This window comes from Haemaphysalis longicornis, unplaced genomic scaffold, assembly GCF_048455015.1.
Source record: "Haemaphysalis longicornis isolate Haplotype H1 unplaced genomic scaffold, Haemaphysalis longicornis Haplotype H1 scaffold_14, whole genome shotgun sequence".
Classification (NCBI taxonomy): Eukaryota; Metazoa; Arthropoda; class Arachnida; order Ixodida; family Ixodidae; genus Haemaphysalis; species Haemaphysalis longicornis.
The window spans coordinates 14,193,474-14,405,031 of record NW_027526245.1 but is presented as its reverse complement, the minus strand read 5'-3'; the positions used below and the strand labels follow the sequence as shown (position 1 = coordinate 14,405,031).

The following is a 211,558-nucleotide window of genomic DNA, read 5'->3' as shown; positions in this document are numbered from 1 at the left end:
GGGGCTTTAGATCGGGCGAGGCTGGAGCACCCCGGGGGAAAGGATCCCCGGGGTGCAGCAGCCTTTGCCTTTAACAAATGTTGTCGTTGTGCTTGCTTTTCAAAGCTTAATAGTTATCGTTTTATATATTATAGCACCACAATAAGGATTTATTGGCTTGTAAGCAAAATGTTTAACCGGAAATGACGCATGGGTGGATATAACGCTTTTGGCCGAAAAGCGTTATTTTCACCCGGTGGGAATAATGGCGGCCCTATCAGTGCTTGCGGGTTCAACCTCGGCAGCGTCTTCGTTTGTCCGCTCAGTGATGACCTCCGCTACGATCTCCACGTCCGTCAACTCCGCCGTTGTTCCGGTGCTGTCATGAACGCCAACAAAGTCATCAATGCACATGATTCGTTGCTCAGCACCGTGTCCTTGCTTCTATGACTCATTTGTGCAGCGACTTCTCAACATCTTTAAAGACAGCTTTGCGCAAACGCCGCGCGCCTGAGTGCTGGTTTTGCTTTGGCTACTGCCTTGGCTTGGCTTTTATGTCACCCTTATTCGGTGCGGCAACTGGCCAGGCAGTGGCCTGCGTTCGCCGCTATGTTGAAGTAGCGCCATCGGCGCAACCAATGCGCAGCAGTAGGAAACGCCCATCGCACCACCGCTAACCTCGAGGGTACTGCGGGAAAGCTCGCTGCCTGTCAACAGAGTGTGAGCGGTCTGGGGTGGCGGAGTTCGATATACCCATTTCATGTCTGTCCCAGTTCGAAATGAAAAATTAAAAATGCATGTAATTTTCCGCGTGATATACAAAATGTTCGATATAAGCAATAATTCGATATACCCGTGTTCGATATATCGAGGTTTGACTGTAAACGTTTAGAGGTTTTCATGAAAGCTTACTCACGCGCATCTTCGTCCGAAAATATTCGCATATTAAGTACGCGTTTATAAACCTACGAAAGCACCTAAAAAGCAAAAGCATCGCGATATTTAAAAGCATCGCGAAACTCATCGTAGTTTCAGCAGTTTGAGGTAGAGTTTAGTCGAGCAGCTGCATTTTCAAATACCTGTCTTACAAACCTCAATCTTCGGGCTCTTGAAGCCGCATATCCTTGGTGTCGCAATATACACATGAACCTTTCGCCGCCATTTCACGCACACAACGGACATCAACTCACTTCCTGACACGTACAAGGCACAGTGGAGTTTACACGGGATAAATTCGCTTCTGCAAGCCCCGTGAAAGTCGCATCACCGGTCTTCTCTTCACTAACCTGTCCGCCAAATGATGCCAGTTATGCCATTTATGCCCTGACAAGAACCGAAAGGCTAAAGCCGAACGAACCTAATCGTTGCCGGTGCCGCTGGAACATTGCCCTGTAATTTAATATGCTCTTGCGGGGACGAGGGGCCCCACAGAACAGGAGCGCAGGAGCGTCGCCATTGGTGGAGCGATGTCGGCTTCTCTCTCCAGGAGGTCGGCCTTATCGCTTCCAGGAGGCAATGCACGCACACACACACACACACACACACACACACACACACACACACACACACACACACACACACACACACACACACACACACACACACACACACACACACACACACACACACACACACACACACACACACTCACACACACACACACACACACACACACTCACGCACGCACGCACGCACATTCCGGCACTGCTCTTTTTTTTCGTAAGTGGGCTCGCGGGATTTCGCCTATTTATTTTTATCTTTCATTTGGGCGACGCCAGCGGCGCCGCTGGTGTTTAGAACTTGAAGCCGTTGCGAAATGGCAGCGTGTTCATACGGCGCAAAATAAGACCCGCGCTTGCATATCCGATTTTGTTTTGATGAATCGCTTTCCTGTCGCACTCGCGAAACCTTTCCCCTTTATTAAAGTCCCGTTTGGGTATTTGCATCACATTGCAGAAGAATAGCGGCCGTTCTTTTTTTCTTGTGCTGATATTCGTGCACTGCCAAACGAGACGCTACGGGACGTCGCCAGCTCGCGTAATTCAGAAGTTATGTCTTCGTCGTCCGCAAGATGGCGCTGAACACAGCAAATCAGTGGCGCCACCATACCAGCGCACGAGGCCCATAGGCCCGAGCACACTTGCGACGAAGCAACGCGATTTCTTTCGCGGCGACGAATTAGCCGAGGCCAAACGACGAAACTGTCGCCGGGCGGCAAAAGCTTCCGAAATCGCGTCGCTTCGTCGCAAGTGTGAACGGGCATGATATGTTTGGTGAAATGTACTAGGCAGTATTGATGGAAGAATCGATGTTACGGGTTTGCTGCATGGAAACGATTTTTACGCGCCTTGTGCAAAGTGAATTCGGAAAACATCTGCGTTTAGCGCTCGCTAGCGCTCGCTCCCGTCGCCGTGCCAGCTGTGTGCCAGCGCGCGTTAGCGCTCGATTAAACACATGCGCATGCGCTGCTCTCTCTCATTCCGCTACATATAAACGCGGTAACCGCGCCGCTCCATTCAGTCGTTCCGCCGCCGTTCCACCAGGCCTCTCAAGCTTGGACTTTCCCTGGTTTCCCTATAGGCGGCGTAAAAATCGACACCAACCTACAGCGGCAGTTTTCGAAATCAAGTCCACCAGACGGCGCAACCGAGAGGTTACTTTTGGTAGAGAATACAAAACATTCATTCCGTGACTCAGAGAGCCAACAAAGTTCGCTTACAATGTGTTGTTTAAAAAGATTATTAACAAGTTCCGCATCAAACATCTGTTGAGCAAAATGTACGCAACTTTTTACGAACAGCCGACTGGTGCACCACCTCGCTTGTGAATTCGCAACCACAAAGCCGCCAATTCGGAACCACAAAGCCAAGCTAAGCCAAGCTGGATTGCGGTTAACTTATTCTCTGTGGTCTTGTCAAATCTAGTTTTCTTGAGTATTTCTGCACTGTGAACATGCAGTAAGTGTGATACGTGCCACCGGGAAGGCTCAGCGACCCGCGTGAGCCTGTTGGAGCCCGTGTTAGCGGGGCCGCTGTACCGCCGCATCGACTGGTTGTGATGGCGCATCTAGGCCTATAGCCAGGCTGCATCACTCTTCGTTTTACGGATTCGCCTCGGTCCAGACCTCGCCAAACGTACGTGTTGCTCCTCGCGACGGATGCGCCCGTCTGAGCGTGCTCGCCACTACAAGTCTGTCTCGCGCGCTGTGCACGGAGTTGGTTCCCACCACCTCGCTGAAGCATCGCCCCAAGGTATGCCGCCACATGTGCGCACCCCTTCCTGGCCGCCCGACAGTCACGTTGTGCCTCTTGCTCGCTGGAGACATTGCGATCAATCCCGGCCCCAAGCGCACGTCGTCACGTCCTACTTGCAGCCGCTGCGAAAAGGTTGTGTATGACAACGTCGCCGCTCTCCAATGTGATGGATGCGGAAGGTGGGCACATCGCACGTGCGAACTGATGACGCTCGCTGTATACCGCCGTCTTTCATCGTCGACTGAGTGCTGGTTGCGTGCCCTTCGTTCGAAATCTTAGCGCAAGTGAACGAGTTGTTATGGCAAAAAAAAAAGTCACGAGAGCGATGTACAATTCATCATCATCACCAGCCTATCTACGCCCACTGCAGGGCAAAGGCCTCTCCCATTATTCTCCAATTATCTTGGTCCTGTGCCAACTGTGACCAATTTATCCCCGCAAACTTCTTGATCTCATCTGCCCATCTAACTTTCGGCCGCCCCCTACAACGCTTGCCTTCTCTAGGGATCCACTCTTTTACCCTTAATGACCAGCGGTTATCTTGCCTTCGCATTACATGCCCTGCCCACGTCCATTTCTTCTTCTTAATTTCTACTAATATGTCCTTAACACGTGTTTGTTCCCTGATCCACTCCGCTCTCTTCTTGTCCCTTAATGTTACTCCTATCATTTTACGGTCCTTTGCCCGCTGAGTCGTTCTCAATTTAAGTTGAACCCTCTTAGTGAGCCTCCAAGTTTCTGCCCCGTAGGTGAGTACCGGTAAGATGCAGCTGTCATACACTTTCTTCTTCAGCGACAATGGTAGGCTGCTATTCATTATCTGAGAATGTCTGCCATATGCACCCCACCCCATTCTGATCCTTCTAATTATCTCTGCATCATGGTTGGGATCTGGGGTCACAACTTGGCCTAAGTAGATATATTCGCTTCGAAATGATCGAAATGAAATGATGTCCTGGCCCCTCTAAACTTGCGGATCTGAATAAACGGTTTGTTCTCACTTGCTGCTCACTGTGGTCTGTGCCAGTCGAGGCCATCTGGTCACCTGGCGTAACATCACTTCACTAGCGCGGCGCAAGTAAACACGCGGCCAGCGTGCCAGCCAGCAACCAGCAGGAGCAGCGAGCCGGCGGCTGCCGTGCGAGAGCAGCCATGTTATTAAGGAGTTCAAGCGGCCTGTGCAAAAAGCATCCGCCATGTTTACAAAGCCTTGTTTCAGCGGCACCAAGCGGGCTCCCTCGGTAGTTCACGACGCCGCCGCTACGATTTTTCTGTCACTACAGGCAAAGCTAGACCTTTGCTTCTAATCCTCCCTGTTCTGTGGTTCCACCGCGCCGCTCCGCCGATTACATCCGATGACCACCGATGATTTGAGTGGAGACTATGTGGGTTTCCGTTGCGTTTCCGTTATGTTAGCATGTCCATTGTTGTTATGTTTCCATTTTACGCAGCGTGTTTCACCCCCCCCCCCCCCCACGATGCGTCGCATCTACCCATGGTTCCCCTCGCGGGAAGATGGTGTAAATTTTTCACTCTTGTTTCTGGCGTTATTTTCTGGTAATTGCTGGGGTCATTGCTGGAGGTTAATTTTTACCCATTGCTTTAAAAGTTTTTCGGACGTGTCGATTTCGAATAGTGCACAATTGATTATTCATTGTTTTTTACGTTGTCTGTACATATTAACATTGAAGCTTCTCTTTCACAGCACAAAAAGTGCCCAAAACTATAAATAAATGATCACACATACGTGCGAAATCTTCTTTGTTAGCTGAATTTTTCCGTTGAATGTTTGGTTTATTTAGGAAGGCGGCTACGTTAACGGCCGCCAAGGCGTGCAACCGCGAACTATTTTATTTATTTATTTATTTGAAGCGCTCACCAACAGTGGTGTGCCTTCTCGGGTGAGGCACTGGGTAAATGAGGAATGTAAGGCATACAGAGACAACACATAAGCAAGGGTAGTAAATCAAAAATGGGTAAAAGAAATGTGTGAGTATACGGGGTGTTTCATCGAGACTAATTAATATAAAAAAAACGGGATTTTGGAAGTAAAACTGTTTTTCTTCCGCTAAGTGATCAGGGGTCGTGGCAGGCGCCAAGTGCTATTTGTGGAAATAAGTAACTTGACTTGGTTAATCACCGTTTCAATTATCTTAAGTTAGGTGCTTGACTGTAATGCTTAACTTGTAGAGGATCATGAGTCCATCTCGTATCGATTATTACATTTCCGAAATTGTAACTGCGTGCAGAGGTACAGCGCTCAGAACCTAAGCTCACCAGGTGTGCGGGCGGAAGCTGAGCGCCGCGAAGCTGCGCCCTCAGGCTCATGTCACTCGGAGCTGTACATGCCACACGCACGCCGGGCTTTATCCTCGGCCCGAACAGAGGCATGGGGCACCTGAACAGCCGAAAAGCATCTGATAGCCGGATTTCTAGGTTACAAAGTTCCCAGTCAGGGAGTTATTACGTCAAAACAATCTTCGGTCGGCCCATGTGGCCACCGAAACAATAATGATAAAAAAACCGCTCCGACATTGGGAATGAGCGTCTTGGGTTACTGTGTTACTGGGGGGGGAGGAGGGAATATACCACTGAGAGTGAACTGAGGGAGGCCATGTTTTGGCCCCAACGGATAACCGTTGGACCACCGCGGTAACGGAATGACTACCCTGAAATGAGAATGGAAAGAGCAGAAAACCGCTAGCGCTATGAAAGAACGAAATAAAGAAATTAAGCGTAAATGAGTTATTCGGACAGAGCAACATAAAAGCAGTTGGACTTCCACGGGCAACGCCCTCGAGAGGCTGATCATTCATTCATACATACATACATACATACATATACAGTGCACATACGTACGTACGTACACTACTCAATTTACGCAGTATGGACGTATTATGAAAAATTGAGAAAAATGTGCGATAATTTAAGTAAACCGGCATCACATTTCGTTAGTCACATTTAGCTCAATGTATAACATATGACTTTAGCGTTACGGTAACGTTTACCTAAGCTGTGACCTACGCATTGCACTTGTTACATGCGCTTTCGTCGTTCCGTAATATTTATGGTCACAATAATTTGTTATATTTATTTACAAAAATAAACAATACAATAAAACGCCTCAAATAATTGCGCTGCGTAGGATTTAAAGCCGTCTAAATAGAACATCTTGGTTCTCCAAACACATTTCGCGGAAAAGAACAAAAAGAACGAGCTAAGAGAGAAATCACCATTGTTACAGGTCATAAAATAGCGTTCTAAGCAGAGTCTGGATCCCATCCGCCACACCCCGTTTCCCGTTTCGCTTCTCATGCTAAAAACAACGGGGAGCTAGCCAAATTGAATTGTCCAAGAACTCACAAGTCGTTGCAGCAATGGCCACAATTACTACCGTTCGAACAACCATTTGCGTAGCTTAGATTAGGCTTAACCGCTTGCATAATAGTGTGATCGGGAAAGTGATAGTTCTTGTTTGGTGATTTTTTATGACGAAATGTTATCCCGTCGATACTACGTACAATCGTGCACTCTTACTACAAATCCCATGTCGCATTGTACGAAACTCTTCAAAAGCAATACAGCGGTAATAAATTCCAACTAAGCTGTCTCACTATTCGAGAAATGTTATGAATAATGTTATCTCGATTGCGGAAAATATTAAGGAAGAAATTTGCTCAGAGTACAAATATATTTGCATGTTAAAACCGAAGCGGGTGACAACTTTAGGCACCCTTCTTCACCTAGAAGGGCTGATAAAGCTGTAGTTATTTCCGGCACAACGCCGCACAGCGTGATTTGCTCGCCCGCAAGAGGTGTGTTGTCAGTTTCTGCTCTGACATTGGTGCGATTTTCTTCATGCGTAACACTCGCAGTCGTCGCTGCAGTAATTTAACACGCATAAGCGGGATAGAATTCTCCTTGAAGAAGTCGTGGCTTCCACAGAAGCGCAGCGAACCAAGCTTCTATCCCGCAAACGGCAGGATTCACAACGAATGCTGAGGGAAGCCTGCAGCCCAGTAGGTCCACACGCACCCCTTGCCGCTTCCGTAGCTCGCTGCAATGCTCTTCTGTCGGTCGGAGCCATGTAACCGCCGCCGTTTATGCTGGCGCGAAAGTGAATTGTGTATACGCGCTGTCGTATTTCTGTGTTCTTACCTGTTCTTACCTTTTCTAAACCAAAGGTTTAGAAAACCTGTAAATACATTTTCTGTCGCCTTCTTAGACGCAGTGGCCTTATCTGGGGGTCGGAGGAAATGAATGTATCTTTTCATTCGCACCACGAGAAGCACCCTCCTCGCCCTCTTTGCAAGTCGCCGACTTCGTGTTCTCCAGAAAAAACAACGGCATGCAAAAACGCAAAAAGAAACATCTTGGCCAAGTCATGCCGGTATTCATTCCGTACTGATATCTGACATTCTTGGCCATGATTTTCGGTCGTATCAGGGAACGCTCGTGTCATCGCACGACCGATGCATGCCGTCATCGGAGCTATTTCCTTTCGTGCGGCGGAATAAAGCGTGCTTCGGTGTCCTGGTTGTTTTTACACTGCTAGATTGCAACTACCTGACGCAGCTTTTTGGTGGCGGTACGTGATGCCATCTATGAAGCGAAAAAATGCGAATCTGAGTTGGCGCCGAACTGCTGAACCCTCTTAAGAACGGCACCGGAAGTTTCCGCTGTGCCTTATCACCTTAGCCGGATGTTTCTCCGCGCGGCGCAAGTAGGGCGTTACTGGGAATATTTTGAACATGGCGTGAGCCGTTCCCGTGATTTTTTGGACTTAATATGCTTATAAACGACTCCAGTGACGACAAACAAACTGCGTGAGACAAGGCAGACGATATGACGCATTCATAGCAAACCCCTTTCAAAACGCGCGCGCACTGACGTCACGGGTCCGGCGCTTTGGCGGAGTGATACCCCACATGAGGTGGTGCCGTTCTTGCGTTGTAACCGAGTATAGTAATTACTACGATTCCAAGCCATCCTGAGAGGCTTATCTTGGGCATTTCACAGCCGACAACATGGCAGAAGCGCGGTATACGATTACTAAGATATCGAGAATGCCCATCAGATAACGTCGGATGTCAAGCATGTTGTTTTACAGAACCGAAACCGAAAGTTGTTTGAATGCTAACCTTGGACATCGTCCAATCACGCTGCGTCTCCTCCCGTCGTCACAACCTTTAGTTGGCGCGGCCGCCGCAGGCCGCGCATGGTAGTTTTTCTTCTTTCGCGACTTATCAACCGGATAAACGATGAAAAGTGTGTAATTTGGCGTGTTAATGCGGCAGGCGTTGTCACTCACTGCCCAGGCTCGGAAAGTTTGGAGGAGAACGCATCCACTTGTGTCAACTCCTGACTTCTTTCCGACTGATGCGCAGACCGTCGTGCGTGGGTTCGGACTTCCTTCAGAACGAGAATTCCGTGCGTTGTTCTTTCTCGGGCTACACACGCTTGATACATGTCTACCGGCGCACGCAGTGCAGGTAATCTTCCGGCGACAGTCACGTGCTCGGTGTCCTTTCAGCGTGCAGCGAAAGCATCGCATCTCCTTCGACAAAATTTGCTTCTTCTTTTCCGAAGGTATGTCCGCAGGACAAGACTCCGTAATGTGTCCTTCTGACTTGCAGAATGCGCACCCCTCACCGGACGTCACCGAAGTGCTGGAGAGAACACACGACGCGGGCTTAGTCTCTAGTGCGGATGCTTTTCTCTGCTTCATATTCAAAGTGTGTGTCTCGTCCTCTCTGACCCCTGAAATCACTCTTTTCAAGGTTCTCCAGCTCGGTGCTGAGGAACTTCAGAAGACGGTCTAGGTCTGTCGGCGAATCCTCAGGTGCATCCGCTTGCGGTGTAGGTGTTTCAGCAGTGCGCGTGCGGTGGTACTGGAGCACGATGTCGTGCGGAAGGGCTCGCAACAGGATGTCTGAGAGCATCGACGAAAAGGAGGACCGTTTCACGCCGAGGGTTTCCATGCCACGGATGTTGACCAAAACCTGGTCGTTGAGCTTGCGAAGGCCACTTGTGTCACTTGCGGGCCTGATCGGGTTGATCATTCGGAGCCTGGCGAAATACTCTTGCTCGAGTCGCGTGCGATCACCGAAACGCTTCTTCAGCATTGCAAGAGCATCCTGGTAGCAAGCCTCCGTCGTAGGTAGCCCTCCGATTGCCGAAGCAGCATCTCCTTTCAGTAAGAGTCGTAGGTAGTGGAATTTCTCGCAAACTGAAATGCCGCTATTCTTGTTTATCATTTGGTCGAACTGCGCCCAAAATTCATTCCATCGCCACAGGTCCCCATAAAAAGGAGTGATGGTGAGTTTCGGTAAGCTTGGCCCGGTTCTCTCTGAAGTCGTAGCAGCGACTGGGGGCGTGACGTTCGCTACGGGTCCTGTCATAGGTGCAGCTGCATGGGAAAGGCTGTTGCTCTTGCTAATTTTTAGCTCAGCGAGGACGCGTGTCGCGTTATCTTGATACTCGATCACGCTCGCATATTCGGCCTCAAATGCCCCCTGATCCTGAATATGAGCTTCGAGCTCTTCGTTGATCTCATTTAGCTCGTCGTTATTAGCCTTGAGCCTCTCGTAAAGCGGGGCTAGCTGGTCGGCCGTAGCGCAAGGATCGGACATGGCGGCACTTGCCTCGTTGATGATCCTGTGTTCTGCGCCCGCCTCGATCTCCTCTTGAATTTGAGCTTCTCCATGGTGGCTCCGCTGCCTCGATGCTCTCGGCAGGTCCCGCTGTGGGTCCCGGGTCGTCGGCACCAAAAAATGTTGAGCCAAGGCGTGGCGGGAGTCGAAAAATGAAGCTCTCTAAACAGAAGCAGAGGGTTTATTTTCGTGGCACCCAGTGGTGTCTTCGTCGTTCGATTCCGCGAGGAGCGAGCCTTATGCCGCGAGAGCGAGCTCTGAGCGCGAGCTATCCCTCAGCATCTCCGTCGCATCTAGGTTTATTCTTCGTCCTCTAGAAGCATGGCGATGATAATTTTCCACAGCCCTATAGCGTTTTCTTTTATGCTTCGTTTAATCTTACGCATATTATGTACATCAGATTATTCTTCTTCTGTCATCGTGATATTGTTTAACTCTGTTATTTATATCGCAATCTTTGTGTGTACATTTGTGTCCACAAGCAGCTGCGTCTACAAATTCAAATCCACTTAGTGGTTTTTTTGTGTTCCGCTTTTTACTGTATATATGTCTTGTAGGGGGCACGGACCCCTGTCAAGCCTTTTTTGGGCTTTTTGTCCGTGCCCCTAAGCATCCTAGGATGTTTGAATAAAGTGATTTTGATTTGATTTGAGCGCGAGTGATTGTGAGTAGTAAGGGCGGAGTGGCGAGCGTGAGTGCGAGTGAGTGCGCGTGGTGAGGGCGGAGTGGCGAGTGCGAGTGAGCGCGTTAGCATAAATATCTTTTTTTGAGTGAGTGGCATCCAGTTTTGCCGAGCTATGAGTATAACACATTTTAAATCAACTTTAATCTTTGCAGGCCGCAGAAAGCTCAGAGCAGATACTCTTTCGACGTTGGCACCAGCACAGCGCCATCTGCTTCGCGCCTGCCGACGTCCATGACGCCGCAGTTTTAGGACGCATGCAACCACAGCCGCCTGGAAGTGCCCGCGCGCGCATCCCGAAACAATACAGCCTCGTAGTTCAACGGGAACAGTGACACCAAGAATGCCTTCCCGTCATAGTGGCCGCCTCGGTGTTCATTTCATAGAAACCCCCCGTGAAAATGGAAAGAGCATTTCTAGCAAGAAATCATAATTTCCGGCTTCATTTCTGACTAGATTATTAGATTCTAGCTGGAATCGACAGCTTCTAACTAGATAAATCTTAGTCCAGCTGGAGACGATTATTTCCAGCTTGCGTTTTAAGTGCGAATGCACTTTATAAGCGACCCCAAACCATCCACCGCCGGCGGCGGCGGCGGCGTCGGCGTCTGCAGTGCTCCTCTATATTTAAAAAAGAAACAGCATCCGGCGCCAGGTTTCGATCCGAGGACTTTGCGGCCGCAGCGCGACGCTCTACCGACCAAGCCACGGACGCGACGCTGATATCAGTGTTAGTGACGCGCCTTATATCTTTAACGCATTCAAACTACGTCGTCAGCGGCGTGCGTTGGCGACTCAGCGGCGTTATAGCGGCTTGATAACTGCGTGGTGTACACGTGATACTACAAACCCGATGGAAGAGATGGAAGAGAAGGCGGCGAGGCGGTGGGCTGCGGGGGCCGAGCGCAAGCGCCGCAAGCGGGCCGACAACCGTGCATTCGCACTTTCACATTCTCCCCCTCGGGGAAATGCGGGGGAATTTTTTTTTCCTTCGAGCTGGACTGACAAATGCTAGCTGGAAGTAAATCTCAATCCAGCTAGAAATAAACTAGAAATTGAATTTCTAGCTAGAAATTCTGCCTATTTCTAGCTAGAATATTTGTAGCCGGAAGAAATTTCTGGTTCAATAATCCGGCTAGAAAAAAACATGCATTTTCACCTTGGACCGAAACTGGCTTGAATAAACGAGGCTCTAAACAATAACTTACGTCGTGATCGACCATCTATGATTACTGGGCTCGTAGGCACCCATAGCAGCAAAAAAAAAAAAAAAACACGAAAACTTCCGTGTCAGTGAGCATGCTCCGCAGCAGCTCGGCGCTTTTGTATACACTTGGAACAAGGCAGCGCCATTCCGACGAAAGAAGCTTTCTGGTAAGCATGCTAAGGAATGAACATACAGACAGGAAGAGCCAAGCTTAGTCAGTGAAAATCAGTGCCAGTCTGCAACTGTCCGCGGCCATGTTACAGGCACGGGGCAGTGCAAATGTTAGCGGCAGTCCGTAAGTTAGTAGGACTTTCTATTTTGACTTTTGTGTGCCACAGTTATTTTCATAAATAAGATCGCATTTGAAAGGGTGCTTGCCAGGGTACAAAGCAACGGTGTTTTCGGCGTGCTGCGGTGTCAGCAACCCTGAAGCGCAACTCAAGAGGAAATGCAAATAAATGCAATGAAACCTTACTTCATTGCATCGTTCCCACGTTAGTCAGCATCAGCGGCCAGCTATGCACATGGCGCCACTAAATCAGCCACATACCCCTGCTAGCTCTCCGACAGACGGTCGATGTCCTCCACAGCTTTCCCCAATGCTCCCAGCAGCCCCCGTTCGAGGCTGCAGTGGAAGCGCCCTCAAAGTGACACCCTCCAAAGCCACAACTGTGCATTTGGAGCGCTGTGGTGCATTTTTGTCGACTTTCATCAGAATGGCCCTTGCAGCGGGCGCACGAGTCATCAGGTGTGCTGCCGCAGCCAACATTAGCCAACACAGAGAGCGGACGATGCACTTGTGCGCAAAGAAGGCTGGCTGCCCGCTGGTATCTCCGCGTCGTGATACAGCAGTGCGACAAGAGCTGGCAGGGATTTGAAGGGGCAACAGAAGAGCTTTGCAGCGCAGCTGTGGGCACACTGCAGTTCGCTGAACTCGGGCCTTCCTGAGCGTACCAGCGTGCGAGTGGCTTGTGGATCAACACGTTCACACCGCGTGCACAGCAAACCAATCATGCGGGGTGGGAAAAGAAAGATGAGCGCAAGCACAACTGCGATGTGGGCATCGTTCCTCTGTCTTCTTTATTGGCCTGAACGGCCGAGGCCAGCCAGAGGAGGCTGCTGGAGAAGCTCAGGAGAGCTCGAAGCCCGTGTTGCTGGTGATGGCGTAGCGGAGCTTGTCGCGCAGTGTGCTCTTGCGCTGGTAGTTCGGCAGCTTGAGCAGGTTGAAGCAGGTGGAGGAGGTTGGCAGCCGGTTGACCGGGTCCCGCTTGCGGATCGTGAAGAAGCCCCGGATCACGCTCCCAATCGTGTCGCCCGTGTCCTGCAAGCGCACCAAAGGAGGGCAGGTGAGCACGGCACCGGTGCTGCACTGGAAAGCAGAATCAACAGCCTCCCTCTACTGCTCTTCTCGTGTGAGGGTGCTCATCCCCTCATCCCCTCCTGACGTCACACGAAAACGCCGCATAAAATGGGTGAGCGTAAAGAGAGGAGGACAGCATTTTTGAATTAGTTTTTCTACTAAATAAAATCGCGTAAACGCGCCTAGAGTGGTCGAAACATGGCCTGGGGACTCCGGACTACAATTTGCGCTAGTAATCCCGCAATGTTTACATATCACTTCAGTGTCCCTTTAAGCAGTTATATACAAGTGTTATATAAATGTGTCCACGGGTGCGAACCCAATACACATAGTGGAATCTCGATGATACGATTCTGCGTGATACGAATTTCGGGATGATAAGAATTTCTGATAAGTCCCGGCGAAATTGCATTGTTTGCAAAGAGAAAAATTTCGGCTCTCACGAACGGGCCTGTGTGGCCCGGCAGATGATACGAACGAGCCGGCGAGGCGCCCGACTGCCGAACGAGCAAGCGACAGCGACGTGCGGGCTCTTTCTCTCACCTTTGTCGTGGAGAAAGACTCCACGAACGGCTGGGCTGTTGTTTTTTGATCGCGAAAGTGCGCCGCGCACTCCACAGGTGCGCTGACGCCGCCGCGAAACCACCCGCACGCTGCGCGGGGCGCGGCCGGCCGCGGCAACAGGCGGCAGCTTCGGTCGCGAAGTGGTGCGGGGCGCTCGAGCCACCGCTTCTAACCACTATTTAAAATGCCGCTCAAAGCACGCATGAAATTTCTTGTGCGGTAAATGAGCTAATAATGTGGGCGAAAACAGTGTTATAAAACCACATGCGCGCCGCTAGTGAAAGTGCCCATGAAATATCTGCCGGGGTGCTAAGCCCAAACATCCCCGGCAGAGCCAGCCAGCTGTCCCAAGCGCTTCGAAACTGCTGCCCTGAGGCGCACACCTTCCCATTGGCGCAAATTGTCAGGCTCTTCCCACTGCCACGCGCGTCGCGCATCATTTCCTGACCAAGGCACAGGCGACCGCAGGCGCGGATTCGTCGACGCGGGTCTGATATCGCGCGCGCAACGCTGACATGCACGAATCGCATGCAAAAACGCTCCTGTAGTGAGCTCACCAGAAATTACCGCTCGGCGACATGGAGGTTAAAAAAAACTAGAAAAACGTCACGGATTTCTCCATGCGAAAGTAATTAAAGAAGTAAATGAAAACTTTTTTTAGTGCTCAATTTTTTGGTCTGTGTTGGTTCATACGAATTTCGGATGATACGAATATTTTTCGCGGCCTCGCGAACTTCGTATCATCGAGATTTTTGTCCCCAGGTGCTCAGTGTCTCAGTAACATGAAGCTCAGTGACACCTGACAGCTATTCGAATTCGCTTCGAAAGTATTCAACGCCTAGGACTATTCGCTTCGAACTAAAATATCACTATTCGCACAAGCCTATAAATGGGATGCGTTAACGATAGCGGCAAAAAATGATTTCTCTCGGTGATTCTTTTTGGTTCTGAAGACCCCACATTGTTTGCATTTGTGCCTTTGGAAATATCTTTGATAGAAAAATTGTACACTTCAACATGTGATTCAACGTCCCGGTTTGTTGCTACAGTAAAACCTTGTTCCAAGAGACACTCAAGGGAACCAAAAAAATGCAGGGGTGAGACAGCTGCGCATATTGCACAGTTTTGATACAAATTTGTTTTCCTGCGCCAGGTTGCTCCAAAAGCTTGAAAATTGCAACAGTTGCGCCAAACTGCTCCAAAACAGTCCGAGAGCCAAGGATTTTAATGCACCCGTCAGTTTCACTGGGGAAAAATGTTTACTGATGGCATAATTTTCCAGCACCCCCAAGCTGATGCTGTAGGTAAAGGTTTAATGGATTGATCATTCAATAAAAAAACCGCATAACATTGTCCCCGAGATAGTTTTTTCGAAAGTCACAATGTCGGGTTGCGCACGATATATATATCTTTTTTATTTTTTAAAGATTTCCCAACCATTGCAAAGTCTTCTAGAAAAAATACTTATTTGTACTGAGGTGGCAAACTACTTGTGTAAGTTGATAAAAAAATGGCAATTTTCGGAGCGCCGTACCTCCGGTGATGGGGGTGGCTGGGATTACATTTAGTCATTCGATCTGTAGCGGGAAGTTGCACGACTCAAAAAACGGGAGTTCATCAAAAACAATTAAAGGGACACTGAAGTGAATTTGTCAAGCTCCCGTTTTTGCTTGCACTGCGTAGACTGGCTCGGATTAGCACACTTTTCATCGTTTATCCGGTTGACAAATCGGTAATTATTTTACAAAGCGCGAAAGAAGAAAAACTGCCATGCGCGGTTTGCGGCGGCCGCACCAACTAAGCTGTGACGTTGGGAGGAGGGGGCACCGTGATTGGACAATGCCCAAGGTTAGCAATCAAACAAGTTTCGGTTTCGGTTCTGTAAAACAACATGTTTGGCATCCGATGGCGTCGTTGGATGGGCATTCTCAATATCCCAGTAATCGTAGTACCGCGCTTCTGCCATGTTGTCGGCTGTGAAATGCATAAGATAAGCCTCCCAGGATGGCTTGGAATCATAGCATTCACTAGCTGAGGCCTACGCAGTGCATGAACGCCCTCCGCGTCCCCGCAGACGCTCAAATACACGCGCTTTTTCCCCATATTTGGAGCTTTCATCACTCATGCCTGTATCGTAAAAAGCGAGTTCGCACCAGGCCAAGGGTCTGTTGATTCTGGCCTGTGCCCGCTGCCCGCAAGCAGTCGGTGCTTATGGCAACAGCACGCCAACGAGAACTTGCTAGCACGCCAGTGCCACCCTCCGCGAGTTCTGCGGACTATTTCATGGAGCAATGAACGTTGCGGCCCCAAAAAAGATGAACTCAGTATAGAAAACATCGGAGAAAAACGAAAAAGTGAACTTATAAAAAAAAAAGCATGTACCCGCGAGGATTCGAACTTGCGACTGGCAAAACACTTCTGCTGACATACCTAGCCCCCTAGACCACTAGGCCACGCGCGGGGGCTACCCGACGATCCAAATATAAGGTATATACTGTACAACCAGTTTACACTTTTATTTAGTTTTAGTATTTCAAGCAGCTTAGGTGACTATTTGTTGTATTGCGCTCGTACAGTAAGCGTCCCCCGAGTTTCCACAATAGCTCACGTCTAGCAATTGCATTTCGTAGACGGAAAAGCGTTCGCAGATGCGTAGTCGTGCTGCTGACCGCTGTGCTTGTTTGCCCACCACAAAAACGTGCTTCCCGCACCCTAGGTTTACGCTGTATGGTAAAAATATTTATTTCCTTAGTACCTATATTGACTTCGCTGACTCTTCTCCCCCTTCAAGAGGCCTTATATTTTCCTACTGGCGTGCCAGTCAGCGAAGCGTCGCATGTGCGCTTGTGCAGCGCTTGTGTGAAGCGACCTTGACTTGGCGCTAGATACAGTGTACGAACTAACGAAGTAAAGAAAGGCACATTCTTCCATTCCCAAACGTGTTGTGGCTTAGTTTCAACTTATCGAGCGAATTGCGACGACCCGTCGGCGGCCGGTGGACTAAACGTTGGGCCGACTGACTCGGTCGCGGAAGGTCGGCGAGCCGTGCAGTAGCGCAGCCAATTGCCAGCTCCTCTCCTGCTGACGTCACACGAAAACGCCACAGAAAATGGGCGAGAGTGCAGAGAGGAGGACAGCATTTTCGAATTGATTTTTCTACTAAATAAATTTGCGTAAACGTGCTCAGAGTGGTCGAAACAGGGCCTAGGGACTCCGGACTACAATTTGCGCTCGTAATCCCGCATTGTTTACAAATCACTTCAGTGTCCCTTTAAGTGGTGCCCGCGAATTCGCCGTGTTTCGGCAGTGAGTGCGAGGTGCGGTGCGAGCGTGAAGGGAAATTTCGGACTCGTTGCGGGGTTATAAAACGCTGAGTTATTGCTGCCTTTGACAGCGAGCTTGCGAGTGCCGGGAATGGGACGATTGACAATGCAGAAGTGGTGGCGCAGGCGACATCGCCGCAATATGTTCAAAGGCACGGTCACACTAGCCCCACCATGGGCCGATTTGGTCGGCCAACACCGTGTCAGCGAGCTGCCGGCGGCAATGTCACACCGCGCCGACGCCGACCGCTGGCCAACCGTCTGCGTCGGCGAGAAATTGGCGGGGCATCGGTGTCTGCGCGATGTCGGCCGACGCGCTTGTCACACAACACTGACGGCCGTGCGACGGCCCACTCTGCCGCCTCGTCTCTCCGCCGGGGATCTTTCTTTCTCTAGTCAAACTTGGAGTATCGTGTCGTCGCTGCGCGACTGAAGCCGTTCGTGCGTACTGGCGTGTGCGCTGCTTGTACCTCAACTGTGTTCGCTGCTGCCGCAGCAGTAATAATACGGATGTTATGGATGAACCCTAGGCAAAAATAGCACGTAAAATATGCATATAAATTAGTGCATACGTCAGCGGAAATTTACCTCCTCTAATAGAGAAGACCTTCCATTGCACCATGGTACCGCATTTTCGAGAAACACTGTGCAAGGGGAATTAATTGTGGCTCAAGACGCCTCTCGCTGTTTCGAAAGAAATTTTCCGTTATAAAGGTAGTTGCTTCTCAAAATCACGCAGAAAATGATTCACAAATTGGATACGCAAACTATGCCCCTTAAAAAACCCTTAAAAAAAAGAAAAAGCTGACCCCGCCGGGAATTGAACCCGCAAGGTTGAGCGCACAGGCGCGACGCGCGAGACCACTGCACCACCGCACAAATGCGAAATAGCCTGGGTGCTAGATGGAGGCCCATCCTTCCGTGTCATACGCTGGTGTTTACTAGCTGGTTTACAAAATTCCTGGCTGGTAAACTGAAATTTCTTAAATAGCGCTTGCACACCAAGGTTCCCCGAAGCCCTCACAATAGCTTACCGCCATCAACTCCGCTGCTTCGCGAAAGCGCTCGCAAAAATGTGTGCCCGGCTGCGACTGCGACTGCGATTTCCCACTGCGGGGATAGTGCTTGCCATACTTTGCGTTTTTACGTTTCACGTTAAAAACCTTGGCCAATATTGATCCCTTATTACCCAAATTACCCTGCGTAACTCTTCCTCTGCGTGGATCGGACCTTACATTTTCTACAGGCGAGCTGATCGCACACGCATGTGCAGTTTGCAGCTCCGGGGTAGCGGCGCCGCCGGAGAGCATGGCCGAAGCGTCGAAAGCCAAAATACGGATTGCATTAGCGCTAGTGTTGAGTTGTATGGGCTTCATGGACCTTACTGAGTTTATTACACTACAGAAACTATCAAAATCGAGCCGCATTCATTGCGGCACGAATGTTGTCGGGGAGCAGTTTTCGCTTCTTGATCGATTTCTGACGATGTGTCGGGCGACTGATTTTGTTGGCATCGTTGGTCGGCGAGCCAGTCACACTACGCGGACTTTCCATCGGCCGACCTGTTTGTGTCGCCGTCGGCGTAGTATGACAGCGCAGTCGAGCAACTTGGCAGTTGGCCGATGGTTTGGCGACTCGGCGTCGCCGTCGAGTCGGCCTAGTGTGACCGCGCCTCAAGCAGTGTCCAATAGCGGGATGGGCTATTATTGCACGCTATTAATAATGATTCATCTATCTGAAGTAAAATTTAATGCCAAGAGGGAGGTGGCTAAACATACCACATTACTCAGATTACGATCGCAGTGATGGAACGTGTACCTTGGGGATTGAAATGGGAGGGCTGGTGGGGTGCGACGACTGTCACCTCGCTTAGCGCTACTTTTGCCGTGGCTCCACACTTGTGCGTAGAGCCCAGTCTAAGATTACAAAAAAATAATTTCGGCATTCACATGATAATAAAAATGCCTTACGATTTCTTAGTTTTTTAATTCGATATTTTCAACGGCGCTCCATGCTATCTATGCATACAGCCTAAGAATTTAAAAATGATTTGTAAAAAGGTAGTGCAGTTCGTACCTTGTGATACTCCGGTAGAAACAACTGTATTGAAAGGCTGTTTCAGTGTTATGTACGTTCAAAACCGATTAAAATATGCATTCCACCCCCCCCCCCCCCACGAGTTGCCAAAAGTTTGATTTTTTGGGCTCCTAAGGTGACATAATAAATGTCGTTCTTCTGCTCCAAATCAAGGTTCTTCTGCTCCAAAATAAGATTTCGTTGCTCCACAAACTGCTCCCAAATCTGATTCAGCTGTCTCACCCCTGAAAATGTCTCTTGTAACCAAGGTCTCTTGTATGCAATGTTGCTAACATGGCGAACAAAGGAAAACCAACCAAACCGCTTTCATTCAAATGTCTCTTATAACCAAGTGTCTCTTGTAATGATGAGGTTTGAATTGCACGTTGGCTGAAATTTCCCCGTTGGCACACCTGCAGTGGAAATTTTGCCATTGGATATTTGGTTCATGTTCTGGCCCTGCTGCGAGCACGGCACCAGAGAGTCGCCCCAGGGAGCGAGGGGAAAGAGAGCAAGTGCCTGGTTACCTGGTCGTCGCTGACTTCGACGCAGCGGATGGAGAAGGGTGGCTCCAGGTGTGCAAAGCCCAGCAGCGGAGGCTTGGAGCAGCTGGTCACAAACTGGGGAAGAATGTCAAGTTAGTCACAGCTACAGACAAGAAGGGATAAGAAGGGGAGAAAAACTGCGGGGGCTGCATGCGCAGCAGCTACGCCTGGGCTGTGCAGCAGTGGGCCTCCATCGGGCCCCGCAAGGGAAACGCTCGCAGTGCCACGGCTGCCACGTTGGGGGGACACTGGCGCAGCGCTATCCAAAAACCAAGACAAAGCGCCTGTGTCTCCGTTTTTGAACAGCGCTGCTCCAACCAGCCCAACTTCCAAGGGGTGCTCTCTTCACTCGGTTGGTACACCCGCTTGGGCCATTCGACAACGGCACCTCTGCTTTCAAGGACAGCTTTACTACTATCGCTTTCAGCACCAACAAGCTTCCCGAAAAAAAAACATTACTGTATACTTTTCCACTTGTTTTTTTTTCCTTTGAAAAAAAAAACAAGTGGAAACAAGCCTTCCAACATACTCAAGAACAAGAACAAGCCTTCCAACATACTCAAATTTTACACTCTTTGCGCGCATCTTGACACCAGGTCTCTGAATGGCAAGAGAAAACAGGATACACCTTGCGAAGGCAACAAGGGGCGAGTTTATGCCATTCCCCAGCTGTTCAAGTTTCTTATCTCTGATTCACTCACTCTCTACTTATGAATTCCTCCCCTGCAAATACAGTCGAGCGTGGATGTAAGAACTCCTGGATTTAACAAAGTTTTTCAATTCCCCATGTGTTTGAGACCTCTATGTAACGAAGGCATTGCAGCTTGACATAACGAACTTGTTACACTGATGAGTGATTGTTGTTGGCACCTTTTCTGAAAAAAAAATCAGCCGGCTAAATGCACTAATTTAACAAATCTCGCCCACACCGCAAACTACCGTGTGTTTACACGTGAGTGCGGTGTCGGTTAGCTTCTAGGCCTGCTTGTCGGTGCGTAGTCGCGCGTCTCCATGGTATCTGTGGTGTCAGTTCGTCGGCGGCGAGTTCTGCTGCCAGACAATTACCAGTTTTGTCTTTTCAAGACAAGCTCACTATTTTAAACGCCATCCCTGCTGGTGAGAAAGAAGAACATTGCTGCCACCTGGTACAGTATCCAAGCTAGCAGCCTCTCAAAATTTTGAGTGCGCCAATGAGCATCAATATCGCAAACAAGTCGATGAGAGCCACACTTGTTTCAGCATAAGTGTGGTCCTTGAAATGCGTTAAGGCACCGACCAGTGTCACACGGCAAAACTGATGCATTTGTGAGTATGGGGGGTAAGTGACCTTGCTTTTTCAGAATGCCGTGTAGTGACAAGGCTTGTGCAGAGGCAGCAGTCGCAGATCACGCAGTTTTTCACTGTGAAATAAGTTGTCGAAGGGTGAGACCACTTTCATCTCTGCTTCATGCACGCGAGCCTATTCTCAAACCCTGCATGCAACCAAAACCTGCATGTAACGAAAAATCGCAAACTTTTTTCCAACTTCTTTGTACCTTGCGATAACGAGATTCCACGAGTGTGGTGTAGATGGCGCCACTAACCCTACTAACTCGCTAACCTATTAACATAGGCACCTGTGTCTGTTATCTATGACTGCTGTAGTTCTGTCGAAGTGACAATAAAAGCAGTGGGCATTGGCCCACGGTGGTTATTGTGCGGTGATCATTGTGGCGCGACTCCCTACATGGTGTCAGAAGTGGGGAGCGGTATCAGTTTTCATCTGTTGTGCATGGCTTGAGTGAGGCCGGCGCATGCCGCGCTCGCGGCTGCGGGCTGGGCTAGCTTTTCGCGGCAATGGCGTAAAGTGATCTAAGCTGCCTGCTTCAACGAGCACGCTCCTCGGCTAGCAAGATGGTCAAAGACAGCAAGTCAGTGCCGGCTGCGGCTATGGTGAACCTCCGGGCCCCACCTCCCTTCGACTTCGGCAACCCTGGAGAGTGGCGACATTGGCTGCTTCAGTTCGAAGACTACAGCTTCGCGTCAGGACTGCACGTCGCCGCCGCGGAGGTACGCGTGAGGACCCTGCTGTCTGCATGGGCCCAAGAGCTTGGGAAATCCTTTCCGCGCTTCGTGTTGCGAAAGACCAGTTGAAAGATTTTCAGGCGGTCACCAGCAAGTTCGACACTTATTTCGTCCACCCGACGAACGAGCTGTATGAGAGCGCGAGATTTCGCCGGCAAACACAGCCGCCTGGCGAGTCCGCCGAAGCGTTTTACACTGCTCTCTGGGGAATGGTTCGGTGATGCAACTATACATCACGGGAGATAGAAGAGCGGCTCGTTGTCGGCCTTTCGGATAGGAAGCTGTGGGATAAGCTTTGCAGAAACTCGAAGCTATCGCTAGAGGAAGCACTCTTCGGTTGAGCTGTATGAAGGCCGAAGGCGAGGTCAACGGGACACCCGTCAGGTTCAAGCTGGACAGTGGTGCGGAAGTGTCCGTGATACCAAGCACGTTCTCCGGTCACGTCTCGACCCACCTGAAGGTGAGCTGATGGGCCCAGGGGGCCACTCGTTGTTTTGGGGATCTTCCGGGCAACATTAAAGTGGAAGGACCGCTATACCGTAGAGAAGCTCTACGTGGTATGCTCACAGCACTTCTTGGGTTTCCAGCCATTCAATTTGCGGACGGTGTCGTCAAATCAGCTGACGAAAAGCAAGGGACGCAGTTAATCGTCAACACCTTTGCGGCACAAGTATTTAAGGGTCTAGGTGAGCTTAGAGAGGAGTACGAGATCCGCTTGAAGCCGGGAGCCATTCCATATTCCGTGAACGTTGCTAGGCGCATTGCAATCCCTCTTCTCGACGTCGTGAAGGCCGAGCTGGATAAATTGACTGCAAGGCAAGTTATATGGAAGGTTACTAAGCCCACACCGTGGTGTGCAGGCCTGGTGGTTGTGGGAAAGGCTTCGGGAGACTACCATTGATCTGACAAGACTGAACAAAGTGGTTCTTAGAGAACAGCATGTGCTCCCTACGGTCGAGCAAGTACTAGGTCTTCTCGGTGACGCCAAGGTATTTTTAAAGCTTGACGCGACATCCAGTTTTCACCAAGTGCGGCTGGCTGAAAGTAGCCAGGAGTTGACAACATTTATCACGCCGTTTGGGCGGTACTGTTTTTGCCGACTCCCATTTGGTATAACCTCGGCGCCAGAGTACTTCCAACGCCAGATGTCTTACATCCTCGAAGGGCAGAAAGGTGTGGTCAACATGATTGACGATGTGCTGGTGTTCGGCCGAAACCGGGAAGAACACGACACAAGGTTGGCGGAGGTACTTGGTCCCATGAAGGCAGCGGGTCTGACCTTGAACAAGGCAAAGTGCCAGTTTGGGGTGGCCAGCGTACTCTTTCTCGGAGTTGTAGTTTCAGCGGAAGGCATCTCACCAGATCTGGCCAAGGTAGAGGCCGTGCTGAAAATGGTGCCGTCGGTGGATGTTGAAGCTGTTCGCAAGTTCCTTGGTATGGTGAATCATGTCGCAAGGTTCTTGCCGCATTTGTCCAATGTCGTGGCTCCAATCAGGGAGCTTTTTTGCAAGAACGCTGCTTGGATCTGGGGCCACCTCAGGAAGCTGCTTTCCAAAAAGTCAAAGAGATGCTCGCATCCGACGTCTGCATGGCTTGCTATCACCCGGCGCGGATTCCAGCTCCTTTGGGCTCGGGGCTCCAGGATCAACCCAACGGAGAACGACGAGTGGTAGCTTTTGTGTCCCGTTCGCTTACTGCGACCGACCGAGTTTGTCAGGGGTCTTCAGTTTCTTGTGGAAACAGATCATCAACCACTTACGGCTTCTCTAGGGGAAATGGAGGTCGACTTGTTGCTGCCAAGGATACAGCGTCTACGACTTAAGTGGATGTGGTATCAGTTCAAGATCTTCTATGTACCCAGCAAGTTGTTGGCGACTGCTGACACGTTGTCCAGAGACTAGGGGTGTGCGAATATTCGAAAAATTCGAATATTACTCGAATATTAAATATGTTATATTCGTATTCGCTTCGAAAAACATGTATTCGAAACATTTCGAATATTCGAAAGGGTTCGAATAATGGGTATTATGGAATATTTGGATTAGTTTCAACGGGGGACGTACACGGCTTTTAACTTCGAAAAAAAAAAATGAACGGAACATCATTTTTTTGAAGGCTACATATTCAGCTTGTATGTTTTTGTATCCTATGCGTTTGCAAAGTTTTTCCGCTGAAAACCGGCAATGGCAGAGCACAAGAGCGAAAAAATTGCAGTTTTCGAAGCGCTGTACCTCCGCAACGGTGAGACCGGGCGCGGCCATTTTGGTACATTATATGGACTGAGCGATCGTCTTTCCGGTACAGGCCGTCTCTTACATCTTCCTTCATTTATAAACGCACGAACGGCAGAAAACAAAGATGCACAGACGAAGCCAGAAATAGATTCTGAATTGTGAATGGCTTTCCGGTCGGCGCACGCTGAAACAGCCCTCCTGATCGGGCATCGCCATGACAATGCAAGATGGCGACCGCCTGAACTTCGTATTGCGCGTTTCTGAGTTCATTTTTTGCTTCTTTGCTCGGCAAGTTTCTGTTCAGTCATTTTATCTGCTGTGGTATTTAACATGGAAATTATCGCGATAGCAATGCCTGAGATCTCAAGCCAGATTACGGGAGGTTGCGTGGCTCGAAAGGCGGAGAAAATCGAACGCTTCGTGGTGCGCGTCATTTCATACCGGAGGGTTAAACGCGATGTGCGCACTTGTGGTAGCTGTTCGCAGATGCCTGAACTTCGTATTGCGCGTTTCTGAGTTCATTTTTTGCTTCTTTGCTCGGCAAGTTTCTGTTCAGTCATTTTATCTGCTGTGGTATTTAACATGGAAATTATCGCGATAGCAACACGATCAACTATACATCGGACCTGCCCAGCGAGCGCGGCCCCAGCACCGCCGTCGCGGGGATAATTTTCGCCGCTGCTAGTGGAGTGGCGCTACTTACGCCCTGTCGTTCCCCGCCGCCGGGGCCGCCGCACGCGTGGGCGCAGCATTGCAGAACGCGCTATTGCAGACGCGTGGAGCGTAAGTTGCGTCTGCTGTATGTAAAGCACGAAGTTTCAGACATGAAAAATACAGCTTATTCAGTCCTCTGAAGCGCGTTTTTTCTTTTGAAGGAGCACGATGGTATACTGTTTCGTACCTTATTTTAGATCTGAAGGAGGTAAGGTGAGAAATGTTTCCTTTCACGATTTCCCCATCACTGAAGTTTGAGACAAATGGATAAAGACAATCTCAAGAAAAGATGAGAACACCCTTGGTTTTATTTTTATTTTTTTCCCTCCACAATTGTATTTGATTTTTGTAATTAAACGTTTTATCGCTCAACCGATCACGACAAATTGAAGCTAGCATGCTTCGCTGTGCATAGTTATCGTATTTTAATATGGTTGATTGGTGTTAAAAAGCAACGAGCAGCGGTGCGCTGTCTTTACATCTGAGCGTACCTCTCATGTTCCCACCGAATTTATTGGTGTGTTTTTTAGGTTATTCAGTGCCAAGCATCAAGGCCAGCACACTGGGCCTCATTGCGGGCTTTCGTAAGAGAACCGTCGAGGAACACATTAAGTGCTCACTCTGCGTGGAGCGGCTTAAGGCGCCTTGCTCATCTGCACCTGCCACTGCGGTGATCTTCAATTTGGACGGGGTGGGCTATCGTGTCCGCTATCGTATCCGAGGCTTCAGTTCCTGGAATTCGTCTGTGCACTAGAAAGAGCGGCCCAAGCATTCGCAAAACTTGCAATATCGTAAGAAACACCGTTTGTGAGGATGATGCTACCAGCTGCACTGGAAAACAAGCTTTTCAGCCATGACGGCTCAACGAATAGCCATACGAGGGCAGTGGTTGAGCTCGGGATGGAGAAGTTCAGCCGGTTTTTTTTCACAAATTTTGTTGCGGAGAAAACGGCCAAGAGTGGCAAAGGGAAAAGGATTGCGGAAAAACCAGACTCCAGAATAGTGCTGAAAGTGTGACTACTGTGCTCCATTGTTCAAGTGAAATATATGGTTGTGAATGAAAATGAACTTTTGAAAAAAAAACGCCAAAATTTATTTATTTATTTATTTATTCAGGTACCCCTAAAGGCCCTCCGTAGGAGGGTATTACATAGGGGGGAGCATGCGCATACATCGAACATAACATGAATGGGTGCTAACAGAATGATAAATTACAAACGTAGCAAAAAAAATACAAGCAATAAGAATTTTTAAAACACATAACTACAAAAACAGATAACTACAAGGCAAGCACAGCAAAAAATAAAAAAGGTCAATATATGCAAGCAAGAACAGAATTAGGTTACTTCATTTTTTAAAAAGTCTTGAAATTTTGTTAGGTTAGCTTCTGTGGCAATGTGCTGTGGTAGGTTATTCCAGTCTATTATTGTGCGCGGAATGAATGAGTTTGCGAACGTAAATGAATGGCAAGTGATGCGCTTAACTTTACAAGAATGATCGCGCCGTGGAAATGTAACAGTGGGTGAGTGAAAAAAATCGTCACGAAGGCGCTCATGATGATACAGTTTATGAAAAAGTGTTAGGCGAGCATGCCGGCGGCGAAGTGATAATGAAGCCAACTCGGCGCGATTTTTCAGCGCTGTGACGCTTGCGTATGGGGAATAATCGGAAAAAATAAAACGAACAGCACGGTTTTGCAGGGATTCAATATCACGCATAATGTATTCTTGACTTGGATCCCAGATGGCAGATGCGTATTCAATTTTAGGGCGAATGAGAGTGAGGTATGCAAGTTTTCTAATGTGTGGTGGTGCCTGCTTTAGGTTATGTTTTATTACGCCTAGTGTACGATTGGCAGATGCGAGCGTTTGATTTATATGGTTATGCCATTTTAAATTTGATTGAAAATGCACTCCAAGGTATTTGTAAGTAGAAACCAGTTCAAGTGTATTGTTATTCAGGAAATAGGTAGTTGGAATTCTAGTTGAGGAACGGGTGAATGACATGCACTTTGTTTTAGAAAGGTTAAGAGTCATTAGCCAATCAGAACACCATCCGTTTAATGTGTCAAGATCAGCCTGAAGAGCCTGGCGGTCAGTGTCACTTGAAATGTTACGATATATTACGCATTCATCGGCAAAGAGCCTTACTCTGGATGTTAGGCCGTTAGGTAAGTCATTATTATAAACTAGAAAGAGCAAAGGGCCAAGAACACTGCCCTGGGGCACCCCAGACGTTACCTGTACGAAGGACGAATTTGAGCTGTTAACGGATGTAAACTGAGATCTCAGGGGGATTGTGCAATGAAAAGGATTGTGCAATACTAGCGTTCATTAATGTTCTAAAAACCTGACTACAGTGTGGCATTGTGTGCCTAAACCGTGGCATTTTGTATGTAAATAAAATTAGCCTGTAAATAGGCTTAAATGACATCGTTGTTGAGTTAGTAGTGTAGCAGGTCATTGTTGCACTTCAAACGCACTCGCAATAAAGAATTCCCAATTTATTCGCAAAGAATGGGCCAAATCATCGTTGTTAATTAGTGCGTGTAAGACCGTGATGAGCATCTTCAGTGCTTGAATTTTTGCATTTGGTTTTCCGGGCACAGAAAATTCCTCCGCATCCTTATAGCAAGAAAAAACCGCTACGCTTCATGAGGAATTTCAACAGAAAGCTTCAATTTTGTTGTATTTACTATAACAAAAAGAGTTCCTGGGAAGCTTTTATGACATAAGTTTGGTTTATGCCATGAACTTCCCAATGTACATCAAATTCGGGAATAACCTCCCCCTACGAGTATGAACCTGTACACTTTGGTTAGCTAGCCAGTTCCGTTGTCAGTACGTGAGATAATGTTATTTCTTTTCGGCATCACTTCATATCCGACCACGAAACCAAATGCGTCACGTGCACCGTAACGCATCTCAAAACGGAAAAGCCAGTCAAGAGGCCCCGGCCCGCTTAACACGCTCAATCAGAAAAAACATTCATTCAGGGATGGTCACTGTAAAACTGATACTTATTCATTCGGAATTACCGAAATCAATTAACTGAAGTGTGATTAAACACGAATTCCCGCGCCAGACGGCTGCTAGTAGCGCTCGAGGACGCACTGCCAGCGTAGCCGCCGCTCGCCGCAACAGTGCGTAAAAGCGCCCCTAGCGGCCTGGCGCGAAACGAGACTCGGCGCAAGCGCTCCCATAGAGCGCCGCTGGCTGGGCAGGTCCGAAATAAAGTTGGTCGTGGATAGCAATGCCTGAGATCTCAAGCCAGATTACGGGAGGGTGCGTGGCTCGAAAGGCGGAGAAAATCGAACGCTTCGTGGTGCGCGTCATTTCATACCGGAGGGTTAAACGCGGTGTGCGCGCTTCTGATAGCTGTTCGCGGATGCTTACACGCTAGAGTTATTGCGTTGCTTTGCAGTAGGCTTGCTGGCCTTGGGAAAGAAACGGCCGACGTGTCAAAAGCTGCGGCGCGCACGGTGTAGCCCGCTGCGCGTTGGAGCATCACCTGACTGCGCAACCGGGTACGAGTGAACCCTGTACAGTCTACGCCCGTTACAACGGACCCTCTGAATCTGGAAAAAAACGTCCGCTGTAGCCGAAGTATGCAGTATCCGACGGGGGGGGGGGGGGGTGAGCCTTACAGTGGGTACTTTGACCGATATTGCATGCATAGTACATACACTTTGTTCTTTCTACACGCCTGCAGCACCTCTGCACAGTGATTGCGCGAGGGCAAAGAATCGCGTAAACACCGTTTCCAAAACTTAGCACCGGCACTTCGAAAAGGCCTAGCGCATGTGGTCAAGCGTGTAAAGACGCAAGATGAGCTGACCAAATAACGTAAGAATATAACTAGGCGCAATTATAAACCAGCTATAAAACATCAGTCGTGCCCATCAGCATTAGCTAGGCTCTTTTAAATCCCCTCACGACGAGGCAGGTTTTCCCGAAATCGTTCGTCAAACAAATCGGATCGCTGCCTGACGTTCCCTCAAGGCAGATTCCACATTTTTAGCGATTTTATTCTGGTCATTGAAACAGATGTAATGAAATAATCTGATGACGGTCAGGTGTAAAATCGAAAGTTAGACTAGTTGGACTGCGCACGGTTACAGGCAGATTGCACACAATGGATGGGGAACAACCCCTACTTGAGGCATTTTTTACCATTTTCACCGAACGGAACGGGAACAATGCATGCGTGGGAATAATAAAAGCTGAACTTCACTGAACCCGAGTTTTTCATTACATAAAAAAACTGACGAGGGCAGACTCGCCTCCAAGTGCACCACTTCGAGTATTCGATTGCCCTGTTTTCAATATCACCGGAGTCGCGTTTATCGGCAGCGGCCTTGTTCTTGACGGTACAGCGGACACTGTGCTTAGACAGGCCTGTACTTCTGGCGATGTCAGCCTGTTTTTCCTCGTGTTCAACAGCGTTAATTACGCTTAATTTATCCGACAGTGAAATCAGCTACCCTGCCGCTCATGCCGCTGGTCGCACAAAAAAAAAAGCCACTGGCTTGGCTTGGCTGCGCCAACGACCCGGCTGCCAGCATGTTGCCAGACATAATAGTTTTCTTGCCAAAATAAACGAAAAAGCACACCGGGCGCCGGCCCCGCGGAAGTCCGCTATAAACGTTCAGTCGAAACAATTTTCGCCTAAAATTTAGTCTGTTGTAGCCGATAGTCTGCTCTAGCCGGGTCTGTTGTGAGTGGAGTGGACTCCATTTAAAATGCATGGGTACCAGACAAACCAACAGAAATGGTCTGTTGTAACCGAAAGTCCGTTGTTGCCGGATCCGCTGTAACGAGCGTAGACTGTAGTTGTAATTAATGCCAGTGACGTTAGATATAATCGTAAGAGTGACCAGACGGGCCACGTCAGGGTTAACCAAAGTGTGACATGTTGCGGAATATGAACGCCGCAATGCGGACGAGCCATATTGCTTTCTTTCACAACGTTTCTCGAGCACTTTGAGTAATCATGCAGAAAGGTCTGAGTTAGGAATAACAACGCGTTGATGGTGTTGAAAATGTGCCTTACTATCGTAAAACTTAACAAATTGAATTTTTAGGGTCATTATTAAAGGAGCCATGAAGAGAAAACACAAGTTTGGTTCATTCAAAAGATTGCCTCGTTAGAATCATACTGACACCACTTTTAACGTAAACTTCGCTCAATTAGAAAAAAAGGGAATGGCCATGCGACCCACCAGCTCATTTCCCGCAACAGAACCTATGATGTCATTCGAGCCAGCTCTGCGATTGGCGGAGGCCGGCAGAAGCAGACGCAAATTAGGTAGAGCTTACAAACTAGCCGAACGAGCGATTTGCGCTTAAATTTAGGGTACATTCTTTACAAAGCAATAACAATGATGGGACAAACAGTGGAAGTTACGAAAGCACATGTAAACATAGAAGTACTGATGCGTACTGCTGTTCGTACTGCGCACAGCATGCTTGGTTTAGCTGCACAGCCCTACGGGGCTTGGGGTTGTCTCAGACGACACTGGCCGATTGATGCAAGCAACGGTGTCTTACGTGACCACATTTGTCGAGTGAGCACTGTTTCAGGGAACGAATATTTTCTCCCAGAACAAAAACAAGCCAGCTTTAAATACGGGCAAAAACAAGCCAAATGCTTGCCACGGTATGGTGGCGCCATCTAGGTTCGGGTAACGTAAAGAAACGGGAACAAACAACACCGCTGTACAGGGTGGAGACAACCTATCAACTTCCCGTGCCGCCGCAATTGGGCCAACGTGCTCAACGCGTTGTTCTTTTCGTTTCCCACGAGACCTAGCAACGCGAAACAGCCAATATGATTCAAACTTCTTCAGTAAACCGCGTTGCAGCAATAATTTTATCCAGAATGGCGGCGCCAGCGTATACGTGTGTCTCTACCCTGTACGGCGGATGCGTGAATGAAGGTACTCTAGGCTGCAGAGGCAGAGCGGTCGGTTCCTGTGATGTCATTGCAGACCCCGAAAACAAACGATTTAGCGGGAAAATCAAAATTTTAACTTAAATTGTTTAATTTCTCAGTGAATAAAACATCGTTTGTATCCGGACAAGCGCTGGGGGCACTATAAAACACGAAATCTTTCGAATAAAACCAACTTTCATTTTCTCTTCATGGCTCCTTTAATACCAATATATACATCTATAGTTTATTGCATATTGGCTTTGCTGCGAGGAATATTAGATGCCCTGACTGTCAAACGTATTAAAAAATGTACATGCATTGAAGTTGGGGTTACGCAGAACGTTATACCAAGCTTTAAAGTAGCTCATTTATATCATTGTGGTACGTACACTTTTGGCAATGTACACCTGCACGTATGAGTACGAAGTTGCTGCTACAGGCTAGGTTATAAAATAAGTCAAAAGTTAGTTTTCAAATTTAAGTAAAATAAAAGTGTGTGTCACTTGTTCTATGGTCACAACGCTGCAGAGGGAAGTTGTTCAGTGCAATACAGGCAACCAGCTGACCTACTTTGCATTGAACGCCAACTCCCTCCGTTTGCTCTGCAAATTGGGCCATGCATGTGCTCTTCACAGAGGAGCTAAAAATGATGTTTTATGGAAAGAAAAACGCTGCAAAAGGCACTACAATTTCAAGGAAAGGCATTGCAGAAGCCCTGTGTTCGAAAGGACATGAAAGGCTGCGACCCTAGCGACTTTTGATGAATGAAATCAATGTTACAACTTCGAAAGCCGTTTTCTAAAAACTCTTTTTTTTTTTTTTTTTGCCACGCACGTAGCTTGTTCAAGTGATTTCTTCGTGACCGCTAGGTGTATTTTGACTTCGTTCTTTGCGTTACATTCCTTGACAAACAGCTCCGGGCATGACACTCTTGGTTTTTCATGTTTAGGTTTTGTGAATTTTTTATTCAAATAGTCGTTCATGCATGGTCTATGTGCCTTTTGTACATTCACCTATAAAAAAAGTAAAACTAAAAACGTGTTGTAATAAAAAATAATGAGGTCGTAACAGAGACCCATTACGCGGTCCCGCGAGAGTGGGGGTCGACTCCGTGGAATGCTACGCCCGAGGTGTTGTAAGCACAGCCAGCACTAGCTTGCCTATTAGCTTGGAAGTGATGAAGCACCACATAGCGTCGGTGTTCCACTCTAGTCACGTTCTGCGAGTACGGCTGGCCTGCTAAAGACTTTCGCACTGGAAATTTCGTAGAGAGCTTTCAGTCTTAAGAGGTAGCCAGGTGGTGGTCCCAGCTGCGCTTCAGGTCCGGCAGCTCACACACGAGGGGCACCTCGGTGTTGCTCGTTCCAAGGCAGGGGCTAAGGTGTGGTGGCCAGGAATCAGCCGCAGGATCAAAGACCACGTGGAAAACTGTCAACAGTGCGCGATGGTGAGGCAGCAGAGCCTATGATTCAATCCCCTACCCCACAGCTTCCTTGGCAGCAAGTGGGCGCCGACTTATTTCATTTCGAAGGCCAGGATTTCCTCTGCGTGGCTGACTATTATTCCCGCTACCTTGAAGTATTGTCCTTGCGGGGAACTTCAAGTAGCGCAGTTATCTCCGCCATGAAGAGCGTCATGGGTGTTTCGGGGTTCCCGAGGTGGTTCAAAGTGATAATGGGCCACAATTTTTATCCCGTGAATTTGCGCAGTTTGCTGAAAGCTACGGCTTTACCCATCGCACAAGCAGCCCGGGTCTCCCGCAGTCGAATAATGAGGTGGAACGTGCGGTGCGTACAGCGAAGGAGCTGTGGCGAAAGAACGCAGATCGTCACGTGGCCCTGCCGGTGTGTCGGGACACTGCTGTATCGGCTGTATGGGCGCAGCTGTATCGGGGTTGTATCGGCGCAGCTGCTGATGGGCCGGCGGCTGCGGACCCGTTTGCCGAAATCAGGGGACTTGGTGCAACCTGCCTGGCCGAGCGGGATTCTGCTGCACGGCGGAGACAGACGAAAGACTACAACCGCTGCGCCATGGTGTTCGGCAGTTGTGCCCTGGTGAGGACGTCTGGGTCACCGACACCGAACAGGGTGGTGCAGCACAACCGCCGCCATCTCGTTCCCTTCGGGGGCCACTGGGGCTCCCTGGGGAGCAAACCAGCCACCCCATCGGCTCCAGTGGTTCTCAGGGGACTGCTGTTCGAGACGAGCCTGGCGTGGACCGTTCACCGAGTGCGGAAACTGCGAGTGCAGGGACTCCACGTGTTCCGAGTCTCAGGCCGACGCGTGGTCACGCCGAAGAGACTGCACCTGTAAAAGGTGTTTGTTTTTCCCAGAAGGGGAGGTGGCGCCACTAACTCCACTAACTCGCTAACCTATTAACCTAGGCGCCCGTGTCTGTTATCTGTATATGACTTGTAGTTCTGTCGAAGCGACAATAAAAGCAGTGGGCATTGGCCCACGATGGTTATTGTGCCGTGATCCCCATGGCGTGACTCACTACAACGAGTACGAAATTCCCGTGGCAACGAAACACTTTCGGATCCCAACCCGCCGCGGTGGCTCAGTGGCTAAGGCGTTGTGCTGCTGAGCACAAGGTCGCGGGTTCGATTCCCGGCGGCGGCGGCCGCTTTTCTGATGGAGGTGAAAAGCAAAAACGCCCGTGTGTACGAGATTTCGGCGCACGATAAAGATCCCCAGGTGGTCAAAATTAATCCGAAGGCCTCCACTACGGCGCACCTCATCGCCTGCGTTGCGTCGGCGCGTTATACCCCACAATCAATCAAATCAACTTTCGGATCCCCAGTGAATGTCCACAGAAACCCATGTATTTCATATCTCGCAGCAACAAATGGTTTTTGTAACGCAGTAACAAAATTTATCATTTATTATCAAATTATCATATTATCAAAATTTATATTTGTTTTGCTCACGCAGTAAGAAAATTTATCACAAGCCCTGCCAGCATTTTATCTACCCATTTGAGGATAAAGTGCTCAAAAGCATTTTTTTTCGGACTCAAGTTGTGTAAATTTCTGCCACAGCACACTTGCATGACCACCGCCATATTTGTTAACAAAAACGCCGCCAGGGAGTGACTCACGGCATGGCTTTGGCTTGGGCTACACTAGCCGGCTACCGCTGAGCAGTGCATGTGCATTCGTTGCCTGTGCCAGGTCAGTGGCCCCAGTGGGGGAAGGGAGGATAGCGTCTGCAGCTCCTCACTCTACCGTTTTCAAAAGCCCCTCTTTTATGACGCACGAGTGCAAAACAAAACAGTGACGGCCACGGCCGCTGTGGACTTCAGTTTTAGTGCCTACTCACCGCTTTAGTGCCTAAAGCGGTGCCTACTCAGTTTTGCGAACAGCACTGGAACAAGGGGGCTCCACTGGTTGGCAGAGTTCAACAACAGAAGACTCGGCTTGCATGCGCACGCATGCTCTGTGCCGAGTGCCAAGGAGAAGAACTGGCAGAGAAGGCAAACCCGCGGGTGGTTTTGGATGCGTTTGACAGGACGACTAGCAACGAATCCCTTCTTGTAGCGGGAGAGCTGAGCTGTGTGCAAGGTAAGGCTTGTAAAGTATTACAGTTAAACTTCGATGTAACAAAACCCGGAAGTAACGAACCACGAAACTTCGAAGTAACGAACCACGGAATTTTCCCTAACTTCAAGTGTATGCACACCATGTATGCACACCCTCTGTGTAACGAAGTCCCGTTTGCCGGACTTTCAATATAACGAAGTTTCACGAAGAACTAGGCACGAAATTTAAGTTGTAGAGGTAGATTTTGGGAGACGCAAGCGCCGAAATGGGGTCTCAATAAGACGCGAACGGCGACATGGGAAGCCCAATGCCGCGGATGTGGCGAGCCACGGAGTCGGCAGTGAGCGAGCCCCCTTGCCTACAAACTGCGCGGCGTGCTTACATGGCTGGCGCACTGTTTCTGTTTCTGTTGGAGCTTCTATGCGGGCATCAGCGTAAACTGCATGGAGCGTTTTGTCTCCGCAAACCCCCCCACTTCCCTCGCAAGCCACAGGTGCACTGATGCAGCCACACAGACCACCCATGCGATGTGGGTAGCTCCAGCAACCGCTTCTAACCGCTCGCTGAAACGCAACTTGAGGGGCAAACGAGAGGGGCCTGCGAGGGAAAAAAGGCGGATAAAGTGGGCGAAATTTTGACTGTAAAATGCAACTCGAGGGGCAAACGAGAGGGGCACGCGAGGAAAAAAAGGCGGATAAAGTGGGCAAAACTTTCACTGTAAAATGTCATATGCGCTGCTTTCGAAAGCGCCCATGAAATATCCTCCGCGGCGGTAAGCCTAATCGCCTCTGTCGGGGCCGCTGCCGCCGCCGCATGCCGCTGCTTTGCCATTCCTTGGAGTTCGCTCATGCTTGTTGGGTTTCATCGTTCCAGCATGCATTTGTGAATCTTTATGAACATTGCGCGCGCGTTTTTTTCACGCCGCATCCGCGATTGTGCGCCTGACCAGTTTCACCAATGGGGAGGCGCGCACCCTATGGCGGGGGCTTCAAAGTGCTCGGGGACGCCTGCTGGCCCCGCCAGAGACGATTAGGCTTACCGCTGCGGAGGATATTTGATGGGCGCTTTCGTAAGCGGCGCGTATGACGTTTTACTGTGAACATTTCGCCCACGTTATCCGCTTTTTTTCCCCTCGCGTGCCCCTCTCGTTTGCCCCTCGAGTTGCGTTTCAGCGAGCGGCTAGAAGCGGCCACTGGAGCTACCCACATCGTGCGGGTGGTCAGGGTGCCTCTGGCTTGTGGGGCGCGTTTTTGAGGGGACAAAACGCTCCTTGCAGTTCACGCTGATGCCCGCGTAGACGATTAAGCTCCGATAGAAACAAACAGTGTGCCAGCCGTGTATGCACGCCACGTTTTCTTTTGCAGGAAACGCTTCACAGGATGAAAACTTCATTATAACCACGAACTTCAATGTAGCGAAATTTCAATGTAACGAAGTAAATTACAAATTTTACCGACTTCGTTACATCGAGGTAACTGACTTTTGGCAATAAATTTTCAGTTTGTGGGCATTTTTTCTGTCGTTCATGCTTCATTTTCTCGGCAATAAAATTCCCACAAAAGTGAATTTTTCGGCTATCTCTGGCGGTTTTGGTTGCGGGGTTCGACTGTGGTACGAATAGTACCTCCATGAATAATTCAATTTGCGAATCAAATATCCACTATTCAATTTTCAGGGTGTCTAGCAAATCGCCTAATTCAATTTCCCTGACTTTTCCCTGTTTTGCATGACCATTTTAAATGAAATTCCCTGACCTATACAACAGGCGCCATTCTGTGGAAATGGTCCGTGAAGCATACAAAAAGTGTAGAGAAAACACATTCTATCATAGGGAATCCTATCATAAGGAGACACATTTGTTGCAAGTGCCCTATATAACACTCAAAATGCATTTTGATTAACTTCAGTTTGAGGTTCGCTTGCCTCCAGTTACGGCTTCAGAGAGTTTATTTCATCTTGCGGAATAGAAGCTTCAAGTTGCGCTTCAGCGAGCACCTGTTGCTTTTTGTCTCGTTTGTCCTGGCTTGACATGCAACGTGAACTGCAAGGTGCGTTTTTGCACGCGATTCGGGCGCGTCGGCATTGCGCGTGCGATTTTTTTCGCGCCCGCGTGCCCGCGTCGACAATTCGCGCGCGCGGCAGCTTCTGCTTCGCTCGGAAACGACGCGCGATGTGCACGGCAGTGGGAGGAGTCGGACAGCCGCGCGCCTCATGGCGGCAGTTTCGAAGCTCTTGAGACAGCCGGCTGGCTCCGTCAGAGATGTTTAGGCTTACCACCCCGGCAGGTGCTGCATGGCGCTTTCACAAGCGGCGCAGATGATGTTTTATAGTACCGTTTTCGCTCACATTATAAGCTCCTTTGCTCACAAGCAACTTCGTGCGTGCCTTTTAGAGAGTGCTTAGAAGCGGTCGTTCGAGCTACCGTCACCACTTCGCGGTCGAAGCCTCCGCCGGCAGCACCGCGCGCAGCGTGCGGGTGGTTCCGCGGCAGCGTCAGCGCACCTGTGACGTGCGCAGCGCGTTTTCGAGAGCAGAAAACGCCTCATGCGGTTCACGCTAAACCATAACATGTTCCTTTTTGATTATGTGATTCTGGCTCCTGATGTCATAAGAAAGAAGTTCTTTCAAAATTAGCTCCCAAAAAGCGATTCCTTCTAAAATTCGCCGAAAAAAAAAGCGCATTGTGCGTGCGATTTGGGCACCACCTACATTTTCCCTCTGCGCAAGTGCACCCAGCATGGCACCCAGCGAACTAAGCCAGCTGCGAGCTGCGTGAACCGCACGGCGAGTTTCTGCATGCGATTCGTGCGCGGTATTTTCATGGCCGCGTCGACGATTTCATGCCTGCGGTGGCTCCTTTCCTGCACAAGCAAGTGCGTTTCTGCCTTATTAAATGCCTTGTTATTAAAGTATGACTTTTCTTCGTGCGGTTAGAAGCGGTCGTTGGAGCTACCCATGGAGGAAGATGGAGCTACCGCACCACTATATACACCATAGCACTACTCCGCGGCCGGTGCTGCCGCCATGTTGCCAGCGCCTGCCGCTCGTTCCCGCGGCGGCGTCAGCGCTCAGGCGTGCGCGGCGCGTTTGCGCTGGCAGAAAAACCAGAAAACGTTTCATGCGGTTCACGCTTTCGTCGCGCGCGAACGTGTTGCGTTTGGGAACTTCTTGGGGGCCTCCAACACTGATTTCCCCTATTTTAAAACTGTGTGGGCAGGCCCCGAAGTAATTTTCCCTGACTGGTACTACTTGATTGAAAAATTCCCTGACAATTTCCTGACTTTTCCCGGTTTTCCCGGTCGCTAGACACCCTGATTTCGTGAATAGTCCAGTGGAATTGGCCCGGCTCTGCGAAGGTGAGAGATGCCAGTGCACTCTGGCGGTAAGTGGCCGTGTTGCTGCACTGCCGGCGAAGGCCCCACCCACTCGCTGTGGCGGTGGCTCGCCCTTCCTGCCCGTGCGCGCTCTTGCAGAAGCGGCGGTGGGGGAGTGCAGGCCACCTCTCCGCCGCACATCCTTGACGTTTGCCCCGAGCTTCCCAAGGAGTGCCTCATTTGGTTCCCTGATAGCAAGCCGTGCTAACACCAAGCAACACTGGCTCGTGCACGGCAACTCTATCGTTCTTCCGAAGGGCCTTGTCGTGGTCCGTGCTTTTGTGTCACATTTGCCCACCTTGAGGAAGAGCCGGTGCTCCTCGGCGCTGAAGTCGCGCTCGAGGACGTCCCAGAGCCAGCCGACGAGCCGGTGGCCGCTGTGGAAGCCGCCGAAGTACTTGGTGTGGCGGCGCAGGTCATGCAGGTCGACGGGGGCGTTGTCGCCCGCGATGAGGCGCTGCAGCTCGGGCGTCGAGAAGAGGGTGAGCCAGTCGGGGCTGACGAGGGCGCGGAAGCCCCGGCGGAAGGCCGCCGCCTGCTCCTGGATCTGGCTGTGCATGCGGAAGTGGGCCACCAGGTGCAGGTAGCTGATGCGGTTGGCGCTGGTGACGGCCAGGGCGCGGCCGCCGGGCACCAGCTCGTGGCTCACCAGCTGGCCCATGCAGTCCTCGTCCAGCGAGAAGGTCAGCGCCAGCTCGGCCACGTCCCCCGGGTAGTGCTTGAGGCAGGTCAGGCTGCGGTACAGCTCGGCGTCCAGCGAGGGCAGCTCGTCGATGCAGCTGTACAGCGCGCTGTGCTGGTGGCCCAGCAGCTGGCTCAGGAAGAACGAGGCAAAGGGCACGTCCACCACGATGCCCTGCGCAGGGAGAAACGTTCCTGAACCAGCTGTGCTGGCAGCCCACCAGGCACCATCCCTCGCTTACGCCAGTTTCGACGATTGTAGGGTTTAACGCAGGTGCCGTAGTGGAGGGCTCCGTCCTGATTAATTTTGACGCACGGGCGTTTCTGCTTTTCGCCTCCATCGGAAAAGCAGCCACCACCGCCGGGAATCAAATCCGCGACCTCAGTTTTATTTGCAACCTCTTTTCAGCACTTACACCGGGCTCCCTTTGCAAGACCCACATTTAGGATCTCAGTGCAAGCACGGGGACATTAGTGGTTAGGTGTGTTTTCAAACCATGAGCACAAGGCTGCACAAAGGGGATGATGCCACACTGCCAAGAGACTATGTCGGCAAAGGTTTAAACACCCGGCTAATTTTCCATGCCTTGCGGCACTGCCCTGTATGCCAAGCTTTCTTGCTAGAAATGACGTGAAGGATTGCATAACAGCCGTTTATGTTTTTAAAATAGAAAAGAAGAGCCAGCTCAACTTGCCGGAATACATTAGATACGCACCCGTGCCAACCTCACCCACTTTCAGCTGTCTTTAAACTGATTTAGGCAATCTTTTTTCCAAGAGTTGTTGCTTTTCGGAACAGCCTAGATGGTTCACCACGAGAAAAACCTGATCAGCACAGTTTGCTGAATTGACTAGCCACATTTTGTAATCCGTTTCAAGTGCATTGTATGTGTGATCTACTGCTTGATGCACCCACTCCTACTATGCCTCGTGCATCGAGACAGCAGTGCCTGCAGGTGAACAAACACTACCGAGACATCTCTACACGAGATGGAAGTTCAGCTCACCAGTACTGTAAACTCGAGCCTTGTCATTGGAACTGCCCTTAGGTTTGCAACCACTTGAAGGAAAGCAAGCTCCAGCCCTGCCCATCCCCGTGCAGGCACACCTGTTGCCACAGGCGAGCCCTGTACTTCAGGGCGTGGCACCAGCAGAGACGTGCCCCACTCTGGTGCAGTCTTGGGTGGTAACTAGTTACCGTACTTTTAAGTTAGAGGAACTTGTAACTGTAACACTGTTACTTCTTTACGGAGTAAGAGGTAACAAGAAATATCGTTACAGTTACTTCATTTCTATAAAAAAAATATCCAACAGCAACACTCGTTAATGGCTTTCCACTTTTTCAGACTTTCTTCTGCAGAGCCTTCGCCTACTTCATGCATGCCAGCTCACTCCCTTTGCATGGGTGAAAAACAGCTGTAGAAATGTTTAGGCGTACACGTGCGCGTGGTGTCCCATGCGGTCAGCTAAGGGCTCGAAATTTTTAAGTATGAGCTGCAGTATTTCCCTCGGCCGCACGATGTCGCTCTCACACAGGCCATAAGTAACGCTGCGACACGCGCTTAATTTAAGCGCACGTGGATGCATGTTGACACCGGAATTCAGAGTACGATGCGCAGCTGCACCATTTTCGCCACATCTGGAGCGCAGTAAAAGTGTTTTGACACAAAGGCGAACAGGAAAAAAAAAACATCCACAAACACCGCACAACGTACTGAATCTTTGCACTTTCGCGGAAGCCCAGAAAACTCCAGTCAATGCGTTGCCTTCTCATTAGCGACGTGCAGCCCCATTTCTGGGGTCGTAAAACGATGCGGGGAGTCTCTAGGCGTCCCCATGCGCGTCCAGCCCTGTGCACTGTAGAGTGTTCGATTGACAAGTCGCAGTTCCTTGCGACCATTGTGCGCTTTTGAGACCCCTGGCGTGTTTGGATGGCGTGTTTGGAGCCCCTGGTCTAGAGGCTTCGTCGAGCTGTCAACAGTGCCCGAACGAGGTCGAGGAAGTAATTAATTCCACGCCCCTTCACACATACGACAACCCTAACACACCACCCAGCATCTTGGCCAGCAGACGCCTGACAACACTGCCGCTGCACAAGGAACATTCTTGGAAAGCCTCGCGACTTCGTTTCCAGAGCTGGGGCAGAAACGAATACTGTAGCTACATCTGTTTCAGAATACCTGGGCGAGCTTCATTCGGTCTACGCCTCAAAGCAAATGAAGGGAGCGGCCTCTGGGTTCGGGAACATGGTTGCTGTGAAAGGCTGGGATTAGGAGAACAGTGTTTCCCGGTCGAGGCGAAAAAAAATCGCCTTTGTGAGGACAGGGGGCGCAGGAAAAAAACAGTTTCTATTCCCTTTGGAATAGAAACCTTGGCTCATTCCTCCAGGGGTGGGGGCGGGAGAACGACTCCGAGGGCCTACGGACAAACGTCGCTTCGGCAATAGCTCAAATTGGTCTCCGCTCCGTGTCCGACGACAAGTACGAAATAAAGTGTTAACGCAGCGCTCTTTTTCAGTATCTTTCAAAAACACCTCGACAACCGAAGTACTCCCACATCCGTTTCCCTTTTCCTCCAAAGGGCCTTCTGGCGATCCACCACCCCCATCCCCTTTTCCCCCTTCTCCCTCAATATGCAAGGCGGTCAAGCGACAACACTGTAGGCGAAAATAAATTTACTTGACACTGATTGTTTCGTACTTTTTCTGAACGTTTGGCAGCCATTTCTGTCGACACAGAGCAAGTGCAACCGCTGCCTGGGTCCCCATGCCTTCGTACGTTTCTATTTAATAAGCTAAATCTTGTTATCTAAGGATTAGTTTCATACAGTAACGGAAAAGTAACGACGTCACTTTTTTACAGTAACTGTAGCTGTAACTATAGTTACTTTTGGAAACTTGGTAACTGTAACAGAGTTACTTTTTTGGGTTAGGTAACTATAACTGTAACACTTACTTTTTTTCGGTAACGTGCCCATGACTGCTCTGGTGCACACCTTCGTCCCCGGAGAGTACGCCCCTCAGTGCCAAGCGCATTAGCCTCACCACTCCACATTGCGGCAGGGACAAGGCCCAGTGGGTGCAAGGTGCAAAAGCGCTCTCCCATGCTGAGAAGCGGGGAAAAGCAGCACCAGCCGGAGGCGCCAGGGGCGGGAGCCACCACGAGCAGCGTGTCCCGCACCAGACGCAGGACTCACCTCGTAGACAGCCTTGCCCAGCATCTTGCCGACAAACTCGAAGAGCGACAGGTGGTTCTCCTGGATGTACGACGTGGGGGACGGGTACAGCCGCTGCTCCGAGGTGGCCTGCACACACCCGTCCAAAAGGCTCACTTCTGCAGGCAGCAAGGAGACTGTGCCCTTTGGGCCCCTGCCTGTGAACTTGCACCGCAAAACCCACTCCCGCCCACACGGAGCCCAGTTCGCTTTTGAGCTTGGGCCCAGGAGGCTTTTGTGGGCAGCTAACTCTCGGAGAAGGCAGCAGTAACGCTGTACGAGCACATTTCTAGGGTAATACTACCTACTTTTTTTACTTTACTCAACTTCTGCTAAACACACAAAAAGCAAATTCAAACGGCTTTTACTCAACACTTCTCACTAAACCGATGTACCACATTATTGAAAGCCCCCCTAATTAAAACATCACAACCAATGCGAGCATCAACCAAAAAAAATCCACTACTCTTCTGGCGAAAGGACAACAATAGGGAATTGCGAAGCTTTAGAAAATCAAGCGCCAAACCGCAACCAGCTTTACAGATAGCGACTTTCCCATAGCAGTCGGCGACAATAGGAGTGAGCGCGCCGGCGTCAGCTGGGACTAAACTTGATCCCCAACCTCGAAAGCTTCACTCTGCTGCGACTGCTCGCAAAAACGTAGCAATCGTACCACGCAGCATTGAATGTACAAAGCAGCTCATATAATACCAGCCAGCACTGACAATTCGTGGTTGTCTAGACCCACTTCAACGTACAAAGTACACTGCTACAATACCTGCCTGCTCGACTACGGCATTCTTTATTGTCGAGCACTTGGCATTGAAACAGGAAAACTTTACCAACTTTGGCTTTACATCGAAAAGCTTTCTTTCTACGTGATGCTCATCTATGCGCGTGCACAGGGAAGGCTTGAATTTGTAAAAAGCAGCTCCCACAGCACCTTCTGTGCACGGAAGCGCCGCCATTGCTCCACTACAACTGGACCCACGCCTGCAGGAGCTCTGTCGGGGTGGCTTGTTACAAGCCCAACAGGTGGCAAAGTTGGGTATGGCACATCTTTTTCAGCCGACACCGGAACACCTTTACCGTGTGGCTGCCAGCCTTGCTTAGCTCTATGCATCAGATACCATCGCGTGCTGCGATGTGTCCACTGAAAGTACAAGTTGCACAGGATCTTTCAACACATTCTTCCAGGGAAGTTTGTCGCTCAGCCTTCTGTTGACGTCGATGATGCCCTCGGCATCAGACTTTCAGAAGCTATTTCCAGAATCCATGATGCTCAGATACTGCCTCCGCAGAAGCTGAAGGCCAACCAGGACTGCCGGCGAAATTTCTGATGCATTCTTGCTTTTTTCCCATTTTTTTTTGTATTAACCATGCTAACAAACGTGTCATAAGCCAATGGGAATCAACCACGCTCCCAGTGTTTTTTTTCTGATGCACTAAACGAAGCTGCGCATGCCAGGTGTATTTATTTTCTCTAATGCATATATGGAACAAAACGCTCTGCATAATCGCTAAATATGCCCGCTGTGGACGCTTTCTGCGGACGATACCCAGGCATGCATTCGAAGGACGCCATCCAGTAGCATGCTTTCGCAAGCCTAGCCAAGCAAGGATTTAGTGTTGAAAAAATTCCCATTTATGCGCACTACAGTGCAGTCCACTGTATGCAAGTGCCAAGATGATGATGATGATTTCAGGTTTAATGGCACAGGGCCGACAAAGGCAAAGAGCGCCATGACGATCGTGAATGAGATGAGAAAGATTTGTAATAAAAGCACTAGATTAAAAATTTTCTAAGAGAAACGCTGTATAGAGCCATGTTAAAACATAATGAGTATACTAAGAAAGGGTGCCTATATAGGGTCACATTAAAACACACTGAGTGCAGGCACCTAAGGTGTAAAGCCTCAGGTCCCGCCATTGTTTTGCAACACGTCATGAGCACAGGTGAGGTTATGGGCAATAAGATATGTGTTTTAAAAAACCTACGTCTGCAAGGTAGCTAAAAACTTTTTGGTAAGAGAACATGGGATGGTCTGCAAGAAATTATGAAGGGTGCAAGGGAATATTATAGGTGTACACTTCATTAAAGTGACGTTTTCTTTCAATGTTGCACATCTTGCATTCACTAAGCACATGAAGGACAGATAGCTGCCCTCCACATCGATGACACCGTGGCTTGTTTGTGTCAGTCAACAGGTATAAACGTGTGATGTGTGTGTGGCCGATTCTAAGTCTGCATAAGGCCACTTCTATTGATCTAGCATGTTTCTCAGAAGGAGGTTTTTCAATTTTCGGTTTAATGTCATGTAATTTGTTGCTTATTTCTTTATCCCACTGTTGTTGCCAGTGCTCTCGCAGCTTCCTCCTCACATAAGGTTTGAGGTCTTGATATGGAACCAGCATAATATGTATGCTTTCACGAAGGGCAGCAGCTGCAGCACTTTGGTCAGCGGCTTCATTTCCAGCAATGCCACAGTGGCCCGGAACCCAGCACACTGTGACACCAAGCTTGAGACTATAAGCCGAGTACAGAGCTCTTAGAACAGCATTAAAAGTTGGGTTTCTACTAGCCTTCAGAGATGAAAGCTTTGTAACAACACTCAGCGAGTCTGTGTATATAACTGAGCTCTTAATTTTGTTTTGGAGAATGTGGTTCAAAGCTAGCAGGATACCATATGCCTCTGCAGTAAATATACTAGTGTTCCTGTTCATTGTTTTGGACAAAGTGAATATGGGGCCAATTGCAGCACAAGACACCGCTGCAGAAGTCTTCGAGGCATCTGTGTAGAATTCAGCTGCCTTGTATTTGTCCCTGAGTGACAGAAAGTGCTGAGTAATAACAAAGTTTGGCACATTTTTCTTTTGCAGTTCTCTGAAAGACATGTCACACTGAATTGGGCAAATGTTCCACGGAGCAACCAACTCATGAATGGAGGTGCAGTAAACTTCAGCAAGAGGAACTTGTAGGTCCTTTGAGAGGCGTGACACTGCCAAAGGGAAGGGTGGTGCTATGGATGGTCGATTTTCAAAAAGTTTATTATTAGTGTTACTTTTCATAATTGCGTTCAAAGGGTGTTCCTTCATAGAAGTAATCTTTGCAGCATACATCAGAGCTGGTACTCCAAGCACCACTGATTAGATTCAACGTGAAGGGATGGAGTGGGGCTTGTTTGATATGCACCGGTGGCCAAGCGAAGCCCCAAGTTGTATACTGGGTCCAACATTTTGAGTGCTGTTGTGGTTGCAGACTGGTATACAATACATCCATATTCAATCCTTGACCTTACTAGGCTATTTAGAAGTGAAAGCAGACACTTTGTGTCCGTTCCCCATGACTGATGCAATAGTACCTTTAAATCGTTTTCAGGCATTTCGTTTTTAGTAATTTAATATGCGGTATAAATGTGAGTTTGTGGTCAAGTAAAATACCCAGAAACTTGTGTTCATTTTTTACTGGTATGGGCTGACCTTGTAATGTAATACAAGGAGGGGGATGGACACCACGCCGCCTGGAAAATACCACAACAGCACTTTTATCAGCATTCTTTATCAGCAACCCGTTCTTGTCAGCCCATGTAACCAGTCTGTTGACACTTAATTGGATTTGGCGTTCACATATCGATAAATTACAGGACTTAAAACTAACTTGAATGTCATCAACATAAGTGGAGTATGAGACAGTTCGTGGGAGAACATTTTTTAGTGAACTCATTTTAACAAGAAAAAGTGCGCAGCTCAGCACTCCCCCCTGGGTACACCATTTTCTTGAACAAAGGTTCTAGACAGCACATTACCCACACGAACCCGAAATGTGCGATCAGAGAGATAGTCCTTAATAACGTTGAGCATATTACCAGTAAGGCCAAATGACTGCAAATCTAGCAATATACCGTAGCAATATACCGTACCGTATACGCCTTCTCCATGTCAAAGAACACAGAGAAGCAGTGTTGCTTATGGATGAAGGCGTCTTTCACATATGATTCAAATGCAAACAGGCTATCTGTAGTTGACCTTCCAGACCTGAAGCCTGTCTGATTTTTGTCTAACAGACCATTAAACTCGAGAAAGTACAATAGTCGCCGATTTATCATTTTTTCGAGCAGCTTACATAAACAACTCGTAAAGGCGATGGGTCTGTAACTCGCAGCAAGACAGGATTCTTTTCCTTCTTTTAGAAGCGGTACAACGATAACCTCTTTCCATGTCCTTGGAAAACGACCCGTTTGCCATATTTTGTTAAAGAGAGAGAGTATTGCATGCAGGGTTTCACTGTGTAGGTGTCTGATCATGTCATAGCTGATTCAGTCAGCTCCAGGGGCTGACTTACCACATGTCGAGAGTGCACTCATCAATTCAAGCATGGTAAATGGAGCATTATATCCCTCATTCGAGCGTTGGTTCACACGAAGGGGCTGACGCTCTGCTGCCTTCTTATGCTGTAAAAATGTTTGTGAAGAACTGAATACATGTTCAAAGTGTTTCCCAAGAGCATCTGCTTGACCTTGTACAGTGTTACCAACACTACTTACAAGGGGAATAGGATGACTCTTGTATCCTTTTAGCTTCTTTATTCTAGTCCAGACTTTCCTAGAATCTGTATAAGAATTTATAGATGATATAAACCTGGTCCAACTTTCGTTTTTTTGCCATAGGTCGTGTACGCTTCCCTTTAGCTTTTGCCTGTTCAAACTTGAGAAGGTTGTCGGCCGTGGGATAGCGGCGTAAAAGTGCCCACGCCTTGTTCTGTTCAGACCGTGCACACGCGCAGTCCTCATTCCACCATGGTCTGGGTTTTGGGAGAGTTTTAAAAGTAGTCTCTGGAATGCTTTTCTGAGCAGAGTCAAGAATGTGGGCTGTAATCAGTGAACTTGCTGCTTCAACATCTAAATGGCATATTGTTGTAGGGGGTAGCCTGGAAAGTTCTTTGTATGTTTTCCAGTCAGCTGCTTGTAATTTAAATGTTCGAAGTGGTTCTGTGCCTTGAGAGTCATTGTTTACAGCAGTTAGTTTTGCAGAAAAATGATCACTGCCATACGGGTTGTTAAATACACTCCATTCAAGCATAGGCAGTAAGATTGCAGAGCCAATTGCAAGGTCTTTTGCTGAGTATGTGTGGTGTGTGGAGTTGTAATATGTGGGGCGTTTCTTATTAAGGATGCAACATCCGGATGTCGTGGCAAACCTTTCAATGAGTCGCCCTCGAGCATCGGCTCGCACAGATCCCCAGATGGGGTTGTGAGCATTAAAATCACCGGCTATGATGTAAGGTTCAGGTAGTTCATTGATTAGGTTTTCAAATTCGACATTGGAAAGGCGATAGTCAGGTGAAATGTAGAGAGAGCAAACTGTCACTAGTTTGCCAAAAACTATGGCTCTGACAGCTACAGCTTCGAGTGACGTCTGTAGCTGGAGGTACTGACAAGCCACAGATTTTTGGACTACTACTGCCACACCACCAGACGGCTGGATGCAATTTTGTCTGTCCTTACGGTAAACAATGTACTGTGTTAGGAAGTTTGTTTGTGATGGGCGCAGGTGTGTTTCTTGGAGACACAGTATTTGTGGTTTATGATTGGTGAAGATGTCATAAATATCGTCTAGATTTCTAAACAACCCCCTACAATTCCAGTACATAACACTTTCAGCAACCATGAAAATCCGCAAAAGAGAAAAAAGGATCATGTTCTGGATCATGTTTCTTCCCCTTTTTAGCAGGCCGGGTTTCGGGGCCCTTCTGAGCAGGTTCACTTAGGTTGTGGGTCATTTCCAGGGGCAACGACTTTACTGGCCTTTGGTTTGGTTGGTTTGCCACGACCTGTGGCACCGCGGCGCTCCTGTGAGGCCTCAGGAGCAGACGTACTTGGAGAGACATCCATGGCCTCAACCGCGGTTTCTGAAGTTGAAAGATTGTCAGAACCAGACTTTGTGCTAGAGGCCGTCGCCGCAGCACTGGGCACAGCTGGAACAGCAGTAGCCACAGGAGCAGTCTTCTGCTGTTGCACAGGTGCCGGAGACGAGGCCAGGTCCACATCGCTGACCTGGACAGGAATCGTGCTGGCGGCCTTTCGCCCAGCACTAGGTCGGAGTGCAGCAGCAGAAGCCACGGTAGCGACTTTCTGCTGCTGAGTGGGGGGCTGCGACGGGACCAGGTCAGCCTCGCTGTACTGGGTGCCCGCATCTACCAGACGACGCCCCACCCCCCGGCGAGCTGCGTCTGCGTAGTTTTTGCCCGATAGCAAGGCATGCTTCAGGCGTGCTTGTGGGAACGTTAGGTTCTCAGTGACTTTCATTTGGATTATTTCTTTTTCTTTTTTGAATGATGGACATGCACGTGAGAAGGCAGAGTGTGGTCCACTGCAGTTTGGGCATTTCACCTGTTGCTTGTTACAATCGTCACTGATGTGGTCAGTGCTTGCGCAGTGAGCACAGATGGATCGGCCACGGCACGACAGAGTTCCATGGCCATACTTCTGGCACTTGAAACACCTTCGCGGATTAGGTATGTATGGACGCACTGGACAAGAAATAAATGCAGCATGAACTTATTCGGGAAGTGTTGGACGGTTGAAAGTCAAAACAATGTGCTTAGTTCGGATTTCCTCACCTGCGCGACGTATAGTTATCCTCCGCACAGCTGTTACGCCTTGGTCTTTGAGCCCTTCGAGGAGATCGTCTTCATTCTCATGAAGTAGTTCTCGTTCAGAGATGACGCCTTGGGTTGTGTTTAGGCTACGATGTGGCGTGACCGTCACTTTTAGTTGAGCCAGGGTGTCGTGTTTCAGGAGGTTTTCACTTTGGTTTTTTCTTTGTACTTCTACCAGCAGGTCACCTGAGGCAAGTTTTTTTGCATGGTAGTCTTTCCCAGCAATGTTCTCGCGGCATTTTGCAATGAGGAACACCGATTTTTTTGCTAGGGGTGCATTTTCTTCTTCGGAGTGTACCACAAGGTATTTGTTAAAGGTTTCGACAGGTGGAGCTGCTCTGATGCTAAGTACTTCGGTGCGGCCCCTTTTCAGGGACCGATCAGGTTTTCTTGGGATGGAAAAAGAAGCCATAAATACATGGTGTACATTCGGTAGCAAGGCCGGCCGCCCACCACCGAGCCCAACAAGGGAACGTGACTTAACACGCTAGCCGTACCTTGCCACTATAACCCTATACTTGGTACCAAGGTTGATATCCTTGCACAGTTTAACCCTTGCCGCCAGGAAGAATGTAGAGATCAGGAAGGAAGGAGATGACAAGACAGGGGTAGGAGAGGAGATAGGAAAATGAAAGAGCTGAGAGGAGGACAGGAAAAGGCGACTGGCTGGTTCCCCCCGGGCGGGTCAGACCGGGGGCACAGTCTGCGAGAAGCGGGGGCCGAAGTGGCGTGTTGCCGCTGCTGGGGGGCCGTAAAGGTCCAAAACAACCCTGGCTTTGGCTCAGCCACCAGGATTCCCTTTTCCCCAGACACGGCAAAGCCACGCACAGCCGGGACGTGGGTGGGTCCAACCCACATGTGCTCGGGTCCGTGGTGTTGCAAGACACCAAGTGCCTACGGCAGTAAGCACCCCTGCGGAGCTCGGGACCGTGGTGGCGCTACTCACCAAAACACCTTGAGTACACAAGGTGCCCCCTGCGGGGCCAAGTGCCAAGAAAAACCCGTCGTTACAACCGATAATTGCCACAAGTGCAAAGGAAAACAGACAAAACAGAGGTTAGACCATTTCATTTGCATGCAAGCAAGGTCGTACTACTACTTGTCTGCAGAAAAGATACCACAGCCAGTGGGCTTCACACGAAGCTGGCGCACATCTTTCTCAAGGGCATCAACATGTGCTCTACCTAGCTGAGTGAAAGGTCCTGGGCAAAAACAAAGTCCCTGGGGGGCTGTATGATGCCTCCTGCAAAGGCGCTTCCAAGTGGGCTACTCAACCACTGTCTGGAACTTGTATCCGCGCAATGATGGCCTCTTATGATGGCCTGCCACTCAGACATCGGTCTTAACCTCCCTTTCGCAGAAAAACTGAGCCAGTTGAACAGGCACACAGTCACGTTCAAAGCAGTGCGCACTTGACACAACAGGTGAATGTAATAAGCGAACGGGCGAGTGAGTTCGTGAGCGGGGTTCGGAGAGAAAACAGCTCTCCTCCTCTCCCTTCCTCATAAGTGGCCCAGTCAACTCGTTCTCTGAGGGGTGGACAGAAGGCGGCGGCAGCTCTGATTGTCGATGCGCGCTGTCACCAGATCCACTCGTTATATCCGATATCATGGCCCCGGAGCATTATTATAAGGGTTGTATTTTACCTTATTAAAACAGATACGAAAACGGACGGTGCCACAGTCATTCATCCTTGTCCGATATATTGTTTCACCCGGTATTGGTATAAGTGGACTCCACAGCTTAAAGGAGGCATGAAGACAAAACACAAGCTTGGTTCATTCAAAAGATTGCCTCGTTAGAATCATACTGACACCACTTTTAACATGAACTTCGCTCAAATAAGCTTTATAATTAGGAAAAAAAGGTAAAGGCCATGCCACCCACTCGCTCATTTCCCGCAACAGAACCTATGATGTTGTACCAGCCAGCTCTGTGACTGGCAGAGGCCAGCAAAAGAAACGCAAATTAGGCAGAGCTTGCTGAACGGGCTATTTGCGCCTAAATGTAGTGCATATCCATTTTACAGCAGTAGGAATGGTGCGGTAAACAGCAAAAGTTACGAAAATACACGTAAACATAGAAGTACCAATGCGCGCTGCTGTTGGTACTGGGCGCACTATGCTTGTTTTAGCTGCACAGCAGCCCAACGCTTTGGCGTTGTCTTATACGACGATTGCCGAATGACGTAATCAACTTTTCCCTACGTGGCCCTGTTTGTCACGCATACTCCATTTTTCACTAAGCAATTACTTTCTACCATAACAAAAACAAGCCAGGCGTAAATACGATCAAAAAGAAAGCAACGGCGGAGTGCTAAGTAGCTAGCGCCATCTGGTAGGTTTGACGGCAAGCAAGGCTGCAGAGCTGAATGGTGCAGTGGAAGTTCGTTTGTATATGAACCGCTATGACTTTATTGTAGACTTCACCAAAAGACATGATTTGACAGGAGAACCAAAAATTTAACCTAAATTGATTAATTTCTCAGTGAATACGGCATCATTTGCTCCCACGCAAGCGCTGGGGACACTATACAACACAAAACCTTTCGAATAAAACTTGTATTTTGTCTTCATGGCGCCTTTAGGGCGTGCACTTCCCCCATATCGCCAAGGGCTGAGTACACCTGACCAAGAAAAAGACGAAATGATGACAGGTGAGCAAACGCGCATACAGCGGAGAAATGGGGATCAAATTCAGAACACGGTGGCTACGGCAAGAACTAAAAAAAGTCAATAACCAGTTCGGCATGCAGCATCGCCAAGCGTGGGCAGGTCGCTGCTACGTATAAAGCCAGTTGGGCACCAAACAAATCACCCCATAAGCAAGCAGACGATTATCGGGACAGTTTACTGCACTGCAACTGTGCTCTCTAGTACTTTGCTCATATGGGCTGTAAGGGTCAGAGGTCCAACCAGCACCTCACACCAGATCTAACGACTCGTTCCGATACATTTCCGATTACGCAAAAACACACCGAAACAGCATACTTGCGACTACCTCACAGGACACGCGGACAGTTGCAGACACAAAAAGTTTACGTCCCGCCGGCATCCTACGCCACCTCGGTCTAGGTGACCGGGCGAGACTGTTGATGCCGAGCCTTGAGCGCACACACTATCAGGCTCCCAGGCATGCGGGCACCGGGGCTGTCAGCATGCTCCTCGGGCACGCCAGGCCCGCTTGCCGGCCCGGAGGTCCGAAAACCAGGGAACGAGCAGCTTCGTCTTTTCCGTTCCTCCTTCGCGCACCTCCGTCTTCTTCCTTCTCGTCGTCGGTCCCGCCCGCACTTCCTCAGATGAGGCATTGGCCATTGGGTCATTCCGACACTCCACGCAGCACACCAACCCTCAAATCCCACACTTTACCACACGGGCATCCCATGACCTCCCGTAGCATTTACCCACCGTCGTCAGAAGGCATTTTCTGTCTACTTTTGCCCATCCATGCACCCCTCTCCAAATCCAATGGAAGTGACACCAGTACAACGAAGCAAGCGGCCTGTAAAGGGCGCACCCCTGCACACAGGGTCTTCTTGCGGGGAAGCAACCTTTAGTACTAAAGAGTACGTCATACTTACGGTTGTTCATTTTCGGGTTTTATATTTTAACACGAAAGTGTTTTATGCCAGGATACCCCAAGATTTCCCTGACGTCATATCGATCACGGAAATGACGCCAGTACACCTTTGCCGAAGCGACCCGCCAGCAGGACGTCACTCGCCAAGCACACCCACAAGACAGCAGCCGACTTGCAAGTCGTGCTCAGCTGCAGATTTCGCTGCACAGTTCACTTTTGTGTTTTACCGATTCCTATGAAAGGGGAAGTTTTTCTTCACCTCACCCATGATCAGAGTGCAGTGCATTTTGGATGGACTACAGACGGCATCAGTGAGGTTTGTTTTAAAGCTAGAGATAACCAATGCTTTGAATAGTTACACCTGGCTGAACTTGAGACGAATGAAAAATGTTTGTGTTATGACAGCACCACTGCTGACATGAGAAACAATTCAGAGAAGACTAGAGATGTTCCCTTTTTCGCCTAATAGTAATAAAAAGTTTGCCTTCATTTTATATCTAACAAGACTTCAGACAAATGAAAAAGAAATAGAACATCACCGGCATGGGAAACTAAGAGGAGCTAAACGCTGCTTTGCCCACTAATGCAACTACACTTCAGAGAAGTTAAAAATGTTTCTGTTTACACACACAGAAAGAGAAAAAAATTATTATACCCTAGTTGCGAGTTAGCGCCGTCGTGTGTGCCTTCTCTGCTTTCGTCCTGTTTCAAGCACTACTTTACCATGTGCCCACACTCTTGACTGCATACTTGACACGGGGAAACACGGAAAAAGAAAAAAAGAAAAACACAACTACAGTGGAACCCCGATAGTACGTCCCCCGGTCTTATGACGACCCGCTCCTTACGATGGACCACTGTGGTCCCGGCAAACTTCTTACAGAAACAATGCGGTCTGCTTCACATGATGGACCCTGGTGGGGATAAACCGGCTTTTTTCCAAAGTGGTGTAAAACACCGCTTCGCCGCCTTGTCCCAGCCTTTCTTTATTCTCAACCCCCGTTTGCCGCTGCCAAGACCACCTGCCGAATAGATGCACGCCCAGAGGAACGTGGCAGTTCACCTTCAACGGTCCCATGCGGCAGCAGAATGCCAACTGTGAGAAGCCAAAGTCCAGGTGGCCGGCGGACCGTGAATTTGAAGCTCCCATCCAGCCGACACGCTGCAACCCCACGGGGACCGCCCGCTTTCCTTGCCAGCTCGAACCCAGTGTGTGCCGTTCAAGGCGCTCGCTCCCCCTCTTGCCGCATGCAATCGTGGCCTTGGCAGCAGTTCCCCACGCTCACCTCTGCCCCTCCCAATTTGCTCGGCCGCGTCAGCCTGGCCAGCACATCTCGCGTGTGCGAGGCGCAGTGCTGGCGGGCTAGGGCAGACGCCCTGGGGTGCAAGATGGACGTTTCTTTTTCCTTTGAAACTTCGCATTTTAGCTGAGGGTATAGCAGTTAAATAAGTTCTTGGCCCACCTGTCGCGTGAGACCATCCACTAGGCCGACATTTACCCGTACCCTGATGCCTAGACACTTTCGCGCAGTCTTTTGGCAGCAGCCGTATACCGGGGTTCCACTGTATACGCTGTGTTCCCCCGCTTGCCACACTTACCCGGAAGAGGTTGAGGGAGGGGTCAAACACGCGCTTGATGGTCTCCTCGAGGAACTCCTTGAACACGCCGTCCTGGTCAATGCCCGCCTCGTCCAGGCCCTGCGCCGGGGATGCCGCAGAGCTCTAGCCAGCACCGCTCTGGGCCCTCTGCATGCTCAAGTACACAGGCCCGATCTACAGGCCCGATGCTGAAAGCACTTGCGTGCAAGCAAGGTGGCCGGACCTCCAGGACACACACACAAATTCTGCACACTCAATTGTACGTCTCTGAAAAAGAACATTAGCACAAAGAGGCACTTGGTGCATGGCTTAGTGCATGCCTAAGCCTATCGCGCTTGTTCTCCGCAGGTGAAGTACAATGCAGGCACGGTTATTTTGGTTTCAACTTCCACCCGCTGCTTTCAGGAAATAAAAGAAGCAGGCAATAGTGCGCTGCTATTGCCGTGCCAAGACATGGTCAAAATGGCGATGGTTCAAGAAGACCATGATGGCAGTGGTGGGTCCCAGCCGACTCTCAACTGGTCAACACAGGGGGGCCGTCCTGGTGCACCAACAAGGGCCGTGCAGGTGTGAACAGCTTTTTCGACTGCAGCTATGCAGTGGGGGGCTTCCTGCAGGACTACACAATCAGCCACATGTTTATGCCCACCGGGCGACAAAACTGCTTCGTTTGAACTTGCCCACGGCAACAAAGGAACTGTTGGGCTAATGCGCTAATATTAGACCAATGGCCATTGCACACAATGGGCCTTGTACATGCGAACAGACCCATTATTTCTTGCCTATATCCGTGGCAATCAACAAGCTCCCACGATTAAGGCATAAAGTTGGGCTAGTTGGTTATCTGACTGCATTTTACTAGCGAAAAATAGACGTGGACGAAGAAGAAGTACACAGGACACTAAGCAGTGGCTTCCCCCAGGTGCGCATTTGGACAGCAATGCTGCCTTGACCCACTGACCTGTTCGTTGATGAAGCGCACCCGGATGACGCCCTTGAGGGCCTGCGGGGGCAGCATGGCCAGCTGCTGGTAGCCGTCCTGCACAACAGGGGGGAAGCGAGAAACGTGCCTCCTCGCGTGCTACGTCTGCGGACACACCTGCGACAGCTGGGTGCGAGCAACACACCCAGCCAGCGGGCAAACACTGCGCGCATCCCTTCCTCTGGGTGTCCCTCTCAGCCCTGCCCTTTCGGGGAAATGCACCAGCGGCTTCCTTCCCTCCTGGCCCGGGGCCACAGAGCAAGAACGGCAGGCGCCCGTTGCGGGGGAGAGGCCAGACAGTGTCCCAGTGGAAACCCACCCACACAGACTCTGCAGGCTGCAGGGCTGCGCAGTGACATGCCGATCATGCCCAGTGGCTTCTTTGGCAGCAGACACCACCTGGCCACCCGAGACCAGCGTGGTCTTCCTCTGCCAGCGCACCCCCTGCTACGCACGCACCAAGGGCGAACCAAAGTTTAACCTCCATAGGTCGCCAGGACCGTTAAGAAAGCCGCAGAGATACACTAAAGGTGGACCAGGACAACTTTTCCTCTCAACTGGAACATCCCACGTTTCTACTCCTCCCACGATGCCTCGTCTGCTGCTGAAAGGTGCACCATTTCCCTCTGCATCACGAGGTGCCCCAAGCAGGCCAGGCCTTTGTTCGCACAGATGTCACCTCTTTCACCCCGGCTGTCAGTGACCGAGCCCAGCCCTCGAGAAGCTTTCACGGGGGTGCTGCTGCCCAATCACAGCAACTGACTGGAATGCTTTGCCATTTAGTGTGCTTGACTGCAACTCTGCACTTGCATTCCAAAAAGAACTCCCATAATTGTTTCCTTACTGCTTGCATTGCAGTAAAAATGTTTCCCACTGTCCTACATGTTTCTCTGCTGTCCTACACTGCAACAAGTGCACTGCTGCCCTTAAGTTTGTCATGGCCAAGTTTTGCATACTCAGCTCTTACGTTTATAGAAGCCTGTGTCTAGATGTGCAAATACCGCATTACTGCACTGTCCATTCAATAGTCCATTGAACTGTCCTTCCACGCTCGCCCACTCCTGCTTCAGGCTCCGCATAGGGGTGCAACCCGGTGGTCTGGGAGCAGTGCTGGGACCGGGCCCTCTTGTAGAAGGCGTGGAGCAGCCTGAATGGCCTTGTGGAGCACCGGGAAAGAGCGAGTGCGCCCCGTCATCGCCGCCGAGCAAAGGGCACATACCTCCCGCGCAGAGTCCAAGAAGACCGGCGCACAGGCCTCGCTTCATGTCTGCTAGGCGGCAGTGTTGAGGGGGCACGCGGCAAGAAAAACTATTCTTGCTATTTATGGACCCAATTCATGCAAATTAGGAGATTTTATGCAGTTAATTAAGGGGGGACACTGGTCTTGAGGACATTTTTGTTATTTTTTAGCCTATGTGCTTGAGATTTACACATTGAGTGTATTTCAACATCCTGAGCACAAAAATGCAGTCAGTTTTCGTCTATGGGGTGTAAGTTTAGAGTTGTGCAACATGTTATGCCGCTCCGTTTCGGGCAATTTTTTCATTATAATGCCATAATCCGATAGCTTCCTTGCACAGAATAGACACTTCCGATCACACTGATGTAAAAATCTTGTTGACTTCTTACATAATTAGTTAATTATGCCGATTTCAAGTTTCAGGTGATTAGTTTTTTAACTCAGATGGTATCTTTAAACTGATTCCAGTTTTGTTGTTGGAATGGTTAGCTACACAAATGCTTCTAACTTGATTCAATTTGGTCCATAAACAAAAAAGTCATTTTACTTGCCACGTCCCCCCTTAATTAGGCGAACTCGCGACCGCACTGCATAAAGCAAGGTGGCTGCCTGCATTTTTTTCTATCGAACAGCGGTTTCAGTGCGCACACAGCAGAACATGGCGTTGTCTTCACCCATCACGGAGTTGCGAGAGTTGACTACATAATGAGAGAAGGCATAATTTATGCTGGACCATCCTGAACATAAGCAGAGCTAACTCCAAAGTTCCCAGGCGAAAATGAGAAATTACCTCACAACAAAGGTGAACTGAATTAGGAAGTGAGACCCTGTTTGTCCTGCAGCTACACTCGTCAAAAATGGTCGACTAAATTGAAGTTCACCTCCAATAACCTCCAACCTTTCATGTGAATATTAGTCTGTCTCCTATCTGTTTGACAAAAGCATTTCAACCACTTTGGGTCATTTTCAATGTATTGTGGCACAGCAGCCAGCATGAGCAAAAAAACAAAACGGTGCAAATGCGACACAAAGGCGGAGGAGGCGTGCAGTGTCTGCGGCCTTACAGCTAAGCAAAGGACAACTTCCATAGGTGCAGTGAAACCAAAAAACAACAATGTTTCAGCCAAGTCCTGAGGCACGGCGGCCGTCGCATCTCGTGGCTGAGTTCAGGCTGTGGGGCGCAGGACGGTGCTGAGTTGGCGCAACAGACGCGGTTCTGCGCATGATGGCGCAGGAAGACAAGTTTGGCGCCCAACGTTCCACCCCTGCAGTGTGTCAATAAAACAAGACGTGCACACAATTTCCCCGCATTCCCGTTTGCAGCCGTGCGTCCTGGCAGCCACTGCGCCAACAGGCTCCTGCTGCACATAGTACAGTGGAGACGGCTAGTAACCTGCATCACGGGAGCCGCGAAAATGCGCATCTTAAGTGGTGCCGCACTATACACAAAACATGCACAAATCCAACCGCATCGCAACGTACTTTTCAGTCATTCTTTTTTTAGCCACTCAAATGAACGCCACTTAAAGGAGCCATGAAGACAAATTACAAGTTGGGTTTATTAGAAAGACTGCTTAACAATGATACCAATATCATCGCAATCTTCGAACAAATAACGGAGATATTTTAAAGAAAACGTGTGAAGCCGTGGCGACCCCCTAGCCAATTTTCCGCAACTTTTCTACGACGTCACGGAACCTTGTTTGTGCAATTGGCAGCCGCCTAACTGACCTGTCGCGACAACACATGACTGGACGTCTGTAATGCGGCCTCTAGTAGTTCCATTTGACCGCATCACTTGAATGCTAACATGCAGTTAACGCACTGAAAATTATGTTTTATTGTCGGCCCGTATGACGTCATTCTTGCTCATAACATGTCACTGTGGCACAAAATTTTAAAGTTTTTAAACTCTTCTTGCTTATTTTCATTAAAAAAACATCTTTCGTGGCTGTAGTGAGATACTGAATTCTAGTTCTTTCAAATTAAACCCAGTACTATTTTCTCTTCATGGCTCCTTTAACAACTTCTTTTAATTTTCAAGCAAATTCTGCAAAACTTGCCAGCATAGGCTCCGTGCAGTCAATTTTGCCGAGCGAGCGCAGCGCCATCTACCACGCCTCCGCGCAACACTGGGTAGGCCGAGCCGCACCGTCATGGCCTGCCGCCTGCTTTTGGCACTGTGCCCACGCCCTTGCAAAGGCGTCTATCAAGTGGCTTAAGTTTGCGGAATGCGCTGCAACGGCGACAGGACGGAGTGTTATCGACCGAGAGAGAGAGAAAAGAAGCAACGCGCAGAAGGAAAGCTGTGCCTTCTCACGGCCGGACTGGAGGAGCGGCGAGCGCGCACTTTCATATGGCCTGCGCACCCAACAAGGAAACGATACAGCAGATTCTTGACAGAGTGAGGGCGCTTCGTACCAACCCTCTACTCTCCCAACCCTCTCTTTTCTTAGTCGACGCATCGCCTCTGGCCGAGCAAGCCGACAACGCTTGCCGCACGTGTTTTGGATCGACCGCGGAATACCATCGCTGCTATATCTCACCAAAAAGAAGACTGGCTGTGTGCTTCAGTTGCATGATTAAGAGTTTTAGCTGTATGTTTTTGACAGTGCGCTCCGCTACCTGCGGTCCGCTCAGACCGACCGGAGCGTGAACAGCAGAAACACTTTCAGCTAACCGATACCCGTCTCTCCCTCGACGGGAAATCATTCGCGTCACTGGTCGTGCCCTTTCCATGTGCAAACCAAGGCATCATCCGAAAGGAAAAATAAGAACTGATATTTCAGTCACGGAAAATGCCGCGTTTATTGCCTGCCTCACCATTTTCATATAATACAGTCGCTGATAAGATATGAAGGCCTCGCATATTTTTCTTCATGTGCCCCGAGTTAAAATGTGTCTTTCAATTTTTTGATTAGGCGCTTCCGAGTGATAATGTCAGGCTGTTTGACCCTATTACACCAAAAATGCAGAAGGGGGGAAGGAGTCACCTATTTTAATGACGCACATGTAAATTTACACGGACAGGTATCACCTGTAGCCACGGCAGGGCTAGGGCAGTGGCAAATGTGCGAGCGCCGCCGCTGCTCTACCCCGCCCTTGTTGTAGGTCAACCGGCGAGGGTTGGTCCGCAGCGCCACAAACTAGCGGTGGTGAAAGGTGGGAACTATACCCGAAGCGCAGGCCATATGAAAGTGCGCGTTCGCCGCTCCTCCAGCCCGGCCGTGGCCTTCTGTGACAAGTGTGTGGCGCCGCCCAACCCTGATATTTGTTGGCCGCTAAGTTCAGTGGCCCACCAGGCTCGGTGGGCAACATTGTGGGCGGCTGAGCAATAAACACCGACGAGCACAGCAGCTCGCGGTCAGTCACCGTCACCACCAGCACGCTGCATGTCGTCTCTCGGCTGGAGGGTACCCCTACCCTCCCAGGTTCACGAACGTGGGGCTAAATCGTGACACTGGCGATGAGGGCCGGAGCCACCAAGAGCGCCGCAACCGAGAACGCCGAGACACCACCCTCTCAAGCCAGCCGCCATTACGCCATGCCGCTGTACGGGAGGCTCGAGCCGTTCGACGGTGAAGGGTGCGCCTGGCCGGTCCACGAGGAACAAGTCGGCGTGTTTTTTCGAGCGAACGACACACCCGAGGCAAAACAGCGCGACATCTTCCTGGCCAGCTGCGGGACCCGCGTCTTCGCTCTCCTGCTCTCCTCCCTGTACCTGACCAAGGGGCCGTCACTGACGCTGCTGGGCCGGAACTGGATCCAGGCTTTGGGCGTGCGGCTGCCGGAGTACCAGGAAGCAGTGCATGCGGTGGAAGACGTCCCGAGCCTCCTGATCAAGTTCGAGGCCCTGTTCCAGCCCGGGGTGGGGACACACTGCACGGCGGCAAGTATTCATGTGCCAGAGGGAGCACTGCCCCGCCCAGCCCGACTGCATGGACGGCGTCATCGAGCAGCTGCTGCACCGGCGGGGGGCCGGCACCAACGGCGGCGGGGTGCTGGGCGCCAGCGGCCGCCTGCTGCACCTGGTGGTGCTGGGCGCCGGGGGAAGCGCCCAGCAGGTGGCGCAAGCCATGCGGCAGGCGCACCCGCAGGGCTTCCGGCTCGACGACAAGGCCCAGTACGCGCTGGACTTCAGGATCATCGACGGCGACGTGGGCCTGCCGCACAACTCGTTCCGCACGGAGCCCCTGCCCCACGGCTGCCTGTGCGTGTACGCCAGCCAGCCGGGCCTGGAGTACATCCGCGAGAGCCTCGAGAAGACCCCGCTGGTCAACCTGGAGCAGGAGAACCGGCTGCCCTTCCACGGCCTGCCCCTGGTCATGGTGTTTGCGGGCCAGGAGGACTTCCTGCGCGAGGAGGGCATCAACCGGGCCAAGAGCCTGCAGTGCCCCTTCGTGGACGTGGGCGGCGGCCTGGACCCCGTGCGGCTGGAGCAGGAGCTGTGCGCGCTGGTGGAGAGCATCGAGCGGCGGGCGGGCCGGCTGCACATCTACCAGGCGCTGCCCGTGGCCGTGGGGCCCCGGCCGGACCTGCGGCTGATGCTGTGCATGCTGTGCGGGGACCTGTACGCGCCCGAGCAGGTGCTGGCGCCCCTGCTGGCGCAGCCGGGCTGCCTGGCCACGGGCCCGCCGCACTACCTCAGCCTGGACTCCTTCCTGGGTCCTTGCCGGAGTCTGGGGCTCCGGTCTTCGCCAGGAACTTCCGGCCTGGTCCACCCTGGTCTGCCGGGCACGTGGTCTCTCCTGCCAGTGTGTCATCACTGCTTGTTGGCATGTCGGACGGGACCACGTGGCACCGGCACGCGGACCATGTGAGGCCTCGCCTGGCAACCTCAGCCGCCCCTTCAGGAAGCCAGCAGGCAGGGGATCCAACCACACCGACCGCTGCCAGCACAGCACCAGGGGCTGGTGCTACTCGCGCCACTGTGGCGCCACGTGCAAGTCCTGCGACACCTGCCAGGCTGGCGGACGGTGCGAGAATGACACAGGCGGCACCCAATGCTGCCACAACTGCTTCGACACCTGTGCTCAGGCGGAGTGCGAGACAGCGGAGACCGCCGAACCGTTACTCGCCAGGGTGACAGGTGTTGTTTGGTGTTTGTGTAGGACAAACAAACTTGGGGGTGAGGGGTGTGACAAGTGTGTGGTGCCCCCCAACCCTGATATTCATTGGCCGCTAAGTTCAGTGGCCCCACCAGGTTCGGTGGGCAACATTGTGGGCGGCTGACCAATAAACACCGACGAGCTGGGCTGCTCGCAGTCAGTCACCGTCACCACCAGCACGCTACATGTCGTCTCTCAGCTGGAGGGTACCCCTACCCTCCCAGGTTCACGAACGCGGGGCTAAATCACGACACAAGGATGTGCGCAAAACAAAACAGTGACGGCTGTGGCCTTTCTGGACGTCAACAAAGCGGTGCTCACTTAGCGGTGCCCTCTGTCTAGCAAAGTTCGTAAACAGAAGAAGCTGGGCTTCGCTTGCATGATCGGACATACTCGGTACCGAGGGCCAGCCACTATTTTTGAGTTGGTCAAGTAGTTCCCAAGATAATTGGAGATAGCCACGTTTAGTATGAGAAAATATAAAGACCACAGTTTTATGACTAACACTGCTTTGTCTATTGTCAACAATAGACAAAGCAGTGTTAGTCATAAAACTGTAGTCTTTATATTTTCTCATACTACGAGCCCTGGTGGATGCCATAAATGGAGCGGTTTTTTGATGCATCAGCTAGAATTAATTTTACAGCCCAATAACCCCTGGTGGCACCAGTGGCAAGGAAGTCAAAGCAGTGTTAGACAAAGCAGTGTTACCGTATTTATTCGAATATAGGTCGACCTTTTTTTTCCGAAAATGTGCTTAAAAATTGAGGGTCGACCTATAATCGTGACCGAAGAACCTCGACCTATAGTCGTGATCAAATATGGCGAGCGCACCGAGCGATCCGTTTCTCCGTCGCGCCCGGCGCTCCTCAATTTGAGGCGGCAGCGCGGAGCATCTAGAACAAAGACAGGCAAGAAAATAAAGGAAAAAATAACAAAACAATCAGCGTAAGAAAACCACCCACAGTCACTGCCGGCTATCGCGCATTACCTGCGGCCGAACCGCACGAGCGAGCTTACGTACTTGGCTAGAGAGCCAGATTGGCTTGGCTTGGTGACTTCGGAGCGGCGGTAACGGCTAGCGCGAGGTGGGGGTAAACTGGGGGTAAAGGTGACTTTCGCCACCTAGCGTAGCCACCTCGTGAACGGAACAGCGTTGCCTGCTTCGCTCGCTGTCTCTACTATCTCCCGTTCTCCGTTTCATGCACTTTCTTTGTGTTTGCTTCGTTGTGATTTCCGCACACAACGTTTTTCTCGTGCGCATTTTGCGATGTCACGTCGGACTTTAAGCGCCGGGTGATCCTGTTTGCTGAGAACTTGAACAACTGTGCCGCTCAGCGAGAGTTAGTCGTTAATGAAAAGCTGATCAGGGGATGGCGGAAACAGCGGGACGAACTTTTTGCTTGTAGGGGACTGCGTCGTGCGTTTCGTGGTGGGAGGCACGATGCTCTCGAGAAAAAACTCCGGCTGCACGTGGAAGAGGAGCGTGCGAAAGGACACCGAGTGTCCTGCGAAGATATTCAGACCAAAGCTCAACAGTTAGCGCTGCGAGGCGGGATTGGCCGTTCAGCCTTCAAAGCCAGTCGGGGGCGGGGGTGGGTAATGAACTGCGGCGCATGCGGCGCAAGTTCCGACGACGACGCAGTGTGTGGCTCCGACCAGTGAGGTGACCGCGTTGTAAATAAAGGGGAGTTTTAAAAAGTTTCCTCAAGTTTTTTTCTTAAAAGTATGGGTCGACCTATAATCGAATACATATATTATTTTTTTTTTCGGCGACTTCAATTTTTAGGGGGTCGACCTATATTCGTGCTCGACCTATTTTCGAATAAATACGGTAGTCATAAAACTGTAGTCTTTATATTTTCTCATACTACGAGCCCTGGTGAATGCCATAAATGGAGCGGTTTTTTGATGCATCAGCTGGAACTAATTTTACAGCCCAATAACCCCTGGTGGCACCAGTGGCAAGGAAGTATTTCGAATACCCATTTTATTGAGTGAGCTGCAAAATTCGGAGCATCACAGAACTGCTTCTCTGGACGAGAAGCAACCTGAGGTGCTGAGGCACCTTGAGGACGTATACAGTGCTGGAAACTGCGCTCTTCCAACAGCTCCTGCCCAAGAAGACACTCAAAGGAAACGCGTGTGACGGCACTCGAAGGTCCCAGTGGCCGTGCTTTTGTGCGCGAACATGGACGACGGGAGCGAGAGCCCTTTGTGACTGGCAAGCCACGCTGCTTCACAGCGCCCCAGCACCAACGAAGGCCAGAAAGCTCTTCCAAGAGTGGCTCGCAGAATTCGACGGAGAGCAGGGAAAAAAAGCCACCCTTCACGCAGCGTCAGCCCCACATTCTCGCCCAGCACCAATGGACGCGGCTGGGGCGGGCGGCAATCTTAGGAACAGCTCCCGGGGAGCCTCAAGTCTTGTGCCCCGCACGAAGTCAAACAGGTCCCGGAGGACAGCCAAGCGAACCCGTTTCCACAACAGACACGTCCCAGCTGCGGGATCACATTGCATGGGAAGCAGTGACTATTTGGCCGTGGACAATTCTGCGAAGAAGCAGCGGCTGAGGTTGTCGAGGAGAAGGACGGTTGTACCACCCAGAGCCGTCCATTGAGTCGCTTATCAGTTACACCTACTGAACAGGACTGCCGCCAGTACCACGATCGTCAAAGTGTCACAACTTTTGAGTTCTTGTGTGCTCTTCTGTTGTGGTTATGCCCACTCAGTGCTCGTGAGCTCTGCCTAAGAGCATTTTTTAAAGCCGGTTATAACAATGGAATGAACGATAACCGGTCACAACAATGGAATTTCCCGGTGTATTGAGTATCATTATAAATGGACTGTGCTGTGTAGGACAGACATCCCTGAAAGAAAGAGTTGCGTTGTTGTCTGGGCTACGATGAGCGGTGTTGTGTGTCCGCTCAACCGCGCTGTCCAGCTGCATAGCAAAGAGACTCGTGCTGATAAGAGACATTTGCATCCTGTTTGCCAAGTGAACAACATTGCATACAAGTGACACTCTAGGGACAACTTTTTTGGCTTCCCTATTGAGAAAAGACATGATGGAAGAGGGGCCTTAAGGATGAAGCTTGGGCCCTCGAACAAGAGACCGCAGAAGTTCCAGGAGGAGGAGCTTGCGTGTGCAGACGGGGTCTGAGGAGTTCACAGATCATGCGATGAACCGGAGGAGGCCGGGCCGACGGCATCAGCAGTGGAGGCTGACAGGTGCCCATTAATGGCACTGTGACAACGGGGGGCGCTTGCAGAGGGCGTTACCAACACACGTTAAGAAGGAAGGAGTTTCTTAGGCCATACTTTTGTCAACCTGTGTTTCTACAATATCCCGGGTCCCTTGAGTGTCTCCTGTCAGCAGGCTTTGCTGTAATGTATTTCATACGGGGTCAACTTTCATCTATTCTCATGTCATTTCTAGCACGGAAGCTCGGTGCATAGCACAGCGCCACCCTTCTTCGCAGGACTCGCTCCCTGCGCCGCATCTCAAGTGTGGCTTCCGCCTTGAGCGAAGGGTGTGCCAGCATGAACGTTCCCTTCTGTTTCCTCGGGCCAAGGTGAGCAAGCTACGCCAGCACACGGCTGCGCCTTCTCACCCACAGGGTGCCGAAAGAGATGCACACTTGCTTCGGCACCCTGCCCTGGTCAACAACATGAGAAAGTTGACTATGGAATAGAGGGAAAACAGTTCCCTGTATGGGAGAAGCACAAGGGCGGAGTTGGCCCGACGCCATTGCCATCCAGGCGCTGTCCAGCAGCACCCCCGTCACTAGAGTAGTGCGGGAAAGCCTGTGTGAAGGCCTGTGTGCGGGAAAGCGCAGAATGGCGCTGCATGTTGATGCACTTTCAAATAGCACTCTTCCAAAACTTATCCCACATTTCTAAATACTGCAATTCGATTCCAAGCCAAATCCAATTTTGTGTTATTCGCTTCGATACTGGAAAGTCTTGAGCACCGAAGCTTTCGAAGATGGACAGGTGTCGGTACTCTGCTGGGACATACGGCCGCCATGCGTGGCCATCCTCCCGGAGGCCCCCTCTGCGCTGAGGGGTGACACAGTAGAGCACTGCACGGGCCGGAATTTCTAGGCCCGGGCCGACCCGGCCCGGTAGAGACACGGCCCGGGCCCTGCCCGGGCCCGACAAGTTTTTAAAACGGGAGCCCGAGCCCGGCCCGAGCCCAACAAATTTTTAAAATGTGAGCCCGAGCCCGGCCCGAGTCCGGTAGAATTTAAATGAAATAAGTCCGTGCCCGCCAGACTTTATAAGTATCAGCCCGAGTCCAAAAGGCTATAAACATGAGCCCGAAAACGTTTGCTGTTTTTAACCTAAAAGCGTATCATAAAGCGACTACATAAAGCAATGAATGGGAAATACTGTGATCACAATAACATAATTAGGATTTTGTTAGTGTTGACTCAACAGACTAAGTTTACGTACATTTACTGCTGGAATATTTGACAGCATTTTGCTTTTACTATCTGTTGCTAAAGGAACTTGGAGATTGCGCCATGGGTTCAATTCGGGTTCATACACGAACACGCCTGAAATTTGAGCAGATGACGTGTTCGCTTTCATGACTTCATTTCTGTTTTTCCCTTCAGTGATGAAGGCAGCATTATTTTGTCTGCGTTTGTTTTCTTTTCTGCCTTGAATCATGCTTTTAAAACTTTTTATCCGAAACATTGGCTCTGCTTTGAAAATTGGTCCCCGAAACTATGCACACTTGTGACTATACCGCCCATACGAAAACATGTGGGCGTCCGGCGTTCCTACTTTCGGCAAAAGAATGGGGATGTGCGGACCTTGAAGGCAGCAGCTGATCTTGTCTGGCTTGCCTCGGCATTTTTGGGTGACAGCTTGCTTTCTGAAGTCGAGGAACCGCTTCAGTAGGGTTTGGTTTCGCCCTCCACGGACCCGTAGCATCCCGACGACGCTGCGGCCGCGCATATGCGCCAAGGGGGGGGGGTTCCGGCAACCGTTCTAGACAAAGCGACGACGCGGGCCGCACGACCCTTCGTGGAACTTCTGTGAGGCGGACCCCGGCGACGGAATCTTTACGGCTCCCAGCCTCAGGGGATGTGTTTGTGTTGTTTTGTGAATGACTGCTTCTCCCCGCGTCTCCTCTCTCGTGCCTATTCCATTAACCCCCATCCTGTACACAGCAGTGTATTCGACGTGTGCACTCAAAATAAAGAGCTGTACTCCCATTCTTCAGTCTCCCGCTTCTTGTGGAGGCCCAGGCGCTTGGAATGCAGGGCCACGCGTCGTGATCGAGGAGCCGCTTGCTACCACGGAGGTGGCAACAGTAGACAGTGCGAAGTCTATGTCGCCTTTGTTCTGTTTGTTTTATTTTTTAAAATAAAACAAACAGAACAAAGGCGACAAAAGCATGTTGTATTGTGTGTCTGGAGTGCCCTCGTCTGGCCTGCTCTCTCCCACTATGCTGCCCAGACTGTCTGTTTTATAATTGATGTGAAGGCTTTCTGAGCGGAATCGTCTATTTATCATGTTTTTAACAGCGCCATAGTGACATTGCACTTCGCTTTTTTTTTCTTTGCACTTAACCTCAACTATCAATGGGAAAACTTCTTGCTATCAACAATTTAGAATTAGCGTCACACCACTGCCGTGCCTCAGGCACTGCTCGGGCCGGCTCGGGCCGGCAAGGCCCGAAACATTTTTTGTTCAAGCCCGAGCCCGGCCCGGGCCCGAGAAAATGTGTGCTACCCGGCCCGAGCCCGGCCCGCGGGCCGGGCCGGGCTCGGGCTTTCGGGCCGGCCCGGGCCCGTGCAGTGCACTATGACACAGTGTCCTGCTGTGCGTCTGCACTGTTGTTTTGCCTGAACGATCTGATGGCTGCAGTGGGGGCCCTCCCAGCACAGTGCAACCCCCGTACCCACCTCGACAATGCGCGTGCGGTGCACAGTGATCAGGGTCGACTGGGACAGGGCGCAGGCAGACTCCGTCAGGCCCAACACCGCCTTCTCGTTGGCCACGTACTTGCGGAACAGCACCACCCGCTGCACCACCAGCACCAGCGCGTCACGCAGGCGGGAAACAAGCGCCACAAAGGCACACCAGTGCAGCAGAACTTCCGCACCAAAAAAATCAAGTTTTTCCTTTTGATTTCTAATGTCACATAATTTCGTAAGAAGCACTACAGTTAATTATTTTTTGGAATTCTCCAATTTTACCTACACAAATGACCAGTGTTTAGAGAAGTACCTGGCTGACATTACCTATCACTGACAAGTTGCCCACCACTGTGGCCAATACAGGAAAAGTAGGCATCTCTTCTGGTCAGATTTCACAATTGGTTTTTCTATATCTTTTGTTCACTGCAGAATGCTCTGTCATTCGTATGCAGTTTTTGGTTTGAAGCAAAGCTTAGACAGAACTTGCCACGCCAAAGCCCTAAAGTGCAGCACTAGAACATCGGCGACACATTTGCCATTTTTTTCTTCCAGAGTATGCCCATTAGTAGAGGAAAACAAACATGTCGGTGGAATTTCCTGTCTCCCTCTGGGCCACATCACACACTGGCAGCACTCGCACAAGCGCTCCTTTGAGCCCAAAACAAAATCTGTGGCGGCACGCACAAGGTTGGTAATCACCGAGACTTGTCACCCGTGAACACAAGGCTCCGGGAACGCAGCAACACACGCAGCAGCGTCAGAGGGCGAGTTTCCAGTGCACTCTGAACTGTGGCAACGGCCAAGCTAGGGGAAGCATGCGTCAGCGTGCCTCGCATCGCCTCGTCCACTGGGGCGCTCGACTGTTCAAACAGCCGAGTTTCGACGCTCTTAAAAACTTGGACACTGTCATAAGCGGACCAGACACATGTGTGCAAGCGGTACGTGTCTAGTCTGCCCATAACCATATCCAAGTGCCAAGAAAACCCATCACTATAACCGATAATTGCTATAAACGGGTTGCACAAAAAACAGAGAGAGAGAAACCTCTATTGAACTGAGCTTGTCTTTAGCGTGAGAACTTGTTGGTGGTCGTTGCTACCAGCCCAACAAGGACCCGTGCGATCAGGGAGGTCCCTGTCGTGGGATGCCAGTGGTGGCTGCTGCCACTGCTCAGCTGTGGTGGCTGGGGTTTGTGCACAAGGTGTACAAGTGTGCAGTCTTGCTCTTGGGCTGTTGCGAGTCCCGGGTGCGGGGGTGCTAGCCTTCGGCGGCAGAGGCGGCAATGTTAAGGAGACTGTCGCTGGATGGCCTTGACCCGGGAGATGGGTCGGAGGGTAAGACCTCGAGCTTGAGAGTGTGCGGTTTCGTTCCTTTCCTGTCCCGTGTGGGCCGGTGTCCAGAGTATGTCTACTGGGGTGAGGGGGGGATTGTTCTCAAGAATTTTGAGTGCCAGGGATGAAATGTTGCCCTGGGCAAAATTTTGGATAGCAGCTTTGGAATCTGAGATAATTGTGGGGGGCGTGGGGCGCTGCGCCACTGCTACCACTACCGCTGCCTCTTCCGCCTCTGCTAGGTTTTTCGTGCGGATGGTTATTGCATGCACTGGTGCCTTTCGTTACAACAATGGCGAATGCTGTTTTATGTCGGTATTCGGCGGCGTCTACGAAGAGGGCGTTTTGACCTGGGGGGTATCTTTTTTGTAGATATTGTGCCCTAAGTTCTCTTCTGTACTGGTGATGTGTTGGGTGCATATGCTTTGGCAGTGGTTTTATGACTATACTGTCTCTTATTTCTAAAGAAATGGACTCTCTCTCAGCTATTATAGCTGGGGGGTTGATTCTGAGCTGTTTTAGTTTATGTCGACCTGTGGGAGTTTTGGTGAGACGGACTGATTGATTAGTTAAATGTGCTTCTATTAGTTCCTCGCAATTGTTGTGTATGCCTAGCTCATCGAGTCTAGTGTTAGATGTACCGTATTTATTCAAATCTAGGCCGGCACCGATTCTAAGCCGACCCCCGAAAGTCCGAAGCCACGAAAAAAAAAAAAAACTTGCCTCGAATGTAGGCCGAACAAAAAGGCGAGGTCAGCGTTCACAAAAAGAAAACACGTTTATTGAAGATGAAGATGCGGTGCTCATTCTGAGTCATCATCGCTGCTAGCCTCGTCGCTTTCTTTATCACTGTCATCTTCAAACAGTGCACTGTCCTCAGTACCATCAAGCGCATTTGATTTAAAGCCAGCCCCGATTAGCTTTGAAGTGTGCCCGCGATAAGCCTCGTTCCCTTGAAAGCTCCCTTGCTTTTGCCTGGAGCACTTCCGTCGTTACTGGAACGGCAGCTGCTCGCTGCGTCCGAACGAAGTCAGCCAATGCCATCTCCATTTCGTGGTGACGGCCTTCTCCTGGTCCGGTGAATGCTATCCTCGTTGCGGTGCACGCAAGTATCCTCTCCCATTGCGTCCTCCAACGACGGACATTTTTTTCATCCACGCCGAAGTCCCGCCAGGCTTGAACGTTCGACGACAACTCCGCGGCTAAAACAACTTTTCTTTTAAAAGCGGCTATAATGGCCCCGCTTGTTTGGTGCCATTGTGCTGTAAAAACCAAACCCCACACCGCACGCAGGCCACTATCCACACAGTTCAAAATGGCAGCATCGCCCCCAGTCCTTTCTTTTATGGGTGGCGCTAGCTGTGCGCCACTTCCCTCAATTTCACTTGGAAATTGTTGAGTGTTTCAAAATCCTCGAATCCAAGCCGACCCTGGAGTTTGATATATCAGTATTTCAAAAAAAACCACCGGCTTAGATTCGAATAAATACGGTACTTAATGGTACTCGTAATGCTGCTTTGTATGCTTTTCTAATTAGTGTATTTATTGTTTTCATTTCTTGGGTGCTTAGATGGAGGTAGTGGATGAAGTAAGTAATTCGGCTGATTACGAATGCTTGAATCAGGCAATCAGTGTCACTCCTTAATTAAGTCCTGCTCTTGGATTGGCGATTCCTTTCATGAGGCATATTGTTCGGTTTACATGTGTTGAGAGATTCTTAATGCATATTGTGTTTGAACGACTCGCTTGTATGTGCAGTCCTAGTATTCTGATTGTTTTAACTATGGGTATGTGATGTTGTTGAATGTGGAGTGAAATCTGTGGAGGTGTTTTCTCTTTCTTTCTTTCGGCGGGAGCAGGAGTAATTCTGACTTGCAAGGTTAATCCTGCTTCGTCCGCAGCTTTTGAGAGTGCCTCTACTTCTTTTTGAAGGGTGTTCTATGTGAGCGTCGCTGCCTCCATGTATCCCCAATGTGATATCCGCGTACAAAGTGTATTTGAATGTGGGTATTTCGTTCGTTCTAATCAGGAAACGGCAAACCATGAGAATCTCTACCGCAGCTGACAGAATAGAACTAGCCGAGCTCTCGAAGTTAATCAATAAGCGTAAGACAGCTGACATACGGAAGTATAATATGGAGAGGATCGAATACGCTGTAAAGAACCGAGGCAGCCTGAAAGCAGTGAAGAGACGTCTTGGCGTGGGGAAAAATCAGATCCAGCTGGGGAAAAATCAGAATCCAGCTGTGAGCGGCTGGATAAGCAAGGCAATGTCATCACAAATAGGGATAAAATAGTCACAGTGGCCGAGGAATTCTATAGGGATCTGTACAGTAGCCGGGACATACAGGATAATGCCGAACGAGACAGTAGTTCAGAGGAGACAGACATCCCACCAGTAACGACCGAAGAAGTAAGGAAGGCTTTGAAAGAAATGAAAGGGGGCAAAGCACCTGGTGAGGATCAGATAACAGCAGACCTCTTGAAGGATGGCGGAGAAATTGTACTTGAAAAACTGGCACACCTGTATACGCAATGCCTAATGACCGCAATGGTACCGGAATCTTGGAAGAATGCGAACATCATACTAATCCATAAGAAAGGCGACATGAAGGACTTGAAAAACTACAGGCCGATCAGCTTACTGTCAGTCGTCTACAAGGTATTTACCAAGGTAATCGCCAACCGAATCTCTGCAACCTTAGATTTCAGTCAACCTAAAGAACAAGCAGGGTTCCGTAAAGGTTATTCAGCAATGGACCATATTCACACGATCAATCAGGTGATAGAGAAGTGCGCTGAGTATACTGAACCTGATCATAGATTATGAGAAAGCATTTGACTCGGTCGAAACCCTAGCAGTCATTCAGGCATTACGGAACTAGGGGGTTGATGAGCATTATGTAAGAATACTAGAGGATATCTACAATGGGTCTACAGCTACCATCATCCTCCATAGGGAGAGCAGTAAAATACCTATAAGGAAGGGTGTCAGACAAGGAGACACAATCTCTCCAATGTTATTCACAGCATGCTTACAAGAAGTATTCAGAACGTTGGATGGCGAACAGGTGGGAGTAAGGGTTAATGGAGAATACCTCAGTAACCTCAGATTTGCTGATGACGTTGCCTAGCTAAGTAACTCGGGGGACGAATTGCAAAGCATGCTTTCCGCACTGGGCGAACAGAGTAGAACCGTGGGCCTGAAAATAATTATGCAGAAAACTAAAGTAATGATCAATAACCTCGGTACAGCACAGCAGTTTAAGATAGGTGGCGAAGCAGTGAAAGTGGTAAGCGAATATATCTACTTAGGCCAAGTTGTGACCCCAGATCCCAACCATGAGGCAGAGATAATTAGAAGGATCAGAATGGGTTGGGGTGCATATGGCAGACATTCTCAGATAATGAATAGCAGCCTACAGCCTACCATTGTCGCTGAAGAAGAAAGTGTATGACAGCTGCATCTTACCGGTACTCACCTACGGGGCAGAAACTTGGAGGCTCACTAAGAGGGTTCAACTTAAATTGAGAACGACTCAGCGGGCAATGGAGCGGAAAATGATAGGTGTAACATTAAGGGACAAGAAGAGAGCGGAGTGGGTCAGGGAGCAAACTGGTGTTAAAGACATATTAGTAGAAATTAAGAAGAAGAAATGGACGTGGGCAGGGCATGTAATGCGAAGGCAAGATAACCACTGGTCATTAAGGGTAACAGAGTGGATCCCTAGAGAAGGCAAGCGCTGCAGGGGGCGGCAGAAAGTTAGATGGGCAGATGAGATCAAGAAGTTTGCGGGGATAAATTGGTCACAGTTGGCACAGGACCGAGGCAATTGGAGAATAATGGGAGAGGCCTTTGCCCTGCAGTGGGCGTAGATAGGCTGGTGATGATGATGATGATAATGATTTCGTTTAATTCTTTTGGGATGTTTAGTACAACCCCGGGATATTTACCTAGTCGAACCCCGCTACATCGAACGCCGCTTCAACGAAATATTTCCAATTCCCCGTCAGCTAGCCACAGAAGTCAATACAACAAAGTCCTCCATACAACGAACCATTTGTCAGGCTTGCTTTCGCTTCAACGAAATTTTCGATGATTTGGGCTGGGTTTGAGCAATTATTTTACAATAAAATAAGCACAGCGCCAGCTATCTGTAACTTTTTATACATTCAGGATGCTTAGTTTCATTGAAAACATGCACAGTGTGCCCACACCGCCACCCAAAACAAAACAAAACAAAAAAACTCATAGGCGGACACCATTGTGACAACGATGTGGCTGGCCGTCTACACGAGGCGCAGGCCCGGTTTGCCAAGCCGGAGCCCCGGAGCTACAGCCAATCCGTATCCAGTTGAAATCGCACGAATATGCTCCGCTGCTGGCGCGGCGCCGTCATGTATGCGTTGTGAGCAGCTGTCCTTGCCGTTTTCCTTCTACCATTCTTCATAGCCAAGAGCAAAAATTATGTTTGCGTGTTTGGTCTTGAAGCCAAGTCATCCTATCTTAGTCGCGAGCGCGCGGTCATGTTAAATGCAAGCGCCCGTGTCTTGCCTGCCAAGGCAGTAGCTGCCGTGCCCTGTCGGAGGATAAGATAACGGCACTGCTCCTGCCACAAGCGAGAGGGGGGCTTCCAACGGCCTAGCAGCTATCTTCAAGTAATCAGCTCGGTGGACACGCCTTGTTGTACAGCGATACGTTTTGCGCCTCCATTTCTTCACCCCCCTCCGTAACGCGTTCTTTGGGTGCAGTGAAAAAAACAGATAACCATTGGTATGTTTGTTATTCGAATAAACAAGACGTTATTGCGGGTCAGTTCTTTTTTTTAAAGATTGTATTATGCTGCCAGTGATGCAGAAACGTACGGGGCTATTTTTCTGGCCTTTCCGTGGTGTGTTGGGGCAGATTTCGGCTCAACGAATTTTCGCTTCAACGAAATTTTTCGCCATCCCCTTCAATTTCGTTGTAGCGGGATTCGACTGTATTGCTAAGTTAATGAGGAGTGGTGACAGCACGGCCCCTTGTGGGGTACCCTTAGCTGGCAGTGCTATGGTGTCTCCTACTGATATTGTTGCTGTTCTATTCGAGGGGAAATTTTGGATGTATCTGTCAGTTCTTTGTCCGGGGTTTGTTGTTTGTAAGTTGTTTAAAACAGCTGAGTGTTTAATGTTGTCGAATGCTTTGTGGAGGTCTAGGGCTACAATTGCTGCTGTGTCAAAGTGATTTGCTGGGGTGATTATTTGTAGTTTAAGTTGCAGCAGTATATCTTGTGTGGAGAGTCCCGCTTGAAAACTTATCATGGTCAGCGGTGTGATTTGGAATCTGCTTAAATGCCGTGTCAATCTCGCATGTATTATGTGCTCTAATAGCTTTCCCAGGCATGACGTTAGTGATATTGGTCTTAGATTCTCGATTTTGAGAGATTTTCCCAGTTTCGGTATAAACGTGACCTTCGCATGTTTCCATTCTTGGGGTAGTGTTGATAATTTCGAGTTTAATGGCGCAAGGCCGACACAGGCAAAGAGCGCCATGACAATGGTGAAAGAGATGAGAAGGATTTGTAAAGGAGGCACTAGTTTAAAAAACTTTACACAGGGGGTTAGTGTATAGGGCCATAATTAAAGCATAGTGACTATACTAAGAGAAATGGTGTACAGGGTCATATTAAAACAGTGAGTGCAAGCACCCAAGGTGTAAAGCCTCAGGCTCCACCACTGTTTTAAAACGTAATGAACACAGGTGAGGTTATCGGCTATATGATATGTATTTTAAAAAGTCTACATCTGCAAAAAAACTTTTTTGTAAGAGAACATTGGATGGTCTGATAAAAATAATGAAAGGTGCAAGGGAATGTGCAAGGGAAGGAAGCTTCATTAATATGACGTTTCCTTTCAATGTTGCACATGTCACACTCAATAAGCATATGAAGGACGATCTACGCAGATGACATCACGCTTTGGACAACGGGAGGCTCTATAGGCGAACAAGAACAAGCAATGCAGCAAGGTCTGAACACAATCTCTTCTTTCTCAACAGAGGTAGGACTTGCTCCACCTCCAGAGAAGACTGTTTTTGTAGTACAGTCTACGCTCGTTACAGCGGATCCAGCAACAACGGACTTTCGGTTACAACAGACCATTTCTGTTGGTTTGTCTGGTCCCCATGCATTTTAAATGGAGTCCGCTCCGCTCACAACGGACCCGGCTAGAGCAGGCTATCGGCTACAACAGACTAAATTTCAGCGAAAATTGTTTCGACTGAAAGTTTATAGTGGACTTCTGCGATGCCGGCACCCGATGTTCTTTTTCTTTGTTTATTTTTGCAAGAAAACTTATGTCTGGCAACATTGCTGGCAGCCGGGTCATTGGCGCAGCCAAGCCAAGCCAGTGCCAGTGGCTTTTTTTTTGTGCGACTAGCGCCATGAGCGGCAGGGTAGCTGATTTCACTGCCGGATAAATTAAGCGTATTTAACGCTGTTGAACATGGGGAAAAACAGGCCGACATCGCCAGAAGTACAGGCCTGTCTAAGCAGACAGTCCGCTCTACCGTCAAGAACAAGGCCGCTGCCGATAAACGCGACTCCGGTGAGATTGAAAACAGGGCTATCGAATACTCGAAGTGGTGCACTCGGAGGAGAGTCTGCCATCGTCAGTTTTTTTATGTAATAAAAAAACTCTGGTTCAGTGAATTTCGGCTTTTATTATTCCCACGCATGCATCGTTCCCATTCCATTCGGTGAAAAAGGTGAGAAATGCCTCAAGTAGGGGGGTTGTTCCCCATCCATCGTGTGCAATCTGCCGGTAACCGTGCGCAGTCCAACTGGTCTAACTTTCGATTTTACACCTGACCGTCATCAGATTTATCATTACAGCTGTTTCAATGACCAGACTAAAATCACTAAAAATGTGGGAGCTGGCTTGAGGGAACGTCAGGCAGCAATTCGATTTGTTTGACGAACGGTATAGTTAAAGGAGGCGATGGCTGGGGCTAAGCTTTGGAAACTGTGTTTACGCGATTCTTTGCCCTCGCGCGAACACTGTTCAGAGGTGTTGCAGGCGTTTAGAAAGACCAAAGTGTATGTACTATGCATATGCAATTTCGATCAAAGTACCCACTTTAGGGCTCATACCCCCCCCCCCCCCCCCCTGTCGCCTCCTCGTCGGATACTGCATACTTCGGCTACAGTGGACGTTTTTTTCCGGATTCAGAGGGTCCGTTGTAACGGGCGTAAACTGTAGTGGCAAAGAAACGGCTACAAATCCAAGAACGACCTACTGTCCGCATTCTCGGTCTTGACATAGACGAGGACGGGGGAGCCACCACGTGGCTCAAGAAATTGACCGGTACGTGGAAAAGCACCCTCGCCCTGATCCATCGGGTTACTTCAAAAAAATGAGGCACCGATGAACGCGTTCATCGCATTTTGGTAAACGGTCTGTTGGTTCCAAAGGCGACGTTTGGGTATAACTTCTATAGACTCAAAAAAACAACGAGAGTCTGTAGAATACCTCAACCGCGAAGCCATGCGAGTTGTCTCTGGTCTTCCTCGCTTCGCAATGGTTTATAATCTCCACCTTCACTCAGAGATGAACACCATTGAAGACAGAGCTGAAAGCTTCGAAGCCTCACAACTACTACGTCTCGAAAGCACTCAAGCCGGCAGGGCCATTCTACGTCAACTTGGTCACTCACTGGACACGAAGCCTCCGATCTATCAACTGCCATCAAATAGCAAATAGCCATCGTTGATCACCGGCCCATGCCCAAAAACACAAGCACAGCACATCCGGCACGTCGCCTACGAGCAGCAACGGCACACCTAAAAGAGCTCCAGCGTACCAACGACGACGAAGGGGTGCACAGGATTTACACTGACGCAGCTATTAAAGATGATCAGGTCGCCATAGCGTGGTAATGCGACAAGACCAAAACTAAAGGAGCCAAGGCTCTCCGTGGTACCCCATCTGTGAAGGAAGCGGAACTGAGGGCCTTACTACTAGCGACGGAAGAAGCGCACAGAATTGCCGCCACAAGCCCGACTGAGGCACAAACCACTTTCCTGCTCTATACGGACTCTAAGGAAGCCGTGAGAGAATGCGGGAAAATAACACGTGCAGTTTGACGGTCGCAAGAATTCGTGCAGTAGCAAGAGACCTTCGACAAGTCGGCCGCACAATTACAATTCGCTGGGTCCCTGGCCATAACGGGATACCGGGCAACGTGGAGGACCACAAGGCAGCACGGGAGATGCTTTCCAACCCCGATAATTGCCAGAAACCTCCGTCTTCCCCGCTCTCCAAGCGTCGACACCTCTATCTTTGGAGCTGCTGCCCGACGAGTTGGAAGAGGAAGGGCATGACTATGAGGAAGCTATTGCCAAAGCACGTGCTGAGCGACGTGCAGCGCTTCGACTTCGTCTACCAGAAGCGGACGACCCTATCCCATCCAGTTATAACCGGTGGGCAACGGTCACACTCCGACGCATTCGAACGAACACTGCCGTAACGCCGCACATCATGGCACGCTTTCGTCTACACCCCGGTGACGGTACCTGCAAACTCTGCGAATCACTTGACAGCCAGCAAGTCGCTGACCTTGACCATCTGCTACGGAGCTGCCCTGCCTTGAAGGACCAGAGAAACCGCGCACATGCGCTCATTCCTCCTCAAGTCAGGCCACAAACGCTGCAGGAGTGGACCCATCCCGAAGGGTCTACAGAACACAGGAAGATGGCTCTCGACTCTCTTCTCGTATATGTTCGAGAAGCCGCCGTACAAGACCACATTTAGTCGGGACACTCACTCCCCCTCCCCCTTTCCTTCCTCCAACTCCCTTCCATCCCCCCTCCGGCGATGACAAAGGTCAAGGCACGGAGTGTAATTAGGATTAAAGGGACACTGAAGTGAATTTGTCAAGCTCCCGTGTTTGCTTGCACTGCGTAGACTGGCTCAAATTAGCACACTTTTCATCGTTTATCCGGTTGACAAGTCGGTAATTATTTTACAAAGCGTGAAAGAAGAAAAACTACCGTGCGTGGTTTGCGGCGGCCGCACCAACTAAAGGCTGTGACAACGGGAGGAGACGCACCGTGATTGGACGATGCCCAAGGTTAGCAACCAAACAAGTTTCGGTTTCGGTTCTGTAAAACAATGGGCTTGACAGCCGACAGCATCGTTGGATGGGCATTCTCAATATCTCAGTAATCGTCGTACTGCGCTTCTGCCATGTTTTCGGCTGTAAAATGCATAAGATAAGCCTCCCAGGACAGCTTGGAATCGTAGCAATCACTAGCCGAGGCCTACGCAGTAGATGAACGCCCTCCGCGTCCCCGCAGACGCTCAAATGCCATGCGCTTTCCCCCCATATTTGGAGCTTGCCTCACTCATGCCTGTATGGTAAAAAGCGTGTTAGCACCAGACCAAGGGTCTGTTGATTCTGGCCTGTGTCCACTGACTGCCCGCAAGCAGTCGGTGCTTATGACAACAGCACGCCAACGAGAACTCGCTAGCACGCCAGTGTTAGCCTGCGCGCGTTATGTGAACTAGTTCGTGGAGCAGTGAACATTGTGAACTCAGTATAGAAAACATCCGCGGAAAACGAAAAAGTTAACTTATGAAAAAAAAAAAGGAATGCCCCGCAGGGATTTGAACTCGTGACTTGCAAAACAACTTGCAATGACATAACTAGCGCTTCTGACCACTCGGCCACAGGCGAGCGCTGCCGACCTTGGAAATATAAGGTATATAATGTAAGTGTAGACCGCTTATAACGTATGTCGCGGGAGCCGCAAAAAACCGCACTATAAGCGATACCGCACTATAACCAAAACACGCGCTAATTCAACCACATCGCCACCTATCTCTCAAGTCAACCTATATTTATCATCACTCAAACACACAGCACTTAAAAACGAAGGCACGGTCTATATTTCGTATTATTTTTAACATCAGCCGCTGCTGCAGGGCAAAAAGCGCAGTCTCACAAACGGCGAGCGCGGCTTTAACTTCCGTTGTGTTTGTTTTGAAAGACCATGGCTGCGTTTTTAGCGTCTATGAACAGATGCCGCAAGACGTGATAAGAACGCCAGCGGGATTTTTTTTTTTTTTAACCCCACCTTGTGTTCACGATGCCAAAGGCGGCTGCTTATCAGCGCAACGTACTAGTACGGTGGTGGAAATCTTCGGCTTCGCGAGGCTCAAATGTTCGGAAAGGGAAAGAGCGGTGGCTTATCTGCAACAACGTTCTAAAGCGTGAACCGCGTGGTAGATTTGGTATCGCGAAAACGTGCAGTGCACGCCAGCGCGGATACAACTGGCGCGGTGTGGGCGGCGCGGTAAGAGGCGGCAACATGGCGTCGGCACTGGCTGTGAAGCGGTGCAGGCAGTTCCAGTAAGTTTCAGCGACCGCTTCTAACCGCTCGCTGACATGCCGCACGGGGCGCAAGCGAAAGTGCTCATGCAAGAAAAGAGCTAATAATGTGGGCGAAAAGTGGAATATAAACTGCCATCCACGCTGCTTGTGAAAGCGCCCATCAAAAAATACCGCGGTGCTAAGCCTAAACATCTCTGGCGCGGCTAGCCGGCTCGGAGCGCTGGGAATCTCCCGCCATTAGTTACGCGTCTCCTCATTGGTGCAAGTCGTCAGGCTCCTCCCACCGCCACGCGAAGAAGCCACCGCGAGCGCGGAATCGTCGACACAAGCACAAACCCCCCCCCCCAAAAAAAAAAAAAAACTCGCGCGCAACGCCGATGTGCACGATTCGTGCGCGAAAACGGGCCATGCGGTTCACGATTAATAAAACCAACTTGCCGCGCGCGGATGGGGAGTCTGTCGCTATCTTCCGAGGTGCATCAAGCAAGGTCAGTTGTGGTTATCAGGTACACACGAACTAAAGGGTGCCTATTTTTTTTTCTTTGGGTGTCTACGTTAGAGGAGGGCAAGGGGTGCGCGGTGCGTCAGATGGCCGATTTCATACTTTCTTTTTTCTTTTGCTACCCTAAAACGATGCCTCAGCTGCGCCGGTCGATCAGCAGACCCGCCGAAAAACCGCACTGTAAACGGTATTGTGCTTCGGCCAACCGCATCTTAAGCGGTATGCTTATGCATTGAGTTCTATGGGAGGCAAACCGGTGGTCGCAAAAACCCGCGTTATATCCGGTCCCGCACTATAAGCGGTTACGTTATAAATGGTCTACACTGTATAACCAGTTTACACTTTTATTTAGTTTTAGCATTTCAAGCAGCTTAGGTGACTATTTGTTGTATTGCGCTCGTGCGGTAAGCGTCCCCCAAGTTTCCACAATATCTCACGTCTAGCAATTGCATTTATTAGACGGAAAAGCGTTCGCAGATGCGTAGTCGTGTTGCTGACCGCTGTGCTTGTTCGCCCAGCGCGGAAAAGTGCTTCCCGCACCCTAGTTTTACGCTGTACGGTAAAAGTATCACATGATTTTATTTCCTTAGTGCTTATATTGACTTCGCTGACTCTTCTCCCGCCTTCTAGAGGCCTTATACTTTCCTACTGGCGTACCTGTCAGCGAAGCGTCGCATGTGCGCTTGCGCAGCGCTTGTGTGAAGCGACCTTGACTTGGAGCTAGATAGTGTACAAACTAACGAAGTAAAGAAAGGCACATTCTTCCATTCACAAACGTGTCCTGGCTTCGTTTCAACTGAACGAACGAATTGCGACGACCCGTCGGCGGCCGGCGGACGATTTGCCAGCTTATTTGCCAGCCAATTGCCAGCTTATCTCCTTTTGACGTCACTCGAAAACGCCACAGAAAATGGGCGAGGGTGCAGAGAGGAGGACAGTGTTTTCGAATTGATTTTTCTAATAAATAAATTCGCGTAAACGCGCCCCGAGTGGTCGAAACAGGGCCTTGGGACTCCGGACTATAATTTGCGCTCGTAATCCCGCAATGTTTACAAATCACTTCAGTGTCCCTTTAATAAATACATATTACAACAACAACAACAGAAAGCTGACGCCCACATTGATGGCACTGTGGCTTGTTTGTGTCTGTTAAAAGGTATGAGTGTGTGATGTGTGTGTGGCTAATTCTCAGTGAATACTATCTACATATTCAAAGCGAAGACACATTTGTTTCCGTGCTGCAAGACCAAACCAAACTCTTAATGTGCCAGTACCAGATCTAAACGAAGCGACAATACCGACAATACTGACAATACTGACAGAATACAACAGTCACAATACCCCTTACCCCTGTGACTGACAATGCTCCTGTCGTCGCTTATGCCCGTAAGAGCGATCACGAAGCACGCAGAACCGCATTCCCGGATAGCCTCTGTTGGCGTTTGAGCAGTCTACCAAGATGCAAGTGTTATTTTGAAGTGCCCTAAGCATACCTAATACAGCAGAATCTCAATGATACGATTCTGGGTGATACGAATTTAGGGATGATACGAATTTCTGACAAGTCCCAGTGAAATTGCGTTGTTTGCAATGGGAAAAATTTCGGCTGTTACGAATGGACCTGTGTGGCCCGGCGGATGATACGAACGAGCCGGCGAGGTGCCCGACTGCCGAGAGAGCAAGCGAAGGCGACGTACGGGCTCTCTCTCCCCTCTTTGTCACTCTTTCACCAGGAACGGCCGTGCATTCGACAGGCGCGCTGATGCCGCCGCAAAACCACCCGCACACAGCGCGGGGCTCGTCCAGCCACAGCAACATGGCAGCGGCTTCGGTCGCAAAGTTGTCCTGGGCGCTCGAGCCACCGCTTCTAACCGCCACCAAAAATGCCGCTCAAAGCACACACGAAGTTTCTTGTGCGGTAAATGAGCTAACAATGCGGGCAAAAACGCCGCTATAGAACATCATCCGCACAGCTTGTGAAAGTGCCCATGAAATATCTGCCAGGGTGCTAGGCCTAAACAACTCCGGTGGAGCCAGCCAGCTGTCTTGAGCGCTTTGAAACTGCTGCCATGAGGCGCACGCCTTCCCATTGTTCCCTTTGGCACAAGTCGTCAGGCTCCTCCCACTGCCACGCGCGTTGCGTGTCATTTTATGAACGAGGCACAGGCGGCCGCGGGTGATTCCGTGACAATATTGCACGCGCAACGGGGACGCGCACGAATCGCATGCAAAAACACTCCTGTTGTGAACTTGGGCACCGCGAGTGAGGAGACAAAAGTCCAGAAAGGACCACTCGGCAACATGGAGGTTAAAAAAAAAGCACAAAAATGTCACAGATTTCTTCACACTAAAGTAGGAAAAGAAATAAACACAAAATTTTTTTGGTGTTCAATTTTTTCGGTCTGTGTTAGTTCATACGAATTTCGGATGATACGAATATTTTTCGTGGTCCTGCAAGATTCCTATCATCGAGATTTTACTGTATTTGTTTCAGACATGACCATAAAAAGTTGTTGAGCGCGCGGAAAGGCAAAAAGAAGTGAGAGAGGACCAGAATACTGCATGACCCCACATCAGCCCTGCAGTGCTCACCCCGTAGACGCCGCAGAGAAGCAGCGCTGGTGGCGCAGCCATCACGAAGCTCGAGGTGTACATCCCTATATACGGTGTCATTACAAGTTTACTTGACTGTAATACAGTGTATGTATATATGCATACATATGCATAGGTTCTGCGCAAATATGTCGAGACTGCTGCTGTGCGGGGCGGACTAGATTCGGGTAACGACGGTACAGCATCTGCGGGTTGCCAGCCCCATTACGATCATTTTTATTTTAACGTCAAGATGTAGTGAAACATTCATATAACAAACTGATTTCCATTTCCTGTATAAGCGGGCTGAACTGTATGTGTATATATATCATGTAATCATGTAACTGTGCTCTGATGAAGGCAAGTATCAGTAAACATCCTTTGCTGTGTATCCAACCCTTTGCTTGTATATAAAAATCTTTCAGAAATCCGCCGAATAGCACTGGCAATCAGGACTGCAACCGAGTCCCTTGTCCCGTATCTTTCTGTTCTGCTATATGTGCACTGTTCTAGGGCATTCCCATCGAAGTGGGCAGATGGAGAAGGTCTCCCTCTGCAAAAAGAGAGAGAGAGAGAGAGAGGGGCGCACCTCCTTGTGGGGGATGATGTGGGGCACCTTCTGGAGGAGCACCTGCGCCGCCTTCTTGCCCTTGTCCAGCTCGGCCATGAACACGCTCACCTTCACGTCCCTGCGGGCAGAACAGCACGCACAGCCAGGCTGAGAAATCTCCCAACAACAGATTGCTGGTGGGCTGTGCAACCAGGCCAGCTTCACACTAGTGGCCCCACCTAGCTTATTCTTGGTTCGACCAAGTTTTCTGCATGGCACAATGTACGCAGTTTTCTGCTTAGCACAATGTACGCAGGCTCGTAACGCCGGGTCTTCCGCAACTGGCTGCTGTTTTGCCGCCACTTCATCGGCGCGATATTCGGGACTGGACCCAAGTCCCTCGCGCCCTTCCCCTTCTTCAGGAGTGACACTTTTGTGTAAGCCCATCTCTCCCGTCATCGGAGACACAGCTGTTGCACCTCGCATGGACTTCCGAACTTGCCGCTCAAAGTTCTCCTAAGTGGCAGAGCCGGGCCGTTTCGTCCTCAGGCTTTGACATGGTACCCTTTTGGATCTAACATCTCTCTCATTAGCACCAGCTTTAACTCGCAGCAGGCGGCTTTGTGAACCCAGCGTCTGTAGCGCAAGTTTACTCTGTGCTTCCCACTCGAGGCACAAATGCATGTGAACTGGCAAGCAGAAGAGCATGCGAGATCGCGCCATGAATGCTGGACAGTGCGTTCTCGAAGGTCTATGCGAGGCTCGGCTCTGCCTACGCAGCTGCATGAAGGTTGCCATATTTTCCGAGGTATAAGTCGCAGTTTTTTTCTGAAATTTTCGTTGGTGCGTCTTATCCATCAGTGCGACTTATGCATGGAATAAATCCGGTTCACGGCGGCCGCACGTGGCCAGCGCACGTTAAGAGACACAGCTCAATGGTCTAAATGAATCCGAAGCCCACCGCTACGGTGTTTCTCATAGCCCATATGTCGCTTCGGGACGTTAAACCAAAGAATTTGCAGCTTTTTCTAGTGAAAAACAATGTTAATGGCCTGCGACAACTGCACGTCACTTTCTGCCATGTGCAGTAATTGGAGCTCAGAATAAATTCAAAGTAATATCAAACTGGGTTACAAAAATAAAATGCAGTTACACAGAGAGAGTCTGAAGGAGGTCGACATGCTGCTAATTTTTAAAATGACAGCTTGCTGATTAGTTTCGATTTTCGGGCTGCTTCCGGTCGGGTCCCTTCCGTCCGCCATGACACCTTTATTGCGCTGATTTACGACAGCGGTGGCCAAATCGGTTTCTACAAAACATTCCATTTCTACAAAAACAGTTGTAGCGGGGTTCATAAAGGCCGGAATGATCCGTTCCGCGAGTGGGGACGATGTTAGCGAAGACTACATCAATGAGTCGGAGGACAACAGCGATGCGCCGGCGGAACTCCCACTTGAAGTTGCTGAATTGTTTGTTAGTGAGTGGAAGGAAGAAGACTTCGATGGTTTTGCCTAAACGTCGTCTGTAAGCATTGGCGGATCCAGAGGGGGGGTCCAGATGTCCTGACCCCTCCCTTAATCTTTGATTTTAAACCTCCAAGAAGATGACCACTCAGGTCGCAGAAAAAGGTGAATTGATTACTTGTTGTATTCCTTGTGTTTTTGCTTTCCCGAAATTTCAGTGAATAAATAAGGCTCCTCCTCCTCCTCCTCCTGCTCATCATCATCATCATCATCACTGATAAGAGCTGACCCCCCTCTCAGAAAAAGCCTGGATCCGCCCCTGTCTGTAAGTACATGCCATCTTTGTGCATCAATAAACCATTTTTGAGAAGTTAGTTGCGTCTAGACTTTGGACGGTATATGCACGTGTCTAGCCCTCCTTACTGGGCGATGCGTTGATAGGCAGCAGCCGCCGCAACCATGTACTTTCGCCGCTCTTTCTAACGATCTGATTCACTATGAGCTTACCTGATTAACAAGTGCGTCTTGTACACTGGTGTGTTTTATACACCGGTGCGACTTATATAGGTTTTTTTTTTTCAGAAAAACTGTCATTTTGAGGGGGGTGCGACTTATACAAAGGTGCGACTTATATACCAGAAAATGCACTATTCTTTTCTACCACTTTAAATTATCTTCACTGGTTTTAATGACTACGGTTTCCACGCCAGCCTTAACAGTGGGATACTTCGATGGGATTCCTCGATACGTGTGCTTTGGAGAGACAGGCACTTACGTCTGAGATCAATTACCGTGTGGCCATGGAAATGTCGTGGCAGTTCACACTTTCTTTCTGTAATTGCGAGCTTTCTGCCCTCAGTGTTCGTAATTCACAGCAGGGACGTAGCCAGAAAGGGCTTTGGGAGTTCAAACCCCCTCTGAAATTTTGTCTAGGCAGCGCGTACACGAGACTTACTGTTCCTTTCGGCAAAAGTCGGCCCTTCTCATAAATCAAACCCCTTCCAAAAAAAATGTCGGCTACGGCCCTGGGTGACAGCATGGGAGCCTGAGAGCACAAGCAGAACTCTCACTCTTGTAGAGCTCATTTAATCAAGAGCCAAAGTGATTCAACCACCCAACAGCCCAAGCTCCGAACCATCCACCCTCCCCTTCCCGTTTTATTACCAGCGTGGAATAAATGCTGGCACCGATAGTAAAAAAAAATGTGTTTTTGAATGCTAAAAGTATTCTGTGCCGAGTACCTAAAAAAATCATCTAATGCCTTCTGAAGAAACCAAAAATGCACGACTAGTTGCCTAAAACAGGGTTGCATCAGCCCAAGTCCTCGAGCAAAGACACATTTCTGACCCGCTGGAAGCAGTTAGGATTTGGAAAGGGGTCATGGAAGTGCAAAATTAAACAGCAAAATCATCCAGCTCTCTATCTAACGATGACTATGGCTGAACGTCAAGCTTTGCTCGTGCGAAATAGAATAGGATCAAAAGACCGAACTGCATGCTGGTCAAATTCAAAGCTAAACTAGGCAAAGTTTAAGTTCAGAAGGCAACCAAGGAAAACCAGATGCGAAAGCTTTGCAATAAACCTTCATCGTTAAATGGAGAAGTGCATGATTTTTTCAAGCATAGGTGGCAGCTTGTACACCTCGACTGCAGCATTCAGTTGTGAAAATGAGGGCACGTTTTTTGGCACCCTCCTGTGCCTCGTCCTTTGCCCACGCAGAAATTGTTTTTTGAAAAACCATTAACCAACTAGACAGCAACCATTGCAAGTCTTATAAAGTAATGCTTTTCCACGACAAGCAATTACGTTCTACTATCGTGCGGTATTTATTCTGTAAACGATTCCTGATGACTGTAGTACAGTTAAACCTCGATGTAACGAAGTCGGCAAAGCTCGTAATTTACTTCGTTACATTGAAATTTCGCTAATTAAAATTCACGGTTAAAATGAAGTGTTCATCTTGTGAAGCGTTTCCTGCAAAAGAAAATGTGGCGCACATACACGGCTGGCGCACTGTTTCTGTTTCCATCGGAGCTTAATCGTCTACGACGCAGCCGCGGAGACCACCCGCGCGTGTGCATTGCTTCAACGACCACTTCTAACCTCTCGCTGAAACGCAACTCGAGGTGCAAACGAGAGGGGCATGCGAGAAAAAAAGCGGACAACGCGGGCGAAATTTTCACCATAAAACGTGATACGCGCCACTTACGAAAGCGCCCATCTTCCGCAGCGGTAAGCCTACTCGTCTGGCCAGCCAGCATCCCCAAGTGCTTCGAAGCGAGGCGCGCCTCCCCATTGGCGAAACCGGTCAGGCTCCTCCCACTGCTGCGTGCAAAGCGAGTCACTTCCTTGCTGCGGCAGAAGCCGCCGCCTGTGCGCAATCGTGGACGCGGGTGTGAAAAAAAAACGCGCGCGCAAGGCTCATAAAGTTGCACAAATGCTTGCTGGAACAATGAAACCCAAACAGCATGAGCGAACTTAAACGCAGGGCAAAGCGGCGGCATGCGGCAGTGGCGGCCCCGCCAGAGGCGATTAGGCTTACCACGGTGGAGGATATTTGATGGCGCTTTCGTCATCCATGGCTTTCGTAAGCGGCGTGTTTACTGTGAAAATTTCCTCCACGTTATCAGCTTTTTTTTTCTCACATGACCCTCGAGTTGCGTTTCAGCAAGTGGTTAGAAGCAGTGGCTGGAGCTACCCACATCGCGCGGGTGGTCTCCGCGGCTGCGTCAGCGCGCCCGTGGCTTGCGGGGCGCGTTTTGCGTTTTTGCAGGGAGAAAACGCTCCATGCGGTTCATGCTGATCCCCGTGCAGACGAATAAGCTCCGACAGAAACAGCAACAGTGTGCCAGCCGTGCATGCATGCCACGCAGTTTGTAGGCAAGGGGCTCGCTGCATCCCCGGCATTGGGCGGTTCGTGTTGCCGTTCACGTTTTATTGAGATTTTATTTCGGCGATTTCTTCTCCAAAAATATACCTGTACAACTTAAATTTCGTGCGTAGTTCTCCATGCGTTACTTGGTGTACTATTGCTACCTTTCCATAGCTTTTCAATGACATGGATGAAGGCCAGGACACCTCGTGGGGCTCAGTTCTGCACAGTGTTGCCCCCCTCAAACAGCCCAGTGGCCAAGGCTAACGTGAAGAGCAGACATAGTGCACAGCAAGCAAGGGTGCACCTATGCGTTACTTGGTGTACTACTGTTACCCTTCCATAGCTTTTCAATGACATGGATGAAGGCCAGAAGCTATACAGGACACCTCGTGGACCTCAGTTCTGCACTGTTGTCCCCCCTAACAGCCCTAGCGGCCAAGGCGAACGTGAAAAGCAGACATAGTGCACAGCAAGCAAGGGTGCACCTAGGCGTTACTTGGTGTATCATTGTTACCTTTCCATAGCTTCTCAATGACATGGATGAAGGCCAGAAGCTATGCAGGACACCTCGTGGGGCTCAGTTCTGCACAGTGTTGCCCCCCCTCAAACAGCCCAGTGGCCAAGGCTAACGTGAAGAGCAGACAGTGCACAGCAAGCAAGGGTGCACCTATGCGTTACTTGGTGTACTATTGTTACCTTTCCATAGCTTTTTCAATGACATGGATGAAGGCCAGAAGCTATGCAGGACACCTCGTGGACCTCAGTTCTGCACTGTTGTCCCCCCTAACAGCCCTAGCGGCCAAGGCGAACGTGAAAAGCACACATAGTGCACAGCAAGCAAGGGTGCACCTAGGCGTTACTTGGTGTATCATTGTTACCTTTCCATAGCTTCTCAATGACATGGATGAAGGCCAGAAGCTATGCAGGACACCTCGTGGGGCTCAGTTCTGCACAGTGTTGCCCCCCCTCAAACAGCCCAGTGGCCAAGGCTAACGTGAAGAGCAGACAGTGCACAGCAAGCAAGGGTGCACCTATGCGTTACTTGGTGTACTATTGTTACCTTTCCATAGCTTTTCAATGACATGGATGAAGGCCAGAAGCTATACAGGACACCTCGTGGACCTAAGTTCTGCACTGTTGTCCCCCCTAACAGCCCTAGCGGCCAAGGCGAACGTGAAAAGCAGACATAGTGCACAGCAAGCAAGGGTGCACCTAGGCGTTACATGGTGTATCATTGTTACCTTTCCATAGCTTCTCAATGACATGGATGAAGGCCAGAAGCTATGCAGGACACCTCGTGGGGCTCAGTTCTGCACAGTGTTGCCCCCCCTCAAACAGCCCAGTGGCCAAGGCTAACGTGAAGAGCAGACATAGTGCACAGCAAGCAAGGGTGCACCTATGCGTTACTTGGTGTACTATTGTTACCTTTCCATAGCTTTTCAATGACATGGATGAAGGCCAGAAGCTATACAGGACACCTCGTGGACCTCAGTTCTGCACTGTTGTCCCCCCTAACAGCCCTAGCGGCCAAGGCGAACGTGAAAAGCAGACATAGTGCACAGCAAGCAAGGGTGCACCTATGCGTTACTTGGTGTATCATTGTTACCTTTCCATAGCTTCTCAATGACATGGATGAAGGCCAGAACCTATGCAGGACACCTCGTGGGGCTCAGTTCTGCACAGTGTTGCCCCCCTCAAACAGCCCAGTGGCCAAGGCTAACGTGAAGAGCAAACATAGTGCACAGCAAGCAAGGGTGCACCTATGCGTTACTTGGTGTATCATTGTTACCTTTCCATAGCTTTTCAATGACATGGATGAAGGCCAGAAGCTATACAGGACACCTCGTGGACCTAAGTTCTGCACTGTTGTCCCCCCTAACAGCCCTAGCGGCCAAGGCGAACGTGAAAAGCAGACATAGTGCACAGCAAGCAAGGGTGCACCTAGGCGTTACATGGTGTATCATTGTTACCTTTCCATAGCTTTACAATGACATGGATGAAGGCCAGAAGCTATGCAGGACACCTCGTGGGGCTCAGTTCTGCACAGTGTTGCCCCCCCTCAAACAGCCCAGTGGCCAAGGCTAACGTGAAGAGCAGACATAGTGCACAGCAAGCAAGGGTGCACCTATGCGTTACTTGGTGTACTATTGTTACCTTTCCATAGCTTTTCAATGACATGGATGAAGGCCAGAAGCTATACAGGACACCTCGTGGACCTCAGTTCTGCACTGTTGTCCCCCCTAACAGCCCTAGCGGCCAAGGCGAACGTGAAAAGCAGACATAGTGCACAGCAAGCAAGGGTGCACCTATGCGTTACTTGGTGTATCATTGTTACCTTTCCATAGCTTCTCAATGACATGGATGAAGGCCAGAACCTATGCAGGACACCTCGTGGGGCTCAGTTCTGCACAGTGTTGCCCCCCTCAAACAGCCCAGTGGCCAAGGCTAACGTGAAGAGCAAACATAGTGCACAGCAAGCAAGGGTGCACCTATGCGTTACTTGGTGTATCATTGTTACCTTTCCATAGCTTTTCAATGACATGGATGAAGGCCAGAAGCTATACAGGACACCTCGTGGACCTAAGTTCTGCACTGTTGTCCCCCCTAACAGCCCTAGCGGCCAAGGCGAACGTGAAAAGCAGACATAGTGCACAGCAAGCAAGGGTGCACCTAGGCGTTACATGGTGTATCATTGTTACCTTTCCATAGCTTCTCAATGACATGGATGAAGGCCAGAAGCTATGCAGGACACCTCGTGGGGCTCAGTTCTGCACAGTGTTGCCCCCCCTCAAACAGCCCAGTGGCCAAGGCTAACGTGAAGAGCAGACATAGTGCACAGCAAGCAAGGGTGCACCTATGCGTTACTTGGTGTACTATTGTTACCTTTCCATAGCTTTTCAATGACATGGATGAAGGCCAGAAGCTATACAGGACACCTCGTGGACCTCAGTTCTGCACTGTTGTCCCCCCTAACAGCCCTAGCGGCCAAGGCGAACGTGAAAAGCAGACATAGTGCACAGCAAGCAAGGGTGCACCTATGCGTTACTTGGTGTATCATTGTTACCTTTCCATAGCTTCTCAATGACATGGATGAAGGCCAGAACCTATGCAGGACACCTCGTGGGGCTCAGTTCTGCACAGTGTTGCCCCCCTCAAACAGCCCAGTGGCCAAGGCTAACGTGAAGAGCAGACAGTGCACAGCAAGCAAGGGTGCACCTATGCGTTACTTGGTGTACTATTGTTACCTTTCCATAGCTTTTTCAATGACATGGATGAAGGCCAGAACCTATGCAGGACACCTCGTGGGGCTCAGTTCTGCACAGTGTTGCCCCCCTCAAACAGCCCAGTGGCCAAGGCTAACGTGAAGAGCAAACATAGTGCACAGCAAGCAAGGGTGCACCTATGCGTTACTTGGTGTACTATTGTTACCTTTCCATAGCTTTTCAATGACATGGATGAAGGCCAGAAGCTACACAGGACACCTCGTGGACCTCAGTTCTGCACAGTGTTGTCCCCCCTAACAGCCCTAGCGGCCAAGGCGAACGTGAAAAGCAGACATAGTGCACAGCAAGCAAGGGTGCACCTATGCGTTACTTGGTGTATCATTGTTACCTTTCCATAGCTTCTCAATGACATGGATGAAGGCCAGAAGCTATGCAGGACACCTCGTGGGGCTCAGTTCTGCACAGTGTTGCCCCCCCTCAAACAGCCCAGTGGCCAAGGCGAACGTGAAAAGCAGACATAGTGCACAGCAAGCAAGGGTGCACCTATGCGTTACTTGGTGTATCATTGTTACCTTTCCATAGCTTCTCAATGACATGGATGAAGGCCAGAAGCTACACAGGACACCTCGTGGGGCTCAGTTCTGCACAGTGTTGCCCCCCCTCAAACAGCCCAGTGGCCAAGGCGAACGTGAAAAGCAGACATAGTGCACAGCAAGCAAGGGTGCACCTATGCGTTACTTGGTGTATCATTGTTACCTTTCCATAGCTTCTCAATGACATGGATGAAGGCCAGAAGCTATGCAGGACACCTCGTGGGGCTCAGTTCTGCACAGTGTTGTCCCCCCTAACAGCCCTAGCGGCCAAGGCGAACGTGAAAAGCAGACATAGTGCACAGCAAGCAAGGGTGCACCTATGCGTTACTTGGTGTATCATTGTTACCTTTCCATAGCTTCTCAATGACATGGATGAAGGCCAGATGCTACACAGGACACCTCGTGGGGCTCAGTTCTGCACAGTGTTGCCCCCCCTCAAACAGCCCAGTGGCCAAGGCGAACGTGAAAAGCAGACATAGTGCACAGCAAGCAAGGGTGCACCTATGCGTTACTTGGTGTATCATTGTTACCTTTCCATAGCTTCTCAATGACATGGATGAAGGCCAGAAGCTATGCAGGACACCTCGTGGGGCTCAGTTCTGCACAGTGTTGCCCCCCCTCAAACAGCCCAGTGGCCAAGGCGAACGTGAAAAGCAGACATAGTGCACAGCAAGCAAGGGTGCACCTATGCGTTACTTGGTGTATCATTGTTACCTTTCCATAGCTTCTCAATGACATGGATGAAGGCCAGAAGCTATGCAGGACACCTTGTGGGGCTCAGTTCTGCACAGTGTTGCCCCCCCTCAAACAGCCCAGTGGCCAAGGCGAACGTGAAAAGCAGACATAGTGCACAGCAAGCAAGGGTGCACCTATGCGTTACTTGGTGTATCATTGTTACCTTTCCATAGCTTCTCAATGACATGGATGAAGGCCAGAAGCTATGCAGGACACCTCGTGGGGCTCAGTTCTGCACAGTGTTGCCCCCCCTCAAACAGCCCAGTGGCCAAGGCTAACGTGAAGAGCAGACAGTGCACAGCAAGCAAGGGTGCACCTATGCGTTACTTGGTGTACTATCGTTACCTTTCCATAGCTTTTTCAATGACATGGATGAAGGCCAGAACCTATGCAGGACACCTCGTGGGGCTCAGTTCTGCACAGTGTTGCCCCCCTCAAACAGCCCAGTGGCCAAGGCTAACGTGAAGAGCAGACATAGTGCACAGCAAGCAAGGGTGCACCTAAGCGTTACTTGGTGTACTATTGTTACCTTTCCATAGCTTTTCAATGACATGGATGAAGGCCAGAAGCTATACAGGACACCTCGTGGACCTCAGTTCTGCACTGTTGTCCCCCCCTAACAGCCCTAGCGGCCAAGGCGAACGTGAAAAGCAGACATAGCGCACAGCAAGCAAGGGTGCACCTATGCGTTACTTGGTGTATCATTGTTACCTTTCCATAGCTTCTCAATGACATGGATGAAGGCCAGAAGCTATGCAGGACACCTCGTGGGGCTCAGTTCTGCACAGTGTTGCCCCCCCTCAAACAGCCCAGTGGCCAAGGCTAACGTGAAGAGCAGACAGTGCACAGCAAGCAAGGGTGCACCTATGCGTTACTTGGTGTACTATTGTTACCTTTCCATAGCTTTTCAATGACATGGATGAAGGCCAGAACCTATGCAGGACACCTCGTGGGGCTCAGTTCTGCACAGTGTTGCCCCCCCTCAAACAGCCCTAGCGGCCAAGGAGAACGTGATGAGCAGACATAGCGCACAGCAAGCACGGGTGCACCTATGCGCTACTTGGTGTACTACCGTTACCTTTCCATAGCTTTACCATGACATGGATGAAGGCCAGAAGCTATGCAGGACACCTCGTGGACCTCAGTTCTGCAGTGTTGTCCCCCTCCCCCCCCAAAGAGCCCTAGCGGCCAAGGCAAACGTGAAGAGCAGACATAGTGCACAGCAAGCACGGGTGCACCTATGCGCTACTTGGTGTACTACCCTTACCTTTCCATAGCTTTACAATGACATGGATGAAGGCCAGAAGCTACGCAGGACACCTCGTGGACCTCAGTTCTGCAGTGTTGTCCCCCCCCCCCCCAAAGAGCCCTAGCGGCCAAGGCAAACGTGAAGAGCAGACATAGTGCACAGCAAGCACGGGTGCACCTATGCGCTACTTGGTGTACTACCATTACCTTTTTCTCCAACTCCCTTCTTTAGACACTGCCACGCTTTCCTTTCTTTCCCCACCGGGTTCGACCTCTCTCGAAGAATACGCCATTGCCCTTGCAATAGAGCACGCTACTCTCACTGTTCCTACCAGCACGCCAGTATATATCTTCTCCGACTGTCAGTCAGCCCTTCGTAATTTCGCTCACCATGAGACTCACCCACACACTACTGAATTCGTCACTCCGATACTTGCATCGAATCCTCGGCCCCGCTTCACACTGGTTTGGGTTCCTGGCCACGCTGGCATGTGCGGAAACGCCTTAGCAAACGCGCTCACCCGAGTACCTTTCCCGGGTCCGCCCATGTCCTGGCCAACCTTGTACCACCCGCCGACTGTTCGTATTCAACACCGTGCTTCCCGCCGTTACCAATTACACGCCCAACGCCTATCACGTACCCTGTACCCACCCCCCAGTTCCCGTCTAACTCGTGAGGCTGCGTGCCTTATTCGGCAAGCTCAAACCTCTTCACTCCCCTCCCATCACATTCTTCACCGCATCTATCGGCGCCCTGGTCATCCTTCCTGTCCCACCTGTTCTTCCTACCCATCCATCCCTCATTCTTATTGGGACTGCACCCTGCCATCACTTGACCCATCCCTCGCCTCCATCACCTCCTGGGAGCTCTGGTTGTCTCCCCCGCCGACAGTAAACATCCAGGCTGCCCAGGAAGCTCTCTACAAACACGTGCACCGGATTCGCACGGACATTCTGGAGTACTACGTGGATCCGGTGAATTGAACTTTGAAATTAGGACCTGGACTTAGGTCCTGCGGAAATAAAATTTGTTCTCTCTCTCTCTTTCCATAGCTTTACAATGACATGGATGAAGGCCAGAAGCTATGCAGGACACCTCGTGGACCTCAGTTCTGCAGTGTTGTTGCCCCCCCCCCTTAAGAGCCCTAGCGGCCAAGGCAAACGTGAAGAGCAGACATAGTGCACAGCAAGCACGGGTGCACCTATGCGCTACTTGGTGTACTACCGTTATTTTTCCATAGCTTTACAATGACATGGATGAAGGCCAGAAGCTACGCAGGACACCTCGTGGACCTCAGTTCTGCAGTGTTGTCCCCCCCCCCCAAAGAGCCCTAGCGGCCAAGGCAAACGTGAAGAGCAGACATAGTGCACAGCAAGCACGGATGCACCTATGTGCTACTTGGTGTACTACCGTTACCTTTCCATAGCTTTACAATGACATGGATGAAGGCCAGAAGCTATGCAGGACACCTCGTGGACCTCAGTTCTGCACTGTTGTCCCCCCCTAACAGCCCTAGCGGCCAAGGCGAACGTGAAAAGCAGACATAGTGCACAGCAAGCAAGGGTGCACCTATGCGTTACTTGGTGTATCATTGTTACCTTTCCATAGCTTTACAATGACATGAATGAAGGCCAGAAGCTATGCAGGACACCCCACGGGGCTCAGTTCTGCACAGTGCTGTCCCCCCAGCAAGCAGCCCTAGTGTTCAAGGCTGGGCCAGCAGAGTGCAGCACTCACTTGATGAGCCAGTGGTCGGGCGGTGTGTAGCTGCGGCGGCAGTCCCGCTTGTACAGCAGCATCAGCAGCGTGTGGCAGGAACAGAACAACGGGTGCGTGCCCACCGACTTGACGTCTGCAGCAGCACGGGGAGGGGGACGTGTGGATCCAATTCCTCCCACTGCCTGTTGACAACTGCCCCAATGAGGAAGCACGCAGCTCAACAGGTACACACCAATTGCCTCTCCTTCGCAGCTTTCCGGCCTGGCCAAGACATGACCAATGACCTTGGTCACACAAGCACTGGTGTTTGGTCACCGCCGATCTGCCTAGACCTAGCCCCTTCACTGGGGCCCATTCGGAAATGACGGTTTTACTCGGGGGTAGCGCGCAAAACATAGAGCTCTTGCTGAGTAAAACAGTAACTCAAGGCGGCAACGCCGCTGCTATACTCAGCAAGAGTTCTGTGTTTTGCTCGCCACCCCCCCCCCCCCCCCCCGAGTAAGACGGGCATTTCCGAATGGGCCCCAGTGACGAAAGTGGAAGGTGCGGTTATTAAGCAACAAACAAAAAAAATGGGCTGGCGCAATCTTCACACGTAACAAATTGCACAATTTCACAGATCCCCGTGGCCAAAGTAGCTGGCACGTGGCACCTCTTGGCCATCAATGTCACGCCATACTATCTGCCAGGTCACTCTAGGGACTTTATTATAATTAAATTACACTAACGCTTGTGCCGCTATATCAATGGTTTCCAATGGGCATTAGGTGTTTGTTATATCAAGGCTTCCCATGTACCGAAGCTGATTACAGGATTCCCATGTGAGGAGACACAGCGAGACCCAATGAAGTGTGGCCCAACCCACCGATGAGGCCTGCCCAGAGCAGGCGGAAGACGAAGAGGTTGAGGAAGGCCGAGAGGGCGACCAGGTCCTGGAGGGTGAAGGGCCGCTGCTGCTCGTACAGCTCCAGGTCGTCCAGGATGGTGAGCAGGTGGGTGGCGCAGTCGCAGAACAGCTGCAGCAGCAGGAACTCAGGCCCGTTCGCTTTGGAGGTGAGCGCCAGCAGGTCCAGGAAGGCCCGCGGAGGCCCCACGCTCCGGATGAGCCGCCACAGCCCGCACAGCACCCACTCCTGGTGGCACAGCCCTGTCGTGGTGCGCGTTGCCGCCGCCGCTGCAGCAGCAGCCGGGGGGAGGGGGACCCGGGGCGCTCCCTCACTCACCCGTCAGGATGTCCAGGCGCAGCTGGCTGAGGCTGGCCAGGGCGGCCTGCAAGAGGGCACACACCAGGGCCACCGCCGACACCTCGGGGCTGCCCAGCCGGCGGTACGGCTGCATGCTGCCGCCACCGCCACTGGGACCGCCCCCACGACCGGCCGACAGAGACCCCAGGGCCTTCTTCAGCAGCCCCGCTGCTAAGGGCAAGAAGAGGCAAGGTGGTCACCCTCGTTCGGCCTCCTTCTAGAGGGCACAGCGTTGCCACACTGAGCGCTACTCTAAAACCCCACGTCATTTCCAACAGAGACAGAACACCTCCGTCTCGTCCCATATTTTGCCGCTTTCAAAAATCCCCTCGAACCAACTGGCCCCGATTTCACTGCTGATGCAGTATAAAACCCCAGTTTCCCTGTAACAGGCAACTCCCGAGATAGACAATGCACCCACTACTAGGAAGGTGTAAACAGTGATTTTGGCTTCTGAACCAAGAGACGATTCTGTTCAAATTGTACTGCTGTAGTTGCTGCGGCCGCTGCAGACGTTGCACGGCACTTTTTTCTTCAAGGCTTTACAAATTCAATACTGCTTGAGCGACCAGATTCGTGGTGAAGAGTGTGTTCATTTGAGCCCATCTATGCAATGCAAATACAAGGAAGGGTCACCACAGTGTCCATTTATGTGGCAAGGTGACCACACGGAAAAGGGACCCCTGAGCAGTGTGGAAGCGAGCCTGTTGGCGCAGGCTTCTGTCGGTGCCTTCCAGCTCGGCCGCCAAACACGCACACTGTGCAGGACTCACCCGAGGCGGCGGCGGCCGGCGAGGCGGGGTCGGGCGGTGGGGCCTCGTCCCCCTGCTGGGCCAGGAGGTCGGCCAGCGGCTGGAACAGCACCCCGACCAGAGGCCCACTCCACAGGAGCTGCAGCTGCTGACGCACGCTCGGCAGGGACTCGTGCAGCCTGCGGTGCCCAGAGAGAAGACCTCTGCACCCACCAGAAAGCTTGTGCCTTTCCTTTCTGTTACCATGGGTCTTCCCTTCATAGAGTAGTGTTACGTTGGCTCTGTGTTGCCACAGCCCAGGTTGCCACATTCCCTTGGGAAACGCGCACGTCAGGATCGAGTAATTGCAGGGGCTGCTCACTCTCAATTTGACACAGGCCCCGTCGACATTGGCCGGCTGCTCAGCACAGCTAAATGACTGGCAGTCGGCCATCGGCTCCACGGCAGCAAGGTGCCCATGGTGTACCAAAAGAATCATTCTCGTAATCATTCACAAAGCTGTGTGCACAAGTCAGACTACTCGGGGACAAACGTGTGAGAACACTGCTACGAAGCACCAAGGACTGGGCTGTGGCTCGACAAGTTGATGACAGTTTGGCCGCCATGGCCCCTGGAAACTTAGTTGGCCCTCAGCCGTGTCCTCTTAGGAGTGAAAACCATTAGGCAAGCAGCACGCCAGCCGACTGCACTCACCGTGTTTGCCATTACTCATAGAGAAGTGGCTGTCTTCTGTTACACAATTATTTGTTTTCTCTCTTCTCTTGGCTAATTTTTTACAGGTATCTGAACTATATTATCGCACCTATTCAGAATGCTTCATACTCATACTTCATCGTCAAGAGCACGAAGGTCATGCACTGCGTGTCGGTTATTGTAGTCTCTCTGTTGTCTTCGTCTCTGGGCGGCATCCCTGTCATTGAATTCTTTCACCTGGGGCCAATCTGGAACAAGGCTTTGAGCCGTGGCTGGCACACGAGTTCGGAGAGAGCGTCCCATGAGCAGTTGAGCCGGGCTGTAGCCAGACACACCGGGAGTGTTACGGTATGCTAGCAGAGCCAGAAATGGGTCTGTGGCCTTCAGAAACAACTCCTTGATTGTGCGAACCATGCGCTCTGCTTCGCCGTTGGACTGCGGGTAGCGTGGACTGCTCGTGACATGTGTGAAACCGTACGTCTTCCCGAAGTCCTCGAAAGCTTTACAGGAAAACTGTGGCCCATTGTCTCTGACGACCGTCACCGGGATGCCGTGTCGGGCAAACGTGCTCTTGATTGCAGAAATAACGGCATCCGCAGAAGTGGACCGGAGTGTGATGACCTCTGGGTAGTGAGAACGGTAGTCTACAACCACAAGGAAATCTTGATTAGCAAAATGAAACAAGTCTATGGCCACCCTCTCCCACGGAGCTGATGGTGTCTCGGTCGGAATCATGGGCTCACAGCGTTGGACACGTGTAGAAGCACATGCTGGGCAGTTCTCTACGGCTGCTTTAACCTGGCTGTTGAGACCGGGCCACCACACAGTCTCGGGCCACCGCCAAGCATCGATTGACGCCTTGATGACCATCATGCAGCAGGTTCACGATGTCTCTGCGCAGTGCTTCGGGCACAACTAGACGTCCGCCCATGAACAGCAGGTCCTCGCATATGGTGAAGTCCCCACGGTGCTCCCAGTAACGAGTCATGTTGAGCGGCAGCCGGTCCCGTCGAGGCCACCCCTTCATGCTGTATGCTTTCAGCATTGAGCACTCGCCGTCTGAAGTTTGGTGAGACCTGAAGTCTTCAAGACGTACGGCCAGGGTTGAAGGAAGGGCTGCCACGACCAGAGACACAAAAATTTCTGTGCTGTCCACTTTGGACGTAGAAGAGCCTTCAGGATCCCTAGAGAGGGTGTCTGCAGTGGCCAGGTACTTCCCTGGAACATACTTGACGGTGAACTGATATCGCATGAGCCTTATGCGAAATCTCTGGATGCGAGGGGGCATGAGGTCAAGATCGGCGGAGCCAAGCAACCTGACGAGCGGCTGATGGTCTGTTTCAACGACAAAGCTGAGTCCACGCAGGAATTCCTCAAACCTCTCGATGGCCCAAGAGACACCAAGCGCTTCCTTCTCAATCTGACTGTACCGCTGCTCAGCGGTAGTCAGTGCTCTTGACGCAAACGCGACAGCTTGTCGCTTTCCTGTCTCTTGCTCCTGCAAGAGAACCGCGCCTAGCCCGAATGAACTGGCATCTGCCGACACAAGGGTGGGTAGCTCCGGATTGTAGCTGGCCATACAAGCATTAGATGCCACCATTCTCTTCAATGTCTCGAAAGAGGTCGCTTGCGCTTGGTCCCAGGTCCAGACCGCATTCTTGTTCAAAAGGAGCCGAATCGGTGTAGTGACGGCAGACAGGTTCGGCAAAAACCTTCCAATGTGGTTCAGCATGCCCAGGAAACGACGGACAGCTTGCGTATCTGTCGGCGGTTTCATGTTCACAATAGCAGATACCTTGTCGGGGTCAGCCGAGATGCCAGTGGCGCTTACTACTACACCAAGGAACTTGACGGAAGATACTCCGAAGGAGCATTTCGAGGCATTCAACGTAATGCCCGCTTGTTCTAACTTGCGAAGGACTGCTTGGAGTCTGCTGTCGTGCTCGGAACGGTCCCTGCCGAATACTAGAATGTCATCTACCATGTTCACACATCCCTCCAGACCCTCTAGAATCCGAGACATTTGGCGCTGAAACACTTCGGGAGCGGAGGTGATGCCGAAGGGCAGGCGGCGGTAGCAGTAGCGACCAAACGGGGTTATGAAGGTAGTCAGTTCCTGACGGCTTTCAGATAGCCTTACTTGACGAAACCCCGATCTTGCATCAAGTTTCGAGAAGACTGCGGCATTGCCAAGACGCCCAAGTACCTGGTCCACCGTGGGCATAAGGTGTCTCTCCCGGAGAACTACTTGGTTCAACTTCGTGAGGTCGACACAAATTCTGTATTCTCCATCTGCTTTGGGTGCCAGCACAATACCAGCACACCACGGGGTTGGCACTGTGACTCGCCGGATGACCCCGTCCCTTTCCATCGCGTCTAAGTCCTTCTTGACTACGCCTTCGAGGGGAATAGGGATGCGCCTAGGAACGCTGAGAGAAAATGGAACTGCTCCAGGCTTGATGCGAATGTGGTATTCTTCAGGCATCTCGCCAAGGCCTGAGAACAGCGAAGCTGCGGCCTTGTCGGGCGTTGAGGGCCTGTTCGGAGCTTCCGCGTCTTCCACGGTGTCAACAAACTGGACGACTCCCAGGTCCACTACCGCCGAGTACCCCAGCAGAGGAGAGTCAATGTCTGCTACCACGTACAATTTTTTGCATACCGTCCGGCCTTGCCACGACAGGGTAGCAGGAAACGTCCCGAGCAACTTTAGGCGGCAGCGGCCCGGCCCCATCAACTGTTCATTATGGGGTTTGTCTAGGTCTACTGGGCACCCCGCGAAGCTCGGAGGTACGACCGAAACGTCCGCCCCAGAATCCACCTTGAATTGAAGGGGGCGTCCGTTGACATGAACAACAACGTGCCGGCGTTCTGTTTGCGCTGCATCCACGGCGCAGAGCTGGATTTGGCTTAAGCGCCTAGTGCTATTCGAGCGGCAAACCGCCGCGAAGTGTCCATTCTTGCGACAGTGGTTGCATGTGGCCCACCGTGCTGGGCACTCAGATCGCGGATGAGGGGCGTGGCTGCAAAAATCGCATGCCGACTTCGGGCCGGCGCGGTACTCGGGAGACCGACAGACGTTACTTCGTGCAGTTTCGCGCGCTGGAGCGGCGGCCATTCGGTACTGCTTATTCGCAACGGCGTCGACGTTCAGTGCGTCTGGTGCGAAGCCTGTCCCCTAACGCCGCCTTTTCTCATTTTCAGCGTCTTCGTACTGACGCACTTGGATGAGCGCCTCGTCCAGTGTAAGCTTTGGATTGCGGCAGAGCTGGTCGGTCAAGCGAGAGTCAAGCAACCCTACGATAAATCTGTCCCGAACCAGCCGGTCGTCAATTTCCCGAGAGGCGTAGTTGCATTTCTTCACGAGATTTCGAAGCGCCGTGAAAAACGCGTCGACTGACTCGCCTACCTCTTGCGTGCGCTTGTGGAACCTGCTCGATTCGTATACCTCGTTGACGGGGTGTACAAAATATCCCGAAAGGCTCGTTGTCACGCCGGAGTACAAGCGATAGGCCTCAGCGTCTGACATGAGAGACGAAAGCACCTCGCGACCTTGGGGACCCATACAGTAGAGGAGCGTACGTACAGTCGCCAGCAAAAGTTTGCGGGATGTGCAGCGCGTGGCGGAGCGGCGCAAAACTGCATTGCTGCGCCATCTGCAGCTAGCAAGCGCCGGGTCGAGGGTCAAGGAACTGGCGTGTTAGGCGCGCTTTGCGCATGCCTGTCCTTTATTTGTTACCGGGCATCTCTGATCGCTCGCTTACCCGTCACATGCTTTCGATATTTGCGGCAGCTGCGGTGGCGCCGCGTGACCATCACCGTCGTTGTGCTATCACTGGTGCTACAAAATGCGCAGCCCGCGGCCGCCGTTTGCGCGGCGCGCAACGTTGAATAAATCTTAGGCTATGTTCAGACTATCGACGCAAAAGCCATATCGTGATCCATGGACGTAAAAAGACGGCATATCACGCTGTTTGGTAGATTGAGACATGAAATGACATCATTCTTTAAAGTTAGTGACGACAGTTGCGGACAGTCTGAACTCGGCCTTATCTTTCAAGAGGCAGTGGTGGTTGAATAGGAAATACTTTTATTTTATTTTTAACCTAAGCACCGATAAACTGTCAGCTGACCCACAATTGCCGTTGTAGTCGTCTCAGGGGCTAATTATCACAAAATGTTCTTTGGGGTAGTTCCAACAAAACAAGAGTTACAGCCGTTTTCTGTAACGCTACCTCCTCCTTAGTCTGTCATGTATTGAATGCCGCATCGTTTACGGCTTCCCTAAAAACTAATTATGGCAAGTAAATGTGATTCGCCGTAATGCTAACTGTCGTCCTCGCGGCCAATTCCAGTATGATGTTTACATGAGACCTACATTACATTGAGAGCCAGAAAGTTTGCTTTTCCGCAAGATTAAATTTCCCGACGCGACTTCTTTTTAAGCACATCTCAAGTACGCAGTTTCCAACAGGTAGCCTTTATTAGCTCCTGTAAAATAAATTTAGTCGTGGACCATTACATCACTTGGAAGATAAGATTTATTGAATGCTGCGCGCCGCGCAAGCGGTGGCCGCGGGCTGCGTATTTTGTAGCACCAGTGATAGGAGAACGACAGCGATGGTCAGGCGGCGCAACCGCGGCTGCCGCGAATATCGAGAGCATGTCACGGGCAAGCGAGTGAACACAGATGCCCGGTAACAAATAAAGGACAGGCATGCGCAAAGCGCGCCTAGCCCGCCAGTTCCGTGAGCCTCGACCCGGCACTCGCTGGCTGCAGATGGCGCAGCAATGCAGTTTTGCGCCGCTCGGCCACGCGCCGCACATCCCGCAAACTTTTGCTGGCGACTGTACCTTGGTTTCTTCGGGGGCGGAGGTCAGCCCTGAGGCGAAGGAGTAATCCTCGAATTGTTGAAGCCACGCGGTCCATTGGGCTGTGAACTGCGGCGGAGTTCGCAACGTGAAGCTGGCAATCACGGCGGAGGCGGCGGCTGGGTTATCCACCATGTTGCACGGTTGTCACAAGATCCCACTTCTGACACCATGTAGAGACGCGCCCAGGTGGCGCGGACGCCGCTAGCCGGGCCGAATGTGGGCGTGAAGCCCGCGAAGAATGACGCAACCACGCGCAGTTCACGAGCAGCAAAATGCCCCGTTTAATCCCCACCAATGCCTTTATACAGAGTGGGGGCGCCACCTTCCAGTTACTCGAATCAACAGGTGGCGTCCTCTACAGCATGCACCAGCAGTTCATCACCGATCGGCAAAGATGTGGCATTTGCCTCCCGCAGTCCACCATCCTGCGCTGCAGAACCTGGCACTGCCGAGGCTTCCCCTGTCCCCAGACTCTTTACCCTGGCCGTTCACAGGGTCCATAACGCCAGGCTCTGCTCAACAAATAAACGTTCATTCTCTCTCCCAGAGAATCCACGCCCGATTTCTGTCACAGTTCAGTCATATTGGTCTTGCTTGCCACCAGCTGTTAGCCAGCCAGTTTCCTTTCTGTGCGTGGCTATTCCTCAGAGGTCTTTCGAGTTACACCGTCCAATTGTGACAAAGTCTGCAACAGTCTTGGAATTTAGTTTTGCCAGCACTGCAGTGCTACTGCAAAGGAACCATTTGTATTGCATGACAGCTCCTTGGCCAGCCCCGTTTCTGGCACTCACTCCATTTCTGCAAGCTGGGCTCCCATCGCAAATCAGATGATGAAAATAAAGGCGTTGCTGTTCTGGCTGGCTCCGACAGCGTGCAAACAAAGCACTAAACGTACTCCGCACTCCGTGATTTTGTTGTTGAGCTGTGTTCAGACCTTTTTTTTTGCGCTCCTGGTGCGGGCCATACGATGGACCAGTACATGAGCTACACAGTTGGTTTTAGAGGGAAGGTGATGATGATGATGATTTAGGGTTTTATGGCGCAAGGCCGACGAGGGCAAAGAGCGCCATGACAATGGTGGGATGCTATGAGACGATATTAAAATGGAATCTGTAAAAAATCTACTACATTAAAATTAAACTATGGAAGTTGGTGCACAGGGCCACAATTAAAAGTAAGAAATATTGGTATGCAAGGTGTTAAAAACCCCACAATACCGCCATTGTTTTGTGACGGAACATGAGGCCAAGTGAGATCATGGGGAGTATGTTATGCACTTTAAGAAGTCAACATCGGCAAGGTGATTAAAGACTCTTCTGTAAGAAAACATGGGACTATCTGATAAAAATAATGAAGGGTGCAAGGGTATGCAATGAGTGTACATTTCTTGAAAGTGACGTTTTCTCTCCATGTTGCACATCTCGCATTCAATAAGCATATGAAGAACTGCGAGCTGCCCCCCACACCGATGACAGTGTGGCTTGTTTGCGCCTGTTAAAAGGTATGAGTGTGTGATGTGTGTGTGGCCAATTCTCAATCTGCATAAGGCTACCTCCACAAATCTGTCATGTTTTTCAGCAGGGGGCTTTTCTATTTTGGGTTTAACGACATGTAGTTTATTCTCTGCTTCTCTGTCCCATTGTTGCTGCCAGTGGTCCCGCAGCTTCCTTTTTACAAAAGGTTTCAGATCTCGATATGGGACCTTGTTTATGTCTATGCTGCTTCGAAGGGCGGCAGCTGCAGCACTACGGTCAGCAGCTTCATTTCCAGGAATGCCGCAATGGCCAGGAACCCAGCAGACTGTGACAATGAGTTTCAGGCCATAAGCAGAGTGGAGAGCTCTTAAAACACAATTAAAAGTAGGGTTTCTACTGACCTTCCGAGATGAAAGATTTGAGACAACACTGAGAGAGTCTGTGTATATAACTGATTCCTTAACTTTGTTTCGAAGAATGTGGTTCAAAGCCACTAGAATACCGCGCGCCTCTGCAGTGAATATACTTGTGTTCCTGTTCATTGTTTTGGATATATTAAGTAGGCGGCCATTTGCAGCACAGGATACGGTTGTGGTAGTTTTTGAAGCATCTGTGTAAAATTCAGCTGCCTTGTATTCGTCACGGAGGAACAGAAAATGCTGAGTGATGACAAAGTTTGGTACATTTTTCTTTTGAATTTCTCCAAAGGACATGTCACAGTGAATTGGGAAAGTGTCCCACGGAGCGACCAAATCATAAACTGAGGTACAGTAGACATCAGTGAGAGGAACTTGAAACTCGCTGACGAGGTGTGAAACTGCCAGTGGGAAAGGTGGAGCTATGGATGGTCGGTTTTCAAAGAGATGATCAGTTGTGTTATTTTTCATTATGGTATTCAGAGGGTGTTCCTTCAGAGAACTCATCTTTGCGGCATACATCAGAGCAGTGTACGTGCGCTGGTACCCTAGAGACCACTGGTTTTGTTGTTGTTGTGTTGTGTTTTGTGGCACATAAGCAACTAAGGCTATCATGCGCCAAACAAAAGGTTCGGTGTTTTTTGTGGATAATAACCAATTGCTTTATCTCGTTATAGCTTGTTTAGAAGTGTAGCTTCTTTTAAAAAAGTAAAGACAGAGAAAATTTTAACAACAGCATCCTCTCCTAGGAGTAGGCTGGGGTGAAATGGAATTTGCTCGCTGTAAAACAGCCTAAAATGTTTTTTCCTCAAGGCCTCAAATTTCCCACATGAGAGTAAGATGTGATTTACTGTAAGTTCTTGGTCACAATCGTCGCATCTCGGTTTGTCTTGTTTCATAAGAAGGAAATTATGTGTAAGATGTGTGTGTCCAATGCGGAGACGACATAAAATCACTTCTTTGAGGCGTTCTTCATGTCTGCTTGATGCCCACTCGGCTATCATGGGTTTAACTAGGTGGAGTTTGTTGTCGGTTTCCTTATCCCATAATGACTGCCAAGTTTTTCTCAGTTTGCTCCGTACGAATTTCATGCAGTCGCTGTGAGGAATCTGTACTCTCTCTATTGTTCCGTTACCCGCCTGTGCGGCACACGCATCGGCTCTCTCATTTCCCTTGATTCCAACATGGCTAGGGACCCAGCATAACTTAGTTTCCTGTCCTTGTGTTGTGACTGTTACTAAATTGTGTATTATGTCTCCTATTATGGGCTGAGCTGCATTTTTGTAATGTACTGCTGTGAGTGCACTGAGAGAGTCTGTATATATAACACTGTGTTTAATTTTATGCTTCATTATCCTTTCTACTGCTACAGCAATTGCATAATGTGACAAGTGTGTGGCGCCCCCCATCCCTGATATTCGTTGGCCGCTAAGTTCAGTGGCCCCACCAGGCTCGGTGGGCAACCTTGTGTGTGGCCGGGCAATAAACACCTCCGAGCACGGCTGCTCGGGGGTCAGTCACCGTCACCACCAGCACGCTGCATGTCGTCTCTCGGCTGGAGGGTACCCCTGCCCTCACAGGTTCACGAACGCGGGACTAGATCGTGACACTGGCGACGAGGATGGGATTCGCCGCCACTCGTCGCCACTGACACTGGCGACGAGGGAAGAGGCCCGCGGAGCGGCCGAAGCCACCGTGAACGCCGCCACCGAGAACGCCGAGACACCGCCCCCTCGAGCCAGCCGCCATTACGCCATGCCGCTGTACGGGAGGCTCGAGCCGTTCGAGGGTGAAGGGTCCGCCTGGCCGGTCTACGAGGAGCAAGTCGGCGTGTTTTTCCGGGCGAACGACACACCCGAAACAAAACAGCGCGACATCTTCCTGGCCAGCTGCGGGACCCGCGTCTTCGCTCTCCTGCTCGACCTGCTCAAGCCGGCCACGCCGCACGACAAGTCGCTGGGTGAGCTGCTCGCGACGCTACGCTCGCACTACAGCCCGGCTCCGTCGACGCTAATGGAGCGTTTTCGCTTCAATAACCGGAGCCGCCGAGACGGAGAGACGCTCGGGCAGTTCGTCGCAGCGCTGCGAGGGTTGGCGAGCGGCTGCGCCTTCGGGGAGCAGCTCGACTCGCTGCTCCGGGACCGTTTCGTCTGCGGCATCAACAATTCCGCCATGCAGACGCGACTCCTGGAGCTTCCCGACCCCTCGCTGGACGACGCCGTGAAGGCAGCGCTGGCGATGGAGGCTGCGGCCAAGGACGCGGGCGAGCTAGCGCGTGCGGCCGGCGCACTGTCGGCGGAGGCGGCGGTGAACAAGATGGCGGCACGGCATGGCAGGTGCAGTCGCTGCGGTGGTGACCACCCCCCTTCACAGTGCCAGTTCGCGGAAGCGGAGTGCTTCGCGTGCGGACGAACTGGGCACATTGCTCGGGCGTGCCGAGGGGGGACGACGGCGGACGGACGGAAGCAGCAGCCGGCGCCGAGCACAGGTTCCGCGCCAGCCCACGGCCGAGGGAGTCGGCGCAAGGGTAGGCGGCGGGGGCGTGCGGCAGCAGCTTCGGGTGCAGCGGCTAGGCTTCACGCCGTGGCCGAAGACCCGCAGATTTTCGACATGTGGCACGCGGCCACAGTGCAGCCGCCGGTGCCACCATACTGGCTGACTGTCGAAGTCTGCGGGCGCCCCATCTCCATGGAGCTGGACACAGGGGCCAGTGTGTCTGTCATGGCCGGGAAAGAATTCAGACGCACCTTCCCTGGCGTGGCCGTCGAGGCGTCGGGCGTCATGCTGCGCAGCTACTCCGGACAGCTCGCCCAAGTCGAGGGTAAAGCCCAGGTCAGCGTCCGCCTTGGCGACAGGGAGGCCACCCTTCCCCTGTACCTGACCAAGGGGCCGTCACCGACGCTGCTGGGCCGGAACTGGATCCTGGCGTTGGGCGTGAGGCTGCCGGAGTACCAGGAAGCAGTGCATGCAGTGGCAGACGTCCCCGGCCTCCTGACCAAGTTCGAGGCCCTGTTCCAGCCCGAGGTGGGGACATTCACCGGCACGGCGGCAAGCGTTGAGGTGCCAGAGGGAGCACTGCCCCGTCCAGCCCGACTGCATGGACGGCGTCATCGAGCAGCTGCTGCACCGGCGAGAGGCCGGCACCAACGGCGGCGGGGTGCTGGGCACCAACGGCCGCCTGCTGCACCTGGTGGTGCTGGGTGCCAGGGCCAGCGCCCAGCAGGTGGCACAGGCTATGCGGCAGGTGCTCCCGCAGGGTTTCCGGCTCGACGACAAGGCCCAGTACGCGCTGGACTTCAGTATCATCGGCGGCGACGTGGGCCTGCCGCACAACTCGTTCCACACGGAGCCCCTGCCCCACAGCTGCCTGTGCGTGTACACCAGCCAGCCGGGGCTGGAGTACATCCGCGAGAGCCTCGAGAAGACCCTGCTAGCCAACCTGGAGCAGGAGGACCGGCTGCCCTTCCACGGCCTGCCCCTGGTCATGGTGTTTGCGGGCCAGGGGGACTTCCTGCGCGAGGAGGTCGTCAACCGGGCCAAGAGCCTGCCGTGCCCCTTCGTGGACGACGGCGGCGGCCTGGACCCCGTGCGGCTGGAGCAGGCGCTGTGCGCGCTGGTGGAGAGCATCGAGCGGCTGCACATCTACCAGGCGCTGCCCGCGGTCGCGGGGCCCCGGCTGGACATGCGGCTGATGCTGTGCATGCTGTGTGGGGACCCGTACGCGCCCGAGTAGGTGCTGGCGCCCCTGCTGGCGCAGCCGGGCTGCCTGGCCACGGGCCCGCTGCACTGCCTCAGCCTGGACTCCTTCAAGGGGAGCCAGCTTCACCGACCGCTGCCAGCACAGCACCAGGGGCTAGTGCTACTCGCGCCACTGCGGCACCACGCGCAAGTCCTTCGACACCGGGAAGGCTGACAGCTGGTGCGAGTGTGACACAGGCAGCACCCAATGCTGCCACAACGGCCTCGACACCTGTGCTCCGGCGGAGTGAGAGACTGCGGAGACCTCCGGACCTGTACTCGCCGGGGGGACAGGTGTTTTGTGTTTGTGTAGGACAAACAAACTTGGGGGTGAGGGGTGTGACAAGTGTGTGGCGCCCCCCATCCCTGATATTCGTTGGCCGCTAAGTTCAGTGGCCCCACCAGGCTCGGTGGGCAACCTTGTGTGTGGCCGGGCAATAAACACCTCCGAGCACGGCTGCTCGGGGGTCAGTCACCGTCACCACCAGCACGCTTCCACTGCGCCACTCTAGATCGTGACACATAACATTCTGCTGTGTAAACCGAAGCGCACTGGGGTAGTCTGATCAACTTTTTCCCATTTCCCTTGCACTACTGCACTCCCGACATAGCATGATGTTTTGGAATCGTCTGTGTAAAATGAGGTGTAGCCTTTGTATTTTTCGTTTAGTGCCAAAAATTCCTGTAAAATATGTTCTCGCGGTGTCTGCTTTTTTTGAAGGTGTGTTAGTGTGAAGTCACATGTTGTAGGTAAACTATACCAAGGGGGTAGTAGGTTTTGTCTATGGGCAATTTGAGGTAATGTGTCCAGCATACTGAGTTCTTGGCACCTCTCTTCAAACCGAAGAAGCAATGGTCTGATAGCTTGGGGTTTATTATTAAAAAGTGTCCTGGACGGGCATTTCGTAACTATGGGGTAACACAGATGTTTCGGCAGTGAACGGATCTTCAGTATGTATGAGCATGTCAGCATTGTTCTTCTATCTGTGAGTGGTGGTTCATTTGTTTCGACGTAGAGGCTGTTTATGGGGGATGTCCTATACGCCCCAGACGAGAGACGTAAACCTAAATTGTGAACGGGATCCAATCGTTTCAAGTAGGACTGTCTCGCCGAGCCATACACAATGCTACCATAGTCTAAGCAGGAGCGTACAACAGAACGCTAAATTTGTAAAAGGCAGGCCCTATCGGAACCCCAGTGTTTCCGAGACAGGACCTTAAGTATATTTAGAGCTCGCGAAGCTTTCTTTTTAAGCATATTGATGTGGGGCAGGAAAGTGAGTTTTTTGTCGACTATTATGCCGAGAAATTTGTGTTCGTTTTCTATGGGTAAGTCGATTTCCTTGAGGTGTAGGGTCGGATTGGTCTGTAATCCTCGTTTGAGAGAGAAAAGAATAGCTACTGTTTTGTGTGGTGAAAACTGGAAACCATTGTTGTCTGCCCATGTTGTCAGTTTATTTATAGTCAACTGTATTTGCCTTTCGCATGTTGCTACATTGGAAGATGTGCAAGCTATTTGCAGATCGTCAACATAGACAGAGTACATAATCGACTTTGGAATTATTTTGCATATGGAGTTCATTTTTACAACAAACAGTGTTGTGCTTAAAATACACCCCTGTGGGACCCCGTTCTCCTGTACAAAGGTTCTCCAGAGGGTTGAGCCCAGGTGTACCTGAAATGAACGGTTTGCCATGAAGTCATTGAGGCAATTCAGCATTCTTCCACGGATGCCTAACTCTACTAAATCGCGCATTATTCCAAATCTCCACGTAGTGTCGTAGGCCTTCTCAAGATCGAAAAAGACCGCGAGGCAGTGTTGTTTGTGTATAAATGCTTCACGTACGGTATTTTCTAGGCGGACGAGATGGTCAGTGGTTGAGCATGCTTTTTTGAAACCACACTGGTGAACATCAAGAAGTTTGATTGTAGAACAAAGCTTTTAATCTGGTATTTATAATACGTTCATACGTTTTAGCTAGGCAGCTGGTAAGGGCTATTGGTCTGTAACTACTAGGGGAGGTTGGCGGCTTTCCAGGTTTTAGGAATGCTACAATGAATGCTTTTTTCCAAGCTTCTGGTATTTTTCCAAGTACCCAAATTTTGTTAAAAAACTTTAGGAGTGCTTCCACAGAAGAACTTGAAAGATGTGCAAGCATTTCATAATGTTCTGGGCCTGGAGCGGTTTGTTTACCGGTCAATAGAGCTCTTTTTATTTCTTCGAGTGTAATTAAACTATTGTATGGTGTGCGGAACTTGAAACTCTCGAGAAGTGTACACCCAGTATATCTGCCTGTTCTTCTAAGCTTGTTTGTTTATCCGGTGCTGTTAGCAGAGGAAGTGTGTAGGGGGAGTATGTCCCATTTAGTTTGTGAACTTGCTCCCATACCTTTTTTCAAGTGACTGAGCTGCTTATGGATGACACGTAGTTTTGCCATGAGGTTTTCTCGGCATTGCGGCGGATATACCTTGCCTTAGCCCTTTTCCTTTTAAAATTTACTAGGTTTTCCTGTGTTGGATACCTTCGAAAGACACCCCATGCTTTATTTTGCTCCTTTTTTGCCTGTTTGCACTCCAGTGTCCACCATATTTTGTGGTTTTGTTTTACTACTCCCGTGGACTGCAGAATGGCTCTGCGTGCAGCATTAATGATGCAGGATGTAAACGCTTTGTTCAGTTCATCAATGCTAAGGACTTCAGAAAAAACTTCGTCTAAACTTGCTTCAGAAGTAAAAAGTCCCCACTCGGCAGACTGAAGTTTCCACCGGCGTGGTTTCGTTGGGATAGTTGTTGGTGATGATATTACGGTGATGAGTACAGGTAGATGATCGCTCCCATATGGATTGTCAATGATATCTCACTTAAAATCGCTAAAAACAGAGAGTGAACTAAAAGACAAATCTATGCAGCTCATCTTTCCTGAGCTCGGAGAGCAGTATGTAGGTTGGCCAGTGTTCAGAAGACATACGTTATTAGACAAAATAAAATCCTCTAAAATCTGGCCTCTTGCATCAGTTTTTTCACTTCCCCAAAAAGAAGAGTGGGCATTAAAATCGCCAACTAATAAAAACGGCTCTGGCAATTGGTTTAGTAAGTCTTCTAAATCTTGCAATGTTATTGTGAGGGTAGGTTCGAAATACACACAGCACACTGTAATTGTTTTGAACGCTAAAAATGATGTGGCAGCCACTGCTTCGAACTTAGTTTTCAGTATGTGTTCTCGTGCTGCGATACGACTTTGGGCAATTATTGGAACACCCCCAGAGAGCCTGCACGCTTGCTCTCGGTCGCAACGGAAGACCTGGTATCCTTTTAGTATGGTTTTGTGCTTAGGGCCCAAGTTGGTTTTCTGAACACAAACGGCCACAGGTGAGTGTGTGGCGAAGATGTCTTTGACGTCATTTAAATTATTTAAAAGTCCTCTGCAGTTCCAGTGGACAATGAATGCCATGTTAGCTTTTTCTTATTGAGTGTAAACTAAGTTTTCGGTCCCATGATACGGTTTTTGCTTTTCTTTCCATTTTCTAGGGAGTTCCGCCGCCCCTCCGAAGTAGACGGCCTAGAAGCTCCATCTGTTGTGTCCATTGTCTCTTCCGAGACGCTGGAGGTTCGTGCAGGGCGCACGGGTGTTGAAGTGTTCGACCTCACCGTGTAGGGTGAGGCCTTGGGGACTGCCGAACCAGGGGTCCGTGCAGCCCGCTTTGGGGGTGGTGGAGCAGCACTAGCTGCTTCCACTGGGGGCGCGGTGGGCCTTGCTTCAGCCTCACTCTGTGTGGCTTCAGCAGGTGCCGAAGAACGCTGTGGTGCCGCGCCCTGTTGCACCACAACGGAGTATGATCGCGTCTGCGCTGGTGACAGTCGCCTCCGTGCTTCGCGAAATGTTAGGTTTTCAGTCACTTTCAATGTGATGATTTCTTTTTCTTTTTTCCACGCTGGGCAAACACGAGAGTACGCTGCGTGGTTGCCCTCGCAGTTCACACAAAGGTATGTTTCAGCTTCACAGTTTTCAGCAGGATGTTCATGGGAGGCACATTTTGAGCAGGTGTCTTGGCCCCGGCAGCTTAGCGAGCCGTGACCGTATCGTTGGCATTTGTAGCATCGGCGAGGATTTGGAATGTACGGTCTTAGTTTCATCTTTGTGTAGCCTATGTCAACGGATTCTGGAAGTATGCTGGATGCAAAGGTCAGGACGATGTGCTTGGTCTGTATCTCTTTGTTTTCTCGTTTGATTTTTATCCTATAGACATTTGTGACGTTCTGTTCTTTTAAACCTTCTAGAAGTTCCTCCTCAGACACGTACCTTAGGTCGTCATCGGAGATGACTCCGCGGACCGTGTCGAGTGACCGGTGTTCACTTACAGTTATAGGGATCTCACCAAAAGTCCTGGCAGTTTGTCACACTGGTGCTTGTAGAGCAGTTCGAGCAGGAGGTCTCCATTAGCTAGTTTTTTAACTTCGTAGCCTTCACCTAGGGTGGATGTTAGAGTCTTTGAAACTAGAAACGGTGAGACGAGTCGGGCAGTTTTATCTGCGTGATTGCTGTGCACCACGTGAAATCGAGGGAAGTTGTTGACGTTTTTTGCGAAAAACTTGGCGGTTGCATCGGTGCCCCCTCTTTTACGAGAGGGATCAGTTGGGCGAAAAAAAGAAGCCATAAAATGAAAAATCTGTTCGGCCATGGTGCCAGCCGCCCACCATAGAGCCCAACAAGGGGACGGGACAGGAACTTGCGAGCAAGTCCTGCCCACGCCAGCTGTACACCACGGCTATAACCTAATATGGCTGAACTCGGGGTTGTCAGCCACACAAGGTTAAACCTAGCCGCCAGGAATAAGGGAAACTGAAGAAGGAACGAGACGACATGAAAGTTGTTAGAAAGAAGACAGGAAAGTGAAAGTTGAAGGGGAGGACAGGAAAAGGCGACTGCCGATTCCCCCCGGGCGGGTCAGACTGGAGGTGCCGTCTACGAGAAGCGGAGGCCAAAGTGGTGTGTTGCCTTCGCCAAGGGGCCTTAAAGGTCCAAGCACTCGGCGTCGGCTCAACCACCAGGACCCTCTTTTCCCCGGTCACGGCTAAGCGTGGGTGCTCGGGGTCCGTGGTGTCGCACAGTACACGCAAATATCTGCTTTAGCAGATGCCCCCTGCGGGCGACCACTGGATTGATTCGACATGAAGGGATGAAATAGGACTTGCTAGATATGCACCTGTGGCCAAGCGAATCCCCAAGTTGTATTGCAACATCCAAGTTGGCATTGCGTGTTGCATTACACGCAATGCCTAATGACCGCAATGGTACCGGAATCTTGGAAGAACGCGAACATCATCCTAATCCATAAGAAAGGCGACATGAAAGACTTGAAAAACTACAGGCCGATCAGCTTACTGTCAGTCGTCTACAAGGTATTTACCAAGGTAATCGCTAACCGAATCTCTGCAACCTTAGATTTCAGTCAACCTAAAGAACAAGCAGGGTTCCGTAAAGGTTATTCAACAATAGACCATATTCACACGATCAATCAGGTGATAGAGAAGTGCGCTGAGTATACTCAACCCCTATATATAGCCTTCTTAGATTATGAGAAAGCATTTGACTCGGTCGAAACCCTAGCAGTCATTCAGGCATTACGGAACCAGGGGGTAGATGAGCATTATGTAAGAATACTAGAGGATATCTACAATGGGTCTACAGCTACTATCATCCTCCATAAGGAGAGCAGTAAAATACCTATAAGGAAGGGTGTCAGACAAGGAGACACAATCTCTCCAATGTTATTCACAGCATGCTTACAAGAAATATTCAGAACGTTGGATTGGGAACAGGTGGGAGTAAGGGTTAATGGAGAATACCTCAGTAACCTCAGATTTGCTGATGACGTTGCCTTGCTAAGTAACTCAGGGGACGAATTGCAAAGCATGCTTTGCTTTCCGCACTGGGCGAACAGAGTAGAACCGTGGGCCTGAAAATTAATATGCAGAAAACTAAAGTAATGATCAATAACCTCGGGACAGCACAGCAGTTTGAGATAGATGGCGAGGCAGTGGAAGTGGTAAGCGAATATATATACTTAGGCCAAGTTGTGACCCCAGATCCCAACCATGAGGCAGAGATAATTAGAAGGATCAGAATGGGGGGGGGTGCATATGGCAGACATTATCAGATAATGAATAGCAGCCTACCATTGTCGTTGAAGAAGAAAGTGTATGACAGCTGCATCTTACCGGTACTCACCTACGGGGCAGAAACTTGGAGGCTCACTAAGAGGGTTCAACTTAAATTGAGAACGACTCAGCGGGCAATGGAGCGGAAAATGATAGGTGTAACATTAAGGGACAAGAAGAGAGCGGAGTGGGTCAGGGAGCAAACTGGTGTTAAAGACATATTAGTAGAAATTAAGAAGAAATGGACTTGGGCAGGGCATGTAATGCGAAGGCAAGATAACCGCTGGTCATTAAGGGTAACAGAGTGGATCCCTAGAGAAGGCAAGCGCTGCAGGGGGCGGCCGAAAGTTAGATGGGCAGATGAAATCAAGAAGTTTGCGGGGATAAATTGGTCACAGTTGGCACAGGACCGAGGTAATTGGAGAATAATGGGAGAGGCCTTTGCCCTGCAGTGCGCGTAGACAGGCTGGTGATGATGATGATGATGATCCAAGTTGGGTCCAACATTTTCAGTTCTGTTGTGGTTGCAGTCTGGTAGTCTATGCAGGCGTAGTCTATTCTTGACCTAACACTATTAAGAAGTGCTAGCAGACATTTTGTATCCGTTCCTCAGGACTGATGAGTAAGTGCTTTTAAATTTTCATTGTTTTCAGGCATTTTACTTTTAGTAATTTAATGTGTGGTATTAATGTGAGCTTGTGGTCGAGCAAAATACCTAGAAACCTGCGTTCCTTTTTCACTTGTATGGGCTCTTAACGTGATACAAGGAAGAGGTTGAACACTGCGTATCCTAGAAAAGTCAACCACAGCACTTTTATCAGCGTTAAACTTAAAACCATTTTTTTCAGCCCATGTAACCAGCCTGTTGACACTTAATTGGATTTGACGTTCACATATCGACAGATTACAGGATTTAAAGCTAACTTGGATATCGTCTACGTAGGCAGAGTATGAAACAGTTCGAGGCAACACAGTTTTAAGAGAACTCATTTTAACAATGAACAGTGCACAGCTCAGCACTCCTCCCTGGGGTACGCCATTTTCTTGAACAAATGTTCTAGAGAGGGCAGTCCCCACACGGACACGAAATGTGCGATCAGACAAATAATCTTGAATAACATTGAGTATATTGCCACTAAGGCCAAACGACTGCAAGTCCAATAGAATGCCATATCACCACGTTCTATCGTAGACTTTCTCCATATCAAAAAATACATAGAAGCAGTGCTGTTTATGGACAAAAGCGCCTTTAACATACGATTCAAACGCAACCAGATTATCTGTAGTTGATCTCCCAGACCTAAACCCTGCCTGATTTTTGTCTAGAACACCATGAAACTCCAGAAAGTAAAAAAGTCGCCGGTTTATCATTTTTTCCAGGAGCTTACACAAACAGCTGGTCAGGGCAATAGGCCTGTAACTAGCAGCAAAGGATGGTTCTTTCCCCTCTTTTAGAAGAGGTACAATGATTGCCTCTTTCTGCGGCCTTTCTGCCATATTTTGTTAAAGAGAGAGAGTATTGTGTAAAGTGTGTCAATGTGTAAGTGCCTGATCATCTCATAGCTGATTCTGTCAGCTCCAGGGGCTGACTTACCACATGTGGACAATGCAGTAATTAGTTCGGGCATCGTAAATGGTGCATTGTATCCTTCATTTGAGCGTTGGTCCACACGAAGGGGCTGGCGCTCAGCTGCTTTCTTGTGCTGTAAAAATGTTTGTGTGTAATGAGAGGAACTGAATACGTGTTCAAAATGTTCGCCGAGAGCATCTGCTTGGTCTTTTATTGTGTTACCCACACTATTTACAAGAGAAGTAGGGTTGGTCTTGTAGCCTTTTAGTTTCTTTATCCTAGTCCATACTTTGCAAGAGTCTGTGTAAGAGTTTATGGACGATACAAACCTTGTCCAACTTTCGTTTTTTGCTAAGCGCCGTGTCCGCTTTCCTTTGGCTTTTGCCCGTTTAAACTCAAGCAGGTTGTCTGCCGTAGGATAGCGGCGTAAGAGTGCCCATGCTTTATTCTGTTCGGAACGTGCACGCTTGCACTCCTCATCCCACCATGGTCTAGGTTTGGGGAGGGTTTTAGGAGTGGTCTCTGGAATGCTTTTTGAGCACAGTCAAGAATATGGGCCATAATAAGTGAACTTGCTGCTTCAATACCTAAATGACTTATTAGTGAAGGGGTTAGTCTGGAAAGTTCTTTGAATGTTTTCCAGTCAGCTGCATGTTGTTTAAAAGTTCGAAGCGAATCGGTGTCTTGGGAGTTATTTCTTACAGCTAGTAGTTTCACGGGGAAATGGTCGGTGCCATAGGGGTTGTTAATTACTTTCCACTCACAGGTGGGCAATAAAATTGTGGAGCCCATTGCCAGGTCTATTGAAGAATATGTGTTGTAAACCGTGTTGTAGTATGTTGGATGTTTCTTATTAAAGATGCAACTGCCGGATGATGTGATGAACTTTTCAATTAGCCGCTCTCGCGCAGATCCCCAGAGAGGGTTGTGGGCATTAAAATCCCCAATAATTAAGTAGAGTTCAGGTAGCTCATTGGTGAGATTTTCGAATTCGACGCTGAATAGGCGATAGTCCGGTGGAATGTAAAGAGAACACACTGTTATTAGTCTATCAAAAATTATGGCTCTAACGGCAACTGCTTCAAGTGAAGTTTGTAGCTGCAGGTGTTGACAAGCAACAGATTGTTGTACTATTATTGCCACACCACCAGACGGATGGTGGTAGTTCAGTATGTCTTTACAAAATATAGTGTATTGTGTTAAAAAGTTTGTCTGAGATGGGCGTAGGTGTGTTTCTTGGAGACACAGTATTTTTGGTTTGTAATTTGAGAGTATATCATATATATCGTCAAGGTTGTTCAACAGCCCCCCACAATTCCAGTGGATAACACTTTCAGCAGCCATAAATACCAAGAGAAGAGAAATACAGATCATGAGTTGTTCTTTATCCATTAAAAAGGTCATTAGTGAAGGAGTTTTGTTTCTGGGGGCCTTTGAGTAGTTTACCTAGGTCGCCGAGTTAGTTCCCGGTGTAGTGATCTTGGGAGACTTCGACTTGTTTGATTTACCACGACCAGCGGAACTGCGGCGCTCCTGTTGTGTTTCAGGAGCAGGTGAGCTTGGAGAGACATCCATAGCCTCATCCAAGGTTTCTGAAGGAGAAGTGTCAGTGGAGACACTGTTTGTGCTAAAGGCCGCAGCCACAGCACTGGACATTGCTGCAACAGCAGTGACCACAGCAGCCGCCTTCTGCTGTTTTGCAGATGCCCGGGATGGAGCCAGATCATCACTCATCTGGACTGAGCTCGTGCTTGAGGCCTTAGGCACAGCACAAGAGCTCGTGCTGGAGGCCTTAGGCGCAGCACAGGTGGTCGCACTGGAAGCCTTAGGCACAGCACTAGAGGAGGGTGTAGCAGCAGAAGCCACGGGAGCAACTTTCTGCTGCTGAGTGGGGGGCTGTGGCAGGACCAGGTTGCACTGGGTGCCCGCATCCACCAGACGACACTCCACCCCCCAGCGAGCAGCGTCTGCATAATACCCCTGTCAAACGTGCCTATTTAAGTGCACTTCCGCCGAGTGCACTCGGGCTTCCCAAGTGACACTTAGGCTGCGCGCTGCTAAACGACGAAATAAAGTGCCCTTGGCCGTGATGTCAGTGACGATAGCCGGCGTAAATATTACGCAAAATTACTTGAAATCCCCCCTCTTTATCACGTGAGGAATATTGTAAACAATTCGTTGTGTTTGAATTGTTTAAAATCGCAATCGGCGCATCGCACAAGACCACAAAAACAGAGTCGGGACGGCGACTGAACACCGGCGCTTTTATCTTCACTGTTATTCACTGCGCAGTGAATGACAGCTGCATTATTGTTCGGGGGAAATTATCTGAAAGCGTTGAATACAACGGAAATAGGCTGAAACACGAACACAATCACAGGGCCACAAGAAACCACCTACGAGAACGCCGCAGAGAACGGCTGCCATGGAGCAAAACACCCACCAGGCGGCGCTGGCACGTTGTTGAGAGAGAGGTTATTTTCTTATTTTTCGTCGCTGCTTCAATTTTTGTAAAGGTAAATAAGCAATATATCTATAATTAACTTTTAACGTTACTTATTATCATCTAAACGCTCGCGGTTTTACGTTAATTTTTCCGATTTTCGGACTTCTGTTCACGAGATTACTCACTCGGCGAGCTGGCCCCGGTAAAGTGTGTTTGGGGACCACACTCAGCTTAAAGTGCGTTCCTTGTAAAGTGTCATTCGCGTTTGCCGTTTAGCTGCTCCCGAATGACATTTTATCCAAGTGCACTCCGTGTAAGTGCACTTAAAGGGAAGGTGAAGCGGTTTTAGAATTAAAAGAAAAGTTGACTAGCAGCAAGTACACATTGAATAGTTCATGTGTACGAAATATTTTCGCAATACATGCAATAGAAGCGGCGCAATGAGCAAACAAAAGTGGCCCGATGCCCCGCCCCCATCTCGCCGCGCGATGCCGGAAGACCAAAGAGCGCGGGCGAAAACCGGCTGAAAAACGTCATACCTGGACTTCCGGCCGGATTTTGCCGCCTCGGCCATGCTCTTTTCGCCGTGTTTCCTTGTGAATGATACTTGTTGTTGTTGTGGTTGATAGCACTCATTTGTACAATTTTCGTGTTCAAAAAGTATGCACGAACGCCAAACGAGGCATACGTTATCATGCCGTATTCCTAAGCAGAATAATGCCACGCCGGGATGCTTGATAACATACGGAAGCGACAGCCGAGGTGGCTGTGCTTGATGACAAAGAATATACTACACTACGTTAAATACTTTGTAAACCGCTCCAATGCGGTTTTTTTTTTTTTTTTTGGTGCGACGGACGTGAATGTTCACATCAGATTCTAGATTTAGGAAGGATGGGGAATACTGCTGTACTTTGGCCGGGGATGTTTCGTTCCATTCCAGAAACTAAGTCACATTTGTTCAGGAAATACTTGTTTCGATAAACGCGTCGGTTTTCTTTCCCTATGGGCTCAGGACAGTGTTCAAAAAAACATTTTTTTTGGCGAAACTAAAACAAGGGGCCAATCCTGATAGAAGTTCTGTCCCGGCTAAGTGGTAAACAGTATTCCTACAAAGTAAAAGAACCAAGACAACCAGATTACTTATTTTGCAAGTATACATGTCACGATAAGGTGATGTTTGTCTGGAATAAAAAAAAAAACACCACTCCGAACCACCACCGTGCCATAAGTTGTGTTGACTGCAGGGGCCTAATTTTTTGCCCAAGATTCCTTGTGGCTGCATATTATAACCTGGCAAGCACTTGTTGTCACTGAACCTCAAGTGTGCTCCAATGATAGTCGGTGATATATATAATGATGATACTAAAAAAAATTAGGAGCGAAGAGGCCTCTGTCCGACTAGCGCGGTAAATGCTTAAATCTAGGAATGCTGAAACAGGCCAACGATTCATTATCATAAACGTTTGGTGATTGTTACCTAAAGTAACGTAACTACAACGTAAGTGCCTTGTCCGACTGGTCTGTTAATTATAACGAGGTGACCGTAATATTGTAGCAGAATGCGCAACGCACAAGCGAAAATCAAGCCCTACTACAGCCAATAATGCTGAGCAGGCACTAGTATGCTGCAGTGTTTTCAGAATAAATGCATGCGAAGCAGTAAGACGGCACTCATCGAAGTGCAGCTAGCAATCGCGGAGGCGCTGTAGCGCCGCTGCCGAAATGGCGCGCCTCTGGGTCTGTGTACGGGGATGAGTAACGGGGCTGGGGTGGGCGACAACGAACAAAGAAAATGCGGAAGCAGAGTCTGCTTGTTGGTTTATGCGTGTACCGGCAAGATATGTCTCGCATATACGTTTATAGCGCATGAACGCTATTTTTTCGCGCAGTGCACGTACGTGCTTTCGCTGGTAGATTGTTTATAAAACGCCCATTAATCTTCGGCATAAATGGTTTTATGTATAATAATAAACAGTTAAGGCAGTACCTAATATTAACATAAGGTATAAAATCCCCCTATGCTGGTTGCCTAATTCAAAAATATTTTGATGGAACCCACTAGTCGACGTCACAGTCACTGCTTTGGGGTTCTCTGTCGTGTAAAGCAAATTTAAGCTCCAAGATAATTGAACCAACAGCACGGGAAATTATAAAACAAACATCCAGTCATGTGCGAAAATTAAACTGCAAGCTAAATTGCCCCAAAGGCAACCGTGCGATCGTTCGCAATGCTTCCGACAACCCGCGCGGCCGAACGGTGTCCTCCTTTGACGTCATGACGGGCGCAACCAATCAGGGGCGTCAAAAGACGAAAAGCGCGCGTCTTTCAAACGGGGCCGCGCTTTTTGCAAGATAAATGCCACTTGGACTCATGTACGATAAATTTCAATGTGATATTCGGAATCAACGCGTAAGAAACTATATAACTGTTAATCTAACTCAATTTTTTTGGAAAGTGCTTCAGCTTCCCTTTAAATAGGCACATTTGACAGGGGTATAACTTCTGCCTGAAAGCAGGGCATGCTTCAGGCGTGCTTGTGCAAAGATTAGGTTTTCAGTGACTTTGAGTTGAATTATTTCTTTTTTCCTTTTTGAATGCGGGACATGCACGTGAGTACGCAGCGTGTGGTTCACCGCAGTTTGGACATTTCACTTGTTCTTTTTTGCAGTCATCATTGGTGTGGTCAGCACGTGCGCAGTGAGCACAGGTGGGTCGGCCACGACAAGCCTGAGTTCCGTGGCCATACTTCTGGCACTTGAAACACCTTTCGAGGACTAGGTATGTAAGGGCATACTGGACAGGATATGAAGGCAGCATGGACGGATTCCGGAAGCGTTGGACGGTTGAAGGTCAGAACAACATGCTTAGTTTGGATTTCCTCACCTGCGTGACGCATGGTGATCCCCCGCACAGCCGTGACGCCCTGGTCCCTCAGTCCTTCAAGCAAATCCTCTTCTGTCTCGTGAAGCAGTTCCCTCTCAGAGATCACGCCTTGCGTTGTATTCAGGCTACGATGTGGTGTGACCGTTACTTTGAGTTCAGCCAGGGTGTTCTGCTTTAGTAGGTTCTGACTTTGGTTCTTTCGTTGCACTTCTACGAGCAGATCACCCGAGGCTAGTTTCTTTGCTTGGTAATCCCAGCCGACAACGCTTTCAAGGCACTTTGCAATGAGGAAGACAGATTTTTTAGCAAGTGGTGCATTTTCGTCTTCAGAGTGGATAACAAGGTATTTTGTGAAAGTTTCACCTTGGGAGACTGGTTTCAGTTGAGTTACCTCGGTGCGGCCCCTTTTAGAAGGCCGATCAGTTTTTTTGGTGGGGATAGAAAAAGCCAAATCAATTCGGTGGCAGAGCCGGTCGCCCACCACCGAGCCCAACAAGGGAACGTGACGTTAAAGTACACGCTAACCGTTACCCTGCCGCTATAACCCTATACTTGGTACCAAGGTTGATATCCTTGCACAGTTTAACCCTTGCCGCCAGGAAAAATGTAGAGATCAGGAAGGAAGGAGATGACAGGACAGGGGTAGGAGAGGAGATAGGAAAATGAAAGAGCTGAGAGGAGGACAGGAAAAGGCGACTGGCTGGTTCCCCCCGGGCGGGTCAGACCGGGGGCACAGTCTGCGAGAAGCGGGGGCCGAAGTGGCGTGTTGCCGCTGCTGGGGGGCCGTAAAGGTCCAAAACAACCCTGGCTTTGGCTCAGCCACCAGGATTCCCTTTTCCCCAGACACGGCAAAGCCACGCACAGCCGGGATGTGGGTGGGTCCAACCGTGGTGTTGCAAGACACCAAGTGCCTACGGTAGTAGGCACCCCTGCGGAGCTCGGGACCGTGGTGGCGCTACTCACCAAAACACCTCGAGTACACAAGGTGCCCCCTGCGGGGTTTTAAAGTGAAGATTGGTTGCGTTGATGCACATGAAAACAACGCGGCTGGGCGGTGCTTCAGTGTGGACCTAGTGCGTGCATGCTATGGGCGAAAAGAAGAGGTTTTTGGGCGGTGAACAGGGATTGCTGTGTGTTTCGTGGGCTCAAAGAAAAGAATATTCCCGGTGTCAAAAAAAAATTGGAGTGGCTTGACACCATGGAAAACGGTGCAGTGTGGGCCGACAACAAATGCAAAGCCGCAAGCGACTTCAGCGAGGAGGACAGCACCATGGCGAGTAGGGGGCCGCTAGCATGTTGGGAATAAAAAAGAAATTTGATTACATAATTACCTACGTGTTTTTGCAAAAATCGCAAGGCTCTGATAGCGCTTCTCTTAGCAACGTTACTGTGTAAAATTTCAACTTTCAAAAATCTGTTGCAATTTTTTTTCCACGTAATGAACCCTCCCGCCTATTTCATGCAGAATTTTCTGGGAAAAGACTGGGTTCATTACGCGAGTAAATACGGTAATTATATGCCCAGTTCGTAACGAAACACTTTTTGCGCACACCACAAAGTTACCACCTCTACGTATCCAGCGTTGTCTGCTCGCCTGCCTGCGGCGTAGTTAGGGAATCCCACAAGAGATGGTGCTGCAGTCCTGCTGCACGTTCCCCATAAGGAGTACACTGATTTTAATTGCACTTCCTTGCACTTTGCCGTCATAAAACAAGCAGTCTATTGGTAAATCAGAGCCTCTAAATTTATGCCCTGCTACAGGTGACGACAATTGGCGCAACAGACCAACCCCTTCGTCACTGACTGTGGGCGGAGCAATTGTTCCCCTCAGGACACACTGAAACCCGTGACAACGAATGTACGAAGTATAGAGCTATGACAGGGAAGTGACGCACCGCCGTCCCCGTTTACAATCGTGACACATACTTCATCCGCGCTTTTACTAGCGAGTCCTATGACTCTTACTAGGGCGATGCTAGCCATCATTATCACTTTGTTTCACGCATGTGGACCTCCATTTACGGGAAGAGTTCTGTTCCAGTGAGCGGTGACGAGCCGTATGCAGCCCGGATTGCCCGCCGTCGCCGCTCGTCGTGTCGCCTTCGTGCAAACGACGCCGGCGGCTGCGTGAGCGCGTGCGCCCGGCTTGCATGCAGGTGGGTGTTATTGTGGGGATGAAACGTTTCGTGCAGGCTTGTCGCGGCCAAACGGCACCTGTGTTCAACCTTCTAGCTTGCGAGTTCAGACGGTCGGCCATTAGTGGTCCGCTCAGCCGGCCCGCCGTGTGGATGCGCTCTGCTTTGGAAAGGACCGCGGCGGACCGTGACGTCTCATCACGTGACCGATTGGACCGCGAACTCGGTCCGTCGTGTGGATCGGCCTTAACTCGCACAGCTACAGCCTCCAGTTCAGTGCCAAGTTTAACTTCCTTTGCTGTGGTTGACCTTTGAAGGATAATGGCCACACCACCTGATGGTTGGTTGGTGTTTTGCCCGTCCTTTCTGTATGCGGTGCACTGGGGTAAAAAGTCTGTGTGTTTGCTGCTTAAGTGGGTCTCTTGGAGACACACTGCCAGAGGTGCATGTTCCCAGAGCAGCTCCTTAACATCATCCAGGTTTTCTAGAAGCCCCCGGCAGTTCCACTGCAGGACACTACAAAAAGCCACTGCTAGTGTTAAGACGTTTGTTACTTAAGACAGGCTCAGCTTGTTAGCTGCCAGAGCCTTTTCCAGTACAGCTTAGGGAGCTATCAGTTCCTGGGAGTTCGTACGCTGCTGGGGTTCGTGCCGATCCTTCGGCGTGACTGACGCAGAAGACGGCTCGCCTGTGTCCATAGCCTCCACAGAAGGCTTTTTGTTGGCGGTTTGAGACCTGTGAGGTTACGACCGTCTCAGTGATGTTAGTCAGCTGTGCAGACACATTGGCCGTTTTCGGGCCATCATTTTCTCGAGGAGCACCTGGGGGGCTGAAGGCGTCTCAAGCCCTCTCAACGAGGTCCCTGACGAGATGCCGCCCCCTGGCGCGACATGTCAGTGTATGCTATCTTATGCGTGATAGCGAGACTTTGGGGTAAGAGATGTCTTCTTTTACCTTCAGCGCGATGATTTCTTTTTCTGTTTTCCATTGCTGGCATGAGCGTGAGTATGCAGCATGGTCACCGCTGCAGTTGACGCAGTGTGGTGGGGCAGTGAAGCTCTCCGACGCATGGTCGGTTTTGCTGCGCTGCATCTTGCACACGTCAGCTCTGTGATCCGTGGCCGAATTTCTGACATGCATAGCACCGGTGCGGGTTGGGGATGTAAGCTCTGACTCGGACTTTCACGTAGCCAGCTTCTACGGTCTGTCTTCAGGAGGACCGTTGTGCCAAAGCTGAGAACAATGTGCTTGGTGGGGATTTTTTTGTTTATGCAGCGGATGACTATCTGCTGAACTTTGATGACATTTAGCTCGTGGCAGCCTTCAAGGAGTTCATTTTCAGTGAGGTCTGCTTCACTGATAACACCCCGCACGGTGTTCATGGAGCGGTTACAGCGATGTCACCAATTTCGTCAACCTTGAGGAGCTTGTCACATTGGGTTTTATCTTTAACTTCAATCAGCAGGTTGCCTTTAGACATTTTTTGTGCCTTGTAGCCAGCCCTAATGAGGTTCAGCAGACACTTGGACACAAGAAATGGGAATATCTTTCTCATTGTCGTGTTCTCATTTTCCACGTGCATCACATGAAGGCATGGAAAACACTCTTGCCTCTTTGAAGGAAAAAATTCAAAGGTGGTTGCCTCGGTGCGCCCCCTTATTCATGGAAAAGGGATTTGGAGATGCCATACAACAAGTATGTGCTCGGTGGTGGCAAGGCCGGTCGCCCACCACCGAGCCCAACAAGGGAACAGGGTTTTCCAGCACACGCTGACCGTACCTTGCCACCATAACCCTATGCTTGAAAGCAAGAGTAATGCCCGGAGGAGCATGGAAAGGAGACACGGTTGGGAAAGAGAAGGAATGGAGAGGAGGACAGGAAAACCAGGGCGGGCCAATCCTAGGGCCCCGTCTGCAGGAAGCAGGGGCCAAAGTGGCGTGTTGCCACCACCAGGGCCGTAAAGGTCCAAAACAACCCTGGCTCAGCCACCAGGACACGGCCGGGCGTGGGTGGGTCCAACCCACATGTCTCCACTTAGTCCGTCCCCTTGAGTAGACAAGGTGCCCCTGCGGGCGTAAAATCTGGCTAAACTTGGCTTCACCATGCAGCACTTAGCCGGGCTTAGCAAGAACACCGCCAACTCTAGCCTTGCAGGGCACACCACATCTGCGTCCTTTGTCAACCTTCACTATTCGTTGCTAAGGGTGTGCAAATATTTCAACCATCCAAGTGAATAATAGGGCATTCGATTTAGCTCCCAATTCAATAGCACTACTCAAAGATTTCAGATAAATTTTCAAGGTACTACTTTCAAGTTTAAAAACGCCAAGGGGCAGTTGTTTCAATGAACTCGGATACGCCAAAAATAGCGCCTCGCTGAAAAAGACAAAAACTATGCGGCATGACTTCCTAAAAATATGAAAACCAAAGCGATGGCTGATCAGCTGTTGAACTTGGCAGCACCTCCTGAAGCTCGCTCCGTTCCCTCCCACGAGCAGCGGCGGCAGCCCGCCCTCCTCCAGTGCGTCACCCTTTCTCAGAGCCCTCTTTCAACACTGCCCTTTTTTTATCACTCCTTCCTCAATTTAAAAAATCTATTTTTTGCAACAAGTTGGGTACTGGATGCATTGCATCCCCACCAATCGCTGCAAACATGCACGGTTAACCTGGAAGCAGAAGGGGCTTTCGGGAAGAAGGGCTCATCTTGAGAGAGGGGTAGCATGGCACCTCGCAAGACATTCATACAACCCCTACACTGTAGGGCGCACACTGTCGAAGGCACTCGGAGTACCAGCCGTAACATACGCACATGATGTGCTGGCCTACTCCAGAGCAACACCAAAACGAGCTGGGCCGGTGGCTGCTTGGAGGCAAGTGTGCGACCCCAAACTCCGCCATCACAGGCGAAATGGGCTGGTCCCCCTACGAAGTCAGAGAGGCGAGGGACAGTGCTACGCTGGCAGGATCAGATTCATGGCGACCACAAACTACTGCAAACGCATATACATGCACCTTCGATACAGTAATTTGAAAACTGACTGGATAAAAAGACTCACCAGCCTCGAAAATTCGACAAAACATGCAGCGAAATCTCAAGAACAAAAGTGGCAACAGATCGTCAATAAAGAGCTAGCAAGCGCAAGCAAATTAACCAGGCGCATAGCGGTCTCCAGAAAGCAAAGCCTCGCCGAGTACCATAAGCATAAGGAAGAACCAGCACCGATGCTATATTACCGTGGCGACAGGGACAGTGCCCTGCTCACGTAGCAGAGGCCACACGAGCCATTCGGCGTGGACCCAACGTGTCGGCGGTGCGGAGCGGAGAGCGAGACGATACAGCATGTGACCCACGAATGTACAAGACTAAACAATGAACATCAGGAAGCAACAACATTAGACGACAGCCTGGCGTTCATGGGCGCCTGAGAAAAAACAAAAGAGCAGCAAGCATCGCACACCAAACGACGACTAAGTTGTTGGGAACAGTACTGCCGAAGTTTAGAAAAGGTCCCGACTCGGCGTATTGCATAGATCAAGTGGGGAGCCAAGCCGTCGTGGGACCGGCTTTCCAGACGTGTGCTCGGTGAGTGGACTGTGGTGCCTCCTCACGGTGCAAAAGAAAACTACTGTGCAAGGAAAGGCTCTGGTGCACCACACCACGGGTGGCAACAATTTCTTAACAATTTCTCCGCACGTGCAAACATATGTACGAACTTCCTGTGGCGCCTGCCCTGTGTCAAAAGGGACCACGTACTTACTCACTTACTATCAAGGTAAAATAGAATTTGGCCCCACGCTAAATATTTAGGCAAGAAATGTCGTAGTAATTGCTCAATAACCCACACTACCTTGCCCAGCAAAATCTTGCAGGCCTAAAAGCACTTTGCGAGCTCAGAAACTTATCTGAACTATTTGAGGCGGGCAAGGCTTAGCACGGCCATTTTGCTCGCCCATCTGAGAAAAATGGTCGTTTGTCGCTTTCCTGAGCACTATTTAATAACAGGAAACACATCAAGTGAGATTACTTTTATCAGCATAAAGTGCTGAGCGCCCTGCATTTGTTGTAATCAATACGCGACGGTACACTTCGCCTGCGCAGGAAGGCGATGGTGAAGCCGGTGCAGGTAAGTTACCGTTCACGGTAACTCTCGCACGTGTGCAGTCGACTCCCGGAAACATGGTAAACGGTAACGTTAACACAGTAACTCTCTACTATTCGCACAAGCCTACAAGACACAAGAAATAAGAGACAAGACATGCGCTAACTTTCGACTGAATTTGAAAGTTATCTGAAAGGGACAGCGCTTGCCCTGTCTCTTTTTTCTTGTGGTTATTTTGCGCTTAAACATAGTACTTAACGGGGCCATGCAGACAAAATATAAGTTTATTTTACTCAAAATATTTGGTGTTTTATAGAGTTCCCAGCGCTAGTCCAGGAGCAAACGATGCCATATTCACTGAGAAACTAATCAATTTAGGTTAACATTTCCATTCTCCTGCCAAATCGTGTGTTTTATTTACGTCTGCCATGAAGTCACAGGGGCGGGAATTCAAACGAACTTGCAGTGCGTCATTAGCCTCTGCCGTGGCCTCCGCGATCGGCTGTCAGAGGCACGCCGTTGCTCCGGCCGTCCCAATTGGCCAGAGAGAGCGCAAGTTCAAAAGGGGCGTGGCCGCGCCTTTCGGCGCACCGCGGCGCGCGTAGTCTAAGGTCGCCTTGAAATCGAGGCTTCGACGGACGCCCATCTGGTCGGGAATGACACTAAAAGCCTTGTTCACACTAAAAGGCTTTTAGTGTCAACAAGGCTCCCGTTCGGGGTGCCGAAACGTCATTGTTTTATTTTCTCTGGTGGTCGGCGTATTCTTTATTATGTACTTCAAGGTCGCCTTCCGTGTCGCGGGCGGATGTAGAGGATGAAAACTCGGCCATCGCAGCCTGTGTGCCACGTTTAGTAAAAAAAAAATTCCGCACACCAACGCAGGAGAAAGGCAGAAGTAGTTACTGGTGCCATTAGGGTAGTTATAATGGTGCTTTTGAAATTTTTGTGTAGACTATGGCCGGGGTAAAGCATAAGTGAATTCGTTGAGCAGTAGTATTCTTTTTTGTAGTCACGCATGGCTCCAAAAAATCAAAATGTTTGCCGGTTTTATTTCTGAAAAACTCGTACTTGTTATTTAGCATCTCAAATTAGTTTTTATATAGAGAAAAAGGCGAGTGCATTTAATTCTTTTTGTGTGTGTGTACCAACGACAATACTGTTCATTTCTATCTATTTTCGTGAAATAAACAAGCAAATAATAAATGTCAGTTGTCAGGGCTCACATATGCCCTTAAATAGATTACCCCAACTCAGTGCTAGGCAGGACATAACATCCTGCAATGGCAAATGTTGTTTTGAAGTTGCATAACGGTGAAACAGACAACTTTTTTCCTTCTTTTCACAGTTTTCTACAGTTCCCGGAAACGAACTGGAAATACAGCTTGGTCAAAAACGGAAAAATCCTTGTGAGCATGAAACACCGATCACCCATTACTTGTACCACTCATCTCGAATCTCGATTGTCTGTTATCGTGTAGAAATGTCGTGCGCATGTTCCGTGCGCTCCGAGCAAGAAGAGATTATGGGAATTCAACCAATGGAAATCCAACCGTTAGTAAACATGAAAACTAGGGGTGTGCGAATATTCGAAACTTCGAATATTCGATTCGAATTTTTTGGTATTCCATTCGATTCGAACGACACTTTTATTGTTCGAAATATTCGAACCACCCAAAACTAAAAAAAAAAAAAAATTCAGAGCGTGTCTGTATTGGTGTTTATTTACAGTGGACTCTCGATGATACGATTCTGGGGGTGCGAATTTCGGGATGATACGAATTTCCGAAAAGTCCCGGCGAAATTGCATCGTTTGCAATGGGAAAAATTTCGGCTGTTACGAACGGACCTGCGCGGCCCGGCGGAACATACGAACGAGCCGGCGAGGCACCCGACTGCCGAACGAGCAAGTGACGGCTCTCGCTCCCCTGTTTGCAACTCTTTCTCCAGAAACGGCAGAGCTTATCTCGGAGGCTTGCAGTCTATGCACAAATTCCAAGTGGCCCATCCCAAGCACTCTGCGGAGTTCAACTTGACACTAATGCTTGTATTCGCAACTGGTGAAGCGTGCTTAAGCGTCTACTGTCCAAGACTTTGGGGTAGTGAACAGGAAGAGTTTCCAATTGTGAGGGGACGTTTCACATTCTATTGCTTTTTAACTCCACACTGTGTAAACTGTTTTGGAAAATTGCTCAAGTGAATTTACTTAGTGGTAAGGGGCATTATAAAATGTCCCATATTTCGTTCACAATGATGCAAGTCTCGTCAGAAGCCAGCTGCTAGAAAACACATTCGCGGGGTGTGTTGTGTGCCCATTAGCTGTTTCTTTTTCTTCCACAAAACGGGCACTTAAACAATCCTTTAAGCCAACAGGCTTAAAAAATGGTTGCCCACTCCCGAGAGTACTTCTTAATACCTTGTGCAAGAACTGGAGCCAAGGCCACATGCGTGGATGTGAATGTCTGTCGGAGTTTGTGAAAGTTGCAGTACAGCTGGAAGGTGTATGGATCATGGGTGGCTTTAACAATAAAATGACTGCTGAACGTACTTTTGCTCTGGTATCAATGAGCAGCAGGTGAGCATTGATAAGTGCTTCACTGTTGACGTTTTTGTTACACAAAAGCATGCGATGTTAAGGCCCTCTGGCAAATATTCATGAAAAACACTGGACCAAAAAGCTGCCAACACATGGAAACCATGTTGATCACGGCACCTTTCCTAGTACTTCAGTACCGTTTATCAGTGCTGTGTTTTTTTCCCCCCCAACTAGTAAACTATCCCAGCGTTGCACCTTAAGCCAGAAATCAAACACTTGCTTGTCAATGACAAGTGATCTGCCAAACTTCCGTGTCTATGCAAAAAGTGAGTAGCTCTACTTTCTGTGCACTGTTTGTGCTGTAAAGCTCCATTTCTGAACAAAATACCAGGGTTCTTCTGGAAGATGCACAGCATTAAAACCTCAACAAAAAAGGAATAAGCAAGCGATACTTTCTTGCACTACACTAGAGCCCTGCGGGAAAGCCAAACCAGCAAGTGATCTTTTTCTACAAAGCGCTGCAGAGGAGCCAAGAAAAAGGTTCCTTTTTGCGGACACCAAAGCTACGCTGGAAAGCCAAAATGTGTGGTGTCTGTTACTGCAGATTAGCTGCAAGACGGGCATGTTCACGCAAAAATTTATGAACCAGGCTGGCGGGGTAACAAAATCATTGAATGAGGTTACAACAAAATGTGTTATGAAAAATGATATAATACTGCTTGCTATAAATAGCAATTTAATCTATAAAATGGTTTTGACACCAATTAAATGGCCTGTTGGAAATCATTGGCAAAACCTAAAGGGCAACATTTCATACAGCTGCAATTGAGAAATAGCAAAGCGTGGTTGGGGCCTGAATTCAGCAGGCATGCACCAGCTGAGAATGTATAATTGCAGAGCAAAACAATGATAAAGGCCTAGGGAAAAGGTGAGCTTAGTTGAGTTACCACCAAGGTATTTGGTAGAGAGAATAGTTACAAAAATAAAGAAGCAACATGGGAAGCTTTACTTTCCCTGATTTAAGTTTATCAGCACTGGGCTTCATGTTCCGCATGCCCCATTGAATAATGTTACACCTGCATGCACTCGGCACATCACAGTTTACTTCGAACATAGGTAAATAAGAGAATATTGCATAAGCAGTTCATTTATACGTGAAATAGAAACAGCAGGGTTTTTAAAACGAAGCCCGTAAGTGTGTTGCATGAAAGGGACCAATGCTGAGTTTATGTTGTCACTAATAACAAATTTCAACGACCTTGTCAGAAACAAACCCCTTCCATGGAGGGACTGTGTGTAATCATAAGATTTTTTTTTTATAAAAGGCTGTAAATGCCCTGTAAATGTATGTCAAAAGGTATTTTAACGCCCTAGTCGTGGCCTATGAGTCATAGGCGATTTTTTCTGGTGTTTAGATGATCAAGGGCTGTTGTACGGGATCCACCTTCTCTTCTCACTTTGGTCACCATCTTTCTTAGTCACTGCATTCATGTGCTTGGTCAGGGAGCTAACAAGGGAGGACGAAAGTCGGCACCAACTATCAGCCGAGTTCCTTCAGGCTGGGACAATTGCTGGAGAGGCTAAACAATGTTTTTAAAATATCTAACTGAGAGCTTTCACTTTTTGTTTTGTTAAAGAACATTTAGGCAACCCTTCAAGAACTGTCCGAAATAACAAAAATTACTCTTGTGCTCGTTAAATAGTTAATCTACGCACAGTGAACGATGGCATAAGATCTATCAATGCGAACCTACCCTTTGAACCTGCTTAATATTTAGCAGAGACTCACTCCATTCATTAGCTGTTTTATGGCACTGTGTGGGTGGGCTACTGGTTTCCACCTATGGAGCGTGTGGGCCGCGCTAGTTTCCAGTCCTCCTGTCAAATGTTTTTGGAGACTAGCACTACCCTGCAGTGTACGAGCCACAGGAAATTCTAGTGAATCGTTACAAGCCACCAAAGAAAGTGAGCATTTGTTTGTCAACCACTGTTTTGTGGCTACGAAAAGTTTCGTTCATTAAAAAAGACTAACAAATGACATGAATTTTATTGCAAACTTCAAACAAATAATTGGTATTACAGAAAATGTGTAAAGCAGCCGGAGCTGCATAACCACTTTCCAGCTATTTCTCCATGCCATCACAGAATTTTGTTTGTGCAACTAACAGATACCGACCAATTCCAATGCAAAGGAATATAACTGGGCGATTGCAGTAGGGCCTCTAGTTCCGTTTGATCATATCACTTGAGTGTTTACGTACAGTTAACATACTGATGACTGTGTTTATAGTGCATGCACATATAAAATCAATGTAGTTTGAAATTGGGATCTTTTTCACCATTTCTTTTTGTTAAATTCGCCCCATGACACCCTTGACGTTTGCCTATCAATTACATTTGCAGCATGCTCGCTGCTTATACCTGTTTACACAAGCAATCCGTAGATGCTTTCACGTTCCAGGCACATCTTAAGATCCTCTTTGATGTTGCTTATTGAGCCTGTGCAGAACCAATAGGTTTTCATATGCTGGAGTGCATGTATGTGTATTAGACATGATGGCCCGCCAAGTGTACACCCTTCCTATTACCGTCTGTACAGCCTCTTCTCTGACCCTATCGTCTGGGTGTGTGTCCTGAATTAACTTCCTTTGCATGAGGGACTCAGTCAAGTCGGGCCAACATAGCGTACACCACGGGACAGTGAGACGTGAAAGTTGTACCAGTGCAGTGGCTATGAGATGAAGCGTCTAGCTAGTCTACCTTTTGAAGGTCGCAGGTCCTAAACTGTCGTAGAATCATGTATTATACTACGAAATCTTTGGTTTCTACTAGGAAACCTTTTTAAGCGCTGAATATCACGCAATTATGATCCTTGTGGCGCATGCTCACAAGACTTTTCTGCTCATAAAACGTATCGTGGGTGTAAAACAAATTCTAAGCTACAATTTCGCCCACTAGAAAATAAGAACTTCCCGATTTTCGGAAGTTTTCCTTGCTAATATTTCAGAAGAGGAGATGTGCTGTAGTGGTACTTACGCGGTACATGTGTGGGGACACCAAAGATTACCTTTCCTATTCTTGGCGCAGTTGTCTGTAATTGTAATGCGCACATGTGCCTAGTAAAAAACCGTTGCCGCCACTACCCTTCGTCCTCGGCACTGTACATTCCGATTATCTTTTGGCGCTGCTTTCATTTAGAGAACACACACCGCGATTTCAGGTCGCCCATTTAAGCATTCTGAACTTTCCGTGGTGCAAACTGTTGATAGCAGATGCCGCCGCGCCGACATGTGTCGGAAGGTTCACAGAATTACGCTCGGACGGTGTCTTTTCTTGTGTGGAACGTAGCTTGTTCGAACGGGGCCAGTCAGCTGTGCGATGTCGCCTCACGTACGCTGAAACTGTACGCAGGTACCATCGGCGTACTACACCAAGCATAACAAGCGGTCACAGGTCAACATTACTCGAGAGCGGCTATTTTGCTGCGGTCTGGAAAGGCTGGCTGGGTCTCCACCCAATACATAATCACAAGCAACTTTCTCACGTTTTCAGATAGTGCTTCTAACAATATGAACTCCGGTTTATCTACGTTGTCGGCCCGAGAAAATCGGAGCTTCGTCCCGCTTTCGGTTACGCGACTCCATGTACGCGATACGGCAGCTGGCAGCAGCAGGGCAGCAACAACATCGCCGGCTGCTCCCGCAAGAACAAAAATTGTTTGTTTAGAAAAGTTTTAGCAGTTCAATGGTGCGTTATTTTGTACTGCAAATAAAAAAAATATGTATTTCGGACTACACTACAAAAAATAATGACAATTATTAATGTTATGACGTCACGCGTGGCAGCAGCCGTTGCCTGGGGGGCGTGGCTCGTGCCACGCGCGTGGCAGGAGACCTTGCCTATTCGAATTCGCTTCGAAATTAAAAAATTGATATTCGCACACCCCTAATGAAAACACCATGTATGTCTTTTTTTTTTTTTTTCATTTATATGTGCGGTCTTTGACAAATAAAGTAGACAACATGGCTTGAAACCTTTGGCACAACTTTTACCGCGATAGTATTTACAGAGACGTGGTATACGTCAGAAGTGAATAGTCCAAATGGCTATCAGTATTTTTCTTTCGCAACAGGCAGGGTAAACGTGGCGGTGCCTTTTTGCTGCTTGTTCAGGAATGCATCGCCTGTGACATAGTCGAAGAATACAGCTTAGTTACATGTCATTCTGAATGAGTTAAAGTGCTTTCTAACAAAAGCCTAATATCAATTATGTACAAACCACATTCTATGGACATATAAATTCATTTCCTTTATTGACCTTTTGTTATTATGCATTAGACAGGGGTGAGACAGCTGAATCAGATTTGGGAGCAGTTTTTGGAGCATTGAAATCTTGGTTTTGGAGCAGAAGAACCTTGATTTGGAGCAGAAGAATGTCACCTTAGGAGCTTAAAAAATCAATTTTTTGGCAACTCGGAGGGGAAAAGTGCACTTTTTAATCAATTTTGAACGTACCTAACACCGAAACAGCCTTTCGATAAAGTTTTTTCTACCAGATTATCACAAGGTACGAACTTCACTACCTTTTTACAACCCACTTTTAAATCTTAGCCTCTATGCATAAATAGAGTGGAGGTCCATTGAAAATATCGAATTCAAAAAGGAATCGTAAGGCCCTTTTATTATGTGAATGCCCAAATAATTTTTGTAATCCCAGACTCGGCTTTACGCACAAGTGTAGACTCGTCACGGCAAAAGTTGCGCAGAACGAGGTGACGCCGTCGTACCCCACCAGCCCTCCCATTTCAATACCCAAGGTGCATGCTCACTACGATCGTAATTTGAGTAACGTTCGTATGTTTAGCCACATCCCTTTTGGCATTACATTTCACTTCAGATAGATGAACCATTATTACTAGCGTGCAATAATAGCCCATCCCGCAATCGGACACTGCTTGAACATTTTCCGGCGATGTAGCCTGCGCCGCCACTTCTGCAGTGTCGATCGTCCCATTCCCGCCGCTCGCAAGCTTGCTGTCAAAGGCAGCAATAACTCGGCGTTTTATAACACCGCAATGAGTCCGAAATTTTACTTCAAGCGCGCACCGCGCCTCACACTCAAGGCCGAAACACGGCGAATTCGCGGGCACCACGTTGTTTCGGATGAACTCCCGTCTTTCTAGTCGCGCAACTCCCCGCAACAGATCACGACTAAACCCAGCCACCCCCATAACCAAAACCACGGAAGAAGTCGGCGAAGAGCACTCTGCCTGAACCACGAGCAACTGCTTCACCCGGCGGCCATGTTTTCCAATCTTCACCACCCCAAGATGGTGGCGCCCAGTAATGTCGTTCAGGAGATACGGTGCTCCTAAAATTGCCGTTTTTTTCAACACCTTGCACAAGTAGTTTGCCGCCTCAGCGCACGTAAGTATTTTTTCTACAAGACTTTGCAATGGTTTTCAAAGGGATAACTTTACGTGCAACCCAACATTGCGACTTTCGAAATAATTACAGTGTAGACCATTTATAACGTAACCGCTTATAGTGCGGGACCGGATATAACGCAGGTTTTTGTGACCACCGGTTTGCCTCCCATAGAACTCAATGCATAAGCATACCGCTTAAGATGCAGTTGGCCGAACCACAATACCGTTTATAGTGCAGTTTTTCGGCGGGTCTGCTGATCGACCGGCGCAGCTGGGGCATCGTTTTAAGGTAGCAAAAGAAAAAAAAAGATGATGAAATCGGCCATTTGACGCAGCGCGCACTCCTTGCTCTCCTCTAACTTCGACACAGAAGAAAAAATAGGCACCCTTTAGTTAGCGCGTACGTGATAACCACAGCTGTCCTTGCTTGATGCACCTCGGAAGATAGCGACCGACTCCCCGTCCGCGCGTGGCAAGTTGTTTCTATTAATCGTGAACCGCATGGCCCGTTTTCGCACATGAATTGTGCACATCGGCGTTGCGCGTGCGTTTTTTTCATGCTCGCGTCTACGATTCCGCGCTCGCGGTGGCTTCTTCGCGTGGCAGTGGTGACTTGCACCAATGGAAAGACGCGCACCTAACGGCGGGAGATTCGTAGCGCCCCGAGTCGGCTAGCCGCGCCAGAGGTGTTTAGGCCAACGTTTAGTTGGTTTAGGCTAAAGTCCCTCGATCAGATGAAGGGACTTTAGTTTAGGCTTACCACCGCGGTATTTTTTGATGGGCGCTTTCACAAGCAGCGTGGATGGCAGTTTATATTCCACTTTGCGGTCACATTATCAGCTCTTTTCTTGCATGAGCATCTTCGCTTGCGCCTCGTGCGGCATTTCAGCGAGCAGTTAGAAGTTGTCGCTGGAGCTGCCTGCACCGCTTCACGGCCAGTGCCGACGCCATGTTGCCGCCTCTTACTGCGCCGCCCGCGCCGGCGTCGCCGCGCCTGCGGCGTGCGCTGCACGTTTTCGCGAGAAATCGCTCCATGCGGTTCACGCTTTAGAACATTGTGCAGATAAGCCACCGCTCTTTCCGAACAAGCGAGCCGCGCGAAGGTTTCCACCACCAGTACGTTGCGCTGATAAGTAGCCGTCTTCGGCGTCGTGAACACAAGGTGGGGTGAAAAAAAAATCCCGCTGGCCTTTCTTATCATGTCCTGCGGCATCTTCATAGACGCAAAAAACGCAGCCATGGTCTTTCAAAACACAAACACAACGGAAGTTAAAGCCGCACTCGCCGTTTGTAAGACCGCGCTTTTGCAATGTGAGACCCTGCAGCAGCGGCTGATGTTAAAAATAATACGAAATAAAGACCCTGCCTTCGTTTTTAGGTGCTGTGCGTTTGGGTGATAAAAAATTTAGGATGACTTGAGAGATAGGTGGCGATTTGGTTGAATTCGCGCACTTTTTGGTTATAGTGCGGTACCGCTTATAGTGCGGATTTTTGCGGCTCCCGCGACATACGTTATAAGCGGTCTACACTGTATCTCGGGTTTTTTTATTGAATGTGTTGTACACGGCCGGACTCGACTCTCCTCCTCCCGCGCTCCCCTTACGGCCTTCGCATTGAGGCGCCTTGCTGCCTGCCGCCGCAAGTTGGGGTGGCGCTGCTAGCTCACTGTTGATCCGCCGCCGCCAAGCACGTTCAGAGCGCAGTGTGTGCGCCGCAGCGCCGGTTACTGCCACATGATTGACAACTTGTGACGCGGAAAGTGCATGGTTGCACATCCTCCCATGAATATGCGCTGTTGCCGAGTAAGCTGCTAGCATTTTACCTACTAACGCTGGCCTACACCCATAGCGGCGAAAAATATTGGTGGCGCCATGAAAAGATGTCGTGAAGATCGATCGCAATGTGGAGAAATGGCTTCGTGTTCTGCAGGTTCAGTTGAAGGACTTAAAATCGCTACATTAACATAGTGGCTGCTGTATTGTAGTGCTGTTGCCTTCAAACAAGCTAGCATTATTTCGTCAGTTGAAGCATCATCGCCGAACTGCTATACACTCAACAATCGGATTTACGATTTGTCAAGGAGGATTGCCAAGCTGTATATAAATATGCAGGACTCGCCAATTTTTCCGAGGAATCAACCGGAAAAATTCGCACCATGGGGTAGGAACACTACAGCTCACAAGGAATATATATTTTTATATATACACTGCAACTCAGTGCACATTGCCGGAAATGCGAATGCACGCCTCTATTTAATGAGACTGTAGAGATAGCAAAGCAGAAAAACCAGCTCGCACAAGAAAGCATTTGGAGTTGTAGATGACTCGCCTTGGTCACACTCCCATACGTATGCCGTCATTCGGTTTATCAGTCAAATAAATTGGGTATCTTGCACCTGAATAGTTCCAAACGGCCGCACCCTGCTTTATATGCCTTGTTTGTTTTTTTTTTCCTTTTTTATGTGTGGTACCGGGTGTCACACAGTGGTCGGTTGTTGCCTAGTCATCTGTACTCACGAGCTGTGTCAGAACATATTGCCATTTTGTCGACTGACAGATGGTTACATACGCTGTGGAATCTAATTGTTCGCTGATGTGCGCATTTTTTGTGTAATATATGAGCGTTTTTATGAATAAATGCTGTCTGATTGATTATGGGGTTAAATGCGCCGACGCTACACAGGCGATTAGGCGCACCGTAGAGAAAAGCTCCGGATTAATTTTGACCATCTGTGCATCTTAAACGTCCTTCGAAATCTCTAACGCACAGGCGTTTTCGCTTTTCGCTTCCACCAGAAAAGCAGCCGCCGTGGCCGGGATTTGAACCCGCATCCCTGCGGTACGAATATAGTCGGAAGTAGCGCTTGTGCCTGTCGTCCTTTTTCGTCCTTGGTGTTATTTTTTGCGTTTTACACGTCTACATTAGGCAGTTCTTGTGAGGAGTATTGCTTTTTTTATTCAGGTAGTCATACGGGATATACTTTTTTCCCAAAATTGTATAAAGCTGGGCATAAAATGAAACTTTATGTGTCACGGTGCGCCTCAAGTCAGGAATATTGTTGCAAGCAAATATAGTATATACGCGAACAACTTTCGCTTTGTTTTTATTGCGTAGACAAGTGCCTTCCATGTATATCGTTATTATACCAGAACAAAAAAAAATCTGGGCCATATCAGTTACACCAACTGCCCCGTTTCACGCGGAAATGCCACCGCGAAAGCTGACTTTATGTTGTCGACGCTCAAGCTGCCTTGCTCTTCCCTTGCGCGGAGACGCGGCGACGCGGACCTTTCGGTGAGGTGGTGCTGCCCTCGTGCGGTCAGCCGCCCCAACTACGCATCAGAAAAAATCCCATGCGCCGAGCCGGTTTTGCGAAGGCCGTAAGGGGAGCGTGGGAGGAGAAGAGTCGAGCCCGGCCGTGGTGTTGTATTGAACAGTTGTGTTTATGTAATCTAGATGGCGCTAGGCAAGCGCCTTGTGACGTCAGCTGGCACAAGCATTGTGCCAGCTGACTAATCACGGAATCACGGACTAATAAAAATTCAGTGTTGTTCGGGGCACGGCGAATGCGGTTTACTTCGAGGTGCCTCCGGCGTAGTCGGCAGGGCATGCAAGGCGATACAACAGTTGGCGACGAGTGGTGAAGTAACCGAACGCGGGGAGCTATGAGCCTGCACCAACCGCCCGAATTCCTGCCGACGCCGGGGAAACCGGCAATTCCTTGGACGCAGTGGCATCGCGTTTTCAAGAATTATCTCCTAGCATCGGGGAGTGACGCCCACACTCCTGCGCGCCGGAAAGCTTTGTTGCTTCACTGTCTGGGTGTGGAAGGACAACGCGTTTACTACGCATTACCGGAGCAGAAGCCGTCGACGCCGCCGGCAGCGGAAAAGGAAGAAAGCAGCACCAGCGACGAGTACGAGGCTGCGGTGGCTGCATTGGACGCCTATTTCACGGCCAAAACGAACGTCGTCGTGGAGCGGCATCGGTTCGGACAACGCACACAACTGCCCGGGGAGACCGCCGCAGCGTTCGTCACGGCGTTGCGCGAGCTGTCATCGAGTTGCGCCTTCGGTGAGCAAGTTGACGATTTTATTCGTGACCAACTTGTAGCGAAAACGTGCAACCATGTTCTTCGGGAACGCCTACTTCTAGAGGGCACTTCACTGACGCTCGAACGTGCGCTGGCTATTGCAAACAATATCGAAGAAGCTACGAAATACTCACTTGAGCTGCAGTCATCGGCTGCGAGCATCCAAAAGGTGGAAAAACGTCAGACGCCATGCCGTACAGAATCACGATTACCGCTGCCGGAGCAGCACAAGTCTTGCTTTCGTTGCGGGTCTTCACGGCATTTCGCAGATTCCAAGTCATGCAAGGCGCGTGATAAAACATGCAGTAAATGCGGCAAACGAGGACATTTTCAGCGTGTCTGTAGGAGCGGCATGCCAGACGAGCGGGCCCTCGCTGTCCGAGAAGTCGATACCTGCAGTACAGCCGGCGACCTCAACGTGTTGCTTCTCGCCCGGCAGAGCAATGCAGGAATACACACAGAAGTCGTCGTGCTCGATGTACCCATAAGTTTTCTCGTAGACACGGGCTCTGCGGTCTCGATTCTGTCGATTACCACGTATTCAAGGGTGAAATGCCCTCCTATGCAGCCGACATCAGCGTCGCTTTACGATTTTTCTCGCCGCAGAATAAGCACAGAGGGCTGTTTCACGGCGCCAGTCATCTTCCAGGGTCGGCATGCCGAGATACTCTTCTATGTCGTCAAGGGAGGTACCGACATCCTCGGCATCGACGCCATCGAAGCACTGCGCCTGCATATCGACGGTATGTCATTGCAATGCACTCACATCGCGCAAGCGCCACAAGGCCTTGATCCTGAACTGTTTTGCCAATTTTTGCATTTGTTCGATGGGAAGTTGGGACTGGCAACAAAGTTTGTTCACAAGGTCAAGATAAGAGAAGGGATCACGCCTGTCGCTGCTAAGTTACGACGATTGCCATTTTCGGTGCGAGATCCGGTACGCGAAGAGCTGCAGCGCCTTGAGCAAGATGATGTCATAGAAAAGGTTGATGCGTCTGAATGGATATCGCCAATCGTAGCAGTTAAAAAGAAAAACGGCAAGATAAGGATTTGTGTCGATCTGCGCGAACCGAACAAAGCGGTTGTTGTTGACAAATTTCCACTGCCGCACACGGAAGAACTACTGCACGGTGCAAGGTACTTTTCCAAGATTGATTTAGCAGCCGCATACCACCAAGTACTGCTGAGCCCTGAAAGCAGGGAATTGACTACCTTCATAACCGATAGTGGACTGTACAGATTCAAACGCGTCTGTTTCGGCCTTGCATCGGCACCGTCAGCTTTCCAGAAAATGATGGTCACTATTTTGCAGAACTGCAAAAACACTTTGTGCGACATCGACGATGTCATTGTGTATGGAAGCACACAAGAGGAACACTTCAAGAATGTGAAACACGTTTTGCATTTGATTTCAAAGTCGGGACTGAAGCTGAATGACAAATGCATTTTCAATGTACAAGAAATAGACTTCCTTGGTCACAGGATCAGTTCCAACGGGATACGCCCCTTGCAAAGCAACATCGACGCTATCAAGGCTGCGCCAGCACCAAGAGATAGCAGTACCCTGCGCTCATTTTTGGGCATGGTAGGCTATTACGCAAAGTTTGTGCCTGATTATGCGGTGCTTGTCGAGCCTCTTCGCGAGTTGCTACGGAAGAATGCCACATTCACTTGGAATGATGCGAGACAAGCTTGTTTTGAGCAGCTAAGAAGTTCCTTGGCCGCAGGATGTTTACAGCTATTCGATCCTGCAGGTGACATTATTGTCACTACGGATGCCTCATCCATTGGTTTAGGAGCAGTGTTGCAACAGAAAAGAGGCGATGACCTTGCAACAATTGCTTTTGCTTCTCGCAGGCTTACACCACAGGAACAAAAGTACTCCGTTGGGGAACTAGAAGCCCTTGCTTGCTTGTGGGCTTGTGAACATTGGAGAGTATACCTTTGGGGTCGCCCATTCCCACTACGTACGGACCACCAGGCTCTGGTCACACTCCTGAGTACAAAGGGAGTAGGTCGTCGTCCATTCCGAATTGCAAGGTGGCATGCCAGACTCCTGGCATACAACTTTACGATTGAATTCCAGAAGGGCAATAAGAATACGGTGGCTGATGCTCTTTCAAGGATGCCCCTCTCGGGTTCTGTGGAGGAGGACGAGAGCGGGGAGAGCGTTTGTGTGGTCTCAACATGCGTTACTCATGCGGAGTTTGTCACTCTAACCATGCAGGACCCGCTGCTTCAACAGGTCAAAAATTGGGCGACTTCGACATGGCCTGCAGTGAAGATGTTGCCTGCCGAGGCAATTCCGTTCTACCGGGTACGGACTGAGCTCTCAGTCGTTGGAGACCTCCTGCTGCGAGGAGACAAGTTCGTCGTACCTTCGTCCCTCGTATCGCGGCTTCTTGACGCAGCCCACGAGTCCCATCCAGGAATAACAAGGACAAAGCAACGACTGCATGAACAATACTGGTGGCCTGCTCTGTGCAAGCAAGTAGAGCAATTGATTGCATCTTGCAGGGTATGCCAATCAGTTGACAAGTCTGCAAAACCGTCGACTCCACCTCTGCAGCCAGTAGCATTCCCATCCGCACCATGGCAGAAGCTAGGGATCGATATTGTGGGCCCTTTTTCCAATGTGCCTGCAGATTGTCGCTTTGCCATCACGGCCATCGATTACTTCAGCAAGTGGCCGGAGGTTTGTTTTTCGGCGAAAGTGACTGCTGCAACAGTCATCTCCTTTCTGCGAAGCATCTTCAGCAGGGAAGGATATCCAGACGAGATCGTGACAGACCATGGTCCTCAGTTTACAGCCTCCGAGTTCGACGGTTTTTTCAAGGAACGCGGCATCACCCATGCGTATTCAGCAGTCTACCACCCGCAGGCTAACGGCCAGGTGGAAAGGTTCAATCGGGTACTCAAAGAGTACATTCAAGTCTGCACACGAGAACGTTGGCCTTTGAAGGAAGCTATCACCGAGTACCTGGGAGTCTACCGTTTCACGCCGCATGCCACCACAGGAGTAAAGCCTTCCGTCCTTCTTCATGGCCGTCATCCCAGAACAAAACTTGATCTTGTGGGAGCGCCAGGCAAACAGTTTTTCCAAGACCCTCAGGCTGCGATGAAATCCGTCCGCAGCAGAGTAGCACAGAAGCAACAAGCAAGTAAGACCTACACTGATCGTCGACGAGCTGCGAAGCATTCTCCGCTAGCAGCAGGTCAACTGGTTCGAGTAAAGTTGCCAGGTCACGTGCCTAAGGGCGCTTTAAGCTACTCAAGCCCGTTCACCATTGTTGACCAATGCGGCCAAGACACCTACAAGCTTGACGATGGCCGCACCTGGAATCGGAATCGGCTGGTACCCTGCCCTCGACCAGTTACACCACCTCCAGTTGCAAGAACCTCTTCGCCGGAACCAGTAACACCGCTTGGCGAGCCTCAGCAGGAAAACCAGGAACAACCGGTACAGCCATCTGTTCCGACACCAGTTGAAAGGGACGTTCCAGAACTGAGGCGGTCGACAAGGCAAAGAAGACCACCATCGTGGTTTAAAGACTATCAGTAACATTAAGTGCTTAGAAGTTCCCGTTGTTTACTTGTTAGTGACTCTTTTTGAGGGGGGGAAATGTTGTATTGAACAGTTGTGTTTATGTAATCTAGATGGCGCTAGGCAAGCGCCTTGTGACGTCAGCTGGCACAAGCATTGTATATACTCATCACGGACTAATAAAAATTCAGTGTTGTTCGGGGCACGGCGAATGCGGTTTACTTCGAGGTGCCTCCGGCGTAGTCGGCAGGGCATGCAAGGCGATACAACAGAATGATCAATCAATTAAACCGTTACAAACAGCATCACCTTGCAGATGCTGGAAAAGTATGCCGCCAGTAAGCATTTTCCCCCACTGAAACTGGCGGGAGCGTTAAAATAATGCTTGCAGATACAAACACACAAACAGACTTCCAGTCTATCAGAAATTGACGGGGTCTAAGTAATGTAATAACAATCTTTACACGATTTACGATATGTAGTTCTCTACTTGATGTGTTTATTACTAGTAATATCCCAAATTTACTTACGGCCGATGCTGCGCATATAGTTATTAGTGATCACCTTGAGGTAAACTGCTCACTGAAAAAATAATACCCCTAATAAAAAAATCATGCGCAGAATTGTATACCTCAGCAAATGTAGAAATTCAGGACCACATATTTCTTGTGGAAAAGTACACATGTAGAGTCAAAAGCGGTGCGAAACACATCACGGAAAACCACGACATTTTCACTCACAGAAAATAATTTGGTAGCGAGATTGCAGTAGGTAATTAGACCCCAAAGTATATATTAAAACAGAACACAAAAAATTATTGATTCGTACCCGTGGAAGCCTAACTTAGATCTTTCGACTATCGTAGTCACCTGCCTATAAACAATACACAAGAGCTTATCGGTATCACACTGTTTGCGCGAGCGCACACACACACACACGCACGCTCACAATACCCAGAGCTTGTGAAACAACAACTTCAAAGGCAAAAAAGCACATTTGTAACAGCGAAAAGTGATTTCTGAAAAGTGATGCTGTAACAGCGAAAAGTGATTTCAGCACGCTGGCATTCACTCTGCCCGAGATGACAGAACCCTGGACTATGACATCCGGCTTTCAAACAAACGACCACTAAAGCTACTACGTGCAAAGGCGATCGTGGGTGTTAAACAACGCAAGTTAAACAATTTTGTAGTTGTATTACAGTGGCTAGAATAGGAAAGTGCGATGACCATGCCCACTCCCGCGTGACACTGTTGGAGGAAATTCCAGGTGGCGCTGTCACTCGCTTACACGTTTATTGCGACGGCGCCGCAATATGGAGTACGAATGTATTCGCGCGCAGCACCACATCGAGAAAGCCTCTTTGAAAGCTATTCTACGTACTCGCGCAAATTGAGATACAACATATTTTTTAACGAACTACAGTTAAACCTCGATATATAACGAAGTCGTACTTGCAGGCGAAAATTTTGTTGAATCGAGAATTTCGTAAAATCAAGGTTTCGATTTTACAGTTAATTAATGTAATGTAATGTAATGAGGTTTCAAAACCTTGCCCATCGCTCAGAAACAACTGCTATGTAGTTATCTCTCCACTTCAACCGAAATTTGTACTAAAGGTGGCCGCGAAAATTGTGTGAATTAAGAGCTTCAACACTCGGCAATGGAATTCGGATAGCCGACAGTAGTGCGTGTTGTCGTAAAACCAGTGCTTTTTCCGCAACACCACATCAAATATGATAGCAGACTAGGTTTCCACTTTTTCTTTTTTTCATTTCGCTCACTACTAAATGCCGCTGTTAGTCAATTGAACCCCCGTCCATGCCCCGTGAACTTCACCCCAGCGAGGTGCTGGTTCAAAGTTATGCCTCTTTTCGTCCGTTCAGTGGTAGGCTTAGGCGCAGCGTTGAGGGGTGCGGCGCGCCAACAGCGGAAGGGTACTATAAAGCTTTCTAAAGACTTTTTTCATGCACAAAGGCTCTGCAGTATGGGCGCGTGATGCAACCACGACACTCGAGATAAAGCCATGATTGAGAGTTGAGCGGAGTACACGCGGACCGCTTCACTTTGTGGAGCAGCGCTTACGTGCTCCCGCTAAAGCGGAAAGCTTACATGAAATATCTTCTGGCCAAATTTGATTAAGCAATTACTTTTATGCCCGCTGAGCCCTAAAGAAACCCATTTCTCCGCATCGCAGCTGTCTAATGAACACATTTTGACCACGTTCGGAGAGCAATTTATTGCCACCAGCACTCGATGTTCAAGCCGCAGTGAAGAAGTCCGTAAGCAGTGCTTGGCGTTTCTTGACCAGGGTGGGCTTTACGTGACCCTCGTATGCTGACAGCGCTAACAAGGCTTGCTCTTCAACATTCGCGTGCGCCTGCGTGCCTCCGCAGAACGTCGATGGCATCCATCACTTCAATGGCCTTCGGTTTCACCGACACTTCCTCAGGCTCTTGTTTGGAACCCTTTTCTTTCCCTTGGAGTGCTCATGCTGCTTATAAGACTCATCTAATGATGGACGAACAAAATATTAATGTGGTTATCAGCAAGCACAACCTAGAGCAGCAGCACCGCCAGCAAGGACGCGTAGTAAAAGGCACTTGAAGTAGGCTTCGGCCTTCGGCTGCTTCGGCAGCCTAAGCATAGAGGGTGCTGGCGTAGGCAACGATGGAGACGTCAAAATGATGGCCGCACTATTAAACCGACCATGACCGCTAGCCGTTTTTGAGCAGCTTTTTTTCATCGCTTTTAATTGTTGTCAACCGCATAATTCATCACTTTTCTTTCATTCTAGCCTTTTAAGAGTTAATGTGAGTACTGAATGTTTTCAATGTAGGCTCTGAGAGGCAAAATAAAACGTACCTCGACCGGAATTTCGTTCTTCCTTTCTCGCCACGACTTCGTTAAATCGAAAGCGCCGCACGAAATTACTTCGTAAAATCAAGATAAAAATACATGAATTTAGCAAAATTTTGATAGAAAACTTGAAAAAATTCGTTATATCGCGAATTTCGTTAAATCGAGGTTCGTTATATCGAGGTTCAACTGCACTACAATCGAAGTTTAGAACTGACTGGGTGCGCTTTGACAGCCGAATATAGCCGGCTGGCTGTGACACTTATGAAGCGCAAATTAGAGAACTGGTAAACATGCATTTTATTTTCTGCATGCTCGTTACGAACAAACAAAAAACGTGCTCGCCTTAGGTGAATTTCTCATGATTCGTTCAAAATTACACAGGCTCGAAGCCATCAACCTTTCGCTGCAGCTAGTTCTCTTTTGTGCGTGTGTGAACAAATCCAAGCAATTTTTCTCTGATTGTGTTTGGAAAAGCGTTTCCGACCTTCGATTGTGCTGTTACGTGAGGCTTCCTTCCACGAAGAGGCATGCCTTCTCCTTCCTTCGGGTGCAAGTGCCGCTGGGGGAGCAAGACGATCATGGACGCTTCGCAAATGCTTCCAATGTCTGCAAGGGTACGTGTACGGGCTTTGGCTTTATCCTGCGCAGTACGTTGAAGGGCGAAACACCCACGTTGCCAAAGGTAGGGCGACAGAAAAGGAGCACTCCCCGGGGAGTATTGGTGGGTGGGGCCGCGGGCGCGCTTCTAGCTTGACACTTCCTGCTCGGGGAAGTTGTTTCGGCCGGTGCTTCGGAGGATGGGGAAATTGTGTTGACACAGCTTCCGGGGACAACCGAGGCCTGCCCCTGTAGACTGAGACAACTTCCCCGTTGACGGTACGTTCAATGTGCCGGGAGATTTCCCGTTCGCCGAAGTGTAGCTCGCAAAGCGGTGTTTTCTTTGAGCCACTGCGCCAATACAGTCGCCACTGCGCCAATACAGACGCGTGTCCTTCGGAACGCCAAACAACGACAGTTTCTTTTTGCACGACCTGTACACCGTAGAGCGGCCCGGCACAAAACTGCGGATCTGCTTTTGCGGCAGCACCTTTAAACTTGCTACGGCACAGGAAACAAGTGGTGCTTCTCTCTGGTCAAAGCGGCAATCGCATTGCAGACGATCCGCGCGCACCTCACCAGGCGACGTGTAATTGATCGTGTGTGCCCCCTCGCGGATCCCTGCTTCAAAGCGTTTCGCAGGCGCTGCATGCCACTAATCACCCTTTCCTATTCTAGCCACTGTAGTTGTATGGTCGAGTCAAAACACATAGACCGCATGTTGAGAGTTTTCTGGCATGAAAACGCGACAACGAAGGTTGACTTACAACTCAAGGCAAAGGCCGCGTCGGCCAGACGAGCGTCTCTTCAGCCTTGGGCTAAGGCCGCCACCTCGCGGCATCAACAGGAGCTCCGCCTGGCTCCGCGCCGCTGGCAGGCCATCGCGGAGGCCACGCCTCTGCAGCCTTGCCCTTCGCCAGTCCTCCCAGATGGCCCTAACATATGCAGCCACGGGCTGTTGTCCGTCATTGCTTTATTTTTTACCATATTTGCACCTGGCTTGTTTTTGTTACGGCAGAAAGTATTGCTTCGTGAAACATGGGGTATGCCCGTAAGACAACGTCGCTTACGCCAATCGGCCAGTGACAACTCGAAAGTGGCAGACTGCTTTGCAGCTAAAACAAGCATAATGCGCCCAGTGCCAACAGCAGTGCGCACGCACTTCTAGGTTTACAAGTATTTTTGTAACTTTGGTTGTTTGCCCCCCTGTGGCTGTACCGTTTAGGCAAATAGCTCGCTCGGCAAGCCCTTGCAAATTTGCGCTTGCTTTGGCCAGCCTAAGCCAATCGCAGCGCTGGCGTGCCTGTAACGAGGCCCCCTCCCCTGCAGGGCCCCTGTGGGAGAGAAGCTCACCCGTGGTCGATGCTCTGGGCGAACCAGCCGAGGATGGGGTGCCAGTGGGTGAGGTTGGAGCGCTTGTTCACCACGTACTTCTGGCAGCTCTCCAGCAGCCTCGTGGCCACGTGCTGGGGGGGGGAGAGAGCACAACGGGGGCTCCCATGCTGGCCGAGAGACCGGAGGACGACCGGTGTCCCTCGCCAGCTAGGTGCTCTTGAAAGAGGGTCTTTTCTGCTGACAACCAGGCTTGCATGCGGATAACATGCTGTCAACTCTGTTCTAGTCTTCCTCTTTTTTCCCAGCCCACTGTTATAATGGGGCTCTTCGATTTACAGTCTCGGACTCACCACGGACTCCCCGAGAAGCAGTCCAACATTCGATTTTTCCATGTATCCCTATGGCTTCGGGGAATCCTCGGGCTACCTGCGGACTATCCGCGGTGAGTCCGAGAGTGTAAATCGAAGAGCCCCAATAATGGAATTTTCGTGGCACTTGAATATTGTTACAAGGGGACTAGACTGTAGCTTCATTGGGGAGAGGGGGTGAGCACGACATCTCCCAGGCCAATCCAGTTTGGGAGCCCTTCTTGAAAGTCCTGCCCACCCCCGTCCCCACCCAGCGGGGCCAGCCAGCTGCGCATTCTGACACGGCAGCTGACGCTGTTCAGGGGGAGCAGTGTGAACAGGTGTGAACAAAGCACACCGGCCTGTACTCGTGCCACCCGACCAATGCCTCAGCAGCGGCCTCCTACCATTCTGGGCCCCTGACTAAGCATGGCACACGACCACCGTTAGCAGTCCCAACCAGCATTGCTCACATTCAGTGGTCGTGGTGGTTAGGGTTTACTAGCACTAAAAATTTTAGTCTCGGTCAGGGCTTGTTTTGCCAATGACTAAAAATGGCCGCCGGGCTAGCGAACTCTGCAAATTTCGAAGCACATATCTGTTCCGAAAGGCGCAAGACGTGCTTTGTGAATGTCTCGACCCACATGAATGTTGACATGGTGAAATGTTTGAATACCTTTGAGCGTGAAGAAAACAGCGCCACTATGGCACACTGGAGCTGGCCAATAAAAATCAAAATACCAATGCAATGGTACCTTTATAGTTACCCGGGAATAAGCACTGTACAGGTCAAAATAAGAGCTTACGGAACTTGATGCACACAAAACCAATCAAACATTGTTGCTGCGGACGAGAGAAGAGTTTGGGAGCACAAAACAAAACGACGACAAAGTCTACTTCCAATGCGAACCAGTTCTCCATGTCCTTGCGATAAAACTTATTCCACATAGAAATTTGGGAGTGCACCCCCCTGCTGCATGACATTACAAGCACACAATGCTCGAGCAAAGAGAAAGGTCAATCTAATGGGATTCCTGTAGCAGCAGCAACTACCAAAAAAGCAGGACAGCTGCCATCCCGCATGAGCCCCAGCTACTCGGCATGCACCAGAGCTTCCAACGCTGCCCCTGACAAGCCGAGGGAGAGAAAGTTAGCTTGGCAGCCACTGGTGCCGCCCAGGGCCCCGCATCGCCCGACCAGGGACAAGCCTCCTCCCTGCGCACGGCATTTTTCTCAGGCCACGGTGCAGCTGCTCAACCCAAGAGTGCCTGGGGCCACGCTGGACAAATTGACAAGCGCTCCAACCGTGAAGCGTCTCTGTTATCCTCTAAATGCTGAAAGTAATACTTCTGTCATGCACGGAAGAAGCCGCTTGAAGGGAGCTGCAGGCTCGCCGCATCCCATCCTCCGACAATCCCCACAATCGCAACTTCAGTGACGCTGCTCGGCTCAGCCAGCTCATCACCTTTGAGCTTCACCTCGGGAAGGCCACTGTCATTATTACCGCATAAACAAAGATACGGGTCGAGGCTTGTCGGCCTGCATCGGGCAACGAGGCAGCCCATCGGGCACAATCAGATGCGCCGCCATTTTCCATGTCCCCTTGTCACTTCTCTCGCTGTCAGCGAGCCCGTGCGTGCTGTTTTCGTGTTGTTCAAGATAAGTTCAGGACACCAATTCCCCGCCGCCTTTAAGAGAAACGCCCGCCTGCCAACAGCAAGATGTCCGACTAGCGGCAGCTGGCGTAAGCTCTCGGTATGCGACGCTCGGAAGACCACTTGGAACAGAAGGGCAAGGTGGCCCGTCAGCGATGCCCCAGAAGGCACCGAGGACGGCTTGGTGTGTGGGAGAAGCAGTCCGACCAGATTGGGGTGCTTGCAGAACCAAGAAAACCATGTTGCCTACCTAATTTTTTTTTTGCCATTTCTCCGCAACAAGGTAAGGGGACTGGGCAAGATGGTTCACGACCACTGGACAACTTTCAGCTGGAACATAAGGAAACAAAGGACGGTCACGAGAAACACAAACACAGTGCTGGCTAACAACTGCCATGTACTGAAGACATTGCACAACTTGGTGAAAATTTGGCACAGTCAGTCCACGGGATCACCCCGCAGCACGTCCTTTTCTTTTTCAGTTCATGCGACCAAAGTGCTGCTGAAGGCAAGTGCTTCAATAATTTCTCGCTGTCCACGCTTCCCTCGACCGTCCTTCGTTTCGTTATTCTGGCTCGACCTATGCTCTGACCTGTACGGTACTTGCCTGCGCCAGTCCCGCTACTGGGCGCTGCCCGAACCCTTGGCGAAGCCGCTGCAGCCCGCACCGCAATTGGTACCGTGTCAGCCGTCTCATTGCTGCAGCTCAAACACAGCAATCACTCAGCACTCCACAGCATCACAAAGAACTTTGCTCAACGCACGCCGATTATACAAGGTTGAACCACGGCGGGCGCCACCGTGTTTTCGGTGAACAGCGTTTTTGAGCCGCACGACTTCCCGTAGTCTCACGCATTACCGCGGCGCTAATGTCACTGTTCACTATTAAACGGATAAAACGATGGCAACACAGCCGCCTGCGTAACCTAAACCAGGGAAAAGATTGGTCAAGTGCACTGGGTGCCTGAACTACTCAGCAGTCACTTACTGAAATGCTTTTAAAACCGGGCAAAACTCTACTTTTTACAATTATTACATTGGTCAGTCTATGCCTGTAAAGTTTTTTTTGTCGTTTCTAGCTTGGGGACAGCGGTATTCGTCGTTAAAGTTGGCCCTACGCCCCGCCCACTGCTCCCTGCCGCATCGCCGGAAGAGCGACCGGAAGTAGCGTCATATTGGGAAGACGGCCAGCGACGTGCACCGCCGCTTCGCTGTGTCTCAGTTTCCAGGGCGAAGTTCCGAATTAAACAGGCGTGTAATCTGCACTTCATCATTGTCTAGAGTTGCTTCCGCGTCGATTTTTAACCGTAATGCTACTGCGTGACTCCCTAAAGCGACTCCTAGATACCAGAGATTTCCTACGCGAGTGCCCGTGGCTACTACATTGCGTTCACGAGTAGCCGCGGGGCCGGCCGTGTCGCCGGGTGCTCTGTGCTTCGTACGCGAAGCGACGGGCTCAAGCAAATACGGAGGTACCCCAAGTTCCTGATCCATTATTACAAGGGAATTAGAAAATTTGTGGGACCACAGCGCTCTGGGCTTCCCGAACTTCTTGCTCGTTTTCCCGATCAACGTTGTTGGCTGTGACGACAGCTTAGCTGAATAGCTAGATTTTAAGAAGAAATCAAGCAAGCTGAAAGCATGAAGCGTTTTCTGCGCACGGAAGCGGTCCGCACACTCGCCGGTCGTGCATGCCCGTACGGCGCATGAAACGGCTCCCACCACACATGCCGCGGCAGCAACCGCCCTTTGCTGCCGTCCAGATTCAAGGCCGTCGCGAAAAGCAAGGTAAACGTGCAAGAGAGGATGATAGTGTGGTGAAAAATTGTGCTGGGGATTGTCATCCAAGGTGATTTCGAAAGAGGTGATCGAATTTGTATCGCGATGCGGAGCGCCGACCGGTCGCGGAGGCTAGTCAACGGCAGCAAACGAACCTGCCCGAGCACGACATGCGGTGAGAGGCCGATGGATGGCGTTACCTACGTGCAAGAATGAGCACAACACCGATCGCTAGATTGGCTATCAACGTAGGAATAAGGTTCCACATACGAGAAAGGGGATGATAGTGTGGTGAAAAACTGTGTTAAGGATAGTCATTCGCAATTGTAAAGATAGCAGCGACCAACTATCTCCCTTGGTGCTAAGCCTAAAGTTCCCAACGTCAGCGGCGATCCGTGCAACCTGAGCGAGCTGGAGCTGCTGGGGAAAAGCTCGTTGGGGACCAGTGTGCTGTGCTTGGGTTCCTCTACCTTTTGGGAGGTAGAGGAACACACACATACACATGCTAAAACATGTGTATGTGCAGCAATGCCACATTGTGCTGACCGGCCGAGCAGCGACCCGGCACCAGCCTCTGTGCGCGATGCGACAACCGCAGGCCGCTGCACAGAGCTTGTTGCCGCCTGTCCAAATGTAAAAACAAAGTTCCACATTCGAGGATGGGGGCGATGGTGGGTTGAAAAATTGTGCTAGGAATTGTGACTAGCACTGGTAGTGGAAGCGGTGAACCAATATCTGCGCAACTTCCCTGCACCCGAGAAATAAGTCGGCCATGAGTCGTCGGGGGAGAACTCCTTTCTAAAGTCCGCCGCGAGCGAACCTGTTGCATTTATACTTCCCTCAGGCTCTCCTATTCTAAGGAAAGACTGTGTGAGCCCTCCATTCACCACAGGACCTTCTTGCCCGTATCTGAACGGGAACAGAAAGATCTTCAGGACGAGCGGTCTCCGCAGCGCCGGCACTTCTGAATATGATGTCATCTGCCGCCAGCCAATCGTGAAAGGCAGCCAGGGCTCTCACCGCGCCCACGGGCAGGGATTGTTTGTTTTGACGAAAAACGATGGTTTGGGTGTATTTGTACATAAAATAAACATGTTTTTCAAATTCAGCGTCAAGAAAACCATAATGTAATGCCCCCAACAACATTTTTTTGAAAAGCTCTTCACCAGCCCTTTAACGGCGATTGGGAAGGATGTTTCAGCAAAACCGGCCAGATTTAGAAGCTATCTCTTTTTGTTTGTTTGTTTCATCGTATTTTTTTTTCTCCCATATGTGCGTTTGCGAGTGAGTGACGATAAAAAAGGTAACCAGAAAGGGAGAGACATGCCAAGATGGTGGTGCCCAGTGCTGTCGTTCCCGTGATACAGCGCTCCGAAAATTGCCGTTTTTTTTTGTCAAATAGTTTGCCACCTCGGCTGACTTGTACCTACGTCTTTTTGTATGGCACCTTGCGATGGTATTTGACGGGGCAAATTTTTCAAAGCACAGACTATAAAATGTTCATTGCTTAAAGAAAATCGAGCGCTACAAACGCGGACAGAAAAAAACGTAGAATGATGAGACAGAAGCGCTTTTTTCTGTCCTCGTTAGTAGCGCTCGATTTTCTTTAAAGGAGCACTGACACGAAAATTTTATGTTACACTTTTATGGCTTTTATCGATGCTTAATGGTCTGGCGAACCTGAAACAGCACTTCAAATACTTCAGTTCGCGATAGTTAATTACATTGAACGGCTTAAAAATCGTTTGTTTCAAATTCCCGCGCTTTCCTCCCGAACGGCGCATATGACAGCCTCCCGGTTTGACGTCACCGCTTTGTGCGGACGTCACCGGTGCCCGCTTGAGAGAGGGTTGCGCCCGCTCGCCGCTTGTGGGGTCGCGCGCGTGAAGTGACGTCACGAGTTTTTGGCGAGCCCTGCGCGTCACTTCTTTTTCCTCTCCTGAAGTGATGTCACGCTGATGTCCATTTGCTGAGTGCCGCTCCGCGCGCTGCTCCGTCGGCGCGATAAATGCGATCCAATTGAACTATGTTCTTCGCGTCGCAGGCCGCTCATATTTCAGCCAGGGTATTCTGTTGAGTGAAGGAAGCGAACTGTGCAATAATATTAACGCCAAAAATTGGTGTCAGTGCTCCTTTAAGCAATACCAACTAGCCCAACAGCATATTTTACTGAAGTATATAAAATGTTCTACCTGAAAATGGGACTTTGGAAATAAAATGATCCTTGAGGCATTTCTCGCTATTTGATCCCCGAGTTCTTTTTTATTGATTTTGATTTTGATCCATCCCTGAAAGCACAAACAACAGCTGAACAACAGTTTATTAAGGCTGATGAAAAATCGTTTTATCAAGTTGGCATCTTTCCTCGTTTAAACTGATGTGAGCGTCCAAATGAGGCCCTCTTGGGGTGCAATTTCCACAACAAACACGCAGGAAAACATGTGCGTGTCACAACTGTGCCACATGCCCCAGCTGCTGCCCAGCTGCCAGGGGTGACGCTCAGCCCCGGCCTGGTGAGCGTCGCACTGGCCACTGGCCCCAGGTCGCTCGTTCGCCACTACTCCCCGATGGTGCGCCATGCCCTGCCCTGCCCTCTGCCCCGTCTGGACTGCCCAGGTGCACCCAACCGGCACATTTGCCACTGCATCAAGGTTTGCCCCTGAACCCGACTTGCAGGGCTTCCACTAGAAACCTGGCATTCCTCGCCCCCCTGTGGCCATCGCACGAGAATTGTGGCTACCGGCAAAGCATGCGACCAAGGCCAGGCCGGTCTCCCTTGCGGAGCTTCCACTGCCCCCACCCAGGAGGAAGGGAAGCAAAGAGCCGCTCACCACAAAGTCCAGCAGCCTCGAGCTCAGGTTCTGCGGGAGGGAAGAGAAGAGGCAGAAAGCGTGGGTCAGCGTTGGGGGGCGCCAAGTGCGATGAAAGCATGTGCACCGCTAGGGGCGCTCCACTCTGCGAACACTGCGTGCGCCATCGGCGCGCGTGCTCTCTGGCTGCTGCTTCGTCGTCCCCCTAGCTCGCCCAACGAGATCGTTTATGGAGCATGTGGTTTTTCATCGAGACCAGGCACGGCTATAGGTCATGCACAAAGAAGCTGTCCGTGTTTACAGCTCAAAAGGCACCTCAAAAAGAGAGCAATTGGCCCGAAATATCAAACGGGCTGTGTGGTTTGTGAACCTCATTTCGACGAAAGATTCATCGAGAAGGCGTTCTGTCATGTGATCAACAGGAAAGTCGTAGAAACACAGCGGGATCGGCCGCAGTTGAGAGTATTCTCCGACAAGACAAGACAGTATTCCAAACAAAGACAAGACAACTCAGAGGGACCGACAAAAACATTTAAGACTGAGAAGGTGCCAGTAACCTGTCATGATTGTGAAGAAAAGTAAAAACAAATGTCCTGCACTGCGTCTCACGCGTCTCAAAATAGTTGTGTGGCGTGTTTATGCCAAGGCACGCAATTGCACATTTAAGTGTGTCAAACTACTGACGGTCAATTGTGAATAGACCTTTCCAGAAACTGCAGCGCCGCTCCTTCCCCTGGCGGGCCCGCACAAGGCGTCGTGGGAACTGCGTGCGCGGGCGATGCGAGCGGCGACGGGGTGGTCGCGCCGCGCGCCGCATGCGCGGAGCGAGCCCGTCAAAGGACAAAGTTTAAGTAGAGTGAAATGCTGTGCTTGCAAAGTTATGTTGCGCATCAATTAAAGCATCTTCAAACCATACAACCCAAAATAAGAAATAAACTCCGCATCCTTCTCAAACTGCCTGCACCGCATGAGAACTTTTTGTCGTCTGCTAGCTTGCAGAGTGGAACCAGCTGCTGCCAGTTGAAAAGCGTCTTCGCGATTAAGAGAAATTCCTCAACACGAGGAACTCGAAAACGAATGTGACACTTGAGCTCCCCGAGAAAAATACAAATAACCCAGCTCTGGCTTCTGGCAGCCCAAGGGGGGGAGCCGAGTGGGAAAACATATCGTGTGCACACGTTATTCGTGGTGCATTTCCGCGTGTGTAAAGCTACACTCGTTTACGACCTGCCTTAGCGCTTGTAGTTTACGTGACACTGACGATGTGGCGCCCAGGAAGCTGCAGGAGGCGGACAAACGTGCTGGGTGCTCGGTTGGGGCAACAACACGCCACGAGACCGGCACTGCACAAGTTTCCGAAGGACAAGAGACTTGAAAAGGCATGGGTTGACCGGAAAAATCTCCAGGGTCGTGATGGCCGGTTCGCTTTGTGGGAGCCGTCACAGGGTATGTGGAGACCATTTCAACGCGAGCAGACGCAAATGTTACATGCGACCATTTTCCCACACCGGGTCTTCTCCGAGGGGTGCCGTCCGGTAAAGGCAGGTAAGCCCAGCATTATAACGTAAATTATGCTTTTTATATTTTGTTTCCTAGCTGCCGTGAAGTGAATGAAACGCCACCCCCCTTAAGCGTCCCTCCCGCTTCCAGGCATCCAAGACGAACTAGTGATATGCAGCAATGTCAAGATACTCCTGTCAACTCAAGAGTAATCAACGCCCGTTTTGTAATGAATTTTAGCACAAAGGGCGTAACAGCGTGATAAAGCAATACTTTCGCTCCAGCAGGCAACGATGCGGTTTCTGCAACGACAGCGACTGCCTGCAGCCCGTTTCCTGCGGCAATGGAGGAGCGGGGTTTCTGCTGTTGTGAGTTCAGCTTTTCGACTATTTATTTTCAGTAGCTCATCGTGGAATTATTATTTCCCACTTTTAAGGTGTGGTGCACTTTTTGTGTGATAACGAAGGAGACAGCTCGTCATGGCTGACCCAGGATTCTTGATTGAAGATGAGCTCCGTGAACTTGGCGTTTTAAATTGAACAGACCCCCCATGTTAAATGGTCGGCATCAACTGACAGTAGCGGAGGAAACACGTACACGGCAGATCGCCAACCTGAGGAGACACGCTGAGTGAGTTATTCGAGAACTGAAGAACTTGAGAATACTGCAGTATGTTTTTCCAAATGCGATGGCTGACAAGACAAACCAGATATGGAAAATTTGGTGCTACATGAACTTCACACATGAACCACTTCTCAATTGATAAGCAAGCAAAATGTCAACTATGCGTGTTTTGTATTAGCGCGATTTGAAGTTTTGCCTTTTAGTCGGTATTGGTTAGTTTTGCTAACGTAATAAAAGTGTACGTGTCTTTTGTTGTAATTATACCACACTAGCTGCCTCGTCTTTTTGTCGACTGAAATAAACATTTCTATTTTCATGTTTACACACAGCCGCAAACAGCAAAAGAGCTCAGGATTGCACAATAGGACTTGCCACCTCTTAGGCAACAGTACCTGAAACAAATGCAGACACATAGTGCAGCACGAATCGATGGGATACACACCGCAACTCCCCAAAATGCAGTAGTAGTAAAATGCGGGCTGTGGTAGGAATGCTGAAGTTTGAAAAAGAAGCTACCGTATTTACTCGCATAATCCTTGCACTTTTTTTTCAGAAAAGTCAATGCGAAGATAGGGGTGCGAGAATTATGCGGGGAAAAAAAAATCCGGTGCACACTGTTGCCAATTTGCCTTCTGCCAGTCCCGCTAAATGTAGCAGTCGTTTTTTGTATATGTAAGCTCAGTGTTGCCAACAGCAGCTATTTCTTTTTATTTTATTATTTACAACGCAAACAGTCTCCCGTTGATCAGCGATCATGAAATTGCCGCCTTTGCTTTCTGGCGCGCACCCTATCTCGTCGTCGTCATGTGCATGCTTTACTCCAGTAACGCACGTTGAAGTCGGTGACGCTGAAGTGCCTGCCTGCGGCGTGGTTGCCGTTTTTCATCGCGTACTCTATCGCTTTTCATTTGAAAGCGGCAGTGTAGCTGGCGTTCTTCCCCATAGCGAAGCGGCACAAAGCACAAAACAAAGAGATCGGCACCAAGCACAAAACAAAGAGATCAAAAAGTTCTCAAAATGGCAGCGAGATATCCACCACCATGGAGGAAAGAAAAGGTTAGGAGAGGACGTGACGTCACATTTGTCAAGCCGAGTCCCGCCATGACTTGAGCCCACGGAGCCCAGCACTCTATCCCATCATCCTTTGCTGTCTCCGGTTTGATTTGACTAACATGGCGTCGCCCTGCCCTCCCGCTTTGAAGCGAAAACAGCTTCGTCGCTAATTCCTCGGTGCGATGTCATCTTCTAAGTTGTTGATTTCGCTTTCAATTTGCCTATTCTAACCCTCACATAAAGTTTCAATCGAAAAACGGCCTTTGTTTTTGAGATAGAAGGACAATTTTTCAGCTCTTAAGCCTGGCAAAGTAGCGTTTGTCGTCGTCATAGCAACAGGCTCGCGGGATGGCGAACGCAGACGCCTCCGATGGCAGACTTTTCAAACTGGCCTAATTTGAAAACGTTTGTCGTAGCGACTGCGTTGGTTTGCAAGCGTAGCGAGGCAGCCACATACCAAGCACCTTAAAAATTTGTCCGTTCTATTCGCCCAAATTTGGCCGCCGCAATTGTAAACAAGTAAACAACATTGTCCATGGGCTCAAGAAAATTCACGTGACTTCCTTCACACTTTTTGCAATGCATTGGGGTGCTAGGGGCCTCTCCTGAGTATTCTTTCCTCCATGTCCACCACTGACGCGAGTGACTCACTGACTGCTGCTGCTCAACGACAGGACCGCGACGGCGACGCGACGACACGACAGTGGGCTGCGCGAACGCTGTCTAGTTGTGCACACGCGAAACCGGCTCAAGGACAGTGTGAGTAGGGTGTTAGGGCGCCTGTTAGGGAGTAGCCATGCAGGTTGTTAGGGCGCCTGGGTGGCCTTGGATACACAGCGCTCTCCGCCGAACGGAGAGGCGGCGGGGGAGGGCGCGCGTTGGAGAGCGCGTGCACCATGCGGGTTTCGCGAGCGGGCAACTTTCGCCGCTGCAAAGTTGGGGGTGCGAGGATTATGCGAGGAACCAAAAAATCCAAGTTTTGGTGGCTCACATTAGGGGTGCGAGGATTACGCGAGTGCGAGGACTATGCGAGTAAATACGGTAGTTATCAAAACAGCTGTCCAGGATAGCAGATGTTCTGCACGCATCACACAATGTTAAATGCCAGAGCTGCACCGTCAACAAACGCTGCCTCCACAGGCGCTGTCACGCACGGCCCGGCTTGGCACGGTAGAGCTACATGAAGAGCGGCCCGGGCTGCTTTGCGGCCACCGTTTGGGGGCGCGCGCAAGTTTCCAGAAAGGCCTATTCCAGGGGATATGCCTGCATGCATGCGCGCACAATAATACTGCAGAAAGTAAACCGAACGCAAAATAGCTGGACTCCGCTAACTGTTGCGTTGTACCATGCACTCGCACTAATGTCCTTAAAATAACAAAGTGAGATGTCCGAGATCAGCTTCTCTGAAAGCAGCCGCAAGGACCATTCTTTTTTTTCCTCTCCACTGTGTGGCTTCCATGAGCTGTGCACTGCAAACCAGAAAGGAACAGTTCTGCAGGCAATATGTGCTTGGGGGGGGAGGGGGCAGCACGTTCATGGCATTAGATATCAGCGTAAAAAAAACGCTCTTTTCAGACAAAGGCCCCCCTGTAAATACGCAAATTAACTGCAGACGAGAATTGAGTTTAGCCGATTTAGCCCATTGCGAAGACAGCAAGGATGCGAAACGAAGACAGAAAAGCATGTGCATTTCTTCCTCCAGTGTGCCATTTTCCGCCTCACCGGGAACATGCATTGTGGTGTAACACTGATAGGAAAAAGGGCCATGTCAGCGCAGGCAACTTTAGCACTTCTGCCCCTCCACAGCCCATACAGGTGGCACGGTTTCGGTCCATCGCCATTTTGTGCAGTCCTCCGCTGCCGTCCGTCACACATAGGAGCAACCACGCGCTGGTGTGCTGGCCTCATACAGTCTGCGCTCATCAGAGCAGATCCGGCAACAACGGACTTCTGTTGGTTTTGTTGGTGGAGTCCACTCATAATGGACCAGGCTAGGCTACAACAGACTAAATTTTAGGAAAGAAGTGTTTCAACTGACCTCCGAGGGGCCGGCACCCAATATGCTTTTTCTTTGTTTCGTTTGGCAAGAAAACTGTTGTGTCTGGCAACATTGTTGGCAGCTGGGTCGTTGGCACAGCCAAGTGGCTTTTTTACTTTTTTTGTGCAACCAGCGGCACGAGCGGCAGGGTAGCTAATTTCACTGTCGGATAAATTAACGCTGTCGAACAAGGGGAAGGCCGACATCACCAAAAGTGCAGGCCTGTCTAAGCAGACGGTCGTCAAGAACAAGGCCACCGCCGATAAGAGCAACTAACAGCGAGATTGAACGACAGCGCTGTCGAATACGCAAAGTGGTCCACCCAGAGTCGAGTTGGCCCTCGTAGCTTTCTTTATGCAATAAGGAACCCAGGGTCAGTGAGGTTCACTCTTTATTATTCCCCCGCATGCATCGTTCCCGTTCCGTTGAGCGAAAAAGGTAAGATCGCTCGAGTAGGGCGGTTGGTTCCCATAGATTGTGTGCAATCTGCCGGCGGCCGTGCGCAGCCCAACTGGTCTAACTTGAGATTTCATAGCTGTCCATGAGATTATTTCATATAGCTGTTTCCATAACCAGACTAAAATCATCAAAAATGTGGCAGCTGCCTAGGGGGAACGTCAGGATTTGTTTGACGAACGGTTTTGCGGAATTCTGCCTCATCACGAAGGGATTTAAAAGAGCCTAGCCAGGACTGATTTTTGTAGCTGGTTAATAATATCACGCGTCTTTACACACTTGACCACATGTGCTAGGCCTCTTCCAATTGCCGGTGCTAAGCTTCGGAGACGGTCTATAGGCAATTCTTTGCCCCCCCCCCCGGTCAGCTACAGCGGACACTTTTTTCCAGACTGACGTGGTCCCGTCAGATGCCAGAGCCTGCTTTGAGTGTCCGGCAGCAGGCTCTCGCTCTCGGCCCACAAATGCTTGCCACCTGCTGCTCTCCTCAAAGGAGACATCAGGTGCCCAATAGGGGCGTGCGAATACTTCAACATCAAATTCACAAAACAAATATCTCGTACATTCAATTTTTCAAATACTGAATGTCCCCGGCTCGGCAAACAGCGCACACCAATGCACTCTTGCTGCACTGCGGCACCCTTCATCCGAATCGTGCTTTCCAAGAGCTTGCCTTGCCATGGCGCCCCAGAAGTTCAACACAATCGGAGGAGCGCAAAAAGGACGACCACCAAGAAAAGAGCACACGGCACGGAGCGCTACTGGCATTTCATTGGAAAAGTGTGAAAAGGCACCAACTCATCGATGTGCGCGCACGCACACAAAATACAAAAACGAAACGAGGTGTACAGCAGGTTTCAGAAATTCCGCAGACTAAGGAGGACTAATGAAGGTTGATACGTCACACTGCTCTTCCCTCATGCCTGTACACGACGGTTGTCTTTTCAACGAGAGGCCTGCGCCCATCTTTTTCGCCCTACTTACAATGCACTATCAAGTGCATGCAAGGCCTGCCCTTCTAAGAGCTTTTGTGCAACCGCAGTCAGACGTTAACTTTTTCGTTACCGCGCGGGAAATTGTTCAATTTTCAGGGGTCTGGAATAATGTTTTTTCTGCGCTAAGCGTATTGGTTAGGCACGTATTCATTGCAGTGACATAAAATGCAGAAGATTCAATGCTTTTTCTAATGACACAAGTTTTGATATTTTTTTCGTAAATAATGATCGCGGAAAAAATTATCGAATTCAAAATTTTTGTCCAGCCGTCGAAGAAAATAGACAAAAGGAAGTTGTATATAGAAACCACCAGTAGTAGCAAAAATTTAGAATACACATTTTGTAGGTAAACATTTCAAAAACCTGCCCAAGAAAAAAAATTGATTTGCTCGATATAATTTGCCAGATATGAAAGAAAATGCTGCACGCAAGGTGCCCATGCCTTGTGGTGAAGCCCAACCTCTATTTCAAATTTCGCAATTTTGGATGCTTTTCTGGAATAAATCTGGAGGTTTGACATTATTAAAGTCACCAATTAGTCCCCACATGATGTAAAAACGCCTTGTCAATGATTACAGGCCAGCACAAGATTCAAGGCAAGCAAGCGATGCGAAAAAATCCACTTGGAGTGGAAGCGAAACTTGGCGGCGGATGCTTGTTGACGTTCCCATCGTCACTTATCTAATTTGATTTGATGATTTGATTTAATATCAGCTTAATATCATCTACTGACTCACTATGGCAGCCCCGCTTGCAGGAACTGTGCCCAGCAACTTCGACCAAGCAGCTGTCGTGCAATGAAGCCAGCCTCCTGACTGCAGCACCACCTAACATTTTCAAAAAGAAAATATGCAGTTCTACAAAGCAGCGAAACTAGCGGTGAACGGCTGGCAGTGTTCAAGGACGACTGGAAGCGCTCTCCTCGTCTAAACTGATATCCGACGACTTGATGCTATCTTTCGACTTTCAGCTGAAGCTGTTGTCACAGAAGTAAGGCGTGGGTGAAGTGGAACCACGAGTGGCATGCACTGATTGAGGAACACTAGCAGGCGACGGAGGCGCCATGGCAAATCGGCTTGAAGTTGTGCAACTGCGTAGTAGCGCCAAATATGAATTTCGCAATGCAAAAACGAAACCGGAACTGCTGGGAAGTGGCTGAAAATGCCAGATCCCCCTGTTAGACATGCGAGGGACCTTCAGAGATAGGATGCAGGAGAATAAAGCTGCCCTTTCTCCGAACCAAACATCTCTAGAGAATAGCTGGTGTCACTTTCAGGTAATTATCACCTCTCAAAGCTGTCAGATTACAAAGCCGACAACATAATTTGGGATTTCGCTTGCTAGGAGCCCTTTGATAAAAAAAGTTATTGAGGGCAATGCTGCATAACCACAAGTGGCGTGCTTTTTTCTTTCGTGCTGTAGCCACGCCCCCTTTTGCTAAAACATGCTCACCTAGGTTGGCCAAAAACGGCGTCGCTGGAGCGGGAAAATTTAAATTGATTTCAAAAGTGCAGCGCCTAGACTAACCACTGGGGCGCATTACGCGTACAAGAAACGACTACAACATGTCGAAATTTGCAACATAAAGCGTGATCCATTTGAATAGGAGCGGTAAGGCACCGACCGGTCTTGCCGAAGTCGGCCTTCCTGTAGGCAAGCGGCAGGCGACAGACAACTGGTTGTGCGCAAGGCACACACCGCTTCCCGAGTGTCATTTGGCAGCCAGTGTTGCCGCACTGGTCCGGCTTATTTATCTTCTCGTCTCCGACCGAGCACATGTGGCCCGCCCTTCTCTCGGCAGAGAGGGAACAGACTCCTTCTATGCCCACGAGGAATTTTCCCCACTCTCTCTCTCTCTCTTGCGTCCGAGACACTGTCAAAATGGAGGCCTGTCAAAAGAAATTGATACGCAATATTCGATGCGCAGAGGGGCTTTTATTCCTCATTTGATTATTGGAAAGCCCCGGTGTTCAACATGATCCCCGACCAGTGCTGCGGCAGGAGAGCCGGGCTATGCCGCACGGTGGAGGGAAAGGTTTGAACTGCAGCGCCCAACGTTCAATGCACGGGAGACGCTGCACGCCAGAGCCAAGCGGCGCTGCACACTCGTGCCGATTATCGTGCCCGAAGAGGCAGTGAGCGTGCTGCACACGCAGGTGGGAGACCCAACAGCCGGCCTCGCTGCAGTGTCCCCAGCCCAGCCACGCAGGGACTGGCGAGAAGAGGGCCGCACTGCTGGCCCCCTGCCGAGACACGCTTCAGGAAGGGGAAGCGGTGCGACCACACACAAGCCACTCGCCGGGGACTGCAAGTTGGAGGCGTGCCGCAACAAACCACCAGTGGCATCAACGACGTGCCGACGCACACGCGCTGGTGAGAAAACCCTGACCCGAAGCTGGAGACGGCAACCAGTACGGTGAGGGCTGCCCCGAGCACTCAAATCGACGGGGGAAACGGCCACGGGGCCCCGAGAATGCGGCCGTTCCCGCTGCCGGTGGCAAGGGTGTGCTAAACAGATGTTCTGCACAGGTTCCAGGCACGTGCACACCGTGGATGAAGTGCGTGGGGCACCACACAACTACAGACGCACGCTGTGGCTATCGTTAACGGGGTGCCGCCAGAAAGGAAACTAGATTATACAGGCGCCAGTGCGTCAAAAGAAGTTCACGCAACTGCTTCCGTCAGCCGTTCCGGAACCATCTGACGTGCAACTTCAAAGCTTCTGCGGAGACAGTGGCAGGGAAGTTCCCGGCAGCTGTCAAGCTTGGTGAGGAAGATTTGTGGTAAAAGGACCTCGCTGTGCAATCGCATAGCCTTGTTGCTGCCGTCAGCGGATAATGCCAGACGCATTGCCGAGCAACGTGTTGCGATGACCTGGTTTGTGAAAATGAAGTTTTTCTAGAATGAAGAGCCAAGCCGGACCCCGAGCTACATTCCGTCATCAGAAGTGCTCGCGTATTTTTAAAAATCAAATTTAATTGAAAAGAAACCTAATTCAAATCGAATTTGCATGCAGCGTGCGCTTACATCCGCACCTCTAGCTGCCTTATCAATGGTGGCATTGATGGAAGTCTGGAGCCTGCATGTCGTGTGTGTCATCATTTAAAGGCCAACTGTACTCAAAATTTCGACCGCGCTAAATCACTGTTCCTGCATAGTATGACTAAAAAGACCGCAATGTACGAAGTATGATGCCTAAAATGTGCGTAATTACGCCGCAAGCGACCAGCAAAAATCGACGATTTTGAAAACGAAACTGGGCAGAACGCGGCCATTACGGGCAGGCGGAAGTGACGTATCAGCCGTCGGCGCGAGCGGCCAGACGGCCTGGCCTGTGGGCGCGAGCTGTGCAAAATAGAGAGGGTGTTGGCTGTGCGGACCGGCCGACGTGGCCGGCTCGGCCAGCCAGGAGGAGAGTGTGAACGCGCGCGTGCGGGGGTGTGGGAGGCGCGAGGAAAAGCAAGCGCTTGTCCAGCCACACCGCGTAGGCATGATGTCGCGACGACACTCGAAAAGGAGAGAACCGCACGGTTGACGAAGCCTCTTCGGAGCCACGAAGACCAGGAGTACCGGCGGCGCGAAATACGAGTTTCCTGGATTCTCCCGCTGAAGCAGGCCGATCGGCCTGGACGGCTGGCATGTCACTTTCACTAAATGGCTGTTTGCGCGACACGCCGGCAGGTGCTTTGTCGTCTGCAAGGGCGTTATTTTGAGTGCCTGAAACTGAACAACAACGCATTGCACAAAACTACCGGTCGCGTCGCACTAGTTCTCATGGTACCTACTACACATTTCGAAGGCATTTAGCCAGGGTGAAATTTGAGTGCAGTTGGCCTTTAACAGTCGGACAGCCAGCTGAGCGGTCGCAAGTATTCGCGTGTTGGGGAAAAGTGCTGTTGGGCCGTCATGCGGAAGCATTTCTCCAGGCGTCCCCCAGCGTGCCCCGCCGTGGCTGTTTCGGAAATGCTCTCAACTTGTCGGAACTTGTGAAAGGAGCAAGCTGCTTTCCACTATTTGGATGTAGTAGTGTGCACTACACACTATACATAATGCAATGCAGCACTATACAGCACTATAGACCTTATGCAAACGTGTCGCCATCTACCGGAAGAAAAACAAAACGAGCATGCGACGGCGGTCGCAGGATTGCTTGGTACGGAGCGTGTGAGGGGCTTTCTCGGCTTGGCGATCCTTTTATATTCAGATTTAAGCGCAGCAGAATGAGCAATGAGTGATCTGTGGACCTTTCTCTGTTGCCCACATTTGCGGGCAACTTCGTCAATACGCATTATGCATCGAAAAAGCAGTCAGGGAGGCACCGGCAGGGTAGCTGTTGCGTTTCTTCTTTTTTTGGCTTTGAGAACGCAAACATTGAAAGTGCATCCGTGTGGGTTCGCATCCTGCGGGTTTCTCAGGAGGTCATTCCTGAAACGCTTCGAAACTTGCGGGCTGTCCTGAGGTTGAAATTGGGGAGGCAGAGGGGGGCACTCTCGATATACCTGTACGCTAGGCATCCTCTGGACCGCAGAGGAATCGCTTAACAAAATAAATTGCTTGCCTGGCATTTCAACAGCGGAGCTGTTGTAGCTGGCCGTAATGTGTGGCGTGTAACGCGTTAAACGTTGCCAATAAATTGCCAATAAGTTGCCAATGAATAATTAAATTACCAATAAATTGCCGAGCGCTGGTGAGCGCGTGCCTCGCGGCGGCTGCCGAGCGTCCCCAGCACACGCAAAGGCTTTAGCAAAAAAAAAATGAAACTGCGACAACCCTAAAGAGCGAGAAAACGCCGAGCGCTCGTGAGCGTGTGCCTCGCGGTGACCGCTGAGCGTCCTTTGCTCGCGCCGTGGACAACCAAACTGGCTGCACACTACCGCTTAAAAAATTCCGCTCGAAAAATTTGATATTGGGAAAATAGGCTACGGTCGAACAGCAGGCGACGAGTGGTAAATGACCGATACACGGAATTACTACGTACATTACTTGCGCTACTCATGGTGCTACGTGAAGGTTGCAACTCTCACGGATCCCTTATTTTCTGTAACGTTTGGCAAACGAAAGAATGCGTAGTACTTCCATCAAAGCCTACCGAACGTCCAGAATAAAAAGAAAATGCGGGCGTGCAAAGCACGAACGGCAGGCTCAAAACTCTACCCGCACGATAAAGTACAAGCAGACCGATGCAGTGCGCCTTCACTACCAGCAGGGAGGAGTGCTCCACAGCAAATACATACTATTCATTTCGCGACTATGCATGCGATCTAGCCATAATATTATTGCGCGAAGGGAAGTCGACACCCGCAAGCGACTTCACGCTGGGCGCTTCCGTTGATAAATGAAAAAAAAAAACTGTGTAGGCTATTTCCGTGGTCGTCCTTGTATCATCTTTGTGCACAGCAAGTTACACGGCAGTATTTGGGCATCTTGGACAATGATAAATACTGACGTGCACGTCGCTAACCCTGGTCTATCATGTACACAGCGGTATCCAGAGATCCAGGAATCCCCCAACATGGCGGAAGCACACGCAGTTCCCGCAAGAGGGCGCCAGTTTTTGCATACGGTCTATACACTATGCACAATGCAATGCGCTCTGTCGTATGCAGTTCGAAAAGGAGAAGAGAAGAAGCTCGGGTCCTGCACCCCCGCGTGACACAATTCGGCATGCCAGCTGATTCGGTTAGCACTCATACTGAGTTTGAGTCAGTAAGTATAGTTTAGAAAAGGCAGAAAAGCAGAGGGCACTTTTAAAATCGTTGCTCGTCAGAACTAGCTGGCTTCTGTTGGCTTCTGTGATAAATGCAGAGTTAAACCTGTGCGCCGCCGCATGTTTTTGTCGCGCCGTCTGCGCCGCTGCCACCGAAGTTCCTGGATTGCGGATGGCGCCGTATTTCTTTTCTTTGATTCTTCGGAAGAACGAGAGAATATGAAAGAAAAATGCGTCACTCCCCTGGAACCTCTGAAGGAAATGGTGCTGTTCGTCGTGAAACTGCCTGCCTGGAATTGTGCTGCTCATGTGGGGGAGATTTCTATGGGAGTGCTCCACACATTCTTTCTCCTTCCCCTCTTCCCTCGTTCCATACGTACCGCGACGACGGGACGGGTGGGACTCGGAAGCCGCCCCATCTTTCTTGTTTTCGCCGCTTCCTCAGAATGACAGCAGCAAGTGAGTTCGTTCCTGGCCAGGCACCAGCCAGTTACCTGGTCTCTCTGTGCTAATAGCCAAACAAGCAACCTTGTTCTCCTCTCTGCTCCACAGGTACGGCACAGGAGCAGTCTTCTTTTGACTACCTTCATTCCTGACAAAGGCCCCGCCGTGTTCATAACATCGTCATCCAACGGGGATAAAAGTATACAGTGCAAGAAAAATAAAACACTAACACAAAAGATGCAGTAGCAGAGAAACTGACAAGAATAAATGCGGGTGAAAGAGGGCTCCAGGACGTTTAGGTGCAGGACATTTCGGTGCACAAACCTTTCAGCCACCGAATTATCGGTGCTTGCTTGCTTGAAACAGATGTTATATTTTTATTTCCGCACAACATAACGTGAGTGATTTATTTACTTTTATTTATTTATTCATAATACCCCTAAAGGCCCTCGTGAGAGGGTATTACATAGAGAGGTTACATGAGCAAAGGTAGAAACGACGAACGTCAAAAACGAAAAAAAAGGGATAAAATTTCAAATTAAATACAGACTAAGGCTGAGTATATGTTATAACAAGTAATTGGTAATAACAGCAAAAATAGAGCAAAGAATAGGCTACAAATCTTTCGAATACAGACAAGTACACAGTGAAGAACCTATGAAAATGTAAGAAAAAATAATCAATACGCTTAACTCTTTCGCTACGGCGGAAAAACGGCCGATTTTGAGTGCTTCCACAAAACTATTTTTTTCTCTTGAGCTAGTGGACACATTTAGCATTGCTATGCATGTAATTGTAGCTTATAGATTGCTCTTACAAACTCATACCAGCAGTTTTGTGAAAGGTACAATTACTTACAGTTTATTAGTCAAATAATCAGAAAAAAATGCACAAAAAAGTATACACGCAACGTATATAGGCGATTGTAATGAGCCTAAAAATTATTTTATGAATTCTAAGATATACAAATTGTTTCTACATTTCCTATGAATATATCAACGCTGTAATAAATATATCAACGCTGTACACCAAGTTTTGTATTTTTGTGGGCCCGTCAAACTAGCGGAACTGACGGCTGTGCCACTCCTCGAAGCCACTCGAGTGTAAGTCGGTCATGCATCCAAGCACACTTTTTTGTGTTCTGACACAAAATCCTTTTCACTTTAGTGGTAAAAAACTAGAAAAAAAATCCAGCGCTCTTGAGAAGTGTCGCGCACCGCTCCGTAGCGGTAATCTGACACGAGCGCCAGGCTATCATGAAGGTAATAACGCGATATGACGCGGCGCATTTGTCAAAATATCCCTACCGTACGTTGTCCACACCCTACACATCAATGTAAAGCCGCAGTCGTCAGATAGGAAGCCCGTTTTGTTTATAAATACAGCGGGACACCGTTTTCACACAACTCGCATCTACCGCGGGTTCAAATTTCACTCTTGGCGCAGTCTCTGCAGGCGAAATATCAACAAAACATAATAAAATCGAAAAATGAGTTGTCAATAAATACGCCAGATGGCCTTAGTTGTCCGACAGGCGCCAATTTTTGCTTTCACGGGACGTTTGAAATCATCGGAACTCCATATCCGATGGACACCATTTTCGCACAACTCGCCACTATCGCAGGTTCAAATTTCACTCTTGGCGCGGTCTCTGCACGCGAAATATCAACAAAACATAATAAAATCGAAAAATGAGTTGTCAATAAATACGCCAGATGGTGTTAGTTGTCCACCAGCCGCCGTTTTCAGCTTTCGCGGGGTGTTTGAAATCATCGGACACCGGCGTCCGATGGCCTATGGCGCCGTAGTGAAAGAGTTAATAATAAAAAGAAAACAAAGCATACACTCAAAAACAAATAAAAAATATACACTCACTCATCACACCACAAATAAGCTGAATCAAGGTAAAAAAATAGTACACATTTGCTCTGTACATTCCGGAAAAGAGGAAAAAAACAAGTAAAAGAGCAAAAGTTAGATGGTGTCAGTATTTTGAATTAGTTCTTGAAATTTCTTGGCATCTTTTTCTGAGGCAATGTGCGATGGTAGATTATTCCAATCGATTGTGGTACGTGGAATGAATGACCAGAAAAAAGCAGATGACTTACAGTTTACGCGTTTAACTTTGTAGGGGTGATCGCGGCGTGAAAAAATAATGGCAGGTGGCGCGAAGAAATCGCCGTAAGGGGACACGTTGTGATAAAGTTTACGGAAAAGTGATAGGCGTGAAAGTTTGCGATGATGAAATAGTTCGGGTAGCTCTGCTCGGCGTTTTAGTGCTGTGACGCTGGAATGACGTGAATAGTCTGAAAATATGAAGCGAGCGGAAGGATTTTGCAGTGATTCAATGCGGACGTGAACTGTGTTCTAGAAGAAAGGAAACCCATGCCAAAATGTTAGGGTGAATGTTAAGCCTAGACAGTTTGGTTAGAAGCCGCTGATGAGGGACACGGTCAAAAGCTTATTAAGAAAAGTCAAGGAAAATAGCACCAACTTGGGATCCACCGTCAAGAGCTGAATGTATGTCAGGAATGAAGCCAGCAAGCTGCGTGTCACATGACTATCCTCGGCGAAAACCATGCTGATATTTATGCATAATGTTATGATCTTCGAGGTAGTTAATTGCTTGGTGTGTATTATAGGTTCAAGAAGTTTACAAATGGTACTGGTTGACGAGATGGGACGATAGTTTAATGGCGATGAGCGTTCACCAGACTTTACTTTTGCGATTTGCCAGTCATGTGGGATGCAACCTAACGATAACGGTTGTGAAAAAAGGGCGGACAGTATGGGACAAATGCTAGCTGATATATTCTTTAGTATCTTATTATTAAAGCCGACATGACCAGAAGCAGTAAAAATTTTGAGTTTATTTAGTAAGGAGAATATACCCGCTTTTACTGCGTATTATTTCTGGCATGCTGATATCAGGAATGAGGTTAACTTTCGGGCATGACGTGATGTCTTCATACGTGAATATTGATATGAATGCGTCGTTTAAAGCCTGTGCGCACTGAGACATGGGAATGACGTAGTTATTACTGGCAGTGAGGACGATATCAGGATGCTCAACAGGATGAATGACACGCCAAAATTTCCCAGCGTTATTTAACAGCATGGATGATAAGTCATGTTTGAACCATAATATAGCGCAATGATTTCATGTTTACACTGACGCCGTGTTTTTGGTAGAAATTGAACATTTCGTTCGCTGCTAACTTTTTTGATATTGCCGTGGAGGAAGAACGGGCCTCTCTGAAAACAGCCGATAACGCTCGTAGGGGGGGGTTGTGCATACAAATACCACTCATTTCCGTATTAGAGTTTTATGTTTGCACGCGTACTTACCGCAATTCTCTGTCCCAGCCTCCAGCCACCCCCTCCACACCCTCGCCTTTAGCTTTCAATCTCCCCCCACATTTCTCTTTCACAACTATTATTTTCTGCTTCCCTCGAAAGCGTCACCGCAAGAGAAGATGCTAGAGAAAGCGACACGTTCACCAGGAGCTCGCGCAACAAAAAGCCACCCGAGCCAATTGAAGCCGCTGAGGACACAAGGACCAGCATCGCTGGCGCCTGTCGCCCCCGTTGCGGGCTGCACCCTGGCGAGCCCCTTTCTTCGCCCCATCCAGGTCCCCAGACATGCCTCGCTTTCTTCTCTTACGAGAAGAGAAAAGTCGCACGGGCTGGTTGGACGAGAGCTGCGACAGTCATGGACATCCAGTTTACACATTGGAGAAAGCTCCTTACCAAGGGGGCTGGCAGCAGGTGGCGCTCAGGCCCCCTTCAGTGACGCCACTGTAAGTGCGATCGTTGGTTAGTTTTTAAGCAGAAGCAACACTGAATGCAACGAAGGCGAGATTGATAAAATAATTAAAAGGCAACGCAGACGCGCCTTTTCTTTGCAGCGGTTTAACACGAGGAGAGATTGGAATGGAGCGCCTTGCAGAATTGGGTGAAGTGAAATCAAAGTGCTTCGGTAGCACTTAAAGTCACATGAATGTCAAAATAAAGCAAAATGGTGAACGGAAGTAAATCAACAACCTTAATTTTTAACATGTACTACCAAAATTGGGTTTTACGCGCTGATTTAGCGCCGGTTTAGCGTCCGTTTCCGCACACAGCGGTGCAAACACAACTCTCCAGCGTAAAATCATATCAATTGACAAAATTACAATATTAAAGCAAAAATGTTCTTAAAGAGATGCCCAAGCCACCCCGTACAGCGAAATGTCTGCACCACGACGTCCTGCACCAAAAAGTCCGTGCACCAAAAAGTCCAAGCACTGAAATGTCCGCACCGAAACGTCCTGCAACGAAATGCCCTACACCGAAAAGTCTAGATCCCCTCTGTACCAACATGATGATATTCTAGACGCGTCCGTAAAAAAAGAAACTGGTGACAACAGCTGGTGAGTACAACCCATACAAAATAATTCATAATATTTTATGCATTACAGCAGCAACAGTGCGTTTTTGAAAGATGCTTTCTTTGGATAGTTGGAGTGTGCTTTAATTTTAAAAAATAGTTCTACAATGCATTATACCATCGTAACATCGGCTGATGTGCGTGTGGCAAAAAAGAGCGAATGTAGATTAATATAAATTAAGAATATCCGCAAGAGAATTTAATCAGTTGGCTGAATAACGGGAGTTTTCTGAACAAGGTTTTTTGAATGAGGCATCAATCTAAATATGCCATCAGTGGATTGTTTTCCATAACCCACGTTACGCGAAGATGAAGGTGTAACGGCTGTTTCAGGCAATCAAGCACGCGATAATTCGTTTGCCGAAAAGTCTGTTTACAAAAATGTTCGTGCACCGAAATGTCTGTGCACTGAAAAGTCCGCACACCGACATGTCCCTGCAAAGAAATGTGGAGCCCAACGGTGGAATTCATGCAAAGGGACTCAGAAAAGCTTTGTGAAGGTGGCAATCAAATGCATAATAGTTGTAGAACACATAACGGGGGATTTTTGAGCCAAGTGTGAGCCCCATACGTTGTACGGATAATTTGTAAACAATTTTTGAAGATCGCCTTTCTCAGCCGATGAACGCGCCGCCGCAGCGCGCCGACTGCGGCTGACGCAACGCCGACCGCGGCTGACGCAACGGCGAGGCGCCCCCCCCCCCAATTTGGCCGACCGTCGGTCGCCGGCAACGTCACTGCCATTGGCTTCTGGCTGCTCTTCCTCCTTCCTGCGCGATCCTGAGGCAAAGGCGGGTCTGCAGCGATTGACGCGTGCCTAGGCGCAGGAATGTAGCTAGCGGAGAACGGAAGTCGAGCGTCGCGATGTCACATGGCTATTCCCAGTGTTTCCAGCTGCTTTGAAAGAAGCAGAGAGGCAGGAGGAATCGATCGGCAAGGTGGGAGAGGTGCACTTAATTGCTTCTGGAGCAGCTAATACTGAATGTAGATCAATAATTCCAACCGCATTGCATCGCTATATTGGTACTAGGTGACAATAAAGGCCTTTGGTAAAAGACAAAAGGCTTTTCTGGGTCCCTTTCATGCAAATAACGCACAAGTGGTCCACGTTCCCCAGTTGGAGTGGCTCCATCAACTCCTCGAGGAGGAAGAGGAGGGCTGCCAGGAGGACAACCAGTATCTCGCCAAAGAAACACACCAGGCATCTCGAACGTCCTCTTGCGTGAGAAAAGTTTCTCCAGAAAATTCTCAAGGGGCTGGCTTCCCGAGAAGGACGGCGGGCACTCTGCAGGGCTGCACAGGCTGATCACGCAGTGACCGAAAAAGGGCACTGCCAGAGCTGCCCAGGATGGAGGCGTGCTGCTTGCACTGAGGCCGTTTGCTGAGATAGTGCTGCTCACCAGGCGGGACAAGCCTCGGGTGCTCGTGCATGCAGGAAGCCTGCCAGGCGCCTCCTGAGCCACCACGCTGTGAACGTGACGGGCAAAGATGCCAAAGTAAAAGTGTTCCCGAGGAAGACGCTCTCTCGTGTACAGTTGCAAGTGTTTGTAAGTAGCTGCAAGAAGTGTGCATAACGCGATACATAATAGCCACTTGTAAATGGCCCTGTACATATTGGCGCGCACTATGTTCAGTTAAAGCGTTTACGTTCTGCTGCCACTCACTGGCCGCAAAAGGTTATCTCAACCCGTAATGTATGCTGGACATCCGTTTGTTCCTTCTGGTGTTAGGCCGTCTACTTTGGTGGGCCCTTTTTAGATGCGACGCATCTCTTGCTCGGGGGTACGTCCTTCCTGCGTCGTCGCGGCGTTGTCCGCACGCTCACTGCACATGCGCAACTCTCCTCCGTTCTTCTCTCTGACAGCTGTGCGCAACACTCCCACTCCGTCTCATTATCATAACAACAGCTGCGCGTGTGCGCTTCGCTGCTCCGGGTGCGCGCATGTGTGCGCATGCGCGCGACTCCCTCCCCCCCCCCCCCCTTGGCTCCTCTCCTTTCAAAAACGGGGAATATAAGCGGGGGAGCGCACGGCGCCGGATCAGTCCAGCGCTCGCTCTCGCACTTGACTTGACTTTGCTTGACGATACCTCCGTGCAAGATCTTCCGATGAAGACGTGATGGAAGCGACAGTCCCTTCAGCGAGTGGACTGACGCAATCCAATACCAGCGTCAGTCCAAACGCTCCCCCCTGATGCGTCGCATCACATCAGGGTTCCCTCGCGGGAAGATGGGCGTAATTTTTTAACCACTCTTGTTAGCGCGACATGTTCTTGATATGACTAGATGTTTCTGCAAATGACTGCACTCCCAGACACACGCATGCAGACGCTCGGCTGGGGACAACACTTTTGTGACTGCTTCTTCTCTGGCTGTGTTTCTACAGCGAAGCTGTGTATGGCTCCATCAAATTCTCGTGACCCCCGGGGCAGAAAACGATCGGTTCTGAGCTTTAACGCGCCGACACTGCGCAGGCAATGAGGCTGCGGATTCATTTTGACCCCCTGGGGATTCTTAGAGTCTCGAACACTCGCCTCCCTCAGAGAAGCGGCCGGGAATCCAACCCGCACCTTGGGCTCCACTGAGCCACCGCGGCGGGGCAGGGGCAGAGGACTCCCGATGGCCCCCCGTGAGCCGGCAGAGCCAACCAGTGACGCTTGGGCGTAGCATGGCCAATGCGTTCTCGGTAGAGGCGACGCAAACCAGTAAGGCATGCGATGACACCTTCTTAGCAAGAAGACAGCTCACACTGATAGTGTTCCACAGTGAATGCGATCGGAAAAGCTGGCCATTTACGAGGTCGGACGGCGCCAAAGTGAACAATTGCCTGCGGAAGGCAGCATGCAGCAGCAGCGAAGATCCTCGCCCAAAGGCTGCCCGAGAGCGGCAAGCTTGTACTGGATTTCGGATTCAGTTGTGCGGTGTGCGACACACTGGCCCTAGAACAATTTGATAATAGTTGATAACGTTGTCACGAAGCGTATAAATGCGTACTTTTCCCGAGATGGCTGCTGGACTCGCTATGTGAAATGCTGCAACAGCCCCCTTTCCAGGGCAGCACAGTACCTGGGCGTTGAGGTGTGCCAGGTGCACCAGGTTGGCGAGCAGGCAGAGGGCGTAGTTGCCCTCGAGGGCGTTGAAGAGGATGCGCATGTTCTGCTCCACCAGCAGCAGGTCCAGGCAGCGCCGGAACAGGCCGTGCGAGTTCACCACCGACAGCACCTGCACGCAGCGCAGGAGGAGGAGGGCTGGCACACCCCGGGCTCTCTCTCCCGGCCAGCACGCAGAGGCTTACAGCGGGGCTGGCACTGCGCACTCCCCACGTCAGCTGCTTGCCGGGCGGCCAGCAGAAAGCGCTGCCAAACGATGCCTGTCCCCAGCAGACATTGGGTGCTACACCAGCTGTAGGCTACGAAAAGCAACGCTCAATCGACGGAGGAAATGTTTTTTGAAAAATCACACTCTTTAACTCGGAAACAACCATTAGGCGTTCCTAATGGAGCTGCACAGTGACAAAACGTTGTGGTCTCTACCTCACCACATGCACAACCGATGCGATGCATTACACGAGGCACGCAATCATACTGCGAGGAACCACCGTGGGTTCGAACTGGTTGAGCCGCCAGATCAGCTCGCAGCAGAGATAGAGACGCAATCCGTGCACTCACAGGCGCGTACCGCAGCGCGTGATCGTCAAGGGTTAGGTGCGGCCTTGCTATATGCAAGCGTAGGGTCAACAGGGGCAACCTCAGGCTGGCGGATTTCGCCGGCGCAACAGAGCTGCAGCCAGACAGCAGAGAGTGTCCCATATCTCGGGCCCATATCTGTTGAGCGGCTCCCCGAACCGACCCTCTTGCAGAGCGTGCGTTCCGCGTCCCAGCGAGAGGGGCTCGGGGTTGCACTCCAGAGGACCACTCAGTCGGTTAGCAGGGTGCAGCAACTGCTCCGTGACACTGCCAGTGGGGAAAGTGCACTCGGCTCTACGCAGTGGCACCGAGACAAGCCTGCCTTTTGGGGAGAGAGGGGGACGCGCGACTGTCAAAATCCACGGCAGCGGACGCCAGGGTCCCCACGACGTTGGCAGCCTGCAACGGCACTGCCCGTGAGCGTCAGGTAAAGTCGAGTTTTCGATGAGGAACGGCGCAGCTTTCGTGGCTATCCTTCCCCGCTCTCAACAGTGGCCATTCGCTTGGCTGCTTGGGTTTGCGCAGGGACGGTGCGCGCATGCGTGGCCGCCGCTGGATTGCCCCTGGCGGTTGCGCACAGCGTGAGCACTCCCGTGGCATGCGAGCAAACATGATAGGAGACGTGCGGATCAAAAGCCGCGCCACAGCTTGCAGTGGTGCTCGCCGTAACCATAAAGAATACAAGAAGCAAAAGAAAATTGCGGACACAGCGCAGGTTGTGGTTTGAAATGAAGCGCACCCACCTCCGGGGCGATGCCGAGCAGGTGGTGGACCAGGGCGGGCACGGACAGGATGTGCAGCAGGAAGAGGTTCATGAGCTCGTCGGAGAAGTGGGCGGCCAGCAGGGGCCGCAGGGCCAGGTTGAGGGCGGCGGCCAGGGGGGCCCGCTTGAGGCTGGGCCGGGCGCGGGCCAGCCCCCGCAGCAGCAGCGCCTGCAGCGCCCTGTACAGGCCCCCCCGGGCCGCCAGGTGGGCCCCCACGCTGACGCACAGCTGGCCGAGCACGGGCCGCAGGGGCTCACCTGCACGGGTCAAGGTGTCAGCATTCCGTACGTTCCACATGCATTCACTGGCTGCTTCCAGTGGAGTGCAGCCTGCCCACATTGGCCTCCCCCTTCTTCACAGGTAAACAAAAGTTCCTCCTTCGAATACAACTGATTGGTTGAAAGTGACAAAGGCAAGCTGTGGGTACATTCGCGTTAAGCCTAGGCCACTTGCCCTCACCACCGTACCATGCAACAGTGCACAACTCCTGTGCAAGTGGGCCGTTAAATGTTAATTGTGCGGCCTTCACTTGGCCTCGGAATCCCGTTCGTTTAAGTCTTGACACAACCCCCTTGGCACCCGGAACTCTGACATTAGCAAGCCACGAGTTCTTTCTGCCGGAATGCTGGGCCGAAGAACCGGCAAGCAAGCGCCCCTTCCTTTTGAGTGCATTTGGAGCCAGGCATTTCTGTAATCAGACGAGGGGCCTCCTACACTGGTGGCACTACCGGGTGCGAGGGTGCTATCCGGCTATCAAGATGGAACACCCACACCACAGTCCCCACCGCAGCATCCTTTTGATCGCCAATGACGCCTCAGAGGCCAGTGATGTCAACAAACCGCGCTTTATTGCTCGGTCAAAACATGAACCGGCTGTCTTGAGCTTGGGCGGGAGACAAAGTCCCCACGAGCTCACTGAGCCCTCCTCAAGTGGGGGCTCGCTCTGTCCTGGGTTCGGTGCGGCCTGCACGGCTCTGGGGCTCCGGAGGCGGCGGCACCAAGCTGCCAACCCCACAACCGAAAGAGGAGCTTGCCACACCCCGTTTGCTCTGCGGACCTACGCTCACAAGTGCGAAGGAGGCCAGGTCCCCCAAGCCCCGTGTCCAGGAGGCTCTCGTTGCACTCGGGCAGGGATCGCAAACCACCGCCCGGCCTGCTCACGAGTGCCTTCGCTCATCCGTTTTCATTTGTTTTTTAAAGCAAATATGATTGGTATTGATACGTTTCTCGAATGCCAATGCCCAATTCTATTCAGAAGTGATCCGCCATATCTGCATGTGGGAAAAGACTCCTTTCTTTCAAATGGCAGTGTTAGCTGGCATTTTGTTGCAACCCTGCCCCTTTCATTTCACCTCCTTCGCTGTGCCAGCCCTGGCGGGACTAAACTTCGTGAGTGCGGCCCGCTCGCTGGGTTGAGGGCATCTGGAAGCACCCTTGCCAAGCCGCAGGGGCATGCCAGATGCCACATTCTAAGGGGTCACTTGTAGGGTGGACATCCGGTGAGAATTATGGCGTATTTGGTTGGGCGTTTACGAGCGCTCTGGAGTGCTCTGAAAAGCGGCCGCGCCTTTGGTTGGTAGAATTCGAGCGCTCGAACTACCTTTGGTTGGTTCTTTCGGAGCGTCATCCTTTGACTCGGAGCACTCCCGACCGCTCTGACTTCGAATTGAGAGCGTGGCGCAACCTGGCCGGGAGGACGGGTCCCGTGACACAAAATGGCGGCTTCCCGCACTGGCTGCACGGTGGTGCTACAGGCGCGCCGCTCCTTGATTGCCGATGCATTGAGATGGTACGCTGCCTCTCGCGCTCTGATTGCGAGCCGCCTTGGCATCTGGTGACTCCGAGCCAGAGGACCGGAGCGGCCAACCAAACACGCCATTAAATATGTTAAGGCCGTAATTGGACGCATTCTCCCAGTTTGCAGCCCATCGCACTCCGGCGACGTCACTCCCGCTTGCCCACACGGAACCCCCCCCCCCCCAGTGGATGGAACCCCGTCCCCTGCCGGAGGACAGAAACAGGGCCGCAACAAGCCTTTCCATGCACGCATGTCTGAGAAACCTTTTCTCGAGCGCTTTGTTTGAGCACCATGCCCCGGTTCTTCTACCTTTGCTGGCTCCAGTTGAAAGTTCGTCCCTTCTTCCTTGTCTCGGTTATTTATTCTGCGCCCAAACATGCTCACCAATGGTGAAACCACCAGCCCCCCGAGATGCCCAGAGTGGGCGCCCTGCTGGCCGAGGCATGCCTGGAGAGGAAGCGCGTGTGCCCAACAGGCACGTTGAGGGGCTGTGCACCGAGTGGTGGGGGCACGAGCAGTGCCCACTGCCTCTTCTGCAGCGTGGCTCAGCCCACGTTCTTTTCAGTGCCATGGGTTCCCAAGTGTCCCGCCTGTCTTCTTGGCTCGCATTTTCAGTCGCTCAAGAAGTACTTCACAGCTAGTACTCATGAGGGTGCTCACATCAATTACGGCCTCACTCACCGAGCTTCCAAACCAAAGGGGACAGACCCTTCCTGAATGCAGCTCTGCCCCGTGCAGTGACGGCCCTAGAAGACAGACTGCCTTGGACTCGCAGCAGAGGCAAGACGCGTAAAGCAGCATGCACAGTGCAGTGAGGCCTCCCGGTGAGCCGAGCACCCCTCTGCTTCCACCTGTTTCCAGCTGTTCCCAGCACGGCCGAGTGCTCTGTGCAGAGGCCACAGGAGAGAAAAGCAATCCGCCCCTTTTTTTGGAGGGCTTTGTTCGACCGCAGAGGCCAAGTGCGGTGCCACAGTGAACGTGATTAAGCTTCCGTGAACAGTGCCCAAAGTCCCCAGACCTGCTGCCCGCCGTCGACCAGCAGTGGCCGGTTGCAACCTGCCCGCTGCTACACAGGCTGCCCGATAGTGAGCGGGTGCCGAGCAGACCTACGAGGACAAGGTTGCGTCTTCCTCGTCGACGCTCCGGCACGTGCGACGTCATCGTAGCCTCGCAACACCTCGCCTCACACCATTGCCAGAACCTGTGCTCTTTGCCCGGAACATTTGTTCGGTGTTTCCTTTAGGTTTGGCATTTCTTAGTGTTATCACTTGTAATCGGCTACCGTGCGTGGGCTCGTTCAAGAGTCGTGCTCTTTGCAAACGTCCTCGTCTGCGGCACTGCGGCAAGTCCCAGTCGCCACTGAATACCTGAGAAGAACCTGCGGGGCTTTTCTTCCCCTCCCAAACGTCTTCGTCCTTACCGCGGATGGAGCCAGTTTTTTACTGCAATTCACTTCATTCAGTCCTCGTTTTTTTGTGCGCTCCAGTTACAGTGATGAGTTTTTGTACTGCAGTCTCCCAACCAGCCTGAATCTGTAGGTGCAAGGGAACAAAGCCCGAGGGGGCACGGCATGTCGCCAGTGGGGTGCCCCCGTGGTTCCTTCGAACGTGAACAAACGCAGTGGGCTCCCTCCAAAGAGAAACAAAAAGGGGACCACATCCACAGTTATAAGAAAACCCTCCCTGCTGCAGCAGCTGACGTGAAAAAGAAATGTTTTTTCAAGTGGCCTCTTTGTTCGCGCACGTTTTGGTTGACAGCCACAAAAATTAGAGCTTTTAGCATACATTGCAAGCAGTCTACACTGCAGTTGGGGGCCGGGGTTGCCAGGCCTGGCGATTCCTCACTAAGCAGGTGAAAGATGCTCGTGGCAACCAAAATTTTACTGTGGCAGCTTGCCTCCCCACTGGCTTATTTGAGCAGAGAGATTTTAAATACTTCCGGGCCTTTCTGACCCCTTAAGTTTCAGAACAGGGCTCCAACGGCCTTTCCGTGAATTCCAGATATTGAGATCCAACTGAAGGTTGTATGCTAAAATTAGAGTAAGCACTACCAGCTGTGCACTATCCCCGGATAAATGCAAAGACTAGTCCTGCACAGTAGGCAGACTCTGGCAATCAAAGTTGAGGCTTTATTGCCTGGCAAATACTACAGGGTACATGCCAGAAAACACGACTGCCGCTCGCGGAAACACTCCTTCCGAGTGCTCCACCCGCACGAACCCACACTCCGGCATCTGTCCTTGCGGCCGCACGAAAAGCGGACCAAACCTCCGAGCTGAGTGCCGACGGACACGGTGGTCCTCCACGCTCGCAGTGGGCCAGGCACGTCGCACGCATGTGACGCTGCTCCCCCTCCCCGTGTGCGCAAGTGGGGAAACCAGGGTGGGCGGACCCCCCCCGAGGCGGCTCATTCCAGGCGGGGTGCGGTGCAGAATTGTGGCGTACTCACAGGCCCTGTCCGTGCCCCGGAGCAGGTTCCAGGAAGAGGTGCTGGTGAAGGTGACCAGCACGTGCAGGAGCAGCATCAGGGAGCGGGCGTCCTGCGGGCACTCGGGCTGCGGCGGGGCAGGAGGAGGGCACTCGTCTCTTCCCCGGGCAGCCCCCTCCCCGAGGGACGTACCCGCATGTCCCGCAGGTAGCCGCAGCAGTGGCCCAGGATGGCCTTGAGCTGCTGGATCCACAGCACCGCGTGCTCCCGCACCAGGGACACCGACACGTAGCTCTCCTGCGGTGCAACAACCGGGCTGTGCCCACTCCTCGGCGGCATGGAGCGCAGCGCCAGCCCCGCTCTCTTCCCGGCCATTCACTCCTGCTGTTCACAGGCAAGGCGTGGGCTGTGCATGCCAAAGCGCCAGTGCCCGGCTGAACGCCAGAGGCAACCGTGCCCTCCCTGCCGCTGGACGTGCTGCGCCCTTCCCTTGGAACAGCCCTCCTCCTGCAGTTCCAAGGGAAGGGCACGCAAGGACCCAGTGTCTCTCGCGTCGGCTGCATGGTGCACACGATGAAAGAACCCACATGTGCCCTTTTCTGGCACTGAGCAGCGGCACGATTACCTCTGGTTGGGGATTTCACCTAGGAGCACGATAAACAGTGGCCATGGCGGGATAACGCACTAGTTTAGTTCCACGAAACAACGTCGCCCTGGCCACCACTTGAGCATGAAACGTGTTAAGAGCAGTTTCGACAGTTTACACTTGTCTTACCGATGAGTGCCGTATTGGGAACGTCAGGACAGCAGGTGGTGTGGTGGTTGTTTAAAGCCCAGAAGTTAACTCCATGAAACGGGCACACCCCCACCACGGGGACGCATTGTACACACGCTGAAGAGCCAAGGTTGGGGAATTCGTAATGTTTTTGGACAGCCGTTGCTCACACTGCGCGACATTCCCGCTAATTTTTCTGCACAATTTAAAGTATATAACTGTGGATGTGCGAGCGTATTTCAGGCGCATCTCTCGGTAAAATTAAGCACACAGAGCACAGTTCTCAGAGAAGGACACACGGCCCCAGCCCAGGCCTGGCAAGCGGGCTGCTCACCTGTAGCGTGTCTGCGTCCATGCTGGCCACGATGTACCGGCACAGGCGCTCAAACCTCTGCGCACGAGAGAGAGAGGCCGCTCACAGACTCCCCCCCACAACACTGAAAGGTCCCCAAAGTGGCTGCCACAGCAGTGGGCTGCCATTTGTGAACACGAGGAAGGGGCTGCAGCAGTGCGCATGCCCGCACTGGTCCCTTTGGGACATTCAGGAGTGGATGTGTTCACCTCCAAATATCTGACCCCCCTCAGAAAGGAAGCTGCACTACCAAGCTTGACTGAGCACAGCGTGTTCGCAGCTGCACAAAATGCTTACGGGCCTGCTGCCAGAAAAAAACTAGACGTGCCGGAAGCTCCCACTTCTTCACCCGTAGCTCTGATGCCAACCACAAGAAAGAAAGGTGGCACAGGCACAAATAATGACCACCGGCAAACAATGTGCACTGCCAATGGCACCTGACTGTGAAGATCCATGTAAAAGGCCATGGAGCAAAGTGCAACCTCAGGGATCGCACTTAGGATGCCATAGCTGGAAGCAAGAGAAACAAGTGGACACTGAAGTGAATTTGTCAAACTTGTTTTTTTGTTTGAATAGCATAGACTGGCTCAGCATAGTTTCTTACGGTATACACTAGAGGCGTCTATGCGGCTCACATCAAGGCTGTCTGTGTCGTCATTGGCCACCCTTGTCATGCCCTCGCCTTAGTATCATCATTGGCTTTGATTGCAACGTTTTAGTGACCGTAAATTTAAACAAAGTGCGAAAAACAGTGTGCAATTATGTAAGTGGAAAATAAAACAGGCTGTTTTAGAACAAGGAAAAAAGGAGGTAAAGTGTGTTTTTGCCAGAACATTTCTTCATGCTATCTTGCAGGCCAAGGTGGTAGTTATGAACAATGTTTATATTTAGGAGAACTCTGACTTTATTAACTTCACCATTATTTGCAAAGTTTTTGCAGCGTGCCTATGAAAACGTCACCGTCGTGGTGAGCCAAAGAAAACGTGGACAATGAAAAGATAGGACGCATACAGGCGCCTGTATCTGTTGTATCTTGTCTTTGTCCAAGTACGTTTTGTTTCTTCTTTTCGTCGGCATATTACCCGCTCAGTCCTTCGACTGCGGCATGACCAACGTCAGGTGTGATCACGCACTGCCTGCCGTTTCACCGAACACGGCTACCACAGAAACGGGAGGATTTCGGCTTCCTTGTAGCTCACAGACGTGGTAACGAATAGTGAAGAAAGCAAATCCCCAAAACCGCTTACGAACCCCATGGCCATGCCAAGCCCAAGCCAAAAAGGGGCGTCTCCCCATAAACCCCCACGACGACATGCGATTGCTAGGCGCACTTTCCTCTCCAGTGTACTTACTAACAAACTCCATGTGGCCCAAAAAAACACACTTTCCATCGCTTCCCTGCTCAGTAAAGCAGTATTTATTTTATAAAGCCTGAAAGAAGAATACCACCGTGCGAAATGTGCTGCAGCAGCCACCACAACCAACAGCAGTGACACGCATTCGAGATGCGATGTGGTCGGAATTCAAACGAGTCTTGGTTTCAGTTCTGTGACACATGCTTGGCATCCGATGTTATCATTGGCCGGGCATTCTCGATATCTGCCATGCTGTACAATGTGTCAGAGAAGCCCGCTTGGAATCCCTAGCCGAGGCGTACAGAACACCCTGCGCGATGCAATGCGCTTTTCCCCATCTTGGGAGCTTGCCTGGCTCACGCCGGTATCGTCTGCTGATCAGGGGCTGGGCCCACTACCCGCAAGAGGTCGCTGTTATGTCAAAACTCGCCAGCGCGTCAGTGTCAGTCTGCACGCATTCTGCGAGCTCGCTCGTGGAGCATTCAAGGTGGCAGCGCAAGATGGCGCATTGAGCACGGAAAGCAATACCTCAAAAACAATAAAATCGACTTGGTGATTTGAACTTGCGAACTGCAAAACTAAGCACCCCGGTGCTCCAGACTGCTCAGCCGCAGTGCTGGGGGGGAGGGAGGGGATGTGAAGTACATTTATTTTCTACTTCTTGCCTTCTCGGGAGCTTAGATGACTGTTTCTTGAATAACGCTCGCGCAGTAAGCGTTCCCCAAATTCCCACAAATATCTCACCTCCTTGGGCAGAATGTGTGGCCGTGCTGCACACTGCTTTGCTAGTTCACCCAGCACCAAAAGTGCTTCCCACACCCTCGTTTTGTGCTTTACAGTAAAAGTTTCAGTTGATTTAGCATCCCTTAGCGCCTGGATTAACTTCGCTGCCTCTTCTCCTGCCTTTAATTGTCCTTATACTAGATGGTGCTCCCTGAAAAGCTTAGAGGTCGATTTCTTTGCTTGGCGCACTGAGGAGCCTGCATTTCGCCTGCCCCCGTTTCAGCCAACTCTAGGCCGTGGCATCCACAGAGACAGGGGTGAGACAGCTGAATCAGATTTGGGAGCAGTTTTTGGAGCAGCGAAATATCTATTTTTGAGCAGAAGAACCTTGATTTGGAGCAGAAGAGCGACATTTATTATGTCACCTTAGTATCACAAGGTACGAACTCCACTACCTTTTTACTGGCCATTTTTAAATTCTTAGGCTCTATCATTGATAATATCGAATTGCAAAACTAAGCAATCGTAAGGCATTTTTATTTTCATATGAATGCCAAAATTATTATTTTTGTAATCCCCGACTCGTCTTTACGCACAAGCGTAGAGCCACGGCCAAAGCTGCGCAAAGCGAGGTCACAGTCGTCGCACCGCACCAGCCCTCCCATTTCAATCCCCAAGGTGTATGTTCACTACGATCGTAATCTGAGTAACGTTGGTATGTTTAGTCACCTCCCTTTTGGTAATAAATTTGACTTCAGAAAAATGAACCGTTATTACTAGCGTGAAATAATAGCCCGTCCCGGTATCGAACACTGCTTGAACATTTTGCGGCGATGTAGCCTGCGCCGCCACTTCTGCAGCGTCAATGGTCCCATTACCGTCGCTCGCAAGTCCACTGGGAGCAATAACTTAGAGTAACTTAGTAGTAACTTAGGCAGCAATAACTTAGTCGACCAGAATACAGTAAACTCTTTTAATGACTATTTTACCAACGTGGGCCCAGAGCTGGCCAAACAAATACATCCTATAAATAATTCGAAGCCACAACTGCCACCTATTTCAAACAGTTATGTAATAAATGATATTGAACTGCATGAAATCATAGCCGTAGTTAAAATGCTTCATGCAAGAAAAGCCCCTGGGATAGATAGATTTTAAGTCAAGTTATTCAAAGATAATATCGATATTCTCGCTCCGCATCTTCGGCATATATTTAACCACTCGCTAGAAACCGGAATCTACCCTCACCAACTTAAAACCGCTAAATTAGTTCCTATTTTCAAGGAAGGCGACAAACTAAAACCTAGAAGTTATAGACCCATTTCGGTATTAAGTGTTATAAATACCATATTCGAGAAAATTATCAGCAGTCATATTAGGAAATATATATCAAAGTACAACATTATAGGTCCCAGTCAGCATGGCTTTACACCAAAAAGATCTACATCCATAGCAGTACTCGTTCTAAGCCAAATTCTCAACACTGCTCTTCACAACAATAATATAGCCGTAGTAGTATATTTAGACATAAAAAAGGCCTTCGACACAGTTAACCATGCTAAATTATTGAGTAAACTTTACAATTATGGTTTTAGGGGTAGGATACATGAATTGTTAACTAGTTATTTATCTGATCGCAGACAACGCGTGACAATTAGGAACTTTATATCTGACCCACAAACAGTATTAACCGGGGTACCTCAGGGCTCAGTATTGGGGCCCATTCTATACTCCCTGTACATAAACGACTTTCCATCAATTTTAGAACACTCACAGGCATTAATGTACGCTGATGATACGGCCCTTATTTTCACAGGCGCGACGATCGAAGAAATTCAGCCAAAAATAAACCACAATCTCAGAAGTGTACTAGAGTATTTCAACAACAACCAACTCTCCCTTAATCTTGATAAAACTAAATACACGATCTTTCACTCTAGGCGAAAACAATTAGGTTCCAATTTGTTATCTATTTCCTTAAACAACAAACAACTTCAGCATGTATCTTCCTACAAGTATTTGGGCATCATTTTCGAATCGGATATGCACTGGAAGTCGCAAATCCAACATGTCTGTTCAAAGCTGGCTTATGGGTGCCATATCTTACTAAAAGCTCGCGAATGTTTTGATTTGGCTGTACTACGGATATTGTACTTCGCTTTTGTCCATAGCCACTTGAGTTATTGCCTGGAATCCTGGGGCGGCACATATATCACCTATCGGGAACCGGTTATTCTGATACAAAAGCGCGCCTTAAGAATTATGACATTTTCCAATTCAATAGAACCTAGCAGACCTCTTTTCCAGCTAACACGAATATTACCCTTTACCCTTGTGTACAAGCAAAAAATTACTCTAACAATTCATAATATAGTGCAACACAGCGATCCGTTGCCGTTGAGTATATTTTTCTCTCCTAACGTAAACACCAGATGCAACTAATAACCAATTTAATTTGCCTGATTGCCGTAACACCGACGGACAAAGATTAATTCAATTCAATGGCGCCCATATTTGGAACAGTATACCTAATAACGTCAGGGATAAAACTAACTTCTCTCTGGCTTTAAAACTGCATCTAATAAGTGTGTATAAATAATGATCAATTGTCTTTTGTACTGATATGTTACGGGTATGTTGATTATGTATGTTATGATATACGAGGTGCCAAATATTTTGTTGTGATGGGTTACGTTTGATATGTTCATTTCCCTGCTTTACTTCCCTGCATTGTGTTCGTTTTTGCCGCTGTAAAGACAGCGTATTTAGTATTGGACCCATGACTAGCCAATTGGCTATGGGTCCAAACACTGTCTTGAATATTTTTGTAACCGTATTACATGAATAAACTGAACTGAAACTGAATAACACCACAATGAGTCTGAAATTTCCCTTCAAGCACGTACCGGCCTCACACTCAAGGCCGAAACACGGCGAATTCGCGGCGCCATGTTGTTTTTGAGGAGCTCCCGTTTTTTGAGTTGCGCCCCTTCCTGCAACCGATCAAACGACTAACCCAGCCACCCCCATAACTAAAACCAAGCCAGGCGGCCATGTTTTCAAATCTTCACCACACCAAAATGGCGGCGCCCAGTAGTGTCGTTGCATTGATACGGCACTCGAAAAATTGCCGTTTTTTCCTCAACTTGCACAAGCGGTTTGACGCCTCAGCACACATAGGCATTTTTTCTACAGGACTTGGCAATGGCTTTTGATGGGAGAATTTCAAAAACCCACAGAATATAACATGTGCAACCCGACATTGTGACTTTCGAAAAAACTACCTCGGGGACAATTTTATGCAGGTTTTTTGTGGAATGATCAATCAATTAAACCTTTACAACCAGCATCACCTTGGGGGTGATGGAAAATTATGCCATCAGTAAGCATTTTTCCGCACTCGAACTGATGGGAGCGTTAACATCCTTGGCTCTCAGACTGTTTTGGAGCGGTTTGGCGCAATTTTTGCAATTTTCAAGCTTTTGGAGCAGCCTGGCGCAGGAAAACAAATTGGTATCAAATCTGCGCAATATGCGTAGCTGTCTCACCCCTGCAGAGATATTAACGACCGCACCACCCACATTACGTGGTGGGGCACTTGGCACAACCAGACACTGAAACGGCGGCTGCAATTGCTGCAGCCACCTGCGACCACGGACGTCGACACAAGTGCCCTCTAATGCATGGTCAGGTACAAAAACCAAATGAGGGTTTTGAAGAAATGCTGCCTGGGCAAGTGCATGCGACCCAAGCCGTGCTGTGCTTGCAACTCCCCCGTTGGCACATCGCGCTGGCCAATCGCAAACGCCCTTTGGACAAATCATGCACGGCAAAGACCTGGAAGGGGCACTTGGTCGGCGATTTCACCCGCATCTGATGATAGGCACACCGCAGACAGTCTTTGGCGTCGAGGCACTACTTTCAGTTGGGTGGTGCACAATTCGGAACATCGTCGTGTGCTGCGATTTATCGGGCCCCAGTACGGACCCCTGTCTTGTGGAGCCCAGCGTTGCCTGCACGTTGCCTGCAGGCGTGCCATGGCAGTTAATGCCACCCATGCCTTTCTACCAGCGTGCCAGTTAGCGAAGCGTTGCACTGGCCCTTGTGTGAAGCTAAAAACACACTCTTCCAGGCGTAGTTTAAACTAAGCGCACGCACGGCGACGACCCGCTGGCGGCCAGCCGACTGACTCTGCCGCACGGTCGGCGAGCCATGCAGTGGCGCTGTCAAGCCAAGCGAGCACCACACAGAATGTCACAGGCGAGGAGGATGGACCGCACTTTTGAGCTGCTTTCTCTGCTGAACAAAGTTGCACCGGGAGTGGCCAAAACGTGGCTTGGCGACTCCAGCGCACCGTTTGCACGAGCGAAGCCCCTGCCGACCACTGGTGGGCCCCCAGGGCGGAGGACGTGCACAGTACTGAGAGACGGGTCTTCGAGCAGTGCAGGCCAGTCGGAGGAGAGACACTGCTGATGACCACGTGCAGTTGTCCGTGAAAGGCGGGGCCGAGCAAGATCAGTGAACTCGTTTGGGGGCCCCCCTCTCAGTTGTGCAGCCACGGGGCCAGCAGAGCATCCTGGGCTCACTGCCTTCAGGGGCAAACTCTGCAGCAGCCCCGTCCCCTTTGTGGTGCTGCTGCAACGCACTCGCAGCTTGGCACAGCTTGCGTGCCCACTGAGCTGGCCTTACAGTTGAACTCGACTACATTTCCATCCCATCGAACCATTTCTGGACACGGCACGCTCACAAGGAGAATATACACTGCAAAAGCTGCACTTGCATCGAACAAAAATACCACCGACAACCGGTACTTGGAATGGAGGGCAGTGGAGAAATTCCTCAATCCCTCAAAGCGGTTCAACTCATGGGCCATAGAGCTCCATGCCTCGCTCTCCCTATCTCGCTGCATGACGTGTGGGGCGAGCCCGAACACCACCTCCTTGCAAAATGTGGTCCCGGTCATGCTTTCTTCTGTTCGCTGGGTTTGTGTCGTTTGTGCTTTGTGGGCTTTTTTCGGAAGTGGTGGCTAGTGCTAGTGTCACTAAACAAAGGCTTATCTAGTAGCTCTAGCTAGCGTGAAGTGGCCAAATTTGACTTTCGGAGTGAAGCTGGCAATCGTAAATCGAGTCGAACTTGGTGACAAGTCGGACATCCTCGTCACGCACGAGATTCGCCAGAACAGCTTGTCCAAGCAAATTCTGGGCAGATGCTACGAGAGAAACCACCACCCGAACTTGCTTCTTCAAGCCTGCCGTGCCGGTGGCAATCCTGAGGAGTGACACCAAGCCACCGCCGGTGCTGCCAGCAAAGTGTGAAGCGAGCTGTTCCGGATGCCACTGCCGGATGACGAGGGTGGACGATGGTGTCACGACCACGGCAAAGTTGGGAGCACTGCACTGCCCATGTTGTGCCAAGTGCAAGTCGAGGACCTCCGAAGTGATGGGTGCACTCTTGGCAAGTGTGGAAGGTTGCGGCCTCAGCTGCTCAGACAACGTGAAGAAGTGTCTCGGGCAAGCAGCAGAAGATGCAGGACTACTTCGCGTGAGGCAGTTTCACCAGTAAAGTGATTCTATGAATGCTGCGCGACGTCCTCGGCGTGCTTGCATCGAATCCTCCCCTGTATCCAGCTGCTGCCTGCGGTACGTCACCTGGCCACAGCCGAGAGCTGTGCCCTGTGGAGCACTCACCTCTTTGTCGGGCCCTGGCTGGAAGGTGAAGAGGAACTTGCGGGATGCACAGAACACCTCCAGCACTGCACGGAACAATGCGCTGCTTGTCTTCACCAGGAGCCTGGAAGAGCACGCTGACACCATAGCGGGAGCGAGTGCCCGGGAGCAATGCTGTGCGTGCGCGCAACGACTGCCAATTCCTTTAGTCAACACTCGACTTGCGCCTTTGGCAACTTTCACTAACATATCGCTAACAGCCACCAGAACACTAGAAGGAAAGCCCGCGTCTACTAGTTAGGCTACTTGCTCTGCAAAGCTAGCACCTAATGATTTTTCTAGCGTGATTTTTCTTTACATGATTTTTCTAGCGTGAACCTCAAACAGGAAAAGGTGATGCCCCTTTTTGCAACTTTAGCGTGGGCTGAACACGGTTCATAACAACAGCAAATGTGACTACTTTTGAAACGCAAACCAAGGTCGAGAAACGGCAGCGGCCTATGCGTCGGCACCTCGGAGGTATGCAGAAGAGCGAAAAGAAGTGGACTGGGGATATTTCGAACTCACCAGCACACAACCCAGAGATCTGGGGGAAGGGGAGAGGGGAAGGGGAGAACACCTTGTTGAACACCTTGTTGACAGCTCCAACATTCTTTGCTTCCACCAGCACCATCGACGTATCGAAAGATACGCTTCACAGCTCCTCCGTTCAGGCACCTTTCTACACAACGATCAACTTTCACTAAAAACACCTCACACAAAGCAGGTGCGACGCACGGGCCGATACACACACCTGATCGCTGAATGAGGGTCGGCCCTTGCCAACCTACAAAAGTCGGACTGCGGTCAAAAGCGCTTGCATGCTCAGGCCAAGAGAAACGTGCAGAGAAGGACGTTTTGGATGTGGTTGGCACAACTCGGCCATTCTTAGGCAGGCGCGCACGACAGCCAGCAATGAAGCACTCCTTGCAGTGCGCTAGCTGAGCTGTGCAGTTCCTGCAAGGCAAGGCTCGCAGAAGTATACAACCCACTTCCGGAAATAAATTTTCTTGCCGTCTCTGTTTCATTCGCGCAGCAACGGAAATCCCGCAAGAAAGAATTTTTTGGCTTTCCCCAGCGGTTTCGTTATTGCAGGGTATGTCCAACATTGTGATATCAAATATGCGAATGGGACCGTTGTAACAGTGTCGCTAAGGGATCACCACACAAGACACAGTGTGGGCTAAAAGGATTACAATTGGTTGAAGGCGGATGGCCCGCGAAGCTGCATGAAATGTGCATCCCACACCTGGCTAGACAATGTGTACGCATCTGTTCCTCTGACCATTTTGTAACAGTAGTGAGTACGGCTTGGGAACTGGGAAAGACCCAGCAGACAACCACGGCCCTGCCCGATTCCTTCTCTTTCGAGCACCCTTCACAACGGAAATGAAACATGCGGCAATGATACGTGGCTCCTTCTTTGTTCAGGAGAGTTTTGATAAACCAAGGGTTACAGACGTAACCGTACTCCTCATGCAAGTAACATTTATAACTCCAGCTAAATAAAAAAAAATAAACCACAAATAAATAATATCCGGCGTGCAGCGTCATCTTGGCAGCCAATCGTTATATAATTTTCTGTTTGGAGTTTTAACAGAACACCGAACAGAAGCTATGGTGGGACTATGCTTTTCTGCAAGCATACTCTCCATAGCAGCCAGTAATTTGGTAACGTTCACTGTGAAGTAATTGTGAACTCCAAGCAACGATACAGTGGGAAAAGCAGCCAATGATTGTTTTGGGGAAAGTTTCAATAGAATAAGAGCCACAGCCGTTCTCAGTCGCTATAAGTTGGCTTTGTTGCAGCCAGGCGTTTTTTGGCTTTACAGTGCAACATGCCCTACAGAGCGTCGCTGCAAAAGACTGAAACGGTGGGCACTGGGAGAAGGTGTGCGGCAACAGCCCTGCAGTGCCCTCCCACCAGAGCTGGCCACGGGGGGGCCGGCCTCCTCCTCGGGCCCCTCGCCGCCGGCCCGCAGTGCCGCGTCAAACTCCCGCCGGAACTCGGCCCGCAGGCGCTGCCGGCACAGGAACCCTCGCACCGCCGCCTGCACACATCCGCCAGCCCCCTCGGCTCAAGTCTTTCGCTCGGGCGCAGGGGCAACGTGGAGCTCTGCAGCAGACGCGAAACAACCCGTTCTGGATGGCACAGCCACCCTTGCATGCCGCATGGTCACACCTCCCGACCACGAGCAAGGGGGGGGCATCCGTAGAGAGCTGCGAGTGAAAATACCCGCTACCAGGAGGATGCGACAGGGGGCCCTATGGCATGGATTTTTGAACATGCCAAAACACAGTACCGGTACGTCAGCGACAGCAAAAGGGTTAAAGTGGGCTGTGCCCCTCAACAAAATGTCACGAATAGATGTGAAAAAATGGACTCGATGGGCAACCCCGGAGGCCACAGGGGGGCACAGCAACTGAACATGAGAGCCCAGCTGTAATCTCGCACCTCGAGCTTCCCTTCCACCGTAGGTGCCACGGCGAGATGATTGCCATTAAACGACACAATCACTGTGGCAATATTTGCACTGCTTACAGAGAACCGTGCTCTCAGGAGCCACCTCGCCTAGTTGTCTTTTTCTTCATCTTTGTCTTCTTTGAAAGCTCCAACTCAATCCTTAGAACTAGTGGCCGATTGTGGTCATGACACGAGATGAAAGTTAATAAAATACAGTATCATAAATAGACTTAGAAACGTGGTTGATACTATTACGGTGCAGAGATTGATTGATAGATTGTAGGGTTTAAAGTTAATGCGCCAACGCATTGCAGTTGATGAGGCTCCGGATTAATTTTGGAGGGCTGCAGATTAATTCTGACCACCCGGGAATCTTTACCATGCGCTGAAATCTCGTACACAGGGGCATTTTTGCTTTTCACCTCCCTCACAAAAGCGGCCGGAAACAGAAGATGGGAACGAGCAGGTTGAAGGAGGCAGGCCACCGGCTGTTCCGGCAGTACGAGCGAGCCTCAACTTTGGTCTCGTCGTCTGGCTATGCAGCACCACTTGACACACACCCCTTCAAGGAGATTGAACTGTAGAAGTCTCTGCAGCTGAGTGCCATTAGTTTCCGACCATGGAAGTACAGTTTGATGCATCACAACAGCTTCTGTATGCCATAAAAATGTTTTCAAAACCTTTTAAATATGTCTTTTAGTTTTCTACAGGATATCGTTACTGAAGAATGTTTAAGAAATTGTACATTTCGGTTTTCTTATTGGAAACTGTTTTGATTCGAAAATACTTGCTTCAATTCACAACCATTCAAACAAAATTATCATACACTTTGAAACCCAAAATCCCCCCCACATGCTGACCCAAAAAGGGGCTTGCACTTGCAGCAACAAATGGCCGCGCTCCCATCAGTGCCTTTTTCCAGTTTATCCGCATGTCCGGGCGCACGCGATGGGTCAGGCACTGGCCAGTCTACTACAGGGCCTACTACAGGGGCGGCTTATAGACAATTTCTTCCGTACAGTACACGTGCATTTTCTCTTTTCTTTCGCATAGCCTGGGCAAAGCTTCAGGCAACTTAGATGGCAGTTTGTACTAACCTTGAACGCTTCCTGGTGGTTGAGGCTAATGGGCCGAACCCCTGCACTGCCTCAAGCTTCCCTACCCAATGGTCAAAGTAGTGCCAGAAGGCAAAAAAGTGAAGTGACCTTTGAGAAAGTGAAGTGACCTTCTGAGGCACAAAAGAAACTGACTGTGCAACTGGAGCTTTGTTGGGCGCACCTGCAGGGGAACAGAGCTCAAGCACCCGCAGATTCTGCGGCCACAAATGGCACTTTTCCTTTTCACAGAAGCCTCCGTATTCATTCGACCTTTTCTACAACCAACCCGCCATTCGTGACCAAAGCAGGCAAAACTAATTCGCTCATGGTCGTCGCAGAAGATAAGACGCCACACGGGTGAAGGAAGAGACAAAAGCCACACTCAGCAGCCCCCGTGGAGCTTCAAACAGCACCAGCCACAGTGGAACAAGCCACCCCAGCGGCTGGCCAATGGCAGTGCTGATGATACTAGGCGGCCCCATCTTGTGAACGGGGTGGCAAAGTATGAGAGCACGGTGAAGCGCTGCGAGTACCAAATTCCCGCAGCAACGAAACGTTTCCGGATCCCCCGGCGAACCTCCATAGAAGCGTGTGTATATTTTATATCTTGTGGAAACGAAATGTTTTTGGAAAGCGATTCTGCGTTAACAAAATTCGCTGCAAGTCCGGTCGGTGTTTCATCTACCGATTTGAGGCTAAAGCCACCAAAACTTTCTTGAATGCATTTTTTTACCACGAAAGCCAGGGTACACAAACCTCACCGACGTAATATCCGTCACGAAAATGACGTCACCAGAAAAAGTTTCACAGACATGGCGGCGCTACGATTCGACCCCATGATCACTCGGGCCGCAGTGGGAGGTGTGTAACGCTCTGCAAACTGGGCCATGAAGTCAAGCCCGTATGGCTGTACCAACGCGCCTTATGTCCTTCACTCTAACTTCTCCATTCAGATAGTGCTGCCGTCTAGGAGAGGTGAAGCGAAGTAGTGCGACACTAATGAGCGCCGATAGTTGGCGCCTCCATAGGGCAGCGTATAGCCTTTGTCCGTCCGCCCAACCCTGCGAACTCAGCCTCTCGCGTTCCCCAAGCTCAGCCCGGCGCAATGTAAGCATCTGGCGTACGCACCACGGAGCAGGACCACTGTGGTCCCACCTTCGCTGAAGCAACCCGCAAGCAGGTCGTCACTCGCCAAGCACCCCCACAAGACTGCTGCCGACCCACAAATCATGCTTCTTTTGCTGTAGCGGACCGTTCCTTCACCAAATGATCCGCTGACAACCCGTTCGGTTTCGTTCGCACAATTTACAAGCGCCTGGGGTTTCAATCGGATTTATGCACTGCTCCGGCGCTTGTGATGCAGTGTCTAAGGTGGATGCATCCAACGGCGCCAAAGCGATGTGCAAGTTCATATCGATGCACAATAAACACTTGCAAAAGCCCATTTCACTTTCGTGTTTTACCGGTTCCTATGAAGGAAGAAGGATCAGCCACATTTTTTTTTTCATATTCAAAGTGCACACATTTCTGCCACAGCGAGCTTGTATGGCTGCCGCCACATTTCTTTACCTAAAAGAGCGTGCAACAGGCGGCCGTGGAGGCACCCTCGCTACCGCTGACCAGCGCGTTGGTTGTGTGTGCTCTCAATCAAAAGGGGATCGCTAGAAGATGGGGCAGCCATCGCTGCCCGAGTGATAGAAGGGCGGATAGCGCCTGCACAGGGCTGAGACAGCTGAATCTGATTTGGGAGCACTTTTTGGAGCAGAAGAACCTTGATTTGGAGCAGAAAAACGACATTTATTTCCCCTTAGGAGCCTAAAAAATCAAATTTTGCCAACTCACGGGCGAAAAGTGCACTTTTTAGTCGGTTTTGAATGTACATAACACTGAAACAGCCTTTCAATAAAGTTTTTTTCTACCAGAGTATCACAAGGTGCAAACTGCACTATACTATTATATCCATTTTTTAAATTCTTAGGCTCTATGCATAGATAGCGTGGAGTTCCATTGAAAATATCGAATTGGCAAACTAAGCAATCGTAAGGCATTTTTATTATCATGTGAATGACGAAATTGTTATTTTTGTAATCCCAGACTCGTCTTTATGCACAACTGTCGAGCCACGGCAAAAGTTACGCAAAGCGAGGTCACAGTCGTCGCACCCCACCAGCTCTCCCATTTCAATCCCCAAGGTGCACGTTCACTACAATCATAATCTGAGTAACGTTGGTATGTTTAGCCACCTCCCTTTTAGCATTAAATTTCACTTCAGATAGATGAACCATTATTACTAGCGTGCAATAATAGCCCATCCCGCTATCGGGCCGCCCCTTCTGCAGCATCGATCGTCCCATTTCCGTCGCTCGCAAGTTCGCTGTGAAAGGCAGAAAAACTCAGTGTTTTATAACACCGCAATGAGTCCGAAATTTCACTTCAAGCCCGCACTGGCCTCACACTCAAGGCCGAAACATGGCGAATTCGCGGGCGCCATGTTGTTTTCGATTAACTCCCGTCTTTTGAGCCGCGCAACAGATCAAACGACTACATGTGAATCCAGCCACCCACATAACTAAAACCAAGGTAGAAATCAATGAGGAGCGCTCTGCCTGAACCACAAGGAACTGCTTCGCCCGGCGGCCATGTTTTCACATCTTCACACCAAAATGGCAGCGCGGCGCCCAGTAATGTCGTTCCGGAGATACGGCACTCCAAACATTCCCTTTTTTTTTTTTCATCAACTTGCACAAGCGGTTTGACACCTCAGTACACAAAAGTATTTTTTCTACAGGACTTTGCAGTGTCTTTCGATGGGGAAATTCTAAAAACGCACGGAATATAACATGTGAAACCCGACATTATGACTTTCGAAAAAACTATCTCGGGGACAATTTTATGCGGGCTTTTTATGAAGTGATCAATCAATTAAACCTTTACAAACAGCATCACCTTGGCGGTGTTGGAAAATTATGCTGTCAGTAAGCATTTTTCCCCACTGAAACAGAGGGGAGAATGAAATTCCTTGGCTCTCAGACTGTTTTGGAGCAGTTTGGCGCTATTTTTGCAATTTTCAAGCTTTTGGAGCAGCCGGGCACAGGAAAACAAATTTGTATCAAATCTGCGCAATATGCTCAGCTGTCTCACCCCCGCCTGCAGCTCGCTCCGCCATTGTGAAAAGCACGGACGCTACTCGGGTGCAAAGCAAAACAGTGACAGCTGTGGCCTTTCTGGACTCAGTTGTGTGGGCAGCATTGAAACACTGACTGGCAAAGTTCATCCTCCTCTTGTATGCTCGGACGGTGCCAAGGACCAGGGAGAAAAACGTGCAGGGAAGGCAGGATGTTTTCGATGCATTCGACACAATTTTGTCTTCTTTAAGCGCGCACGACTAGCAATGAACCCCTTCTTGTAGTGTGACAGCTGAGCTGTGAAGTTGCTGCTGCAAGGTAAGGCTCGCAAAGTAATATAGTCGACATTCGGAAATAAATTGTTGGTTTCTGGGCAATTTTTGTGTCGTTTATGGTTCATTCTCACGACAACAAAATTCCCGCAAAAGCGAATTTTTGGGCTTTCCCCTGCGGATTCGTTATTGCAGGGTTCGACTGAAAACGCAACCATTTCTGTCGCGGTATGCGACCTTGGAAGTGACCCATTTTTATGCCACCAGAGCTGCGGGGACACCCGTACATCGAAGCCACAGGTGCGCAATACACAAATAATGACATAGAAGAAATGACAACTGGGCTAGTTGGTATTGCATTTGGAACATCTTGATGGTAGCCCACTTACACACACGGAGACCAAGAAAGGAGGTATGTCATCTCCTTTCTTAGTGTCCGTGTGCAAGGGCGCTACCATCAAGATGTCCCAAAAGGAAACAGAAAATTTACAAAATTTAGAAGTCCAACAAAAGCATGGGTATAATTCACGAGCCTCAACAACATTTCCGGCCACAGACAGAAGTGTGCTTGCTTATTGCAACTTATGAAGCGTAAACGTCTGCTGCAGGCTTTGTACAGGGATCGTAGCCACACGGTGCCATCCCCTGGCAGCAGTCGTTGTTGGTCTGCGTCGCCACCTTTCCTACGCAGTGGCTCACACCTGCTGCTGCTGTGCAGTGCTAGTGCTGACTAGGAGTGTCTAGCGATGCTTTGTGCTGAGAACTCCAACGCCAGTTGGACGTGAATGAACAGTTGATGTGGGAGCAGCAAGACTGCCATTTCACGTCCGCTTTTTGTGGCTGGGAAGCACAGCGCTCTCAAAAAAGAACTGAGGCTTCGTGTGGGAGAGAAACGTGCCACAGGTCTCCAGACGTTCAACATTCGAATGCTCCAACGTTCACCCCTTCATTGGAAACCCCCCCCCCCGTTAGCTGCAGCCAAGTGACTCTCGGCCGGGCTGCTTCTACGTGCCCAGCGGCCGTCCCAATCAAGGACGTTGACGAGCTGTGCTGCAGGGAAGGATGCGTGGGGTTCTGCCACAAAACCGTCCCAAAGAAGGACCCCCGAAGCGACTGGGAGCAGACCCGCCCCTTTCAAGCATGCCGGTCCTGGGCTCCCTCTGAGGCCAGGTGTGGTCAAGGAGGCCCAGCTGCATGTGGCCACCAACAGCCACCACGACACCCGGGAGACAAGTAAGCTGCCAAAAGGTTGCACATCAAACATACGCGATGGCACCGAGGACACTGAAATTCAGGATGCTGCTTAGCAGAGTCGCTGAGGCAACTTTGTTGCAAATAACGGCCACAGAAGTGAGGGCCCACCTGCAGGACAGAGGCGGCCTGTTCCCGCCGGCGCTCGCAGGCCCGCTCCTGACGGGCCGCCTTGGCCTGCTCCAGGAACTGCTCCTTGGAGCCGCTCCTCTGGGCCGCCCCGCCAAACATGCTGGCCTCCCGTCAGGGACCGCGCAGGCGGCAGCACGGGTACGGGCACGCCAGAGTGAGCACGGCCTGCGAGTCGTTTCACCACACCCCCAGCCGGTGACTGGAGGCAGCTTCACAGCGTAGAGTGATGGACAGCAACGCTCATCTCCGGGAGAGGGAACAGCCCAGCTGAACCTCGCCCCTCGCACGACTACAGACCCCTTGCATGCCCCCACCGGTGCATCCCGAGCGGTCCACACTTGCCCTTTGCTTCACAACTTATTACTCACTGACTAGCGACACAAAAATGTCAGTTACTGCATTATTACCCTAATTGTAACCACCGACTGCAGATGGTCGGACGATGGCTCCATCTGGACGAAGGCACGGGCACCTCTCGGAATAATAATTCGTCCAGTAATTAGCAGGCACCTTGGCTGTCCAGCGAGCAGAAGCAGCTGGCCGGCTGGTTAAAAATCAAACTGTTCTCACCGTGAGTCGCAAGAGGACGGCAAGTGTGGACTGCTCGAAAATGCACGAGCGGGTGTATCCAACGTGCTTTTTCAAGTCTCTAAACAAAAATAGCCAGCGCTTTCCCCACCATAGAAACCAGGTGCTACTGCCGATGCTTGTATCTACAGAAATCGCGTCCGTAGATGACTCGACATTTCACAGCATCGAGCGATCAAAACCTTGCGACACTCCATCCCAGCTTTGAGTGACTGTCGACTAGGCGCTGTCTACTGCTACATGTGATGTAGGGCCTCACAATTGTACGAGCAATAAACACAAAATTCTTATCTTTCCATTTTTCGTGGTAGTTGGTACGGCGTTGGTACGACGGCGGCTCGGCATGCAAAGTTGATTTCGCGCAGCTATCTCCCCCCCCCCCCCCCCCCCCCCCCTGGTGCGCGCACAACTTGACGGGCCGATGTCATCTCACCGGTGTCGCCAGAAAGCTCTTCAGGTTACGTGGTGACGCGCGAGGTAGTACACAGTCGCAGCGCCGGTCACAGCGAGCCCGCTCGGCAACGTATCAAGCACCACTCATTCGCTCGGAAGTTTCGTTTATACCCCAACCTCATCATGAAACACCTGCAACACTGTTCACAACAACCATGGCAACCTGCAGCCGGCATCACCGCGAGTGTCGGCAGGCGAAAAGAGTCGCCGTTGCTACGTGTTTACATGGTAACAGCCACCAGAGCCAACCGGACCGCCGTACCTACTACTCAGCTGAGATTGCCTCCTGCGGGGAGCCGCTCCTGGACTGGGCTCATCGCAGGGGCATCGGAATTGCGGGCGTTGGTGCCGGAATTGAAAAAGGATGACACCGTTTCAATGCGCCAGTATTTAACGTTTAAATGCAACCACAAGTGGAGCGGATCCTACACGGCAAAACACGACCACCACTCACAAATTCACCGTAAGCAGTGAATTGGCCGGAAGCTTTCTCTGATTGGCCTTCAGTCGTGGTCACGTGCTTCCGGTTGACAAGGGGAGCCTCTCTCTGTTCTGTGATTATGGGTCTATTCGATTCAGCCTGCACCTCTTGAACCAGTTCACAGCGGTGCAAAGTGGGTTCCGCCATCGGCGGAACCAGCCCTGCACTTTTTTCGTCTGCTTCTGCACCTCCTCGGCATGGAGTGCAGGCAAAGCCGTGAACCCGTCCTGCACCCGTCGGCACCACCGGTGAATCGAACGGCGCGGTTCAGGTGCCGCGAGCTGCACCGCTGAAACGAACGGCGAAGTGCGGCACCGCCTGAACTGGTTCACGCGGTGCAGGTGAAATGAATAGACCCTATGCCATTATGCTCAGATGGTGGTAGTGGGGCAGCTAGCGGCACCTGAACGCCTGAACCGCTCCGTTCGATACAGCGGTGGTGCCGACGCGTGCAGGACGAGTTGGTCATGGCTTTGCCTGCACTCCTTGCCGAGGAGGTGCAGAAGCCTTAGGCTGCATTCCAATTCGCGGACAGATTGGTAGACAGCTTAAGAAGCAGTCTAACTAGACGTCTAAAGGAATAGGGTTTGGACGGTTTGGAACGGGACAACAGCGCCGCGATTACGAACGCAACCATTCCTCCATGAACGCAACACCAGCGCAAGGCTGGAAGTTCGGCGTGGCATGGCCGGCAACGACTTTGTGGCTACGCAAATTGAGTTTGCTTTAAAAATTGCTGCCAAAAGTACCGCTGTTAACAAATTTTACTTTGTATAAAATGCTGTGTTCCAGTGCTTAAATTAAGAACGGTATTTGAGGGTTAGAAAGAAAAACAAAACAAGAGTCCTGCATATGGCTCACGCCGCCAGATATAGCAGGCGTTCCCGGATATTATTTAAATTGGCAACGTCTCGTGCAACGCGCGTGGCACAAGCCATGCCCCCCTGGCCAACGTTTATAGATACTTTTTCAGTTTCGGAACTGCGCCTTCCAAAGCGGGCGCGACTTTACCCTAGGCGCTCAGAGGGCGCTCCGGTCGCGAGTTGCACTGTGTCGGCCATGGTGTCGATACTAGAGTGAACTAGAATACTTTCTAGTTCACTCTATCGATACTGCGGCGGCGGCTCCTGCGGCTCCGGTAAAGTGGCTAGAAGGAGGTGGCTCATTCTAGCCACCTTAGTGTCTAGTGTCTTAGTGGTGGCTAGAATGAGCCACCTTAGGTGGCTCATTCTAGCCACCCTAGCTTAGTACAGTGTACTAGAAGGGAAAGGAGTAGCGTATAAGGGGAGGAACGGCTGGAAACGCTGATTGGTTAACAGAAATCAACGCTCAAGAAGGCGATCCGTCTCCCTAGGCGACCCAGGGGTGCCTAGGGAACCAAAAAAGGTCCCCAGAAAGGTCCCTGGCCGTACGGCGGCGCCACCGCGCTGCGGCCGCGGCCGACCGGCCGAGCCTGCCGGTTCATTCATTCGGCTCCGGTGCTTGCGGCGGGCGGTTGCACGACGTGCTGCTCGCCGGTACCCACTTTTTTGGCGCGAAAATTGCTTTGTCATCGCCCGTCGGAACGAAATCGTGGTTCTGCAAGAAACGCACAACAATCTCAAGGTAAGCAGTACATATTCCCGGCTAAAGGGTTTTGCCCCCTTTCTTATTTTTTTTTTTTTTTCCAGCTGCAGCAGGTGCACGACGTGCTGCTCGCCAGTGCCCCTTTGATGGCGCGAAAGCCCATCGGAACGAAATTATGGTTCTGCCGGAAACGCACAACAATCTCAAGGTAAGCAGTGCATATTCCCGTCGAAAGGGTTTTGCTCTCATGTGTTTTGCCTTTTTTTTTTTTCAGCTGCAGCAAAACGTGCCACCCCATGGCACGCCGTGATGGTTTTCGCGCGCTGAGCCTGAGCCGCAAGGACGGAGGTAAAGTAAAGCCTGCGCAGCAGATCTGCTAAAAAATGGACGTTGCGCGTGAAGCTGGTGGCCGTTATCTTTTGTTCTTTTCAAGGTGCAGCACGTGGCGTTCCATCGGCGGCCGCAGGGGACCGCAAGAATCTAAAAACCAAGTACGGAGCTAAAGTAAAGCCTGCGCAGCAACGATCTGCTTAAAAATGGACGTTGTGCGTGGACCTGGTGGCGGTGACCTTTTGTTCTTTTCCAGGTGTAGCACGTCGCGTTCCATCGGCGGCCTCAGGGGACCGCAAAAATCTAAAAACCAAGGTGAGGCACGCTATGCTGCTGCAAACTGACCATGGCATTGTGAACGAAGTTTTTTTTTTTTTTTGCGTGGAGCTGGTGGCGGTGAATTCTTCTTTTCAAGGTATAGCACGTGGCGTTCCCTGAGCAGCCCCAGCAAAGGACCGCAAAAATCCGAAAACCAAGTTAAGCCACACAGCAGCCCGCGCTGCTGGAAACTGTCTTGTGTGTACACAATATTGTTTTTGTTTTATTGCTTTCCTTCCCTTTCAAGGTGCCACCTGGAGTACGGCTATCACCCCAGCAACTGGTATTACGCGCAACAAAATTCTGGAAAGCAGGCTGAAAACTGGCGATTTAGGCAAAGTGGCACTTTTGTTTGGCGTGACCGCAGAAAATTATGCCGTGTCGTCGTCCAGCGTGGCAAAATTTGGACCTGAAGAAAATCTGCAACAATTTCAAGCTAGGTAGCAGGCAGCTAAAAGCCGGTGATTTACGTTAAGTGGCACCTCCTTTTGACGCGTTCACAGAACAAAAATCTGCTTTGTTTTTGTCCGTCGAGTAAAAATAATTGCGTATCACGAGAATTAGCATAATAAGAGTCGGAATGAATTTTTGTGTTTGCTTGTTTGGTGTACTTGAGAACAATAAATCTGTCAAGTGCTTATCTGTGGTCTTTCCTTCGTGGTATGATGAGCCCCACTGGGCGTTTATATGTTCCACATATAATTATGACCGTCAAAAGAGGCAGTTCACTCCCGCAAGAACTTATGAGCTGCTGCAATGCTTTTTTTTTTTGCCTAATTTAATCTTAACAAACGAGCTATTGCGCTTCCGTTTCTATCCCATGGCCCCCGGCCAGCTCTATATGGGATAAACATGTCAAGGAAAAATAATAGCAGCTGCACTTTATTCTGGCACAGAAGGATGGCGGCAGGCATGCTGTTATCGTGTGAACTTCATGCTAGCATTATGGCAGAGCTATCAAATGAAACCAGATGCCCCACTGCAATAATGCAATCACTTGGTGGCTTGCAACTTCACCTAGTCCCTGTGGTGTCCCGAACAGAGCACAAAAACGTAGCTGGCAAGCCCCCCCCCTTTTTATTTAAATTCTTTTCTTGTTTAATAAGAGGTTGTCATTGAACATGTCGAACCTAAAACATCTTGGTGCACACAACCTAGCGGTACTTCAGTCGCAACACGTACCTGATCGTGCAAAGCGCATGCCACACGAGCTCGTAGCATGTGGTTGTTGCATTGACGACTTAAACACAAATCCTTGGAGTTAATTTAGCCATCTGTGATGAATGCAGAATTGGCAATGTTTCATAGCACTGTTTGACATGAAATTTGCAAGCTTCGTGTTATAACGAGTCTTTTTGGGAAGCTTGCCATTAAATGACCTGCCATCAGATACAAAGATGCATGACTGAGTATGCTAATAACTGCAGAGGAGCATTTCTAGCCAAAATGCTTGCATCTGCCCCTATAACCTCACACCTCTTTTTTTGTTGTCATTAGTTTTTAACACTGAGTAGTAGACACCCTCCTTCATGTGTTGTGTTTTCATTCCTGCTGGCACATTGCCAGGCACCGGGCCCAAACAAGGGCAGATTAATGTTATCTTGCACACTCCAAAAAGGCCAACCTGGCACATTTACTGGCTCCACTGTCCAAATGCGATAAGAAGTGAATGCTAAGCATCAATGGAAATTTACCCGCCGCAGTGGCTAAGGCGTTGCGCAGCTGAGCACGAGGTCATGGGTTCGATTCCCAGCCGCCGCCGCCGCTTTTCTGATGGAGGCAAAAAGCAAAAATGCCCGTGTGCACGATATTTCGGCGCACGTTCAAAATCCCCAGGTGGTCAAAATTAATCCGGAGCCCTTCACTACGGCATGCCTCATCACCTGTGTTGCGTCGGCGCATTAAACTCTTCAATCAATCAAATCAATGGAAATTTTTTGCGGTATCACAAATTGGCTTTCTTGAACATTCACGGTTGAGCACTGCCTGCTGTTGGATGGTACTTTTAACAAAGATAATGTTGATGCATACTGAAACACAATGCTCCAGTTCTGCTGTAATTATTGAACAAGTAAAAGGAGTTTTGGGTGATACAGAACGCCCAGGCTGACATATCTTGTCACTGACAGTACAGTAGGCTCTCACTAACTTGAAGTCACTTAATTGGAAGTAATGTGCTGGTTCCGGCAATTTTACATGCAATTCAACGGAAGAAATTGCTTGATAATTTGAAGCTAGAACCCATTATATTAGTTAATTGGAAGTTATATTGAATAGAAACATCAAGGTGACTGTCATTTCTCGATATAAAACCATTTTCAAGTGTCGAAACAGCGCCCTAATTGTTCTCTACTGATGTCGGTGCCATCACAACTAAGGTAGTGCACTGTTGATAAAGCAGCAGGCTAGTTCAGACTCGCGCCAATGTTCACATCTCTTGTGAGGCCCTCAACCTTCTTTGTTTCTCACAGCACTGTGTGAGCAGTTAGGTGAACATTTGAGGCTTTCATTTTAGCGATAAGTCTGCACTATCACGACAACCCATGACATATAAGCTCGACTTCACAACAAAAGTCAAGATTCTGAACGAAATGAAAAAGAGAACGAGTTGCGAACTAATGACAATGCTGTTCAGGTGCATTTTGTTCGATTGAATTGTGGTCCCTGTGGACTTCGTATTATTGGGAGTCAACTGTGCCTTCAAGCGTGAAAGCAGTACTGAAGCTGGATGTTTGCTTCTAGGTGTGCTCAGACAATAAAACATACAACATATGCGTTGTAAAACACCTATATACGCTCTTTGACTAGAGCTTCTTGAGTTCAATTATCAAATCAAAACTTTATTTTATAGGAGTGAAAGTGAGGGAACAGGAATTACGAGAAGGCACATTGACTTCTAATTTTTGTTCATGTCACAAGTATGTGATGCTTTCTTCCTCAAGTTATTGAACATGCATTTTACGTGCATTTCTTTTCTTTCTGAATCTTGAACTGTGAGGAGACTTTGTCCATGACTGCTGTCTACGAGAAGGGTCACGCACCCCTTAAGCCATCAATGAATGGCTTTCTTGCTTGGCTCCCTTTCACCGTATAGGGATGAACAAGTACAGAAGTGAAAGGAAATCCAGTTTTGGCCACGTAGACAGAAATCTTCCCATCTGTTTTTCACATCCTTTCAAGTCAATACAGCTGATTCTGGAACTTCCCCCGTGAAATCGTTTGCCGGTTAAAAAAACAACGCCTTCTCACACAGCTATCGACAGCTGAAACAGTCGAAGAGGCTGAAATGCCTAGTCTCAATGCAGCATGCACAACTTTAGGCTGTTTTTTTCTTTTCTCTTGTGCTGAAGCATTTCTGGGTATCGTACTTATCAAAAGGTTAAATTTATGCCTCTGCATCCGCATGTATCTCTTGGTACCAAATCAGAAGGGGCATCATCCCATTCTTTACATGAGTATTGCACTCCACACCGAATGATTTCTGTGCCTCATAAGAGAAGGGTCATGATCTCTCTGCTCATTCTGTTCTTCACGCTACCGATGAGCAATATCAAGAGAATTCCACTCTTCAAATAAGTGAGGAACAAGACGAAGCACCATTGTCTACCACAAAAAGCAAGATCCTGCTCCTCAATTCCTTCCTTGATCATACTAGCAAGGAGTTGGGTAAAATGCAAAGTCCATCATGAGGAGCAGTTGAACTCTTCAATGGTCAGCCTCGAATAACAAACAAAAGGCAAGGAAATGAAGGGATGATATGCACCATGCAACACCGTGCACGGCTCTGTTTTTTCTCCTTTTGTCTGAGTCTTCAGGCTGACTGTCGTAGAATTCAACATGTAACAATTAACTGGCTCAGATTCTTCCTATTTGATGCTGAGAAGGGAATCTCACTCATCACACGATAAATCATTGTTAAACACCACTGTTCACCAAATGAGCGTAGCATCATGATCCTGCTCTTCAATTATGATCCCCAAGTTAATGAGTAGTAGTATACCTCACACCAACTAAAGATGTTTATTAACTTCCTGCCTTTTTTTATCCTTTGTATATTACAATTTCTTATCTTTACTACCTAGTTCATCATACAATTGTTATGGCCCTAGACATATGGTCCTTCACAAGTGGTTGCAGCTGTGGGACCGCATCATTCACAATAAAAAAAAAAAACTCTGACGAAAGTGGAGCAAGTTTAACAGTACAATCAAGGTGCGCAAATGCTGTTTAATTGCCTATTGTGTAAGCGCTGCAACAGTGCCTTCTGTTTGAACTCAAACTGGCTGGAACGTAATATCAACTAGTGTTTGGAATTACTTCTAATGAATATGGGAAATAAAAAATGCAAATATGCTAACAATGCTGGTAAAAAAGTTAGGCTGCTTTGTCTGAGAATGACAATTCCTAAAGCTAATATTTGTAAAATTAAGGGGCCAGGTGTTATCTCCCAGCAAAACCTATCTGCTGGGACCATTTAAAACAAAACTAGTTCCAATTTGGACCCACGTCGTTCAGATGCTTGTTTGACCTGGTGCCTGGACTCCCAGGCGGAGCCATTTTTAGATGAAAGGAGAGCCAGTGACTCCTAAATAGTTTGGACATCGAATGAACCGAGAACAGGGACAGTTGGTAGCATACAACAACCACCGCTCCCACCGATTTCCAGAAAGTCGGCTTCGCTTCGTGCACGAATGCATCGATCGGAAGCTATCGCTCGCTCATCGCTCGCGACGCTTATAATGTATTAATAATGACACTGTAACTCACCAACCTAGCCTCCCCCCGTCCTCCCTCGTCTTAGCGGTGTGCAATGCAAGCTTTTTACAAATTCAAAAAGCGTCTGGACAGGATGATCGAGTTTGCTTTGTTCAGTTTAAACTTCCTTGACTCATTTTGAAGCTGATGACCTTCAGTGGTCGCCGTGCATCGTAATTTCGAGAGGTATAAACAGTGTACAGAACACCGCCTTCATTCCTAGCTATTAGGTGAAAAAATAAACTATCGCCTCTGGTACTGGGGGCGCTGAGTAAACACACGTGTTTTAAGCCTAACGCAAAAAAATGAATAATAACATTTCCGTTTCTGCATACATCCCACCTCAAAGGAGCGTCAAGCGTGCTCTGCACATCGCTTTCCAAGTTTTGGGGTTCCTATGAGCTGACGCGACACTTTTCATCAGCATTTCCGACTTTTCGTCAACAAGCACGGAGCGCGCACGTGTTTGCTTTGTATTTTATTCGATTGCCTCAGCAAAATAAGCCCCAGTTCTGCATAATTCTTCTATTTTTGGGGCTAAAGATGAGCCGTACTACCGACCGCTATTAAAACGTGATAAAAGGGCCAGATGGCAAAACATCAGCATTTCAAAACATACCTCAGTTACCAACGTACATGCATGGTTGCGTATATATTCCTTAAAATCATGATACGAGAGTTTGTCCCATGATGCACATCGTGGGGCTCAAGTGCACCAAATACAATTGCAGCAAAAAGAAAGCTCCAAAATCTTCTACTCAGATAAAAATAAAGTGTAAATGCTAAACGGTAAGAGCTAGCTTAGCTCTTGCATAGCCTGCATAGCTTGCATAGCCTGCATTCGGCGTTATGTTTGAACATGAGTGGATTAATTAGGAAGTTTCAACTTAAAAAGTGCGCTATATATGCTTCTCGCTAGCTATTTTATAAGCTAATTCAGTTTAAGGCACAATCTGTGTGCTTTGTGGATGTGTAATTGATTGTTACCTCATCCTGTTTATCCCATTGATGTCAGCAAAATGCGATTCTCTATACATACCAAAAACTATGCAAACAATTTATAGCAAGGAGGACTATATTATAATCCTTGTAAGATAAGTTTGATTAAAAGCACCACGATTCAATTTGCTAATTTACAGACAAGGGCAGCTATGTGCAAATGCTGCTGCTCTATGGAGGGAACCACCTGGGTCTCTCACCACAGCAAATCGATCACTGTCACCTATGGATGTGAGTAAAAAAAGTGTGGAGGGGGGAGGCAAACTGAGGCACCAAACCCCCTGTGTTACCAAAAATAAGACATGTAATAACATAAATTGCTTCCCTCTTCACAGGGAACTGATACAGGTGCTCTGTGCCACGAAAGCTACCAGATTACATTTAAACAATGCTATAGTTATTGCAATATTTTGCTTTTATTTAGAGGTTTACTTATTTAGACACCATTTATTTGAGGTACGTAATACATGAATACATGTTCACGTATGATGACATGCACTATCAGGTAACACGTATGAAAATGTGACCGCAGTCTTGCGATCAAACTAAGGGAGTTTTATGCGATGAAGCCAGGTACAGGCTATGAGGCATGCCACAGTAAAGTGCTACAGATATCGCAGTATTGGATGACAACTGTACTGTTGACCATGATGCATTATGCTTTTGCTGAAATAGGTTCGCACTTTTTTGCTGAGTTACTTTCAGTTTCTTTCAGTTAGTCCATCAACTGATCAATCAACCGAACATAAACTCAGGGGTTTACTGCCTTGAACATATAAGTAAACTGTAGAGTTGATTTTAAGTGAGTTACTTTAACTGAGTTAGAATTGATTTTAAGTGTGTTCAGTGCACTACGTTCCTTTTGCACAGATGTAAAATATACATTGAGATCATGACCTATGAAGCCAGTCATGGTGAATGTGCTATGAAACTGCAGTCATATATGCCTTATATTTTATTTGCATACAGTTCCCAGTACGGCTACTCACAGCATCTGTACATATTCTGAGTACGCATTTGCTTGATATAGAAGGCATAATTTATAATTTGCCTTGTAAAGTCCCAAAGAAAATGGTACGCTGCAGAGTTTCCTTTAAAAATTCTTACAATCTCTTAGGATGGCCATAACCACCATCATGGGGGTATTCTCAATGACAGTAAGACGTTTCTGCAGGGAAGTGTTATTTCTGAAGAATGCAGCAGCATAGCGAAACTAGGAAAACACTAGTGTGACTTTAGACGATACGAAGCTCATAATATTTGTGCAAGTTTCCCTGAAAGATGGCCCTCAGTCAGCAGTGATGAGCTTCCAATTTTTCTCGACAACCTTAACTCTTCTGTGACGCTGCAGTAAAACTATAATTGTGTGACAATTCAGCTTCCACTCATTCAGGATATTTCAGACTAAAGCCCCTACTTTGAAGTGAAGCAAATTGCACTTTTCTTCTGGTCAGGCATGAAGAGAACAGTATATATACTCACTCATTTCATATGCAAGTATGAACTGCACTGATCTTCCATTGTGTGCAAAAATGTGATTGCCATCTTCGGATAAAAAAGCCAAGGTAGTTTTACACGCTGAAACTAGAAATGGCTACAGGGAATGCCATAGTGGATGCTGGGAAATTGTACTCTTCGATGAACTCTACTTCTGACCATGTGTTGACGATCTTTCCTAAAATAGGTTCGTATTTTTGCTGCTGAGGTTACTTTCACTTAATCCATTTGTCAATAATGCTATTCAGTGTTCAAAAGCAAAAAATTCTGTTTGAAGTTTCGCATTTGTGGCACACCATTCTTCAGTTGGATACATCCAAGGACACCGCAGGTTTTTTGCTAACCAATCAGTTGGTTTGTATTTTTTTTTCCACTCAGGCCAACAGGAAATTGTAAATTGAATAAAAAAATTCTATTTGTTCCCAGGACTTCGCTTAAACACATGTATCACCAGCCATTTATAGCATGGTGCAAACTGAAATGATTAACAGGAGTCAGCACATTTAGAAGTGGTAGTGCACTGAAAATTGCACTTGATGGGAACGGGATGCGTCTTTTAGTCACAGTCATTTTCAGTGTAGTTTCTTTTTTGCTTGCATGCATGGCTACATATTCAGTGGTTGCAGGTTTGCATGAAAAGTAAACAGACACAGCTGTCAAAAGATGTGGACACACTTTATTATTGAGGGTACATGGGTATTGGGTTCAGACCTTGAAATTTATTTATACTCTAACAAAGAATAACTTTAGGCAGTGCCATCCTCTTGCAGTCTTGCAGGCAATAGTTCATTGTACCCTTGTTTGCACAACGCCAGCAATTGCAGCATAGGCGTCTCTGCACTCCTTCCCGTCATGCTGCAAACCTGTAATGTTGAAAGGAAACAAAATACAGGGTACCCACAAGTGTTCTGTAATGACAAGCTTATCATTCATTGACAAGGAAACAGCATGGGTTGCTAAGGCATTTTGCTACAAAAGGCACTGAAACAGGGCAGGTTTCATGCAGTACTATTGTGGACCCATAGAGCACCTTCTGTAAGAAGAGCTCAATAGTCGTGTATACGATGCACACCAACGGTGGGACCCATTTGTGTACTTCTTTCCAGACGTGCCAGGCAGACAGGCCGAGAGATAATCGAAGCGTGCAACATTTGAAAACTGGGAGGCGATTGTGTTACATCGCCAGTACTTTGTGACAGAGTTCGCCTTCTTAACCAGTACATGCCGCCAAACACAAGTGCTGCATTGAACTTGATGTTCCTCCTTTATGAAACTCTGTTATCAGCTCGGCAGTGGTCCATAGCTGAAGGATCATGTGTGTCAAGTAAAAGGCTCTACCAGTGTTTGTCATGTGAGGGGGGCGGGGGGAGAAGGGCAAGGAAGTACGTTCAAGTGGAATGTGTTCCATCTCTTTTCTTCTGTTGATGCCAAGGTTTATGTTTAGTGCACATTCCACAAAAAATTAGTTGTGAATCATCACTCGACTTGTCTGCTTCGTTCGTCCCAGTCTTTTTCGTGCTGTTGTTAAGATGACACATACCAACTCGCCCAGCTCACCCCTCTGGATATGTTACGGTTGGCTATGCTACAGCTAGTAAAATATGAGCAACCACACGTAAAGCCATACGATAAAAAAGCTTTCAAGGTGGGATTTACTGCAATAACTTCTCGTGCAAGAAGTTACTCCGGTAAGCACTCAGAATGATAAAAACCAACTTGATGTGGATAAGCCGAGTCCAATCGTAGTGCTGTTGCAAGGGCAAAAGTTTTTGGCAGCATGCACACGAAATGGAGTACATGTACATCTCAGAGCAGCTCACAGGCTTCCGGCAGCACCAGGCTGCGATGAACTCCATTGCCAACGTAATGACAGAGCTAGAGCACACCCAGACTACCAGGCAGGTGGCAGCCCTCGTGCTACTTGATGCAGTGCCGTAGCCAGGGGGGAGGGGGGGGCTGACCAAGCTTCAGCCCCCCCCCCCCCCCCCCCCCCCCCCCCTCCCGAAATTTTTCCGGCCATCGCCATGCTGCCTGTATGCCTGGTACGTCGCCTGTGAACAAAGCGGCATATTTTTGAAAGTGCCACTAATGGCACTTTCCACGAAATGCTATGAAAATGCCACGAAAGTGCATGTCTACCCTTCGCATGGAAGGGAGCCGAGTCCGGCCGTGACAAAACGAAGCGCCTGAGGGGTGCGAACCGCTGAGGGATGATTTTGGAGGGGTGCAGCCCCAAAAGCGACGGTGCCTTCAGGTAAGCTCAGCGCACGGGACGCCAAAGGCATGCGTTGTATCCCTTTGTGCGAGACATGCGGCAAGACCGAGAATAATTGGCTGGCTGAGTTGTTCTCAGCAGAGGAGATTGACTCGTCCGGGGAAGCATGGAGTGGTCTGCACCACGGTCCGCACTAACTCGTGGCGGAAAAAAAGAGGGACCGCCGGCCATTGATGGTTGAAGACTGGTACAATGCAGGCCCGAACGGGAACAGACGATCTTTGTATGTTAAGCAGAACAATGTGCAAGCGGCAGTGGCTGATCACGGCCGCTCCCTCTCCTAGAAAGGGGGAGATCAAGTGGCCATGGGCACACATTCAAGACTCGTGCAAGGTAACTGAAGAATGCGATGGGGCTACGTAATGGGTGAAACGTGCAGTTTCACCCATTTCACCAGCTGAATGAATGCCGTGCGCGGGCAGAGGGCCTTTGCGATTGAGACACACCGCAAGGTACGCCCCTCTTCCTCGCGTCAGCCTTCATTCTTCCTTTTTCGCGTTTCTGTCGAGGCCCGGAGGGTTTTGTTGGAGTGGGCTCAGATTGCGCACACTGAGTGTTGTCCCCTTCCGACGGCGATGTTGCGACAGTCAATTTCACCCCCGCGATTAGGCAGATTTGTTCGGCGGTATTCTCCCCTAACCTAGGAAACTGCAAAACAGCGGGTCGACAAAAAGGGCGTGCTGCGGCTCCCCGAGCCAGTTCCAGACTTTATCCTAAATGTGAAGGCACGACGGTCACCAGCCCTGCCACAGGCAGACGGCGTCGCGACAGTAACAACGATCAGATGGCCATATTCGGCTGCTCAGAGCAGTGTATATTCAGGGGCCGGAGTCACAACGGCGATATCGAATAGTAAGTCATTTTCTTCCAGTCACTAATCCTTACATGATCACTGATGTCTTTTGACGATGGAGGTTGCATTGTACGTTAAGTTGTGCGGTGCAGATCAATTATGCATTCTTTGATATTTAAATATTCACTTCGTAATATTTACACGATGCCACAGTACCTTGTGTCTCCGAGCTAAAAAATGTCTATCTTGTTTTATTCCGAACGCAGTATTTGCGTTTTAATTGGTAATTGAAAGCACCCACGGTGGAGCGGATAGGTGACTTTTAATGAGGGAAAATGTAAATTCAACTCCTGTAAAGGCCCAAATATTTTATTATGCACGAAGTTGGAGAGGATTACTCAGAGTGTATCGGGACAGCGTAGCATCAGTACATGAAGAATGAAATATATATTTGTTCTGGCTGCAATCCACTGCTACACCCAATTTTAAAACCACAGCAGTGTGCGCAGCGCAAGTGAAGGACTTTCGTACTGGTGGCAAAGAAGAGCTCTAGAGAGAGAGAGAAACAACTTTTGCTGAGCCCATTTCAGGCGACGCTCGCAGGCGTCAGACGGGGTGGAACCCTATTCACGAGTCCCATATGAGTCCAATAGCTCCTGGTCCCTGGACGCGAGCTCTTGCTGCGTCGACAGGTCAGGGCTGGACATCAAGATCTCCCATCGCTGGGTAGGGGGGGTGCCTTTCTGGTAGAATTTTCCTTTAACGCTTCCTGGCCTTCTTTGAAGTTCTGTGGGCGCAGGACTATCGTTCTTTCAAGGCTCAATCGGTCGTGCATGACAACAGAATTTCCTAATTAAATAAACGGCCACATACAACAGGCCCTCTCAAGAGCACCAGCACACCTCCGCCAGCCTCCCCCCCCCCCCCCCCCCCCCCTCGACGCGCGCACACACACACACACACACATACGGGTGCGCGCCAATGTGATTCTTCCCGGATCCACAACTGATACATTCTAAAATGTTGCATGAAGCACATTTTGAGCAATCGTCAGCATTTCTTAAGTAACCGAAATAACCAAGGAATTATCACGGTAAACAACTTTGCAATTTTTAGCCAATCTATTCTGTCGTAGCCTGAAACCATGCTTTAGTTTGAAC

At 49.9% G+C, this 211,558-nt stretch overlaps 3 protein-coding genes across 10 annotated transcripts; 2 read left to right on the top strand and 1 right to left on the bottom strand.

Moving 5' to 3' along the window:
• Positions 1 to 12,825: 12,825 nt before the first annotated feature.
• Positions 12,826 to 197,936, bottom strand: LOC144165153 (ubiquitin-protein ligase E3B). 7 transcript variants are annotated; one of them, XM_077695254.1, is made up of 23 exons: positions 197,647 to 197,935; positions 196,323 to 196,508; positions 189,927 to 190,053; positions 187,985 to 188,049; positions 180,202 to 180,258; positions 179,285 to 179,389; positions 179,114 to 179,204; positions 174,847 to 175,124; positions 173,484 to 173,639; positions 153,195 to 153,224; positions 146,601 to 146,713; positions 95,721 to 95,878; positions 94,927 to 95,118; positions 94,569 to 94,850; positions 93,722 to 93,836; positions 81,885 to 81,984; positions 66,484 to 66,603; positions 54,196 to 54,273; positions 53,235 to 53,333; positions 41,381 to 41,488; positions 37,803 to 38,360; positions 19,626 to 19,718; positions 12,826 to 13,096 (listed from the first exon to the last, which is right to left on the bottom strand). In XM_077695254.1, the coding sequence occupies exons 2-23, from the start codon at positions 196,440 to 196,442 to the stop codon at positions 12,905 to 12,907; spliced, it is 3,237 nt and encodes a 1,078-aa protein (XP_077551380.1). In that variant the 5' UTR covers positions 196,443 to 196,508; positions 197,647 to 197,935; the 3' UTR covers positions 12,826 to 12,904. The 7 variants fall into 7 exon arrangements, with proteins under 7 accessions (XP_077551380.1, XP_077551376.1, XP_077551379.1 ...); XM_077695250.1 differs by having other exon boundaries at positions 179,114 to 179,219; positions 197,647 to 197,934; XM_077695253.1 differs by having other exon boundaries at positions 94,927 to 95,115; positions 179,114 to 179,219; positions 197,647 to 197,934.
• LOC144165310 (uncharacterized) lies at positions 137,677 to 140,572 on the top strand. Its single transcript, XM_077695432.1, has 3 exons — positions 137,677 to 138,722; positions 138,894 to 138,987; positions 140,472 to 140,572. The coding sequence occupies exons 1-3, from the start codon at positions 137,817 to 137,819 to the stop codon at positions 140,570 to 140,572; spliced, it is 1,101 nt and encodes a 366-aa protein (XP_077551558.1). The 5' UTR covers positions 137,677 to 137,816.
• Positions 197,937 to 199,283: 1,347 nt separating the features above from the next.
• Positions 199,284 to 200,856, top strand: LOC144165155 (uncharacterized). Of its 2 annotated transcripts, none has more exons than XM_077695257.1 (5): positions 199,284 to 199,639; positions 199,706 to 199,779; positions 199,865 to 199,922; positions 200,018 to 200,076; positions 200,327 to 200,856. In XM_077695257.1, the coding sequence occupies exons 1-5, from the start codon at positions 199,578 to 199,580 to the stop codon at positions 200,521 to 200,523; spliced, it is 450 nt and encodes a 149-aa protein (XP_077551383.1). In that variant the 5' UTR covers positions 199,284 to 199,577; the 3' UTR covers positions 200,524 to 200,856. The 2 variants fall into 2 exon arrangements, with proteins under 2 accessions (XP_077551383.1, XP_077551384.1); XM_077695258.1 differs by having other exon boundaries at positions 200,177 to 200,464.
• Positions 200,857 to 211,558: the final 10,702 nt, after the last annotated feature.

Coding starts and splice junctions, on each gene's coding strand:
- LOC144165153 (XM_077695250.1), bottom strand. CDS start 196,442: ATGTTTGGCGGGGCGGCCCAGAGGAGCGGCTCCAAGGAGCAGTTCCTG. Junction 179,390..180,201: donor TGGACGCAGACACGCTACAG/GTGAGCAGCCCG, acceptor GTTGCACCGCAG/GAGAGCTACGTGTCGGTGTC. Junction 153,225..173,483: donor TGGCACACCTCAACGCCCAG/GTACTGTGCTGC, acceptor TCCCTCCCGCAG/AACCTGAGCTCGAGGCTGCT.
- LOC144165310 (XM_077695432.1), top strand. CDS start 137,817: ATGAGCCTGCACCAACCGCCCGAATTCCTGCCGACGCCGGGGAAACCG. Junction 138,723..138,893: donor CAGAAGTCGTCGTGCTCGAT/GTACCCATAAGT, acceptor GTCATCTTCCAG/GGTCGGCATGCCGAGATACT. Junction 138,988..140,471: donor ACTGCGCCTGCATATCGACG/GTATGTCATTGC, acceptor CTAACCATGCAG/GACCCGCTGCTTCAACAGGT.
- LOC144165155 (XM_077695257.1), top strand. CDS start 199,578: ATGGCGCGAAAGCCCATCGGAACGAAATTATGGTTCTGCCGGAAACGC. Junction 199,640..199,705: donor AAACGCACAACAATCTCAAG/GTAAGCAGTGCA, acceptor TTTTTTTTTCAG/CTGCAGCAAAACGTGCCACC. Junction 199,780..199,864: donor CCTGAGCCGCAAGGACGGAG/GTAAAGTAAAGC, acceptor GTTCTTTTCAAG/GTGCAGCACGTGGCGTTCCA.